General features: G+C 38.5%; 1 protein-coding gene and 1 long non-coding RNA gene across 9 annotated transcripts in view; both read right to left on the bottom strand.

Moving 5' to 3' along the window:
* Positions 1-12,324: 12,324 nt before the first annotated feature.
* On the bottom strand, positions 12,325-197,208 carry PLCXD3 (phosphatidylinositol specific phospholipase C X domain containing 3). Of its 8 annotated transcripts, XR_007410369.1 has the most exons (6): positions 113,811-113,909; positions 97,808-97,993; positions 90,895-91,603; positions 37,259-37,435; positions 34,910-35,016; positions 12,325-12,495 (listed from the first exon to the last, which is right to left on the bottom strand). XR_007410369.1 is itself a non-coding variant. In XM_025436444.3 (4 exons), exons 1-3 carry the CDS (start codon positions 196,968-196,970, stop codon positions 37,282-37,284), a joined length of 966 nt encoding a protein of 321 aa, XP_025292229.1. In that variant the 5' UTR covers positions 196,971-197,199; the 3' UTR covers positions 12,325-12,495; positions 37,259-37,281. The 8 variants fall into 8 exon arrangements, 4 of the variants coding, with proteins under 4 accessions (XP_025292229.1, XP_025292227.1, XP_048965255.1 ...); XR_007410366.1 differs by lacking the exons at positions 97,808-97,993; positions 113,811-113,909 and adding an exon at positions 196,868-197,198; XR_007410368.1 differs by lacking the exons at positions 97,808-97,993; positions 113,811-113,909 and adding an exon at positions 139,332-139,383.
* Positions 197,209-238,467: 41,259 nt separating this feature from the next.
* LOC125755002 (uncharacterized) overlaps positions 238,468-239,200 on the bottom strand; it is a 6,092-nt gene continuing 5,359 nt past the window's right edge. The window contains exon 2 of the long non-coding RNA XR_007410370.1: positions 238,468-239,078. This is a non-coding gene — a long non-coding RNA (uncharacterized LOC125755002). The remainder of the gene's footprint in view (positions 239,079-239,200) is intronic.

Below are 239,200 nucleotides of genomic sequence, written 5' to 3'. Positions count from 1 at the left end.
ATCTTTACAAACGAGGAAACTGAGAACCAGAGAATAAATGGAGAGCAGAATAAAGCGTGTTTCAAGTGGCTAGGCATCTGAAGGGGGTAGGAGGGAGAGGTCCTATTCTTTAAGTTATACCAGTTGGAGAGCTATCTTAAAAGGTGAGTTTGGGGCAGCCCCGGTGGCCCAGGGGTTTAGCGCCACCTTCAGCCCGGGATATGATCCTGGAGACCCAGGTTCAAGTCCCATGTTGGGTTCCCTGCATGGAGCCTGCTTTTCCCTCTGCCTGTGTCTCTGCCTCTCTCTCTCTCTCACTCTGTCTTTCATAATAAATAAATAAAATCTTTAAAAAAATAAAGGTGAGTTTGATGGGAAGTCAGATTCTGTTAGAATGAGACTATTATATACAGGTAGCGGATAACCTGACTTGATGAGAACCAGCTTTCAAGCTTTGCCATACACGGTAATATACATAACCAATTTCCCCTTTAACTCAATATTACTCTTTTCAAGCTTTTATTCAAGTTGTCAATAGATATTCCATATGAAGCAATTCAATGCTGTTTGCAATGGACTATAGTTATTGCACTGGTTATTCTGGTAGGAGTTGATTAACTGCAACTTCCTTTCTTGTTTCCTTCCTTCCTCCCTCCCTCTTTCTTTCCTTCCTCCCTCCCTCCCTCCTTCGTTCCTCTGAGATTAGGCCAGCACAAAATCAGGCCAGACATGGAAAATGGAGACCCCACAAACCTCCTGTATACAAGCTTTAAAAGGCTCAGTTACTTACTTTTTTCTACATGTGAAATTGCCACTGATAGAGAAATTCTTTCGGAAATTGATTTAATGAGAGTAAATGAAATTTTAATGGTAAACAGGCATTGCATAAGCTGCCTAAGGCACGGGATGCAGTCACTAGCAGAATGTAATAGGTGATATTATCCACAGCTGCCTTTCTGTCCATCTGAAGATTAGTAAAAACCCTTTTCGTTTGCATAATGAGTTCATAATGCAGCGAAGTACTATAGGAGCTTGCCGCATCCCCTGCTAATTGTATGCTGGGGCTCTGAAAGGAGAAAATTTCATCATTGAATTACCATTTATTTGGAATATCACAACAAGGCAAGAATGTATAAAAATGGAGAAGATAATGCCTGTAAATTTATAAAGAAAGAAAGATGTGACATTGCCTTTTACAATTTCCTTTTCATTCTTTTGTAGTGAAATGCTCTTCTATTTTTTCTTTCTGATACCAAGTACCTGAGGCTTAGTTACAGTTCTTCTTTTGAGAACAAATCTGGATTTTAAAAAATCCCAGTAGATGCAGATCAGTGTTTAGCAAAGCATGAGCTAAGGACCACTCCTATCAGAATCACCTGAACTGCTTGCTAAAACAATATGAAATCTTGGTGCCAAGATCTATTCTGAATTAGAGAACTCTGAGTGGGGTTCTAGGCCTCTACATTTTAACAAGGACCTTATGTCTTTTACATATACTAATGTTTAGTATGCAATCACTGATTTAGAAAATTCAGAGAATTCAAAATAGGTGTAATTGTTTCAGCCAAGCAAAATACCCATTGATTGATTAATTGGTTATTAGAAATCTCAAGTTTTTCTCTGGCATTTTGTGGACAGCCTTTGTTTCTTCATCCAAACTGAGTCAAGAGAATTAAATAATCCACTCGGTCAACTGAAAACTAAGGACCAAGTCAATAAATCAAAATCCAAAAAGTCTTATTTGACTGAAAAAATGGCATTTGAGGGATCCCTGGGTGGCGCAGCGGTTTAGCGCCTGTCTTTGGCCCAGGGCGCGATCCTGGAGACCCGGGATCGAATCCCACATCGGGCTCCCGGTGCATGGAGCCTGCTTCTCCCTCTGCCTGTGTCTCTGCCTCTCTCTCTCTCTCCGTGACTATCATAAATAAATAAAAATTTTTTAAAAATGGCATTTGAAACATCTATACAAAAAGTTTACTAAAACAGTTGAATTGATTTATGAGTGCAGTAGCTGCCTTAAACAACCACCATCCCTAATATCATAGATATGTTTGCATTTATCTTAAAAATCTTCAGTTTCAAATAATGATGCAGGTCACCCGGAACCTATATGTTGCTAAATCTAAGAGAATCTTTCAGTACCTAATTTCCTTGACTTTTCAGCAGCCATTTGACGTTGCTGATTACTTCCTTTTTGAAATAGTCTCATCCCTTGGCTTCTGTGAGTCCACACAGTGTGAGTGAAGGTGATGCTTCTTTACAGTAAACACTTAAATGTTGATGGCTTAACACAAGAGAAGTTTCTTTCTCACTCATGTAAAGTCCAATAGTGTTTTCCCCTAAGGGATGAGGAAGGTTTCTGACTTCCTCTTGGGGTTTACATTGAGCCATTAGATGGAGAAGAGAGAGATCCCTATGGGAGATTTTTATGCACCAGCTTTAAAAGTGTCCTTCATCAATTTCTGTTCCCATTCCATTAGTTAGAGCTCAATCATATGGCAACATTGAATTTCCCTGGAGGCTGGGGAAAACACTCTAGAAGGAAGAGGAGGCAGATGGGTGCTCAGATAACAATTTTTGCCAAACAAACTCTTCTCACTTTTTCCCTACCTCTTTGCATATATTTTTTCTCAGATTCATTTGTAACTCTGTTCTTTCCTAATCCTAAAAAGTTGATTTACCTCATGGTGTTGTTCTAAGTCTGCTACTCTTTTTGGTCCCCAAACTTCCCCTGGCCAATGCCATTCTTTCACATGGCTTTAATGGATGTCTCTAGCCCAGGGAGCCCCCAGAGCAAAGTCCAATCACTACTGAAACTCTACCCATCAATGTCTCAGAGGTACCTCAGCCTCAAATGTGCAAAAGTGACCTTGTCAGTTCCATCATTTCCCCTTCCAGCCTCCCTTGACATAGTAATTGGCACTAATCTCCACCAAAATGCCCAAGTCAGAAGCTTGGGAGTGCTCCCTGACTCCCCTATGCTTCCTCACGTCATCTAATCAATCATTAACCTTCAGGATTCTAGTTGCTAATTATCTCTTAAATCCTGTCATTTCTCTCCATCTCCATCTCCAATATCTTGATAAAGTGTGTGTGTGTGTGTGTGTGTGTGTGTGTGTGTGTGTGTGTTTCTCCTTCCTGGTTTCTAGTCACAGTCCTGTTCTCCCCAATCTACTCTGCACACTGCCATCAAAGCCATTTTTATAAACTTGAACTATGGTTATATATTTTCTCTGCTTTAAATCTTTCAATGGTTTCCTTATGTCCTTTGGACAATAAAGTCGAAGCCCTTTAACATGGTTTATGGTGTCTTTCATAATTTAGTTCCATTCCCTCCCTTGACCTCCTGCTCCTTCCCCCTCACTCTTTCCCTTGAACATCCAATTTTCTTTTGGCTATTTTCTAAGATATGTCATTCTTTTTCCTTGGGACCATGTTGCTCCTTTCATTTAAGAACACTTTTTCTTGACCCCTTTCAAAGTCTAAGGCCAACTCATTTTTCAGGTCTCAGCTAAAAATGTCACTTCCTTTTAGATATCTATAGTAACTCCTTAGTTTAGATTAGAAGTCCTGCTTAGGTTCCCAGTACATGGAGCCTGCTTCTCCCTCTGCCTATGTCTCTGCCTCTCTCTCTCTCTCTGACTATCATAAGTAAATAAAAATTAAAAAAAAAAAAAAGAAGTCCTGCTTATACTCCTGTGACACCTAGGATCTTATTATATTTTCTTGGTTAAAATGTTATTTACTCCATTTTTCTGCAGTCCTTATGAAAGTAATACCTGTATCTATTGTGTTTGCTACTGTTATCTCCAAAGTTCTATCTAGGTGGGCAGTCCCATTAGGAAATTTGTTGGTAAATGAATAAAGTTATTAAGTGAGAAACTTCACCAGCTTCTGTCATATTTCTACAAATTCTATGATACAAATGGCTACTTATATATCATAGTTAAATTCTCTGTGAAACAATTTTCCGGAAGTTCCAACTTTTGATGGCATCTTGACCTAGCATCTCCAATCACATTCTCTTATGAGAAGAACAGGGCTACTCTTTGTTTGCATGCCTTTATTCATTCCCATTATTATCAACATCTCAACAAACTCTGGCAAAGCCAAGGAATGATTTCCCTAATACCTCCCAGAGGAACCACAATAAAGGAAATCAGAGACATCTGTGCATTGTTTATACCTCCATAATCCTTTCTAGAGTTGTAAATTACTTGGCAACAGCTGGGCAAGAGAGGAAGGAGAACTATTCTATTTGAGAAAGAAGGTATGAATCCAATAACCAACTCAGTGCTTTGAAACTTTATCATTCCTTGAGTTCCTAGACCCAGTTTCGAAGTGTGAAGGGGGTGTTTCCCATACCACCAACAAGCAAATCTTGGACCCCAGCAGGGTGTCAGAAAAATCAACTCAATTCTGATGTTATCTATGGAGAGATAGTACCAAGTTCCACAGGTTAAGGGTTCATTCCTATAAGACCACAAATCCCCTTTCCTGCCCTCACTTCAAATGTGAGTCATAAGCCTAGGTTGTTACCTGTACTTCTGACTAACCAGTTATAAATCAGAGGTTCCAGGGAACCCTGGGTGGTGCAGAGGTTTAGCGCCTGCCTTTGGCCCAGGGCGTGATCCTGGAGACCTGGGATCGAATCCCACGTCGGGCTCCTGGTGCATGGAGCCTGCTTCTCCCTCTGCCTGTGTCTCTGCCTCTCTCTCTCTCTGTGTGACTATCATGAATAAATAAAAATTAAAAAAAAAATAAATCAGAGGTTCCAACAACCTCCTCTTTGGGTCTGACTAATTTTCTAGAGCAGCTCACAAAACTCAGGGAAGCATTTTACTTACCAGACTATTGGTTTATTATAAAAGGCTATAACTCAGGAATAACCAGATGGAAGAGGTGCACAGGGCAAGGCATGGGGAAAGGGCATGGAGCTTCAATGCTCACTCCAGAGACACCATTCTCCCAGCACCTCCATGTGTTCACCAACCTGGAAGTGCCACTGACAAGACCCCTATTGGCCCCCCTCCTTTATTCAGAAATGTTAACTTTATCTTTTAGAGATGAACAACAGCTGGCTTAGATCAGTTTGAGCTTGACCACTGGCTGGCCCCTGAGCAGATGGACCATGAAGCATCCCACAGTTATCTGTTTCTCACTGCAATGTTAAAATTTCCTTCCAAGGAGAAGCACAAACCTCATTAACATAACAGGCAATGTATGTCTGAGCATGTTTCCTTAAGACACACTCGAGACATTTTACCCACCTCTGCGTATGATGACAAAGTTTCCCTTCTGAATATTTACCCTAAACCTAAATAAAAAGAATCTGAAAAAAAAAAAAGAATCTGTTCACCTCTGCTCAGGGAGTCATGGTTTTGGAAATTAATCCCCATGATCTCTAGCCCCTTCTGCCCTTACCAAAGGTCTGGGGGTGGAACTGAAAATTTCTAACCCTCTAATCATAAGATTGGTTCTCCTGGCAATCAGCCCTATCCCTAGGTGGGATTCAAAAGTCACAGCATTAACATAATGAAAGACTTTTATCTCTTAGGATATTCCAAGGGTTCTAGGAGCTCTGTGCCAGAAACAAGACAAAGACCAAATATATATTTCTTAGTATAAGCCACAATATCACAGTCATTTATAAAGTTATAGTATTTTTTTATTACTTAGAATCAGAAATTGGGGCACCTGGGTGGCTCAGTGGTTGAGCATCTGCCTTCGGCTCAGGTTGTAATCCCAAGATTTTAGTATCAAATCCTGCATCAGGCTCCCCATGGGGAGCCTGCTTCTGTCTCTGCCTCTCTGTGTCTCTCATGAATGGATAAATAAAATCTTTAAAAAAAAAGAATTGGAAATTATAATACTAATTAGAGGACAATAGTGTATTGCATATATGCATAAAATGAGTAAAGACAACTTTGACTTTTGAAAACTTAAATTGAAAAAAAAAAATGTGTAGCCTGTGTGGATGTTGGTCTGTGCCACTCTGATCCCCCTCCAGCACTGAAAGATTTATTCCCAGAGCTGTGGACAGCTATCTGCCCTCTTTCAGGATTGCCTTAAAGAGAGCCAGCTTTGCCAAATAGCACAATCTTTTCCTAGGGCTACTTGCTCCGCTAACTGGTTTACTTGGGGAAGTAAAAGCCTGGGCCTATTGACCCAACTTGAAATAACTCTGAAGGAATCCTAGTTAAATTTGGAGCTTCTGGTGGAGTTGGCTAAGGGTTTAATGTGAATGTATCACTTCCCCAGTTCTCTCTCTCCAATATTGACTCCTGCTCTTTCCTCACTATTGAACCAAGGAGCACTAATAAACTTCCATGTCAAGTTTGTGACACAAGCCCTTTATATTAGGCTGGAAGTTTAGTCCCAGTTATGAATTTGCTTACTCTGAGTTCTGGGTGTTATCCTTGGGAGATTAGATACGGTTTGTTCAATGAGAGCCACGAGGGAATAAGATTGGGTTTGGGGATAAAAGTGGTAACAGGAGCATGCAGCAAAAGACAGGTTAACTCCTAGAAACTTTAGCTTCAGTTAGGTAGAATTACTTAACCTTCCTAGGTGGCCTTTAAGTTTTGCTCTGAGAGGAAACCTCTTCTGCCTCTGACCTATAGCGAGTATGTAGCTGTTCTACATAATTTTGCTTTTATGATTTGCCTTACACTGTTAGCTTACTATTCTATTTTCACTCAAGCCTTTCTAGGTAGAAATACAGATTTCTACCAGTAGAATACAGATTTTTTTTTTAAAAGAATACAGGTATCATATCTGGATATTCCTACAGAGTTTCTAGCTCAATGTCTTGGATATCCTAATAGCTTAATATTAATAAATTGTTATTGAGTGAAGCTCTTTAAAAATAGATATCTATTTAGTCATTTATTCCTCAGCTTAGTCCTCCTATGTAGAACTTTTTTTTTTTTGGTACCCAATCTGATTTTAAGATGTTATCAAAACTACTTCTCAAGACTGGTTAAATATAGACTTCTTTAATCCTTTTTGTTTGCTGACATGTCTGAACATAACGATTTCCATTATAATATAAAACTGATTCCAGTTAAAGTTGAGGACTTAGTATGTTCAAGGGACTGGGCAAAATGCTCTACATGCAATCTTGAAATCTTTCTGGATTTTGAAAAAATATCTGCATGATGTATTTTTAAATTTTATTATATTTTATTGTATTTAAATTCTTTGGAAATTGACAATCCATTTAAAGACTAATTAGACTATTTTTCTTAATTAGAATAACTGATTAGTAACAGGAACCCATATTTGGGTGCCTGGGTATCTCAGTCTGTTGGACGTCTGACTTGGTTTTGGCTCTGATAGTGGTCTCTGTGTTGGGGGATAGAGCCCTGTGTCAGGCTCCACACTCAGCTGGGAGTCTACTTAAGATCCTCTCCCTCTCCCTGTGCTATTCCTCCTATTCTTGCATTCTTGCTCTCTCTCTCTCTCTCTCAAATAAATAAATAATAAATAATCTTTAAAAAAACCACAAACAAACCATGCCTTATGCATATCACGTTAAGAGGATGACAAGTGTATTGTGGAGTCTGACTTTAGGCTCTGAGCACTCAGTGATAAGACCAGGTCTTCTGGGAGATAGGCATCCAGGACAGATGCTAAATCTTCTTTGACAATTTAATTAGTATGCCCTATTTTCATTGTTGTTGGAGCTACTCTTAGTTTATCAATGAAGGAATGAGTTAGTTCCTTCCTCATTCAAAGAGAATGGAGCAGTCAAAAGTCCAAGAACCACATTCAACTAGGGAAGAATGACAAACACGAGTGGCTTGAAGGGGAGGGTGTAAAGGGGGAGGTAAGACTTCAAATAAGAAGAGCAGATTAAGTGTGAGTATGAGCAGATTTCTTTCTGTGAAGAACAGGGCATTGGCAAGAGGGATTTAAATTCAAAATTCGTTTCATTTTGGCATTGAGTTCCTACTATATGTTTTCCTGTCCCTGTGCTGTGGTCCCTGCTCTAGAAGAGTCAGCTGTGGGGGATTCTGACAGAAACAAACATAACATCAGTATCCTAAGGCAAGTGCTGATGGAAGAGTGGATAGCGGCCCAAGTAGAATCTAGAAACTTGAACTTATGTCAACAAGCGGTTAAGCCATTTCTCTCTCTGGGCTTTTAAGAGGTTTTTTGGGGGGAGGAGGGGGAGGCTGGAAATACGTTTATTTTGCTCTATTGAGTTATGCTTTCCACATAATCTGCTTAAGAAAATCTTTGTGTTTGAGTAAGAAATTGCCTGAAGGAAATTTAACTTTATTCTTTTGTTGACAGTAAGTTTAGCAAAATCATTTACTGTGTGCACAACTTTATCCACCCACAAAAGAGATTGCAGTCAGAACTATGTTCTCATGAAAACAAGGCTTCTATTTTCTGCATTTATTTATACAGTGTGGTGAAAATTACCCCACACTTCTCTCTGATATGCTTATACCTGTAGCAACTCCCTGCAGATCTGAGAATTTTCCACAGTCTTGGAAGAAGCAAGAGTATACGTCAGGGAGGGGCAGGATGTGTGTCAGCATCAGGTCACTGATTTCAAAATGCTAGCACCTCAAACTGGGGGCAGAGTTGTAACTGTGTAATCTGTAGAAGTTTATTTTCTGTTATTTATCTGTCCTTTCTAATTATGAAAAAAAAAAAAAAAAACCTTTGAGCAGGAGAGGAGATGGTGGCTGTTAGCACATTAGCTTTATTTTTTTCCCCCTGAGACTATACCATATACTTGTTTTCCACAAGTGAGAATCAGTACTATGGACAGAGGACAGAGACCTGGGTTTCAATTCTGACTCTACCACTAACTAACTAGCTGTTAGCATTAAAACTCATTATCTAACATCGATTAATTTAGTACTCAAAAATAGCCATGTCTTGGGTTCCTGTGCTTTGTGTATACAAAGGAAGCAACAGTGTAAGAACTATATTTATAATCTGAATTGTTTTTGTAAATATACATAGGTCTTGTTTGTCTTTGATTTGTTTGGTGAGCAAAGAGAGAATAACCTTTAGCTAAGGGAGACTAAGCAGTTTAGGATTTAAATATCAGTGATTCAAGCCACAGTTTCCTTTTCCTGTATCATTCCTTCCTAAAATGTAATGTCACTTAATCAGCAGATCATACTAAATCCTGTGATTATATATTCTCAAAAACATTTTTCAGAAAGTTTATAAAGATATACAGCTGAACTAATTCAGATGGAGGTAAACCACCAGAAGATGTGGGAATGGGTCAGGTTGGGGGCATGGGGAGGGATGGAAATCATTTTACCATCAGTCTAGGATATGAATCAATCCTGCCAACAATCACGGAATTTAACTCTGCTCTTCATGGTAGACAAAGACATAAGAAGCAAAGGCATTGAGATATGAAGTAAATCTATTATGAAAGAAGAAGCCTTTCCTGGTAATAAACTCCACAAGAAACTTACAATTCAAATCCTTATGCAAGAGACAGATGGTTAAATTTGCTGCATAAGATAGCAAACAAACCCCAAATAAAAATGCTTTAAACAAATGAGCCGCTATTTCTTTCTCTTGTGAAAGATGGAGTCCCAAGTTTTTGGAGAATCTTCAAGGTGTCACCAAGGACTTGGGCTCTTATTTTCTGTTGCATCATCCTCAATATTTGTGCTTTCCATCCTCAAAGTATCTTTTGATCCAACGTGACTACTGGTGCTTCAGTTATCACATCTGAGTTTCAAGCTGTCAGCAAGAAGGGGTAAGCCCCCCAAATTATTTGTATCTTCCTATTTAAGAGAATTTTCCAGAACTCTCACATACCCACTTCTGCACTTATTTTATTGGCTCCAATTTAATCACATCATAGGGCAGCCCTGATGGCCCAGTGGTTTGGCACCGCCTTCAGCCCAGGGTATGATTCTGGAGACCCGGGATCAAGTCCTGCGTCGGGCTCCCTGCATGGAGCCTGCTTTTCCCTTTGCCTGTGTCTCTGCCTCTCTCTCTCTTTCTCTGTGTCTGTCATGAATAAATAAATAAAATCTTTAAAAAAAATCACATCATATAAGGATGCAGGATTGCCTGGGAGGTGTAGTTTTCTTCTGGGTAAGTATACTCCACTAAAAATAGCTGATGAGCAACTGGTAGTCTCTGTCACAGAGGGGAAATGACAAAATGGAGAGTATTTCAATAGCCATTTTACATAAAATTTAAATGTGGCCTTTAAAGAAATACGTTATAAGAGACAAGGGAACAAAGTGTAACGACCTCAAAATATTGATGCATCTACACCATTTTAGCCCAGGTCTCCAGACTTTCTCAAAAGAAATGAATGCTAGAGCTCCAGAGAAATAATCACATGTTTAACATGTTGGCTCTAGTTTAAGTAATCACTTCTCTAGGGACCAATCTACTTTTAAAAAAATGCAGTTCTTATAGTGAAGACAGAAATCTAGTTTTTAGGAGATTTAATCAATGCAGAGTCTTATATTCCTTTAGCCTTCTAATAGGCAATAAATAACACAGATCTTTCATTTGCAGCCTCTATAACAACCGTGGGGAAAGTGCTTTTTTCAAAGCAAATACTTCTGTATTCTGGGTATTTGGAGTTCTCCCTAGTTCTTCAGATCTAAAGAGGATTGACGGGAGCCCCATTCTCTGGAATGTGGAAGACCAGAGCCCTTTCCCAGATTGCCATGAGCTCCAGAGGGACTTGTGTTCTCATGGTCACCTCTGGCTTTGGACACCTGCTTCCAACCATTGGCTCTGATTTTATGAATTGATTTGCTGTCCTGCTCATCTTGTTTCTCTCATATTGTGTCAGCCCTGAGGTAGGACTTGGTTCTTTTCCTTTCTTTTCACATGCACAAAAAAATGCAACCTCCCACCCCCAAAATTAACCAACAAAAATAAGCAGACACCTACCTATACGCGGTAATTTTGTGTGAGTAGAAGACTCTCCTGAAGTATATCAGAATACAAATGTGACATTGCATAAACATGAACAAATTAAAATTAAACTGTAGACGTCTTTGGAATGAAAAGTCCTTTAGCCACCATATACCATAGGGAGCTTCATTCTCGTTTCCTCTCCCTCTGACCTTTTCTCAGCTCGTGCTTTGCTTATTTCTCTGTTCTCATATATAAAGTAATAAAGCTCTCTTTGGTCATTACCCCCAAGTTACCTTGGCATATTCAAGTTCCATTGAACGGCACAGCTGGTTGGCAGTTGTGATCACACGCAGCAAAGTTTTGAAGGTATCACACCTGCGCTGGCCTACCCATGGCCTGTTTGTAGGATTATAGCTGTGGAAGTGAGAGCCCTTGTCATGATAAACTGAGATTAGGCATGTGAACAGTGAATAACAGTACTGGGAGTAAGTACATGGTGGTCATTCAATAAATCCTAGGTGCTATTATTAGCATGACAGTCTTCCACTGATAATACTTTTCTCAATGATAAAAAGTGCTGAGTCTTCCTACTCTTGGGGTGCAGAATAATCCTAATTTGGATATAGAGGCCTCCAGAATCTGTGTACCCTTCCAGAGATGCTTGGTGCTTATATCATGTGACTGTATTTATTTTCTTCCATTGCTAATACACAGAAAGTCTGTTTGAGTCCACATGTCAACAGTTTTGTTTATCAATTAAACTATCTGAAAGTTATGTCCTTCCTTTGTAATAAAAAATAAGGCTGCGATCATGAGAACTGATTAGAGTGCCAATTCATTTTCCTGAGAGATACAAAAGAAAACAGAGAAATAATTTGCTGAAAATGGAGCAATACATACCATTATTTTGATGAGGGTCACTGCTAGAAACCTGGATTTGTTTGTATTATGGGATGTATAAGGGCACTGCGACCTGCCTCATGTTCTCAAGGAGACATAACTGAATAAGAGGATAAAAACTGAATGGCAATGGGAAATAAGCACAGGAGGAGGATTCTTTAGAGGTATGTTAGATTAGAGTTTAGGTGAGTTTTTAGAAAAGAATTATTGCGTAAGAGTCATTTCCAGAATTTCAGGAACTTAATTTCAAAGTCATGTCCAGAAAGAAGAGATGAATAGTCTTTGACCTATTGAGCTCTTGTTATCTATGGCTATAGTATAGCTTATGCCCGCTATGAATTCCAACTCCTCAAACTCAGAAACTGTGTTTTATTTACCCTTGTATTTCTTACCTCACTTAGTGCTTAGGACCTGATAGATACTTTATAAAGATGTGTTGAATGAATGAGTAAACTAATATATTTATAAATGGATCAACCCATCAAACAACCTACAATTTAATTTCTGGACTTTTCAACAATGAGATTTCCCTTTTAGCTTTGACGAAAATAGAAAAAAAAGGCATCACAGTCCAGTTTTTAATATTACTTTATAACAACATTCCATGAACTACGAGGTAAAATTCTTATGTCAGTTTTGCTAGATTAAGATGTTAATGAAGAAAAATTCATGAGCCTTGGCATTCTTTTTTTAGCTGTTCTACCTTCACTTTCCAAAAGGGCAAAATGAACATCTGTGTGTCTGGAACAAAAGACAAATTAAAAATAAGAGGTTAATTAGGCATTAAATTGACATTTTAAACACAATTTTAGTGCTATAGAAGTGGTGAAAACAATCATTTCAAATGTGTTATTTGGGGGAGGTAGATTTTATTGATTAGTTTACTCAAAAGCTGACTCAGTCTGAACAATTAGAATATCAAGCAAAGAACACATATGAAACAAGCTTTGGGAGAATTCTCCATTAACTATTATGATTGTTGCAAAAAATAATAATAACATGTTTTGCACAGCTTTGTTATCAGGAGCCTTTACATTTGACATTTCAGAAGCAAGGAAAGCGAATAGCTTAAGAAGTTGAAAAGCCAATTCATCATGATGTCTGACATTTGGGAGCTGATATTATCATCTGTAATTTAAAATTCAGAATTTATAAAGTGCCGTCATATAATACTTCCCAGCAAACAAAGGTCTTGCTGAAATGTCTATACTTATCTGGGAAATAACATAGAGTCACAAAAAGCCGATGCTTTTGAATTTGAATGTTTATTCCTCGCCACCTCACCCCTCAAATTTTATAAAATAATGAATTTCTACCTTCTGCAATCGGCAAAATTGTATGCACAAGAAACTGATTTTATATATGGAGATTTAAAAATCTACTACGACCTCTTTCATCATGGTTATGAGTCTTTTCTTGACCATGTATCATGTGATGTTTGTTGATCATTTGTTTGCTTTATTTCTTTTTTTTTTTTTAATTTTTATTTATTTATGATAGTCACACAGAGAGAGAGAGAGGCAGAGACACAGGCAGAGACACAGGCAGAGGGAGAAGCAGGCTCCATGCACCGGGAGCCTGACGTGGGATTCGATCCCGGGTCTCCAGGATCGCGCCCAGGGCCAGAGGCAGGCGCTAAACCACTGCGCCACCCAGGGATCCCTGTTTGCTTTATTTCTAATCGAAGTATGATAGCACATGAAAATATATTTGGAGCTACTCTAGGATACTGCTGAGAATACCAATCACCGTTGTGCTATTGTGTGCTTATGCACAAGGTTTTCTAGTCCAGAGATTCCGATCTGACAACATCAGGAAGTATTTTCAGAAACAGCTGCATTAGAATATATCCATTTGGAGAAATTCTACAGGAACCCCAGCCCCTCAGCGTCCTGGGGCCCAGGTTATCTCCTTGGACCTGAAACTGATCTTCCAATTTCCTTTTCATTAACGGAATCAGCATTAAGATGGAGATTTCTGGTCTGGCATTGATAATCTTGCTGCTTTCCTAAAGACTGGTTTGCTCTGTGCACTATGCTCAGCTTTCTTGTAGTTACTTTCAGATGAGAGAAACAAAATATTCCCTTTCTTCGCTTCATACAAATACTTCAAGAAAAGGTACCCAGTGATTTGTACAACTGACAACTGCAACCATTGCTCCAGGGCAGATTGAGAAAAACTCATATTCTCTTTAACACAACCCAGAAGTGCCTGTTCATCTACCTTATGGCAGAGGCATGTGTTTCATTGCTGCTCTGTGATCTAATTCAGAGGAGAGATAGCTGCGGCATTTTCAACTGATATATAAAAATAGCTGGTTGCACTAGACACTGTCTGACGTCAATGAAATCATTAAAAAGCAGTGACCAGTCTGCAGAATGTCTCTGATTGCAGCTCAATGTGCAGATACTTAAGCCACATCATTTTTTCTTTTGACAGACAGCTATCTTTCCTTACTGTAAGGTAATTTTCATCAGTCATTTAGCTAATATGTGGTTAAAGCTCAAGTTCTTCCTACTCTTCCATGGCACATAATCTGATGTAAAAATTCAGCCACATTTGAGAGGGTTCATATCCTGTGGAGATAGTGGGAATGGACAGTTGAGGACCTTTGGAAATTTCTCGTAGACTTCTAAATAAATGTGAGCCCACAGATTAATTAGTATTGTATTGGTTTCCCACCACAGGATTTGTGCTGAAACTTTTGAAGGTGACTGAAGACACTTATAAATTCTTTCCAAAAGGTGGAGCTCATACCAAGAACCAGATACAAATACCAAAATGCCAGATGGGGTCTGGCTCAGGAGTTTTCCAAATCTGCTATCCTGTTAGAAGTTTGACTACCTTTCCCTCCAACATGGAGTCCCCTTCCCCATTCCTCACTATCAAGATAAATCCTAGCCATCCTGAAAATCACCCTCAAGTCTTGCCCAATCACTCTGCCATCATATTATATTTCCCTTTCCTGATCAAACTACTCCAGTCCATAAACTAGTTTAGACCTTCATCAAAGTCTCTTTTCACTTTCACAAAAGAATGCTTTCCTGACCTGTTTCTGTTCACTCCCTCTTTTACCATACCCTAGAGCAATTCTTCTAACATATCAGTCTGATTATGTTAGCTCCTTATTTAACACCATAAGTGTCTCCCTATGTGAGAGCTCACCAAGCTTCATGCCTTTTAATCAGATGAACTCATTCATGTTCTAGCCAGAGGCCAATTAAATGAATCTGTTGTTCTCCAGCTCTTGGGACCCTTTATTTTACTCTATCCTTGCATTTTTATCATCAGCCCATTCCTGCAACCATTTCCCTTGTGATATACTTCATCTATAGTGCTCGCCCTTCACACTTGACAGATTTGGCTTTCTTAATGTTGAACAGTTGTGTTCTTTTTTGAACTAGGTTTGTAATAGTGCTATGACTACTTAGGGAACCGTGCTACTCAACCAATATCCATACTAGGTTCCTTGTGGAACATAGCTCAACTTCCTTTTGGGAATAGACCAGATGCTCCCTTATTACTGCAGGATAAAACCTGTGGCACACTACACAGAACCTGAATCTGTGGTTTCAGACTGTTCTTCCACCAGTTCCACCATACACCTTATAACAGCCACTGGGCCCATCACAATCTTTCATTCTTCCACCAAACTATGCCTTAAGTTTATGAAGCCCCTCCACCATAGTTACCCCCACCAATTTAATTGATCCTATTTACATGTTCCCATGGAAATGCATATTTATGTTAAGTACTTATGTTTTGTAACTGATGGATATCTGTTTCTTTTTTCCTAAAACTTGACTTTCCACAATGTAAGAAGCTAATATTTTATTCTTTTCTATATCTAAAGATATAGATACAATACAGGGTCTGCCAAATTATGGTTCCTCAGCAAGTGCAATTTTTTTTTGTACACTCACAACTCATTACTTTTACTTCAGATATTGTATTACATTTGTGATTATGTAATTATCTGTATGATAATTGGTTTTAGCTTTCTCTTTTATAATGTAAGTTTATTCCATGAGAGCAAGTATGTTTATATATTGTTCACTTTTGTATCTATAGGAAATAGGAGAATACCTGAAAAATAGGAGTTTTTCATATTCATTCAATACACGAATGTCTCTTCCTTAGAGTTCAATTATTTATTGAGATTATGAATCTTAATTTAGGCTTGGGCATACAATTAACATCTCTAATGGCTGAAATGATGACTACAGGTGGAACATTGGATTATGTGTTCTTCTTTTTGGCAAAATTCCCTTCCTTTTAACTGTGTTGGTAAGAAGATATTCACATTTGAAAACAGAATGTATAGGAAGCTAGCAGGCTATATCACAAGCTTCTCAAGATAAGATAACCTGTGATTCTGGACTTGGGTTAGTTAATTGCCTAGGTTGGCACATCATTGAGGAGTAGGACTTTGTCCTTTTGTTTAAGTGCTTCATTACATAGGTGTTTATAACTTGTTGGACAGATGCAGGTTGTAGTTAATAACAGAGCCACCACTAAGCAACTATCAATGAAAAATACAGAGCAATCAAATCAAATCAATAAAGATAGTAAAGATGAATTACAGGAAGAGATGATGTAGTTAGACTTAATACTGTCTGGCCTGTTTCAGTCCACTTGGAATGTGTTTTTGGCTTAAAATACATTTATTGTAAACCATGTTGTTATTGGCAAGGTTTTTAGGACCCTTGGAAATAAAATTATCTTTCCTTTTTCTTTCTTGTACTTTCTATTTTAGTGCAAACAGCATGAGATTGGGAGTCAGGGAGTCCTGGGTTGAAATACTACTTACAAATATTGCAATGTTTTGAACATTATTAGCCTTTGAGAGGTCCTGCTTCTTCAACATCGTGGATGTCAAGGTTGAAATAAACAATATGTATAAAATGCCTGGCAAATTACTGAAGCTGGATAAATGTCAGTGTTCTCTTCCTACACATTATCCCTTGATTTTTTCTTTCTTTGTTTTCCTTACCCCAACTCCTTTGTCACAGTCTTCCCAGTCTGTGAAACTCTTGATGATTTTCTTTAATTTCCAAGGTATTGGTTGGCTAAAATGTTAGCCTAGAGATTCTCCAGAGTTCTGTAATTTAGGAAAATTTGAGCCTTCCCTAAGCATATCAGTAACTAGTGAAAATTCTGTTTTTTATTTTTTTTAAAGATTTTGTTTTTTTTTAATCGTGAGAGACCCATGGAGAGAGGCAAAGACTTAGGCAGAGGGAGAAGCAGGCTTCCTGTGGGGAGCCAGATGTGGGACTTGATTCCAGGAACTGGAGATCACAACCTGAGCTGAAGTCAGATGCTCAACCGCTGAGCCACCCAGGTGTGCCTATTTCTTTATTTTTATCTGTTTCCATTGACTGAAGAGTTTAGAATCTTTCTTCAGTATGCTACATGTCTACAGCTAACCAATTTCTAGTTGGATATTGTAAGCTTAGATTAACTGAGTTAATCTAGAATTTTATTGGGTTGAGATTGGGCTATAGTTATAATAGAAGGCAGAGAAAAGATGGGTAAATATAATGTAGCCTAGTGAAAAATTATGAGATCTGTAGTAAAAGGACATTGCTAAAAATCATCCTTTACTTGTTAGCTAAATAAATTAAAATAGGCCATTTAAAAACTCAGTTTCTTTATTTACAGAATTGGATACTTTTCTGACAGGGTTTTTGTGAATTTGAAAGACATAGTGCATGTATAAAGTTTATTTTAAAAAGAAAAGCATTCTAAATGTTGTAATTTGATTTTTTATAAGATAAGGCAAAGGCTAGTTCCCAATCCAGACGTGACAAAAGAGGGCCTGACTATGTATTTGGAAAAAAATGTAATGAAGGTTAGCCAAATGGAAGCAGACCAGAAGGAAGGAGATCAATATTTGTTCAGTTCTTAGAATTTCCTGGGGCACAGAAATTCTAACTCATACTTCTCTGGTAGATGCCCTAGAGGAAAGGAAAGAAACTTTGGCTTCATCTTGCCTCATCACAATATCCAGAATCCCCTAGATGCCTACCAGAGAAAGTTGGTTCAGCTTTTTCTCAAGAAGTTGTTCCATGCAAGAAAAAACACTCAGCCTGACTCCTCACCCACGGAACTAATCTGATATCTATTAAACCATTGGGATGGGACTTGAAGATGGATTAGTAGTTGCTAAAAATATTCTAAGAGATTAAAAACAAAGCCCCTGGAATGCCTGGGTGGTTCAGTGGTTGAACATCTGCCTTCCACTTAGGGTGTGATCCCAGGGTCCTGGGAACAAGTCCCACATCCAGCTCCCTGCAGGGAGCCTACTTCTCCCTCTGCCTATGTCTCTGCCTCTCCTTCTGTGTCTCTCATGAATAAATAAATAAAATCTTTTTTTTAAAAAAAAGAGCCCGCTCTAGTGCCCATACCAAGTGGCCCAGGGATAATTAGAGGAGTTGAATGGGCAAAATTGTTTACCTGCTCACTATGAAACCCCTTCTTGAATTCTTCTATTTTGGTTACCATTTGGTATTGGTAATTGGGAGACGTGAGATGAGAGTGGATAGCTTAGAATGAAAGAAACCTAGAATTCTCAAACTGAAAAGTTGACAGATTACTATTTCGTGCTCTCTCCTCTCTTTTTTTAACTTCAACTCCTACTCAACCATCCTTACTCTCAGCTGATGAATGTGCTTTCAGTTTTACAGAATACACCATGGCAATCACAGGAAAGGGTCCACAAGTTTCCACATTATATCTATTCACTGGCCTGCATCTACACCCTTATATTATCTTTTGAGAGAGAGAGAGAGAGAACAAAAGAGAGAGAGCATGAGTGAGTGGGTGTGGGGAAGGGAGCAAGGGAAAAAGGAGAGAGGCAGAGGGAGAGAGAATCTCAAGCACACTCCACGCTGAGTGCAAAGCCCAATGTGGGGCTGGATCTCACAACCCTGAGATCATGGCCTATGCCGGAATCAAGAGTCTGGCACTTAATTGACTGAATTACCCAGGCGCCCCTGAATCCTTATATTCTGTTTTCCCTCTTGCTACTGCAGATGAGGTGTCTATGTTCCTAGTAGGGCAACCTGTTCAGTTGTCCATCAGATGCCATTCTCACATTCTCAGGGCTATTTCCCCAGTAATACTCCTCTCCCGCATCAGTAATTTTCCCTCCTGGTGGATTAGTCTCATTATCTACTTATAAACTCTTATTTTCACAATCTAAACTAAACCTTTACCCTCACTTTCCTTTTAGTAATCATTCAATTCCTTTACTCTTCTTAAAAGCGAAACTCTTCAAAGTGCAGTCTTTACTCACTACCTCTATTTTGTCTCTGCCATTCTCTCTTGAATTCATTCAAATCATGCTTTTGCCTCTATTATTCCAATAAAAGTACTGTGGTCAACAAGTTCCAGTAGCTAAACCCAAAGGTCAAATATCAATGCTCATCATAGTTGTCCTTTCAGCACTATTAGACACAATAAATCATTTATTTCTTTTCTTTGATTTTATCCTTTTTTTTGAAGTGTTTTTAAATTTCTTTAGTTTGGTTTATTTATTTATTATTTTTTTAACTGGACTTCCAGGATGCCACTCTTTTCTGGTTTTCATCATCCTCATTAACCACTCCTCAGGCTTCTTAGCTGATTCCTCTCTATCTCCCTCACCTTAATGATGAACGTTGGTGTATCCTGGGGGCTCAGTATTTGCACTCCTTCTTTTTCAATGGTAATTTCATTCAGTTTATGCCTTTAAATCCTAACAACACCTTGATGATTACCATTGTGAAACTTGAAACATAAACCCTTAAAATCCAGACATATATATGCAACTGTTTTGTTGGCATCTGTACTTGGAGTTTAATGAGTTTATTAAATTTAGCATGTCCAAAACTGAATTTTTGAGCTTTCCTCTCACACCTACTCTTTCCTTGTCTTCTTCCTTGCAGTTTATGTCAAATCAAGTTTCCTTGGAGTCATCTTTACTTCCTCTTCCCTTTTCAGTCCAAAAAGAAAGTCTTGATATATTTGATATATTTACCTTCAAACTATAACCAGAACCTACCACATCTCTTCACCTCTACTGCTACTATCCCAAACCACCATCATTTTTTAACCAGAATTATTACAGAAGACTTTTAAGTGGTTTTTCATGTCTACCCTAACTCCCCTGACTCTCTTGTTAACACAGTGCCCAGAGTATTCCTGTTAAATCATAAATCAGATCATGTCAAGAACTTTGACACACATTGAGCTGGCTTCCATTTAGTGCAATTAGTTGTTTGATTCAGTAGACTGCACTTTTAAGAAGCAATATTCCTGGGAAATATTAAGGGAGGAGAATTCATCCACAGGCTCATCTTTTGTATTTGTTAAAGTTTATCCACATGGGTATTAATTGCTTGGCACTTCCAACTTGTGCAAGTATGGGTTTAGGTGCCTGGGGGTCTGCAGTAGTATCAACAAGAAGTCCTGGGGCAGAAGGAAAGAAGTTATATCCATCAGAGTCCACACAGAACTGGAGCAAGACACAGATGAGGCTAAGATGACTTCAGGGATGCATGAGATGCCCAATAATCTCTGCCTGAAGTGTTCTTCTTCAATGTTGACATAGCTCACTTCACCTTCATACAAAGATGGTCTTTACTCAAATGCCATCTTCTCAGTAAGACGTTTTCTCAGCTTCTTATTTAAAATGTAGTCACCTACATATTCCTAATACACATTTCCTGCTTTGTTTTTAAAAATTACTTATTAATTTTTATTGTTAGCCTTCCTCACTAGACTTTAAGCTCTGGGATAGCTGTGAGTTTTGTCTGTTTTGTTCATTGTTGAATTACCAGACTAGCATGTAGTATGTATTCAACAAGTAGTGAGTAAATTACTTATAAAAATTCTTGACTGGTACTGTAAGCTTTTACAAACATTTGAATTAAATACATGGAACATTCTAATTAATGTGTAGATCATATGTTTATTTTGTCAAATAATCAAATATCTTAAACATTCAAAGATAAGGTGGAGTATTTCCTATGTAGGTCCTAAAGCAAATAGATGAAGGAGAAGATTTGTTAGTGTCCACTGATCTATAGGACGCTAGTTTGCAAGCTTCTTTATTCTTCTAAGTTACCTTTTAATAATTTTCTTTGTTGATCTTTTCCATTAAATCTCTATAGAAATAACTACAAGGATTGGTGATAAGCTCATTCTTTGTTCCACCCGTCCCTGGATGTTAATAGTGAATCCCTGTGAGTCAGACAGTAATAACAGAAGACCTATGAACACAAGGTTCTGAATGAAATGGAATGTTGAAACAAAAAGGTGAAGTGGAAAAAAAATGACCTAAGTTAGTTCCTATAAGCATACATAATAAACATCATAAGTTATGAATGTTATTAAAAAATAATCATCGAGATCTGCTTTATTTGGTTTAACTCTGAAGAAGCAATACTATTTTCTATCATTATAATTGAAGGGGAAAAAGAGCCAAATAGTCAGTAGCAATGGTAAAACTTTTTTCTTAACAGTATTATTTTCTTCTGGGTGCTTGCTATGTGGGGGCCTGGTGAGTCATTGATCCAGATATGCCTGCATCTACATCCTGGTTCAATCAATTATTAGCTTATGTGGCTTGGGGTAGCTGTTAAACAAGTCTTGTTTTCTTTAAAGAAAGTTGAGATGATAGTACTTAAACTTCAAGGTTAATATTCTTTTTAAAAAAGATTTTATTTCTTTATTCATGAGAGAGAGAGAGAGAGAGACAGAGACAGAGACAGAGACAGAGACACAGGCAGAGAGAGAGAAACAGGCTCCATACAGGGAGCCTGACATGGGATTGGATCCCTAGTATTCCAAGATCACGCCCTGGGCCAAAGGCAGGTGCTAAACTGCTGAGCCACCCAGGTGTCCCCAAGGTTAATATTCAACAATTAAGAACGGATAAAGAAAGTACTAGTTCATAAAAGATGTTTAGTGCAGGCTAGATCCTCCTATGTTAACGGTTATCAAGAAACAACAATGTTGTCATAGAGTGTAAAATAAAAGCATGAAGTGAGACATAAATAACTTAAAGTAATTAGACTTTTGAATTAAAAATAATAATTTTATGTGATGATTTCAATTCTATTCGTATCAAAGATAAAAAGCATTGTAATTGGCCCAGCATTGAAGATCACTCTGTTGAAATGTCACAGATAGGACACCTCAGATATTTGAGCTCCAGGATTATGGTGTTCTCTTAGCACTTGTATAATTTAGAGAAACTTTCTCTTCCCCGTAAAAGTTCATTTGCTGTCTAGAATATCTCATTAAGCAACAAAAGTCTGCTTAAAGTTAACAGTCTAGAATATTGCATTAAGCCATAGAGAGATAATTAAATTCAGTTTGCAAACTAAGGAAGTTGATGTCCAGATGTGCCAGTTACGAATTTATAGCTCCAAATCAACACTTCATTGCCTGTGTTGTGAAAATATAGCTGGGTCCTTTAAATAGATCTCCTTTGTCAGCTGTCACAATGTTAAGTTTTAAGGGTTAGAGCATATTGGAGGGAAACTCTTTTTGGGTTCCTGGACCCAACTCCAACATGGGTGTTGGCAGGACTTCCTATACAACATCAAACACTTCTCGCCCAAACCAACAGGATGTCCACAAACTCATCTCAATTCTAACCCTATCTCCCCAGAAATAGCATTAGGTTGCATAGGTTGAAGGTTCAGTCCTACACAGACTGTCCTCCTCCACACTCCAGATGCCAGCAGCAAGTTCATGTTGTTACCTGCACTTCTGTCAAACTGGCTACAAATCAGAGGCTCCCAAGTCCCCCTCCTTGAGTTCAATTAATTTGCTACAGCAGCCCACAGGACTCAGAAAAACATTTTCTTTACTAGATTACTGGTTTATTATAAAAGGACATAACTCAGGAATAGTCAGATGGAAGAGGTGCAGAGGGAAAATCATGAGGGAAAGGCGTGGGAGCTTCCATATTCCCTCCAAGCCAGAAGCTTTATTACATAGGCACAATTGATTAAATCATTGGCCATTGGTGATTAATTCAACTTCTGATCCTTCTCTCCTCCCTGGAGGTCTGAGAGTGGGACTAAAAATTCCTACCCTTTAATCACATGATTGGGTCCATTGGCAATCTTCCCCCCACTCTTAGGTGGGGTCCAAAAGTCATCACATCAACATAACAAAAGACACTTTTTATCAGTGTCAATGCTAAGGAAATGTCATGGATTTTGGGAGCTATGAGCAGGTAATTATGGATGAAAACCAAATATATATATTTCTTTTCAATCACAATATCATAGAAGCTAAAGGAAGAAAGTGTTATTGTCTTCTGGCCTCAGTTTGAACCTCTTGCCAGCCTCCTGCCAAATGATTGCTCTAGGGCTGGGTTCCTGCAGTGCACAATGCTCAGAAACACCATCAGCTAGCAGCTTCTCCCAGGGATGGCTCTGTAACAGAGACTCTTGTGTACAGCACACCTCCATCCATGGTTTCTCCTATACCTACTTGAGCAACATGCAATGAATTCTGAGGCATTACAGCTCCCTCTGGATGGCTTCCTCCAGAGGGCAGGTTACCATCAAGTTTCAGTGACAAAGCATCTCAGCAAATGCACAATAAGAAATGGATCTTTCTCTGGGAGGACTTCTTTTTTGGATGCTCTATCTCAGACCTGGAAGTTGAGACTGCTCATTATTCCTGCTATTTCTATATTCTTTAGAGTTCTAATTCTTCTTACTTCAGGCTAACCAATTCTCTAGTACTTCAATATTTTGTTATAGTTAATAATTATTTATGTTAATCTTTCCCTATTCAAGTGACTATGTGGTTTCTGTTTCCTTGTTTGATCCTCATGGGTACACTAGAGTTTATTATTATCTATATGGGACCACGAGATAACAAATCTGTTCTACCTAGATGCCGTTCTGTTAACTTGTTAACACAAGTCTGTTATATCTCTTGAAGTGCAACCAAAAGTGGTAAATAAAAAAGGATAAAGGAATTATTAATCCTGTACTCCTTCTACTGGGGAAGGCATCTACAGAGACATGTAATGGGGTGAGGTTGTAGGAAAAAGACACATTATTTGAGCAGAGTGTGCTAGAACATTATTTTTTAGAGTTACATAGTAACAATGTGAGAATGTTGTTTTTGGTGTTCAGGTCTTCCTGTATTTGTCAGTCTATAAGAAAAAGAAGTTCCAAATGAGTCTTTACACAATGGTAATTTGAATTTCGACCCTGTTTTGATTTAAATTTATTAAACAACCAAACCAACCAGTGAACCGTAGGGAAAATCTATCAAAAGAAAGATGGATGATACATTGATATTATGTTTGAACACACTGTGGTTATTCCAGCATTTAAGATATTTACTGATTGATAGTAATTTGAAGAGTGTCTGCCAACACGATCTACTTTGGAAATAGGGTCTTTGCAGATGTAGTTAAGATGAAGTCATACTGGATTAGAGTTGTCCATAAGTGGTGTCTTTATAAGAAGAGGAGAGGACACACATAAGCATGGAGGACAAAGCAATATGGGGAGGGAGGCAGTGACTCATCCATAAGCCAGGGAACACCAAGGGTTTCCTACAACTATTAAAAGTTAGGAAAGAAGCATAGGATGGCTCCCTTCACCCCTAATCTTCCAGCACTAACCAACCAAATGTGCTGACACCTTGATTTCAGACTTACAGTCTCCAGAACTGTGAGAGAATAAATTTGTTATTTTGAGCCACCCAGTTTGTTATAGCAGCTCTGGGACACTAATACACAGTTATTGTAGTACGTATTGGGAGTTCACTGGTAAATAAAACAAAAACCATTCATGTCCTCATGGCTGCTGGTCATCTTTTGACATTTTCACTGGTAGTTTAAAAACCTGTTTTTATATAATATTTTTATTTGGAAGGCCCTTTTATGTTTGCAGCATCATAAGAAATTGTAGCTGCTGAAATGGCAGCCAAAATTTGGTAATGTGGCCTTGTGAGGAATCTTGTTAGATGGGGTCATCTAATAAGGCTTCAGTTCAGTTATTACTAAATAACGTTTGAGGAAATCCTGCAGAAAATCCTACGGAGCTCCTAAACATTAACATACACACAGAGATAGACACCGCACACTAGTTCATTCACTTCCTAAATTCAGAAATGCCTTATCTCAGGTATTAGGTAGATTCGACTCAGCCCATAATTTCAACAGTGACCCCAAGAGGACAGAGTTGATGACTTCTGAACCTCCTGCGATTAGTATTGATTAGGGAGAAATGATTTGGTGCTACCAAGGCTATAATTTCTCCCATTATAAAACCGTTAATTTCACTTTATTACTTTCTTCTGGAAATGGTCTTGCTCAGAATTGCCTGTTACTTCCCTACAGCACGAATCCTAGCCTGTATCTCGTTTGGACTAAACAGCACACCTAACATCTTCTTGTATATTCTACATCTTAAGGATTTTCCTTTCTCCTCTTTTTATATGAATCACTGACTTTATTCTTATATTCTCCGTGGTGCTCTTAGCATATTGTACATTTTTTTTATATTGTGCATTTTGAATGAAGACTTACTTCTTTATATGAATGGCTTTAGGGATATAGATTTTTAAAGTTTTCAATACTGACATCTTAATTGCCTCTGGAATGTGAATAACACCTTAAAACATACTATTTCCCAGATGGTAAGAGCCTAACATGAAAAAGAAATTAATTAAAAATGACTCCAAGGAAAGTATATGTGAAAGTTTTCTCTAATAACTTTGCAACTTTTCTGTAAATTCATTGAAATTATTTAAAATAAAAAAGTAAAACAAACAGAAACCCTCTAAAACATAAACATTAAAAATCTACTTAATGCTAGTTTTTGCTTTCTTATCTCCTTTGTGACTTAGAACTGAAGTCAAAGCCATCAAGTCCAATCTGATGAGTAAAAAAAGGCAGTGCCCCCATCCAGTGCATGATCTCAGAGGTGATTGGAAAACCTTGGTAGAGGACATTGGTATTTGTGCCTGACGGGAGCACCTTCTCACACCTTGTAGCAGAGCTTCGATTTTCCTTGTAAGTGACCACCTCCCATCCCACTCCATTCTCATTTGTGCAGTGCTCAATTGGGAAATTGACTTCAGCTCCAAATCAGACCAGTCACACTCAATTCTGTTTCTTGGTGGAAGTTATTGGGAAAAAGAAGTGCTCCTTGGTCATCTTGACTCAATGTAGAAAACTCTACTTAAATATAGTCAGTGCAAAGGAAAGTAAAACTGAGAGATGGAGAAAATTCAAGCTTTCATGAGACTGTGTGAGATCCCAGACCCAGTTTATCCCAAAGCTGCTTGTTTCAGTTTCAAATAGACTGAGAAGTAGCCCCCTCTTTTTTGGGGGCGGGGGGGGGGGTGCTTAAATTAACTTGAGTTGGATTTCTATCACAAACTGAGAAAGTAAGAATTAGCTTGGACTGAGAATGTAAAATCTGCTTGGCCATTCATCAGGCTGGAATAGCAGGCAGAGATAAAGCCAGTTTGGCAAAGTGAACAGGAAATGCTCTTTCTCCCAAGGGCATACTGTGGCTCTAAATTGTCCTAAGAATGCCCTTCTTGAATGACAGTGGCTACCTGAAAATCCAACAGTAAGAATGAGACATCCCACTCCTGCATGCAGGATCTAAGTCACTCTGATGCAGGTGAACAACCTCTACTCACAACCCAAGAGCAGAGCTTTGGAGAAGGGGTTTTCTCACATAGCTATCTTCTTTGTAGGGCCAAACACTGGGTCCACTTTGTAGTCCAGACTCTATACAGCTTTACTCAGCTTCGAATGTATTAAAATAGTGTTGCATTGAAATGTCATCTAAACTTCACCCTTTCACAAAAATCTGTAACCCTCTCCTTTCCTTTGTTTTGTAAGATGACCCATGTTTCATCTTCTGTGTGGTTTCCCTCATAATAATGGGCAAATTAATCTGATTTTTAAACTGATTAAACATATAAAACTGATCTGAGAAACCAGTAACAAGTAGTTACAGGTGGCTTCAGGTTAACTAAATGTAAGAAACAAAAGGGTTTTAATTATTATAGCCTTTTTCCAATAATAATTCCTCCACCCAAATTGGCTTTATTTATTTACCTTTAAAGATTTTATTTGTGTATTCCTGAGAAACACAGAGCAAGAGGCAGAGACATGGGCAGAGGGAGAAGCAGGCTCCCCATGTGCCCCCCAAATTGGTTTTAAAATTAAAGATCTGGTCATGTAATTCTCCCCCAAAGTAGATCTCCTGGAAAACTCAAGACTTCAGAGTATCTCATTTGGACTAAACATTTATCGTAGGATAATTTCTTAAGAGAAGGCATAGCCATGAAGATAAATTTGACTAGTTGTTTTAAAGTTGAGCTCCATAGTAGTTACTGAGAGTGGGATGCCTGTACCAGGAGCATCGGCATCGTTTTGGGGGGGTGTTTGAAAGGCAGAATCTGGTGCCCCAGCCCTAACTTGCTGAATCAGAGTCTGTATTTCATTAAGATTCTGGTTGTTGTATGCATCATAAAGTTTGAGAAGTGCAACCTCAGGGAGTCCGGAATGTTTTCATAGGGCTTTCCAAGAAAACTCCCAGGTGGGCAAGGGGACACACGGCTATTGGCCTTTCCCTTATGAAATCCATCTTGTGATATATTATTTTGTGAGTTTTACTTTTTACTCTATGTAAATGCTTCTTTAATTTAATACTTCATTGTGAATGAGCTCGTTGGATTGTGAGAGAATAGGTTTTGTTTGCAGCGAATAAAGGTAGGATCCTACTAAAGAGAAGCTATGAACCTAAACATTAAAGTCCTCTACCCAATTCTGTCATTTGCATGGAGATGGCTGCTGGGAGAAGCTGCTGATTCTTTTAGAGTACGAGCACCTGGGGTCCTAGAATGGCTCTAAATAACAGAATTGAGAGGGTGGGTCTATCAGAGGCCTATAGGTATAAGAACCAGGAAACCTCGTAGGATAATTTCTTAATAGAAGGTGTAGCCATGAAGATAAATTCGACCAGGAAGAAAGTTTGGTCTTCAGAGGGAAGTAGTTGACTTTGGGAACATCATGGGGGCTTCCACTGGAATTAATTTCTGTCCCAAGCCCATAGATAATGGGGGAGGAGGGGAGAGAAAGAGAGAGAACTGATTTTGGGGTAACTACTATTAGGGTAGTAGAGTCTGTCTATTAGAGTCTAACATAAAGGAAGGAGAAGTATTTCACATTTGCCTTTGTTCAGCTTTGATTGCTCACCCCTTTGGCACCTGAGGGCTTTACCTTTGCTGTGATGCCCAGCTGGGGATAAGCAGTGCCTACTGGACAGATTCTTGGGTCTGGTGGAAAAGAGGCCAAGATTGGAGGCTGAAGTGAGCATCGAGATGAGGAAGTAACAACAGCCAAAACAGCCAAGAGCTGGAAAATGTGTTTGTTTGTTTGTTTGTTTGTTTGTTTAACTAAGCATACAGGAAACCTCTTCTGGGAACCCAGGAGAGTGTGGGGAAGGGAGCAGTCTTGTTAGAAGCAGGAGCTGTGGAATTCTAGTTAATGTATTCAGCAAACCCCACTTGTGTCTACATGCAGAAGCAGCATGGAAAAGTTTGCAAGAGATTTTGTGGAAATTCAAAATGTAAAAAAACCTGACAAACCCCCAGACAAAAAACAAAATAAAACAAAATGTAGTCCCTTTCCTCACCCTTTCTCAGCTCTTTTTAAATAACTGCATCATAAGCCAGTTTCCCTGGGTAGATATTCTTCGCAATGACTGAGTTGACTTTATGGCTAAGAGATGGCGTTTTTCTGCATTTGGAGTGAACACCATGCAGTATATTTTCCCCTAAATTCCTCCAATGTTAGTATTTCTCCAAGGAATACAAGACGTGGAGGATACTGACTTATATTTTTTTGAATCCTCCTCACCACAGTGCTCAGCATGTGCATGGCCCTTCTCAAGCACTTGTCTACCATTTGATTGGGTCACATCTACTCACAATTTAATTTCATTGTGTCCAAACATGTTTTAATAACTGCCATGCCCTGGGAATGCAGAAATAGCTAAGATGTGCCTCCTCTTGTCAAAGTTTAAGTCAAAGACTCAAAATCTTATAGTCCAATGAGAAAAGGATTATTGGTTCTATATTAATATTTTCTGCTTTTTCCTCATGCCAAAATGAAAACCAGTCTGCAGACATACTTTCCCCGCAAAATGAAAGAAGCACAATTTAATAATAGCTGAGCACTTGTGTTGAGGCAAAAGATTTTCTCTCAATTATTTCTCGGTAAAACCCCAGGAGGTCAAGTTTACACATTTCCATGAGGTTAAAAAGTGTGAGAGGAGAGTAAGTATTCTGACAAGGAGTTCTTCAGGAACTGCCAGCATTGGCATTCTTCACCATCCTCCTCTGCCTGTCACTGAGGGCACTAAATCCCCCTTTCTAGAATTCAATGTGGTTTTAATGTGGTTCACCTTTACTTAATAGCTAGCTGCAGATGGTTCCAGGAATATGTCTATCCACTGAACTGAAGGATATATGTGGTAGAAGGTGCCTCGCTATATTCAGGTTTGCTTCTTGAACTTGATTCCAGGGCAGCCTTTATTATGGTTTATTATTAAGGACTATGGTGAAGCACATGTTGAGAGAGCCAGTGCTGAAACCATCCATCCCAGGATTAGTAAGCCTCAGCCTTACTTTCTACTTTAAAAGAGGTATTTCCTCCAATTTCAGGTGATGTTTTCACTCTTTTGATCTAGAAAGCATCACCATTTTTACCCTGTGTGGAAGAGACACTTCTTTATGGAGTCTGTTTTACCTTATGAAGTCAGCCTCTCGTGGGAAGGAAAAAGTTTCATCTGAAGTGCTGGAGGCAAGGAGAGGAGCGAGAAGAGATGGAGCCTCCACTTCGGCTGTTTTAGAGTCATGGATAGAATGTGGCAGCCGAGCTTGAACACAGCGTTCCCATGCATGAGGACGGGGAATGTGGCAGGGAGAGATGGGGAATCCACTGTTTATTAATGCTCGGCCCTTACCAACCTATTCCCAGTTGTACTTGCTGCAGAAATTGTCTTTTTCTTCTTAGGTTTTCAGGAACAACTGTGTTCAAACAGCTTTACTCTCTGGGGATATTACTTTGAAAAGGTCATTGAGAACAAATGCATGTTTGTTTGTTGTTTATTTATTAAAGGACAAAATGACGCCACCTGTTAGCTCCATGGAGAAAGTACCAAAGATGTGCTTCATCCATTTTCCTAAGGGACATTTTAGAAATGTCTTGTAGTGCTTAGCAGGGAGCCTACCATAGAGCACGTATTTGGCAAATGTTTGCTAAATAACTGACTAAATGAACAATGGCTCCCATAAACTATGGCAATGTTAAGGACAAAGATATGATTATGTGGAGCATTTTTCACAGGTACACACTGTTTTACAAATGTAGAAATCACTACAGCTTTATAAATAGAAATCCTCAATGTCATGAACCCATGAATGTATCTAACAAGCAGAGGTTTTTTGGGGGGACTTATGTCCAAGTTCAGTCCCCCAAATAATCTTGGACTGTGTGTTTTTTGTTTATTTTTTGTTTTGTTTTGTTTTGCTGAATGGTATTTAAAGTACTATTACAATGCTTAAATTTTGTTTGAAGGCTGACTTGAACCCCAATCCATAGACTTTATTTGGTGAAATACAAAGGCAATTTCCTTTTTGAAATAGTGTTTCATGCATTGGGCATAGTGAAGGCTCAGCAAAAGTAGATTTCCTTCACCCTAAGCTTTTAGCCCCAGGATGGCATTTTATAATAATAACACTAAATTAATGTAATATTTCTGTATTGATATTGGTCTTCTTTGTGGTAATATCAGAAGCTCAGAGCATCAGACTTTGGAGATACCTAACTTTGATGTAATGGAAGTACTCGTGGCATTGCCTTTATTGGTGGAGAACATATCTTTTCACAGAGGAAATCCTTATATTGTGATTCATATTTTTAAAAAAGAATTATATTTTCTCATGCTCTGAATCATGTTCCATGTAAGAGATCTACTTTTGGACTTATAATAAAGCATTGATGAATATGAGATAAGAATAATAAAGATAACTGGTACCAGGACTTTATTAGCATTTCACTGGATACAAAGAAACTTTTTTTACATTAAGAACAATAATCTTATCCAAAAAATTCACATTTGCTAAACAGAACAGTGGTAGGTATGTATTTTCTTTACACCACATTAAATTATCAATGACCAGATCCTAAAAAGAGAAGGCACAGATCTGTCTCCCTCTGGTGAATTTCAGGTGTCTAATGAAGGAAATGTCACCAGCTTTGCAAACTTCCATCCTTTAGAAATTAAGCAAATCAAATAAGAATATGTGTAAGCAGGGACCAAGAGATGGAAACGTTGTAATAAGGAATTTGGATTTTATTGTCACTTATAGGAATTTCAAGAAAGGAGGTAGGTACCAAAAATGTTCCAAAACTCTATCCACATTCAGACCACATCAAGGATTCACTGTTGGATACAACAGTCTTTGAAAACTCTATTTTAGGAATTCCAACATAATTCTATTCTCTGCAAACTGTTCTAGAAACTGGCCCTAGATATCTTTGTTCTTACCCTGGGGTGTCTTGAGTTTTCAATTCCTCTAAAAAAAAATGCTGGTTGTTATAATCTGCTTTGCCAAATCTCCCTGTCAGGTACTGGTTCATTGTCAGGGTCCATGTTCTATCCCTTGAGCAACCAAGTTTCCTGAGAAAGTTCTGACAAAGTTGTGCCTATATTCCAGACTCTTTTTACCTTTCTTTTTTCAGCAATCAAGAGAGTTTTTTTTTTCTGTATCAATGTTCTATAATTCCATAGATGATCAGTTCTAAACTGATAAAAATAATTTGTGGTAGGGTGTAAAGAGGGGAGTAATGGATTAGACTGTTACCTCTGTGAGTGAAAAAGAAATTGAATTTTAAGTTGAGTTGGAAAGTACTACCACTTTCTAGGGGCATTTTTAACATGGAGTGTGTTTGGGGGTATCCCAGTTACTGGGGAATGTCATTTATGGGATTAATGGGGGAGACTCTGGAATGATAAAGGAAAATTTTCAATGTGGTGGCATTAATCTTATAGAGGCACTTGCTTGATTATACCATCTATATTTGAGTTGGTCCTTTGTAAAGCATTCATGGAACTTGGGATTGACCAACACTTTCCTTCACGAGGGGTATTAGGACTATAGATTTCCATGAGATATCTTAGTATAGGGGTTTAGAAGGAGGTAGGAGCTCACCATCCATTATATATATAGCTCATCTGAAAAAGAGAAAGGCAAGACAGATAGGGCTGCCAGATTAAAGAAAAATACAGGACACATCCAATTAAATTTGAACTTAAGATAAACAATGAGTAAGTTTTTAGTATGTCTCATGAAATGTTTTGAAAATTCTTATACTAAAAATATTATTTATCTGAAATTAGAATTTTACTGGGTGTCCTGTGTTTTAACTGACAAGCCTAAATATGGAAAAGAAATAATTGAAGATGGAGAAAGAAGAGGTCATAAGAGGATTGATTAATATTCCACACCCAGATCCTAGGCTCAAGGAAGATGACAAAGTTTTTGCTTTGAGCATGACAACTCATGCAGATCCTTGAATTAGTCACGCGTTTTCTATTGCTAGACTACACGTAGGCAGAAAGCAAAAGTGTAAAAGGATGTTGCATGCCTGTGTTTTGAGAAGGGAACCATGTTGGAACCATCCAATGTTGATGGGTCTTTAGCAACTCTCACAGAGCCTAGGGAGTTCATCTTAACTGAGAAGATCCAATCTTTAAAAAGCAATGGTTTTGAAGAAAGGATTTTTTATGGAAAACTTATGCTTACATGCAGAATGGTTCCGTGTTTGGAGGAACAGCTTTTGAAGTGCACTGGTTCTGTTGCTGATGGAAACAAATGTGAATCTAATTTTCTGCATGATAATTAAGTTAATAAATGATTGACATTGGACACTTTTGAGAAGCTTCAGGTGCTCCACAAGCTTAACTATTTGCTTGAGGGAACTCAGGTAATTTCTAAAGCACATTCCTCATGTGATTTTTTTTTTTTTAAAGGCCATTTTAAACAAAAACATTATTTCTCTTGAAATTTTAATCCCAGATTACAACAAAAAATGGCAATGATTTAAGGCTGGTCATAATGTGCCCTTTTTCTTTAGGATAAGTTTGATTTTTGATAAGATACAATATATTAACACACAAACCACATACAAGCACATATTTTTGACTCATACAAATATACATTTAGAACTAATACCTATGAAATAGTATCACAAATGAAATAAAAACTGCACAATTTTCAACAGATTCAATCAATACATTTTACAAATTCTACGGAACATTTTATTGATGTCATTGGGAAAACAAACAATTTAGAGCATTATTTAAAACTGTATGTAACACAGGAGCCACCAAGAAGTTATGGCAAATATAGCATTTACACCATTGTGTCACTGAAATCTAGTTGAAAAGACTAAAGTGCTGTAAAATAAAAATACCTTTAAAAACCTTGCTTAGCATATCCTGAAGGACACTGTGCATTGTTTTCTGTTAGCAACTCAAAACTCGAGCACTCTCTCTATGGAACTCTCATTTGGATGAGTGGCCAAAAGTTAGGAGATTGTGTCACTGGATCTGTAAAACTCTAGAACTGGAGACTCATGAGAACATGCATTTCCTGAGACTTCCAACTTTCCAGTCCTGAACAGGTAACTCTGGCTAAAACATGTCAGGACCTCAAAGAACTTAAAACAGCTTTTAGTAAAGATGAGTGTCTGCTTGTAATTTATATTCAAGTCTATCTTCAGTTCTCCAGCCTTGAAGTGTATTGACAAAGTATTTAGACTATTACTGCTAGGCATTTCTTGTTTATGAAGGTCTTATTTTTCACTGATTTTCTAGAGATTTTTTCCCCTCTTAAATATTTGAATTATGTTTGTGCCCATTAATGTAAGAAATGTTGATTTTAAGAATTAAAATGGCAATAGAATCAAGTTGAGTGATTGGAGAGTGCAGTTTTAACTTGAATAATGTGTGTGTGTGTGTGTGTGACATGTGCATCCTGTGTGTGTTTGCATGTGTGTATACATACAGGTGCATACATGCCAAACACTTCATGCTCTAGTACATTCACTGTTAGGTGGCGCTCCATGAAAAGTGAGTTTTCCCAGTATGGCTGAAAGTGAATATTGAGGTCATATAGCATATCCTAAGGCTTTTCAAAGATGCCTCCTCATTCTCTGCACTCATATGATTGTGTAGTAATAAGGGAGACATGAATGATAATGGCAGGAGTGTTCATTATTTTGGTCCTTCAAAATTATAGACAGGAAAGCAAACCAAATAAATGATATTTCTTGCATATTTTCCCTCATCCCACCCACGCCTTTGATTTCCTGCAGCAGATTGACTAAAAGTTGGATTTTGTTTCTGTTTTTTTGCCTTGCAGGACTTGTGGCATAAAGTCTTAAGAAAAAAAAAAAAAAAAAAAAGAAGAAAGAAACCGATCCAAAACAAAAAAGTGCACCAAGATGTATCTCCTACTATCTTGGGGCCTATTTGTAGCCCTTGTGCTCCTAGCTCTCTGGAAAGACAATGCCCTGCTAAGACAAAGGAGCATAGGCTGAGGGTAAGCTCTGATTGCATAATACTAGTCCTCACCCTCACTGTTTATTTAAGGCCCACAATCTGTTCCCTAAGTGTGCTCCAGGGCAGGGCCAATGGACAGAAGACAGCCAAAGATGCCTTCTCTCCATTCTCCTTTCCAAGGACTCCCTCCCGGTGATCTCCCTCTAGCTGGAGGACCCCTGGTTCACTTCTATCTGTTCCCTCCTTTAGAAATTAAGGCAAGTCCATTTATTCTTGGTGCCTGCTACATAGGGACTATAAGTCCACATGGAAATCATAACATTGACTTGAAAATACCTTCTGTCAAACAAGGTTTCTGTGTGCATATCATTAATAGCAATAAAAAGCTTTCTCCAGTTAAAAAACTGCACAATTAGTCTAAAGCTTCAGTATGTTTGTTTTTTCCCAGCACCTAAATGACAAATGTGACAAAGCTAATTCTAAGCAAACATTATAAGAAAGCATCTAAGTGCAAGAAAATACAACATAGTTACCTCTATATTTTATTCATTCTTCATTAATATGTTGAAAGATTTGTTTTCTGTCATATTTATAAGTCAAATCCTTGTGTCATTGCAAGTGTGCTTGGCTAAAGATCCTCCTGAGGGATGAATAATGAATCATCAGAGAGAAAATCTGCTCACAAAGCAAATTTACAGGATGAAAATTTCAATAATCCATAGTCTTTTAAAAAGGATTTATATTCAATTGCACATGAATAACAGGTAAAAGAGATAAAAAGATAATAAACCACAAGAGGAGGAAAGGTGGACAGAAAACCATATTTGTAAAATAATTAAGTCCCAAGCTAGAATATTTTACAAAAATATTTGAATATGATTGGCTACTCTACTTTCAAAGGTCTTACTTCTGCTCTTTTCATCCCTTGTTAAGGGCTTCAGTCTAAAATTAAATTATTTAATATTAACAATGTTTTCACTTGAAAAGAACTGTGTGTCTGGCCAGCTCTGTGTGTGTCTGTGCACATCTGTATCTGTCTGCTGGTGGGAGTGGGTGGATGTTGGCATACTGTGTGTAGCGAGACATAAGACACACAACTGTAATGTGGAACTGTTGTGTGTATATGCCTGCTATAGGTCTACCAAGCAGACCTATACACGCTGCATAAGCATTCTCTTCGGTATAAACAATTTCTCTTGCTTCCCTGCAACTGCTAATAAATACTATTTTCTGACAATGAATATTTATAATCTTATAACCAGCTCTTGATTCTTCATAATCTTGACATAACCGTGGGATCAACCTCCTGACCTAGATCTAGAAGATTAAATCACATGCCCTATGTTTAAATTAATTAGAAACTGAGGGCATGCTTTTTTTTTTTTCTGTGGCCCTACTTTGTATGGACTGCATTTTCCCAAGAAACTATTGAAATGCAAATATTTCTAAACACAAACATAAAATAATTCATAATCACAAGAATTTCAGCAATTTAGAGATTTGTAGAAGTGCCTCACAATATTCTTGTGAGGCACATAGGTGAAGGCTATTGTGCTCTTTTAAAGTTATCTTAGAGCTGTCAAATATTACAAGGACACCAAAGAGGAATCGAGGCAAAGTCATGTTACCATTTTTATTTTCCTGTAGACCAGGACTATCAAACGTTGGAATACAGAAAGGTTCCATAAAACTTTTGCCTCTGCCATAGTCTTGATTCTGGGGTAGGATAGAACCCAGAAGTGATGGATCACTGTGAATTTTCAGTGCATCTGCCCAGATCATATGTATTTAGAAATCTCATAAAGACATTTCATGGATCTTTGACACATTATGGGTATAGTTTCAAAAACTGCTCTAGTTCTTTCTGCCATCCTTCCTTTTTCCTCAACTTCAAGTAAGAATTTGAGTCAAAGCCTCTCAAAATATGTTCTGCAAAACCTGGGATTTAGAATTACATGTTTGGAGATCCCAATTTCATAGGAAAGCTTGCACAATCTTTGACTTCTGTCTTCTTTTTTTCCTACCTTGTCTTTTTTAATCAAGAGAATTGTTAGGAGAGATTTTGTAAGAGTTCTTTTCAGAGTTTCCTGATTTTAACACATTTGTCATAATTTTTCATTTACTGAGCATTTGCAGGGCAATATTATTTAAGACATTCCTGAATTAAAATGGCATCCATCTCTTTCCCCCTCTCCCATTTTTCACTACAGAGTTGGCACAAATAGTTCTTCCAAAAAAGTTTTTACACTATATTTATAGCTGCCTTAAATAGAAATACTGTGAAACGCTGTTATTTTCATATAACACAAAAATTACTGATTATGTCTTCCAATATTACTGATGCAGGGAAACTGACTTGATGCATATTTTCTATGACCAAAAGTTAGCAATGATTGACCAATTGCAGATGGCTACAGAATATTATATTATACCAAGTCTCACAAAAACAAATTTCAGTACAACAGTGTAATACACATTACGTTGGGCATTCAAGTATTTTGAGTCCCATACAGCATCTGATTAAAAAGAGCGCGCGAGAGAGGGAATGGAAAGGTTCACTTAGAGGAATCATTGTAGGAGCCCTACGCTGAAATCAGAAATGCAATCAAGTAAACACTCATGAGTTAATACGTTACAAAGACTAATTCTGAAAAACAAAACTCACTGGTCTTTTTTTATCTCTAACACTAGAAGCAGATTTTGCTCATCAAATGGGAAATGAAATATTTATAGTAATGCAGAGTACGATAATAGTCACTGAAGAAATGGTTTCCCCTTTTTCCCACCCACTATCAGCCTAATCCCCTCAGAGACCAGTGGAATAGGAAGATTAGAGTGTTTATAGATAATATGTCTAATACAATGAGTCTTCTCTATCTTACTCATGGATGCTCCAATGGTACAATCAAGTGTTGGCTTCTCCTTCATCAAAGACATAGTTGAGCTTTATGACAGTGCTGATGAAATCACCAAGTTCTACAAAATCGGCAGTGACAATATTGATGCCACTCTCTCCTGGCTTCTGTGTGCGGACCCACTGCATCATGGCAGGAAGAGCTCTGAGAAAGGAAAGAAAAAGAGAAGTCACAGAAGGCAGGACACTATTTTTCAAGCTTACAATAGCCAGGCTTTCCTTTAGTTTTCTAACATATTAAAATAAATGCCTCAGTTATAGACCTCTGAAGGGACTCTGCAGGAGAAATATTCACCATAGTGGTCCATATTGGACTTTTCATCTTTGGCAATCCTAGACGTGTGAGAGTTTATAGTGCAGCTTTTCCACTAAGTGAATGACATTCTGGTACTCATATTCCAGTTTGTCATGGTGTGATTGCAAACCCTGCAAAGCTAATGGGGGTGGTGAGGTCAGAACTGAATACATGCACTTAACAAACATTTATTATGAGCTGGCTACTTTCAAGAAATATGCTAGATACTGTAAATAGATACGACAGCAAAAACTCCTGCATCCAAAGAATGCATGATTTGGTGGTGGGCAGGTGCATAAAGAAAAACTTTTAAAATGACACAATCAGGACAAAGAGGGACAAATAATAATAATCATAAATAAATTATATCATTTCATAGGAGGGAATAAGTGCTATAAAAATGGGGACAAAAAAGGATTTGGAGTTTGCAGGTAGAGAGGGGTGGTATAGATTACCACTTAAAATAGGATGGGTTGGGCAGCCCGGGTGGCTCAGAGGTTTAGCACTGCCTTCAGCCCAGGGCCTGATCCTGAAGACCCAGGATCGAGTCCCATACCGGGTTCCCTGCATGGAGCCTGCTTCTCCCTCTGCCTGTGTCTTTGCCTCTTTCTCTCTCTCTCTCTCATGAATAAATAAATTAAAAATTTTAAAATAAATAAATAAATAACATAAAATAGGATGGGTTGATAGGCCTCTTAGATAAGGGGACATTTGTGCAAAAGTTAAAGGAGACAAGGGAGTTAGTTGTGTTAATATCTAGGGAAGTATTTCAGTTAGCACCATGGCCAAGGGGTAGCATGCCTACTTGGAAAATGAAAAGGGAGAGTAGTAAAAGATGAAAATAAGAGGGCAGATCCTGTAGGGCACTGTTGGCCATTTTAAGGGCTTTGAGGGTTATTCTGAGTGATACAAGGAGGCTTTGGAAGATCTTTCAGCAAAGTGTAGTGCCTACTGACTTTCATCATAAAAGATGACTCATTACAGGGGTGCCTGGTGGCTCAGTCAGTTAGGTGTCCAGACTCTTGGTTTCATGACTCAGGTCATGATCTTGGGGTTCTGAGATCGAGCCTGGTATTGGGCTCTGCACTAAGTAGGCAGCCCCTTCTTGAGATTCTGTCTCCCTCTCTCTCTGCCCCTCCCATTGCGCTCTCTCACTCTCTGAGATAAGTAAATAAATCTTAAAAATAAAAAGATGACTCACTACCATGAAAGCATAAAGGAGAGTCACCTAATTTAGAACCTAGTAGTCAGGGAAAACTTCTCAGAAGCCTGCTCCCCAAATGCTGAAGATTAAGAAGATTGGCCCGGCCAAAGTGTGAATAGGGGATGGAGGATGAGGAGTGCATTTCATGCATAGGAAATGCCATTTCTTTACTTATTGACTGTATGATGTGTGCATAGGAGCAGGGCATGGGGACCGACAGACACAGGTGATGTTAATAATGCTGTGCCTTATCCTCTGAAGCACATTGAAGTGACACCTACTATGACTCCAAGTGTCTGGAAGGGAAGTTTACATGGGAAATGGATAAACAAGCAGTCCTGAGAGCAGACAGTGTGACAACAAAGAAAAGTGTGAGGAAATTGATGTTGACTTTGAATTCTTGAGTGAGAGAGAGAGGGAAGGAGAGAGGGGAGAAAGGGAAGAGAGAATGATGTGGTGGGTAGGAATCTCAGAATAGTTACATCATAAGATTTAAGGAAGTCTTCAGTTGGCGAGATAAGAAGGAACCAGATGAAAGAGGGCTTTCAAAATGTAGAACAACTGTCAGCTGCTAACTAGGGAAATCATATACTTAGATTTGTGGTTTGGAGAGAGTGGCTTGCCTTCAGTGTGGGTGAATGAATGAGACAGAACTGGAGTAAGGGCAGGAATAACAATCACGGAGCTGTCAAATAATCCAGACCAGAGATGAGGGAGCTTAAGCTGCACCAGTAGCAATAGATATATTTGAAAGGAACTGAGGCAATAAAGTGATGTTTGGTTAGTGCAGGTCGGATGGACATGAAGAGAGGGAAAGAGGCCATGAATGGATGCCTAGATTGCTAGCAGTATTCTGGTGGGTCATTCACTAATCTTGGAAAGGCAGGAGGGAAGACTTTCAAGTGGACATGCTAAATTTGGAATGAGATGTTGATTTTGAGGTGACTTTGGGACACACGAATTGAGATCTCAGTTGGTAGGTGAGTACAGATCTGATATTCAGGACAGAGCTGTCAAGAGCCATCATCTAGCATAGTTAGAACTGTGGGAGTGGATAAGATTATCTGATTTTATAGAAGAAGAGAAAATGTGAAGCTCAGCAGCATCTAAGGGCTGAGTGGAAAACTCGATTCAAGAAAAGAAAAAAAAGAACTAGGCATAGAAGTAGAAGGTAAGTCAGGAGCATGTAATTTTCATGAAAAATAGCACAAAAAGGAAGCCATGCCTCTTTTGGTTTGTGAAGCCAAAGTGTGGAATGTAATGCATGTGCATTTCTCCAGATTCAGAAAGCATATCTAGTCTAAAAAAGCTCAACCCATCCAGGCAAAACTGGCTTCTCTGACTTGGACTACAGTAATCTGGTGGGTCATATCTTAAAAATTCTTATCCAATGTTTTTCAGCACATATATTTTCCCATTAGACAAAGCCTTTGTCTTTGACTTTCCCAAAGGCAAAAGAGAAGGATCCAACAACTGCTTCTAAAAGAGGATAGCATGGATCTAAATGGCCAGTGCCTTCAGAGAATAGACTGAAGATCTGGAGATCTGGTCTTCACAGTAACCATTTCAGAAGATAATTCTACCTTACAATGAAAAAATCTAGATCCCTCAGCACACACACAAGTGTGTTCAAGTTTATTAGGAAGACAGATGCTGTGGCAATGTGTGTGCCGTCACTCAGTTCAAATTCCCTTACTTTTTCTTCTGGACTTGCTACAGCAGATGATATCTCTCTGTTGTGAATGCAGTATCACCTTGGCATTTTGGAAAAGGGAGACACTGTGGAAAAAAGTATCAGAATGGGGCATTTCCTGGGAAGAAAGGGGGGGCGGTGGGAGGTGGCATGGATAGGAACACCCTGAGGCCAGTGTTGACTCTGTATTGTCCTTAACCGAGTGGCTGGTTCACCAGACACCTTGAGGTACTAGGGTCACTAAGTTTCCAGGGCAACCAGTTCCCATCTTAGAACCATAACCATCATAGAAACACCTCCTCCGATGCCTTTGGCTACTCTAAGATGAAAAATCCTGGGCCTGAATTTAGAGTAACTAATTATCATCCCCATAAGGAGATGTTAGGAGAACATAAGGGTGCTCTGCTCTGGTTCCCTATAAAATAGACTGAGGATCAATGAGACATCCTTTTGGAATAGTTTGTGGGACTCAGGTGAAAACTGGGTTTTACGGGGATCCCTGGGATCGAGTCTCACATCGGGCTCCCTGCATGGACCCTGCTTCTCTCCCTCTGCCTCTGTCTCTGCCTCTCTCTCTCTCTCTCTGTCTCTCATGAATAAATAAATGAAATGTTAAAAAAAAATTGAGTTTTACATTTAACATGCCATTTATCTGAGTCATGGGAATATTTTTATTTTTCTGTCCAGATATACTTTCCTAAATATAGGAAAAAGGATATCATACCTATCATACTGATACCAAAGACAAAGGAAGCAATACTGCCAGGTTGAATTTCAAATACTCAGATGGTCTTAAGTAGAATTATGTTCAACAAATATCCTGGATTAAAACAAGCTGATGCTACTGAAGTTCTAATAATTACTTAGGGTACATTTCTTAACCCATTTTCTTTATTGCCCCCCTACGGAGCCTTTAAAAATATTTTTTTCTACTTTCCTCCTGTTCCATGATATACCACAGATAGACTGTTTCTGCTGATACACTGTTTATATGTCTATGTTTTATACACAGAAAAAGTAAATTTTTTATTCACCCTCCCAGGAACCAAGTTTTGCCACTTTGGGGGCCATATTGATTTGACAATGCAAGGTAATAGCTAATTGCCAAGTTTTTATTACATTTGGTGTTGGATAGACTGAATTGAATTGATAGAGTGAATTACTCTGGTGATAATAAAATATTGCCTCAATGTAACAATTTTCATGGTATAAACTAGTTAAGCTTTAGTTTTTAAAAAAGTATTCATTCATTTATTCATTCATTCAACAAAGATATATTGCACACCTGTGGAGGATGGTGTTCTAACTGTGGCTCCCTAGAGCCACCCTGGAGTTCAAACCTTCTTCATCTCTCTTGGAGAAATGTTGCCATAGCCTTGTCCATGCACTCCTTTTTTGTACTTTTTCTACACTATAGTCAGGCAATCTCTTTTTCATCTGTGTGCTTTATTCCTTTACAAAAACAACCACAAAGACTTCTCTTACCCACAAGATACACCTAGTTCTTTAGCGGTATCGATGAATCTGTCCATACCTCCCTCACACCATCTACCACACATACCCCTCTCCGGCCTCATTTGTTACTACTTCCTACATGCTAATTTGTTCTCCAGCAATACTTAGAGGCTTGTATTTTCCCCTAACCATACCCTGTAGTTTCACGCCCAGTACTTTTTCAGGCCTTCCTTTTCTATGAAATACCATTCCTTCTTGAGCACCTTTCTTGGTCTGACTAATTTTTACTTGCCCTCCAAGATTTGGCTCAGCCATGATCTTGATCCCTCCCATGTAAGGAAAAGAACTGTTTCTTTTCCTTATGCTTTATTATACTTCTTAAGCATAATTCTGTGACTGTGCATTGCAAACAGCACTGAATTGATCCATTTCCATTCCTATTTCTGTCGTGCCTACACATTTTTCCAAGAACAAAAATCATATCACAGTCACCAATATATCCTCTGTGCTTACCAGAATTCCTGAAACCCAAAAGGAAAACAACATATTTGTTGAATTTAAATGTTGAACTAAAAATCTCGGTCTCAGATGTCACAAAGTCTAACAAGCAAAATGGGTGTGACACAACTGTGACAATACAATATGGTAGAATGGTCATGGGCATAGGATTCTGTGGGAGTATGTTGGATGAGATAATTTATGTCACTTTGGAGAAATAAAGGAGGAATTTGTGATATATTTAAGGACTATATCACAAAACATGACATCTTGAACTTGGTCATGACTCATTAGACAAAGAAGGAAGGCATTTGAAGAAAAGGGTATAGTACATACATGAAAGCATAGGGGCGGTCTAGTAGATCCCCAAAATTTACTTATTCTGCATAACTGATATTTTATACCATTTAATCATCACTTTTCCCATTCTTCCTTTCTTCCCAGCTCCTGCCAACCACTATTTTATCCTCTGCTTCTAGGATTTTAACTATTTTCATTTCCATATATAAGTGAGATCATCCATTATTTGTCTTTCTCTGTCTGGCTTATTTCACCTGGCATAACGCCCTCCTCTAGTATTGTATACTAAGATTTGCTAAGAGGGAAGATCCTATGTTAAGTATTCTTTGCTACACACACATGCAAAAGTAATAACAATAATAAAGGGGGCAGAAGCAAACTTTGGGAGGTAATGAATGTGTTTATGGCCTTGATGGTGATGGTTTCATGGGTATATACTTATCCCTAAACCCACTGACTTGTATACATTAATATGCACACATTTTAAAATGTTAATCAGAACTAAATGAAGTGGTTTAGAAAAAAGCATATGGGCATGAAAGATGACATGATTAGGAAAGACAAGTTGACCAGAAAGTAGGGGCCATGGAGGTGTGGGGACAGTAGGGGGACACCTGTATTGCACATCTGCAAGGGAGGAACAGGAAGGTGTTTGGCCAGATTGTTAAGAGCCTCCTTTAAAAGCCTGTGGAGGGCGCCTGGGTGGCTCAGTGGTTGAGTGGCTGCCTTTGGCTCAGGTCTTGATCCCAGGTTCCTGGGATAGAGTGCCCCCCCGCCCCTCCACCCCGTACAGGGCCTGCTTCTCCCTCTGCCTGTGTCTCTGCCTCTCTCTCTCTCTCTGTGTGTGTGTCTCTCATGGATAAATGAATAAAATCTTAATAAAATAAAATAAAATAAAATAAAATAAAATAAAATAAAATAAATAAAATAAAAGCCTGTGGAGTCTGAACCTCACTCTATACGCACTTAAAGGTTTGTTATTCATTTTGTCCAATTAAAGAAGAGTTCTTTGATTCTCCCATGTAAAGAAGAATCTAATATGAATTTCATACAACGTCTGCCATCTAATGACACTGAAACTTGTATTCTTGTCACATATATATAAAGAACACATTGTCTCCCTTTGAAAATTCTCAGATCGAATGTTAGGATCTTGTAACAATCTGAGAACATTGATTCATTCATTCCTTCTTTCTTTCATATTACTTCCACCATACAGTCAAAAAGTTGCTAATGGAAATTTGAATAACATTCACTAATATTATGAAGGAAAATATTTCATAGTGAAGTTATGTATTCTGAAGAGATGACTAAATTCCCTTTGAATCTGTGTATTAATATTTTAGTATTTATTTACGGAATACTCTCTTTTGGTACAGAGGGATGTGACTATACAAACACTGCAAGGTTGTCTTATAAATCCCACCCTTTCCCTTAATCTCTCTTTTTCATTAGATGCTGGATTTATAGTGTAGATTTAGACAGTTTATTCATAAGACCACCCTGACAACCAGGAGAATCACTTAAAAATAAATAAAAATTTAAATAAAATCATAGCATTAGTGTCAAATCTGAAACCAGGATGTTTCTACTCAAGTCTCTGCACCAGTGTTTATTATAAGCAAGTTAGTTAATACTCTAAGCCTTGGTTTTGCCATCTAGAAAATGGGCACAATAACAAGGGTGAAAATAGCATGTGTAAAGGGCTCAGATGAGTGTCCAGCTCTCAGTGGGACTGTACTGAACATCTGCTGAGTGCCAGCCTGTGTTATGCCCTCCTCCCTTCTCCAGAGTCTCCAAGAAGGTAGGCAGTAGGAAATTCTGAGAGCAGCATCCAGCCATACTACGTTGTGATGTAAAAATGAGCCCACAGGATGTCTTTCCAACTTTCACAAATCCAATCAAAGACAGAAAGGAGGAGGGATGTCCTGGTACTAGAAGGACAAGACTGGTGATGATGTTCTTAGGGAAATGTTCTTGGAAGGGTTTTGTTTCTAGGCACACAGTTGTGGCAAACATCTGATACGCTTCTCCCATCAGGGTTGCTAAATGAAGGTGGCAAAAGAGCAAGCAGGTTCCAAACCAAAACTTGGTACAGGAAACCTCAAAGCCCTTCTCTGGACTGTGGAGCTCTCCTGAGGAAAGGCATCTTCAAACAGATTCAGGCTTCTTAGGAGAGAAGCAGGCACATCTGCAGGAATCAGAAAACCTGCCTCTAAGGAACAACGGGAAGGGAAAGATATGGGAGCCAGAGGTCTTCTGATGTGTTGGCTGCTGGCTTTGAGAACTGGTTTTGAAAAGATTGAAAGGAAAAGACTTAGGAGTTGAAAGCACGGAGTTCAGTAACCCTCAGTGTGCTCACCTTGACTTATTAACTCACATCCATCTCCTACGTTGGATGCTTCAATCACTTCTCTGTGCTCCTAGCACAGAGGGAAAAATCCTTAACTGGCCTTTGGGGCCTTGAACAAGGTCTCATCCACGGCTTCTCCTGTTCCATTTCATTTTATCTCTGGTCACTCTTCCCCTCACTGAATTCTTTTATTTTTTCTTTTTTAAGATTTTATTTATTTATTTGAGAGAGAGAAAGAGACACACAGAGATAGTGAGAGAGAGCACTAGTGGGGAGTAGAAGGAGAAGCGGGCTCCCCACTGCCCAAGGCAGGGCTCGATCCCAGGACCAGGGGATCATGATCCGAGTTGAAGGCAGACGCTTCACCACTTCACCGACTGAGCCACCCAGCTGCCCCGTCCCCTTACTGAATTCTAGTCACATCCTCAGTCTTGCGCACCTTGACCAGCCTATTTGCTCAATTTGCTCAGGAAACTTTGTAAATGTTGTTTGCTTGTTTTGTTTTGTTTTTTGTTTTTTGTTTTTTTTAGCAAGAATGTCTTATCTTTTATGCCCCTTCACTTGGCCAGCTCACCCATCTTTCAGGTGATAGTTTAAATGTCACTGCTTTAAAAACACTAGTCAGAATTGTAATTATACCTACATATGTGATCAATATCTGTCTCCCCAGCTGGACTGCAATCACTTTGAAGACAAGGACTGTTTTCCCATTGTTGTATCCCCAGTGCTTAGCATAGTGCCTGGCATAGACTAAGTATCCAATAAATATTTACTGGGTAAATAAACAGATTTTATTTTACAAATTTATTTATTTATTCATGAGAGACACAGAGAGAGGCAGAGACATAGGCAGAGGGAGAAGCAGACTCTCTGCAGGGAGCCTGATTCTGGACTGATCCTGGGACTCTGGGATCACACCCTAAGTCAAAGGCAGATGCTCAACTGCTGAGCCACCCAGGTGTCCCTAAAATTTTTTAAAAATTATTTACTTATTTATGAGACAGAGAGGGAGAGAGCAGAGGGGCAGAGAGAAAGAGAGAAGGAGAAAAGCACACTCCCTCGCTGAGTGAGTAGCCTGTCTGGGGGTTCCACCCACAACCCATGAGATCAGGACCTGAGCCAACATCAAGAGTTGGAGGCTCAACCTCAACGCACTGAGCCACCCAGGCGCCCCTGAATTACTTTTAGAAGAGAGATGTATGCAGTAACATAATCCATGAAAGGACTGCCCAGTTTTTCTCACTGTGGCTACGGCCACAGATTTTAGTTTGTGAATTCACTATTATTTTGTTAAATAAAAGTGGTGTCTTGTTTTTTTCTTTTTTTTTTTAATTAACTTGACCACTCAATTTGCAAAATGACTTCTCCTGCATTATACATAGAGTGTCAGGAGAGTCTATGTTATAATAATGATAGCAGTGGCCATTATCTTTATAAGAAGAAAGTTTATCAGAATTAAACTTCATCAGATTTCTTTATTTACTATCAATTTCTTATTAGTTTTAATTATAATTATGTATCCTTTAATTAGATTTACATTTATTAGGAATCCATGTCAAAGTCATATTCAAGTGTGTGTATATACATAATTCTTCTACTACAAATGCATTTTATATATGCTACTTGTCTTACCTCTCAAACTGTGCTGTGTTGTTGTTGTTTTGCAGTTACGAATGAATGATAAAACACTTGCATCTTGCAGTGAATTTTATTTGAATGTATTTAATTTAAACAATGACATGTTTCTTTTATTGAATGAAATAGAATCCGCAAATTCAATTCATTAGTTTTTACAGAACTCACTGATGCCCTTGGGGATAAAGATTACAAATGAAAATGTCAGAGCCTTGTTACTCCCTGTCCCAGACCCAGCCGCTCCTAAAAAAAGAATTTTTGTTGATCAGCAAAATTTAAAATTATAATCACAGGTCTTTCTTTCCCTGAGCAACTGAGTCACCCAGGACCAACTAATTAAAATCAAGCCTGATATATTTTTAAATGTGATTTCCTGTCAGGCTGGTCATTTCTGAAAGCTTAGAAATTTCACTTGAAAATGTAAGGAAGAGAAAGACAAAATAAAAAGAAGCCCTTGCTGAAAAGGTTGGCATTTCATTTGCCAAAGCATATCGTAATAAAAGGCAGGGCCTTTGCCTTTGTAGGTTTAAACCCTGGGAGGGGTTTCAAAATAATCTCAGGTAGACAGACAGGTTATCTCAAAATCATAATTTCCTAAAATACAAGGCTTATCATTTTTTTGCTAAACCTGTTTCTATTCAGGAAACAGCATATCTGATTTACAGCTGATGAAAATCGCTCATTTTTCAAAAAATCTTTTCCCCCTAAAATCGGGCAGCAGAGAAAGAATGAGGTCGTATGAATTATCTGTAAAACAAATGGCCTCACAAACAACTCTAGAAATTTTAAAGGTTCTGAGCTTTCCTAAATAGAAGACTAAAGCCTTCCCACATCTTCCTATGTCCTGAACTATAAACTTGCAGAACTAAATTACTTCAACTATTAGGTGTAAAACAGAAAATAATTAAAGGCATGACTACATACATAGTTGGTCTGAATTTTTCCCTCTGTGGCAGTAAAAGAAAGATATCTTTCTTTCCTTGACTTTCCCAGATGCTCTACTTAAACTTCACTTGTAGCTGGATAAAGACATTGGTTCAACAAATATTTATAAAGCATCTCTCATGAGCTACATATTATTCTTTGTGCTGAGGACACAGTTGGTGCTCATAAACCAGCACTGTCCTAGCTCCTCTGGTCCATAGCATCTAGTAGGGGAAAGAGATTTCTTAAAAAACGAACGAATGAACAAACAAATAACAATAAAACCAACAAACTGGACTGGTATTAAAAGAAAAATGTCAGTTCTGGTCCTGGCTATACTAATGTGTTTTATTTATAATCTTGCATAAATCATGCAAACCCTCTGCATTCCCATTTTCCCTAATTGTAAAATTAGGAATAATAGCACTCCGAGGTAGGCACAGTCACACCCAAAGTGATGATATCTATGAGGCTACCATTCAAATGTAAGGTCCAGGATTGTTTCTAATGTGACTTGGTGCAGCCATGAAAGCAGACATGTTCTGGGAGCCGCAGGATAAGGACACAAGAGCTGCTGTCACACCAGGCATATGTGCAGGAGACTGACCAACCTTCCTTTTCACCCTTACTTGGTGCTTTAAGTTTTCAAAGGGACACATTCCAAGTCCCCAGGAGTACACAAAAGCTATTTCATCTCCTTCCCGGGCCAGGCAGGTGTTTAGTTTATTTTTGTATTTGTTGAGCAAAAAGCAATGCAGTCAAATCAAAGCAAAGGATGCCATTGGTTTCCTTTGATGTTGGCAACAGCAGCCCTCTTTATTGTGGCGTGAAAGAAAACCGTTAAAAATCCATTTTCAATTAAAATAAGATCATAGAAAGGACAAGAAGGATGGTGTTTAGAGTTCATAAAATGTATTGTGTCTGCAGGCTCATCATTTGCTCTCAGCCAGTGTTTCAGCAGAAGCCATAACCCTGCCAGGAGCACTGAAGGTGAACGGGTCAGCCTCCAGCCGAGCAGGGACTCTCCTGTCTGCTAATTTTCTAAGGGAGCAAGCAAGAAAGCATTGCAAATTCTAAACATAAAGACCCTTCCATCTATTGCAATTTAGATTGCCAGGAGGCACACAATGGGTTTTCTTTGAAGGGTAGAGTCTCAAGATGATGAACACTTCCATGTGGGGTCAAGTGTTCTCCCCTCAGTTTGTTCGTCCACACCAAATGGCCCCTCACTCAGGGCAATGTTTGGGGAATGGGGTATTCAAAGTTCAGAAGCAATTTACTTTATTCAATACAGTTTCTATCTTCGGGCACCTGCCCGGCCTTTCTGCTCTTTGGAAAGATTTCCGTTTGCTAAGAAAGAGCTGCAGTTGAACTTGCACTGAAACTAAATTTGACATTTCTGGTTTTGCTTGGAACAAACATCTCAAGGAATCTCCAGGTTGATCCCTTGGCTCACAATGATTCCCCACTTGGGGGGTCCTGGACTAGGGATACCAGAGGTTGTAATACAAGCAGTGACAGAAATCAGTCACCCATGAATTGTGGTTGCACAAGTTACCTGAAATGTCACTTTTCTTTACTGCTGGCAGGATCATTTCATCAATTCAGCTTTAGTATTGAGGACCTATTGTTTATTGGGAGTTCTGGTGGAATTCCGTATGCATTTCATTTTAGCAACGGAAAGATAAGTTATTACTTATCAAATATACACTTATTAAGAGGAGATGGGCTCTGTGGGGGAAAATGTGGTAAAATGTCCTTCAGGATGAAAGCCTGGAAACCGCTGGTCTCCATCACATTCATATATTCCCTCCTACCATCAATAAATGCTTATTAGGTACCTATCATGTGACAGTTTTGGGGACAGATACAGGGATGGATACATGGTCCTTGTCTTAATTATGGAACTAATTCTGGAATTACCTGAACTGTTACAAACAGAAATTGCATAACTGCCCTGAACAGCCTTCCATGGAAACAAATGGAGATGTCCGTGAAGCTTCTTTTGGCCTCACGAAGTTTCTGCTGGCCTCTTTTTTGACATACACTCTAATTCCAATGGAAACATTCCATGGACTCTTATAAATTCATGAGGCTAAATAAAAACTACTCTCTGAGGACTCATAAGTTAAGTGAGTATTTATCGAGTTTTAATGGACTGCCGACAATCAATATGGGGCAGTAGAAAGAGCAAAAGCCTTAGAATCAGGCAGAGCCATATTAGAGATACTGACAAAGTGTGACCTCAAGAAAGGTTATGTAACCTCCTAAATGTGAAGTTCCCTCATTGTAAATTGGGGGTAATAGGCCTCATAGTGTTTTTGCAAGAATAAGATTAAACAGCACTACATGGAGAGGTGCTGTAGCATAGAGGTGACGAGTGAAGACTTTGGAGCAGATTCTGAATTCACACCTTGAACTCTCATTTATTCTTGTGTTACTTTAGGCAAGTCACTTAAACTTTTCTAGTTTTAGTTTCCTCCCTCATGAAACAGAATGAAAAGAGGGAATTAATGTGAAGAGTAAATGGAATAACACACATATAAAATTTAAAATAATGCATGAGAGATAAGAACTCCATAAATGTTAGCTGTGACCTCATTTTTAGTGTTAATAGAGTACCCAGTACACAGTAGACAGTGAATGAATAAATGTTAGTTACCTTAATTTTTTCATTTTTCCTAGTTTTAAGTTATTTTAAAGCAAGTGACTGAAAAAGTTACTCTCTATATAAATGTATAGTGACCGCTGTGAAGAGTGCCCAGATTCCCCGTTCCAGGTTGAGGGCGCTCATTCTCCGAGCTGCTCTGAGTGTTGTTGGCAGTCAGCTCTCAGTTGAGTTTCTGTCCAAGAACTGCCCTCAGCCAAAGAAGGCCACCTTACTCAAGATGACAGACCCTCTCTGGGGACAACTTGAATCATCTCTGGGGTTATATAAGGGCACTTGCCTCAAAGTGGGACAATTCTGAAGGTTCAGCCCAGCTCCAGAGCTTCAGTGGGCTTGGCTGAGGCCTTTGTTGAGAACAGCCTAGCTTCTCCCTCTGCCCAATCTTGTTTTCTTCACCCTTTTCTAGGCATGGATCCCAAGGGAGCTCCCAGAACAAAATCTCTGCATACAAATCTCAGCATCTCAGAGTGTCTTTCTTGGGAAACCCTCAGTTTAGATGGCAAGAAATTCTGTGATAAGAAGACTTTTTCTTTCAACCCAAGTAGGAATCAAGAGTGGTCTTTGGAAACCTTAATGAGACAGAGAAATTAAAACTATTTCCATTTCCAAATACAAACAGAGTGGGTCTTAGGCTGGTTTGAGGTATTTTTTGGAGGGAGGGTGGCAGGGGATCACTTGGGGAAAACTGAATTTATGCTTAGTGCCAAGCACAGTGCAGACTCACATGGGTACCTCTACTTCCTCAGCAAAGCGGGAAGGCCACCAAAATTAGACTACTTAGAAATAGCTACCACACAGTCTTACTTTAATCATCTGTTAGAATTTTCCTCTGGATGTCATTATGCTATGAATAATATATCAGGCTCAGAAAATCTAAACCCACTTCTAAAGAAAATGTTTGTCATGGTCACTCTAATGGAAGCTTTTTCCAATCCAAATTGCTCAGCAGAAGCTGGGAGGAGGGTATTTATTACATCATCACAGCCTTTTGTGTATAGTACTTTGTGCAACTCCATGTCCCTGACACATTCTTTCAAAGATAAATGTGGTTATAGCATCCAAATCAAATGTTCAATTTTTTAAAAGGCCAAATCCAAAAATTTCACATTCTTTAGAGAAAATGCTAACAGGTAGAACGAACAAACACAGAACTTAATTTCATCATAATATCCCAGGTGCTAATGTTTTCATGAGTCTGTGGGTCCATGTAATCATGCATAATTATCAGGGGTGATTTCTTTGGCCTTTTCTCCTTAAGCAGCAACAACTGCAGGTGCAAGGGGGAAGAGGATATGCCATCTATTCCGCAAGAGAATAATCCATTATGCTATTAATTCTATAGTTTCCTCCTGACAGTGGTCTTACAAAGTCAGTCTTTTTAAAAAAGATTTAATTATTTATTTGAGAGAGAGAGAATGCACTCATGCAAGAGTGGGGAAGGGGAGGAAGGGGTAGAGGAAGAGGGAGGGAGAGAATCCTCAAACAGACTCCCCACTGAGTGGGAAGCCCTAGGAGGGGCTCAAGACCCTCAGATCATGATCTCAGCCGAAATCAAGAGCGGAGGCTTAACTGACTGAGCCACTCACGTATCCCTCAGAGTCTTTTAATAGCACCAAAGAGTGCAAAGTTTTAGGTCAATTAGCCTAAGAAGAGTGTTTTCCATTGTGTTATCTGTTCATTACATCTTTAGGAAATCATGTTACCTGACACTTTTTAAATTGTCCACTTTAGTATTCTTTGTTCCTAGACACTTAGATTGCTAAATATTGCTAAACTAAACAGGTGCCATATATATATATATATATATAATTTGTTAATACATTCTCCCTATTCCTTGAACATTTTTTCCTTGAAACGTTTAGAAAAGTGACAGAGGGTATCAGGTTTGAAAATACCCTTAAGACATTTATAAACAGAGGCACCTGGGTGGTTTGCTGGTTAAGTGTCTGTCTTTGACTCAGGTCATGATCCTGGGGTCCTGGGATCAAGTCTCAAATCAGGTACCCTAGGGGGAGCCTGCTTCTCCCTATGCCTATGTCTCTGCCTCTCTCTCTATCTCATGAATACGTAAATAAAATCTTAAAAAAAAGATTTATAAACAGTGACCATATTCTCCATAAAAATATAGAGAATTTTTATAAATGGAGTTCTATGGGACAGTGCTTCATGAAATATTGAAAGATATTCCTAAGACAAACAAATACTCCTAGGGTCAAATACATATAGGTAATGTTGAAGCCTCTTTGATGTTCACAATACACGTAGTAGTATACTAAGCATATTTTCATATTAAAAGCATTGAGATGTTATTGAATAAGTTAAAAAGGTCTTTCCCTGTTTCCAAACTTATTTGACCCAAGGACAGTCCCACAACTACCAATATGAGTGCACGCACACACACCCTTTTTCTTTCTTCCTATAAACTGCCAATGGACATCTAGTGGGTCTCATCTTTTATAGAACACTGTTCTGGAATTATTGCACTACAGCATCATCTTCAAGGGCTCAACTCTGCCATATGTTTCAGGGACTTGAAATTCTCACAGTCTCCTGAGTCAGACATATTTGGACTACTCCTGCTATTAGAAGGTTCTTTCTGACCACCCACTAGTCTCTCTTAGGTTCATCCAGAACAAGTCTATTCCTCTTCCACATGATACTCATTTAAACATTTGAAAATAACTGGGACTCTCCTGCTCCTCCATCTGTATCTTCCCTTCTCCATCTGAAATATCCCATTTCTCTCTCTGTGTCTCTCATGCATAAATAATTAAAAAATTTTTTTTGAAATATCCCATTTCCTTCCCTGATATAATTCAGTTTAGAAAATTCTTATTGTTCTGTCTCTTCTGAACACCCCACTTTGCCTATACTTGCTCGGAAAGAGGTACACGGAAAATAATACAACTTTCTTACTTGGGTGTAGAGTAGAACAGAGTATTTCCACCTTCATTCTGGATTACGATTGTTTTCTTATCTTGGTCAAAGATCATTTTGACTATTTCTCTTTTAATGCTTCCAAGATCTTTGAATTTTCATATTTTCCCTGCAATTAGCAGCTTCTTCTGAAGGAAGCAGGAAGGTATTAGGCAGTGCTAGTAGAGGGGAAGGAGCTCTGCTTTTAGAAGACTCAACACAAACTTGATACCTTCCACATTCTTCTCCCAGTTTAACTCAGGGAATCTCCTCTCTGCTGCCAAGGAAGATATAAAGGATGAAGCAGCTGAACTCCCACTAGAACTGTAGGAAAGCCCTCAAGAATGGTATGAGGCTGGATGGTGGCTGGAGACTAAGGAGTCGGAGAAGATGAGAAATGGAAGTTTTGATCTTCTCAGAGATAACTCCAGTTGGCAGTAGCAATGGTGTTGTCAGGGAATGTTAGCCATCCAGGTAAGTTTCCTCTGGGTTGCTTTAGAGTTAAGATGTCAACATCAGAAGAACTTGTACAGAGACAGAGAAATTTGAAATAATGTAATTTTTTTTTGAAATTAGGAATCAGTATGCATTGTGAATATTTGGCCATGTAAATGATCTGCCTGCCTGATTGAGTCTGCACTTAGCAAATACAGAGGTGGGGTATGGCAAGGTGACATGGTGACAATAATGCTGCTTTCCTTAGGGCTGGTGTTCACTCTAGCCTTAATTAAGTAATTAATTAACTAGCTATTGATTCTAAGAGTCAATGAACATAGAATGTGCTATATGAAAGATGAACATTGTTAGCAACAGTATCTGGTTGAATTTTAGGGAAGAGTTTGGAAATGTGGTCCTAAAAGAACAATCGCTACACTTTTTCCTTAACTAAAATCTTCCTTTATATTAATATATAATGATAGTAAAATGTTCCCTCTCCCCTCATCAGTGAAATAAAATGCTCCTTCATGGCAGACCAGTCCTGCGTTATCTCAGGGGAGGTCTGCAGGGATAAGACTTTAAACATTGTTATAGGATTGATTCAGGCTGGAGTAGAAGGAAAGACACTGGCACACAGAGGTGAGAGGAGCTTTCTGCTGGGGGCGTGGAGTTGTTGAAAATTCAGAAAAGGGGCTGCTGTGTGTGTGTGTGTGTGTGTGTGCGTGTGAATCTCAATTAACTTCCAAAATTCTATAGTCACTCCTACAACTGCATTAACCACATGTTTTTATATAGATGCTGCTCTCCTGGGTCTTTCCATCAGCAGTACTTCTGTGAAATAATGAAGAAGCAGTTTCATTTAGGGAATGAAGTAACCGACGTGTACCCCAACCTGCCTTATACCAGTGCATTTGCTTTCAACTGAATTTTGAACTTGACTGCACACAGTGTCTTTGAAAACAGTTAACATGATGCTGTGAAATTAAATAACTAACATATTAAAATATCAAGACTGCCTTAGAGACAACGAAATATATTTTATATACAACTGAAACATCAATTAACTGATTTATCAATTAACCAAAAGTCGGAAAATAATGCTAGGTGTCTTAGTTTCTCTGCTCTAGGCAAGAAGTACAATTATAAAAATCCTATATATCTTCACCATTATAGGATGGAAACTTTTCTTTCAAACAACCCAAGTTCAAATTTGAAAAGGAACTTAAAAGGGGAAGTTGGTGGTGAATGAGACAGCTGCACTAGTGACAGGCATTGTCTGTGATGACTTACGGGCCAGCTGTTCCTCACTTTTACCCAGCCCTCCCCTGGGGAGATACAAGGCCATGGAAGAGCCTTCTTCTTCAAGGTGGAATAGTCTGACAGGGAACTGTTTCACAAGGACAGTGCTATTTTCGAGTGAAAGAATTAATGAATACTTTTCAACTAAAAGTTCAAATCAGCAGGAAAGAACCTAAAGAATAATTCTGCTAATTTTATTAGGAACTCATGTCCCACTGGAAGTCATTAAGTGGAAATCATTTGAAAATATCTTCAAATGTGTGACTTTCTTAGCTACTACTAATAAGATGTATTTTATAACAGGTTTTATTCCTGGTATTCCATTCCACTTTAGGGAATAAAAAGGGGTTGATATTTGGGGCACCTGGGTGGCTCAGTTGGTTAAGCATCTGCCTTCGGCTCAGGTCATGGTCCCAGGGCAGGGAGCCTGCTTCTCCCTCTGCTGATCTCCACCTCCCTGCCCAACCCACTTGTGCTCTCTGTCTCTCTTTCTGTCAAATAAACATCTTTAAAAAAAGAGAGGGGAAGAGTTGATACTTAAAAAAAGAAACAGAAAATTTTCTTAATATCTTATTGAAGTGTTTAGAACAAATATAAAATCATTACTCATAAAATGCTTGCCATTTTTAAATGCTCTTCGTTACTATTTTTGAGGAAATAAAGAAGGTCCATAATGCTGATTTACTTTTCTTAGCTATGTCATACTATTATATCTAAAGGAAGTGAGTGGAAAACAAAATCAGTAAGAATGACTTGAGAATTATGAATCCTTGAATCTGAACCTGGCTCTACCACTAATGGGCAACCTAAAGAAGATAACACCACCAGTATCACATTTCTACACTGCTACATTAATGTCCAGAATGACCAGCTTCCTTCCTATGAAAAAGTATTTCTTAAAACCAACTTGACTTGAGCCATGTCTGCCAATGACCATCTCTGTCTGTGCAATGTGCAGGATAGAAATAATACCATTCCACATCTGAGTTATTGGGAAGCTTAGATACAATCATGACTCTGAACACCCTTGAAAATTGCAAAGAGCTCTACAAATTTAAGTTATTCCACTTAAATGAATTACTTTGAATTCTGCAAACTCCTTGCCTTCAGCTGAACTTTTCACTTATAAATGGGTCGGCTTGACATTGGGTTTTCAATGTTTGTTTGCTCAACCTTGGCTAGGCATCATTCCTCTCACCTTATTGGAGGCCATAAAGGAGGTGGGGAACTAGTCAAGGCTAGAGAAGAGAAGAGAGTTTCTATCAGTTCAGTCTTTTTGTATTTAGAATCTTCTTTATGTTGCTAACATCAAATAACTTGAATAAAAATGAAGTTGGAGTCTTCTAGTTAGGTACATAGAGGCTATAAACCGAGATTCTAGAATACTGTTTTGGGACCAAATAACTCATTTGGGTTCCAAAGGTGCTCATTTATAGTAACATTTTCTTATTTAAGATACAAGACCACATCCCATCTGTTGGGGTTTCTACTGTGCACAAGAAAACTTTGTTCTATTCATTATTAAAAAAATGAGACTTGATTATGGGACTGAAGCTTAGTGAGCCCCTGTCTTCTTATTTATCTATTAAAAAAGTAAATCTAGGTAGACAGTAAAGGATCATTCCCTTTTGGAAATGAGCACAGCAGCAAGCAGATATGATTGTGAGGGCACTGTCCCTTATAGGGTGATCGATATATCCTTTAATTGATCAAGTCATGGTAACATTAACTCACACTCTTAGATCTTTCTGGCTAGTGATGCTGTGGTTCTCAATTAAACCAAATGCTACTGCTTTGTCTGGTACTTTGCTAGGTAATGGAGGCTCTGTTCTAGGTGCTGAAAAGTGAACTCAGAAGAGTATATGGAGATGAGACTTTAAAGTTTCTAGTTTATTTTATTTTTTAAAGATTTTTTTATTTTTATATTCATGTTAGAGGGGGAGAGAGAGAGAGAGAGAGAGAGGGAGAGAGAGAGAGGCAGAGACACAGGCAGAGGGATAAGCAGGCTCCATGCCAGGAGCCCAATGTGGGACTCGATCCCGGGACTCCAGGACCATGCCCCGGCCCAAAGGCAAGCGCTAAACCGCTGAGCCACCCAGGGATCCCCTAAAGTTTCTAGTTTAAACCAGAAAACATATACTCAGGAAATGGTCCTAGTTTCAACATTCATGCATTAGTTAGATGTTATTGATTCTGTCCACCAATCTCTTTAACAATGGTTCAGAAAAATTTGGGCCTCAAAGAGCGTGAGTCACAAGATAGTTTGATGATTAAGATGAAGGCTCATAAATATTTCTTATTGAATATACAAAATAAGATGCCCAGAATACTTTGTAAATTTTGTGTTGATATTCAATTATCAGCTTCAACATTTCATCCTTCATCTCTTTGTAATACATCAAGTCAACAGCAATTGAATTTGTAGAAAAATTTCAAAATTGAAGTAAAACTCCCAAGTGCAGCATAAAAGTAAACACAGTCAATGGAAAAGGAGCTGGTTCATTCTAAAACTGAAATATATATAATTTTTGTAATGTACTTAGTTATTTCAGTAAGTTCATATTGTTGCTTCACATATCAAGAAACATGAGCAATAGTGTCACCTTTTCCCCCTCTTTTTTTGTATTTTATCTAAGGATAGTATCTGGACAAAAGTAAAAATAAGTCTAGTATCTGGACTGGTGGCTATCTGGATGTGTCCTAGAAGTCTTCACATTCTCAAAAGTGTCAAATTGGCAGCTTCAAAAATCTGTTCTTACCTGAATGTGAGTAGTATGACTATAAAGTTTCCTTTCATCTGAAGTATGTAAAAACTTAATGATAATTAATTCATCATGGTATATACACCTGTGCTGTCAAAACTGCTCCAACTTCACACAGGCTGTGGGGATCCTCAGAGTTAAACCGAGATAGCTCCAACTTTCCTGCTCTGAGTCTTTACCCACTGACTGGGCCTTAAGGGCTTGGATACCTGGTGACCATTTAATACACCTCAATAATATAGGGAAACTGGACTAAAGATACTAAAAGCATATTCTTTCCTTTAAATGGAGTGACTATCTTTTATTACTCAACCTGAAGATTTTATGTTTACTTGAAATCTAGTTTGTTTTGCTTCAAAAATCTTTTCCATAAACAGAAAAAAAAATCCACAACCCAAACAAAATATCTTTAATTATCCAATGAACATTTTGAAAATGAATTACTGTTAGGCAAAAGGAAAATTAACTTTGTTTATATCCAAAGTGTCTTTCTTTTGTCTAAAGTAAATGGTCAATTCAATTCTGAAGTCAAAAGTTTTAACCTCAGTAGGTGGTTCTATGTTGCACAGTCACAGAAATCACTAAACTCAGCATGTATCTATATCCTGAGCATTGGAATGAAATAATTTAAAACCATAACACATGTCTAGACTGAGAATATAAAAATGAAAATCCAAAATGCTTGAACCTGGAGAAAATAAAGAATGGCATCGACTAATAGTGTATTCTGACATTTTTCTGATCTTAATGAAAATGTTTTTCAGTGTCAAGTCATATTAAAACATTTCCCCCTAAAGCCTAAGCATATATTTGCTATATACAAGGCAAGCATTTCCATGAATTGTTATTTACTGGCTTAAGCTGAATTGGATGATTCATTTGTTTGAAAAGAAAAAATCGTCCTTACACTTCAGGCATCTATTTCAATTTCAGATAAGTAACAACAAACTATATTGCTCTTTCCCATCTTGTATTAGCCCTAAGTTTTAAATGTCATCTATGATTCTCCATTCACCAAAAAAACCCATTATCTTGGACTGAAGAAATAATCTTTCCAAGTTGATGTTCTGAATTAATGGGCATGTTTAAAAGAAATGATTTCAGATGGGCTTCTAAAACATGAATAATAAATTGGACACAAAGGCAAGCATTAAGCTGGCATTTAAAATTACTTCCATGAACACAGGATAGAAGAAGGCAAAAGATAGCCCATCCAATATTTTATTGACATATTTGGCCAAAAGACCAAGCACTAAGTCAACCATCTAGAAATGCAACTTATTTTTAGAAAGAGTAGACTCAATAATTAAGGTTTCAGATTTCTTTAGCTCTCATTCAGATATAGGATAGGACTTTTTACATTTCCAAATAATCAAGTCATCAGTTGAAGAAATATTTGCATTTAAATAAAAATGTACTTCCATTTTGTCACATGCAGAAATAATTATTTTTCTTATGTTTTGTGTTCAGCATAGTTCCCATTGATTTGCTCTTATAACTTTAATTCATTAGTTTGCCTAGAAATTACTTTATTTTTTAAAAGACATTATTTATTCATTCATTTGAGAGACAGAGAGAGTGACTGTGGTGAGGAGCAGAGGGAGAGGTACAAGCAGGCTCCATACCCAGTGTGGAGTCAGGACTGGAGCTGACCACAACTCTGAGATCATGACCTGAGCCAAAATCAAGAGACAGATTCTCACCCAACTGAGTCACCCAGGTGCCCCTAGAAATTGTTCTAGATAAGAAATACATAAATGCAACTGATGCGTGTGGTTTCTATCAATTAACAGAAGATCACTTATATAAAAAAGAAATTACCACTGAGTACTAAAAATTAAAATTCCAAAGTTTCTATTGGAAAACTTTCAGCTCAAATCTGCAACTATGTTTGGTTTGATTTAAGAAAAGCTTCTTAATTTGTGTAGACTAAATCATGTTTTAAATATCATAATTCTCTTTTACTTCATATAATTAAATCTTATATTTCGTTGCCCTAAACTAATACTAATACTGATTCATTTATTGATTGATTCGGTACATATGTATTGCCCACCTATTCTGGGCTCTAGATGCTGGGAAGTTAATGATAAATACAATCCATTTATTCCTTGCTCTCACATAGCTCACAGTTTAGTGTTGTGTGTGTGTGTGTGTGTGTGTGTGTGTGTGTGTGTAGGCATTAACAAAATGATCACAAAAATAATAGTGTAATTACAAACTCTGGAGAGAGATATGTAAGGAAATTGAATGGTTCTATTAAAGCATGTAATAAGGCAAGGCTAACCTAGTCAGGGAAGTCAGGAAAGCAACTTGAGTATTTTTTCTTTTTTCTTTTTAAGATTTTATTTATTTACTTAGAGAGAGAGAGAGATAGGGAGAACACACAAGAAGGAGGGCGGAGGAGAGGGAGAATGAGAGGGTGAAGCAGAGTACCTGCCAAACAGGGAGACAGACACAGAGCTCAATCCCAGGACCCCGGGACCATGACCTGGGCCGAAGGCAGATGCTTAACTGACTGAGCCACCAAGGCCCCTGAGTATTTTCTTTTTCAAAGTCTAAACAGTAATTGATGAAGTAAATCAACATTAGATTTGTTTCAAAATGAAATTATCTCTGTAGACATGGGTTTTCTTTGAGATTCTCCAAATCATGTTTTGGCTCTATTTAACCAGACAATACAAAAGAACTTGAAAGCAAGAATGGAGTTCAGGGAGTATGTAGTCCAACCCTCTTATTAGATGTAGAAACTATGCATGAGAAAGGGTAAGTAGCTTGTCCTTGTGTTGTTTTCATTTAGCACCAGAGCTGAAATTGGAACCCCATTATGCTAAAATCTCATCCAGAGTGCATCTCTCTCATCCATACCACTCTGGGTGTGGCTTATCTAATGTGATCTACTCTGATGCACTAAGGCAATAACTGAAATAGCAAATGTGATAAGAGAGGCTAGAGAATGAGAATATTCATGAAGGAACAATTATTTTCTGAACACAACCTCTTATTAAGCTCAAGCCACTGGTGAAAGAAAAATATAGCTAATGCACACAATCAAATATCTTGGTAAGTTTCCAATTACTTATGTTTCATCTTTTCCCCTAAATTGTGCACATAGTGTACATGCATGCATGTGTGTGTGTGTGTGTGTATATGTGAATTTTCAGGTTTAAAGTCATTAACTTTTGTAGATTTCTATTCTTTTGCTCAAATCAAAACTGACATTAAGTCATGGCCAACCCATGTTTAATTTTTGTAATATACTTATGGTAAATGGATATTTTTAATAGACTCTATTTTTAAGAGAAATTTTAAGTTTACAGAAAACTTACATAGAATATAGAGTAAGCTCCCTTATATACTCTCTCTCACCTCTCCACATATACAGTTTCTTCTGTTACTAACATCTTGCAGGAGAGTGTTATATTTGTTACAACTTGTTACAATATTGATATATCATTATTAACTAAATCCCATAATTTTTATTAGGATTCATCCTTTGTGTTGTATAGTTCTATGGATTTTGAATGATGTAAAATGTCCTGAATCTACCAGTACAGTGCCATAGTTTTGCTGCTTTAAAAAAGCTGTGTTCCCTCCATTCAACTCATCCTCCCTTCCCCTAAACTCTTGGCAACCCCAATCTTTTACTGTTCCTATAGTGTGTGTGTGTGTGTGTGTGTTAAAATACACATAACATAAAATTTACAATCGTAACCATTTTTAAGTGTACAATTCAGTGGTCATTAAATACATTCACATTGTTGTGCAACCATCACCACCACCAGACTGTCTCTATTCAGTCTATCAGACTGTGTAGCTTTTCCTTTACCAGAATGTCATTTTGTTGGAAACACAATATGCAGCCTTTTCAGGTCAGCTTCTTTTACTTATCAATATGCATTTAAGTTTCATCTATGCTTTTTTCATGCCTCATTTCTTTTTAATACTAAATAATATTCCCTCGAATGGATATATCACAGTTTATCCACATGCCTATTGAACAACATCTTAGTTCCCACCAAATTTTGGTAATTATGAATGAAGCTGCTATAAATATCCACATGCAGGTTTCTGTGTGGACATAAGGCTTCATCTCATCTTAATAAAGACCTAGGAGTAAGGTTGATGGATAAGATTAGGTTTAGCTTTGTAAGAAATTGCCAAACAGTGGTCCAAAGTAGCTGCCTCATTTTGCATTCCCACCCAGAAAGAATGAGAGTTCCTGTTTCTCCACGTCTGGTGAGGCATTTGGTGTTGTCAGTGTAGCCCTTCTAGTAGGTGTGTAGTGGTATCTCATTGATTGATTTCTTCTCTGAACTCTTACAGCACATTGTTCATACTTCTATTACTTGCTTATCATACTACACTGTGACAGTTTATCACTATGCCAGCCTTTCTTGTTGGACTTTGAGGTCCAAAAGGCAGGAAGCTCAATGTTTCTGGGTCTGCATCTCTGGGCGGAGCACAGTCTGTATGTGGCAGTTATCAGCTTAGAGTTGTTCCTGATTATGACAGATCCTAGTAAGGGACATATGAAACCAACTCAAACTCCTGCTGGCCTTCAGCATCATGATATTCTCTCTGACAAGTTTGCCCTGAGTTGCATTGACCCAGGCTTTCCCTGTTCCAACGCTACATCAGGTGGAGGCACCGTTACTCAAAGCGTCACCAAGCAGGGGCAGGAAAGAAAAGACAGAGAAAAGAAAGCCACATTCATCCCCCAAAGGGCTAACAAGGCCAGAGATGTGAAAGATGCTGGCTTCACCAGTCTCTTCTTTGCTTCCCCACCTCTCCAGGCAGTGACACCCGCTTCTCAGTCACAGCTGCTGCTCTTTCAGGGGTGGTGGGGATCCTGTAAGTACTATTCAGTGCTTCTCCAAAGGATTAAGTAAAGATGGTTCAATGGAGATTTTTTTAGAGATGTTCTCTGGCAGCTTTAGCGAGTATTTGGAGAAACAAACACTGTTTTCAAATGATTATTTAGCACTTCATGGGATTCTCTATTGTAAAGTGTTTCTCGCTTTGTAAGGTATGAGCCTTGTTTCCAAAATGAGTTAGGGGAGCAGCTGTTCTGGATGCCATTTTCAAAACAAAGGCATGATTATTTGTATGATATTATGGTCTAATGGAAGTTCAAAATGGACCCCAACACACAATTATCTTAAAGTGCAGGTAGGAGTATAAAAATAAGTAATCACAGTATAGCTGAGAAATCCTGTCAGGAACTAATTTTTTTTGTATCTTTATATCTAATGTCACAAGAATGGAAACTGGAAAAAAAAAAGCCAGCCATTCTTTGCAATGTCAGTATCTACTAGTCTAACTTAACTACTTAATTAACAAGATAAAGTGGCTTTTGCAAATAAAAGGAAAAAAGGTCTTTCTGACATTGAAACAGATTTTTTTCCCCAGAAATTCCATACCACCACATAAAACGATGATTTACAAATAGAGCAAATTACTGGGGCTTTTGATCTGCTTTTGTTTTCTACTCCAAACAGCATTGGGCCAGAGGTGGTGGTGAGCACACTACAAGCTTGGCAGTTCCTAAAATGCAGGATCACTAAGGAAAAGGCATTGGGAGAGACTAAGATCTGCAATTGATCCATGAGTGCTTGGCAATGAACAGTGACTTTTAAACTGCCTTCTATGCTTTTAAAGTATAAAAATACCGAGCTCTGGAAAGTCTGCCAACGGTAGTGAAGAATGATAGGAACTAACAAGGTCAAATAATCACATGTCCAAATACTTGTATTAATTATCTGGCAACTGGATCTAAAACATAATTCAAAATCCCTAGATGATTGTAATGTCACCTACTGATCTTTCCTATGATTTACTGGCAATATCCATCAACAGATAATGGCTATTAGGGTAAAAGTAATAGAAAGATTCCGCATACCTACAGGTTACCAGTTCTACATATGCAAGGTGAAAACTCCTAATTCCATCCAGTAGTTGTTTAAGTGGCCAGAAAATTGTTTTTGTGCTTGATCCTCTGTTTCCAAAGAAAGATTTACTTTTTTTTTTTAAAGATTTTATTTATTCATTCATAGACACACACACACACACACACACAGAATGAGAGAGAGAGAGAGAGAGAGAGAGACAGAGACAGAGACACAGGCAGAGACACAGGCAGAGAGAGAAGCAGGCTCCATGCAGGGAGCCCGACATGGGACTCGATCCCGGGTCTCCAGGATCATGCCCTGGGCTGCAGGCTGCGCTAAACGGCTGCGCCACCAGGGCTGCCCAGATTTACTTTTTAAAAGGGTAGCTGGTCAGTTACTCTTCAACAAAATAGGAAAGAATATCCAATGGGGGGAAAAAAACTGTCTCTTCAACAAATAGTGTTGGGAAAACCAGACAGCAACATGGAAAAGAATGAAACCAGACCACTTTCTTATACCAAACACAAAAATAAACTGGATTAAAGACTTAAATGTGAGACCTGAAACCATAAAAGTCCCAGAGGAGAACAAAGTCAGTAATATTTTTGTATTAGGCTGTAACTTCCTTCTAGATAGGTCTCCAGGGCCAAAGGAAACAAAGGCAAAAATACAATACTGGGACTTCATCAAAATGAGAAGCTTCTGAAGAGTGAAGGAAACAATCAACAAAACTGAAAGACAACCAACAGAATGAGAGAAGATATTTACAAATGACATATTTGATAAAGGGTTAGTATCCAAAATATATAAAGAACTTACACAACTTATAATAATCCAGTTGAAAAATGGGCAGAAGGGGCTTCTGGGTGGCTCAGTGGGTTAAGCATCTGACTCTTGGTTTCAGCTCAGGTCATCATTTCAGGGTCATGAGATCAAGCCCCAACTTGGAATCTACAGAGTGCAGGGTCAGCTTGAGATTCTTTCCCCTCCTCCCTCTCCCCACTTCTGCTGCTCCCCCACTCAAGCTCTTTCTCACTCTAAAATCAATCAATCAGGGGATCCCTGGGTGGCTTAGCAGTTTAGTGCCTGCCTTCGGCCCAGGGCATGATCTTGGAGTCCCGGGATCGAGTCCCATATCAGGCTTCCTGCATCAGCCTCCCTCTGCCTGTGTCCCTGACTCTCTCTCTGACTCTCTCTCTCTCTCCCCCCCCGCTCTGTGTGTGTCTCTCATGAATAAATAAATAAAATCTTTAAAAAAATATTTAAATATATATATATAAAAGTCAATCAATCAAATCTTTTAAAAAATGGGCAGAAAAAAATGAATAGATATTTTTTTCCAAAGAAGACATACAGATGGCCAACAGACACATGAAAAGATGCTCAACTTCACTGACTATCAAGGAAATACAAACAAAACTACAATGAGATATTGCTTCACAATTGTCAAAAAGGCTAAAATCAACAACACAAGAAACAACAGCTGTTGGTGAGGATGTGGAGAAAAAGGAACATTTAAAAAAATTTATTTATTTATTCATGAGAGACACAGAGAGAGAGAGAAAGAGAGAGAGAGAGAAAGAATGAGAGAGAGAGAGAGGCAGAGACACAGGCAGAGGGAGAAGCAGGCTCCATGCAGGGAGCCTGACATGGGACTCGATCCTGGGTCTCCAGGATCACGCCCCGGGTTGAAGGAGGCACTAAACCGCTGAGCCACCCAAGCCGCCCAAAAGGAACCTTCTTGCACTTTTGGTGGGCATGCAAACTGGTGCAGTCATTCTGGAAAAACAGTTTGGAGGTTTCTCAAAAAATTAAAAATAGAACTACTCTATGATCTAGCAATCACACTACTAGGTATTCACCCAAAGAATACAAAAACACTAATTCAAAGGAATACATGCACCCCAATGTTTATAGCAGCATTATCTACAATAGCCAAATTATGGAAACAGCCCAAGTGTCCATCAGCTGATGAATGGATAAAGAAAATGTAGTACACACATACACCTACACACTGTAATATTACTCAGCCATAAAAAAGAATGAAATCTTGCCATTTGTAATGACATGGATGAAGCTAGAGAGTATAATGGTAAGCAAAATAAGTCAGATGGAGAAAGACAAATACCACATGATTTTACTCATATGTGGAATTTAAAAAATTAAATGAACGAAGAGAAAAAAGGGGGGGGGGGCAAACCAAGAAACAGACTCAACTATAGAGAACAAACTGATGGTTACCAGAGGGGTGGTAAGTAGAGAATGGATTAAATAGATGATGGGGATTAAGGAGTGCACTTGAGACAAGCACCAGATGTTGTATACAACTGTTGAATCATTATATTCCATACCCACAACTAATATTACACAGTATGTTAACTAATGGAAATTTAAATAAACACTTAAAAAAAAAAGGACGACTGGGCTCGTTAGAGGCAGTTAGGATACTACATATAACTTTAGGAACAAAGAAGTGATCACAAGTTCAAAGTATTATGCTTGGATGAAAAAAGTCATTTTGATAATCAAATAGCTCCTAAACAGGGCTGACATTCTCAGGAAAATAACTTCTCCCAAATTCAGAGATGTCAGGTATTCTTTTTCAGAAAAGTGTACGGAGTTCTTTAACATTTTGTTATACTAAATTCTGCCAGAAAGTGACAAAAGGATATTATCCCCAAGAAATCAATATTCCTTTAAACCACAACCAGAGGACATCTGGCTTCATGGAGGAGGGGAGAATTAGAGGTGATGGTTTGTCCAACACATCTCACACTTTCCCTGGGGAAGGAGTCAAGAGTTTAAAGCAATGGTTCTTATACTTTGGAGATTCAAATGATACTTTAAAATGCTATAGAGGGCAGCCCAGGTAGCTCAGTGGTTTAGTGCCGCCTTCCACCCAGGGCGTGATCCTAGAGACCCAGGATCTAGTCCCATGTCATGGAGCCTCCTTCTCCCTCTGCCTGTGTCTCTGCCTCTTTCTCTGTGTCTCTCATGGATAAATAAATAAAATATTAAATAAATAAAATATTAAATAAATATAAAATAAAATAAAATGCTATAGAATACTTTGTTGCACACTTGACTTAAAAAAAGCACTAAACAAATAATTATTACAACACAGTCACATGTACCACAGTGAGTATGAATCACCCTACATTAATGGCTGTCTCTGTTGGTTGTCCTTTAGCTTTGTGTTTATTCTACCCACTTAATCCTGTAACTGTACCCATAAACTATGAAGGCAAAGTCCTAGAATGTGCCAGGAAACACGCAGATTTTTTTTCTTAGGACTCTGCTCCATTTTGTTGCAGAGAAGTACACCCAGTACTATCTTGTGTTGCCCAGCCTGTTCAGTTGAGCTCATATCACTGGTTGAGGCTGGTGAAGATTCCAATCATACTTCCCATGCCAGAAGTTTCCACCATCCCCTGTGTCACAATCCTCACACAACTCCCTCTTGCTCATGTTTTTAAGCAGTTCTGCATAGAACATTTTTAATTTCAAGGTCCCAAGAAACTTCAAAAGCCAAATCATTCCCCTCTGGGCAGAGTATCTGCTAAGTCTTTTCTTCCTCATGTTGTAAACTTCAGGGGGCAGTTTGCTGTCTGCTTTCTTTATTTTCACAACAAAACCTAAGTAAATTCTACACATTGATCAAAAGTTGACAGCTCAGTGTGCAGTTTTATAACACACTGGCTGGGTGCCCTTGCTTTAAATTACTCAAGGTCATTTCCACAGTCAGATTCCTAGGAACGACTAGGCTTGAAACATCATGCTTTTGGTTGAGGCTCTCCTCTACTTCTCTCTCTTGAAGGACCCGGTTCTCTCATTCTTTTCATTTCTCCTCTGTTTACTTACTGAAAATGAATGAGGTATGTTGGTTTTAATCAATTGCACAGCATACCCCATGAGGGAAGCACTGGGAGTGTTCTGCTGCGGTTTCTACTACCTGACCCCACATCTACCACATGCCCCATCTCTTTGAGACTTTCTCTTCACTTGCCCTTGCCCTTCATTTTCTCCTTTTCCTCCACCTGAAGCTATAAGAATAGGGTAAATAATCTTAGCATATCAGGTCCTATCTCCTTTATGCAGAGGATACTATAAATTTTCATGGGATTCTTTCTTTTTAGGGCTTAAATACATTCCATTAAAAAGGCTGTCACAGCAATGGAGAACTGAGTAATTAAATACAAATTTCATCTTTCTTAAGTCATAACCTAAAAGAATACAACAATAGGAGTAATCTGAGAGTAAAACGAATCAGAAAAATCAGGGACAATTCTGTCCAAAGATAAGATTAAGAAAATTTTCCTGGCTATCCATTCTAGAAGACTTAGTATGAGAAAAGTCCCACAGAGGTCTATGAAGTAGAGCAATTATAAATAACATAATTTTCTGCAGAAAATTGCCTCTTAGTCTGATAAACTAAGATTTGCATAAACAAATCAAAATCTATTTTTTAAATTCCTTTTTAGATCTTCATGTTTTTATTATTATTTTAGAATTTGAGACTGGTAACTACTTTTTACAACCTTATGCCTTTACTACTTTTTACAACTTCATGCTTTTATACCACCTGGAAGTGAAAACTTTGTGAAGAATTGTTCCTTGCTCTTACAGTGTGCAAAATTCACCAAATCATCTTTTATAATATCATTTTTGGCAAGGATTGGAAAAAGTTTGAGTTAGGTGGTGATGTGTTCCATAAACTATCAAGGAAATCCCAAGTGCTATAGCATTTACTTTTTTTGAGGCATACTTGCTCTAGTCTTCAGATTTCTTGGATTTTTAAGAAAATTTAAAAATCAAGGTAAATAGCCTCACTCACTCACAAGGTTCCCCCCTACTGTTGGAGCATACATCTTCCCACTTATCATTCCCTACAGCTTGACATTTCACATCAGAGTGATTTTATTTAGCATCACACTAAAATCTATTCTCATTGAAGGATGAGCTTCAGGCTAGTAAGGACTCTTTTCTGTTTTATCCATCATTATATTTCCAGAATGTGGTGGGAGGTCTGAGCACACAATGTATATAAGTAAAGTGAAGTTCTCACTCTCCTCCCTTCCTGGGCTCCTTGCAGAACAGAGGAAGTTCAAACATTATCTTAGTGATGACAGGAGACGTATAGCAGGAAGGAACCATTGGCCTGGGAGTCGGAAGGCCTGAATTTTATGACCAACTCTGCTAAACAGCTTTTTGACTTACAGCCCTCAGTTTTCATATATTTAAGTGAAATTCCTATAAGGAGAGCTTAAGATCCTTTCCAGTTTGCAAATTCCAGGTTTCTCACTGTTGTCAATGTAGTAAATTTTTTATTCATTCATTCAATGAATAAGCAATGTTAATGATATTACCACAGCCCATTACACTTTAAGGATCTACAGATCTTGGTCTTATGATGTTAAATCCAGTGTATATCATTTTGCAATTAAGTCATATCCTTCAATTCCATGCCTCACTTTACTGCTTTGAAATATGTGAGAAATATGTCATTTACTATTTTTTGAGGTAACATTTGAAAAAAGGAGCAAAATAATTGCAATGTTCTGGTATGGTGAATATTAAATTTCATGGTGAATATTACATTTAAGAACTAGGTCACTTTTATCTAATTTACCTACTGCAACATTAAATCGTGCAGGCTTAATGAGGCCAGAAATGTCTATTTCCATGAGTGGCCAGATCCTGAGAATTTTAATCGATGAATCTGCCTGATGATAAAACTGGTTACAGTATGAATAGTAGCCATAGATACATTCTCCTGATGTTTACATGTACTTAAAAATATAGAATAAAGAACTATGTCTCTCATCAATTGAAAGGCTTCACACAAAGGACCCACCCCATTATCTGACCTCTTTTAAACTTCTGGTTATTTTGTGTGGCTCTCTGCCACATGAACTTGTTCAAACCTCATTAAACACCTTGTGCATCTTTATTATTTACTTACTTACTTATTTATTTATTTATTTATTTATTTATTTATTTATTTATTTGAAAGAGAGAGAGCACACATGAGCAGAGATAGGGGTGCAGAGGAGAGAGAGGAAAGGAGAAGCAGACTCTCTCTTGAGTGCAGAGCCAATGCAGGGCTCAATTCCAGGATCCTGAGATCATACCTCATCTGAAGTCAGATGCTTAACCAACTGAGCCACCCAGGCACCCCTACCTTGTGCATCTTGAACATGAACATCCTTGCCTATTAAACACCTCCTGCAACCTGCATGCAGTATTCCTTCTGCCTTAATAGTTCTTTTTTCCCAGATTCATCTGAAGAATTCCCACTGACTATAATTTTAAGATCAAAAACTACTTTTTCTGTGAAGTTTTCCTAGAAATCTTTGGATTTATGAGCACAGGGACAGTATCTTCTTTAAATGGACAACATCTAGCAAATGCTGGCAAAAGGAGGTGCTTAAGCTATGAATTAATGATAATTAGCCTTGTCTTAAATCTCTGCCTGTTTTTCTTAATGTACTTGGTTACAATAAAGGTAGCAATCTATTGCACAAACTACATATGCCCAAACTATTCAGAACTCTGCACTAATAAGTCTGATATTTTAAGACTCAGATATCTTTGAGTTATTTAAGCGAAAAACAAACATACATCTGAATAATTCTTGACAGCTGAAAAATGCTTTGTTAGAGAACTTAAAATGAAACAAATCATTTTATAACAAGTTATTCTTCTAGAGTTGTTTTAGTTTTTTTTGTTTTGTTTTGTTTTTTGTTTGTTTTTTTTTTTAAGTTCCAGGTAATTTTCTAGGAGAATTCTAAATGAGAAAAGTTAATTTGAAGAAAGACCCTTCACTGCATCATACTTCCCAGAGGTGGACCGATTTGAAGGAGAATCCCCTTAGTGAAAAGTTTTAAGGAGAAAGAAAATATGAAGATTTTATCATATGATCTAGAGACAGTGTATACCATTGCTAAGGAGGTTTACTAGAGGCATTAAATATCCTGATGACACTTTGAACTCTTATTTCACTAAAACACTGCATACTGTAACCTGGAGTCCAAACCAGTATTTTGAGCTCTCAGGTTTTTGTTTTTTTTTAAACAATTTATTTATTTATTTTTTAGATAGAGATAGACAGAATGCATGCGAGTAGGGAGAGGGACAGAGGGAGATAATCCTTAAGCAGATTTCCTTCAGGAGCTTGCAGCCCCAAGTGGGGCTTGATCCTATGGGATCACGACCTGAGCCAAAACCAAGCGTCAGGACACTTAACTGACTGAGTCGCCCAGGCCCCCCAGGCATTCAGCTTTTAAGAGAAAGAGCCAAACACAAGAAAATAAATTTATTTGGGGAGTTATATATAAGTAGATTGGTCTATCTAGATTTCCTAGATATGGTCTGAGGTCCGTATATATCTGGTCCAGATGTATGAGTTTCATTGTATTCATTTAACAAATATTTATTGAATATCTGCTATCTGTTGGTCACTGTTTTAGGCACTAGGAACACAGAAGTGAGCAAAAGAGACAAAAAAAAAACTATGCCTTTGTAGTTTCAATTTTATTAAAGGGAGACATAATAAACAAATTATCAGGGAAAACACAGAGTCATGCTGTGTTATGAAATCATTCACTAGCTAAGCAATTGTTCAGGTTCTACTCCTGAGTTTGTTTTGGTTGAGGACAGGAGTAAAAGGATTGATAGGGACACTGATTCTCTGGGCTCCAGCAATACTTTCCTTTTCTACTATGATCATTAATTGCTCTGAATTATCTACTTTAATGGTCTCCTCCCTCACAAGAATTCAAACTTCTTCTGAGAAAGACTGTTTCTTTTATCTTGATATTGTCAGTGCTAGAATATGTGCTCCTTTTTCTACACATATTCTGAACATTTCTACAATCACTTTTCTTCTGCCCAAACCTAAAATGTTGGGGCTCCCTGTGGGGACCCTGATGTGGGACTTGATCCCAGGACCCCGGGATCATGACCTGAGCCAAAGGCAGATGCTCAGCCACTGAGCTACCCAGATGCCTCGAACTATGTCCACTTCTTTTTTATGCTCCCCTAACCTGTCAATCATCTCATTTCCATAGCTTTAATTCCCATCTACAGGATTGTAACCTCTCCAGATAATTTCACAGCCCAGATCTCTCTTGAGACCTTCAGATCCTTCTACCCAAGGCTTTATGGTCACCAGGACTTGGATGTCCTACAAACCTCTCAAAGACAGCATACTGGAAGCAAACTATCATCTTTTCTCTCTCTCTCTCTGTTTTGCTCCACATCCAGTATTTCTGACTTTAGTGAATGGCACTGGGAGCCAAGCCAAAAACCTGTTTTTATTTTGACTCCTACAGCTCCTTCCCCTCACCTTTTCCTATAACAAGTCAGTAGTCAACTCTTATAAATTCTACCTCACTAATATCTTCAGAATCTCTGTCTACTGTGACCACCATATTAGTTAGTCCACCACCGTATGGTATCTAAATTATAACCACATCCTTATGCAGCAACAACAAACATTTATTGACTACCTATTATGTACCTAGATCTTGAGCTGTAAACATAGACAAAATTCCTGCTCCACTGGGAATTTTGGTCTAGTACTCCTCTCCAGTCCCCTTGTACTGGCCCACTTGAACCCATTCCTTCTACTGTAAATGGCATGATTTGCCTAAATCCAAATCCAATCATACTCCTTCCCTGCATAAAACCCTTTAGTAAGTTCTCACAGAAACCTCACATTTCTTTTAACATGAAATCCAAGGAAGACTCTTTGTAATGTGCACCATTTCTCTTTCACTAGAACTATCTTTTGCTCTAATCCCAAATGCTATGTTACAGAATACAGAAGCCCTTGTAATTTCCCTAATAAATTGTATGCTTTCTCTTACCCCTAAGCACTTATCGTTCTATATGTCTAAAGACAAAGCCCCTAACAAAATACAGATACACACCAAACTTTTGAAACCCCAATGTATCCATGTTTATGCCAAGACACTTCACTGTATTACCATTTCTTCCCTCCCCTAGCATGAGCCTGACACCAAGCATCAGTCTACTACGAGTGTAGAAGCAGGCAACCTCTTCTACTGTGACAGAATGTACTCTTTGGGTTCTAGGTACCACAACTCCTAACTTAACATTTTATTATGTAATGTAAATGATTACTATGTCTTTAGAGATCATATTTTAAGATACACAGAGCTACAAAGAACCATTTAACACCTGGAGCATTACCTTTTCTTTTCTTTTCTTTTCTTTTCTTTTTTTAGCATTACCTTTTCAACAGGAGCAGGGACAACACACTCTAGAACACTTCACAGCTTGAATAATGACCTTTCCAAAGCAATAAAGCACTTGTCTGAAATGCTAAAATCACAATCCACATCTACTCCAAATTCCATGCTCCAGTTTCAGCCTAAAGCCCCACCTTTTTCTGAGCTCTTAACAGAGCAGAGTCATACCATGTACAGTCAGTGTTCATTCATACTCCATCCAAATTCTCTCCCCACTACTCCTAAAAAAGACCTCCATATCTTCTCAGGGTGCTGGAAGATTGTGCCTAGGAGTTTTTCTGTAATCGATTGACACAGATTATACACATTTAAAGGAAATGAGCATATTTGCATAGTTTTCATTCACCAAATGTATCTCTCTCCCAATCCATGCTGTCCTAATCACAAGAATGTATTGCATGTAAGATCTGAAAATGGGGGTGAAGGTGCTGGCCAGGCTAAAGTTTGGATTGGAATAGGTGAGGACAATACTAGAAGAAGAAGAAAGTAACTCCTGCTCATCATACCTCCATCCTTCTTTCTTGTCCCACTAGTTTATCTTTTGCTTTTGGACATCCAATGATTTCCTTTGGCTTCAATTTTTAACATATGTGAAATAATTGTTTGCAAAACCAGGCCAGGCCACCTATCTTTACTACCCAATCACTTCTCCAAGAAAACTGAGCATCTTGATGTCTCTGAGAAATTTACTACAATGGTGGGCATTACTACCAACCGATGACCTTGTGCTATGGCTAGATGTGATTACAGGAGATTTTCACCTAATTAAAAATGAGCAAGTGACTGGGCAAATAATTTCAGTTGTGTGGATCAAAGATCACAGACATCAGCAATTGTTAAGATGCTATTATTATAGACTGACTTTTGGGTCACTATTTTTAGATTGTTCTTTCATTAACACAAATATTAAGCTTTATATTATTGGGGGTATCAACAATTATCAAACTCTGTGGATCACTGTTAAAAAATGGCCTCTCACTTTAATCCAGTTTATAGAGTATCATGTCTTTCTGATATTAATATATTCTGGATCACATGCTATGAACCCTTTCCAAAACTTTGTGAGGAAGCGACACCCAGACATAGAAGGAATCTTTCTCCCTCCCTGTCTTTCTGCTGATGGGGCCAAAGTGAGGAAGGCTCACTAAGCCATAACATCTGGAGGGTCACATGATGTTTTTGAGAGCTACATGGCAAACAGGGAGGGCAGCCTAAGGGTGTGGAAAACTTATACATCCCAGGGGCCACCATTAGCTCCCAGAATTAGCTGCACAATTACCCATTCACATCAAATTATCACCAAGGGTGATGAGATCCTAGAAGAGACGGAATGAATTATTTTCAGTTTTACCATAACAACCATGTGTGTGCAGACATGCTTGACCTCACCCTGAGATGGATATTTGCTTACTTGCAACAGAATCTGCTGCATTGGTTGACCTATTTATGTGATGGAAATGTGATTAATGGCAACGATATGTGTTTCTCAGAACAATTCCTTGTCAACATTATCTAGCCAGCCCAACCTGTCAATAGATCACTGAAGGACAGGTATTTAAGCTATTTGTTAATTGTGGCTAGTCTTTACTCCTTGATATAAACCAATATAGATATCAGAATACTACTACATATTGAATTTTAGAAAATAATGACATCAATTAAAAATTGTTATTGTAAAAAAAACAAACAAACAAACAAACAAAAAATTGTTATTGTAATAACTTTAGGTGGTTTTGGTCAACTATGAATTTGTTACATATTAATTCACTTCTAAAAACTTGCAAGGCTTGGTTTCTTTGGAATATGTAACTCAATTTTTCTTTCATTATCTTCTATGATATCTGACTTCCAAAACTCCAGAAAATATTTAACAGCTATTATAAGCCATTTTAGGGGATACAAAACTGAAAAGGGGTGGTCCTTATCTTTGAGGAGCTCATGGTACTGTCAATCAGTGGTTCCCAAACCTGACCGAACACCAAAAAGACACTGAGATCCAGGCTCTTTGCAGAATCTCCAGAGAAGGGGTTTGAACACATGTAGATTATAAAGTCTGATGGTAATTACACTGATAATTCTGATGTACAGAATCACTGTAAAAGATTTAAGTTTAGTTTTAAAAATGATTATATAAGAAAATAAAAATGAGAAACATAATAGAAATCTGTAATATGAGTGTTAGAGAAAAACAAAACCCCAAGATACATGCTGCAAGATGACCATATAAAATCTGACACTTAGTGTATGGAATTGCCCTATGTATCATATCTACTGGAAAATCCAAATCACAATAATAAGCTCTATTTCAATAAGGTTCTATTTAAAGTCAACTTAATTAATCTCAATAATGAAATCTCTTCATAGGAAACTAGGTTCTCAAAGAGAATTACTTACTTTTTTAATTCAGCAGATTGAGTGTCCTTATAAAACTGTTGTTGTTAATAATAATAATAATAATAGCCAACATTTATTTCTCTCTCACTATGTGCCAGGCTCTGAGGTGAACACATTGCATAATTACCATAATTATGCTCTATAGTAGGCTTTCGATACAGGTGTATTTATGCTTCTATCTTACGGAGGAGGAAATGAGGGTGAGAGTTTTAAAAACTTGCCCAAGATCACACATGGAAAGTGGCAGAGTCAAGATGAGATCTGTGTCCAGAGTGAATTCTCTAAGCTACTATACGGGAAACTTAAACAAGATGAACAAGATAAACAAGAATGAACAAGAGAATCTACCTCACTCCCTCCTTGGATGAGAATAAAGGAAGGAATAAAGAAATGAATGGATAGACTATTTGGCCACTCTGCTGGAAGCCAAAGCAGAGGGCTCTTGCTAATCCTTAGCTCTATAATTCACTGCAACTTTATTTTTAAATCTACAACCTAAAAAAAATGATTATAGTTAAAAGGGATATTTCACTTAATTGACTGTTTTAATCTTGAACTATCACAACTGTAATACACAAACCTTTGAATCACAAAGGCTCCTCACAAATGAAAGTTTAAAACTAGAGATGGAAGTGGCTGTTTGTTGAGCAGGCCATCAAACAGAATCCCACACTTATTTTTATGTTAGCACGTCAGTTAGTACACTAGCCAAAGGAGATAATCTGAAAATTGGATTGCCTTTCCTCTATCCCTGAAGCATTGGAAATTTAAAGTATTCTGGATAAGAATCAATGACACTTATCAGAAGCCATTTTAACATATTGGAAAAAGCTACTCTTCTGACAGGACTTTTAAGTTGTTTGTTACTTAAAATTCCTGATTTTGGAAGTAGATGGAAACATTTTCTTCTCTTTCATTTTGCACTTGTTGGTAAATATGGTACTTCCATATTACTGCTTTGGGTTACTTGTGAAAAAAAAATCATACAATTTAAGAACTCAATCAGAAACAATTTAGAATGTGGAGTGATGTGTAGGGGTTTAAAAAAGAAACACAGACTCTGAAATCAAGCAGACATATGTTTATATCCAGCTCTGACATAGATGCTGTGTAAGGCTGGGTGAGTTGGTTTACTTTGCTAAGCTTCCTTTTTTCCACATATAAAACAGAAATGAAAATATCGGTATCATTCAACATTAGGAGGTTTAAAATGAGAATAGACATATCTACTATAGTTATTCAAAAATATAACTTCTCATTCCAATTACTTCATCTTACAGTTGAGAAGGTTGAGGTCAAAAACCAACACCCTTAAACTCATAAAGTTGAACCTAGGTTTATGGATGTCACTCATTTTTTTTTCTAACAGTGCATTGATTTGAGTAACAAAGGATTTACTAGTTAGTTTTTAAAGATAAGCACTTTACTTTCCACTTTACTTTGCCACTTTCCACTGTTTGACCTTCTGGTCAACCAATGCTACATAAACTCATTATAACACTACATAGTCCAGGAAAAATAAAGTCAGCAGAATTCATTTGCTTTACAAATACTCTTTAATAATGAACTACCAGTAACAGGTCAGGTTTCTCAAGAGGTGGTGTTCATGAACATTTATTTAATTGGCCATTTCTTCTTGTTTTGGTAATAATTCAAATGAAACTAAAGGTTAGTATTTAGATACCATATGATTATATTTCCCCTACCAAACATTGTAATACATATGCCCTTGAAAATTGTCACTATTACCAGAGAATTAGAGTATTGATGCCAGAAGAGGGGACAAAACTAGTATTTACTTTATAAGATCAGGAACCTGAAGGCAGATGAAATTAACTTCCTCCAGTTTACATAATTAGTTAGTAAATGGCAGTGCTGGGTTCAGAAATCAGTCAACATCTGCTTCTGATTTATCTTGGCACTTACCACACTGTTGAAATAAACTGTTCATGAATATATCTCTCCACTAGAAAGTACCCCCTTGAGGACCAGGGACTATATATTAGTGATTCTGAAAGACAGGCACTTAGGACAGACTCAGTAAATGTTCTGTAAATATCTATGGTTTAATTGACATAATACAAATAATAATAAACATATTTAGAGACAGACATTATTTTCAAGAATCAAGAATATTTTCTCTTATACTACTTTATTCTATGAGGTATGACTCTAAAGACGTGGGATGTTCTTTTTATAACACACATCCCAAAACTTACAAGCTGAAAGTGAGCTATCATTCAGAATTGTTACCTGTGGAGATGATTGTTCACTTATCCCATCAATGGTAGGATGACTCAAAGTCTTTTTATAACTCCTCTATTGAAATTGCCTTCAGAGTATGTTCATGAGGCACATAAGAAAAATCCATCTCATTATTGTACCACTTGGATTTTGACTCCAAACAGCATTCATCAGCTTCACTCACCCACCTTATTTACTAAACTTGGCTGAGGTTAGGTTGTTTCAAGAACCTACTCACCCTGAAAAGAAGAAGCTTTACCCCCACTAACTCTAGTCTTAAAATTGCTTCAGTATCACTTGGATGGATAAGTAAATTCCCAAGGTGACTAATCTGAAGGCAGCAGACACTGAAAATGTATAAATTTTGGCATAGTCATTTAGACAAAAAAAAAAAAAAAACAAAAACACAAGTCCTATAACTAAATATTTTATGTTTCCCTAATCCCTGAGCAGTTGGTATCATTTGTTTAACAAGGAAAGGAATTGAGCTCCAGGAAAAATAACTGTCACAGATTTTTTTTGTGTGTGCAGTGGCTGTTGTAGGCCAGTGGTTTTCAACTAGAGAGAATTTTCGTGCACACATACACACATACACACACACACTGGGTGGGGGTGGTATTTGGCAATATCTGGAGACATTTTAGCCTGTTCTGACTGGGGGGGCAAGGTAGAGTCCTGTGGTAGAGGCTAGGGATGCTGTTGAACATCATACAATGCACAGGACAGTCAGTCCCTCCCAACAAAGAATTACCCTGTCTAAAATGTCAATTCAGCTGAGTTAAGATATGCTGCCCTTGACTGAGAATTCTGAGTCCCAGGCTCTTTAGCAGCCTTCAATACTGCTAGTGTTAATATCCCTGTGTCCTCAGATCTCCACAAGTACATACATGAGCTTTCTTTGGTGACGAAAGAGTAAATGTTTTCTCTGCTATTTGCCACTTGAAAATCTTCCTTTGCCTTGGGCTCCTTTACCAAAGGGTACTAAATTGTCACAGAGGTTGCCTGGAGATACATTTGGCATCTTAAAAGTCTAATTGGCAAGAAAATTAAAGCAACCTAAAATGTGTGCACTCTTCTGGGAGATGTGCTATTCCCACCCTATGTTATTAGATCTTGCAGGCAGCTGGGGCAAGAACAGCTGGGACTTCCTGCACTACCGTTTTGCCAAGTTGCTATAAAATTGTCCCTTTTCACTGCAAAGCTGAGAAGGAAGAGAGGAAAAAATAGTGCAAAGACCAACCATATTTGTCAAAAGTTGCTTCTCAGCTGTCTTTTCGGGGTTCCAAAGGCTGCTCCCTTGTCAAGTTAATTCAATAAGTGAAGGAATGTACTTCATTGATATGTGCTTCTGATAACAAAGGAATATATCTTGGCACATACAGTGGGCAGGACAGAATGTCAAGCATAAAAGCATATTTTTCTACCTCAAATTTTTAAAATAAGATATATAATGTATAGTTACTGAACTTTCTCAGGGGACTTGCTAAATTTTGTGGTCAAAAAAAAAATCCTTTCCCATAGTGGTTTTGTCTTCCCTTCTCTCAAAAACAGTCATCACTAACACCAATCGACAACACAAAGTGTTGAATTCTGTGACTGGGTCTTTCAGAACATCATGGAACTCTCACTTGTTGGCCTAGTCTGAACCTTATTGTCTGGAAATGTTCCCAAAACCAAGCAAAATTTTCTACCTTAGAAAAGATGCTTTTTACCATTGTCAATGGTCAACGATTAGACAACGAATACTGGCAACGATTGGCAAAAGTAGATCACATTTGAGTAAAGAAAGTAGATATGCTTTTGATATTTAAGTGTATTATAATATTTAGGGGAAAGATAAAGGGCAGGAAACACTAGTGTATTATTGTCCTGAGATATTAGGTAAGTCACGTTAGTCATCTTTTCTTCTTTTGAGCTCCTATGGCATATGAAATCTACAGGCCAAAATGTCAGTATTCAGTTGCAAATTCTGTCATGTGCCATTCTCTAGTTCTGCTTCTTATATAAACCTCAAATTCCAAAATGATTGCCCTGTAATCCAAGGATCAGGAGGCACTATTTTTTAAAATACTATACCATGCCTCTTTTATCTGTACTCCAAGCCCACAGCATGGTCTTAATATGTTCTTGTTGGTTGAGTGACTGCCTGATTCAAAGAACAGATGAATTCTTGAACTGAGACTCTGGGAAAAACTATTTTGGTCCACTCCGAAAAATAGGAATTAAAATTCTCTAAATCCACAGCATAAAAAACATCCTATTCACTAAGTAGATTATACTGTTTCCTTCTGCTCTCTATCCCACCACAGCTATATTCTATTTGAATTTTTAGCAAGAGTCATAGACAGAAAAACCTCAAAATATCACAAATATAAGCTATGCAATGTTGGGACAGGAATTTTTTTTCCCCTAACTAAACTGCCAAAGAAGTACCTCAAGAAAAACACTAAAGAAAATGTAAGGTTTAGGGACACCTGGGTGGCTCAGCGGTTGGGCATCTGCCTTCAGCTCAGGGAGTGATCCTGGAGTCCTGGGATCGAGTCCCACATCAGGCTCCCTGCATGGAGCCTGCTTCTCCCTCTGCCTATGTCTCTGATTCTCTCTCTGTGTGTCTCTCATGAATAAATAAAATTTAAAAAAAAGGGGGGGGAGCCTTTCTTACCAGTTTCAACACACACACACACACATACACACCATGTTTTCAATCTAAAGCTGGCTACCTGATGCTAGTTGGAGCAGAAAATGGTGGACCATTGAATAAGACTTTAATTGCATAGCCCGTGTCATGGAGACATCAAAATGTCCCCATTCATGTTTATGGCAGTTAAGGAGGCTCTAAGTCTTGATCAGATAGAAGAGTCCTTGGCCATATCCTGTTTGGGGGCTGCTTAGACACATGGGTAAGTGTAAGCATACAGTGGCAATGATGTGTGTATGTACAAAGGTGTGAAATTCTCCTTCTGTTCTATCAAACCAGGTAGTAATGCACATGGCAACCTGCTTATGAATGGCAGTAAGAGTCAAATTCATTAAATAAACCTTCAACAGCTAACCAGTAAATGTAAAACCAAGACGGGAATAAAACTAAGTTTCCAGGTTATTCTTTAGCTATAGATTCATCATACCTCCCCCAAATAAGCATATGGTGTCTGTTAGCAGATTGAACTTAGACTGAATGGTCTAACCAAGTTTCCCCACAATCGACTCACTACAAACTACTTCTTACAATTATTTTATTTGGAGAAACAGGCTATCTAAATTAAACTCTTCAAAAATGAATTAAAAAAATCTTAAAAATGTACATTCATGAGTAACTTGTAATTGTGTTACTTATTCTCCTGACTGGTTCATTTTCGAACCTTAGTTAAGTGATGTTGGCAATAGCTTTTCTGCTTAGTATACAGATAAGAGGCAGCTACATGGTGAATTCACTCAGTCTTGAATTGGCCAAATATCCCATACATTTTTAAAGGGCAGCCTGTGCTTTTAGCATTCACTAATGAAATCACACATTACTGTCTCACTGCCACATACCACTCCTTCAAGAAATGATGTCACAGCTCCAGAAACAACTCATAAGCTTCTTTTCTTTTAACAGCTGAGACCACAGGGAAATAAGTGATGAGGGGGTGGGAGGAAGGAATAGTTTAAAGCAAAAATGCAAGCCATACTTGTGATTTCTGAAAAAAAAAATTAATTATGACAAGCAAGTTTTTATCTATTCTTGTCTAATTATTTTTAATACTTTAAAATAAGTTAATTAGCAAGGCTACAATCTCAGACATACAGATCAAGAGCCGGAAGATTTGTGCTCTATACTATGAAGCCAAGTTTAGTCTGCAGTTGATGGAAGTAGTATTTTCTTCTGAAATGCCAAAGCCAGAGAGTCTAAGGAAATTCCAGCTCTTTAAATTGTTGTTCTTGTATTGAAAAACATTCTGGAAGAAGATATTTTATCAACAGAGTGTGATAGATTAAAAGCTGCAATGTCATTGCCTAGAGTAGTGTTAGTAACTTATTTGAGATTTATGTAACAATTTGTTAGGTGGGGTGCAGATAAAGTAACTCATTCTTTTATCCTTTGACAAAGAGGATTTAGCTTATACATCTCACTTAAATAAGTATTCCTACTTGTTGGAGTACCCTTGGTAATGAGTAGATCAGTCACCCAAAGCTGTGTCTACCATGTATAGTCAACACAAATAAGCCTTCGGGGGGACCCATCCAAACAAGGCCAAGACAAATATGCCTCCCCCTGCCAAAAAGGGCAAGAAAATAGTTCAACTGTAAATGTGACAGTTGACTCTCACCTCCTGCCTCTTTGTGCCCTGAATAAGTTGTGAAATTTTGGGAAGGAAGTTGGAATGTTCACAAATATTAAAGAGCCAGCAATTCCCTTTTCAAAATGCTGTGTTCTCACATTTCTTTCTCACCCCCAACCTCTTTGGTATCTACCACCTGGGATTCCAACCCTTGCCCAATGAGACAGGCAGAAACTTAAGACTGCAGGGAAAGAATATCAAGTTGGTTGTCAATATGGCTCAATGCGAAGAGTTTGCATTTTCAGTAGACAAGCAAAGGTATCACCAACTCTTTGATTGACTTCATTATCGAAATAGTCTGGGCTTCCGCATAGGTACAGCCCACATTTGTTTCAGTGAGAAAAGTAACAACAAAGAAAGAGCACGGGAAAGTCTAATTCACACCAGAGGCTTTCAAAGCAAATGGAAATAAGTGATATTTTTTCCTTGCATTGCACCTGAAAAGGGTGAAAAGAAATTTAAAAGCAACCCCTGATGTTAGGAAGCTGGCCTGACACTCATAACTAGGCCATATTACTTTCCCAGAATACCAGTCTCAGACAAGGTTACTCGAGCTCATGAGGCAGTGAGATGTAAAAAAATACTTTGTAATTTTGTCTAAGCACAAAAACAAGATCACCCATTAAGTAACAAAACATCTACCTCTCTACACTGAAATAAATGCAACTACAACTCTTTTACCAATTATAGTTTATCCTCACTCTGGCCCTAGAGATAAGACTTAGGGTGGTACCATTTATAAAATTACCCTTGCTTTCTAACAGCATCCAATCTAGAGGGGACCTCTGCTTCCTTAAACCCTCTCCCCAGCCACTCAGCCTAAGCCCCAAATATATGGGGCTTAGAAGTACCTCCTAACAACAGTCTCTCCCTGGGGTGTCTCATGGTTCCCAATGGTGCGTGTTCTCCTTTGCTGCAGCAAGTAAGCTCAGCATGCTCAACTATATATTTGGGTCTAGTGATTTGGAAATTTCCTCTTCCCCCAGTCTTAAATAAGGTCTCTCCAGAGTATAGCTGTTTCCCTTAGATGAGCTTTCAGCGGAGTAGACTTGAGCTCCACATCGGGAGCCCTGCGTGCCCAGGGCAAGAAGGCAGAGCTGGCCTTAAGTCCTTGTCCTTGTATCTCAGTACCCTGTGCTGATCAGATCTGGTGCTTTACTTCGAGTAAAGTACTTTACTTTGACACCACTTACGGGCTCATCTACTGACAGTACATGTTATGGTCCATTTCAAATCCCAAATAAGCCTCCCTATCCCCCTAGTTGCTGGCTGAGGTCTACAAATTTTTGTGCCATAACTTGTTGACTAAACACTCCTGCTGCCTGGACCCTCCTTCTTTACTCTGTCCACCGTCAACTTATCTGCTTTTTGTGAGTCCCACTACATACTAGGCTAGTTCCTTTTCAGATGATAAACTCAATCTTTCCAGCAATTCCCCAGAAGGAAACTGAGATCCAGTGAGACTAAAGTGGGTGAACCTCTATCCTATGCCACGCTTTTTAGAAAAGTATATGTATTTTTCCTCCCTGTCTCCCACACACACTACCTCTCTCTCTCACACACACACATATACCTGCACACATACACCCTCTCTCTCTCCCTTACACATACTCACGCTCCCTTCCTCTCTCTCTCTCACATACACACACACACACACCCTCATCAGGCACTGAATGAGCATCGGACTTCCCAACAGCTTGGCATTCTCTCTCGTCTTTGACTGTTCTGACACAAATAATGAAAGGTGCCTGCCTGTATTCACCTGTACTTTAATCATACAACATCAACAGAATGAGGGAGAGAGAGAGCTTTTATGTGTACTCCTTATTTAAAAGTTCTTGGGTCAAAAGTTGTTAAAACAGAGAGAGTAACAGACAGCCCTCCCTCCTGCCATACCCCAGCAGGACCCAGGCTGAAGTTGCTCTCGTGTCACATGGCCTCATGGTTGGAAGTTGTTACAGAATCTTCTTTTTTACTGTTTGAAATCAGGACTAGGAGGCCACTGGGTTGCAAAGTGCTGCAATATTAATTGGTTTTGGTAGAAGACATGAGTCTCAAAGTTACTAAGGCTTCTTGCAAAGGTATGTGCTTTTGAGCCCAGGGGAAGGAAGGCTTCGGTCCCCAAAGCCTTGCTCATGCTCCTGCAGCACAATAAACCTAGGGTGGAGCTATGTGACATGGGAGAGAAGAAGCATGAGAGAGAAGAGCAGAGAATCATCTTTTGGAAATCAGCGATGGGCAGCTCTGCTTTAGTGATAGAACAAATCTGGCAGGGTCTGGGGGTAGAGAGATCATGGCTTAGATTTAAGGAAGAACTACCTGAACCTGATTTTGGAAGGGGACTGATAAATCTTAACCCTTTCCAGGTTTCCAAAAACTAAGTTTATCTGTTGCTGGGAGGGAGGGATGTGGAGGTGCAGCTTGCTGGCAAGAGGAGCAATGCTACTCAAAGAAGGGCCCACTTGGAGTCCATTAGAAATTTAAAACTCTGATAGTGCTCCTGTAAACGCTGGGGTGCATGTGCCCCCATAACAGGATTGTCCACAATAGCCAGATTATGGAAAGAGCCCAAGTGTCCATCAACTGGTGAATGGATAAAGAAGAGGTGATATATACAGACAATGGAATATTATTCAGCCATCAAAAGAATGAAATCTTGCCATTTGCAATGATGCGGATAGTGCTTGAGTGTATTATGCTAAGCGAAGTAACTCAGTCAAAGAAAGACAAATACTATACGATCTCACTCACATGTGGAATTTAAGAAATAAAACAGATGAATACAGGGGAAGAGAAAGAAAACTTAAATAAAACGAAAACAGAGAGAGAGGCATACCATAAGAGACTCTTGACTACAGAGAACAAACTGAGGTTTGCTCTGGAGGGGGAAGGGTGGGGGATGGGTATTTAGGAGGGCATTTGTGATGACCACTGGGTATTTATATCTAAGTGATGAATCACTAAATTCTACTCCTGAAACTAATACTATACTATATGTTAACTAACTTGTATATAAAATCTTGGGGGGAAAAAGAAGTTTAAAACTGTGAGCCACAGACTCATGAATCAGAGTCCGTGGGGCAACACCCAGAAATTTGTATTTGGACAAACTCTCCAAAAGTACAAGCCTCTCCATTTGCCAAGCCTTGTGCTCAAAAAAGGCTGCTTTCTGGAGCTTCCTTCTGATTTACAAACCAGGCTCCTCTTTCTAGTGGTTCAAAAGACCTAGATTCTGAATTGAAGGTCAGTTTTTCTGACCTTCAGTTTCTTAAATTAGAATTTGAGAATAATACCTGTTGAACAAATGAGGCTTCCAGTAAGTACATATTGAAGACATGAAATCTTATGATGGAAGCATCTCACAAACAATGGTTATTCTAATACCAATTTTCCATAGGTCCTTGATATTTTTTCTCTGTAGGCATATGTAACCTGGGGAGGCGGCTTTCTCTTCACTGAACAGACTGATCCAATATCAGCTGTTCTACTGGTACACTGACTTATCTAGGGACACATCCCAGGGAGCAGAGCCAGAAAGTTACTCTTCATGGAGACTGGTGCTCTCTCATGTCACCCTGAGCTGCCTTTGAACCATTGTGAATCTCCATCCTTCACGAGTTCCCTAAAGCTCCTAAGAGAACTGGTGTTGCAGATGAACAACTCCCCAGACCTGCTGGGTCCAGGCAGTGACAGGGTAAATTGAGCAGCAGGTGTGCTGTTTGAAGTGTGGTTGTGAACTGGGGTATGTCCCCATTAGATGGCAATATTAGAGCTTATTGTATTTGTGAGGTTGAAAGAGAGCCCAGGGAAGGCCAGCCCTGCACAAAATCCATGGCCCATCTCCAGCCCTGACCTCTGACTCCTCCAGGCAAGGTTCTAGGGCAGCTTGTTATGTTGCATGCAGTGCAGACTGAGAGCCAGCTTGTCCTTCCATGTTGATCCCTGCAGCCTAGTGGTTCAAAGCCTAGAGGGCCGGATGTCCTCTGGCCCTCTCCAGTTTTCCTATCCATCCTCTGTGCTCACCCCTCCCGAAGGTATAGAGGATAGAATTCAGCCTATAAACTGAGAGACCTGGATTCTAATCCCATCTTTGCGGTCAGTTACCTCTGTTACTTTGGGCAATCATAGCATTCCTCTGGCCTCAATTTCTTTACTCAGTGGAAATAGTCCAATAAGCAGTAGGCACAAGGCTAGAGGATTAAGCTGAGTCACCTTTAAGTTCCTTTCCTTTCTATTATTCCTCAGTGGTGCTTCTGTAAGGGCCCCCATGACAGCATTCTACCTGGGTTTGCTTTATTGAGGAAGAGCCACAACTTCACATCTGTAGCCTTGCCCACCCAAACTGTGGCAAACTTGACCTCTGAACCTGACTCTGTCCTCCAAGAGGACAGATAACATATTATATGTTATATGTATCCACTGCTAAGAAATGTGAATTTTACCTAGTTTGCAGGAGTAAGGATAGAACTTGGTCAAACAAACCCCAAAATAATCCTGATTTTGCTCAATTAATATAAGAATTTTAAGCAGAGTACTAGACATTTCTGAGGCTCAGTTCTTCATCTCTAATGGATCTAATAATACCTACCTTATTGGAGGGAGGATTAAATGGATACGATTCACATAAAGCACTTCCTACTGTGCCTGGCACATGATGTGGGCTCAACAAATCTAACTGCCTACATTTTCCCAGCTGGGTCATATTGGTGCTTATTAACAACCAACCAACAACCCATTACACCCTGAAAATTCTAACCTTATCCTTAAGGCAATGACTGTGATGATGAGAGAAAATGGGCCAGGTAGTTAGCACTGTATTAAACAGACATGGAACACTTAAAATAGATGATGATGATGATGATGATGATGATGATGATGATGGTGATAGTCATCATTTTCATCACCTAAATTGTTGGCCTGTATAAACATTATCTAAATTAATTCAGCACCAATTGACTTGCCAAGATGCATTGTTCCTTGAATATTCTGACAGGTGGTCTGATTTTTTTTTTAAACTAACAAAACCTATAATTTAATAAACCTCCACAAATTAGGAAAGGACTCAACTCAAGTTGCACACCTTCTTTTTAAGAATGTGTGAATTCCGTGGGGGTGAGGTGCAAAAGCTCGTGTTTGAGAAATAAATTAAAAATAGGTCTTTAAGAAATAAAAATCTGTGTCTTTTGGCATTGCTGAAACGTGGAAAATGCATCTGCAGTATTTGGAACCAGTGACCAGATTGAAAGCTACACTACCTGAATCCAGGCTGGCTTTGGTTTCCCTGAAATCCACTCATACCTTCAAACACTGTTTTCTAAATGCACGTGCTCACAGTTTTGTTAGCACAAATATTAAGCATAATAAAAAATTATAGAGAAACTAGTCAAATACAGGATCTTAGAACTGTAGGATTTTAGAACTGGAAAGTATCTTGGAGATAGTCTAGTTCAAACTCCGAATTTTGCAGTTAAAAATACTTAAGGCCCAGAGAGGTCTTAAAATCACCTAGTGACTTCTCCTTTGGTGGCAAAGGAGAGTCTCATTATATCTTCTGGTGCTAATATAGGCCTTTCTGAATGAGTAGCTTTGTGCACATAGCAAGAGGAAAATGGTAGAAAGTCATCTTTGTGGGCTTTATCATTTGATGAGAAAGAGAAGCAATAGGTCCTTGGGGAATCAAATGTTCTTTCACCGACTCTTTCAGAGGTAAGTCAATTATCTTTGCAAGGCACTATCCAATGACCTTCTCCTATAACCCTTACTCAGAAGGCTGAAATATGTCAAATCAAATCAAAACAAAACCCGAGTTCCACAAGAACACTATATGCAGAATATAGGCATTGCAATTTGTTTACAAGGAGGTCTTTCTAGAACTTCTGAGGGAAACTCTGTCATCTGGCCAGGTTCAGATATATTTGCAAATCATTTGCAAGTAATTTGCATAATCCTAGAGAGAAAAAAAGTGTTGATTCTACCTATTGTGTCTTCAACTTTTTAAATTTTTTCCTCCCACCCCTGTGCCCCCTCAACTTCTCTTTCTCTTTTCAATGACACAATTCTATTATTCCAGATAAGTAAGTCAGAAGCAAGTAAAAAGTTCTGAATTAGAGCAGATGACTGAGGACACTTTTTCAAAATGAATTCCATTGGGCTGTTAATAAGTGGTATCTGAAAAAAAAAATTAAGTGCTTGTACAATATTGCATTCGTTCAATTTAAATAGGATTCTTCACTAAAATGCTTGTTAGTGCCTTTTGTATGCTAAAGATTGTGAATCTTTTGAGAGTTGTGTAGATATATAATTTTCAGCACTATCTGATTTGATCTTTTACTCACAAATGCTACTTTACTAATACTGTACTATATAGCATAAGTAACCAAAAAGCAGTTCAGCTTAAAATGTGCAAAGACCTAGCTGCTTCAAATGCCTTAAGAGAGAAAAATGAAAGTCATCTATTCCTCGAGTAGATTTTTCTTCTCAACTACCCAAAGGCTATTCCCTACACAGGTAAAATCTGGGTATGGCTCTTGGCCAATCCAAAGCAGGAATATTATATGGAAAAGTGTTTTTCCTAAATATAGAACTAGGCAACAGAAGGTAGAGCTGGAAGGCTATGGGAAGGCTCCTTTAATGCCCAATGTGTAAAATTTAGAAATGGAAGCTTCCTTCATTAAAGATGTAGTGAGAATAAAGAATATTTGGATTGGCTGATTCTCAGACCCCTCCTGTCTCTTCCCCACTTCTATGGGTTCTCAGGGATTCCTCAAAATCTGAGGCCTTTGTGGGGTATGGTGGAGAACACACATTTTTATGTATATATACTATAACTCCCTCATTTTTAAGGGTGTAAGAGAGGTGATAAGTTATTTACCAAAACAATGACCTTTTGTAGAATGTGGTCCTATTAAATAGAAAGCCTTCTAGGTCTGATGAATACTTTGATGGGACTAACTGAGCCTTAGGGCCAGAAGAGAGGTAAATAATTTAGCATAATAATCTAAAGGAGAATATGGAATCTCCAAGACAATGTGGGGGTAGGGTAAGAAAAGAGATGAAAAAAAATACCAGAAGAAGGAGGTGGAAGAGACGTTTCAGCCAGGAGACTTGAGGATGGGGTTAAAATGATATAGATGTCATTGTGGTAAGATATCCCAGGCCAGAATATTTGTACTTACAGACAATTCTAAAAATCAATTTTAAATTATCAGTATCATTTTAACTCTGTATGGAGGAACCCTTCAACTCCAATGGCGTGTGGCTTTCACTGCCAGAAAATGACAATAACTGCTACTTGAGTTGGCTTATATTCCCAATGACCAGTTGGACACATCTACTGGATCCATAGACCTGACTATAGCTTCCCCACCTTCTAAGTCCCTGTGCCTTTGTTTCCTGATTCCACAAATGTCTGCATCACTCATTCTACTTCTCAAGAGGAAACTTTATCTCCAACTCTTTTCTCCATTCAGACCACAGAGGTAAATTGTTATCAAACAATCCTAATTTTTGCCGTGGCATACCATTCCCTTCTGTGTTTTCTCCCTTCCTCTGGTTTGCATTACTGTGCCAAAACCATTCCAAGCACCTCTTCATTGTCCCTTCTCTCCAATCCTCTGCCTCCATGCTACACCATGTATCTATCTGGTCAAGCTCCTATGCCACTAGTTCCCCACAAGATGAAATCCTTTCTTTAGCCTGGCTAAAGGCTTTCTTGCAAATCTGTTCCTGTCTCACTGCAAACCTATCTCCTGCCATTCCGTACTCTACATGCTGTGCTATGAAGCCATCCATACCAATTCATCTCATCTTTTCTCATCTTCTGGTCTTTCCCTACAATGACCTTGAGCAAAACATGTGTGCTCTATCTCCTTACCATAATTAAAAATATCAATTAAAGTTAAAGATAAACATATGATAAGAGTTACATTTTCTCTTCAGACAATATTTGCATTGTTTAATACTTTAACTCAAAAGAATAAATAATGCATACAATTCTAGACATTGTATCACACTCATGGGAAAGAGCTCAAATTATATACCTCACAAGTAATCACCACTCCAACATATATGGCTGGGTTTGACACATGGAATACCCACACTCTGGAGGGTGATTCTTACTTATGGCATAGTGTAAGGAATAGAACATAGCTTGAGAAGAATGGAATTTGGGTCTTTGTGTCCTTGTTCATAGTCCAACTGGCCTTAAGCAAAACATTTCACTTCTCTGAACCTCAATTTTTATTTGTAAGACAATATCTACTTCCCAGGGTTGTGCAGATCAAATAGAATTAGGTAAAAAATACATATATTCTCTATTGCGAACAATAGAGAGAAGGCTTTGTAATCTATAAAGCGCTATGCAAATGTGTAAAAGAGTGCTATGAAAAGATATCTGAAAAAAAAAATAAAACAAAACAAAGATACAAAAAAAAAAGAAAAAAGAAAAAATATCTGGACATGGAGTCAAAACACATGGTTCTATATGTTGATCTGTGTTCTAGGAAAAAAGTTGAAGTCTTAATCCCTTGTACCCATAACTGTGGCCCATTTGGAAGTAGGGTGCTTGCAGACATAATTAAGTTAAGATGATATCATTAGGGTGGTCCCTAATCCAATATGACTGGTGTCTTTATAAGAAGAGAAAACAAAGACACATGGGGAGAACACCATGTGAAGATGGAGGCAGAGACTGGAATGATGCATCTACAAGCCAAGGAATACCCAGGATTGTCAACTGTCACCAGAGTTAGTGGGGAGCCATGGAAAAGATTCTCCCTCAAAACCATCAGAAGGAGGTGACCTTGCTGACACCTTGATTTCAGACTTCTAGCCTCTGGAGCTGGGAGACAGTAAGTTTCTTCTGTTTTAAGGCACCCAGTTTGTGGTATGCTGTGTGCAGCCCGAGGAAACTAATATACATAAGTATAAAGTTTAGGTCTATCAGTTAATGGCTCTATGGATTCGTGTGAAATTCCTTAAGCTTTTTCTCTGATATCTTTTTTTTTTTTTTTTTTCTCTGATATCTTAAGGACACTTACCTTTCTGTGATAGTTTCTCTGAGGCCACTGGCCACTCCTTTGACCACAGTGCTAGCTTTGGGGGTCAGCACCACCTGAGATATAAAAAACGAACCCTTCTTTCTTCTCTCAGTGATGGATGCCTGAAGAAACTGGATCAGTTTTTCTGGGTCTGTGGTGTTGGCCCAGGGTGCTGGCATCATCTGCCCAGGCCAGAGAAAGGGCACTTCCAAAGCCACTGGACTATGGTAGAAGACTAGCACTTGATAGTCTTTCTCCCACAGGTACGTTAGGCTAACTTCCTGGGCAAAAATTGCTGGGCACATCTTGTTTCCATAGATGTCTTTCAGCATTTGGACCAGTTTTTCATGGTGATATTTCTGCATCCCATAAAAATGGTTGAAGTCCAAGAATACTACCTCCTTATGGTGATCTGTGAGGAATGCATTAATCTCCTCAAGGCCTTCATTGACTTTGGCACTGAACAAACCATGAGCAAAGTAGAGTTCATTGTCAGGGTCTCTGGGCTTGGTGGAAATTCGAAGATCAAAATAACGGATCCCAGCTCCTAGCTGACCAGTAAAGTTCATTGTTTGAGTGGCTAACCATTTCCGCATCAGCTTTTTGGCTACAGTTCCAAACACAGAGACAAAATTCTGGACGGTTTCTGGCTGTTCAGGTCCTACGGGTGAGGCTTCATCAATGTAGAAGCTGAAGGAATCATGAGATCCTAGAAAAATAACAAGGCACAATGCGGTTACAATTCAGTCCTTTGCTCTTCCCAATTTCTTTCCTCCTTACAATGTCCATATCTCTCCCTCAAATGAACAAAAGAAAATGATAAGCAACATTTACTTAGTTCAATCTTGTGTCTTAGGTAGGTCCTTACTATAGCCTAAATAGTACACATGGCTTTCAACAGATCAAACTGATAATGAAATGATTTTAAAAATCCCTTCTGATCTATATTATAAAAAAAAAGATCATATTTTACTTCTGTAAACAAAGAACTTAATGCATGCATTAGCATTGGCTTTCCATGTAGGTGGCATAAATGACTGTCCATAAAGTGGAATTCACTGGTTCCCAAGTACTTTGTCTATGATCTTGCTCTTTCCTTTCACTGTGAGTTGATTTTACCAGTAGAGAGCTTGTTTCAATGAATAAAGGAGACTTTTTCAAGGGCAGATGATCAGCATATGAACTGGTACTTCATATACTTTGGAAAGCACAAGAGATCCCTATAGAGGAAGGGAGAAATAAATAAGAGGACAGTACAATGTTGATATATTTAACATCATTCCTGATGCCGTGTTTGAGCAACTATGAAGGTAGATGAGGTCAAGTACTTTTCAAATATTGAATAAACAATTTTTCTTACAAGTTAACAAAACTAACAGCATTTAAAAATTAACTAATAGACTATTTTCTTCACAAATATTTCCTCTCAACAGTGAAAGCTCTCTTTGGAGATGGCTTCCAAATTTGAAAGAATTTCTTTCTAGGAAGAACAAGGGCAACCTATTTAATTATGGTTATTATTATTATTATTATTAGTCTGTTAAAAATATCAGAACTCCAGAAATGTGGCAATGAACATGTGCATGATTTGCCTGTAAGTATAGAGGGCCATATAAAATATTATTGGACCCAATGAACAAAAATGGTTTCAGTTTTAATTTGATTTTTCAAAGTCTCCTTCAACTCTTGGGCATAACTTACCAAACAGGTAAAATGAAATTAACGTACACTGAATTTTTACACATTACAAAGGGGAGATGTCGTCATTTCCTATCCGTTATTCAGGCTTCCTCAGGCCATGCTGCCCCACTCCTGATTAGTTCTCTCGAAACTAAAAAATACACATCTTGTTCTAGTTCTTATACTCCTCCCAACCAAGACATACAACACTCCCCTTTATGTTTATCACCCATCACCCCAGGGCCTTTGCCTGATAAGCTTTTTGGAGCAAATATTTATCTTTGTCTATATTCCAAAGCTACATCAATCTATCTCTCTCCCTGTACATCTATCTCTGTCAAGCATTAAACAGCCCAGAGGAATCACAGAAGTATGAACTTCAGACACTTCTGTAAGTTGTTAGGGAAAATATTTTGAAAAATACTTTAATACCTTAAAAATGATAACCTTTAAGATTTAGAACAGCTAACTCCTCAGAATTATTGGATTTTTTTTTAAACAATGAAAAGTAACCCCAAAATACAGAAATGCCATGTTTAATTTAATCTGGAACTGTCTGATCTATTTATCTTTAGTACATGGTATGGGAAGAAAATGTCAGCACTTTCTGAATAAGCAGAACTGGCAGTTTGGATCTGGCATTGGCAAATTTTAACAGGGATTTAAGTTGCTGCATATTGATTTATTAGTGGCTGTTCAGCCAATTGCTAATATAAATGAAAAAGCTAAACAAACTGTACTGTGGATCAATATACAGAGAGAATATATTGAAAGAAAGAAAGAAAAAGATGAGTTTAAGAACTATAATCAAATGTTCTAGGATTAGGATAGGTACAAATGAATAAGTAAACCTTCAAAATAAGGGTTAATTAATAAAATTTTTAAAAATAATTTAAAGTTGACTTAAAGGCATGTGAAAAAATATGGGAGGAAAATAATCGGTTACCTCTATAACCTAGTAGAAGACATAATTGAAAGTAAGCAGAAAGGGAATCAAATATGACTAGATTTCTTTTTCCAGAAATGAGTGGTTCTTTACTCTCAATATGAATTTAGTTTCACCATTCTGTCATGTGGCTATCTGGCAAATTAAAAAAAAAAAGAAAAAAGCCTAGGAAAGTTACCAATTTTGAAAAGCCTATAAAATAATATTAGTCTCTAGATTAAATTATTTGTTGACATTTCAGGAAAATATAAGATCAAAATAAGGTAATGTTAAAATAAAAATTAAAAACAGCCGTCAGAAGAAAAAACCATTCATACCCCTACCAATATTTATTCTAAGCTAGATGACTCTGAAGTACATGCACAGCATTTGGTGCAGAATGATGCACCAGATGCAAACATTATTTGGAGAGGAGAATTAAATCATCAATCAATACAAAACACTATCTTTGCATTTGGGGAGAAAAAACATAATCTAATGTTGGCCAAAAAAGGAATATCTTCATGGCTTTGATTTCATTTGGAATAGTACTTCCTCCCCAAACTCAACGTTTTCACTAAGCCATTAAGTTTTCTTTTTTTTTTTTTAAAGATTTATTTATTTATTTATGATAGACAGAGAGAGAGAAGCAGAGACACAGGCAGAGGGAGAAGCAGACTCCATCCCGGGAGCCTGACGTGGGATTCGATCCCGGGCCTCCTCGATCGTGCCCTGGACCAAAGGCAGGTGCTAAACCGCTGCACCACCCAGGGATCCCGCCATTAAGTTTTCTATTGGTTTGAACTTAAAACAAAAACACAACAGTATTTTATGCCCTTTCAATAACAGAGGAAAAGTCTGGCTCTTCCCTGGTTCTTTAAAATCAGAACCCTGTCCCACAAGACTGCTAAGCATATGTCTTTGTTCTTGGCTATATCTTCAACCTTTCTGCCTTATCTGGTCCGATATTTTGCTTCTACATTGGCCCAGTATTCCTGGGCTCACTTCTTATCATTCTCTTATCTACAACCCAAGCTCCTATCTCAAATTTGATACTTAATGTTGCTCCCCTGGTTCTGAGCTTAGACTCACAATTTTGGGTCTGATTTGCCTTCTCTACTCAGAGGAGAGTTGGCTACTCCCATTATGAACCCACATTCAAGTTCATTTGCTCTGGCTCTGAATAAGTGAATGGAACAGAAGAGGTAATTTTTTTCCATTTCTCTGAAACCAGAACTTTTTATTAGTTTCTCCTCAGTCTGCTAAATCATTCCTTCATTGAGGAATGCTTCTTTTTTTTTTTTTTTTTTTTTTTTTTTGAGGAATGCTTCTAAAATAGACTCCAACACTCCCTGCCCTCTGGCATTCATTGCCCCTTCCCACAGTCCTCCAGTATGGGCCTAATCAGGTGACTTGTTTCTAACAAATTAATAACAAAAACATGATGGTATGATACCACTTCTCAGATTAGATTACAAAGACTGTGACTTCCATCTTGCTACTCTCTCCATACTGACATTGATGAAGCAAAATGCCATGTTGGAGAAGCCCATGTGACAAAGAATTGGGAATGGCCTCTAGCCAACAGCAAGCTAGGAAACCAGGCCTTCAACCTAACAGCCCTCAAGGATCTGAATCCTGTCAATGGCTGGTGGGTAAGCTTGGAAGTGCATCCTGACCCAGAAGGATCTTGATTTGTAGCCTTGTAAGGGACCCTGAAGCAAAGAATCCAGTTAAGTCTTGCCTGGATTTCTGACCCATAGAAACTGTGTGTTATTTTAGTTTTTGGATAATTTGTTATACAGCAGCAGTTAATACACGCTATAACAACTTTTGTATTAACAAAGGGATTTGAGGTCTATAGACCCAATTGCCTAATATAAGAATTTGGAATTTACTACGTATGTGGTGAGTGTAGCATAACATACAGTTAAGTCACTATGTTGTACACTTGAAACCAATGTAACATTGTGTGTCAACTATACTTAAAATAAATAAATAAATACTTGAAATTTTAATGCAAATAAATTAAAAATGTTTATGTGCAGGGACATCTGGGTGGCTCAGTCAGTTAAGCATCCAACTTTTGGTTTTGGCTTAGGTCATGGTCTCAGGGTCATGGGATCAAGCCCCATGTCAGGCTCCACACTGAGCATGGAGCCTGCTTGGGATTCTCTCTTTCTCCCTATGCCCCTAACCCTGCTTATGTATGCTTCCTCAAAAAAAAAAAAAAAAAAAGTTTGTGCATCTTTCTGTACTTGAGAATAATGCATCAGGTAAAAGAATGAAAGAAAAAAATTAGTTTAAAGGGTCTTCTTGAATGTACAAACAGAGTTATTCCATTCTGTGTACTGTCGTGGATGATCTTAGATGTCATCTGGCCTAACTAACTAGCATGCAACATCCATTTTATTTACCCAAAAGTATAAGAAATATGTCTGATAATCTAATTTTATGGTCTCTGGTAGCACTGGACTTAGTTTCTCAACCTATTGTGTGATGTGATAGGAAAAATTCTAAGATGGTCTCAAAGCATCCACACCCTGAGTACAGATGCCCTGTATAATTCCTCTCTTCTTGAGTGTGGTGAGTATGATGCGATAGCATTCTCATGATTATGTTCTAGTATACAGAAAGGAATTTTTTTCCCCCAGATGTAATTAAGGTCTCTAATCAGTAGGCTTTGAGTTAACTAAAGAGAAATTATCCTATTCTGAGGGGGACTGACCCAAAAACCCATAAAAGAGACAACAGGCAAAATGCAATGTCATAGAGAGGATTGTATGGTATTTGAAGGGATTAATACTAGAGTAGTATGAATATTCCTTTAAAAAAAAGAAAATTCCTTTAAGGTGAAAACATCTGAACCATAAGGAACCACAAAAAAAGAAACATTCATCTAAATTTAAGCAGAGCTTCTAAAAATACAGGTGCCATTGACTTCACTCCCAGGGAGTTTCTTAATTGGGAAAATACTGACCCTTAGCACCAGGAAGTATAAATTCACCTACTCATTAGATTAAAAAAGCCCAATATAACCTTCCGTGCTCTCCCATGAAGCCCTACCTGCCTCCTTTTGGCTAAATTTAACATACAAGCCTTTTCTTCCTGGTTATTCAGTGAGATACTCATGTCCGAGTGATCCTGCATGTACACTGTGCACACATAGATAAACCTCATTTTTGCTCCCGTTAATCTGTCATCAATTAATTTGCAGACTGCTGATCACAGGACCCAAGCTGGGAGAGGAAAAGTTGTCCTTCCAACTCTGTGGAATAGTGGGCAGATTCAAGGAGCCTAACGACCACAGCCCCACAACTTAAGGAACTAGATCCTGCCAATAAGCAGCAAACTTGCAAGAGGAGCCTCAGCCTCAGATGATGAGATTACAGCCTTGGCCAACACCTTGATTTCAGTCTGGTGTAGTCTGGCCTTCAGATTAAATTGAGTAATGCAGTACATTAAAAGCAGCACGGAAATGGGTGTTGGGAGATGAGCCTCAAACTCAAGCTCAATGACTAATGCACAATTTAATACTGGTGGATCATCAGGTTGTTAATCATTCTGGCTTTGGGTTACCCAATTTGCTCAATTAAAATACTCTGCATACCTACTTCACAGGATTTTTATAAAGAATAAATGAAACCTTGTTCACAAAAGTTCCCTATAAGGACTATAAGCCTTAAATTACTGTTATTTTCTTATGGTGGGATACCTAGCCACAAAATATAGATTCATTTGTGACCAAGAAAACATCACCTAGATTAATACACTTGGGATGGTTGTGTAAGCTCACATGGGAGGGAGGACAAGAAGGGAAATGATTTAAGTTGTAGGATTTAGGTTTGTAAATAGTTTTTGGAAAACAAGATTCTTATCTACCATTTGTCTAAGATTTTAGCCAATATTGAGCAATCAAATTTACCCCATTCTTTGTTGCTCTAAATAGCAACTAAATATTTATATTCTGCTGTGCACTTAGACTAGATACTGACCCTCTTTCATTCAGTATCTTTCCAGTATTATCTATAAAAGTTCTTTGGGATGAACTTCTGGTTGATCTCTTGATTTGGCTACAGTTCCATTTCAAATTCTACAAAACTATGGGTTTAATAAACATCAAAGAGAATGTATTAAATCAATTTCATCTGTGAACCTTCCGAATAAAAGGCCTAGTAGGCCAGGGCTTGCCATGCCCATGCCTGTATGATTCCAATATCTCTATGTTGACCTCGGAATTCAGGTTCTGACTCCATCAAAATCAGAACTGCTCCCTTCCTTGCTCTACAGAGTACTGAGCTTGCTTACCAGTTGACGTGTGGAGTGCCATGCTTCCCTCTTCCTGCCTGTTTCATTCCTGTCTTTTGGCATAGTGCTGAGGTTTTTAAGACTCTTGCTGTCTGGTGGCAGGTTTCTAGCATATTTGATACTTTGATAGCTTTTATGATAATAGGGCCAACACCCCAGAAACAGGGAAGCATAGGTACCCTCCACCTGTGAACCAAAAGAAAATTGATGGATGAGGAACTGAAAGGGTTTTTGAGGCCCTTTTCTAGGGTAGAGATAGGCTGGTGGCACAATTTCTACCTTCCATAGGAAGAGATGCAGCTCTGGAGTGAAGTTTACCCTCTTGTCTTCCCTTTTTGAAATTTCTTTTTTCTTTTTTCTTTTTTTTAAGATTTTATTTGAGAGAAAGAGAAAGAGCAGTCATACACAAGCCGGGGGGTGGGTGCAGAGAGAGAGGAAGAAGCAGACTCCTCACTGAGCCGGGAGCCCAATGCAGGGCTCCATTCCAGGACCCTGAGATCATGACCTGAGCAGAAGGTAGCCGCTTAATCAACTGAGCTACCCAGGAGCCCCTGCTTTATGAAATTCTTAATCCTAGTCTTCTTTTATGACCCACATGTATTCCCTTATCTGTGGTGAAGAATTTTTTTCATTGATGGTGGTCTTCCCTTCTCCTGAATGCAGTCCCCTCTCATCAACTAGGAACTTATTAGATGTCGTTACTAACACTTACCATGTTTTAAATATTTTCTCTTTGTATCTGGCTCTCTGCCTGCAGACCCTCCTCTCTCCACACACACATATATGCACACATGATAAGCAGACTGTAAGCTTCCTAAAAAAAAAAAAAAAAAAAAAAAAACAACCCTATGCCTTATAATTCTGTGTCAACGACTGCACCCGGTTTTATTAATATAAAACTATTTGAAGTCAATGGGTCAAAATTGTTCAAATGGGATATGCTGCAAAGGTGAAATAACTACTTCTAATAATCAGTTTTATAGCTTAGCCCATTTTTCTTTACATCTCGTCTCAAATTTCTCAGGAAATTAGTCTATGCAGCCTGGCTCTCTCTCCCTAACTTCAGTTCCATCTCTCATCCACTGTGATCAGACCATCACTATTGCCACTCATATCAGTCATCTGTGAAATATCATTGATGACCATTACAGAGGACTCATGAGCCATTTCTGTCACCTCATTCCTAAGTCTTCCCACAGAACTCAGCAGGCATTCAGTTAAATTGTTGTAACTCAGCAACAATTCAGTTGTTGGATAAGAGTGAATCCTGCTCAGCCTTTCTGGAACATTTGACACTGCTGTGCTCCCTTCTCGAAATGTTTTCTCCCTTTGGCTTTTGGGATATGGCTCTTCCTGGTTTTCCTACACTCTCTGTGATTGTCCTTCCTCAGTCTTCTTGGTGACCTTTTCTTGTTCTTCCAGCTCCAAAATGAGGGTGTTATCCGAAGCTCTATTCAAGACTTCCGGTGGCACCCTGCTTTTTCCACAGGTAATCTCATCCACTTCTTTAGCCTCATGCCTTTATTAGATGCACCATGAACTGATACCACCTCACCTGACCTGCATTCCACACCCCCTATCTGCCTACCAGGTAACTCAATTTCATCACTCCATGGGAATCTTAAACTTTAAATGTCCTAGATGAACCTTAGCATCTTCCCCTTCTAAACTGCTCCTTTTCATGTGCCCTCTAACACACTTAATTTTCTTCTAATCCTCCTATCTCATCCTTGGGTTCACCTTCCATTCTTACCTGCCTCGGGAGCCTCCCATTTAATCGGTCTTAAGGTCCCACTGTATTGACCTTCAAATCCTCTCTCAAATGTTCTTTCTCCTTTTCTGTTCCAGTGGCCTGGTTTCCTGTTGGTACCACTGCAATAGCTTTCAGGTACTATTCCATTCATCCCAGCTGCCACTTCCCTTCCACACTCCTCAAAGGTTTTATCCTGTGTCAGCCAGTTGAATGGATTTAATCTTAGAGAAAAGATATAATTGATTCCAGCTAAATACACTGGCATTCATCAACAAGTTCCTCTTGCCTTCTGTCCTATTTTAATCAATATGAATTTTGAGTCGGTAACTTATATCTAGTAGCCAACTCTTCTAGGGGAATCATCTGCTCTTATGACTCCCTGCCACCTCTTTGAGACTGAAATCTCATCACTAGATGCTAGAATGGTAACTAGAACCTGGTTATCTGCTGAGTCTGTCTGCCTGTTGGTATTCCTTTAATACCCTTCATTACTGTCTCCAGAGTACTAATTAGCCAGCTCCATTCCCTAAACACAACTAAATCCCTAAACACAAGCTTTTGTGTGGACTCTGGCCTTGAGAGGTTGCAAACCTGGCTGAGGGCATATAGGACTTTCACATCAGCACACGATCCTCTCTGCAGGTAGAAGTGTATTGCCCTGTCCCTGACAGTATTTAAAGTAAACAAAATTCACTCTTGGCCTCTAACTATAATGGAGGAGAAAAAATGTACAGATTATGAAAATAATATTAATTCTCAAGTCATTTTTACTTGGTTTGGAAGTGAATCAATTCTCTCCACTGTAAATGCATGATGCTCAATTGGACAGAAAAAAAAATCCTTTAAAATTAATTAGTTGGTTCTTACCTGACAACCTATAATAAATCTCATTAATTTTTGTTTACCACATTAATTAAACTGATCAGTTATAGGATTTTTTTGGAGACAAGGACCACACCTTGAAGAATAGGAGTCACTCCTTACTCTCAGCACATAATCTTGCCTCAGTCCTCCAGCACATGATCAAGTCTTTTTGGACAATATAAGAGATTTTGCATCATCAGAGATAATGTACAATATGTATCAGAAACCAAAACACCTCTAGAATTGAACAGATAATTAAAAACCACACACTGGTAATATGTACACTTCACTTGACATAATACATGTATAGAAAATAAATTTTCAAATAATAAATCTGACATATCTTGCAGAACACTGAGATGAATCCTTTCATAAAAGAGTGATGAAAATAGTCGTGCTGTGATTTATCTTTGGCTAAATCTGTATCTTTCATATCATGTAATGCCTCCCCCCCGCCCCCCACCAGCACACCTCAGAGACAGTAAGCAGAAGTAAAGGAAGTTGGTTTCCTCACATAAGTCTTTTGATCCAGGATCCCAGATGTGAAATTTGAGAAGCCCCATTACATTGATGCTTCCCAGGGGTACAGAAGCTCAATATTCATCACAATTTCTTTAAAATTGCTGGGCTGTTTCCTTAAACCAATAGATGAGCCAACAGCGAATAGTTTAAGAGCAGCAGTGTTCCAGTCAAGGGGCAGGAAAGACAGCTTGTTCTAATTGCCACCCTTGGTAAAACTATTTTTTTATTTTTTTTTTATTTTTATTTTGGTAAAACTATTAAACCTGCTTTTCATATGAATTTCTTTTTAAGGACTATCAATAGAGCTGCCAGAAAAATAATTAAAAGAGACCCCAAGAAACAGAGAAGTTCGAAATCACTGTCTACGCCAGCTCAGCCGCGCATTCTCCCTTGCACTGCATCTATATGGGTGCTTCTCAACAGCCAGTCACATGAAATCATTCTTCAAGGTTTTGCTGTGAGGGCAGCTTCCAGAAGGGGAAGGTCCTGAGACCAGGAAGGATTTATAAGTTGAATATAAAGATTTAAGAAAAAAAAAAAAAACAGTAGATCAGGAGTATTTGTTGGGTAATTTGAAAGAACAATAGACCCATCTGCTTTCCTAAAGCATGGTACTCAACCAATGGTCATTTTGACCCCAGAGACTTTTTTTTTTTTAAGATTTTTATTTATTTGAGAGAAAGAGAGCACACAAGCAGGGGGAGCTGCAGGCAGAGGGAGAGGGTGAAGCAGACTCCCTACTGAGCAGAGAGCCCGATGTGGGACTCGATCTGAGGACTCAGGGACCATGACCTGAGCTGAAGGCAGATGCTTAACCAACTGAGCCACTCAGGCACCACGACCCTAGAAATATTTGACAACATGTGGAAATACTTTGCATTGCTACAACTGATGGGAGTGGCTACTGGCACCTAATGGGTAGAAGGTCAGGAATGCTTCTGCACATACACCAACTGTTCCCACAACAAAGAATCAACCAGCTCAAAATGTCAGTAGTAACAAAGTTGAGAAATCTACTCCAATGGAAACCATATAGGCAGATAGAGTGATTTCCAGAGGTAGAAACCAACACTGAATTTCTCTGCTTCATCTATACACACATTTCCCCATACCTATAGCTCATCTCTTGCACACTTCTCCTTTTCTCATTCTACTTTGAACTGTCTAAATACATACTGCATCTGAAAACTGTCACACATGAGGCATTGTTTTTGAGTTTCTTTATTTTTATTTTTATTTTTTAATTTTTTTTTAATTTTTATTTATTTATGATAGTCACAGAGAGAGAGAGAGAGGCAGAGACACAGGCAGAGGGAGAAGCAGGCTCCATGCACCGGGAGCCCGATGTGGGACTCGATCCCGGGTCCCCAGGATCGCGCCCTGGGCCAAAGGCAGGCGCCAAACCGCTGCGCCACCCAGGGATCCCCTTGAGTTTTTTTAAAACCCAACAGAATATGTGGCTTTGGCACTTCTACTAATCTCTTGATTTTTGCTTCAAAATTTCTTTCAACTGTTCTGACAAGTTCTCAAGGTAATCAGTAGCTCTTTTAGACTAAAATTAAACCCATGCAGACAGGTACCTTTTATTGTTGATCTCCATCAACACTCCAGAAGTTTCTTCGTGGCATGAGTGTTATGGGGACAAAATTTGTCTAGATTTTATTTGATGTATTAAATAAATCAAGCACCTGCTGTGTGCAAGACAGTATGGAAGTTCTATGTATGGCTGTAAAGAGGTAGGGGTGGGGAGTTGGAGAGATTAAAATAACAGCCCTTACTAATAAGTCAAAGAAGGGAAAGTGGGTTCCCTCTATTTCTCTTTTTTTAGAATTTTTTTTCAATTTTTAATCTAAATTCTAGTTAATACACACTGTAATATTAGTTTCAGGTGTAGAATTTAGTGATTCAACATTTACATACAACACCTGGTGCTCATCACAAGTGCCCTCCTTGATCCTCATCACCCATTCATCCCAACCTTTCATCCCCTTCCCCTCTGGTAGCCATAGTTTGTTCTCTATAGTTAAGAGTCTGTTTCTTGGTTTTTCTTTCTTTTATCCCCCATATATTTATTTGTTTTGTTTCTTAAACTCCATATATGAGTAAAATCATATGGTATTTGTCTTTCTCTGATTTATTTCACTTAACATGATACTCTCTACTATGTGGCATACATATATATGCCACATCTTCTTTGTCCTCTATTTTCCTATGCTTCATCTTCTGCTTTGCCAGGCCAAGCTTTTGGTAGACATTTATTGCTTATTATATGCCATGCATTGGGTCAGGGATATGGAAGTAAAACAGACACGAGATTCATCTGGGTTCTGTCCTTGTGGAGTTCAGATCATAGCTGGCAGAAATAAGCTAGAAAAGCACTATTATAAATACTATAAAGTATGATAAATGCTATGATAAACCATATATGATACCTTTTGATAAAACAGTAGTTCAGTCCTGAGCTCAATGTGATCTTTTAGAATAATTAATAAACAAAGTTAAAGGGTAAAAACGAAACCCCAAATACATGCAATCATTAGGGTTATACTTTTTCAATGTTAAAATGCATAGGGATCACTTAGGTATCTTGTTAAAATCTAATTATGTTGGTCTGGGATGGGGCACGAGCTTCTGCATTTCTAACAAACTTCTAAGGTATTATTGATGTTTCAAGGACCACATTTTGAATAGCGAGGTATTAAGGTAATGCTGGCCTCTTCTTGCTCAACAACTGCCATTATATTGCCTTCTCTCTCCATTTTTCTATGCTTCCCCATTCCCCAGTTCCCTTATCTTCACACACACGCACGTGCGCGCACGCGCGCGCGCGAGCACACACTGATGCATACACTTCTGCTTGTGTGCTTTTGAAGTTTGGGGAGATGTCATAATGCCTGTGTTGTGGGTTATTGATTGAATACTTTCCTGTGTCATGAAGAAGAAAATATGAACTAATCTTCTTTTTATTTATTAATAAAACATTTATCAATAATTTTTATAATAAAACAGAACATAAAGACTCCTAATTCTGGGAAACAAACTAGGGGTGGTGGAAGGGGAGAAGGGTGGGAGGTGGGGGTGAATGGGTGACGGGCACTGAGGGGGGCACTTGACGGGATGAGCACTGGGTGTTATTCTGTATATTGGCAAATTGAACACCAATAAAAAATAAATTTATTAGTAAAAAAATAATAAAACATGTATTTCAATAAATGGAGGTCATTTGCTTAGTAGTACTCATATGAACACTGAAAATCAATCTGCATATCTTACTCAATAATCAAACACAAGTTCCTGGCCATAAGAAAAAGGTGGGAGCAGATCTGGGCATAAGTAAGTCTCATTCCTCTTATCCCTGAGGCCACCAAGCTGCAATTTCTTCAAATGTTTGTATTTCCAGATTTATAATGGCCACTCTACCAGAGGCTGTGATTCAGGGAAAAAGACGAATCAAGGATGACTGAATAAGAAAGATGGGAGGTGATGTCAAAGAAAGAAATGTGGCAAACATTAGGAAGAAAAATGGTATATTTGTCAATAGTGTTGGCCTTGTGTTTCTTAGCAGTCTAGAGGGGAACTCAAAAGGGACATATGTGTTGGCAAATAATCTAGGAAAGAGCCAGAAAAAAAATCATGCCCCTTTTGGCAATCTGCTCTGCCTTGACTCCTAAAGGGCCTGGACAGCTCAAGAGGGACCATTCTGGACCTGAGAGAGACACATTTTATCTAAGAGGCAACAAGAAAATCTGTTTTGCACAGCACACCGTATGGCTCTTTCCCCATTCACTGCCCCTGAAGATGTTCCATGAAGTCAAAGGAAACTGGACTCCTGGGAATCTTTAGTAGTATGTAGCCCAGGGTCCCATGGTCACAAAGGTGGGTCACTCTTCCTCTGCTGACTGGACTCCAGGGACACTAGGATCATTGCTGCTTATTGAATACCAACTTCCTGCTTATTGAATACCTTTCCAGCTTAGCCCTTGTGCTCACTATTCCCACTGCTTGCAGTGCTCTGCCCCTAGTTGTATTTAGGGCTGGCACTTTTTTGTTCAAGTCTCAGCTCAACTGCCATCTTTTTAAGTAAACCTTCCTGCATCTAAAGTGTGTAACTCATCCAACCCTGCCCTGCTGCCTGTCAGTCTCTATCACATGATCAACTTTTATTTTCTTCATAGTATTTATCACTAGCTGCAAGTTTCACTTCATTTAATTGCTTATTTCCTTATTGTCTATCTCCCCTCACTAAAATTTAATTCTATGAGAATCAGAATCTAATCTGTCTTGCTCACTACTATATCCCCATTAAAAGGCACAGCAACTGACACACAACTGTGTGGCTCAGTTGGTTGGGCATCTGCCTTTGGCTCGGATCATGATCACCAGGTCCTGGGATCCAGCCCCAAATCTGGGCTCCCTGCTCGGCAAGGAGTTTGCTTCTCTCTCTCTCTCTCTCTCTCTCTGTCCCTTCCCCACCTCGTGCTCTCTCTCAAATAAATAAAATCTTTTAAAAAAGAGATATTCAATAAATATTTGTTGTATGAAATAATATCTCTCCATCTCTCTAAACCTCGATATCCTAATCTGTACATAGGACTGATAATGCTATCTGCAAATGAAGTTTATAAATTAAATGATAAACACTAAACATTGATCACAGAAAATAATAAATGTTAGCTTTTATTATTAATATTAGCTATTATTTCTGCATTGTTAATTCTGAGCACTAATGGCTTAGCACACCGTAGATCCTCACCAAACGTAGGTGGAAAAAAATGAATCAATGAGAATTGAACCAAAAAGTTATAAACATTACAGCTGTCATAAGTTCTTAGAACTACTCCTTGAAAATATTGCCACAACATCTAGGGATGCTAGAGATAGATAAGTGTGTTTTAAAGTCCTCTCTCTTTTTGATTCCCTGGACCATAAGTTTCCTTTCCTGTACTAGATGCAGCATTGCCAAGACCTGTCTTCACTGGAAGGCTCTGCTCCTTATGTACACACCATTCCAGATTCTTACCACAAGTGTAAGTCCTCCCCCTGATATCCAGAGCTTTCAGCTTTCCCTCAACCCAGACCATCTGTAGGGCAGCTTATTCCATGACCATCTCTTCCCCCAGGAGTTTTATCCTTGGGACAGTACCTAAAACTGAAGGAGAAGCTAAGGAAATTCAGTCACACTCTGGTAACATGCATCAAAAAGGCAAAGAAGTAGGTAAGGGAGAGGTGGTTGCCAGACCTCAATCCAGTATGGCCCACTCCTCTCTAGGAGCTAGTTGGTTATGATGCTGATGTGTTTCTAATGCTACCTCCCCCTTTGGTTTCTTCACTATCCTGGCAGATTCCAGAGTTTGGGACAGCCCTGAATATCTATAAGCACTGGAACAGCTCTGGTCACCTGGGCAGACAGAATGAATGGCCTGGGGAAAGGGAGGGGACAGATTATGTAAAACTGAATCCCTATCACTAACACCAACTGTTCTGAATGAAAAGAATCTCTATTGTGTTTTCCCTCTAAGAAGAAAACAAATATGAAACATGGCAAATAAACAGTCCAATTATTATATTCTCTTGGATTTGAGAGCCAGAAGGCCTCTGAAGCCTATTTGGCTTTGTTCTTGCATATCTGGCACTATTGGTTTTCCTTTTATGAATAATGAAAATCTGAAATAACATAACATTACCCTTAATCATGTTTGTGCTACAGAGAGAACATCTCCTTGATATTTAAGCCTTTGATTCTATGATGCCCTCACAAAACACCACTTTTTGTCAACAGCTGAATCCTTTCTTATTTAAGAAGTGTTTGAGGTATGAGAGTTTTTATTCCTTTGGTCCTTCCTCTAAACTCCCTTTCCCTTCCTCCAGCCTTGGGATTTGAAATCTGGGTATGTAGAGAACAGCATATCTCCTCCTGCTTTCCAAACTCATGACAGAGCTAAGGTAATAAGTGGTGTCTTGTAGATCTTGTACACATACAGGGACTGGTTGCTAAAAACTAGTGTGACATGCTATTTTGTCTCATAAATCCAAGAACACACATACATACTACACCCAATACAAATATTCCCAAATCACTTCACCCCCACTTCCTCTTCTATACCCCAGCATACATACAGTGTTGCTACTGGCTACAAAGCAAATGCGACAACATTGATAATTTAAAAATATAGAAGATGCAAAATTATCCTACCTTAAGGGAGCTACCCTAGAGAAAACCATTCATTTACCCATATATCCTTTTAGTATGCATCCATACACTTCCATAGTTTACATAGTTGGATCAGTGTGTACCAAACACATTAGGTTGTATCATCAAAGTTTTTCCATAGTCTTTTTCCATCGCTATGGCATAGTCTTCACGCGTTGTTTAAATGATTGCATAATATTGCATGTGCTAACATATATTTAGTAATTCCTTTATTGTTAGCATGCATTACTGAATTTACTCTCATATAAATTATATGGAAAGGAACCTCCTCCTATTTTTTTTAGATTTATTTTATGTGTTCATAAGAGACACAGAGAGAGGCAGAGACATAGGCAGAGGGAGAAGCAGGCTTCCTGCGGGGAGCCTAATGTGGGACTTGATCCCAGAGCCCCGGGATCATGACCTGAGCTGAAGGCAGACATTCAACCACTGAACCACCCAGGTGCCCCTATTTTTTTTTTTTTTTTTTTTTAACAATAAGTTCTCAGAAAGTCAGTAGTCTCTTTTTTTTTTGGTGACTTCACACACTCTCTCCTCGTCCTCCTCTACTTTATTCTTCCTGTCTCCTCTTGAGGTTTTGTCACTATTATAAGAGAAGTAAAGGACACTAAAAGCTGACTGTGGCAGTCATGGGAGCTGTGAGTGGGGAAAGTTACAGCTCCTCTGCCACTTGCTCCTGCCACACGCTTCTTCTGATCTCATACCTTTCTCCATTTGTTCCCCTGCAAGACACACATTTCTTGTTTCAGTCTCAATGCCTCATATCTCTATTCTTTCATTTATCTTCTTTCTGCTAGTCCTTACTTCCTATGTCTAGTTACTCAAGGCCCTACCTCAAGGCTTCTGGACTTGGACATGTACTCTGTAGAGCACACACAAAAATAAGTGAATCTCAACCAATTGTTTTACTTCTTAAGGAAAAAAAAATTTTTTTAAACCCTTCTTATTGTACCAGACCATTTGTGTCATCTTCAGGTAGGAACTGTTCAGACTGGATTTAAATTGTGGTCAAATGTGCATTCCATGTTCTTACTCACTTTTGGTCTCCTCAGGAAAAAAAAAGACTTAACAATAGATGGAATGATCCCACACCAACCAGTCATTTCTAATGATCCCAGGCTCAGATGAGAACAAAAGAAACGTAATCATAATAAACCCTGCCATTTATTGTATTACACTTGTTAAATGTTTAATTTGGGAGTTAACAGTCAACCACACAGGATTGCAAATAATTAAAAAACAACTCCCTAGTTAAAAGTTATTTATTTTTGTACAAGCCAAGCAAATACTTTGCAACTGAATGAGCCCAATATTAGATCATGAAAGTCACAAATTTTCTGGAACATACAGAAGGGATTGCTGTGAGCTGGCTCCATCTTAGTGTCAGGACAAGCAAAACAAGAGAAACCATGAGGGTTGTTTTGTTTTCACATTGAACTTGAGTCATTCAAATCAGATGAGTAAATACATATTGAATACCTGCAATATGAAAGAAAGGTGCTAAGCACCATATCTAAAAATAAATCAGACTATTTCTGCCTCTAATGAATTCAAATAAATGGTTTTTAAAACAAAGGTCCCTGCCTTTAAGGAATTTTAAGTGAGAGGTTCTACAGAATACTGCTGAAGAGACTATTATTTTACTTTATATTATTCATTTCTAATAGTGTATTTGAATTTGGCTAAGCCAAATTAGCTTCTTGGCTATGAAAGTTTTTCTAGTTTCATAATTAGGTTAGGCAATGGTCATCTTGCCTATGAAATGGGAGAAGGGTTTTCAAACTTTCGGTATGAGTGGTCTTTGATTCTCAATAGAGGGTCTCACTTCTCCACCCTGGTGCAGAATGTGGTAAACCAGATATTTTTAACAGTCTTTACTACAAGAGAAATATGTGAAGATATATTTTTAAACCATTTTATTTTTAAAATGTGCTGCTGAACCAGTAAGAAAATAAGGAAAATCTCCAATGATCAAAACAGAAGCAAAAAGCAGAGAGAATCTGATAGGGGGAGCCCGTCCTGAAACTTTGGATGTCATGAAAATATTACTGTTTTAAATTGATAAGGCTTTGGGTTTCTATAGATACACAGCAGAAAGGCCTGGGCCGGAGCAAGTAGTGTTCACATAAAGCTAAAATCTTTTGAGGGTAAAAGTTTATCCCTATAGCTTCAAAGAAAGTGAGGCTTCACTACTCAAAGGGATTTTGGAAAGCATTGTGTCCATCTTGACCTTGGCTAGGGTGGGTGGGTGGAGACGGAGTAGGGATTATCTTTGGTGGGAAAAAAAAAGTAGTATCTAAGTGGGGAGGATATACTGTAGACTTCAAACGTATTGATAATACTTTATTTTTTAACTTATATGATAGATATGATGGTGATTGTTATATTATTCTTACATCAGTGTGTATGTCTTTAATATAGCTGAATCAAAGAAAAAAGTAGCCTATGACAAATCAAATAAAAGAGAATTATTTCTGGATCAAAAAACATTTAAGGTAGAGCTAACAAAAGACAACTGAAATTAGAACTCTAGCCTCTCGACTCCTAATCTGCTTTTTTCTACACTTTTTTGGAAAAAGCATATTTCAATTCAAGAAATCCTAGAAGTTTTAAATTTTGTTGTGGGATGTAATTGAGTAAATCATTTGCAAAAGGCCTCGTCTAAGGTTAATTAATATTGTGTGGGCTCTTTGGAATAGCTCCAAAATAGGCTTTTTGCTTGGTACAGCCTTGAATACAACATCCAAATTGGATCTAGATTAGAAAATCCTCTAACACCTTCTTTGGTGTTGGGGCAGAATTTACTGGCAGATCCATATGTTTCCTTTGGCCAGTCAGCTCCTAGTGACCTTGCCCATTTCCAAATTCTTAGAGTGTTTACTGTGTATCCTAATCACTTGGATACTCTGTTTTATTCTGTACTTCAGAGGTCTATAGATTATCTCCTTAATGAGATCTGAAGCTCCTAAAGAAGAGATTTACTTTTCAGTCCCTACATTACCAAGCAAATTTTGAGCTGGAAGGGATGCTATCTGCTTTAAATTTCTCATATAACATTTGAGGTTAACTAGTTCTGTGAAGGGGCTTGCCCCAAATCACACAATGCATTTGTCAGAATATCAACAGAAAACAGATGGCACAATCCAATTAGGATAATTCAGGGGAAGTTTATATATGATGGGACCATGTAAATGAGGTTTAGAGAAACCACAGACTATAATGTAGTGTCTCAAGGCTAGTAACAGTTGAATACTTTGCTATTACTGCTAGGCAGCAAAGGGTAAGGATGAAGAATACTACAAAAAACTGGTAGAAGAGGGCTCTAAAGGCTCCTTGGGAGGAATCTTTAGTTAAGGAATTCATCCATCTCAAAGCAAGCTCAGAAAGGGATCCAGAGCAATAAATACCCCAGACCCCAACATCACTTTCCTATATCCACTCAAGTTACCTCCATTAGTCAAACAATGAAAACTTGAGAACACAGGAGCTGATTGATGAATTCCATAATAGGAGCCAAGGACAAGTGAATGGGTAGAGAGATCTGAAGGGGAAAAAAACCCAATATGTAGGACATATAGCTTTGGTTGGAATGGAGTTCTCCTAACCCCGAGTCTACTACCAGTTAGAACATAATTCTTCTCATACTGCTCAAAATGCATAATGGCTTTGAGTTTGACCAAATTGAATAAAAACTCTCCCCAAAGAAGGAAGCTCTGTGCACATAAGGTTGAGTCAGAGCCCAGTGAGGGTGGGTCTCAGACCATCTCTTACTTTCAGAATTAGAATCAGATCCAAGAGCTGTACTCAGAAGCAGATGGGAAGCCAGTGTAGTGCCCAGGGCCAAGTGAGTGGAATGTTCCAAACAACCAGATCCATTCAGCATCCCCTTTTGCTAAACAGTGACACAACCCAGCATATGGCAGGCCGGACACTCTGTGAAGCATGGGACCATAGCCAAAGATAGATCTGGTTGGATTTGAAAGAGACATGCTAAATTTCAGAATTTGAGTTAACTCTGTGAGGTGTCTTTCTATGTGAGAAGGGATCTGGCAGGAGGTAAGAGTTCAAGAACCATTGGTGTCCTTTTGCCCACACCTAAGAACACTGCTCCAGTCAGAGGTGGAACTGAACTCTGGAAGACAGGAATAGACTTACACTTATGTGTGGGCTTGAAGGCAGCTCTTCTCAAACTGTGCTACCATAGAGTCCTAGGGAAAACAATTAATCCTACACACGAACAAAAACGTTTTCTAGGACCAATCATCAGGCTGAGAACACTGATAATGCATAGGCATGACAAGAACAATGGTGGGGACATTTCAGGATGATCTAGTAGATGTCTACTAGACCTCTCTCTTTCCTTCTCAAATATGTAGTTAACACTAATGGTGCCCATTAGTCCTTTGTAGATATTCCTCATTGGGCTATTATGATAATTAAATGAAACAATGAAATAGCACTTTGTAAATTGTAGGGCTCTCTACATATGACAATTGTTATTATTACCCACTGTGGACTGCCTAATGGTCCCAGGAAGGAATACTCATTTCTATACTTTAGCATGGCTTCTATCCTGAAAGATGGTTCCATTACTATTGCCTGCATTACAGAGAGTTTCCCCCCTGCGGTTGGATGGCAGTTGATGGAACATGTCTTCTTAGAAGCCCCAGCTGAATTCATGGGTCAGCTTCCTTCTTCCCACCCCAGGAACTAAGAGCTAGAAGCAGATGATAACACTTGGCTTGATACTAAGAAAAGGACTCAGGGTGCTATTTGATCAGACTGTGAGAAAGTACTTCCTTGTCTCTTGTTCTAGCTAGCAAGGCAAGAAGACAGAGCTGGTGATTGAACAATCAACAAGACGGGGGCAATCAGGCCTCTGAAAATCCTTAGAGAAATCCCATGAGAAGAAAAAAAATCCTATAACAGAATAACACATTAATATTAACTACTCTCTGATTGGCAGCTAATTGTTGCAAATGAGTTTACAGACCTTTCCCCTGACAATTAGGAGAGTGCTGCCATTACAAAGCTGTCAAGCCATGGCATAGATCTGTGCTACATAAGCTTGCAATGACTGGACTCCCGTGAGAGGGCCATAGACACCCGGGCGGGGTGGCCAGGGAAACCTGCCTAAAGTGGAGTCAGATCTGATGCACATATCAGACTGGCTGAACAGACCAAGCAGGTTTTTGGAGCGCAGGATATATGGGATAGAGAAGAGAAGATACCCTCAGGTGCGGTTTCATCTCATTACTTGCTAACGGTTTGGAATTATCTATATATTGGTGTTTGGAATTCAAATGATATGTTAAAGTGTCCGAACTTAAGCCCTATCAAATAATCAGACAAAATATATAATTGTGGGACCCCCGGTGGCTCAGTGGTTAAGCGTCTGCCTTAACTGCTCGGGGCGTGATCCCTGGGGTCTAGGGGTAGAGTCCCACATCCGGCTCCCTGCGAGAAGTCTGCTTCTCCCTCTGCCTGTCTCTGCCTTTCTCTCTGTGTCTCTCATGAATAAATAAATAAAATCTTTAAAAAATATAATTGTTCCTTCATTATTAGGGGAAAACATTGTCCAGGATGGCTTGAGATGGTCTTTTCAAATGACAATATAGGTATGACAGTGTGGTGTTCTAGAAGCCAATGCATAAGCATGGCATATGTTTCTAGAACATCCATGTTACCTGAAAAATTTTTAAAGATTTTATCCGTTTTAGAGAGAGAGAGCATGCATGCATGCGAGCAGGGGGAGGGGGTGGGGAAAGAATCTTAAGCTGACTCTGCTCTGAGTGCTGAGCACAGAGTGCAGAACCCAGCACCGGGCTGGATCCCACTACCCTGAGATCATGACCTGAGCTGAAACCAAGAGTTGGGTCCTTAACTGACAGAGACTCAGGGGCCTCCAGTTCTGTCTGATTTTTTAAGGAGAATCAGATTGTTTTCATCAAATGCACCCACATATACACACACACACCAAGATGAGGACAAAATTTGCTTTTGTTTTTAAGATAAAACATGAGGCTTCAAAGACTTTTTGTTTTGTGACAGCTACCCTGAACAACACACTCCCCCCACTACTGTTTGGGGGCTGCTGTTCATAAAGAGTCAGTAGAAGTTTTGGGGTAGAAAATTCCAAGAAATTCTGGAAATGTACAGCCCTACGTGAAAACAGAGGGACAGAGAGTAGAAATAGCCCTCACAATCTTTTATAAACCAAGAAGCTGAATACAAAAAGAAATACATAAGAGTTATATTAGTTTTTTGGTAAGCTTTACTTAATATTTGACATATGCCTGGCAATATCCCAGACACTGAACCAAACACAAAGTTGAATACTACAATCACCTCATTCACAAGTCTTCCAGTTTATAAATTAGACTAGATGAAGTGTTCCTAAAATGGAAGTAATATCTTCTTGTTCCTTCTCTTCTTCCTGCCCCACCCCCTCCCCACACCTTCCACCCCAGCTTCCCAATGAAAACATATTTACTCATAAAGTACCTGAACCATTTGTTATTCCAACAGTGACATTAAATCATTCATCTTTTTTTTGAAAGAATATGACTCTCAAATATTTTGTTATGTCCTCCGATTCACAATGAAATGAACCATTACACCCCACAAGGTTACTCTGTGCCTTATAAAATCACCTTGGGTGTAGAGAGAAGTAGAGTCAGCAAGGGGCCAAAGCTGAGACTTGGCCACAGAGTTCAAGGTTCTGCCATCTTGGAGGAGTGACTGAGGCCACAACCCTTGATTGTTGGGTAATGGATCCTACTTTATGTCATAATTAGCTCCCTTTTCTCCTACTGTGTAGATTAAAAACATCAAAGTTGGAAGTTGGGCGGAGAAGGAGTTGGAAATTAGTCATTTTGAGAAAAAATATCCTCTGATGGGATTTCCAGGGAGAAGAAACCAGGCAAATGCAGCCAGCAGCAAGAGTCTTTCCCTACCCAGTTCTGCTGAAGATAGTACAGCCACAAGTTTCCTCTAAATCATTGAAAACTCCCTATCCTCAGATTTCATGATTCAAAAAAGGATCTCACAGAAAATTAGAGCCTATATTCTATACTGTGCATGCATTATTTAGAATAATTTCCTGGAACGATGGAATCAAAGAGCTGGGGGAGGATTTTAAGAGGTTTCCTAGGACATGATATTTTTTTTCAATAGAGAACAACATATATGGCAAATCAGACATATCTCCATAATGCCAAGACATAGTTGGAATTTGGGGAAAATGGTAAATAGCATTTTGTTCTATGTTTACCATGAAGCAATTTAAAAAATTCTGAGACTGAACCCCAGGTAGCCAGGGCAAAATCCTTAGTTTTTTGAATAGTATTATCCTATTTCCACTAAATCATTTCACATCAATGATCATGCTGGAAAGAAGGACATGGATTCTAGAATTAGATTACCCAGTTCCACTACTTCTTAGCTATGTGACAAGTTAAATGACTTAATCTCATTGTGCCTCAGTTTCTGTAGCTGTGATATGGAGAAAATACCAATGGGCCATCAGCAGAATTAAATTATGTAATGCATTAAAGCACTCAGCACATTGCTTAAATGCCTAAGAATTAATATTATGATTTTGATTATGATTATTGTCAGAAAATATGTCTTGTAGCAAGTTCCTTTGATAGCTAAATAGTTCAAAGCAAGAGATGCACGGTACTTCCTTTTTTTCTCTTTCCTTTAATTACTAATCTCCTTTCTTATTTTGATTATTTAGTGTCAGATATGTTGTTGCTATAATTTGCTCAAATCTTTTCAAAAAATATGTGGGGCGTAAATTACAAGTAAAAATGAAGACCATGATTGTACCCGTATCAAATACCTCATCTATGAGTGCTTAAATGGACTTCTTTTTATATCTAATTATTATCCATAGAACAGAAAGGAATTTCTGGATTTATATCAATTAGAGAATATGACAAAAGAGAAAAAAAAAGAAAACACATAGGTGTCATTAAGTGTTTGAAATGAATCCACTATATCTGTTTGTCTCTATTGCTCAGCCCAGAAGAACACATCTTTCCGAGTCATACGGCTGTTAGGGAAATCTTAGCCCGAGCTATGTAACAACCCAAAGATGTACTGGCACAAACTCAGTGGTCCGCATCCACCAAAAGAGTCAACTTCAGTTGCCACATGAAACAAGATTATAATAATCACATTTTCTATTAGGAATGTAAAGGGTAACAAGAAAAGATGCAAAGAAGCTTAACTGTCTGTACCTACCTACCAACCTCCTTCCCCTGCTAGTCTGCAAATAGGTTACATCTCTTGGGCTGGGCTTCTGCCAAACATGCCATGTTTGGCATGGCAAGTCCTTCCACTCCTCTGTGGCAAGTGGTACCTCCAAGGCTCAGAAGAGAATTTATCTTTTCCCAGCAAGATAATCAACAGGCAATAGGCCAGGCCATGGGACACAGATAAAAAATGACATTATTCCTGCATTTCTAGTCTTTCCCCCACCCCTTAATTTTGTCATATCACCTCTGCATTGTAACAAGTTACTGGTTGTTTTCAGGCAGCTTCTCTACAATCATGTGGCCAGTTAACTCCATTATGCCAGCCTCCAGATAATCAAACCCTACTATCTTACGAAGCTCACAGACTAGGACATTTTCTCTCGCATTCTCTGGTTCTTTCAGTTGAGTCCTAACCACCAAGCAGACCCCTTTCCAGTAACAGTATCTGCTGTGATATCCCAGAGAGTTTTCGGTAACATAAAAATAGAAAAATATGTTTAGTATCAGGACTCCAAATAATAAAACCAGAATGTATTAAATTCTTCCCTACTAATATGTATGCTTGTGCATCTCTGTCATAACATTTATGACCAGATTCACATTGCTCAATCCTTAATTCCTTTTTAATTGTGTTCTAGACTCTACCTCTCTAATTAAAAGATAAGGAATTTGAAGGTAGGTAGAGTCCATGAATTATATTTCTTTTAAGAGCCTACAGAGTATTATAGCATTGGATGTTTAACAGATCTAAAAAAAAAAAACCAAAAACAAAAAAAAAAAACCTAGTTGGCAGAAACCTGATGAAGGGAAAACTTAAATATATGCACATTCTAATTTCAGCTGATTTTAACAAAAATTCAGATTTAAGTCATCTCCAGTGTCCTGAGCAGTGAGCTCTCATGTCCTAGTTATCCATTAAAAAAAACAAGTCTGATGTAACGATATGCTGTTCTTCACATATTTATTATAATTCTCAATATCACTCATAAAAGGATAAATGACCTCATTTCTTCCAAATATATATTTTATGTATTTTTTCTAATGCATATAAAAAGTTGTCATCTTTGCTTTAAGAATTACTTATATATGTATTCTTTTTAACATGCTTATTGTATTTTTTATTCTTATTCTGGATCTTGATAGATAACGGAAAGCGTGTATTATTGTGTAAAGACTTAGAATTCTATACTTCTGAATAGTATCCAGAATGTAGTTTCAGTGTGGTCCAAGCTTTTAAGTTTGGTCAGCTAAATTAATTAGCTTGTTCATTCTTATTAATAATTTCCTTATCCCTGATTGTTATTTTACATGTACCTTATCCATTTTAACAATCCTAGAAATAACTTTAAATTATGCCTTAAATGTTGTCGAGGAACATGATATGTGAGAATGTAGGTTTGGCAGCAATATGAACCAAGATTCAATCTTAGCTCTGACTTTTAATAAACTCTAGTCTTGGGAAATTTATCAACCACTGTTTCTTCATATCTAGATAGGTTGGGTCTCACCTCTCCCACTTCCCTTTCTTGGTCAAAACTGCTTTGGCTAATCTTGGAGTTTCATTCTTTCCTATGAACTTTAGATTATATTAGAAATGTAATTGACAAAACTTGTTGGTAAACTCATTTGCTTTTGTTGAAATTTTGATTGGGATTACATTGATTGATAGAACAATTTTGAGAGAATGGTCATCTTCATCATTTTGAACTCTTCAATTCTTCTTTTATGTCCTTAAGGCTTTATAATTTGTTCATGAAGTATCTATGCTTCTTTTGTTAAACTTATTTTCAGTTATGTTATAACTTGATTTGCTACAAAAAGTAGTTTTCTTTCTTCCCAATAGGTGTTATTATTTCTTAATATACTAGCTGGATCTCCAACACATTGCTGGATAGCAGTAACGACAGTGGGCATCTTTGCTTTGTTTCTAAAATTAAAGATAATTTCTTTATTGCTAATTAGTGTGATAAATTTACATATTTAGTAGATAACACAATCACGTTAAGGAATCTCTTTTCTATTATAGTTTGCTAATAAGTACATATATTTTGAAAATTATGAATAGCTGTTTAATTTTATCAAATACATTCTCTGTATTTGTGAGTTGATCAAATTTTTTTCCCTTTCAAATTTGTTAAGGTGATAAATATCACTTACAGATTTTCTAATTTGAAAATATCCTTGCATTCTTGACATAAGCACTATCTGGCTTTGATTTATTATTTCAAGCTTTCTTTCTCCAAAACAGTTTATATGAAATAGGGGTTATATATTCTTTGTTGGTTTGGAAGATTATAATTGGAACATAGTCTGGTCCAAATGTTTTATCTGTCAGGATAGACTTCTTTTCCAAGTTTTTTTTTTTTTTTTTTTTTTTTTTTTAATGCTTAATCATTTAAAAACCTTTCAGGTTTTCTATTTCTAATGAGTTATTTTTGGTTATTATATTTTTCTAAAACAGGAAGTTTTTCAAATGTATTGGCATAAAGTAATTCATGAACTTCTTTTAAAATTCTACTGCACTGTTATGACTTCTCATTTTGAGAATTTTTTTTTTAATTTTTATTTATTTATGATAGTCACAGAGAGAGAAAGAGAGAGAGGCAGAGACACAGGCAGAGGGAGAAGCAGGCTCCATGCACCGGGAGCCCGATGTGGGATTCGATCCCGGGTCTCCAGGATCGTGCTCTGGGCCAAAGGCAGGCGCCAAACTGCTGCGCCACCCAGGGATCCCGAGAATTATTTATTTCTATGTTATTTTTTTCTTGATTATTTTTTCCAGAGGACAATCTATTCTATTAGAAGAAATAGATTTTTATTTTGTTGAGACGCCCTGGGTGGCTCAGGGGTTGAGTGTTTACCTTTGGCTCAGGGTGTGATCCCCGAGCCCCAGGCTCCCTGCATGGAGCCTGCTTCTCCCTCTGCCTATGACTCTGCTTCTCTCTCTCTCTTTAAAAAAAAAAAAAGATTTTTATTTTGTTGTTTCTCTGTATTCTCAATATTTTCTCTGTATTCTCAATAATATCTACCATTATTGTTTCCCCCTCCTTTGTTTGGGTTTAATTTCCCTTTATTTGTCTAACTTCTTGAGTTAGATGATTACTTATTAATTTGCATTTTTTCTTTTCTAATGTATGCATAAAGGGCTCTGAATTTCATTCTTATGACCAGTTTAACTTTTCTATGCAAGTTTTTTTTTTTTTTTTTAAGTTTTATTTATTTATGAGATAGTCACAGAGAGAGAGAGAGAGAGAGAGAGAGAGAGAGAGAGAGAGGCGGAGACATAGGCAGAGGGAGAAGCAGGCTCCACGCACCGGGAGCCCGATGTGGGATTCGATCCCAGGTCTCCAGGATCGCGCCCTGGGCCAAAGGCAGGCGCCAAACCGCTGCGCCACCCAGGGATCCCTCTATGCAAGTTTTTATACCTATTTTTACTGTCCATTACTTTTTTCTTCAACACAGGAAATATTTTGATTTTTTTAGTGACTTAATGTTTTTTTAAAAATCTCTTTTTCTATGTTTTTGTTATTTCCTTCTCCTTTTTTGCATTGAAAATGAGGAAACTGGTAAGTAATCTTGCTTTTGCTGAGACCTGCTACGTGACCTAATATGTAGTTAATATTTAAATATATTCCATATGTGCTTGAAAAGAATGAGTATCCTTTAATTTGAGGGGAACATGATTCTATATACCCATTATATCAAGCTTTTCTATTGTATTGTCAAGTCACACATACCCTTACTAATTTCTTAACTGCATTATCTAGCACATAATATGAAAATTTACTAAAATTATTCACCTAAAATTGTGATTTTAATTATTGAAGTATGTACAATAAGCTTTTATTTATATATTTGGAGGCTGTTTTGTTAGGGGTATGTCATCCTTAGGGCTGTTCAAAATTTTTCTTGGTGAATTGCTCTTTCAATCATTGTGTAGTAACTTTCTCTTCTAGTAATGCTGTTTGCTTTATAGTCTAATTTGTGATATCAACATAGCTGTATCAACTTTCTTTGTTGGGCAGCCCAGGTGGCTCAGCGGTTTAGTGCTGCCTTCAGCCCAGGGTGTGATCCTGGAGACCAGGGATCGAGTCCCACGTCAGGCTCCCTGCATGGAGCCTGCTTCTCCCTCTGCCTGTGTCTGTGCCTCTCTCTTTCTCTGTGTCTTTCATGAATAAATAAATAAAATTTTTAAAAAATCAACTTTCTTTGTTAATATTCACTTAGCATATTTTTTCCATCCTTTTACTTTCCTGTGTCCTTATGTCTCAGGTGTGTCTCCCATAAGATCATCAAAACAGGACTCTCTGAAATTGCCTTTTAATAGTCTTTTTTTTAAGTCTATTTAAAAATAGACCTTATATTTAAAGAGGTTTTAGGTTTGCAGCAAAATTGATTGAACTGAAGGTACAGAGATTTCCCATATATTCCCTATATTCACACACTCAGAGCCTCCCACACTATTAACATTCCCCACCAGAGTGGAAAATTTGTTATAACTGATGAACTTACAGTGACATGGCATTATCACCCAGAGTCCCTAGTTTACATTAGGGTTCATTCTCGGTGTGATCATCTATAGGTTTAGATAAATATATAATGACATGTATCCACCATTATAGAATCACACAGAAAGTTTCCACTGACCTAAACATACTCTATCCATCAATCTAATCCCTTCCTCCCCTCTGCCTAATGTCTGGCAACCTCTGATCATTTTACTTCTCCAGAGCTTTGCCTTTTCCAGACTGTCCTACAGCTGGAATCATATGGTATGTAGCCTTTTCAGATTGGCTTCTTTCAGTTAGTAATATGCATCTAAGACTTTGTCATGGCTTTTTATGGCTTGATAGCTCATTTCTTTAGAGTGCTGAATAATATTCCACCGTCTGGATGTATCACAGTTTATTTATCCATTCTCCCCAAGGACGTCATTGTTGCTTCCAAGTTTGGGCAATTATGAATAAAGCTGCTATAAACAAACATGTGTAGGTTTTTGTGTGGACATAGTTTTCAATTCCTTTCGGTAAATACCAAAGAGCACAACTGCTGGATTGTGTGGTTTAAGAGTATGCTCAGTTTTATAAGAAACTGCCAAAGTGTCTTCCTAAGAGGCTGTACTATTTTTGCATTCCCACCACCAATGAATGAGAATTCGTGTTGTTCCTTATCCTCACCAGCAGTTGCTGCTGTCAAATGTTGGTTTAGGATTTTAGCCATTCTAATAGGTGTGCAGGGGCCTCTCACTGTTGTTTTAATTTGCAATTCCCCAATGACCTATAACGTGGAGCATCTTTTAATATGCTTACTTGCCATCTATATATCATCTTTAGTGAAGTATCTGTTAAGGTTTTAGAACCATTTTTTAATTGGGTTCTTAATTGTCCTTTAATTTGTTTGTATTCATTGTAGCAATGAATTTGGATTTATTCTTACCATCTTATCTGGTAAGATAGAAGGCCTTCTATTTGCCTTACTTTTTCTAATTATTTTCCGCTTTCTTTTGTATTAATCAAGTTTATTTCCCTCTCGTCCTTCTACTGGTTTGAAAATTATTTGTTCTATTTCTATTTTAGTCCTTATCCTTCAAATTTTAACAAGCATACTTAATTCAACAATCTAACATTAATGCTTCTATCCCTCTCTAGAAAAACATATTAGAAAACTGATTATCCTTTCAGTTATTATTGTCAACAATCCTAGTTCTATCTTGCTTTTAATCCTCTGCCCAAATTACCATTGTTGTTATTAAATTTTGCATCTAATGTTCATTTAGATTTACATATGTATGTTAATTTCTTTGCTCCACATTACTTTTTGCATCCCATTGTTACTTAAAGTATCGTTTTTAGTGTAATTCATTTGGCAAGGGTCTTTGAGTGATTAGTTCTTGCAGTCTTTGTTTTTCTGAAAATGGCTTTATTTTGTTCTTATTTAAATAATTTATCTGAATAGAAAATTCTAAAATGGCTATTATTGGTATTTGTATTTTGAAGGTCTTATTTCACTCTTTTCTGATCATTAATGAAATTATTAAGGATTTTGCTAATTGATTTTATTATTTGTAACACATTGATCTTTTCTCTCTTGTTATTAAGACTTTTCTCTTTGTTGTTTTGCAATGACACTGCAATACGTTTACATGTAGATTTGCTTTTTGTTTTTCCACTCATAGCGTTTTTCATTATGAGGATTCATGTTGCTAATCAAATCTGGAAAATTCTCAGTCATGGTTTCTTTGAATATTGAGAATTCTCTATTCCATTTCTTTCAGAAATCCTATTACCTTTATTTTGGATTTTCTCATTCTATCCTCTATGACTCTTACCCTATCATTTGTGTATCCATTTATTTCCCTCAGTGTTGCAGTCTTGTTGATATTCTCAGCTGTTTTCTAGTTCATTAAGTTTCTTTAGCTCTATATAAATCCACTATTTAGGGGCAGCCTGGGTGGCTCAGAGGTTTAGCGCCACCTTCAGCCCACGTCCTGATCCTGGAGACCCAGGATCAAGTCCCATGTTGGGCTCCCAGCATGGAGATGGCTTCTCCCTCTGCCTGTGTCTCTGCCTCTCTCTGTCTCTGTGTCTCTCGTGAATAAATAAATACAATCTTAAAAAAATAAAATAAATCTACTATTTACCCAGTATATTAGGTTTTAAGTTCAGTGAAGAATATTCTATATATCGGAGTTTTTTGTTCACATTTTTCTTATTCTGGTAAATAACACCTTGTTCTTTTTTTGCTCCTAAATCTTATTTTAATCTTTTAAATAATTTTAGCTCTCTTATATGAATATCTCTTTCAGATAGTTTGTCTATTATTATCAAGTTTTTTGGTTTCTAATCCTTCAGCCAGCCTTACAAATTAATTATCTGCTGCTTCATGTTCATGGTAGATAATGTCCAGGTGCGTTTTGAAACTTTTATTGGGAGGTCATTTTAAGCATTGTTTTTCCTAAGGGAATCTTGACTCTCATCCGTAAGGGAGTCTGGATAGTTGAAGTGTTGCTCTCAAATATTTTGGGATTTTCTTCTTCCATTCACCCCGTGAGTATCATTCACATGGGGAAAACCTTTAAGCTTACTTTTCAGGGTAGGGCTTGAAGTACTTCTTAGGTAGGATAAATTTGGGTTCCAAACTCATTAAAGACAGATGGACATATGTTTTTATTCTACTCAAAACCAGAAAAAGAAACACATATCTTGTATTTTTTCCCAAGCTAAGCAGTGAATCCATGTAGTCCCCCTTTGGGCAGAAATGCTTCAGTTTCCCATCTTTCGTTGGGAGTCTCAGCACCCATTTCACACCTTCTGTGGGATCTCTTTGGGTCAGATGTCTTATCTTCTATCCCTGGGAAGACATTCAAACCTAAGCTTTATCCCTCCCCCCACACATTGCACTCCACTCTGCCATGGCTTAAATGCAATATAATTCCTCTAGCTGTTAGCGCCCTCCTATCTCTGGCTTAAAGGAATTTCCACATCTTTCTCCTAAGCTTGGACATATATTTTAAAAATTATATTTCAACCAGTAAACCTCGATGTTTATAATAGATTGAACTGTGGTCCTGCAAAATTCATGTGTTGAAGCCCTAACCCTTTAAGTTTAACCTCAGAATGCAGATGTAATTGGAGACAGGGCCTTCATAGGGGTCCTTAAGTAAAAATGAGGACATTCAAGGTGAGCCCCATCCAATCTGACTGGTGCCCTTATAAGAAGAGGAAATTTGGACATACAAAGAGAGACACCAGGGGTGTGAACACACAGAGTAAAGATCATATGAGGACACAGCAAGAAGGTGGCCATCTGCAAGCCACAGAAAGAGGCTACAGAAGAATCCAAATCTGCTGACACTTTAATCTTGGATTTCTACTCTCCAGAACTACAGGAAAATAAATTTATTTTATATGGCCACTCATTTATACTATTTTGTTTTGACGGTTCTGGCAGACAATTATAGTGTTTTAACACATTTATCTCCATCCTAGTCTACTCTGATTTTTTTTTCAGAAATTGCTTAATTTTTAAAATCAATACCCTCATCCTCCTGACTTCCATTCCATAATATTTAGTGCACTTTTCCACACAAAGAAAACGCTTTACAGGAGCTTCCAATGCTATTAAAAAGCAAAAAAAAAAAAAAAAGCAAATAAACGGTGACAAAGGTAGTTTTTTTTTTTTTTTTAAAGGTATCTCAGTAAGATACATGGGGAGGGTAAAAGAACTGCCAGTTTTATCCACACAGTATTTCAAAGACTCTCTGAGTTCAGACTATTTCCAGAAACTGGACTTGTCAGACTACAGACTGACTTGGGAGAGCTGGGAGAAAGCATTTCTACCTTGGAGAAGTACTGAGTTATTCCAGCTTCCTAGAAAGTCTCTGTATCTATACCACTCAGAATGTACCCAAACAGCCCAGACTTTGGAATGTCCCTCAACACAGAAATCATTCATTCTATCTATCACATCAGTATCAGTATCACATCATACTAGCAATCACCAAAACAAACATGCAATATAACCTAAAAAATCTTTCACCATTCAGAAAAGCCACTGGACTCATGCATGCATGACCTGTTCTCTGCTAGGATTTACTTAGTGACCAAGTGATCCTCTGATGACATCAGGAATGGATGAGACTGAACACTGAATGGAATAGGACAAAGCCAACATTGTTACTGGGGAGAAATGGATAGATTTAATATCTGGAAATTATACTGGGTAGGAGGAGGAAAAGAAAAAAGGAGAAAGAAAGAGATCATTAGAGATGTTATCTTGTGTTGTCTTAGCAACTACCTGGTCAAATTGAATTGTAAAGACTGATTAAACATGGGTATATGCCAAGTGATAGAAAGGAAATGTGTGGATTTGTATCTTACTGGATTGGGATTTTTGTGTCACTGACTTTGGGATCCAAATCACCTGGAAGTTGAATGTGTTCATATGATTTCACACAAGAAAAAAAAAAAAGCACGGTTCGGTTTATTGGGAGTGGATGCTGTGAATATGTGGATGCTTTAGGAAATAAATGTCCTCAAAAAAGACAAACAAGCAAACCTGATAAGGAAGGAGAATGGAAGAGAGAAAAAAGGATGAGGAAGGAAGAAATTCAGATCTGAGACTTTTTCTGTAAGAGACAACATCTCTTCACATCCAAATTAACCCAAAAATCTATGAAAGCCATTTTAGGAGTCACATAAGCTAAAGTTTTAACTTTTTATTTTTTATTTTTTTATTTTTTAATTTTTTTTTTTAATTTTTATTTATTTATGATAGTCACACAGAGAGAGAGAGAGAGGCAGAGACACAGGCAGAGGGAGAAGCAGGCTCCATGCACCGGGAGCCTGACGTGGGATTCGATCCCGGGTCTCCAGGATCGCGCCCTGGGCCAAAGGCAGGCGCCAAACTGCTGCGCCACCCAGGGATCCCAAGTTTTAACTTTTTAATAAGAGTTGATTTATTTGAGAGAGAGAGAGAAAGAGAGAGCACACAAGTAGGGAGAAGGGTAGAGAGAGGAGAAGGCTCCCCGCTGAGCAGAGAGCCCAATATGGGGCTCAATCCCAGGACCCTTGAGATCATGACCTGAGCCAAAGGCAGATGCTTAACCAACTGAGCCACTCAGGTGCCCCTTAACTTATGTTTAATGGTCTTGTTCAGCACCAGTTAATCACCAGTATCGTAATGTTAGAAAAATATTCAGCTTCTCATCAACCTTGATACCTCTGTAAATACTGTTTTATATATCAGAAGAAAGCAAATGTCAAAGACAGGACCTAATGCCAACTTGGCAAGGCATCTCCTAGTGATCTAAAGCAGGAGAGCAAATTCTAGAACAAGACGGAGTTTGAATCCTAGCTTTGCTATTTGCCAGCTGTGCAGCCTTGAACAGATTACTTAACCTCTCTGTGCCCTAGTTGCTTCACATATAGCATAGGAATAATAATAGTACTTACCTCATTAGGTTATTGTAAATTAAATGAGTTAACATTTATGAAGCACTTTTAACAGGTATTTAGTACTTAGCAAACGCTATATGTTTGTCAATAAAGTAAATACATATGTTTAATTAATTTGCTTTGCACAAGAAAGGAATAAATCCAAGGAAAGTCTGAATTGAATCAAACAGTTGCTTGGAATTCTGATAAGTTTAGATTATAAAATCAAAATAGTGAACTCATAGAGAAGGTCTTATAGAGAGACCTGTTTATAGTTTTCCCAGGTTAAGTATGAAAACAGCACTACTTCAATTCATTGAAAATAACTGCAGCTTGAAGTAGCAAACATTTCCACATCTTCCTGCGATAACGGAGTTTAATGAGGCAGGAATATTTAGGAAAGACACGAAATGTTTCACAAGTGTGGTTAGCTTTTCACCAGCCTCTCTGCTTGGGCCTTTGGCTTTCTAAAATTAATTTGGCAAGCCTACAAGAGAATTCTCTGACCTGATGTGTGCTAAGTACTCACTAATTTGTTTAGCGGGTGACCTTCCCCAGTTTCTCTCCAGGACACCTTTAAGGGGGTCGGCGTCATACTTGACACTCACATAATTTGAAGATATAAATTACCTATGAGATTTTGAAAGAGGAATGAAATATTTAAAGCCTTAAAAACTTATTGTCAGGTGTAAGGGAAATAGGAAAGGAAAGTGACCATGAAAGAGGAAATGCTGCTACCCCAAAGCTGTCACTCTAGCCCATTACAACGTTTCCATGTGTTGCTTATCCAAACTGGCTCTGGGAACAACTACTGCCCCCTGCTTTGGCTAACCAATTGGTGGTCCTCTACTGGGGGTTTGACCAAACTGTCTTCACTTGGAAATAAGCAAGAAAGGAATTCTCTACTGAGATCTCATTATACCGTGGGCAAGAGTCACCAAACAGATGCACAGAATGTCAGTTAAGAGAAGATCCATGCCAAATCCCCAGGCTGGAGATCATTAATCCATTTCCATGTAGAGCTTTTATCTCTCACTAATGATGTGCTGAATTCCAAGCACTTTTATTAACTAAAGAATGGTCATAGATAGAACTATTGGCCCATTCTTTGGTTTGAATAGGATTCAGAAAAAGTTATATATATATATTATATTATATTATATTATATTATATTATATTATTATATATGCTTCTCTGAACGTACAAGAGACTGTGCTAAGAGCATGCAAAAGCAAAATGCACACTGAGTATATAAAATTGTTGATGTTTATTTTTTATATTTACATTTTAAACCACCTTATTGAAGTATGATTTACCTACATAAAGCTATGCTTTCACATGTAATAAAAACAACTTGATGAGTTTGGAGATTAATATACATCTGTGAAACCATTATCACAACTCTTGCCATAAACATATCCATAAAATTGAGGCCCCTGGGTGGCTCAGTGGTTGAGTGTCTGCCTTCGGCTCAGGTCATGATCCCAGGGTCATGGGATCAAGTCCCGCACTGGGCTCACCACAGAGCCTGCATCTCCCTTCTGCCTATGCCTCTTCCTCTCTCTGTGTGTCTCTCATGAATAAATAAGTAAAATCTTTAAAATATATATATCCATAAAATCCCAATATTTAGAGTTACCAATTCTTACACATTGCTTGGTGGTAACTTTAGTATTAGGTTATAGATTTATTCATATAACACAATCATTTTCATAAGAAATTCATCCTAAATTTTCCTGTCAAAGTAGATAACTTTATAGATATAGAGGTTCTAGAAATTATACAACATGAATTGGGAGGGAAGTTGTCACTAGATACTACATTAAGAGGCTGTCTGCCTGTCTATATGTTACCTCTCTGTTCTTCACTCTAAAGGAAAACTAGCAGAACAGGATTCAATCATCCTTTTTGTTTGTGTGCAGACTAAATGTGGAATCTGAAAAGTCCCACAATGGGATCCCTGGGTGGCGCAGCGGTTTGGCGCCTGCCTTTGGCCCAGGGCGCGATCCTGGAGACCCGGGATCAAATCCCACATCGGGCTCCCGGTGCATGGAGCCTGCTTCTCCCTCTGCCTGTGTCTCTGCCTCTCTCTCTCTCTCTCTATGTGACTATCATAAATAAATAAAATTAAAAAAAAATATATGAAAAGTCCCACATTAAAACCCACAAAAGGAGGTCTCATTGACCTGGCTGTCTTGGTAAGCCATTATTCACAAATCTCTAATAGGCACTAGATTTGGAGGTGAGAAGCAGATCATTTTGGCAGGATTCAGATGTAACTTTGTTTTCAGAAATTCAAGAGGGAAACAGTAATGTGATTACCTCCAATGTCAAGGCTATCTCTTTACAACTGGTCCAGGATGGGTGCTAAGCCCCTGAGATTGGTTGGTACATAAAGAGCCCAAGTCAACCATATGAGACCTTGAACGAGAGGAATGAGAAGCAGCAGCCGGTCAGGGACCAGCAGAGAATACAGGAGACAGGAAGATGAAGTGAGAGCTCTTTCCAGGAGACAAGACAGACTTTTTCTAACTACCCTGTACCTCCCCACAGAGGACTCAACTTTCCCTGGTTTCTTGCTGTTGGATGCTATGAAAGTGTTTCAACTGACTTTATGATCCAGCGCGATGAAGACTTGCAGGAGGCCCCCACCATGGATATTGTTACAAGCCTCCTCACCCTCTTATGTAATTCAAAATAAAAGCAATTCTAATGCAGAAATTGCAATTCTTACACTGGTGCCAAAAGTAGAGTTTCTATCTGAATATTTCAACTGTGTAATTTGGGTAAGATTATCAAAGCTGAAAAGCTCTCATTTCTTTAACTACTTCTGCTTTTCTGGTGGCCAGCATGCATTTATTCAAAAGATAGAGGAAGAAGAAGGGAAAAAAAGAGGAGGGGAGGAAGTGGAGGGAAGAGGAAGGAAGATGTACTGAACCGATGTTGTTTATTCCTGATTTCTTTTGTCAGGGCTTAGAAATTTCAGTGATGAGTGGCATGGCATTCTTTCAATGCCTACTTCTCCAGAAAGGACTTTAAAATTGGACTTCCCAAAGCACAACCTGCCAAAGAAAAGCAGGTAAGAGAACCAAGTTCCAAGTGGAAAGACATGATGTGTGTAACATCTGAGCACCCAGAAAAATCTTCCCATTCTGTGCATAATGGAAATTTGTTGAGTAAATAAATGAGAGCAAGAAGATTCTATTTAATATGATAGCACAACCAAGGTTCTATTTAATATAATAACACAACCAACAGATGAAAAGAAAAAAATGTAACCAACCAGTTGTTATACCTTAAATAGCCACAACCCAGCGACTGTCTTGATATGTTTGTTGAGCTGACCTGCTTACAGGTTGCATTGACTGATGCATTTTTTTTCTTTTCCCGTGAAAGGACAAAAAGGGCTGCTGACCCTGTCCTCATCTCATTCTGTCTTGCCTGAAGTTTTCTTTGAGCCCAGAATCATTTTTTTATTTCACAAAGAACTCGACCTTATTTCCAAGGTCCCAGAGCAGCAAGCCAGTGCTGCTAGTGAGGTCAGGCTGCACACCTGAAGCTCCGTTCTGCCAGCCTGCCTGCTGGGCTCTCACTATGGCATCAAAGAGTTCAGGGGCACCATGCACAGCACCAGCCTCTCTTCTATGCCTTTGTCACTGCTTCCCTGCCAGAGTCAGGCCAGCATGAGAATCTGGACTCTGCTACTTACCAACCAAGTAACCTTGGGCAAATCTTTGCTTCTCCAAGCTTCAGAACCCAGACCCTAAGTGAAGATAACCACATCCACCTCATTCATCCCTCCGTTTGAGGAAGAATTATATGACAATAAATATTTCATACTTATAACCTGGAATATGCCCCATGACCATTAAATGATGCTTTTCTCTTTCTCTTTTGCCCCTTTACCCACCTATTACATTTCTCAGTAGTGCTAACGAGAAAGCCAAAAAAAAAAAAAGGACTGCTACTGACTCCCCGGACCTCCCTGTAGTAAAGTATCCCACTCAATAATTGCTAAAACACCCTTTTCTTCAGTCTCAAGCTGGAGGCAGCTAGATTAATTTCTCAGTAACCTCTGAGAGCAATTTTATAGGTTTTTTTCCATATTTGCTTAGAAACAGAAGATACAAGATCTGAGCTCTTGGAGCCAAAGTGTTTCTTCTATTACTGACTCATAAGGATCACAGTAGAAATCGGGGGAAAAAAAATGCTCATCCCAAGAATGATTAAAGTGGTGTGAATGCAGCCTTGCTCATGTCAGTTGATCTAATCAGCACTCTCACAGTAGGAAAAGAAAATTTCTGCAATATCCAGTAATACATTAAAACCTCATGAATCAATTCTTTAATGCACAGAAACAAAAACATAAAATGAGCCATGTCCCTTGAGGTGATCTGGTTTTTTCCCTCCTCTAATCTGTTTCCATCAAGAACCTAGAGGTGGGAAAAGAAAATGAATGGGTCACTTGTGTAGCTGTGAGGTCATCTGATGTGACTGGAGCCAATGGGATGGCTCCAGTTTGAGCAAGGGCAGCCCACACCTTGCAAACACTTCCAGTAGCAGGGCCAGAGCCATTCACTCCTCTCCCACTGCGCAGGGAAGTGGCACTAAAAAAAGCCCCTGGGGGTACTTGCTCAAAGCTAGAAACCCTCGTGATTCTTCTACATATCACTGCTTACCTCTATTTGCCCTGATGGCAGCTACCCAAGTTACTATATTAGAAAGCAGCCCAGGCTTGATTTCTGTGTGTGATTTTGGATGAGTCACTTGACCTTTTATTCACACAGTGAATATTTATTGAGTACCTTCTGCATGCCAGACACTGTACTAGGTGCTGGGGATATGATGGTGAGGAAAAGCAGACCCAAACCCTCTCCTTGTTGGGTTATGAAGAGATGATTATTGATAATGTATAATTGCAGGTGGCACAGTGGCTAATAACAGGGAGATCTGACCTAGTAATGGAGGTCGGGGGGCCTCAGGCTGGTGATCAGATTGCAGCCCGGATTTCATTCTCCACTCACTCCCTTCATCACGTGCCTTTATGCAGGGCATGAAAAGCACAGAGCCCTGTATCCAATCCTGCTATATGGAATCTTGTAAAAGCAGCATAAAAATACAACAGATGGATGATTTCAAAGGCACCAAGCATCTGTTTATTTAGAGGTGAATCTTGGAATGGATCTTGAAAGGTAGAGATTATCGATGGATGGAGATAATATGGTGAAAGGTGAAGAGGCAGACATTGTGTAGATAAGAAGGAAACCAACCATTGCAGACCTGGGGAAAGAGAGGCCGGTGAGAGAGGGAGCAGGAGGAATTGTCTCTAGAGGGCTCCTGGGGTTATGCCTGGAGCTAGCTAGCATTAGCCTGTAATGTTGAAGGACCCGAGGACAGTGTGTGGGTTTAGAATTGGTAAAGAGGGAATGAAAAGCAGCTCATGTTTTGTTTCTCTAAATGAAAATAGATTCATAGCTTTTTCCTCTTAGCTTTAATGGTAGTACACACTCTTCATAAAACACTTCCAGCACTGTAAAAGGTAAATGAAGAAAATAAAAAAAATATATGTCACTATTCAAATAATTATCTATTAATATTTTGGCATACAGATTTTAGATTTCTTTGGCACACAGGTATGTGTCCACAAAGACATACAATATGACTTTAAATTATGTCATACTGAGAATATTATTTTGTAAACTGCCTTTTTCCCTTTTTGATATGCTCTGGGCATCTCTTCAATTCAACAAGTGTACAATGTTGTCATCATTTCTATGAAGTTAGTGGATGCTACTATATGGTTGCACCACAATTTATATAAGCGGTCCCATGTTGATGGATATTATTTTTCAAGTTTTGACTCCTATTACTAACTTTCTGATAACATCTTTAGAGAAACCAGTATGCAAAAAATGTCAACTTGCCATTGACACATAAAAATTAGTGTCTGGTTGAGGTTCACTGGGTACTATTCACATGGACACTGGTCAGCTGTAGTGTACAAGCAGGGGGATGTAGTAGAAAGTGCACTAGGCTAAGATGGTAAAGATTCTGAAAACTCAAGACTCTCAGCTTTTGCCTGATAAATTTAGAAAAGTCACCAAGCCTATCTGAATCTGAATTTTCTCAGATGTAACTGAGACAGACGGGGAGAGTAGGGTGGTCATATACAGAAGGGAAAGACACTCAGATTACATAGCACTTCCCAAAACACTAATTCAGAGCAAAATTAATAAGTATTCTTTGGTAAACATAATGGTTCTGTTGCAAAATAAGTTTTAAAACACTGGATAAATTTTGGAAAAATTATTTATGGAGACATAATGGAAAGAAATATTAAAGGAACAGAGGTTCTTATTTGGAATTTAGCAGAGAAAGGAGACTCTGTTTCTACCATGAAGAAACAGAAGCATTATTCAGCATCATACTATACAGAACCCTCTATAGGACCATAGAAGTCATTCTATACTACCTTATAAATGGCATCCCTGTACCTTACAACTTGGCTCACCCTGCAGATACCACTCAATTCCAACACATTAGTTGTGGGTGAGAGGTGCTTGGTGTATTTTCCGAGGAAGTGGCAGATACTGAAAGAGTAGTTGAAATAAGAATGATATTCAGGAAACATGAATCAGGTAAGATGTGCTGGCATCCATTTAGATTAGTTCAGTATCCATTCTAACTGAATGCCTGATACATCATTTAAATATTGCAACTGGGGGATCCCTGGGTGGCGCAGCAGTTTGGCGTCTGCCTTTGGCCCAGGGTGCGATCCTGGAGACCTGGGATCGAATCCCACATCGGGCTCCCGGTGCATGGAGCCTGCTTCTCCCTCTGCCTGTGTCTCTGCCTCTCTCTCTCTCTCTCACTGTGTGCCTATCATAAATAAATAAAATTTAAAATAAATAAATAAATATTGCAACTGGTTGAATCCATAAATGTCAACCCTGAAAACTATCTTAGCAATTATCTAATACAACATTTTTTAAGATATCTGAGCACCATCCCTGTAAATGCCCACTAATACAAGGCAATTTAGCATTGTTTAAAACTCAGTCATAAACCCAAGCTGGGTTCAAATTCTGACTTCATTTCTCACCAGCCATGTGATCATTTGCAAGTGACTTAATGTCTCTAACCCTTGGTTGACTCATCTCCAACCAGAGACTTGGTTAAAGATTTACATTACACACAAATTCAGAGTTTGCTACTTATTTTTTTATTGGAGTTCAATTTGCCAACATATAGCATAATACCCAGTGCTCATCCCATCAAGTACTCCCCTCAGTGCCCATCACCCAGTCACCCCAACCCCCCACCCACCTCCCTTTCCACCACCCCTTGTATGTTTCCCAGAGTTAGGAGTCTCTCATGTTCCGTCACCCTCACTGATATTTCCCACTCATTTTCTCTCCTTTCCCCTTTATTTCCTTTCACTATTTTTTATCAGAGTTTGCTACTTAATATGTTCAATAAATATTAGCTGTTACTATTGCTGCATTATTTGAAAGGTTCTTATTAGGCATCTCTTGGCAATAGCATCAGCAGGTATTCTACTAAGAAATCCCAACAATCAAAGGTTGGGACCCTCTACTGCCCATTGTGACAGGCAGACATGACATCTTTCAATTCAATCCAGTATTATTCAGCAGACACACAGAAAGAAGGTATAGAGGGCTAAATCCAGATCTTGCAAAAGCAAAAAACTACTACACATTTCTGTGAGCTGTACTGGACAAAAGATATAAACCTACTTCAGAACAGATTTTTGAAAACCAAACTTAAAGTATTGAAAGCCAAAATAATATATCTATATAATTTGACTAAAGTTCAGTTATTTTATTGTGTGGATTCTATACTTTGGAATATTTAGTAGGTATAGCCAAGGAAAAAGTATGAATTTAATAGGAAATGTCACCTTAATTCTTTCTGAAAGTTCTTTTACTTAAGCATCATAGGTACAAGCCTTGTCACCAGAATTTCATGAGACTAGAAAGAGAAGTGGTATGTAATCTGATCTTCTGATGAAATGTTAGCCCCTTAGGCCATTTTCTCTTTAAAACCTTCTATATTTTTCCCTTTTATCTTTTGTTTAATAAACTCACCCTACTGGAAATTTAAATATATAATTAAGTTGGAAGACATCACTTCTGTCTTCGTGGAGCCTGTAATCTAAAAACAGGAAAAAGCAACACACATGAAACAAATAGAAATATGAAATACTGAGATATCAGGCCCATTGGAAAGGGCCAGGAGCCAATTTTAGAGAGGCTCTGGTCACAATAAACTTTCATTCCAAGTGGTGGTAAACACATAGTAAATAAGCAAACACGATAAATAAGTAAATGGATATTTAAAAGGGCAATTTCAGAAAATATTAAGTATTAAAGAAGACCATAATGACAAAGTCTCATGATAGTACTTGGTGACAGTGGGAAATGATTGGGGAAGGCCTTCTTGCAGAGGTGACATTTGAAGAGAAAATGAACTCATGAAAAGGAAGAGCAATGTGATCATGTCAACATACTGTAGTCCAGACTCATGATAACAAATTCATGAGCTTTAAAGCTGAAAAACATTTGTTGAGGTCAAAAAAAGAGAAAGAAGCCAATGTGGCAGAACCCAAACAATGCAAGAATGGACAGGGTGGGGTGAAGAAGAGCTAGAAGCTAGATGATGCCCTGTCTGGCAGATAGCAGCAAAAAGTTTACACTTCATTCAAGTATTAGGGGCAGCCATCCAAGAGACTGGATCAGAAGAACTGTATGATCTAATTTACTTTTTCAAAAGACCTCTTTGCACTACTAGGTATTTACCCCAAAGATACAAATGTAGTGGAATAATGTGCACCTGCACCCCAATGCTCATAGCAGCAATATCCACAATAGCCAAACTGTGGAAGGATTTGAGCAGTCCATCAACAGATGAGTGGATAAAGAAGATGTGGAATATATATACACAGTGGAATATCACTCAGCCAATAGAAAGGAGGACCATCTTACCATTTACATTGACATGGATGGAACTAGAAGATACTATGCTGAGTTAAATAATCAGAGAAAGACAATTATCATATGGTTTCACTCCTATGTGGAATCTAAGAAACAGCACAGAGGATCATATGGTAAGGGAGGGAAAACTGAATGGGAAATCATCAGAGAGGGAGAAAAACCATGAGAGACTCTTAACTATGGAAACAAACTGAGGGTTGCTGGAGGGGAGGCGGGTGGGAGGATGGGGTAATTGGGTGATGGGCATGAAGGAGGGCATGTGATGTGATAAGCACTGGGTGTTATGCACAACTGATATATTGTTGAACACTACATCTGACACTAATGATGTACTATATGTTGGCTACTGAATTTAAATTAAAAACAAAAATAAACAAACAAACCCCAAAAGACCTCTTTGGTATTGGGGGAGACTGGATTATGATGTGGAGAGAGACTTGAAAGAAGGGAGACTACTGTCCATCAATGTGAGATAAATACTGCTAGCCATTCACTCAAACCTAGTTTTTTCTTCTTGGACACAAAGCTACAAGACATTTCCTAGCGCTTCTTGTAGCCATGTGTAGTGCTTATCACTGGAATGTGAGAAAAGTAACTGGTTACTTTGGTTTCTTCTGCCTTAAGTTGCCTGGAAAGGTGATCACTAGACAAATAATTCCTGAGTCCTTGAATGACTATGTGGACTTGTAAGTCGGCAGCTACTTTGCTGCCAACTTATACCCACATCAGAATTTTACATGAGAGGGAAATTAAATTCCTCATTTTTTAACTGAAAGTATTGTTGGGCTTCTTATTTCTGTTGCTTTATCATTACCTTAATAAATACACAAGGCAATAAGAGCAGCATGCAAACACATGTGCAAGTCTCTCCATTAGAAATGCACAAGGTTGTTAACTTGGGGAGTGTCCTTTGGAAATTATTTAGTACTGAACTTCAGATTAGAAAAGCAACTTTACAAGCTATTTATATCAACTAAAATCGGAGCATCAAAAAAAAAAATCTAAGTAATCAGCCAAATGTTTTCCTTCTTGGAAAACAGCCAAAGAAAGCAAAAGTTCTACTTGTGTTCATCCCTATAACCATAAAAATACATTTATCAAGGTAAATTTCAAGGCTTTTTGCTTGTTTGAATGCAAATAAACCCTCATCTTTAATAATCTAAGCAAACAAAAGCAGCACCATTAGTGACTGGCTGATACCTGTTTCCATAGAAAGAGGACCAGGCTGCTCTGCAGGTGTCTAGGCACCTCCCAGGACCTATCCAGAATGCATTCTAATTTCTTGCATGGGTCATGAATGGAAAATCTTTTCATAAAATATAACAAGTAGCTGAGAAGAAATTGATAGAAGACTATTTTCATTCTTCTTGCAGCAAAACTTACTAGCTGCTTATCTAACATCCATTCGTCCCAATTTATTACTAAGACCTTGATTTTTAAGTGGGCACATTGATAGGCTAAATTAAAGACTACATTCCTACTCCACCCTTGCAGCTAGGAGTAGCCATATAAAGATTTCTATCCAGTGAGATGTAAAACTGAAGTATTATTTGAGACCTTCAGGAAGTCTTCTTAAAAAAAGTTTTCCCATTAGGGGGTGCCCTTCCTCTTCTCTGCTGTCTGTAATGCAGATGTAATATGTGACCCAGAAGTGACCTTAAGGGTGGACACCAAGTACTAAGAATGACAGAATACAAAGATAGGAACTTGGGTACCTGAAGAATCATAAAACTCTCATCTCAGCCCTGTGCTAACTCCCTCCAAGCTTCCTTCAGGCAAGAAGAAAAAAAAATCTTGTTTAAACTACTATTATTTGAAATTTTTTTCTATTTCGTGTAGTGAAACTTAGTCTTAGATTGACAATATCCCATGTTCAAACTTAATTTCTTTTATTTTTTTTAAAGATTCATTCATTTATTTATTGAAAGAGAGAGCATGCACATGTGAATGTGTGTGTGTGCAAGCCTGGAGGGTCAAAAGGAGAGGGAGAAGCAGACTGCCCACTCAGAGCTGAGCTAACCTTAGGACTCTGAGATCAGGACCTGAGCTGAAGTCAAAAGTCAGATGTTTAACAGACTGAGCCACCCAGGTGTTCCAAACCTAATTTCTAAAACTTCCAGTATCTTAAGATTCCATTGAGTTGTATATTGGTCCCTTTTTAAGTACTGGATTCTCCAGAGACACAAAAGAATCATATACATTGTCTTTATTCATACATTTGCTCAGGCTAGGTGAACAGGACAAATTCAGAGAATAAAGAGTAAAAGATAATAGTAACTAGTGCTAAATTGGAAAGTGACTATGACTTTTAAAAAGTGGAAACGAATAAGCTAACTGGGACAAGGGTAATAAGGGAAAAATTAATAGACAGGCAGGCTTGAATTATAAAAAGCAGTGGAATATAGTGATTAGGTCCATGGATTCAGGAGCCGGACCACCTGTGTTCAGATCCTAGCTCCACCACTTATTAGCTATGTGGCCTTGAGCAAATTATGTAATCTCTTATGCCTCGGTTTTCTCATCTATTATATAGATTATATAGAGGAAGTAATACCTACCTTATAGAGAATTGTAATGATTCTATTAGTTAATATATGTAAGTACATAGAGTGACATACCATAAATATTCTGTAGGTTTTAGCTGTAATGATTCTGATTTGGACACTTTTTCTAGTAACATCACTCTCCTGGTTTTCGGAAACTGTTCATACTTCAGGGTAATCATAGTACTTCTCTCCTGGACCATTTCACAGGTGAATAAGAGGATGCAAACTGGGCCAAAGAATACTTCACCTTCTGGTCACTTTGATTATTCCAAGAAGTAAACATGTGACCTAACCTAAGGCAGAAAGGGTATTCTCTAGGACTTTTAGAACTGAAGCCGAGAAGGAAGGATTCTCCTCTTTTAGGGAGACTAGTTAGAGATGAGCCTAGAAGCTATGGTTCCAAACTTACTGAAGAAACTATTTTAAGAGGAAAAAGCTGATAGTCCTGAGCAAGCAGGGTCGCTGCCCCAGGCTATGTGCCTCAGGACCCTACACTTTGGAGTGCCTCCTGGACATGTTTAAGGCCCCTCTGGAGTCTGAGACCAGTTGGGTTTAGCAGGGTCATCTGGGTGAGCCCTGAGCCTGGATGTAGATACATGTGTACCTGTTCCCTGTCTCTTCCCTCTGGAATGCTCTCAGGTCCACTATCCTTGCACATGGGCTTGAGCATCTGATCAGTATTTGTGTCTACATGGTCATCCCAAGGCCCAGGCCCTGCCTTCATGTTACTTCTTCCCAGTGTGGTCTCTTTTCCAGGAATACATAAGATCAGGCAATATACAGGGAGATGTAGAGACAAAACCAGGGACAATTCTAGTGATAGTTCAGGCCCACAGAATCAGAGGTGCCTGATTATTGAAGCCCTTCCTTTAGTTTTATGAACTATTCCAACATCTTGCCACTAAGTTTTTATCCATTTGTCCACTCGTTCATTCATTCATTCATTCATTTTTACTTGAGATAGTTCAAACTGGACTTTTGGTACCCAAAATGATGATAGACCAAAAAATAGCCTTAAAGAAAGTTGCGGGGAAGAAGAGTGGATACTTGGCAAAAAGGAAGAGCACGAGCCAAGCCCCAGAAGAGATGTGATTTAGAAAACCCATTTATGCAATGTCAGTGTCACCAATCATTAAATGTGTAGCTGAGATGAGGCATCTCTGCCACTGTTTGCAAGATCACTATTTCTCACAAGGAAAAGTACAAATGCATCAGAACCCAACAGTTCTGCTCTGATTTTCACCCTTCTCCCCATTCTTATGGAAAGCTGGTTTTTCTTTAAATGGCCAAGAGATATTCCTCATCTGAGATAACTTCTCTAAACATTCTCCCAGGGACCTTCTCTGAGGGTCCAAGAGACTTTTCCAGGACATCCTCATTTGCCCAAAGGCATCACCATGCATGGTGTACATTTACATAATCTGGACTTCACCATATACTTTTAAGGTAGTTTCTTAATTCTTTTGTTTCTCTGCATGTCCTATGTATCACCTGTAGGAGAAGTCCTGGATAGGCCTTAGGGATAATCTCAGTTCTGCCAAACGAACATGAGAAATGATCTCACTTCCTTATGTTTCAAGCTCCCTGCCTAGAAAATGAAATACATATGCAGTCCATGATATAAATGTAAAAACCAGGAGTGTCTCCACATACAAGACACAGATGCTTGCTTTGACCACCTCTAAAATCTTGTTTAAATCTATATGAGGCCTAATTTTTGTGGAGTTCTCAGTATCTGGATTTAAATTATTCTTTTTGAAAACTTATACCATGTTTGTGATAAAATATAGATTTGAGTCACAGACAACTTCAGATTTTGCCCCAAGTCAACTCTATTGTTGATGTCCATTAAAGAACATTATGGGGATCCCTGGGTGGCGCAGCGGTTTGGCGCCTGCCTTTGGCCCAGGGCGCGATCCTGGAGACCCAGGATTGAATCCCACGTGGGGCTCCCGTTCCATGGAGCCTGCTTCTCCTTCTGCCTGTGTCTCTGCCTCTCTCTCTCTCTCTCTCTCTCTCTCTCTGTGACTATCATAAATAAATAAAAATTTAAAAAAATAAATTTTTAAAGAACATTATGCAGATCAGCAAGGCTACCAGAGTCTTATTTAGATAATCATATTGCAATTTTAATAATTTCATACCATTAAAAAGAGTAAACCTCTCATCTGCCAGAATAATAGTGAATTTCCCTTCTAAGTCCCTATGTAATAATGAATAAACAACTCAGGTATCAGCCCACCGGGAAGTGGATGCACACAGTAGACTCATTGTCTGACTTAGCTGATAATGTTCTACAGCCTTCCATGTTCACTGACACTTTCTAATGCTGACAAAGTTCTCTAAAACATTTTGGTAGGTCGGTGCATCCCAAGCCTATTATGTATCCTGACACACATTAATGTCATAATGTACCTGAGGCTGCTGTCAACCTGCCCATATCTCCATGTTTCTAAGCCACACTTTTCTGTAAAATAGAAGAAAAATAAAAGTTAACATTGTGAAGATTAATAGGAATAAATGAGATATGAATGTGTAAACTGTACATAATGTATCATTGGGGTGTTTTATGCTTTGCCTGAGCACACAGTACCATTGAGAAATAACACTTTTCCGACATCCAAAAATAATGAAACTAAGCAAGCTTAAAAAAAAAAAAAAAAAAAAAAAAAAAAAGTGTCGTAGTGGCAAAACAAAGCCAAAGAGGACTTCCATTCACTGCACAGAAGAAAACTTCACTGTCTTCTTTCCCTAGCTCGTTAGCTGCTCCTATATCCCCTGCCCTCCAGTAAACCCCTCAAAGACCTCTGTTGTCTTTCTTGTCCCTTCTTCTCTATCTTCCAGTGTGACTCAGCTCACCATGGCTTGTTTTAATCCTTCCCTTTGCTCCAACCTGCACAAGTCACAAAAACAAAGTCAGCAGAGACAGAATGCTCCTTCATGTGAGTAGGAGGATCTGTTTTTGTTTCTTTAACCTTTTTCTGCCTTGGTACTTTTCCTGAGTTATTTGGTTGGTAAGAGGTTAGAATCTACTCTCTCTTTTTTTTTTCCTAATTATTGTAGGCCTTCTTTTATTTTATTTTTTATTTTTTTTTTTTTAGGCCTTCTTTTAAACAAGAAAAATAGTGAAGTGTAAATCAATCTGTGTATATATTTCCTTCTCATGTTTTACCACTCATCTCTCAGCCAGTATTAAGTTTCCCTCTGTAATTTGGTGGCCTTAATTCCAAGTGAACAGCGGTGACAGCCATGTCTCATAACAATCATTTGGTTGTCTGCTACTTCAGTCTCCTAGTGGACCCAGGGCTATCTCCCTTTGATTAGGCTTTCATCATATATGTCCCCAAGACTCCTCAGGCTTTCTTAGGAATCTGATCCTATAACGCTTCTGTCTGAGAATGGCAGTTATATTCAAAGGAAAGAAATCCTAACGATATCACCTCAGACACCCGCAGAAATAGGTAGAGTCACATTTTTGGTTGGGGTTACAAGGACTCATTCAGTGCTTCTCAGATAGCATTAGCCAGTATCTTCCACCTGGGCAGCAATATCAACTTTGTCTGCCAAGAACAGCCTGTTTACCTATAATTGAACTAAATTCCTCCTGCTGGAATAGAAGCCCAATTCTTCTTATTTTGTCCTCATTACCTAAACAAATGACTTGGGTCCTATAATACCAGTTAAGCCACAATACTATGCTGGAAGGTTAATAATACATGAATTAATAAAAGAGGACACGTTTTAAGCAGTGGTTTTATAATGGCAGATAATGATATTAATAAAAATGAATAATCAAATGGCTAATTCTATATTAAATAGGTATCATGGCCTGAAGCCCATTAACTGTGCATCAAAGCAAACAGTCACAAACAAATTACTCAGAGCAAATATGTGCCACAGTTATTTTATTGGCACCTGGTAGGCATTTTGACTATGGTAGCATATAGTAACCTCTATGTAAGATTCTCCTTTTGGTGCAGGTATTAATTTTGGCAGTGGAATTAGTAGAATACTTTTGTGTATTATTTGAGTGGTATATTTTAAAGAATAAAACAAGAGAGAAGGTAGTAATAAATGGTTTATATTCCTAAAGTGAAAGGAAGAGAAAGAGCTTATCCAATAACCTTTTGTCACAGAGACAGCTAGTAATAACATGCAAATATGTAACCTGCTCTCCCTGGACATAGCTCCAGAAAAAACTCTCCATTGATGAGGATCTAAGTCCATGGCCCTGAAGAGAAACCTGTTTCTTTATATTAATGTGCTGAGCACACTTGACAGGGGTAAGGTCAATTTTGATTTGTGACGCTAGGATCCTGCCAACTGAATTCATAACAAGGCTGGTTTATTGCATTGCGGGGAATAATTCTTGGTGACAGACTATTTTCAAGTACCAATTTATTTATATCCAGTGTTCAGGGTCTCTTATTAAGGAAGGGCACATAAATCAGATCATCCTGGCTCCAAACACAGGAATTATGCTGATTGGGGTGTTCTTATTATGCCACATTTTATCCAGAGTCAAAAGAAAACTAATATCACACCTCAAATGCGCGACAGTGAGCCATTCAGCAGCTAGAGGATTATTAAAGTCTTTAAAACTCCTTCAATGGGAATATGGCAATATTACCACGGATTCTCACTAGGAAGCAAGGCTTGAATTCAAAGGGCAAAGACTTCTTTGAGTTCCTTACTGATACTGTGGCTGCATCTTTCTTGAGAAAAAGAGCAATGAAATAATATCTCCAAAAATGAAAATGCAAGAGAAACTATGTGGAGGGGGGAGGGGAGAAAGTGAAACTATTCTTCAGAAAAATCAGAAAATAACGTATGTGGGGTGGCTGAGGTGGAATGTCAATGTTTGGTTCCTTCTTACCAGTGAATTACTACATACAAACTATTTTAGAGTCTTCTTGGCTTTGGAGGATGGATTAGCAAATCACATTCATACTGAGGCAATTAACCAGTAATGGAAAGTATGGCTTCTATCCAGCTGGCTGTTCATTCTGAGATTGATTGGACTGTGATCTGACTCAACTAGTCAACTCCAAAAAAGAGCTTCATATGGGTATTTCATACTGGCAATAGAGCCTGTGTAAAAATCCCCATGAAATGAATAAGTGCTAGTTTCAACTGAACAAGCTTTTTAATTTGGAACCCAGTCTTCCAGATAAATGCTAAATTAACTATATAATTGCTTTATTCTGATCCTGGCGAGGGCTACATGTAGGGGTGCTCTAATAATTGTACAATAGTTGAAAAAGCTATTAATGTTCATAAATAACTTCCACCTACATGCTACCCTTGCCAAAAGCTCTTATGCAATGGCTGTATATCTAGGGGTAGAGGTCAGGAAACCTCATGAAGATTGGTTTGGAAAATGGGCTGAAGAATGGTTCTATTAACCTTTAGTGCTTGTAAAACTCTTACCCATTCCTGGTTCAGGTCTGATTATGAATCAATTTGGTTGTGTTAATAGAGCTGTTGCCCTTTTCTTCTCAATGCTAAGCATTAATAAGTTACCAGAAAGGCAGACTTGGAAAGGCATAGTCATTAGCTGGGGTTAAAGACTCAGTAGTAATTGAAGTGAATGGAGAAAAAAGAATTTGAGAGAAAAAGGACAAAGTCAAAATATATATAAAAAGCTAAGGCCAAGCCTTTGGTCAATTTCCTGTTCTTTGGGAAGCACTGGTTTTTATGTCATGTTATTTTCAGGATAGTAAATGCTGATAGTTTAAAAGAGAAGAAAGGAGAGGGAGAAGGGGATGGGGGAGAGAGAAACAGAGAAACAGAGCCAGTACACTTAGTAGACTCTGCTTGGTAACAGCATATTGGAATTAAGATGCAATTCCCTGGAATATGTAACTTGAATAGCCTCTTCATCTGAGCCACAGAGGTGAGCCCCCAGGGATGTTGCATTTAATTGCCAGGAATGAAGGAGGATAAAACTTGAAATGGCTCAAAGAACAGAGCAGCAGTAGGAGCCATAACATCTGTCTTTCTCTGCAAATGGACCTGATAATATGTCAGCATAAAGCCACAATTTCTGCTTGTATCCACTTAGGTAATGCTGACACATACAACTAACACAAAAACCTCCAAACCTGGGAGGCAGTTATTTCATTAAGGCAAAGCCCATTTAACTTGCTATCATCATCTGGCTGTACACAGTGCTGTGAATAAATTAAATAAGGATTCAGAAACATTCTGGCTGTTGTTGGTTGACGTGCAGTGTAAAAATACAAACACCACCAATCATTCACATGCCAAAATTATGAGGGAGAGAGGAGGAGGCGAGAGAGAAACCTACCTCAGACATCAGTGCAAGTGTAACTGAAGGCCTCATAGTAGCTCTTAACATGCCAGAAAGTGTTGAAACACCAACTCTACAGATGCTATTTCCCCAGATCTCCAAGACCAAATCTATATCAGAGATTTTGTAAAAATCAATGCATCTAACAAGGAGCTCTTGACTGGCACCTGGAGACCATTTCTCCCATCACTCCTGGAGCCTCAGAGCTGACCCAAGCCAGAAGCCCTGTGGACTTCAACAAACCCAGCAGGACGAAAATGCCACCTGCCCTTGAGGAGAGGTCAAGGGCCAAGCTTCAAGCAAATTTATTTTGGCTAGAGCCTTCTTGCATCCCACATCCCAATCTGGCCACTGACCAATACTGTAATCCTTTGAAAAATGCCTTAAGAATTGGTGCCAATGAGGTTTTCAAAAAGTGACTGAAAAAATGGATAGAATCAGAGCAAGATGAATTTGCAAAGACTTCTCATGTTGTAAAAACCACACAGGGCTGGTACATGGGTTAAGTGTGGACTGCCCTAAATGTTTCTGGAAAAGTTAGTGAATAACTAAATAAATACATAATTTGTCGCAAACCAAACTCAATTCTCTCTTAAGTTGCCTAACTTCTTATACCATCTGAGTCATCCTTTTCTTCTGTTTTCTTTTCACCAGGTAACAAAACCAAGTATATGCCTTAAATAGAGCAGTTCAGTATGTGTGTAAAGAACAGAGGATAAAATGAATAAATGTTAACACTTTATTTAAAAAAAAAGAAAAGAAAAATTGTATTCACTTTCCAAACTCCTTGGACATATTCAGGTTCTTCTTAATTGGGACAATGTACCTACATATTTTTAACTTTAACACTTCTCTAAAAGAATCTTCCATTTCAACCAGATCCAGAATGCCACACACACTTTTTCCTCTCTTACCCATAAAACTTCCTTTAGCCTGTCAGGAATTCTCTTCCATAGTATTTTCCAGGACACTTTCCATATACACATCCTTTTTCTGGTATATATTGTCTCCATTTTCCTGTTCTATTTTAACATTTACTCCTTGACATTCTGCATATTATTTTATCTATTACCTTGTTACTTTTCATGTTTTCCCTAACTTCTTCTTATGTATAATCTACTATTCTTATAAACACAAAAAGATATTATATTTCTTGATATCCTCATAGCAATTTGCATTAGTATCTTTTATATCAAAGCTCAGGAAAAGATTTTTAAACGAGTGACTAAACAAGATTTTGCTGAGATTATAAAGCAGAAATCTTAGAGCATAGATCCCAGTCTATTTTCAAGATAACTTTCTAATTTTCTAAATTATACACAGATTTCTCTACCTTTATCAACGACACTGTACATTTTCATTTTCAAAGAATAAAATGTATTTTCTTTGCTTGTAGCTGAGTTTAGATTGCCCGAAAGCAGATGCGGAGCTTAAGATTTTAACTCAAGTAGTTTATTTGGGAGGCGACTGCAGAAGCCCCAGGAGAGTGGGGAATTGAGACCGGAAAGGGAAAGAAGCCAATACAAGGTGCAGTTATGAGCAGGATTCAGTGGAGACAAGGGCCATGAGAACATGCCTCAGAGCTGTCTCGCCTGGGGCAAGGGTGGTGGTGGTAGAAGAAACTGGGATATTTATCTACCAACTTCCTTTTGTCATTGGGTTAAATCTCTGCTGGCATCCCACCCCCACTAATCAAACTTTTTTTTTAATTTATTTTTTATTGGTGTTCAATTTACCAACATACAGAATAACCCCCAGTGCCCGTCACCCATTCACCCCCACCCCCCGCCCTCCTCCCCTTCCACCACCCCTAGTTCGTTTCCCAAAGTTAGGAGTCTTTATGTTCTGTCTCCCTTTCTGATATTTCCCACACATTTCTTCTCCCTTCCCTTATATTCCCTTTCACTATTATTTATATTCCCCAAATGAATGAGAACATACACTGTTTGTCCTTCTCCGATGGACTTACTTCACTCAGCATAATACCCTCCAGTTCCATCCACTTGAAGCAAATGGTGGGTATTTGTCGTTCCTAATGGCTGAGTAATATTCCATTGTATACATAAACCACATCTTCTTTATCCACTCATCTTTCGATGGACACCGAGGCTCCAAACTTGATTAAAATTTGCAATTTGAAGCCATTGGCAGGCACAGGAATGGGGAGTGCCAGGGGATATCTATGCAAGACAACAATAGTGTCTGCTATACCGTGTATCTTAAAGCCTAAGTATAACTATTAGCAGAGAAATGATACTGACACCAAACACTTTTATAATTTTCATCCTAAAGGAGATGTCCATGGCATTCTTTGGAGAAGTATTCAAGACAGCAACAATGTAGTAAATATGCCTACATAGGGGCAGCCCGGGTGGCTCAGTGGTTTAGTGCCGCCTTCAGCCCAGGGCCTGATCTTGGACGAGTCCCACATCAGGCTCCCTGCATGGAGCCTGCTTCCTCCTCTGCCTGTGTCTCTGCCTCTCCCTCTCTCACTCTGTGTCTCTCATGAATAAATAAATAAAAATCTTTAAAAAAAATATGCCTACATAGAGCAGTGGTACCCTGAAAACAAACAAACCAAAAGTGACTCTATACAATGAACTTCATCCCTTCTTTAATCTGCAAAGCTGCCCTTGGTTTTAATTTGATTTTCCTAGGATCAAGATGTTGAGGAGCTTGGTGAATATAGGGATAAAGGACAGGCCTGAGAAGATGTCATATAAAAGACTGATGCAAAGAAAACAGGAAAGCTGTGGATTTTCTTGCAAGTTGCAATTGGTAGGAAATTAACATTTATAGCATCTTAGGTACAAAAGCTTCAACCCAGATAGTAGTTATGCTAACTCTAGACAAGCTTCTATACTCCATTTTTCAATGGTCTTTTAGGGAAAGGAACATGAAATTTTAATTGGCAAGTTTCAGTTGGCAGAAAATTAAAAATTAACCTTCTATTCCTCAATAGCTTAAAGATGAAGTTCACTGGGCACCCCCTGGAAAAGGTGGCTGTCAAGAGAGCTGCTGTCAGTTTACTCAGACTTTACTAGTTGACAGCACTGATAGAAACAGGTTGAAATTTTCTTGCAAAGACACATCTGACTTCAGGTCTCCCCATTGGCAAAGAGGCAAATTTACTGTCATCCCATTTAATTCTCATCTCCCAGGAATGCTTTACTCATTAAGGGGAGATGAGAGTTTCTATAGAAGTTCCTTATCAGTGGCACATTTTCTAAATGCAAGTCTCCTGAATCCTTGGGCTGCCTCTGATGCATGGATACACATCCTTCTCTGTGAGGAATGCAGAGAAAGACGGGTGGCATCAACTCGTTCCCTCCTCTCTGTTCAAAGGTTTCCTCAGATGGATAGAGAGAAGAGAGGCAAATAGAAAGGGGGTACAGAAGGAGAGAGTTTGCAGCACAGACCCACCTATCCTGGGGAGGGCAGAAGCAGAAACATGGAGGAAGAATAGGAGGCAGTTTAGCAAAACTGGAAGTGGAGCCTCCTGCTGTCTCTATACCAAAGTAGTATGACCCTGGAATATAATTCTGTGTCCTTGTTTCTAGTGAAAGTCTCTGAGTCAAGAGAATGTTCTTCAGGTGTAAGCTTCAGATGAAATAAGTGGAATCTGGGAAAATAATATTCTTCTGATACATGATGAAAAAAGAGTTTTACTCTAGGGCAAACTCTTCCTAAGATACTGAAGGCTCAAAGGTTCCAGATACTTCAAGGTATCCTAAGATCTCAATGAAAAAGAAGTGCACATCTAAATCTGTTTTATTATTTTTGGGGTCCTGAGATACACATACAGAATATCTTGTAAGCCAGAGAAATTTCATGCCAGAAGAAATGTATAGAATATTCACCGTCTGATGATCATTGGGATATTATATGAATGATCTCTCCTTGAGGAGGAAAATGGTAGGATTATATTTACAATTCAATTTGATAGACATTTTTATGTGCCTATCATTACAAAAATGAGCACAAACTGTCCCTGGTGTCAACAAGGTCAAAGTCTAACAGAAAAGCTGGGTATAGACCACTGTAATAATAAAGGTGATGTACCTTGAACACTTAATGCAGAGATGAAGAAGCACTGCTTTGTCAAGAACATTGGAGAAGCCCCTCAGAAAAGGACTAGAGTGATTATTTTGTCCGGTAAAGCTGGGCTCCTTTTATTTTCCACTGGGCATCAGCTTCTAATCCTTGTTATCAGCAAAGGACCAGATGAACTCACTGAATGAAGACACTGAAGAGAGGCTGTACCCTATGAATTGGCTCTCCTTGTTTTTTTTTTTTTTTCCTTTTTTTCACATTTATTACTTTATTCTAGAGCTTTCAGCTAGCAATTTTCTTTAAACAATATAATCAACTGATTCACTGAACAGTAAGATAAAATATCATTTTCTTGTTGGTGTAGAGGCTTCCCAAGACCTGCCTGACACACAAAGTGGAATATTTACCCAACTCTCAGATGAGGAGAATTTTGTGGCTATGTTGAGAAACAGTGATGTTTCGGGGGCTGTACCGTCAGCCTAGTTTTTTCTTTCCTCTCATTGGTATCACATTCTTTATTGAAGTAAAACCAATGCCCAAGGTACTGGAGCCTGAAGGAGTTTGATGGGAAAAGCAGACTGAGCTGCTCTGATTTGGGTTCCCAAAAAGAATACTTTGCCCTTCCCACAGTATTCTCTTCTTCCCAATTCTGCTGGCATTGTCTCCTGTTAAATTGCTTGTCAGAGTTTGGACAAGACTTCCTTTGGTTCTCTTTCATACTATGCCACAAGACTTTCACAAGTCTGGAGCCTTACTAAATATTAAAGGCAAAGAAAGGGGATATTATTTAAGAAAAATCTTCATACATGAAAAGAAGCTGGTAAGATTTTCACCAGACTTATCAGGCATGTTTGAGAAGTCTAAACTTTGTAAATTGAGGTTTATAAGGCTTTCATCCAGGGCAGCACCTAAAATGAGTAGTTCATGATCTCCCAGAGCAGGTGAAATTCAGTCCACAAGCCCTGTGTAACTCTTGATAAGGAGACAATGCCACAGATAACAGAGAAAAAATTAACAAAACAACAAAGATAGTGTTAAATATGGCCTCCAAATGAAAAATCTCAAGACGAGACACACAATACGGTGAGCTGCCCTCCTCACAGGCATCTCTGTGTAGTCTTGCTTCAAGATCAGTGTGGGTAGAGACATATTTATTTAAACAATGGTTAGTGATTCTCTTGAGGGATATTGGCACTCCCAGCAAATATCAGAAATTTAAAAGTATTTATAGTTAAAGCAACACATTTTTGAGGCTCCCACCTGCCAGAGAGTCTCTCAATATTCTTCTGCCAAAGAACTGATACAAGCATCACAGACTCTTGCCTGAGTGTTTTTTGCTATCAAGCCCACTATTTTCTATCTCCTTTTTCCTGTCACATGGGAACTGGTTTCCTAGAGGTCTGTATTCTTTCACAGGTACATTCTCTCATTTAGCCACTCACCTGGAGTTTGTCTGCTTTGTTTTGCTTCTGTCGTACAGCATAACTATAGACAAATGTAGGTACAAATCCTAGTCCAGTGATTCATTAGGACTATTTATCTTGGGAAAAATGTTTTTAACTTTCTTAATAATACCTTTGCCTCCTCTGTAAAATGGAGCTAATAAATATCTTACAGGATTGTCTTGAGAGATAGATGAATTACTTATGCTTTATAAAGAGGCTAGTATAGCTCCAGGCATGTAGTAGGCACTAATATAGTAGGCCCAAATTTCCTTAATGGAACATAGATGCTTTCTCTGCACAAGGTTGTGTGACAACCAGACTCCAATCCTTAACATGAGAATAAGTTCATATGAACATATTCTCATGTAGGAAATTTATGTCTCAATCACTTTTCCCCAGAGGGAATCACTCAGCATCATTCAGCTAGTCCCTGGTATTCTTGAGACCAGTATCATATTTCTGGGACTCTGTCATATGTTTCTTCGAGGAACTCAAAAAGACTTGGTCTGACCTATCTTCATAGACCATTGTTTTTAGCTCATTCTTCCAAAAAAGTGATGTTCTATAGTTCCAAGAAAGAAAAACAGTTCATAAATCACAGAAATAGAATGCTGTTTGTGGGTGGTTACAAACAAAAATTGTGTATATATGAGTGGACAGAACCAACAGAGGCAGCAACTTTAGGGAAGAATGAACCATCGTTATGCACAACGAAACAGGACAACTTTCAAAGAGAGAGAACAAATGTGTGTTGTCACTGGAACAATGTTGAACCATCAGGTATCAGTTGCTTTTCCTTCTCTCTCTCCCCATTCTAGATAAAATCCATGGTGGTAAAAGTTAGCTAGGCCAAATAAATACAAATATCGGATCATTATGTTGTACACTTGAAACTAATATATCTTATGCCAATTATATACACTTGAAACTAATAGATCATATGCCAATTATACTTCAATTCTTAAAAAGTTAATTAGACCATAGATGAAAGGGTAGAGGATGGTCAGTGCAGTATTTTAGAAAACAGATTTAGATGCAATCCAACCGGATGAAGCTTTAGGGATTCCATATTTAAAGAACTGAATATAGAAGGAATAAAGGACATAGTGAACAGCCTGAGAATCCCCAGTGGAAATAAAAGGTTAGACACTGAAACCATAAAGTTGAAAATAAAACCAAAAGTAATGAAAAAGTAATTCTGCCTAGTAAGAGGGAAGAAGAAATGTGACCAGAATGAATAAGGAATTAGAGTCATTTACCTTGAAGAGCAGAAGCTTATCAGGGCACCTGGGTAGCTCAGTCAGTTAAGCATCTGCGTTCGGCTCAGGTCACAATCCCAAGGTCCTGGGATCGAGCCCCACGTTGGGCCCCCTGCTCAATGGGGAGCCTGCTTCTCCCTCTCCCCACTCTGCCTGGGCTCTCTCTCTTGCCATCTCTCACTCTCAAATAAATAAATAAAATCTTAAAAAAAAAAAAAAAAGGAGCAGACGTTTATCAGTGATGAGGCAAATTGGGGCAAATAATAGGAACTTTAATAAGTTTCATCCGATAAGTGTTAACTTAATGCCAATCTTGTGCCAGAAGTGTGCTAATTACTGGGGTCTGATAGTGGGCAAAGCAGTAGGATTTAAAAGCAAGTGGCCAGGGTAGAGGTTCAGGTCCTTTCACAGTAATGCTGAGTTCCCCTGGAAATCCAAATGCTGTTCTTTAGGCTGTGAGGCCAGAGAAAACTAAAGCAGGAAAAATGGGCTGAAGTGAAAAACAAGGGTCCAGAGGGAAGACATTCAAAGACACCTACATAAATTGCATTTATTTCAGGAGCTACATACACATTTCACAGGGCAACTTCCTTATCAGAATGTAAAATAATTTATGAAGAAACACAGTGATGTTATGCACACATATGCAACCCATGCTACATGTTAGCATATATTTTCAAATTAAAAAAGACATATTTCTATTTTTTCAGTGTCTGTTTCTACAATTTATTTCCCTATAAAAGCATCTTTTGTTTAGACATTTCCACAGAGCATTGCTTGAGGTTTTTTTTTCTTACCTATTTTTTTCAAAGAAAAATATTTCCCTTAAATGCCAAGTACTCTTCAAATGACTAAATAAAAGAACAGTAAAGTTATTGATTAAACATTCTCTTCTTTTTCTAAGTCTCCTCACTTAGGCTCAAGGCTGTAGAGAAAAATACAGCTTAAGAAGACAAATAACAAAAATACATTCACAGCCACTTTCATGTTTGAAGAGGTTAGGAGGATTTCATGTCTTGATTCTTCCAAATGTAAATGGCATTCAGACTAGATAAAAGGGAAAAAAAATTCAAAAATGTTATAACAAATCACCCACATCAGTGTGGCAGAGTTTCTTGCTTAAAAGTCCTTCAATTAGATTCCATTACTATAAATGGAGGGGAGAAATTGGTCAACACAACCCAAGACAAAAAAAAAAAACAAAAAAAACAAAAAAAACAAAAAACACCACACAATGAATACATACTACAAATCCAGTTTAATCTCAGTAATTTTGAAAGAATGGTATATTCATATGAATGAATGGGACATGTCCAACTAGCATCACACTACTTAAGTCCCTTTAACACATCAACGTCCAGTTAATATTCCTAAAATATCATGTTTATAAAGTCAATAACAAGACTTCATAGCCCTGGTTTCAAGACTGCCAATGGCAGTCAATGGCATTTACCTCTTATTGCTTCCTAACACATACCACTCCATTCCTTAAGACACTTCCCTACAATTTCTCAGTTTTCCATTATGTTCTCTGCCAATATCGCACTCTCAACTACCTGTCAGATTCTGACTTCTCCTTACCAACTTAAGGCTTACCTCCATTAAACATAGAATCAGGTGAGTGACAGGTAACTGACTGGGCATCTATTCTGCATGAGCTAAGATGTCATGGAGAAGAAGGGAGGGAGAAATGATTAGATACATAAATACAAATCTTACCAAGGAACTAATGATGAAGGTCAAAGTACAGTTTCCAGAAACAATCCCAGGTCAAGTTCATATGCAACAAAGGCTTAATTATACAGTGCAGAGAGAAAAGGAACTCCAATTTAAAGGAGTTAACTCAGCTATATTTTCCAAGAAAGGTATGTGTATATAAAATATAACATAATAATTCCCAGGCTCCTCTAAAAGGTGCTTTTACAGGTGCTTTCTTTCCCCATCTACATCATAAGCCTTTCAGAGACAAGGAATTTTTATTTCAGCACACCAGTGGCTACCACAGTGGGGATCCCACTGCTAGTTCTCAGTAATGTTGGCTGAATTTTAATACACTTCACCTTTGCTCCCGCTGAACTGTACTTAAATATTTCAGAATGTGGCTAAATAGAGGTGCTCATCTTCTGTTAGAATATGTGCTGCTATAAACTGAACATGTACTCCCAAAATTTGTTTGTTGAAAGCTAATCTCCAATGTGATGGCCTTTGGAGGTGGGGCTTTGGGAGGTGTTAGGTCATGCGATTGGGATCAGTGACCTTATAAATGAGGCCCCAAAGCTCCCTTCCCATTCTGCATGCGAGGATACTAAAATAATAATAATAATAATAACAATCTATAAACCAGGAAGCAGGCTCTCACCAGACACCTTAATCTTGGATTTCTCAGCCTACAGAACTGTGAGAGATAAATTTCTGTGTGCTTCACAAACTGCCTTGTCTGTAATTTTGGTATAGCAGCCCTAATGGACTAAGGCATGGGCATCATCAGAATCACTTTTTTTTCTTAAATTGAAGAAACGTTTGAACACAAAGTACCAAATCCCAGCTTGGAAACTCTAGGGTTTACTGGAGCTCATCAATGATTAGAATAGAGTGCCTGGTGCACTGAAAGAAATGAGGTGCTTTACATATGCTTCTATTTTAGTGCCACTAAACTATGTGTAACTGAGAAATTAAATGTGTTTTCAAACAAATAGTTTTACCTAGTGAGTCCTCTTTACCCTGGAAGAATTGAAAGATTCCTTGCTTTATTTATGACAGGTTTTTAAAAATGTATTTATAAAATGAAATTTCATTTGAAATCTTTGATAATTTGATTTCATGTATTATCATTAACAAGTGGCTTACAGTCTGCATTCCGCAAGTTATTTAAAACTCTTATTAGGAATGTATAAAGTTATTGAAACTATTCTTTCAGTGTTTCGGAATTGCCAAGTTTTTATTCTTGGCGCAATTATTGTTGTTGCCTATTTTGTCTTTGATCAAAGGGATTATATTAAGTCTGGCTTCTAAATTCAGTAACAGGTTAATCTTTTAATATTTTATCAGCAAATACATTCTCAGTGGCGTCACATTTTTGCCCTCTAACAATTGGTTTGTTATTTTCTGAAAGGACCAATAGTTATCCAGACTACATCTAAAAATTGAATTAGATAATCAAATTATATAATACAGTTTGGCATTATATTGGTTTATTTACAAATAACTAAAGCAAAACATTTCTTTTAGAAACTGGAGCAGACTTTTCTATATAATCAATAAATTGACTCAACAGATAAAACCAAAAGGGGTACCTTAGTGTGTTATGAATTACGAATGAAGGCCAGAGGATTCTAAGCTAGGGAAGCCTATAGGAAGTGTAATGCTAAGAAGCTAGCAAGTATAATGCATGACTGAAATAATTTCCCCTTTTTTTTTTTTTTGGTATCCTACAAAGGATCAGGAAATTGTTCCTCCTACCCTTAAAATCTGTAAAAGAGGAGAGGAGGAGGAATAATATGGTTACCTTGAAATAATGACTCTCTTCTAAGTCACTGAGATTGGTTTTACACACACACACACACACACACACACACACACTTGAGAATTTAGTTTTCTCTCCTCTATACAGTGTGCTGCAAAATTGTGGTGGTTTCTCTCTCTCTTTCTTCTTTCTCTTTTTTCTTTCTCTCTTTTCTCTTTTTCTTTTTCTTTCTTTCTTTCTTTCTTTCTTTCTTCTTTCTTTCTTCTGTTTCTTTCTAAGACACTGGATTACAAAAAACATTTTTCATCACTGCCTTACTTGTTAACCTACACTGATATTTTTCTTTTTTTTAATATTTTTTTTATTTATTAATGAGAGACAGAGAGAAAGAGAGAGAGAGAGAGAGAGAGAGAGGCAGAGACACAGGCAGAGGGAGAAACAGGCTCCATGCAGGGAGCCCAATGTGGGACTCGATCCCAGGACTCCAGGATCATGCCCCGGGCCAAAGGCAGGCACTAAACCACTGAGCCACCCAGAGATCCCCTACACTGATATTTCTACTTTAGCTTTATTTCTACAGTATTTCACAGGTGTCTGATCATCTTTCAAATGATTAAGTGAAAAGACTGTCAAGAGAGGAAGGGGTGGTGACATCAGCCACAGTGTTGCTCAGAACACTCAGAAGAGAGAGGATGAAGTGGCTTGTTCTACTTCCAAATCAGCAGCAGCAGACAAATTCATTGTCATGGTCAGAACACAAGTGGGCTCCACACCAACATGTCACCCTCCCATCTCAGGGACAATGCTTCAGAAATTGAACTGTGATAAATTGGGTCCATATTTCTGTTTTACATTAACAGAGTCTATTTTAATTTAGGTATCAAATCCACTGAAGAAGTACATGCCTCACAATCGATAACTTTGTTTTACCCACAGCCCTGAGAAACTAACAATATTAACACTGCATCGAGCAGCCTTTGAGAGCCTCAGGGTCACATGTGATTTCAGGCTCATTCTTTAGCAAGCCAGTTAGCAGCCCAGGCAAGTCACTGTCATATTTCTGCAAGGGACACGTCCAGTTATAAGAGGTGCCATATTCAGGAAAGCCCGAAGCCCTGATGACCACACTGAGTATATGGCATTGCTCTTAGCCAAGATTCAGTTTAGAAATTCAAGGTCATTTTCTCATAAGCAATTCTGCCTAAAAATATGGTTGACATTTTGCTCTGATCAGGTTACCAGGGGAACAGAGCTAGCAAGTTACCCAAAGGTCAGATTCTGACATTGCAGGGGAAATGGGGTTTGAGAAGCGCAGTTTCGAACATATTTGCAATACCTGTGAGACAATCCAATGGAGACGGCATGTGGGATTGGATAGTCCTGGAATACAGATGATAGATCTTGACTGGACAGAGAAATTCAGGAGTTATTTGTATATAGGTGGTGTTCAGTGATCTCATCTAGAGTGAGCGGTGAGAAGGTCCAGGATAAAGCCGAAATCTGATATTTAGAAATCTGATAGGAGAGGATGGCTGAGGAGGAGTGGCTTCGTAGGCATGAGGAAAATCCACGAGAGTGCCTATAGCAGAAGCCTATGGAATAAGGGTCTTCTTAAAAGAAAGAGAGTATGGGGGATGCCTGGGTGGCTCAGCAGTTGAGCATCTGCCTTCGGCCCAGGGCGTCATCCTGGAGTCCCGGGATCGAGTCCTACATCGGGCTCCCTCCATGGAGCCTGCTTCTCCCTCTGCCTGTTTCTCTGCCTCTCTCTCTATGTCTCTCATGAATAAATAAATAAAAGCTTTAAAAAAAAAAGAAGAGAATATGGTCACCTTTGTGAAATGATGCTGAGATGATTAAGAAGTGTACATTTGCTTTGCCAACCAAAAGTTACCCATGAATTATAAAAAGCATTTTTAGTAGAATGGTGAGGGCAGCAACCAGATTGGTTTGAGTGAGAAAATGAATGGAAAGTAAGAAACTGGAAACAGCACATGTAGAACTCTGAGCAAATTTGACTTTGAGAAACATTTATAAATTGTGTGTTTTACAGCCAATTGTATAAAACAACTGTGGTTTCACCTAAACACAAATCCTACCTCAAGAAGAATTTGTCATGTGTACTTGCTTCTACTGATAAGAGATTCACATCTCTGGTCTTTGTCTGAGTGTTTGCTTTCTACCTCCAATCCCTATTTGCAACTTTTTAGGGATTTTCCCAGATCTTGCTATCTGGATGCAAATGTTCCATGAGTTAAATTTTCCCCAGAATTAAGTGACCATAACATAAGGTTTGCATTCTTGATCATGGCAGGTGTCTCTGCCTGCTGCTGCACTATTATTTCCATTCCTCTCTGTATTGGACATTGGCATTGATCACTGGCTTGGTTTTCCTTGAGCTTCCTTGATTCTACCAGTCACAACATTTGCTTTCAGGACTACCTTTCCTCTTTAAATACTTACCCTCTCCAGGAGGATTAGGCTTCCGGAATCCTTTGGAGCTCAACAAAATCAGTGACAACACTTTTTAATGTAAATGTTTTATTAGTAATTATGCTATAAGCATTGCTCTAGACATTTTTGGTCAGGTTCTTGCCAATCACCTGGGGTTCCATAATTAAGCCATCCAATTGCCCCTTACAGACCAGTCCAACATCATGCTCAGTACTGACTGCAAAATGATCACTATTCTATCTTTCTAGTCTGACAGGATCCCTCAGTCTACACTGTTTTGACTTATCTGTCAGCTTTAATATGAAGAACTTTGTGGTCTAGTTTCAGGAGATGCAAGGACCCATTTATCAAGTTCCCACAGTTTTGGTTGAACTTAATTACCTATTTATTTTAAAAATTCTAAGATTATACTTAAAGAGATACAAATATCAGTGAGTTCCAAACTTTACTGACTCTGTACCACAATCAACAAAAAAGAAAAATAATATTTGTGTATACCATTGCTTTGTATACTGTGAACAGTATAATGCATATAGTAAAAAGAGAGGAGATGAGGTATAATAAATATGAGTAAAAATTTTGTCTTCAGGGTCCACTTTCAAAAATCACTCCTTTATTTTCCCCTGGTCATTGTTTATCTTGCTCAGTACTCAGAAGGTATTTCTAATCCAAATACTTTCATGTTTGTTCTGGGGAATTCTCAACTATTATCTCTTGAAATATTATTTCTACACTGCTCTTTTTATTTTCTCCTTTCTCAATTTGTGGCAGATGTACATTGGACTTTCTAAATTTTCTATGTCTCCTCACTACCTTCTACTTTCCATTTCTGTATCTTTGTGCAGTGTTCTCCTACTTTATCCTTCTCTCTTCAGCTGTTTCCAGTCTTCTGTTCACTGTATCTGTTTTCCTTTTATTCCTTTTTTTTTTTCCCTTTTATTCCTATAACAATTTTACAAAGTTCTAGGAATCATAATGTTAATTTCAATACATCTGCTTGTTTCATAGTTACTCGTTCTTGTTTTATTATCACTGATACCTTTTTATGTCCCTCTTCCATTATTTATCTTTTAAGGGACATAGAAATCATTTACTTAAGTTTTTTTCAGGTTTTTTAATGCTCCCCATTTGGGAAATATAGATTTCTAAACTTGTTAAATTTATTGTGTGCTTTTCATTGCATTGAACTTCTCTGTATGCAGGGAGGCTGGCTGTCCTCTGTATAAACCCATTATAGCTTCATGAAGTCCCCAGTATTGATGGTGTAGTGCCCGCCATTCAGGTCCTCTTAGGGAAACTGAACTAAATAAAGAAAAGCATTTTACATTCCTAAGCTTCCGTGTCTACTTATCCCCATAGATGCTTGTCTTTTTCTTTTTTAAAGCATTTCTTCTTTTTTTTTCTTCTTCTTTTTTTTTTTTAAAGATTTTATTTATTTATCTGACAGAGAGCAAGAGAGCACAGCAGAGGGAACAGCAGAGGGAGAGGGAGAAGCAGGCTCCCTGATCTTCAGGGCTCTGATCCCAGGACCCTGGGATCATGACCTGAGTCAAAGGCAAGTGCTTAACAGACTGAGCCACCCAAACACCCCATTTTTAAGTATTTCTGCTTAGAGTCTCCAGAGATTTCCTTTTTCTAACATTTAAAATTTATGCTTTTTCTTAATTTTTATAAGTACCCAATATTTTTTATGAGCTTGAAGCAGATGAGAGAGGAGTCAGCATGTGCTCAATTCTCAATTCACTCTCTTGATACAGAGGTCTTGCTCTTGGTCCTTGCCTCGGCTTTGCTTTCAGTCCCATAACCAACCCAGGGCATAAAAGAAAAATTGAGGTTGAGTAGGCAAGTGACTCACTCTCTTTTGAGATATCCAACCACTGCATATTCTAAAATGATCTTTTAAGCAGGAGGGGGAATCAGGGAACATGTGTCTGTGGTCTGAAAACTGGACAGGCCATTACAAACATCTATTCTTAGCTCTGCTCCTGACTTTTGAAATAGCCTAGGGCAAAAGCTGCTGTCTCAGCTCCCTATTGATGCTTCTTACTAACCTCAAAAGACCTTTCCCCTCAATTCAATTTGAAAATACACCTCTGCTATGAGATTGGCTAAGAGTTTCTTAAGACCCAAATTTTCCTAACCCATGAAAACAGGATCTTGAGTAAGAAAAAAGACTACCCAATTAAGTCTGTTCTTCCTTTTCTCCCCTATCCTCCTTGCAAACACAAAAGGAAACCCACTTCTTTCATCTTTCTCCCTGGATCTCATTAACCAACACTTAAAAAAAGTATTACTCTCTTTCATGCCCTTTTTTTCTAATCTCCTAAAGAGTCGTAGTCTCCAAATAGAATTAAAATTCTAATAAGAATATGACATTAAAATGCTCTATAATTGTTTAATAAAAACAGATCTTGAGGGTCAGAAAATACTTTTTAAAAGATTTCACTGAAAAGTGCTTTCAGGGGTGCCTGGTTGGCTCAGGTAGTAGAGGATGTGACTCTTGATTTCGGGATTGTGAGTTTGAGCCTCACATTGGGTGTACAGATTACTTTAAAAAGTAAATTTTAAAAAAAAACTGAAGAAAGAAAAGAAAAATATTTTCAAATGTGTAAGAAAATTGAGCACTGGACAGAAAAAGCAGATCTAAAAATGGATATAGATTTAATAATTGGATCTAGCAATGTGGGAAGAAGTAGCATAGGTACTATAAAAGGTATCATACATAAATTTTTACAAAACAGCAGTAATTATGTTTTTAAAAACTTACCATCACTGAAATAATGAGTGAGAAAAGAATTAGGGTATATTTTCATCTTGATACTTATATATTATCTCAGTAGGAAAATGTTCCTTCTGTATCAGACCATATGCTGTTTTTATTACTTTTCTTAGTGGTATGAGTCACAAATTTATCTACCATATTCTTTCACCCTAATGGTGAAAGGTCTTAGGCACCAACAGCCTTATTCATAGTCTCTATCTTAAATATCTCTGCTCCCCTTCAGGGAGATGAAAAATAAGAATGGTGGGACCTAGGTGATTATGCGCTAAAAGGAGCTAGTTTAGAAAACACTCAACAAAGCCTCTTTGGTATGATCTGGACCAGCAGCTCTGTCCAGTAATTTTGCTAACCAAGATATCAATTAAAAATACATGATGTGGGGGCACCTGGGTGGCTTTCAGTCAGTTAAGCAACTGCCGACAGTTCAGGTCATGATTCCAGAGTCCTGGGATCGAGCCCCGCATGGAACCCCTCTCAGAGCTCCCTCTCCACAGGGAGCCTGCTTCTCCCTTTCCCCCTGCTTGTGCTCATATGCTCTCTCTCTCTGCCAAACAAATACATGAAAATATTTTTTAAAAAGACATGATGTGTGGTGAACATAGCATAATGTAAAGATTTGTTGAATCACTGTGTTCTATACCTGAAACCTATATAGCATTGTATGTCAGCTATACTTCAATTTTTTAAAAAATGGACAACAGAATAAACTTAGGAATTATGGCAAACTAAATATGTATTTATCAAGAGATTTAAAAATTACAAGAATAATGAAAATTTAAAAAGAAACAGACATCAACAAATATCTGGAAGATAAAAGGTGGATGAATGAATGACTTAGAAGAGCAGAGGATGCAGAAACCCAGGGCTTGAAGAGAGGATACTTATGGAAAAAATGACATTTCTAGAAGCCTAAAATGCATAGGATTTAGAAGCACCAAGTATCATGGACGATGCAATGAGAGAAGGTAGAAATGAGGGAAGTATTAATTAAAACTCTATGAATCAGAGAAGTTAGACCCATAGGTCTCTTCCTCCATACCATACAACTACACAAGGATTTCTTCTCCCACAAACTGGAAGAACAAAAATTTTGCTCAAGAGGAATTGATCCAGGAGGGGCATGTTTATTGTGGAAATCGAAGGTGGGTAAATGCCATTCAACAAGGAAAATCCCAGCTCCCTTACTGGCCTACTTTCCCTAATGCTAGAAGCCTAAGGGGCAAAAAAAAAAAAAAAAAAAAAAATCTAGAATTTTCTTAAAATACTTCCACAGAACAACCTGGAGAGGTGCCTACCTCAGTGAGTAGACATGCTTACCATCTGATCACCTTAGAATGAATCCTAAGAATCCATAAACTGCATCCCTCCAACACACATGCAAATCATCATCACCATTATTATCAAACTTCCTATGAACTTTTATCTGGTCTCTCTCTTACATATGAGTGGACATCCAAGAAGTCAATAGATGGTGCCTAAAAAGGACAAATCAGCAAGCATCAATATAAGATTATTATTTAGAGGTATGGAGGTAAATATCAGAAAAGGCAGTAAAAAGGAAGTTGAGTAGTTTTCTCTATGGGAGAAAAACTGGATGGGGATAGGGGACTTCTGCTTCTCAAAACAGAAGCCTTTGGTACTATATAATTTAATTGTTATTTTGTTTACAATTTACCACAAAATAACAAAGTTAAAACTAAGGTAACTAGAGTAAATCATGTCATATAAAAGTACATTTATTCATTAAAACATTATTGAACGCCTGCCATATGCCAGATGTGTTAGATCTGATGTTAAAATGCATAAAACAGTTTTAAGCTTCAGGAGCTTACAAATTAGCAAGAGAATTCAACAGAAAATTCTTAACAGGAGACAATTTGATAAATGTGATAATAGTAATATGAACAAAGTATTCTGGAGAACATGGGACAAATCCATTTTCTCTTCCCAAGTAGGTAAGTTTTTTAAGACAACATTTTGCCTAGATAATACATACACATTGCAAAAGTCAAAAGATAGAAAATAGTACATATGGTGAAATCTAAATTTTTCTCTTATCCTGGTCATCTTTACAACTTCCAAGAGGCAATGATTATTACCAATTATTATGTACCCTTCAAATATGTTCTATGCATTTTGTGCATGAATATAAATATATATTCATAAATAAGCATTAAAAACATACTTGTATACAAATGGTTGCACATAATATAGATTTCTGCATGATGATTTTCATTTAAAATTTCATGAAGATCATTCCACATTGAACATAGAGAGCTGTCTCAGTATTTTTTTTTAATGCTGGAAAAGTATTTTATTGTTCACAAGTTATTTAAACAGACCTCTGCTAGTGGATATTTTGGTTTCCAATGTTTTACTACCACAAATAATGTGGAAATATCTTAGTACATACAACACTGCAAAGGTACACATACAGGATATATTCCTAGAAGTGGACTTTCTAGGTAAAAGCAAGTTTCAAAGTGTGTTCATACTGAAAGTTACAGTTAACCTAATGTCGGATTTTGACTGGATAACTTAAGTGAACACCTGCAACAAACCTATATAAATTTTAATAAAACAAGCATTTTGACCTTGAGTCTAGTTGAATCAACAAAGCCAGAACATTTCCTTAAGCCCATCTTTATTTATTTGTTTATTTTTAAATAAGCCCATCTTTAAAGGTAAATGAACCGGCCCCCCTACTTCACTAACCAATGTTCTGGTATTGAGATCCAGCTTCGAATTGCTCATTGGATTTAGACATTCATAACCAAGATTCTAAACCTTTGGCTCAATCTCAGAACAATGCCACAGAATTAAAATCTGGATCTATTTTCCACTTAAGTTGCTAAATGTAATGAGTCCACAATTTAAAGTTTCAAAGAGGCCTATGGCATAAAGTGTACCCTATCTGGTTATAAAAGATATATTGTTGAGGCAGTTTCTGTTTTCATTTTTCTAACTGTAATGCTTCTGCCATTCCATACGTTTCAGGAACAGGCAGTTAATCTGTAAGCATCAGCAGTTGCATTCGATCTGCCCTGCCTAGTTTCTGAACCATTTGGTAAATACAGTATGGCCTGAAATTTGGGTAAATTATTCATTCTCTTCATTATCTGACTAAATACCATTTTTTCATGATTTAGGAGTCCCTGTCCTACAAAACTAAAGAAGATATTTAAGGTGATGAAGAAACCCATAAATTGTACTAAATTGTACATGATAGAATTAGAAATGGCTACATTTTTAGTTTTCACCCAAGGGTTGTTTTTGTTTGTTTGTTTAAAGTCCTTCAGTAATTAAAGCAGGCTCTTAAAAAGAAAACAATCTAGACCATCATTTCTATATAATAAAATAACATGAACTCTCATCCCAGAGTAGACAGGCCATATTGTTCTCTTTCAGAGATGACACTGCCGTGGCTTAATGCTCTGCTTTCTAAAAAGTGACGATGGCCTGAAAATTATTATGGTTTTGTCAGAAAAGCACTGGATTATTAGAGAATTGATTATCTTTAGCTTGGTATCAATTGCTCAATACTTAGGAAATTAAAAAAAAAGGGAAGAACTGTTCATTGTAGATAACAATATGTTTCTTAAGTAACATCTCCATTATAAAAAGAATTGTTTTATTATGTGTAAAGAATATGTCTATTTCCTTAATTTATATGATACCATTATGCAGAAGATATTTAAATGCTTTACTTTCTAAAGTATTTTTATTGTCTAAAAAAATATCTTCACATAAAGGAAAATATTCTGGATGGCAAGGGAAACTGCCCAGTATTAAAAATTAGCATCTAAATTAGCCATAAAGTGGAAAATGCATTGGCGGGTAATTGAGGATTAACAGTATCTCAACAGAATAAAAGGGGAACTCTGACATCTTAGGCCTTTAATGAATCAATTTATGATCACTAGGATTTCTGCTGCACAAAACAAAGTAATGACTTGCTCCCTCATACAAACTGATAGCGCATTTATCATCCCTCCTTGGTACCAATTTTAAGCAACACAATGACTGAACCAGTAGAAGAACCATTCTGCATCCAGGCTTCCTTAGTAGAGAGAAAGGGATGTAGTAGAACAGTCCATAGAGGTAACCTTGTCAGTTACTATTGTACAATGACATGGATGCCCCCTCCAGTCCTTCAGTGGAAACTTACATCAAAATGCCCCCTTTTCTTTGTTAATTTCAAACAAATCTTTGAATCTTCGAGAGTCCATGAGCATGAGTGTCCTCCACTATCAATGGAGTTCTGAACAGCAGGATGACATTGTCTCTTGTGTGTGAACCCCTCTGAGTATTTGCTTGACCTATAAGGCATAACACCGAATAAATTATTGGCAGGGGAGGCATATTCTTAATTGCTACAGTTTAAAAGGTAAAATTAATGACACTCTCCCACGTGTTTATATGTATGTGTAATGATTCATACCACAAAAATATATTAATGAAAGAATGTGCCTTATCTGCAATCCTATGAGACTTTCTCATGATGCCTTCTTGCCTCCTGGGTAATCTTCTGTGAATGAAATGTACAGTTTTGTGGGCTCACTCTCTGCCAAGCATTATTTAAGCACAATATATTAACTCATTTAATCCTCACCACTTTGGGAAAATGGACAGAAAAGAGTTAACCTAAGAGGTCTGACTGCTACCCTTTGAAAGGCCTATCTACAAGTTTCACTTGGCTGGCATCTAGGAACTTGGGCTTCAGGAAGGGTTTCACATTCCCAGAAATAATAGTTGTTCACTACGCCTAACTATTGCAAATGATATAGTTTACATTAAACACCTGTTTTGGAATTTGACACATGCCAGACAGAAGATGCCTACAAGATCAGCCCCCAGTAAAAACCCCATTGAATCTCTAGTGCTCTTTCCTCATTGGCAATACCTCACAGGTGTTGTCTCAACTCATTGCTGAAAGAATTATGCATGTCTCATGTGACTCCACTGAGAGAGAACCACTGGAAGATTGCACCTGGTTTTCCTAGCTATGCCCCATGTGCCTTCTCCCTTTCCTGATTTTGGCCTGTATCCTTTCAACCATAGTACATCACAGCTGTGAATATGACCAAATGCTGAGTTCTATGATTCCTCCTAGTGAATTGCAGAACTTGGGGTTGGTTTCAGGGAACCTGACATACAGGTGTATTCTTATTACCCACATCATACAGAGGAGAAAATTGAAGTGCAGAAAGGTTAAGGAAATCCCAAAGTTCTCATCAAGGCTTTAAGTAAAGTTCAAAGATGATGCTAGGGGATATAACAATGCTGAACCTTCCAATCTTCCACTGCTTTTGAGATGGTTACAGAACGAGATTTCCACAGATTTCCCTGTTTTACCAGTATTCAGTAACAGTGTTGTTCTCATTTCCTGCTATAATAAATAATAAAAACATATACATATTGATAAATACGTACTGCTGAACACCAGACCAGAGGTCAGCAAACTATAGATCACAGGACAAATCTAGCCTACCACCTGTGTTTGTATAGCCTTCATGCTAAGAATGGCTTTATATCTTTAAATGGTTAATAAAAGGCAAAAGAAGAATAATATAAGGTGACATTAAAATTGAGAAATCCAAATTTGAGTATTCATATATGGTTTTTTCTTTTTCATATATGGTTTTATTAGAACACATTCATGCCCATTAGTTTACATATTTCTATGGCTGCCTGCATGTTACTGGCAGAGAAATTGCAACAGAAACCATATGGCCCTCAAAGCCCTTTATAGAAAAAGATTGAGCTCCCTCCTCTAGACCCTTCATGTCAAGGCCTTTCTCTCCCAGCCAATTGTACACCACTTGTATTGCTATCATCCCCCACATATAATTTTTCTAGCCCTGTTATCCTGAGAAAACTCCCTCAATCTCCTAAAAGCCAGAGCGCCAACGTTTTATATTTCTGGTCCTGTGAACTTAAAGAAAAATCACTTCTTTTCTCTGGGTTTCATTTCCTCATCTGAAAATCGTAATAATACCATCATCCTTACAATAAAATTGTGAAAAATAAATGAAATAATACAGATATAATCATCTAGCTCAAAGTAAGAACTCAAGAAATGGTATTTGCTACGAGTGACAGTTGTAATTTTTATAATACCCAACAATCTTTTCATCTCTTAGTACCATGCAGAGGTTATTGTGGATGATCAGGTTTTTTTTTAAGATTTTGTTTATTTATTCATGAGAGACAGAGAGACAGAGACAGAGACAGAGAGAGAGAGAGAGAGAGAGAGGCAGAGACACAAGCAGAGGGGGAAGCAGGCTCCATGCAGGGAGCCTGATGTGGGACTTGATCCCTGGTCTCCAGATCACACCCAGGGCTGAAGGTGGCACTAAACCACTGAGCCACCCAGGCTTCCTGGATGGTCAGTTTTTAAAAACATAATTAGCATGGCATTATACAAAATAATTAAGAGTATCACTAGGTAGTAGGAAGAATTTGGGTGAATTTCCTAGATTGAGTTTCTGCATCCTCATGGCTAAAAGGCCAGGGACACTGCCTGGTTCTCTCTGAAGGGTCCTTCAAAGGATCAGATACCTCTTTTCTCAGATACTTGGTCTCAGATGGTACTCAGAATCAAGAGGTCTCCCCATGATACCTAAGATCCAGCACCCTTACACCACAGTAACTTCCAACCTCCAAATTTCTCAGCATTGTAGTGTGCTCCAGAAAAACTTGTCAAGGCATTCGAAGTCATTTCTAAGAGGCTGTCCTATATCTCTGTGCAATTTCCTAATTATCCACTAGACTCTCTCCTGCTTTTATCAGATTATAACTGACCTAATTTGTAAAAACTCCAGTGAAAAGAGTCTCATTAAAAACCTTCATCTCTTCAAGCAGCTGCTCTTTTCTCCCCCAAATGATCTAGGTCAGCATGGCCCAATCCAACCAGCTGGAGAAATTACATAGTCACTTGAGAACCTTCTGAAGGGAGTGTGCAGGGAGTGGTGTCTCTAAGGACTGATGACAGACATGTAGTAATGGGAGTGCAATTGGGTGTAGATGCAAGGATAAAAGTACTTCCAGAAACATCTGAAAAGTAGAGTGAAAAAAAAAGGGGGGGTGGCAGCCCAGGTGGCTCAGCGGTTTAGCGTTGTCTTCATCCCAGGGTGTGATCTTGGAGACCCAGGATCAAGTCCCACGTCGGGCTCCCTGCATGGAGCCTGCTACTCCTTCTGCCTGTGTCTCTGCCTCTCTCTCTCTCTCTCTCTCTGTGTGTGTCTCATGAATAAATAAAATCTTTAAAAAAAAAAAAGAAAAGAAAAGTAGAGTGCTCGATAACCACTACTCCACTTCCTCTTACAAAAAAGTTTTGTAAGAATCCCTAATCATTGCAGTTTGCATTGATAACACCTATAACAAAGGGGATATTTTATTTTGACCATAATGCTTCATGCAAAAACAAAAAACAATTCTCTATTCATCAAGTCTACTATATACAAAATACTATAGCCATATAGACTGAATCAGTTAGGTGTTATCAGAATAATTCTTATAATAAAAAACTTCAAAATCTCAGTGGCACACAACAAGAAATATTCACTTCTTGTTCACAAGTTTGAAGTAGCCAAGATGGCCTGACCTGAGGGAGCAGTGGCTTGTGTGGCTCTGCTCCACTTGTCTCTCATCCTCCTCTTGGGACTGGCAGGCTACCCAGAGAAGCCAGTTTCATAATCATGGCAAAATTGCAGGAGAGAGGCATCTTTACGGCATAGGCTCAGAACTAGCAAACTGTGCCTTCTGTTTGCAGCAAGTCACATGGCTGATTGCAAAGTTAAGGTGTAGGGAAGTACCTCTGCTCATAATGAGGCTATGTCAAGTGGTTGAATGGAGACATGAAGAAAAGGGATCAAAATTTCAATTTACTATGAAGTTGTAGGATAAGTAGCCTCCTGGATCCTAGGATCATCTAGTCCAATCCTCAGATTTTAAAAACAAGAACTCTGAATACCAGAAAAGTTAAGTGATAGCTAGCCATAGGAAACCATTTTTTTTGCACACAGTGAATCACACATACCATGATCAGCCCTCTAAAGGAATAAGAGCTTGGAAAGACTGAATAAAATCACCCATTAAAAACAATACTTGCTGTTAGGCTTTGTTGACAGGTTATAAAACTGAGACAAACCTAGAAGGCAATCAGGGGAAATTTAAACAAGAGGCAAGGAAAGAAAGTCAAGATGAAGGCAGTCTCCTTAGTGTTCAATTGGATGACAGGACTGATAGGGAAACCATGATTGCAAGCATAACTTAAGTCTTCTGGAAGATTCTGTGGAATGACAAAACTCAAGTCTTATGGAAACCTGAGCAATTCCTTCATCCTCTTTATGCCTACTTATCGGTTTTTCCCTATAAGGGCACAAGAATAACTCCATCACATATAGCACTTCCCGTTCTCTTGCTAGACATCCTGTCCTACCAGAAAATGTGTTATACTTCCTTCTCTGTCAGGTTATGACAATTAGAGTCCTGAAGAGTTAGCCAAGCTAACTCTAGATTCTGTATTAAGAAGCCCATTTGCTGAGGTGCCTGGGTGGCTCAGTGGTTGAGCATCATCTACCTTTGGCTTAGGTAGTGATCCCAGGATCCTGGAATCGAGTACCCACCCCCATTGGGTTCCCTGCAGGGGGCCTGCTTATCTCCCTCTGCCTATGTCTCTGCTTCTCTCTGTGTGTGTCTCTTATGAATAAATGAATAAAATCTTTAAAAAAGAAAAGCCCATTTGCACCTTGTACAAAAAGTTAGAGTGAGATCACCAGTTTGATGGAGAAGCCAATCCAAGGCCTCTTTTATATTGAGAAATCAACGTACAGGTAAATAAATGTTAAGTAATCCATTGGGAGAGATATCGCCATTGCCCAAAGACAAGTTTGTTTTAGATGAATTTCCTAGAGGTGGAAGTTTTAGATGAATTTCCTAGAGGTGGAAACCCTATAAAATGAAACCTTAATGGTCCTAGTTCCAAAGATCAAGGAATGCGGTGATATGAGATTCCCCAGACTTATAGCTGTTCTAATATGAAGTCTTATTTGGCAGCTCTTTTCATTATGTCATATTTACATACTATCTTAGAATCATTCCCTAAGCATCGATACCAGGATGTTTCTTACCAGCTCTAGCTAAAAATGTCCCATGCTTCTCTAGTTCTTATCCATTCCTTCTCCATTCTGTCTCATCTTCAAATATGTCTCCTTGTGTCAAACAACTAATGATTTTCTAAATGGGCCATATTACTTGACACCTTGATGCTTTTTCCACATATTTACCTTTTGCCTGGAATTGCCCTGGGTTTCCTTTTCTGCCAAGAAAACCAATTCCTTAAGACTCAACCTTAGCATTACTTTTTATGGTAAATCTCTGTCCACTCCCCCTACAGCTTATACATTGCAGAGAAGCAAGGCCGAACCCTACTTTGGTTCTGATCATACCATATTATCTTTATTTTTTGACGCATGTGCTTCCTCCAGAAAGCTATGAACTACTGAAGGGCATAGAACCTAGTAGTGTTTGATAAGTTCTTTAAGATAAATGGTCATTGGGTAAATAAAAGACAGGGAGGGAGAGAGGGAGGGAGGGAGAGAGGAGGAGTAAGAATATACTGATTTCCTCCTACTAATCCTCAATAAAGTAGCTTCTCCATTTCTGGAGAAAAAAAGTCTTTTCCATTTTGGTTTTGGTGTTGATGAAGTTTCTAATGTAGATAATTCTTTCTATTTTATTTTCTAGAGGTCTATTTTTTCCCCTGTCATCAAGTGTGAGAGACAAGTAGAAATAGGAGAAAAGCCAAATGGGTCAGAATTCAAATAGACTTTGAATAGAAATATAGACCCAGAGCACAAGTGGGAATGATGACAAAAAAACAGGGTCCAAAATAAAGGTCTTGATTAGTGCTAGGGTGTGAGGTGCCTAGTGCCAGCTGGGTAGCCTGGCTTGCCTAAAAAAGGAAAAAAGTCAGGGAAGACAATTTGCCAAAATGCTGCAGTAGTAATGGTAATCCTTAAAAACACACACACACACACACACACACACATACAATTGACAAATTATCCTAGAATGACTTACATATATCATACCTAAAGATCTAATATTTAATAGTCATAACAAATCCCCTTTCCATGTAGCCATGTTATGTATTGGTATTTATTTATTTTTAGTGAAATCATTGGCTATTATTAAAATTATTTGTACCACCAGTAAACTATGTCTTGTTTTGTTTTGGCAGATGCACAACGGCTTAAGTTTGCATTTTATACTCAAAATCTAGACTACTTCCACATAGCTAATCTGAAATTGTGCTTAGAAACTGACATAGATACATAATAAGCATCTATAATAATAATTCATGAATTTCCAAAAAAAAAAATTCTGCCATGGGTAGTATCCAGTGTTTGGTTCATCATGAGAATATACATAGTTAATATCTAGATTAAGGAATCTTAATTCAAATAACTGTAATATCTTGCTTATCTATAAGTCACAATTCATATGTCTTAATTATTTAAGACACCATCAATAACACTTTCAATTATATACATTGAAAGTGTATAAAAGGACCTTTCAGTGTTAAAGTAGATATGATAACATTTATACGCTAAAGCTGATGAACTTTACTTAATTAAATGTCCCTCAGAGCCTATTTACTTCTATTCTAAGCACAATTGTAATCAATTTAGTTAAATCCCTCTTCAACTAAGAGAAAATAAACAGCAAATAAAGAGGTGTAATTAGGTAGGAAGAGGTTTCTAAAGACAAGCATGCTAGCATTACAAAGAAACGGCAGCAAGAAAAGAGACCAAAACTATAGCAATCATAGTCCTCAAAAAATTACACGTAGAACTACCATGTGACCTGGGAATTACACTTCTGGAAATGTACACAAAACCAGGAAAAGCAGGAACTTGAGCAGATACTTGTGCAACCACATTCATAGCAGCATTAGTCACAATAGCTAAAAGGTAGACACACTGTGTCGATCAACGAAGGGATGGATAAACAAAATGTGATATATACAGCCAATGCAGTGTTGTTCAGCCTTAAAAGAGAAAGAAATTTCGACTACAATACTGATGAGTCTTAAGCAGTATGCTAAGTGAAATGAGCCATCACAGAAGGCCAAATATAACATGAGTCCACATATATGAGCTTCCTAGCATTGTTAAATTCAGAGAGAGTATAAGATGAATGGTGATTTCTAAGGAATGGGGGTGGTGGTAGAGAGTAGTGTTTAATGGGTTTTAGGAAGATGAGAAAGCTCTGGAGATGAATGGTGGTGATAGTTGCACAACACTGTGAATGTACTTAATGCTATAGAACTCTACATTTGAAAATGGTTAAAAGGGTAAATTTTACATTTTATATATTCACCACAATTTTTAAAAACTGTAATACTCAAATGCAAGAAAAAAACAGATGTCTAGTCCAGTGAGTGTGTGCAAACAGCTGTGCACATACCGATATCTTCTTCCAAATATCTTTGTGTGTTACACAGCTCAGTAATTGATGCTAATAATTATCCTGTATCATAAAAATGATTAAATTATATTGGTCTTTAATACAAGACAAAAAAGAAAAAAGAGAGTATGGTCCTTTTTTAAAAATTTTGTTCAAAGAGTTGATATTAATCATGGTATCAGCCTTGAGGGGAGAAATTCTCTAATTAAAAAAAAAACCACACAAATTCATTACATAGAAATGTTAGCCAATATTTGGCTAAGTATCTAACACATGGCGTAGAACATAAAAAGCAATCATTAAATGTTGTTTCCATAGGCTTCTCTTTTTTTAATGGAGGAAAAAAAATCTGGCAAAATGCATTTCTTTCATTTAATTTTCGATGAAAATATTGTCTTAAAGTTTGGGAAAATATATTTGTTATGACCATCAGCAAATGTGACAACGAAATGAAATAATTTTAAATAGCTGGGAGCCAATGCTTTGCCATATTTATTCTGAATTCTGATTTTAAAATAAAAAAGATGACTTTCAGCTGGAAGAGAAATGATTTTTGCCCAAACATTAGCCAAGAAAAATCCCCTAAAAGCAATATTCTGGAAAAGGTTCTAAACTCTCCATAAAAAAGCAATCAAAATCAAAATGCCATCTCTCCGGGTCAAGGACCAATGCATCACCCATTGAGAGGCTCTCTGAGCTGCACTACACAGCAATGTCCTTGTGAATGTAACACTGGGATTTAAAGTTCCACTTAGGCACTTGTGAGGTTGATGTAGCTGCACTGAACATTTTTCTCATTTATAACATTTGCTATTTCTCATCTGATAGAAAATGGTATGATGACATTTGCAGCCAGGGATAGGGCATAAAGAAAAAACACAATTTGGGCATGAAGCAAACTTTTCATCTTACTCTTGCTGAATTTAATTCCATTAGGTTTGGTGCTTTCCTTGTTTAAGGATTTTAGAAAATATCTAGGTCCATTTTTAAAGTTATAGGACAACTGGAAAGTAAGTCAAAACATTAAAACGCATGAATAGTGACTGTTTTAAAAAGAGTTCAAATAAGCTCTTTACTTAGAATAACACAGACAAATATAATTCATAATAGTCAATGAAAATAATTCTGGATGAATAATGAGGACTGCTACACAAGACCTAGGAGTTTTATTCAGGATAAAAGACCTAATTTGGGAAAAGAAAAGAAAACAAATACTTGAACATGGAAACTTGACAGCAGTGTCTCCATCACTTAATACCTCTGTGAGCCCAAGTATTTAATCTTTGATTGCACCTCTGTAAAATGGGAGTAATACTGACCATACAGGGTTGTTATAAAGATTAGAGTTCATACCTGTGACTGCCAGAAGGCAAGTCTTCGATAAATGGCAGTTATTACTCCCAGCTCTTCGTATGAACATACTTCTATAGGACTTCCACCTAGACCTCCCAGAACTAAACTCTGCCTGCCTGAGAGCTTTCCAGCCTACTGAAGATGAGTCACGTCACACTTCTGGATTCGCACACAGGGAACAAAACCAACAACTGCCTTTCCATCACCTCTGAAACAACTTCTTTGTGCAGGGTGACCCCAGAACTCAGCAAGTGTTCTTGAGTCAGATGGACAGCTTCTGAAAGAACAGATGTTGTCTTTTGATATTACTGTGGTCAGGGCCTGGAACTGTATTTGCAGGTAAATAAAGAGTGAAATATAATTGCAAGCAGCTGTCCCTAGCCTGCAAGGAGACTAAAAGAAACTGAGACCCAGTGGGGAATGAGGTTAAAGTCAGGCAGAGAGTCTTCTGGGATGAGCACCTCAGCCATGGCCTCCCTCCCTTTCCTAAACTTTCCAGCACAAAGATCAGAGAATGAGTCCACGAAAACACCCCTGAGAAAGGTAAAACGTTCAGGCCTTCATCTGGATAGTTGAAACTATCTAAGTGAAAATTTCAGTCTTTAATCGGCTACTCAGGGCCCCAGCTAATGACCTAAGAGTGCTTATGGAAGCATAGGATGGGGCCCCAACCATTGTTACCATGTTCTATATTTTAATGTGAATATGAGTGAAATCTTCCAAGAGGACTTGTTCTCACCTAGAGCTTAGATATATCAATAAAAATCAACATGATCCTCTGATTTAGGTGAATTCTGACAATGAAGAAAATAAGATGGAGTAACCATCGCTAATAGAATTATTTAAAACGGAGCCAACAGGACATTGAGGAAGTAAGACTTATGCACATCTTTTGTTTCAAATTCTCTTGGATTTTGTTTTTCCGAATTCAGCTAAAAGCCAAGGCATCTACTTATGATTATAATGGACATAAATGGACTTTCTGCCTACCACTAGCCCCAGCAACCAATCACACACAGATTAATGTAATTGTAGATAAGCCAGCACCAAATATCTTCTCTTCAAAACAATTTTTGTAAAACCTCTTTGTCTTTAAAACCTCTAACCTCTGTCTCTCCTCAGCTCAATTTTGATTTCCATCAACTCTGTCTGCTGGATTGCAGTCTCTAAGACCCCAGGTAAACACATATATTTTATTTTGCAACTTACAGTTGTTTGACAATTCTTTCAAAGGCTCTTCTTCTCTGTTTATGGTCTCCTTCTTACTACTGAATGGAACTCCCTGTTCTAGCTTGTTGACTTCCATTTCCAGCTCTAAGAACAGCTCCAGATACATTGTTTGGTAAATAATTTCTAAATGAACCAATCCTGAATCCTGATCTCGTCCAAGTTGTAATATGGCAGCCACTCACTCCATCCAAGAAGGTAAATTGTCCTTGGTAGGTAACTCTGGGCAATGTGAATCCTAATGTGTTTTACAAACCCAGGAAGATGTTTCCAATACAAAGAATTTGAAAGCTTGTCAAATATTGTTTTGTTAATCCTTACCAGCAGGATACTTAAGATGCCAAAGTACATTAGTCTGATATCACACTAAAACAGAGACCTAAGAAGGTAATGTGACTTGGCCATATCCAATCAGTGAAATCATGAGTGAAATAAGAGGGAAAAAGAAGATTATTTAGTCTCATAGCCAGAAGCAAAGCTAAAGAAAATGCTGTTTCTTGGTGTTAGAACCTTGAAGAATTAAAACACCACAGGAACCTGTAGAGCAAACTTCCAGGTGCTTATGTCAAAACCCATAAAGCATGATCTGATTGGGCAAGTTCTGTCCCCTCCACCAATTATGGTAATGACAACAACAAATACATGCACACACAGCATAAGACTCACCATGTGTTAGCCACTTCTAAGCATACAGTTAGTTCAATAGTGTTAAGTCTATTCACATTGTTACGCAATGGATCTCCTGAACTACTTCATGTTGCAAAACTGGAACTCTAGTCATACCCATTTCCCCAGTTCCTTTTGCCAACAGAGGCCCCTGGCAACGACTCCCTGATTCTATGAGTTTGACTATTTTAGATATAACACATGCAAGTGGAATCGTGCAGTATTTGTCTTTTCGTGACTGGCTTATTTCACTTACGATAATGTTCTCAAGATCCATCCACTCTGCAGATTCATTTTAACATCAGTTTCTACATAGATCATCGAAAGCAAAAAGGGTCTCAATTAAAGTGAACCTCATATGATCTCATCAGAAAAAAACACAAACCTCAAATACTAGGGATCAAAAGAGATCCTGGAGAGCAATACAAAGTTTACAATAGTTAGCACAATCAAAGAAAAAAAAATCCCAGTTACTTGAGCACAGGTGAAAACAGCAGTTAGTTCATTTTGCATTATTAATGGATTAAACAGGAAAAAATAGGCACTGGAAGCCAGATGTCCTGAGCTTCAGTTCTGACTTTCCAAATAATTGAAAGACAGAGAGCTAGCAAGCTACCAAGTGTTTCTGAGCCTTGAGCCCCCATTTTTCTTAAAAGATTGTTGATGCAAGTATGATAAAATATATATGATGTTTTTGCAGTATCAAAAGTGCTTTATAGGTAAAAGATAAAATTATTTTTAAAGTAATTTTTAAATCTTATTGTTTAATAAGTTTCACTTTTAGAACATGGAAATGTCCTGTGGATAAATGGCAGTGATGGTTGCACAACGTGAACGTGCTTAATGTCATAGACCCACACACTTACAAATAGTTAAAATGGTGAATCTTGTCTTATGTGTATTTTACCACTATTTTTAAAGTATGAATCTTTGAATTTATATATGTATAAAACAGTTTACATCTTGAAAAATGATTGGTCAATCAGATTATATATTTTGGAGGTAAAAAAAAAATCACATTATTTTCCTATGTAAATTCAGTCATGTATGTTTAGATTTTTGAATTGCCATTTTTTTTTAAATTTTTATTTATTCATGATAGTCACACAGAGAGAGAGAGAGAGAGAGAGAGGCAGAGACACAGGCAGAGGGAGAAGCAGGCTCCATGCACCGGGAGCCCGATGTGGGATTCGATTCCGGGTCTCCAGGATCACGCCCTGGGCCAAAGGCAGGCGCTAAACCGCTGCGCCACCCAGGGATCCCATTGAATTGCCATTTTTATGGCCTCCTCTATCCAAAATATTCTCAGCATCACAAATGCACACATAGTCTAATTTTACTCATCTTGGTATTGTCATACACATTTTGTAAAGGCTTCAAATGCATTAACTTAGAATCACCATCCAGTTATTGATATTACCATCTAAGTAGGTGGAAAAGCAAACACAAAGAGGTTGAGTGACTTGCTCCATCCCAGGAGGCCAGACTGCCAGCAGTCACCAAAAAAGTAATGCGCATTTTATCAGGTGCATGGGATGCTGGGGGGAGGACGGAAAGCTGGTTTTATATGTTTGATTTCCAATGTTTAATTAGGTTGACTTGGTAATATTTATGCCTATAAAATGTGTGATTTAAGATCCTAACACACACACACACATACACACACGAGTTTTGGGGGATGGGTGGAGAAGAGAGAATCTTCCACACCGAGCACAGAGCCCGCCCCAAGTGAGGTGCAGTATCACAATCCTGAGATCATGACCTGAGCCAAAATCAAAAGTTGGATGGTGGGGATCCCTGGGTGGCGCAGCGGTTTAGCGCCTGCCTTTGGCCCAGGGCGCGATCCTGGAGACCCGGGATCGAATCCCACGTCAGGCTTCTGGTGCATGGAGCCTGCTTCTCCCTCTGCTTATGTCTCTGCCTCTCTCTCTCTCTCTCTCTATCATAAATAAAAAAAATAAATAAATAAATTTAAAAGAAGTTGGATGCTTAACCCACTGACCCACCTAGGTGCCCACACACCTTTACTTTTTACAACTTTTTGCAAGCTCTCAAGTCCAGCAGTTTTTTCTATTGTCAATCTTTCATTTTAGCAACATTGAATAAACAAATACTGTTGCCAAATACTGTAATGTGCCCCCATTAAAACTGTTTAAATGGCCCTTCGATGAATTGTCCACTGACATAATGAAATGAAGAATAAGCTGGCTTTAGAGAGGAAAACATTCTTCAAAAATTTTGAAGTCAGGGTTGTTGCTTTCGCCTTCAAGTACTTTGCTCGAAGTCAGGCCCTGAGGGTCATTCTAGCAGCCTGACTTCAGGAAAGGCCCAGGGGATCCCAGTCTGTGTATGGGTAATGGAATGATGGCAGCTTGGAGTCTGCACATCTTCTATCATAGGAGGTCAGTCCCAATAATTATATTGACACAGGAGAAAAATAAGTTCCAACTACTGATATGCCAAAATATTTTTCTTAATCTAATAGCCTTGGAAATAATATTCAGGTCCTAAATTAAAATAGGCTTTGTTCCTGCTATATTCAATTTTCAGTTCATATCCTGCCTGTTAAAAGAGATTGCTAAATCCTTCTAGGCAATTAAACAATAAGTAAAACTATAAAAAATGAAGGTGATAGACCAAAAATACGCTACATCTGAAGGACAGGTAAGGTAGAAATAGTGATTATAAGAAGGTTTGATTTATTCTGTCTGTGAAGAACTCGTTAGGTAACTTTATATAACTCACAACTCCTGCACTGAGAACTTACTAGGGGTCAAGCACTATGCTGAATGTTTCACATCAACTACTCCATTTAATTTGCATAACAGCCACAGGATGATGGGTCCTACTTCTATTCCTATTTTCATATAAGAAACTGATGTTCCAAAACACTGTAACATACCCCAAACCACACAGCATCTTAGAGCCAGGAAAGGCCTTAGGGGTCATCTGGCTCAAACTCCTAGTGTCAATGCAGATGTTTGGAAGATGACCATGCAGCCTCTCTTTACACACTTCTACCAGAGAGGGTGAATTCACTACTTGAAAGTCACATTAATAAAGGCTTCCTTTCTCCTTTCCTTTCAGCTTGCCAAAACCTTCATACCTTGAAATTCTATTTATGGTTGCTTTCATTTAGAATTCTAGAGACGACTCCTTCATGTGTTTGAAGAAAGGTGGCTAGATTCCCATATGGTTTGGCTTTCAGAAATGTCAGTCAATGGCTTGGTAAAGCCCTCCCCACAATCCCCACTCCCTTGCTACCCCAAAACACTGCCACTTTCCAAAATCTCCAGAAGTTTGGAGCTCAGAACCGAGCACCGTGCTGCAGATGGCGCAGTTGAGTCAGGGCCAGCCAGGTTATCACACCCATTGCTCTGTAAACTGTAGCTAGCTATGCAGCCCAAGCATGTATATACATTTTCGTTGCCAGGTCACACTACTAATTCATAATCAGCTTCCAGTGGTCATATGTCCTGGGTCTTTTTCTCATAAACCACAGGTTTCTGTTCACTGGCTATTATATATTTTGTATTTTAATTTGCTTTTATTTTTTAGTTTGATTCTTATTAAAGCTCATCAGAATAACTTCAATTAATCTTCAAGTTTGGAAGTCTTTTTAAAATTTAGGCTCTGTTACCTAGTGGATCAAATTGTAACAACTGAGAGCATTTAGTCATAAATCACAGTGAGAGAGCGCAGCTGTCTAAACTGGGTAGAAAGAATCATACAGAACTCTTTCTATACTATGATATGGGTACAATCTGGGGCTGAAGAGCTTAATCTTAGAAAAATCTAGTTATCTAGGTGGTGTCTGAAGTTCCAATGCAGACAAGTAAGCTTCATACGAGGAAGTCTAAACTGGGTAGAAAGAATCATACAGAACTCTTTCTATACTATGATATGGGTACAATCTGGGGCTGAAGAGCTTAATCTTAGAAAAATCTAGTTATCTAGGTGGTGTCTGAAGTTCCAATGCAGACAAGTAAGCTTCATACGAGGAAGTCTAATCTGACTAAAAGCTTCCCTGTGTTTCTGGAAAATCTGCTTGTAGATTTCCTATTATCTCTGTCCATATATTGGAACCCATTCCCTCTGCCACACCAGAACTATCACTGGTCACTGTCCTCTCTGAATATGGACATTCTCACAACCACCTGTTCACTCTGTCTACCATGTCACCATCTCCACCAATGTGAGATCCAATCTCCCTCCGCATCACTCACATTGCCCCTCCCACAGCTGCCCATTTTCTGTACTCAGCTGCATCAGGAACCTGATTGCTGGACATAGCAAGGTAAGCATGGAAATAGCCCTTTTCACATTCCCTTGTTTATGGTTGGACTGGTTCTGGAGCCCAAGGCAATGCTGAGCTTGAACAGGGAAGAGAGAAAAGTCAAGAAGCTTTAACTCAGGGGAGGCAAGTAAAGGGGAGCTTGGAGAGGCAGAGAACCAGGAAGGCCTGGCCAGGTACCCTGCTAGCAAAGTAAAGGAGGTTATTTAGGAGATTCTTTAGATATGATGGAATGATAAAAAGCACTCCACTTACTCTGTGATAGGTATACTACATATACACACACACATATTGATCCTTGCAATGAAGAATGTGAGGTTGGTACTGCCATTATTTCCATTCTAGAGCTAGAGAAACTGTAACCCAGAGAGTTTTTAGTAGCTTCCCTGAGTGAGCTGGTAAATGGTAGAGACAAGTCGGGACTGAGGTGGTGCATGACATCAACTGTTATGTAGTTCCACAGAAGTAACAGCAGAGACCCAGCGGAGATAAGTGACTTCCCCAAGACTTGGTTGCAAATCAAGCCTGCAGTCAGGAGCTCGTATTTCCCAGGCAGTTCACTTTTCTCAATAAAAGGTGATCCCTGATCCACCCAGGACGTAGATTATCATCACTTCTTTTTTAATTACTCGCAAACCATTCATCTTTACTATGTAAAGTTGCTGGGACCCACTTTTTTTTTCTCTTTTGAAAATTGTGACATTTGTATATCTTTATGCTTCGGTTTTTACAATCTCTAGAAATGACTGTTTATTTCTCTAATATTTTGTCAGGTTTTTTTGATGTTGCTGTTTCCTTAGGACCTGGAGATACATATTGCCTTGGCGCAAAAGCTTGAATACACTTGAAAACATTTCCTCTTTTTTCACTTTGCTTCTGAAGATTATTCATCCTGATTGAAAATCACAAATAAAATATGAATAGGTAGCATCACATATGCCAGGCACTGTTAGGCACTTTCCATGTATCCTCATTTAGTCCTTGCAACAGCCCATGAATTACTATTCCTATGAAGTACTCAACCTATTAGCTACTTTTTAGTTGTGGAAACTGAAGCATGGAGAGATGAAGTAATTTTCCCAAATTCCTGGAGCTAATAAATGGCAAAGCCATGCTGCAAACAAAGATATTTGAAATAAGAACCTGAATTTTTAAACTATGGGTCTCCTGCCTGCATCAGGGAATGGTTATTTCTTGTCATCATTTGTTAATGTCACATGATCTACCCCAAACAGTGCTCCAGCCCTCTGGTACTACACCTGGCTCCAGCCAGCGAGGAGAGGTGTTGGTATTGTCTTGTTTCAATCTCTGCCTTTTCTGGACTTTAGTCATACTGACACATTTCTGCAATTAAATACCAGCTCTGACATCTTTTGTACATGCCATTTAAAATCTGTTATATTGGCTCCTATTTGGATCCTCTTTTTTTGCCTGTGGTTATCCTGTATACTTTTGTTGTAGTCTATCACAAATTTCTCTTTTTTAAAAGATTTTTTTTTAATTTATTTATCCATGAGAGACACGAGGGGAGAGAGAGAGAGAGAGAGAGGTAGAGACACAGAGGGAGAAGCAGGCTTCCCACAAGGAACCCGATGTGGGACTCGATCCAGGATCCTGGGATCACGCCCGGAGCCAAAGGCAGACGCTCAACCGCTGAGCCACCCAGGCGTCCCCTATCACAAATTTCTTATGGAGGCTAGTATATTATAAAACTTTCAAAGTAATTGTGGAATCTAGTATTATCACTATGTGTTGGTTAAATAAGCCACTATGCTGATCACATTTAAGTGACCAACTTACAATTAGAATACAGAACTTAGAAACCTGAGCTGTATTAAAGATAGCAGTTTTTTGTTTCCAAAAATCACAGTCCAATCTAATATTTCTTCAAAGTCTTTAGTATGACCAATCAACTTAGTATGTAAACGTAGAAGAAAACTGGCTGAACATGTAGTGCCATAATGGCTAAAAACTGCTATATAAAACAAATTCTTATTTTACTCTGTTCAATTGTCATGTGTCTTATTCACAAAAATATTGGATATTAGGCCAAGTATAATCTTAAGTAGTGTTCATGGAAACCATTCCTTTGCTGAAATTAACCTATTTTGGGTTAGGACTTTATAAAGAATTCAAATAATGGATTTGCCTTGAATAGTTTAGTCGGGTTGCCTTATTTTCAAATTAACTGAACAAAGGTCTTTGTGCAAGATCAGACTCCCCCTACATTGTCATTTATTACTCAACAAATATTTATTGCACACTGACTGCAGCCCAGACATATTCTGGGTACCTGGAAAGAATGACAAGTTCCTATTCTTAGGAGCTTATATTATTTGAAGTTGACATAATAAATATGTAACTAAAGTTGTTGTTACTATTTAAGCACTACGAAGAGGATAGATTAAGGAATTGTTGGAAAAATTATGAATATAGAGGTAAACTGCATGGCTAGCATGGTCAGGGAATGTCTCCTGAAGAGAGGATATCATTAGAAGAGGAAGAAGGCAGACTGGTGACAATCTGGAGGATGATTCAGATCTCTAAAACAAGAGGAAATCTGGAGGACATGAGGGCCAAAAAAAAAAAAAGGAAAAGAAAGAAAAGAAAAAGAAAATGGCTAGGATCAGTGTGTAAGGAAAAGGTGGCAGGAGTTGAGGTCAGATTGATAGGGATCAGTAATTTTAGTAAGTACATGCAGAGGATTTTTAACAGGTGAATAATAGTACTGACTGCATTTATACTTTTGAAAGCTACTCTGTGTAGAGGAACAAATCCCTGAGGACAGTGATACGGGTTAGTGGCCTTTGGAGTAGTTCATGTGGGAGGGGACAGTAACCAAATTAGGATTGTAGTATGGAAACAGCGAGAAATGAAAAGATTTGGGATACATTTGGAGAAAGATTCAACAGGAATTACTGTTAGGATGATTTTAGGGTTTGAGGGGGGAAAGTGAAGAATCATTCCAAGGTTTGAGAAACTGATGAACAATGATGCAAAACACTTGGATGAGGAAAACTTGATTAGGAACAAACTGGGCGATGGATGATAAACTCAAAAGTTTTTAGGTCATGTTAAATTTGAGGTTTCAAATGCAAATGATGGGAAGGCAGTGAGATATCTGAGGATAGAGTTCAGCAGAGATGTCTGGCTAATAATAGAAACTTAGGAGTCATCAGCACATATTATCTCAAGCCATTGGTTTATATGGTATCACCTTAGGGAAAAGTATAGCTATAGGAAAAAAAAGAAAGTGATCAAGGCCTGAGCCCTGGATACCCCAACAGTTCCTTAGATGTAAAGAAAAGGAGGCATAGCCAGCAAAGATGACCTAAGGGAAATAGGCAGTAAAGTTGAAAAAATAAGGTAGTAATGAGTGACATCAGCAAGATGGCAGAACTGGAACCCCCAAACCCTTCTTCCCCCCATGGAGACACTAATTCAGCAATACATGAATTAATTCCCTTTGCAAATGATCCAGACACCAGTACAGAGGCTCCTGTACCCCACACAAATGTCATACCGACTACTGAAGCCAGTAGGAAACTTTGTGACACACTCTTGCCTTAGTCCCTTCCCTGGCACAGTGCCACATGATTGAGAGTGAACTCCCAGCTTCTCTCTAAAGAGGGAAACATAAGCTTGGACGACACTTCCAATGTTCTGGCTTTCGCAAGGGAAGGGCTTCCCCAGCGACTACCTTCTGCCTCACCTGTCTCATAGCCCTAATGGAAAACCCAGCACATTTGAAATGCCTGGGGGCCACTGAGAGCAAGAAAGCTGGGTGGCTTGTTACTGCTCCACAGAGGCCAATACAGCTTGGGAGACTCACCCTGAGGAGGTAAGAAGAGTAGAGCATGTGTCCAATGTTTTGGCTTTTCAAGGGGCTACCCAAGGAATGGATTGCTGCCTTGCCTGCCTCTTGATGGGACCTGGCACATTCTATAGATGTCCAAGAACTGTTGAGAACAAAAAAGAGCTAAGTGGCATGATAACAGACATGAGGGAATGAGAGATTATAAGATGCTGGCAGGGTGGAGGTGGGGGACCAGCAAATCCTTCTAATGAAGAATCTACAGACATAAGCCCAGGGAAGACCTATCCACAAAAAAGTTTTAAGAGGCTCTCCAGAATCTCTAGCCAGGTTAATTGTATTTTTGATAATGGCCATCCTAATAGGTATTAGGTGATACCTCGTTGTGGCTTTGATTTGCATTTCCCTGATGATTAGTAAATTTGTGCATGTTTTCATGTACCTGTTGACCATTTATATGTTTTGGAAAATGTCTGTGCAGGTCCTCTGTCCATTTTTTAATCAGATTTTTTTTTTTTTTTTTTTTTTTTTTGGCTATTGGATTCTGAGGAGTTCTTCATTTTTTGGAAATTCACCCCTTATCACAGATACAGTTTGCAAATATTTTTTACCATCTCATAGATTGCTTCATTTTGTTGATTATTTCTTCTGCTGTGTAGAAGCTTTTTAGTTTGATGTAGTCCTGCATTTATTCATTTTTGCTTTTATTTCTTATACTTGTGGTGTCACATCCAAAAAAGGCATTACCGAGACTACTGTCAAGAAACTTTTTCCCATATGTTTTCTTCTATAAGTGTCACAGTTTTGGTCTTTAATCCATTTTGAGCTAGTTTTTGTGTATGGTTAAGATAGAGGTCCAGTTTCATTCTTTTGCATGCAAATATCAGTTTTCCCAACATCATTTATTGAAAAGACTATCCTTTCCATTCATCTGTCGTTTTCAATTTCTTTCATCAATGTCTTACAGTTTTCAATGTACAAATCTTTCATTTCCTTGGTTAGATTTATTCCTAAGTATTTTATTGGGGTTTTTTTGTACTATTGTAAATGGGATTGTTTTATTTCTTTCAGAAATTTTGTTGTCAGTGTATAGAAAAGCAACTGATTTTTATATGTTGATTTTGTAAGCTGCAATTTCATTGAATTCATTTATTAGTTCTTTTTTTTTTTTTTAATTTATGATAGTCACACACACACAGAGAGAGAGAGGCAGAGACATAGGCAGAGGGAGAAGCAGGCTCCATGCACTGGGAGCCCGACGTGGGATTCCATCCCGGGTCTCCAGGATCGCGCCCTGGGCCAAAGTCAGGCGCTAAACCGCTGCGCCACCCAGGGATCCCTCATTTATTAGTTCTAACAGGTTTTTAGTTGAGCCTTTAGTGTTTCCTACATATAAGATCAGGTATTCTGCAAACAGACAATTTTCCCTCTTCCTTTCTGATTTGCATACCTTTTATTTCTTTTTACTGTCTAATTGCTGTAAGTAGTGCTTCCATACCTGAATCAATAAGGAATGGTTAGTGTTGGCACCCTTGTCTTATTCTTCATTTTAGAGGAAAAGCTTACAGCTTTCACCAAGGAGTATGAAGTTAGCTCTGGGTTTCATGTTGAAATATGTTCCTTGCATGCCCAATTTGGTGAGAGAATTTATCATGAAATGGCGTTGAGTTTGTGAAAGCTTTATCTGCATCTATGGAGATGATCAGGTGATGATTTTTATCCTTGATTCTATTAATGTAGTATATCACATTTACTGATTTGTAGATATTAAACTATCTTTGCATCCCAGGGATAAAACTCACTTGATAATGGTGCATGATCCGTTTAATGTGCTGTGGAAAAAAGAAACTTACTTTAGATTTAAGAACACAGATAAGTTCAAAATGACAGGATAGAAAAAGATATTCCATAAAATGGTAGCCGAAAGAGAGCAGAGGTAGCCATACCAATAACAGTGAAAACAGACTTTTAGTCAAAAACTCATGAGAGACAAAGAAGGACATTATATAACCACAAAGGGTCAATTCACAAGGAAAATATACAAATTATAAATATACATGTACCTAACACCAGAGTACCTAAATATATGAAATAAACATTGACAAAGCTGAAAGGAGAAATACTCTACTTTGAAATTTCAATACTCTACTTTGAATAATGGATAGAATATCCAAACAGAAGATCAGTAAGGACATAGAGAACTTGAACACTATAGACCAAATGTACCTAGCAGACATATACAGAATATTCCATCCAAATGCAGCAGAATACACATTTTTACCAAGCACACATGAAACATTCTCCAGGATAGATCGCAAGTTAGGCCACAAAACAGATCTCAAGGAATTTAAAAGATGAGAATCACATCAAATGTTTTTAATGTCCATAATGGAATAAAACTAGAAATCAGTAGAATGAAACTGAAAAATTCTCAAATATGTGAAAACAATATATTCTTTAATAACCAATAAGAAATTTGATTAATTTAGGTCAAATAAGAAATTAAAGGAAAATTAGAAAATATCATGGGACAAAGGAAAATGAAGTCACCACACCAAAACATATGGGATACATCAAAAGCATTAAGAAAGATTTATAGCAACAAATTCCTTCATTAATAAAGAAGGAAGTCTTGGGGGTAACTAGGTGGCTCAGTTGGTTAAGCATCTGATTCTTGATTCCAGCTCTGGTCATGATCTCAGCACTGAGATCGAGCCCCACATCAGGCTCATTTCCTGGGCATGGAGCCTACTTAAGAGTCTCTTTTCCCCCTGCCCCTTCCCCCCACATGCATATGCTCTCTTTCTCTCTTTCTTAATCTTTCTCTTTCTCAAATAAATAAATAAAATGTTAAAAAAAAGAAGAAGAAAATCTCAAACAACCTAATTCTAGACACTCAAGAAATTAAGAAAAGAACAAATTAAGCCCAAAGTTAGTAGGAGAAAGGAAATAATAAAGATTAGAGAGTAAAATCAATGAAATTGAGAATAGAAAAATAGAAAATAAAACTAAGAGTTGGTTTTTTGAAAATGTAAACAAAATTGACAAGCCTTTAGCAAGACTAAATAAGAAAAAAGAGAAGACTTAAACAAATGAAATCAGAAATGAGAAAGGAGACATTACAATTGAGGCCATGAAATAAAAAGGATTTTAAAAGACTAATATGGACAATTATATGCCAAACTGTATAACCTAGAATAGATAAATTCCTAGAAACACACAGCTGACCAAGACTGAATCATGAATAAACAGAAAATCTGAATAAATCTATAATTAATAAGAGGTTAAATCAGTAGTCTCAAACCTCTGAACAAAGAAAAGCCAGAGATCAGATTGCTTCACTACTGAATTCTACAAAACATTTAAAGAATTAATACCAATCTTTCTTAAACTCTTCCAAAAAATTAGAGGAAGTAACACTTCCAAACTCATTTTGTGAGGCCAGCATCACTCTGATTCCAAAGCCAGACAAAAATACTACAAGATAATAAAACTATAGGCCAATATCCCTGATGAGTTAAAGATGCAAAACTCCTCAACAAAATAGTAGCAAACCAAACTCAACAGCACATTAAAAGGATCATACACTATAACCAAGTGGGATTTAAGTGAAGAGTGTGAGGATAGTTTAATATAAAAAAAAAAATCAAGGTGATACATCACATTAACAGAATAAAAGATAAAAAGTACATGATCATCTTCACAGATACAGAAAAACTGCTTGACAAAAACTCAACAACCTTTCATGTTAAAAACACTCAACAAACTGGGAATAGAAGGAAATGACTCTAATGTTAAAAAGGCTATATATGAAATGTCCATGATAATATCATACTCAAAACTAAAAGCTCTTAGGAACAAAGCCAGTATGCCCACTCTTACCATTTCTATTCAACATAGTACTGGACCTAGACACAGCAATTAAGCAAGAAAAATAAGACATTCAAATAGGAAAGAAAGAACTAAAATGATTTCAGCTTACAGATGATATGATCTGATATGCAGAAAACCCTAAAGATAATACACAAAAAACACTGTTTGAATACATTGCAGTTAGGAAAGTTGCAGGATACAAAAATTAATATACCAAAATCAATCTCATCTCTACTTACTAAAAACAAACTATCCACAAAGGAAATTAAGAAAACAATCCCATATAACAACATTAAAAGGAATAAGATATTTAGTAATAAACTTAACCAAGGAGGGAAAAGATCTGTACTCCGAAAACTGTGAAACATTTGTGAAACAGACTGAAGATTCACATAAATGAAAAAACATCCCCTATTCCTCGATGGAAGACCATATTATAACACCCAGACTACACAAACTGATCCATAGATTCTTCGCAATAAGCCTACACATATAAAGTCAACTCACCTTTGATAAGATTGCCAAAAATACGCAATGATGAAAGGATAAACTCCTCAATAAATGTGTTGGGAAAACTATGTACCTACATTCAAAAGAATGAAATTGGACCCTTATCTTACACCATACACAAAAATTAACTCAAGGTGAATTAAAGATTTAAACATAAGACCTGAAACAGTAAAGCTCTTAGAAGAAAACATGGGGGAAAGTTTTCTGGACATTGGTCTTGGCAATAAATTCCGGTATAGGAGACCAAGAGCACAGACAACAGAAGGAAAACAGGAAAGTGGGACCACAAACAAAAAAAACTTCCACACAGCAAGAAAGCAATCAAGCAAGAAATAGAGTGAAAAGGCAACCTATAAAGTGGGAGAAAATATTTTCAAACCTTATATCTGTAAGGAATTAATTTCCCACACATATAATTAACTCCTACAACCAAATAGTAAAATACCAAGTAACTCAATTTAAAAATGGCAAAAGACTCGAATAAACATTTTTCCAAAAAAAGATCTACAAATAGCCAACAGGTAGGTATATGAAAAGATGTTCAACATCAGTAATCATCATGGTAATTCAAATCACTACCATGAGATATCACCTCATACCTGTTAGGTCAGTCATTATCAAAGACAAAACAGAAAACAAGTGCTGGTGAAGATATGGAGAAATTGGAACCCTTGTTTACTTCTGGTGGGATTGTAAAATGAAGCAGGTGCTAAAGAAAATAATACAGAAGTCCCTCAAAAAAATTAAAACAGAACTACTTTACAACCTTACAATTCCATATTTGAATATTTATCCAAACAAATGGGGAAAAAAAAGATATCAAAGAGCTATTAGCACTCCCATTTTCATTGTACCATTATTCACAACAGCCAAGATCTAGAAACAACCTAAATGTCCATCAGTGGATGAACAGATAAACATAATATGGAATATACATACGATGGAATATTACTCCGCCATGAAGAAGTAACTACTGTCATATGCTATAACATGAATGAACCTTGAGGACATTATGGTGAGTGAAATAAGCCAGTTACAGAAGGAAAATATATTACATTCAATAGTATCTAAAGTAGTCAAACTCATGAAAGCAAAAAATAGAATGGTAGTTGCCAAGGACTGGTGGGAGGAGGAAATGAAGAGCTGTTACTTGATGGATATAAAGCTTCAGTCATGCAAGATGAAAACATTCTAGAGATATACTATACACCCCTATACTTATAGCTAATAATACTATAAAAACCTGGGTAAATCTCATGTTACATGTTTTTTTAGCACAATTTTTTTTTAAAGTGTCATAAGCCAAAGGAAGAACATGCTTAAGACCAGAAGCATAGGGCAGCCCCGGTGGCGCAGCAGTTTAGTGCCACCTGCAGCTGGGAGTGTGATCCTGGAGACCCAGGATCGAGTCCCACGTCAGGCTCCCTGCACGGAGCCTGCTTCTCCCTCTGCCTGTGTCTCTGCTTCTCTCTCTCTCTCTTTCTCTGTGTGTCTCTATGAATAAATAAATAAATAATCTTTTAAAAAAAAGTTTATCTTAAAAAAAAAGAAGTGTAGTCAAACACATCAAATGATGCTGAAAGATCAAAGATGATGATAAAGGATTAACCATTAGCTTTGGCAAAATACAGGTCACTGGCAACCTTGATAAAAACAATTTTAGTGCAGTGGTAGGGAAATAATGAGATTAGCATGGGGGAGAGAGAGAGAGAGAGAGAGAGAGAGAGAAGGAAATAATTTCAAGACAGAGGGCATGTTTTTACAAATATCAGGGAGAACTAGTACCATGGAGAGAAAGGTTGGTATGGAAAGAAAGACTGGTATGGAGACAGAGGGCTTTTTCTTTTTTTTTAAACAGGGGCAATAATAATATGTTTGTGTACTGACTAGAGTGATCCCGCAGAGGTAGAGAAAAATAGGGACATAGGAGAGAGAGGGGATGAGTTTGGGAGTAAACTCTGAGGAGATCTGAGTCGGTAGGATCCAGACCACAAATAGAGAAGGTGGACTTAGGAAGGAGTAGATTCAGGAATTTGTCTTACATAAAGAAAATACAGAATATGCACAAACAGATGCAGGTAGGTTGCTGGGTTAATGGTGGGAAACTGAGAAAGTTCTTCTCTGTATTTTTTTATGTAAAATATAAGGTGAGGTCCTAAGTTTAGTGAGGTGGGAAGGAATATTGGTTTGAGGAGCAAGAAGATATATTAAACTATCGTCTCAGAGAACAGAAAAATGAATTTACAGGGGATATGCAAGAAGATATATGGTCAGAAATTTCTAGTGAATTGAGGCATCCAGGCTCAGTAATGTTTAGCCACTGAAGTTTTCTGGGATTGTAATAGGTAAAAAATAGAGGTTAATGAAGTTAAATTTTTTCCAGGTAAGCAAAACAAAAAGGAGTGAGATAAAAGAATTAAGGACATTTTCAAGACTGGGACTCTAATATCAGACCCAAAGAAATTGAGCAGATACAAAGAGAAATAAGGACACGAGGGAGTGATAAGAACTAAACAAAACAGTCCTGTAGCCTTCCCTTCTAGCAACTTTCAAGTCAATCATCCTCTTGACTACCTCCCCCCCACCCCCACCCCACCCCCTACTTCCCACCCCTTCCCCTGGAGAAAAGCCCAGGGCAGGATATGGCAGGAGTGTGTTTAGAGCTAACTCTGCTAAAGGCGGCCCTGGTATCCTTCTCTTCCTCCTTCCTCCACAGAGGAGTGTGGCTTGAGACGTAACGTTGAAGTAAGTTCCCATTTACCCATTAGAATGTCTTTGAGCACATCTTCCTCTTCACCACCCAACAAGCCAGAGGGAACTTCCAGGAAAGCCTAGCAGGCAACTAAAATTGCCATTCATCATAGTCCACTTTTCTTCATGAAATTAATTCTCCAAGTGAATCAAGAAACATAACCATCATTTATAACATTGACTAAGGATAAACATGGCTGCTTCCTAAAAATTAATTCACAGGAAGAATTCTACGTGAAACATAGTGTTAGCTGGCATTTAAGATAAAGTGGTAACAGAGCTGTCCATTCCCGGGTTTGTGATGAAATATAGGAACATTACAAGAGCACATCTAAGGAATCAATGTGCCATCTGCTTCAGTACCTGGTCTCCGGAGGTGACTAATCCTGGCTGCTTCTCAAAAATGTTTAACCATCTCCTCCTGCCCCTCTTCCTGACCTATCTTCCTCTCTTAATAGAGCATAATAAAAGCATATGGCTCTGTAGAAAGCTTCTGGAAGCAGAATTCCATCTGAAACATGGTAAATTTCTCTCTTCACTCTTCCCTGCCTTCTGGAATATATAATTTTGATATTTTTCTGGCCTTCAGTCTTCTAAGACAGATCCTAACCCCACCCAGAGAAAGAGAAATAAGAGAATATATAAGTTTCTTGTGGGTTCAAATGCTGCATCTAGAAGTTCCTTGAATACCCATTAGGGTTTTCCAAAACTAACGCTTTAAGGTAAGAGACAGCATTGTTGATCATAATAGGTAAAAATTTCTAGATTAACAGAGCTGACCCCTTTGATCAACATTAGTTAAAATGTGTGCATATATAGGCATGTATGCATGAGATTTAACATTTTCTTTAAGGCTCAGAGTTCATCTATTACCCTACTATTCTGCTTTTAAACAATGGAGGTGTTAGCGATTACTTTAGGTCTGTCAGTTTATTTGGCTCTGTGTTGTCCCAGGCTGCTCACCAGGAATAATAATATGGATCCCACCCATATTCCGACTCTGGACCTGTCTGGAGATAGGATTAATTAGGTAGCATCCACCAGAGGTCTACTTATAGTGCGGGGGGGGGGGGGGGGGGGGGGGGGAGGGACAAGTTTCTTGGAAAAGTAGTAAAGCCAATACACACTACATATGTGTACACACACACAAATAGGCGCACACAGAGAGTGGGCTAAAATTGAGAATAATGCAGAGTACAGAACAAAGTCTATCCCACATATTATCCTCTCTCCAGTCCTCATAAACTCATACCTCAGTTAGGGCACAACAACAAAAGAATCCATATAAATTCAAAAAGCTCTTTGGCTGAGATCCATACTAGGCACCAAGATTGAAGGGTTCTATGAGTGTTGGCACTCACAGCTCTAGCAGTGACGGCAGACAAGATCAGAAGTGGGTATCCACAGCTTCCACAAAGGAGAACCCAGCTCTGGGAACCTTTGACCACAGCAGAATCCAGGGACCTTGTTACACACTAACATCCTCATTGTTGGGTCTCTGCAGATGTAGCACGGGCCCTGGTGGGACTGCCAACAGCAGTGGTATTTTAGGTATACAAATTATGGAAGCACACTTCCTCTAGATGTCCCATCAGCAAAAGTGACAACTTTTCAAGGTTTCCCTGAAATAGGAAGGAAGAAAAATGGCAGATACCATGTATATGGTAGTCCCCAAAATTGGCTTATAATGCATACTTAAGAATTTGTGGGCAGCCCAGGTGGTTCAGCAGTTTAGCGCTGCCTTTGGCCCAGGGCCTGATCCTGGAGACCCAGGATCGAGTCCTACATTGGGCATCCTGCATGGAACCTGCTTCTCCCTCTGCCTGTGTCTCTGCCTCTCTCTGTCTCTCATGAATAAGTAAATAAAATTAAAAAAAAAAAAAAAAGAATTTGTCCAGAGATTTCTAGAACTACTTGGAAATCCATTGAAGAGGTGCTTGGGAAAGGCCAAAATGGACAATTTAACATGATTCTGATTTTACTCTGGGCAGGGTTTAGGAACACCTACCTTCTGTGTCCGTGCGTCTTCATTTCTTAGCCTTTGCTCATGAATATTCCCTATGTTACTAATGATGTATGGCACCCAACAGTCTCATTCCTCTTCTTTGTAACCACGCTTTCCATTTTGATTGGGTGGAGTTGGAACTAAATATGAGAAACTCTAAGTAAAGACATGAGAAATTTTCTTAAGGGTGTGTAAGCCTTAACATACAAACATTGTGTTATCCATTTTAGCAAATTGAGGGGTTTTTTAATGTTTGGGATACTGATTACACTCAATAACTACAATTCAAGTAAGTGAGTTATGACCACATTTATGTTTCTATTCCATTCTACGTCAATGGTGCTTCAAATAAATGAGGTATAGTTTGCAAATACAAGATTGATCATTTCCTTTTTAATAAAAAAATCAACTTACTGTTTACCTTTGTTTTTGATGGCTTTCTGATGCTGATTATTAACACATTTGCCTTCATAATACCACTGTTGCTCAAGAGCAATATTGAAGTTTAGCTTCTAGATAAATTGAATGACTCTATAGCCTATAAATACAACAATACTAACTGGGCCTGTACAACAAAGAATGAGACCAAATGGACAAAAAACCAACACAGGAATGTTTCCTAAATTGCCATTAGTGACCGACCACTAGCATCACCAAATAGGCTGATTTTAAGTGCTGTTGATGGCTGATAGCAGTACTTTAAGGATATGAGGGGAAAGGTTTTACATTTATCACAGCGACCTAATTTGAACACTTAGGTAGCAATTAAGTCACATTTATGTTCAAGGTGCATGATGAACTATAATATGAGTTATCAGTATGTTCCCAACCTGGGCCATTAGCCTTGAGTCAAATACTCACATTCTGGCTCTAAGCCTGATTATAAATTTGAACACTCATAAATAGACTGCATGGTCCAAAAGAAAGAGCTTAGTCAAAGATGTATATTTAAATTTGGCTCTGTCGCTTACATAAAGGTTCCCCATAGAGCTACCCTAAAGCAGTGTTTTTCCAACTTTAAATGTGCATAAAAGTCACCTAGGGATCTCGTTAAATGCCTATCCTGATTAAACTGGCCTGAGGGGTGGAGTCTGAGGTACATTTCTACCTCCCCTGGTCCCTGGACCAACTTTGAGTGGCAAGGCCTCGGAGGTTTATTGATAGAACATGTAGAAAAAAGTGTGTGTACATGGGAAAACATTTTGTAAGCTGTAAAATGGCATCAGTATCACTTTATATTAATAGGTGGTGATTCAGTTCAACTCATCAAGAAAAAAATCCTAGAATAAATGATGTTCCACATATTTTAATTTTTCCTTTTTTAGCAAAATCAAAAACAAAACAGGGAATGGGAAAGACAACACAAAAAAGGTATTCATCCTAAACAACTTTGCTGTTTTTTGGTTGCTTTTAAAGATTAACTTCAGCATCACCGTCCTGACTAAAATGATGAGGAAAAAACCCCAACCCTGCTTTTTATTTATTTTCTTTCCAACCCTGCTTTTTAAAAGAAATTTGTACAATTAGACCCAATCCTAGATTTGTCCTGTAGATGGTCTCATCCCAATCAAAATAGAAATAGTAAGTTACAAGGAAAAGGAAGACAGCTGGCTCCAGAAATACTGGAACATGAAAAGATTGTTGGGAGGAAAGAAACGAAAAAGTAATAAGAGACACAAGAACACAGAAATCAGAACTGTAATAAACATCTAGTTTCTCTAAGTGAAACTGCTCTTTTTCATTGCCATTGGCATTTTCTGGAAGAAATGAACAAAATCGCCAAGTGTAACTATTGATTTCCAAAGCATTTCTGTGTTCCTTATCTAAAGTACAATCAACAATTCCTGTTTAAGTGGCAGTTCGAAAACTGACCCCTGACCACAGAGGACAAACAGGGGACCAAAGAAGGAAGCAGGCCACCCCAGAGTGGCATGTGGCAGGTTTAATAAGCAAGGGAACCTACATACAAGGCTTGTCTTGGGTGACCACAGGAAGAGTCCATCTTCACACCCACCAACCGGAGGAATCTTAAGAGTTTATATAGAGGCAGTGCCTGGGCTTGGTCACGTGTAGTACTGCCAGATGGTCTCAATAACAACTTACTCTCTTAAGGCGGTGTCCTTGGAAAGAGCTCCAACTGTGGGAACAGTGGGTGGTCACAGTGCCAAGGGTAGGGAGGGTGTGAGGAGCCTCTGATTGCTGGGGGTCCATCTTTAGGGTCAACTGGAGGTCTCGGCCCCTCCATGAACTCCAATACCGAGGAAACATACACTCTCTCTGAGTCCCAATACCACAATAGCTTGGCCAATCTTTCATTATCATAGGGTCAGTTTGCTGTCTTCTGTGAAGATTTTCATCGCCTATCAGAAAAGGTATGGAGAAGCCCTCCCATGGAATAAAAAATCCTTCCTGGTCTTTCAGATTTTGGATAGAACGATTCCCTACCGTATACCCAGATCACCAACACCTTACCCACACCAAGCAAAAAGCTTGCTTCCTCCCATGATGGATCTCTTTACCACGGTTCTGGAGGTGCCAGGATTATAGGGTTAGAACTCTCCTGCAAAGATGCCAGAAATTGATCAGCCTCACTTTCACCTGAATTTTACCATTTGTCTTCCCGCCTCCATTTCTGTCTATTCTCTCTCACCTGCCTGTCGTGACAGGAAGCATCACGCATAACCCAAATGCCAGGATATTGTTTAAAAAACATATATGAATGAAAATTTGGTTTGGTGTCATCAGAGACTGGAAGAAATGACGAATGACATTAAAATCTGAGTAACTGTCTATGTATTCTGACAGCACCATGACTTTGAAAGATAAACTGGAAGTAAAACTACTAATACAGATTACTAACTTAATCCCTTAGGCCAGTCAATACCAAATCATGAGGCCATTTAAATGCAAAACAGCTGGGCAGCCCCAGTGGGGTGGCGCAGCGGTTTAGCACCCCCTGCAGCCTAGGGCATGATCCTGGAGACCCTGGATCGAGTGCCACGATGGGCTCTCTGCATGGTGCTTGCTTCTCCCTCTGCCTGTGTCTCTGCCTCTGTGCGTGTGTGTCTATGAATAAATTAATTAAAAATCTTTAAAAGAAATAAAATAAACAACATTTCTGGTAGCATTCAAGATGCAGACTGCAGACACTTGAGAAATGTTTCGAGAAGCCAGAACAGTACGCATGGTGGGGAATATCCCACACCTGCAGATTGTTCTTTGCACTAGCCCCGGGTAATCTGGGTCAGCTGCCCCAGGTGGGTGGCCTCTTAATTAAGCAGCTCTTCTCTCTCTGGTTGCTTCACCTAAGAAAACCTGAACTTTGAGGATGACCGAGCAGTCATTCCCTTCCACAAAAACACTTGCATGGTGCATCAGGAGTGGTTTTAAATGGTGGAGATAATTACTTAATTCAAGCTGTAGCAACTGGCCAAGTAAACATGTAGCAGCCAGGAAGCTATTAGCATGATTTTAAGGCAATTATTCCATTAGTGTTTAATAGTCTCCAATTAGCCTTCTCTATCAAAGTTTGAATGTCTCTTTTCCTCCAAAAATTCTCACAGTTGAATAATGCAGAAAAGTACCAAACCCATTTTACACCTAGATTTATATATATGAATTTACCAAACCAACTTTACAAAATCATGGGGAAATTCAGGGGTGTAGATTTGGTGAAATGATTTTTTTTTTCTTCTCAGAAGTACTGGGGCTAAGAATGGGAGGCCTTGCAGGAGATTCATATTAAGAAGGGCTGGGAAAGCAGTGAAAGTTCCCCCTGCAATCAATGCCACAACCCCTCTTAGTATTATACTCAAAATGGATCCCATGCAAAGGCTTCCATTCTTACCCCCAACGCCTCTACTGGGAGACACGCAGAATATCAAAGTCTCTGACCTCAGGAAAGAAAAGGAAAATTGCCCTGTATCCTGCTAATGCCTAGTTCCTTGTCCCCTCACCCTGGTTAGTAGCTGTTGCTACTGAGCTACCCAGATACAAACCGCAATGCATTTCCCTCGAAAATCCCTAGGAGGGGCGGCCTGGGTGGCTCAGCGGTTTGGCACCTGCCTTTGGCCCAGGACGTGATCCTGAAGACCAGGGATCGAGTCCCACGTCAGGCTCCCTGCATGGGGCCTGCTTCTCCCTCTGTCTGTGTCTCTGCCTCTCTCTGTCTCTCTGTCTCTGTCTCTCTCTGTCTCTCATGAATAAATAAATAAAATCTTAAAAAAACGAGAAACTTAAAAAAAAAAAAAAAAAGAAAATCCCTAGGAGACTTTCCCTAAGGACCACGTAAGGGGTCAGATCACTGATCTGAGGGTAAATCATTTGCCTTTACTAAGCTGCAATTTTTATATCTATGAAATGGAGTTCGTAGTACCAGCACTGCCTCCTTCATGAGGTTTGGGGAGGGGTTTGGTGATCTGAAAACTGAAGAATTACAGAAATATTATATAGATTCTGACATAGCATCATACCATCCCTCAGAACTAGCATTGTGAACGCGGGCTTTTAAACTCCCTAGGTATCTGGCAAGTCACCCCTCAGAAGGCTGGCATCAGAATCCTTGCCTGTATTACCTTTGATGTGTAGGGAAATGCTCAGGTGAGATTCTATGAAAACAACTGCCTAAAGACCAAGTAAAAAGGAAGCGGATAGAGCGCCTGTGGAAGGGAGAGTGAAATTTCGCCAACAAAGTTGGGTACTTCCTACTGTCTCCTTCCAAAGGCCAATCCCCAGGCTCACCCAGGTAGCAGAGTTAAGTGCAAAGTGGGGAGGCTGGGCGGTTCTTTCCCTTGGAGATACTTGGGCTCTCGGGAAGCTACCTTTTGAGAAAAAAAAAAGGGCAAAAGGAGACAAATCCTTCCTTCAGGGGTTGGCGCTCAGAGTGCAGCCTGTGCCTGTCCTCGCAGCCAAACATCACTTGACTAGACCAGTGATTTGAGTTACTGATCAATTCCAGCGCTGCTGATTGGGAGCCTGTTGGGATTTTTCAAAGGAATCCTTCTCCCCCCGCCCCCCCCCTTATCCTGTCTTCCTCCAGTGGCTGAGAGGGGGCGCTGGATGGGGTGGTAGATCACGAGGAGACAGACCAGAAGGTCGAACTTGATAACCCGCTGGGCTCGGGGCGGGGGGTGGACTACCTGTGGGCCAACTGCCCTCTAGCCTAGCCGGGTCCTGGGAGAACCGGCCGTCTGCACCCTCAGCCCAGGTGAAAAGCCAAACTGGCAGGGACGTGCGGCCGTGTCCCCGGCTGTCACCCAGCACCGCTCCCGGTCTCGGGCACACCTGAGCTGGGGGCCGGTGCGCGCTCCCGCCCCAGACACCTGCCGGGTCCCCCGATGCCAGCCGCGCGCGCCGGGCTGCAGCCTCCGGATCCGGGCGGCCTTGCCCCGCCTTGCCCCGACCTCCTCCTGGGCTGTCGGGACGCTCGCACGACCCCGTCTCCCCCCGGGTCGGCCCGCCAACCGCAGCCCTCCGCCGCTGCCCCCGCAGGGTCCCGAGCCACTGCAAGGCTGCGCCCTCCCGACCCCGGCGCCTCCAGCACTTGGCCGGGACCCAGACGGCGAGCGCCCGGCCCGGCCCGGCCCGGCCGGGAAGCGGCGCCCCCGCCCCCGCCCCCGCCCCCGCCGCCGCCCCCGCCCCGTCCCTCCGGCGGCCGGTCAAGGGCAGCGATCCCGCCGCCGCGGGTCCCTGAACTTTCCTCGCTCTTCGCGAAGCGCTTTGTGCCTTTCACGGAGACTCGGGGCGAGTGTGAACGCCTCGGCGCGGTCTGACCGCGAAACCTCCCGAAGACGCTCGACTCCGCCACCGGGATGGAGGGGTCGGAGGTCCCGCGGCGGCAGCCGAGCCCTCGGGACAGCGGCTCGCGCTGCCCGCGCCCTGTCGCCCCGCAGACCCGGCAGCCGCCCTCGCCCCCAAGTCTGCGAGGACCACGGCGGGAGGGGCGCGGGGAGCTGCCGCCCCCCCCCCCCCCCGCCCCAGCCCTGCCGCGCAGCCTGGCAGCTTCCAGAGCCCAGCGCACAGCAGTCACCTTGACTGGCCGCGCCGCGGGCCCCAGAGGTTTGCCGGGCGCCGAGGCCCGAGGGCGGCCGGGCCGGACGCCCTCCCCTGGGGGCCACTTTCCCTCCCCGGGGGCCGCCAGGCAAGTTGGGGCTCCGCGGCGGAGGGCGCAGGGCACAGGGCGCGGAGGGGGAGCGCCCCGCCGGCTCGGCGCGCCTACCTGGGATGGCCAGATTGGTGAGCGGGATGCTGTGGATGCTCGCGGGCAGGGCGGCCATCCAGTCGGCGAGTCTGAGCTCGTTCTTCCCCTGGGACGAGGCCATGGTGCGGGTCGGCGTGGCGCGCTGGCGCCCGGCTCCCGGCTCCCGGCTCCCGGCTCCCGGCTCCCGGGCAGGCTGGCAGCTGCGGCCGCGAGTCCCCGCCGCGCTCGGGCCCCGCCGAGTTACCCCCGGCGCGGCGCCACACCCACAGGATGGCGCAGACACATGCTAATTTTAATAATTATTCAAAACACCCCCTGCTCCCCCGGAGCCTCCGCCAGACTCCGCCGGAGCTTTTGTTCCCGGCGTCCGCGCTCGCTCCCCGCGGTGCGCGCCCTCCTCCCGCCCCCCCCGCCCCCCCCGCGTCTCCGCCCCGCCCCGCCCCGCCCCGCCCCGCCGTTCCGCAGCGGCCCGCGCCTCGCCTCGCCTCGCCTCGCCTCGCCTCTAACTTGGTTCACCCAGACGGGGCTTGCTCGGCCCTCTGGGGTCACTCCCCGGTCCCGCCTGGGGGAAGGCCGCCTCGGGGGTGGACCTAAAATGCCTCGGGACGCGGTGCGGCATCCTGGGCTCTCAGGACTTCGCATCCTCAGCCGAGAGCTTTGCTTTCCGTCCGCTACAACAGGTTGCGCCCCTGCTCAGCCGGGGCCACGGCGCTGCTCGTGGCAAAATGGGGGTCCTGAATCACCCCTCGATCTTTGGAGTAGTTGACAAGTGTGCAAAGAGCAGGCAATCCTAGTGATCCCTGCTTGATCCCTGGCACCCTGTTCCAGACTCTGCAAGGTGAAGAAGCACTTCAACCCCTTCGTTTCCTGGACGGTGCAAAACCTGTGCCTGCTATGGAGAGAGCTGCCTGTGTCCTCTCTGTGTCGGTTTTTTTTTTTTTTTTTCGTGGCACTCCGGACAAGGCTAGAGCCCGATGCTAGAAGCAAATCACATTTCCCAGCGACATACTGTAATTATTGCCAGTAGCATTTGGTGGAATTTATTTGGCAACATTCAAAATGATTTATGCCATTGTCTGATTTTTTTTTTTTTTCATTCCTTGGCAGACTGGAGAGATTGTGTCTCTCTCAGGAGAAATCACTCATTGAGCCTCCAAAGAACTGTCTTGGTCCACCTGCTTTCAGATGAGAGAGAGAAGGGAAATCGTGTTTTACAAATGTGATGAGGCCAGCGGTGGCCTGAGGAATGTATAAGCAGTACGGTGAAAACAGGCTAGGTCTTTGCAACCCAAAGAATGTAGAGGCAGTGGTGTGTAGATCCTGTTCCTAAGTAAATGCTGTTGGGTTGGGGCGATGAGAACAAGGTAGGAGAGAGCTATAAAACCTGGGAATGATCATTTCGTTTCAGCAAACCCTACATTACTAAAAACCACAACTAAAGGTTGCTTATTGTATGAGGATTTGGGGTTCACAGAGTATTTACTCCAAATGGGATGCACTATGCAAAAGATGGGGAGAAGAGATCATTCCTCATCCTTGTGATCAAAATTTCCATTGCTTCCTAGAATCAATTCATAGCTTCGAGAGAACATGGTAGGGTTATCTTTAAGAAATGTCCTAGGATTTTTTTTTTCCTGGGGTAAATCTTAATATTCTTGCTAGCCCAGTAGGAGCCCGCAAAACCTTCTGATTAGAATGAGAATTTAGCTTGCTGTAAGATTCTAGGTCAAGAGACCTACAAATACCACTCTTCTGACTAATATTGGTGTTCTGCTGGCATCGTGGGAGGGCCGTGCATGAGGAGAGAGCTCAGATCTGGGAATCAGTTGCTCTGTCTCAGAATAGTTGGGGCAAGTCTTCTTGTGTCTGCCAGCCCTGGTTATCTCCATTATAAAATGGTGATAATAACTCAGAGATTCGTGGTGAAGCTTCCAGGAAGGAGTGTATCTGAAAAAACTTTGTTATCAGCAAAGCATCACACAAAATGTGAGATGTATGTCTATTAAGATAACATATGTTTATTTCCCTCATTGCCGTTTCTATCCTCACAGAGCATTCATCTTCAAAAGAATGAAATAATTATTGGATTTGGGGGATATTTTAAAACAAAATACACTTTAAAAACGTGCCCTGGGTGAAATTAGTCAGTCGGAGAAGGACAAACATTATATGGTCTCATTCATTTGGGGAATATAAAAAATAGTGAAAGGGAATAAAGGGGAAGGATAAAAAAAAATGAGTGGGAAATATCAGAAAGGGAGACAGAACATGAGAGACTCCTAACTCTGGGAAACGAACTAGGGGTGGTAGAAAGGGAGGTGGGCAGGGGATGAGGGGTGACTGGGTGATGGGCACTGAGGGAGACACTTGATGGGATGAGCACTGAGTGTTATTCTATATGTTGGCAAATTGAACACCAATAAAAAATAAATATATTATTTACTTCCTTCTTTTGGCTTTAGGCTCCATTTACTATTAAAAAAAAAAGTGCCCTGTTCAAGTGTGTTGAACTTATGTGTCTCTAAAAGGTTTGTGAAGCTTTTTTTTAATGAAACTACTTTAAATGTTGAGGAACGTTGTCTCTATAAAGAATTGTACACTTGCCTTTTGGTGAAGCAACAATCCCTCCCCTGTTTTATCTCCTTTAAGTTTCAGAATTTCTAATATATTGGTTTTGCATGAAATTTCACATTTCTCAGCATGCAACCCACCAGAAAAGACAGGGCTGGAAGTTGATAATTCTGGATTTCTTTCCCAGCCTTATAATCAATATTGTAGGCAATTTTATGACCCAGTTTCCCCATCTCTCTATTACCAGCTCTGCCATCACTTACTAAATGACATTAAGAAGATCATGTAATTTCACTGGACTTTAGTTATCCCACTGTATTAGTTATGATTCTCTAGAGAAATATACATATTATATATATTTATTTATTTATGAGAGAGAGAGAGAGGGAGCAAGGGAAGGAAGGAGAGGAAAAGATAGAAGGAGAAGGAAGAGACAGATTTACCTTAAGGAACTGGCTCATGTGATTGTGAGGGCTAGAAAACCTGAAAGGCAGGCCAGTAGGCTGGGAACTCAGATAGGATTTCTATGTTGCAGCCTTGAAGAGGAATTCTTAGGAAACCTGTCCCAGTTCTTAAGACCTTTAACTGATTAGACGAGGCCCACCACATTATAGAAAATAATCTGCTTTAACCAAAGTCAAATAACTATATATGCTAACCACATCCACAAAGACCTTCACAGCAACATCTAGACTAGTGTTTGACTAAGCTACTGGGCATCATAGCCTAACCAGTTGATGCATAAAATTAACCATCACAATCAACTGATAAACTAAACTAGAAGTTGTTACTGACTTCTAGGGCCCCCTGTGACTCTATTATTCTACAGCTCTGTTTCCTTTGGGATTCTTTCTCCTGTGTATAGTTGCTGGAAATAGCAAGAGGAGGAATGAAAATATTTCCCTTGTTTTTGTTTTGTTTTGTTTGTTTGTTTTTACTCTATCCAGACAACTCAAGGTGTGGAATAAGATTTTCATGTTTACATGCTACAGCATGAATGAGCCTTGAGGCCAAAAGAATGTGTACACTTATCTGAGATATTTAGAAGTAGTCAAAATCATAAAGACAGAAAGTAAAATGGTGGTTTCCAGGGTCTTGGGAGAGAGGAAGGAATAGGGAGTTATTGTTTAATGAGTATGGAGTTTCAGTTTTACAAGATGAAAGGAGTTCTAGAGATGGATGGTTGGTGATGATTGCACATTATGAATGGCTTAAATACCCTTGATATATACACTTTGAAATGGTTAAAGGGCGCCTGGGTGTCTCAGTTGGTTGAGCATCCAATTCTTGGTTTCTGCTCAAGTCATGATCTCAGGGTTGTGAGATCGAGTCCCATATTGGGCTCCATGCTCAGCAGGGAGCCTGCTCAAGATTCTTTCTCTCCTTCTGCCCCTCCCCTGGCTCTCTCTTTCACACACACTCTCTCTCATATAAATAAATCTTTAAAAAAGAGAAGTGGGTAAGATAGTAAATTTTACATTATGTATATTTCACCATAATAAAAAAATAGGAAAAATTAATGTGCCAATATAATATATAATATGTCAATACGTACAATGAGCCAATAAATACATAATGAGCCAAAAAAAAAAAAAAGATTTTCATGTCTACAACAGAAGTGAGAAAATACCAAAGATTTTTAATTGTGGTGTCAATAATAGCTAATCTTAAAAAAATGTTTTAAGCATAAGTGGAAAGAGCAAAATGACTTGTTGCAGTGCTTTCATGCTACTTTTAAAACTTTCATGTGTATAATCCTTAGCTCTTCATCAAAATCACACTGTGCCCAGTTTATAAACATTACTACTTGTTTGTTTGGAACATTTCCTTACTTCATAGCCACTTCCACTCTTAAACATAAATGGCTCTTTCTTCCTAGAAATAACCCCATACTTATATGGTCAGTTAATCTGTGACAAAGGAAGCAAGAATATACGCTGGGGAAAAGACAGTCTCTTCAGTAAATGGTGCTAGCAAAACTGGATAGCTACAAGCAAAAGAATGAAACTGGACCACTTTCTTACACCATACACAGAAATAAACTCAAAATTAAAGACCTAAATGTGAGACCTGAAACCATAAAACTCCTAGAGGAAAATATAGATAATTTCTTTGACATTGGCCTTGGCAACATTTTTCTAGATATATCTCCTTGGGCAAGGGGAACAAAAGCAAAAGTAAACTCATGGGAACCACACTAAAATAAAAAAGCTTTTTCACAGTGAAGGAAACCATCAACAAAACAAAAAGGCAACATACCAAATGGGAGAAGATATTTATAGATGGTACGTTTGACAAGGGGTTAATATCCAAAATGCATAAAAAATTTATACAACTCAGCACCATAAAAAAAGCCAATCAAAAACTGGGCAGAAGACCTGAATAGAGACATTTTTCCAAAGAAGATATAGAAACGGACACATGAAAAGATGCTCAACATCACTCATCATCAGGAAAATGCAAATCAAAACCACAAAGAGGGGATCCCTGGGTGGCGCAGCGGTTTTGCGCCTGCCTTTGGCCCAGGGCGCGATCCTGGAGATCCGGAATTGAATCCCACGTCGGGCTCCCGGTGCATGGAGCCTGCTTCTCCCTCTGCCTGTGTCTCTGCCTCTCTCTCTCTCTGTGTGTGACTATCATAAATAAATAAAAATTTAAAAAAAAAACCACAAAGAGAGATCACCTTACACTTGTTATCAAAACGACAAGAAATAACAAGTATTGACAAGGAGGTGGAGAAAAAGGAACCCTCATCCAACTGTTGGTGAGAATGTATGTTGGTGCAACCACTGTGGAAATCAGTATGGAGGAGCCTTAAAAAAATTAAACATAGAAATACCATATGATTCAGTAATTCCACTACTGGGTATTTATCCAAAGAAAATGAAAACATTAATCCAAAAAGATATATGCACCCCTATGTTTACTGCAGCATTATTTTTGGTAGCCAAATAATGAAGCAACCCAAGTGCCCACTAATAGATAAGTGGATAAAGAATTTGTGGTATAATGTAATATACCGCATGTATATTAAACCATATATATAGTATAATAGATTATTTCATAGTTAACAAATGAGATTTTGCCATTTGTGACAACATGAATGGAACTAGAGGATATTATGCTAAGTGAAATAAGTCAGAGAAAGAAAAATACAATGTGATTTAACTTATAGTGTGATCTAAAAAACAAAACAAATGAACAAACAAACAAAAAAGCAGACTCTTAAATACAGAGAACAAACTGATGGTTGCCAGAAGGGAGGTAGGTAGAGAGTGGGTGAAATAGGTGAAGGAAATTAAAAGATACAAAATTCCAGTTCTAAAATAAATAAATAAATAAGGGGGTGAAAAGTACAGCATAGAGAATATAATAAATAATATTGTAACAATGCTGTTTGGTGACAGGTAGTGACTACACTTATCATGGTGAGCACTCAGCAATATATAGAATTATAGAATCAAGGTGCTGTACACCTGAAACTCACATAACATTCTATGTTAATTATATTTCAATTGAAAAAGTAAAATATATTAGAGGAAAAAATATACATGGCTCTTTGCTATGTGTTTTCTCTCGGTAGTTCACAGTATTTCCTAATTGCTGGAGATATATGTATTTTATTTTTACAATTAAATTGTCCTCAAATTATGTTCTTAAAAACAAAGATTCTTCTCAGCCAGGAAACATTAGGACACATTTGAGCTGTACAATATTTTAAAAGACGAACTCTGTTTAATGATCTCAGCCGGATCATTAAAAAACACAGTGTTTGGAAATATATGTGTATAGAGTCAAACTTGAAGAAAAGGAGTATAAAAGGACAAGGAAGAACCTTTGTAAAAGTAACTATTAATAATCAGTGCTGCTTTACTATTCTCTACAATATTCCATTCAAACAACTTTATTGTATTTTGAGTATAAAAATGCTCTCTGTACTTAGTTCAAAGTAGGTAAAAAGCAGTGTCCCCCACTTCCCTCCACCATCTTAACCCTACAGTATTCAGTCTTTTCTCTTCTCTCTTTGCCCATGTCTGCACCTTATGTGCCAGCCCAGAAGCAGCTAATTAGCACCCACTGAATGTAATCTAGGGGCTGGAATCACAGGCTCTGGCATCTGAAGGCCTGGATTCAAATCCATGTTTTCCTGCTTCTTGGTTTCCTGACTCAAGTGTGAAGAGAAAGTATTTCCTGAACTCAAGTGTGAAGAGAAAGTGGGAAGACGGAAGGCATTATGAAGCTTAAATGAAGTGGAGAATTTAAAGTTTATTGAACAGAATGGGAACTCAGTAAAGTGTAGTTTATAGTTATGCCTCTTACCACCCCTGTGGAATGCACTTCTTGCTTTTTTCTGGCAAAATTCTTCCCATTCAAACTCATCTTTGCTACTCCCCTTCCTATCCATAGTGGAAGTAATCTCTTTTTCTGCACACCCACTGCAGTTTGTTTATAGCTATCTTGTGTGTTCTAATTCTGCATTTAGTCTTAAAGCATTATGCAGACAGGGATGGTGCTGATATCCTGTAATGCCTCTCACAGTACTAAGGCATAAGGGCTTGTAATAATTATTCATTTACTCACTTCATAAATATTTCGTGAGTATCTCTTATGTGCTCTGTCCTAGAGAGAGAAGATAGAGCAGCAAGTCCCTGAACTTGTTTCCAGCAGATAGTGGCAAGTGACAGCTTAATGGCTGAATAAAGAAATGACAAGGCTGTATCTCTCGCCTTGATGTCAATAAACCTCCCTTAGCATGCCTATCTTTTAGCACCCCATTGAGTACCAAAAGACTTATAACTTAGTTTTGAAAATACATTTTGAAAGAAAAATTGGTTCAAAATTGTTCTGCATCTCTATCATTTCCCCTAATCTGTCCCATCCCTAGTACTATTTCGGTAAAGTCAGTGATGACACTTAGAAATAACATGATGTAGATTTTGAAGGACTATCACTAGCAAAACGTTTGATTTCTTTATGGCATGGGAGTTGCTAGAGGTGGAGGGTAGCCTGGGAAGGAAGAGATTCCTGTAGGTTCATGCGCAGAATCAAAAAAAAAAAAAAAATTCCAAAACATTTTCACTCATCCTTGCTTAAAAAAAAAAAAAATGATGACTATAATCACACCAGTGTTTATAGCAACATTATTCACAATTGCTAAAAGGCATTGACAGATGAATGTCTATAGACAGATAAATACTTAAAATGTGGTATAATCACACGATGGAATATTATTCAGCCTTAAAAAAGAAATTCTGACCCCTGCTACAATATGGGTAAACTTTGAAGACATTATGCTAAATGATATAAGCCAGACCCAAAAGGAACAACTATTATGTGATTCCACTTATATCAGCTACCTAAAATAGTAAAATATGTAGAGAAAGAAAGCAGAACTGTGGTATCAGGCAGGGGCTAGGGAAATGGAGAATGAAGATTATGATTTAATGGGTATACAGATTCAGTTTAGCATCATGAAAAAGTTCTGGAGATGGATAGATAGTGATGTAGCTATAGTGATGTAGCTATACAACAATGTAAATGTACTTAATGCCGCTGAACTATATACTTACGAATAGTCCAGATGGTAAATTTTATGTTATGTACATTTTAACATAACAAGAAAACCCTTATGACCAATGACTGTCATCAGAAGCACCATAGTTGTTCCATCACCTATAAAGTTCCCATTATAATCATCTAGTAAGTTTATCTTCTAGCCAATGATTACCAGGAACATACCTGAAATTATATAAATTGGGTTTATTACTTTTTGTTGTGAGGAAAAACACACATCATGGGAACCTTAGAACATCTCCCCGAGAAGGGGAGCGAAATTATAAAATTTGCTCTTCTGTTATGCGATTTGGGGGATGGATTTAAGGAAGTGGTGTTTGCTCTGATTTGGATGCTGCCAGGAAATGGTGTAGGGGGTAATTGAATGAGGATCTTGGTAAGTCTCATCTAGGAGGATAGACTAGACTAAGGCTAGAGCTGTAAGTAAAGAAGCAGGAGTCACTCACGAGAGTGTGGGATATTGGATCATTTTTGTAGCATAGATATTACCAATGTTTTGTCTATTTACAGACCTGATTACAGAGGAATCATATTCTTTTTTGTTATTCGTCAAGGTTACAGAGTGGCCTCATCTATTGTTGATGTTCTGTGAATGTGATTACATTCCACAGGTGAACACCAAGACCAAGCTGACAGTAGTACCTGGAGAAGAGCACTTGGATGTCAGGTACTATTTTTCTCGTCCTCACCCCTAAGCAGAAGGACATGGCCCAATCTAATTTATCTGGCGTTCTAAGAGTCCTCGTCTAGTAGGCCTTTGTCAACAATGGATGTTATTGGCAGCCTTGATATGTACTCCTTATCGATAAGATTTTCATTTATACTTTATGGCACAAATAGCTTGATGTCATAAAGCAAATTATATGTCTGTGTATAGAACCTCATGAGGGTTCTTGCACAAGTATGGCCTGTGAGACCTTTTGTAGCTTCTTGCCAACCTTGAATAGGTACAGGTTCTGTGTACAGGTACACAGAAACAAAGATTATCCCTGCTGCAGGGTAACTCACTCAATTTGCAACCCCCAAAGGCAATCGCATAGATCTGTGGCTGTCTGACAGGCACAGGTAACACTGTGGGACACCACTAACACCCTGGAGAAAGATTCTGGGGAGAAAAGTCAGATTACAAGCTCTTCAGTCTAGCCCTGTTCCTAGAACTGCTGGGGAAGCGTGTGTCAGAAATCCAGGCACAGTGTGAAGGGAAGGACAGGTCTCTGGCTGTCTGGGAAGCTCTGAGCAAAGTGCAGCACTGGGAAACAAAGGAATTACAGACAATGACTGTTTGTGCTTATTCATTTTTCCAATTACCGGTCTGGCATCATTTAAGATACACCTTGGCCTAATAGAGGTTTACTCTAATGATGAGACCATCGTCTTCATTCAATACGAAACCTTTCCTTACAACTTTATGCAACCCTTAGACCCTATATGAATTTTTTTCTTTTTGCTTTCATTATATAACAAATGATTTAAAGATTGAAACTCCTCTTTTCCGTGCTTGTGCTTAATGGCTCAAATGTAACCATGTATTAAAGAAATGCTGATATAACGAGCACTGGGTGTTTCATGCCACTGATGAATAACTGAACTCTACATCTGAAGCTTGTGATGTAATATATGTTGGCTAATTGAATTAAGATTAAAAGAAGGAAGAAATATTACCACATCCCTTTTATTTGGAAAGGTGAATTCCACATCATTTATAGTGCCTTGACTTTTTAAAATTAATATTGTAATATTTGGCCACACCTCTCTTGTCAGAGATTACAAGAGTGAGGGTAGGATGGAGGAAAGCAAAGCAGAAGGCATTTAATTTTTTCTTCATTCCATTAAAAAAGCTTATGTGAATTATTTATTTTTTCAAAAACATAAAAATAAGTAAAGATATAATAAAATGCCCAGATCCTGCATTTGTCTTAGTAAGTGCATAAACCTGGGAGATCTTTAATCCAAGCCATAAACTACAGACACTCGGAGCAGCTGTACACAATTCTAGTCCTGAACACAAACAAATTCATAATTTGCCCTGGGCATGTGTTTATCATGGCTAGCTGTCATAAACCTGTCACTACACTGTCCTGGTGCTAAACACCAAACTCTGTGTGTGTGTGTGTGTGTGTGTGTGTGTGTGTAATTTACAGCCACAACTGGTTTCTTATTGATATCATTTTATTATAAAAAATTTCATTTGACATATTGAGCTGATTATTTAATTGGGTCAAGCAATCAGTCAATTCATATTTTTAAAATTACCAATGATTGAATGAACAGAATTTTTCTGACTGCATTTATTATTAACCTATGAAATATAAATGTGATGCTCTAAATTCTCTTGTTAAAGTCAAACTGCATGTGCAGAAATACATATAATACATATACAACTTGGGGATGTTGTATTTCCCTAAATACAACTTGTAGGAAAATTATAAAATGCAAAATTAAAACTTTACATAGACTATCATAAATTCAAAGTAATCACATCGTCTGGTTATAAAATTACTGTAGGCATATACCGTTAAAAAGATAACTAATTTCCCTGAATATGTGTGTTTCATAATCATTGCATTTATTCTTTGTAATCTAAAACCTTTCTCTTTTAAAATGATTGAAATTTATGTATTTTTATCATTTTGTGCATTTTTATAAGTCTGGTTTTTTTAAAGCAAAAAAATGCATGCATTTCTTTTTGTAAAGTTTCTATTTAAATTCCAGTTGGTTAACACACAGTATAATATTAATTTCAGGTGTAAAATTTAGTAATTCAGTGCTTCCATACAACACGGGGTGCTCATGACAGCAAGTGTACTCCTTAATCCCCATCACTTGTTTAACTCATTTTCCCACCTACCTCCTCTCAGGTAATCATCAGTTTGTTTTCTATAGTTTAGAGTCTATTTCTTGGTTTGCCTCTCTCTTTTCTTCCCTTATGATCTTTTGTCTTGTTTCTTAAATTCCACATATGAGTGAAGTCATAGTATTTGTCTTTCTCTGACTTATTACTTAGCGTAATACACTCTATCTCCATCACAATGTTGCTAATGGCAAGATTTCATTCTTTTTATGGCTAATATTCCACTGTGTGTGTGTGTGTGTGTGTGTGTGTGTGTATCACATCTTCTTGGGCTGTTTCCATAATTCAACTATTGTAGACAATGATGCTATAAACATCAGGGTGCATGTATCCCTTTGAATTAGTATTTTCGTATTCCTTGTGTAAAATGCCTAGTAGTGCAATTGCTGGATTATAGGGTAGTTCTAGTTTTAGGTTTTTGAGTAACCTCCATACTGTTTTTCAGAGTTGAGGCACCAGTTTTCATTCCCACCAACAATGTAAGAGGGCTCCCTTTCTCTGCATCCTTGCCAACACCTGTTGTTTCTTGTGCTGTTAATTTTGGTCATTCTGCCTTTTGTGAGGTGACATCTCATGGTAGTTGTATTGTGTGCTTCCCTGATGATGAGTGATGTTGAGCATCTTTTCATGGGTCTGTTGGCCATCTGTATGTCATCTTTGGAAAAATATCTATTCATGTCTTCTGCCCACTTTTAATTGGATTATTTGTGTCTTGCGTGTTGAGTTTTTAATTAAAAAAAAAAAACAATCGTAAGGTTTAGGCCTCATTTTGTTCACTACACACCAAGTCATCCACATGATTACTAAGTCATTTTATTATGCATCACATGTATATAAGCTAATAACCGCATATAGCTTGAAGTAACATTTGACAAATTAAGAATACATTTGCACATGTCTCTGAAGATACATATAAAGTCCCTTTCACAGTTATAGAGAAATCACACTTCTAAGTGCTAAATGGCTATATTGGGAATCAAAGTATCTTTAAGTTTATACAAAGAGCTTGTAAACAAACTTGCCTTTATACACACTGCAGAAAATGGTTATGGTTATGAAATTTATACTACATCAAATAAGAACAAACTGTCATTAATACAAGGTAGTTAAAGAGCAGCTTCCCTGCCCCCAGCAAAGATAACTGTAGACCCGGAAGACATGAATGCCAAGTCCATAATGCATTCCATAGCAACTGACAAAAAGGTCCAAAATGATAGTACAAATGGTTAGATGCTTACTTCCCTGGCTGAGAGATTCTAATTTGTAAGGCACCTGGAAGAGGAGAGGAGCTGAGAAACTATAATCCAAGAGGAGACCTTCTCCCCTGCTTCCTACATCACTATGGGATAAAGCAGTTATGGAGCTACCTTCCAGAAACAGAAAAATCGGTAGGCATGCAACGTCTAGATTTTAATGAAATTGGCAGAAAACTCATGCGGTCAGGGACTGAAGAGTGACACATTTCTCAAAGTGAATCATGCTGGTTTGCTGACCAAAAGAGTCACAGGACTAATCTGGATTTTGCATGGAAATTAAAAAAATGCAATACTGAAAGTTATGGTTGAGTAACCTGGCCCCCTGCAGGCGGTTAAGCAACAGAATATCCCAGTATCCACTGGCTAATAAGAAGGAAGTTATTTCCTATTTAAAATAATTTATAGTAAGAAAATTATAACCCAGCATTATCATACCCTTTGTGTAATTATAAAACTTGAATTTTTCATACATGACAATTGTTGGTATAATTTTCCACAAAGATATTACTCATTATACCTCATTATTAACTTTGATTAGTGAGATTGAAAAAGAATACATCTATTATGATTATTCATGCCACTATTATTTCACAAGCACTGAAAAAGCTTAGATGTGGCTCTTAGCTTGTACCAAAAAGACGCGGCATTTGGAAAATCCAACATGTAAAAAGAATGGGTTTGAATTGACTTAGGCTGATTACAATGGCTCTAAAGGGGATTGAGAAGCCTTCACCTTGTTAAAAATGACTTTGAAATAAACTATACGAAATAGCTGTTGGAAATAATAATAAGGTTATTTGAAATAAGCACATTTCCACATACAAAGGTATTTAATGATGTGGTTTGATGGTGAGGACATCAGTTGAACTTAACAGTTATAGGAACAATTAAAATATATTATAAAAAATTTAGAAATTATGTGAACAAATTTCATATGAGGCAGATAGTGGCGGGTCAGCTAATTAGTAATATGACATAATGGTTTCAGACTATCAAAGGATAATTTTGAGTATCTGTCACTGATCACTATTGACAATTTTAAGATTGAATTATAGACCATCTGTATAATCTATACTGCAAGCAATGAACAGAGGAGAAGAAAAGCAGAAGCCATCATGGAATCAAAGTAGAAGAAGCCAAGAAGAGGAACAAAAACAAAAGTTGGATGTAAAGCATGGTCAAGAGTAAAATAGAATGATGACAAAAAATACATGAATTTATCTGATAATTCTTTACAACAAAAAGAAAAATTGAAATTTGGAAATTATTCAGTTACTGTAGAAAATTTCGCTGATTAATTTGGATCAAGACACCAAGTTTGGCCCCTCTACACTCTTGTTTATTTGACAACACTAATTAGCTCGTTCCTCTTCATTTCACTTTCTATTGTGTAGTTATGCCTAAAGCTACCCTCTAACAAAACACCCAGATGAAAATGGGGTGATTCATTCAATTATTCAGATGTTTTGCCTTTATCAGTAAAACTTGAATTTTTTTTCTTATTTCATTTAGATATTTTGGCAGTATATATCATTTCAAGAGAAATTAGACCCAAGTGGTAAATTTTTGTGTAATTCCCCAGGAACATTTGCCAGGAGAGAAAATAACATTCTAGGGATCCCTGGGTGGCGCAGCGTTTTAGCGCCTGCCTTTGGCCCAGGGTGTGATCCTAGAGACCCGGAATCGAATCCCACGTCGGGGCCCTGGTGCATGGAGCCTGCTTCTCTCTCTGCCTATGTCTCTGCCTCTCTCTCTGTGTGTGACTATCATAAATAAATAAAAATTAAAAAAAAATAACATTCTAAAACATAATCTAAAATATTTTTTAAACATTGTCAGAAAATATACCTTCATCTGACATAATAATTAAAAGAGAAATTAATCAGCCATATTTCACTCAGTGATCCAGGCTCTCTACCATAGATTACCTGCAAATCACTACCAGGGAAGAAGGCAGGCACATCTAATAATATTAGGTATAGTTACTGAGTCCTTAGTACTTACTGGAGGCATGAGGATAAATAGCACAGCATATATATGATTCTGTTAGTACCTCACATGGGGATTAAGATCCATTAACCCATTAGTACCCAAGATCCTCTCTCCAGGGTTGACTTTTCAGTTGAGTCATCAGAGAAATGCAAAAGTCCTAATGACTAAATATATAAGCCACTCAAATTGATTTGTCACTTAGCTCACTGAGGCCACAGTGAATGTTTCCCTTGCTGATATGCTAAGAATCCTCAAACCCTCTCTCTACCATCATAGTCTTTTTATACCCCTTACTGTATGTTTTCTTAAAAATTTCACTTTTCCCATGATCACTCTCCTGTGATATTAAGGAGAAGGGTATATAGGAGTCTGGGTATAGCACTAAGGTTGTCAGTTAAACCTTTGCCTGTGGACTTGAATCATAAATCTGGTTTTAAAAACTCTAAATTAATTTATGGGTAGGTTTTACTCTTCTTTGCTTTTGTCCTTATATCTATATTTTAAAATCAAAATTAATATTTTCCCAGAGCCTCTTCTCTCTTTTCTAACTAGCATGCATTATGAATCTCTTATAGTACACAATAATTCATATTGTTAAAGTCATTTCTATGATAGGTCGACTTATTAGATAATGACATAACTAATCTCATCTTAAGAGCTCATTAAGTTCTCAGTAAACAAGCCTATCTTAGGATATGGGAAAGCTCTGTGATAACTCTGAGCTCTGTGCTCAGAGGAGAGTGCAGTCAAGGATGAGCAGTGACTGATGAAAGCAACTAGTAACCAGCAAGAAAGAGTCTACACACCTGAAACTCCATTACATTCCCTACATTCCCTACATTCTTTACTACAAGCACGAGACCTCAGATTGGAACATAAGAGTATTATCTATGTTCTAGTCTAGACACATGCGGACACACACACATCACTTCCGTTTTTCCTTTTGTAAATTTTTTTTTCCCTTTAAACTCCATTGTTCATGTAACTGAATTTCATATATCTGGTAGCCTTCAGTGTGACTTGCTCCATGCCCCCAACTCCTCCTACCAGCCCCCAAGGTGTCATCTTTTTAATACACATGTGCTTGATTGTTTTGACTTCTGGTAGATTTAAATCACATCATCTCCTCTCAGTGTCTCAATGACCTCAAAGACCTATGTAGGCCGTTGAACTTGAGTAGGAAGTGGGGGAGTAGGAGAGGATGAGGATCTGGACATTTTAGAAATAATGATATTAAATCCATTAAGAGAAGTGCAGTCCTAGACAACCATCATTTGTATCTGATGAATAACCTCTTGAAAGACTGGGTGTGGAGGTTTAGAAGGGGTTCTGCGTTGCTAATTAATGTCAGAGTATAAAAAGCAGATTTAAACATGATTAAGATCACATTTCCATGATTGAAACATTATTATTTTATGTTGAGTGCATTTATCTCTGGCAAGAGTGTAATCTAAAGGATGTTCAAACATGCAATGAGGTCACAAATTTTGAGTATAGTTGCATTATAGCACACATGTAGAAATTCAAATGCATACGTTCTTTTGGTAGCTTAAAGACTATAAGACTCTACAACATAAATCTCTCTTACACATACACATATACACATGTATGAAATTTTATTAAGCTCTTCACTGAGAAGACTATTAAACTATTGGCATCAAAAATTACATAAGTATTGGATCCCTTGGGTGGCTCAGTTGGTTATTGTAGGACTCTTTATCTCACTTCTGGTCTTGATCTCAGGGTCATGAGTTCAAGCTCCATGTTGGGTTCCACACTGGGTGTGGAGCCTACTTTAAAAAAAAATTGCAGAAAACAGGGGGAGGAGCAAGATGGCGGAAGAGCAGGGTCTCCAAATCACCTGTCTCCACCAAATTACCTAGAAAACCTTCCAATCATCCTGAAAATCTATGAATTCGGCCTGAGAATTAAAGAGAGAACACCTGGAATGCAACAGTGAGAAGAGTTCACGCTTCTACCAAGGTAGGAAGACGGGGAAAAAGAAGTAAAGAAACAAAGGCCTCCAAGGGGGAGGGGCCAGCGAGGAGCCGGGCTGAGGCCGGGGCGAGTGTCCCCAGGACAGGAGAGCCCCGTCCCGGAGGAGCAGGAGCTGCACCGACCTTCCCGGGCGGAAAGGGGCCCGTGGGGAGTTGGAGCAGGACCCAGGAGGGCGAGGATGCCCTCGGGCTCCCGGGGACAGTAACAGAGCAACTGCGCGCCCAGGAGAGTGCGCCGAGCTCCCTAAGGGCTGCAGCGCGCACGGCGGGACCCGGCAGGACCCGGAGCAGCTCGGAGGGGCTCGGGCAGAGGAAGAGGCTCCGTGCGGAGGGGGCTGCGCGGTTCCAGGAGCAGCTCGGGGGGGCTCGGGCGGCAGCTCCGCGGAGGGGGTTGCGCGGCCCCGGGAGCGCGAATCCACCAGCGCAGGCCCCGGAGCACAGGGCGCCGGGACACAGCCCAGGATCCCGCCTCCCCCGGGACAGGCAGAGGCCGGGAGGGCCCAGGACAGCGAGGACGCTCCTGCCCCAGCTGAGCAGATCAGCGGCCCCGCCCCGGAGCCTCCAGGCCCTGCAGACGGAGAGCTCGGAGTTCCTGCCGGAGCTGAATCCAGGTTTCCAGAGCTGCCCCGCCACTGGGGCTGTTCCTTCTGCGGCCTCACGGGGTAAACAACCCCCACTGAGCCCTGCACCAGGAGGGGCACAGCAGCTCCCCCAACTGCTAACACCTGAAAATCAGCACAGCAGGCCCCTCCCCCAGAAGACCAGCTAGACTGACAACTTCCAGGAGAAGCCAAGGGACTTAAAGTACACAGAATCAGAAGATACTCCCCCGTGGTTCTTTTTTTTTTTTTTTTTTTTTGTTTTGTTTTGTTTTGTTTTGCTTTTTGATTTGTTTCCTTCCCCCACCCCCCTTTTTTTTCTCCTTTCTTTTTCTTTCTCTTTTTCTTCTTTTTTTTTTTTTTTCGTTTTTTTTTTCTTCCCTTTATTTTCTCTTTCTCTTTTCTTTCCTTCTTTCTCTCCTCTCTTTTTCTCTTTTTCCCAATACAACTTGCTTTTGGCCACTCTGCACTGAGCAAAATGACTAGAAGGAAAACCTCACCTCAAAAGAAAGAATCAGAAACAGTCCTCTCTCCCATAGAGTTACAAAATCTGGATTACAATTCAATGTCAGAAAGACAATTCAGAAGCACTATTATACAGCTACTGGTGGCTCTAGAAAAAAGTATAAAGGACTCAAGAGACTTCATGACTGCAGAATTTAGAGCTAATCAGGCAGAAATTAAAAATCAATTGAATGAGATGCAGTCCAAACTAGAAGTCCTAACGACGAGGGTTAACGAGGTGGAAGAACGAGTGAGTGACATAGAAGACAAGTTGATAGCAAAGAGGGAAACTGAGGAAAAAAGAGAAAAACAATTAAAAGACCATGAGGATAGATTAAGGGAAATAACGACAGCCTGAGAAAGAAAAACCTACGTTTAATTGGGGTTCCCGAGGGCGCCGAAAGGGACAGAGGGCCAGAATATGTATTTGAACAAATTCTAGCTGAAAACTTTCCTAACCTGGGAAGGGAAACAGGCATTCAGATCCAGGAAATAGAGAGATCCCCCCCTAAAATCAATAAAAACCGTTCAACACCTCGACATTTAATAGTGAAGCTTGCAAATTCCAAAGATAAAGAGAAGATCCTTAAAGCAGCAAGAGACAAGAAATCCCTGACTTTTATGGGGAGGAGTATTAGGGTAACAGCAGACCTCTCCACAGAGACCTGGCAGGCCAGAAAGGGCTGGCAGGATATATTCAGGGTCCTAAATGAGAAGAACATGCAACCAAGAATACTTTATCCAGCAAGGCTCTCATTCAAAATGGAAGGAGAGATAAAGAGCTTCCAAGACAGGCAGCAACTGAAAGAATATGTGACCTCCAAACCAGCTCTGCAAGAAATTTTAAGGGGGACTCTTAAAATTCCCCTTTAAGAAGAAGTTCAGTGGAACAGTCCACAAAAACAAGGGCTGAATAGATATCATGATGACACTAAACTCATATCTCTCAATAGTAACTCTGAATGTGAACGGGCTTAATGACCCCATCAAAAGGCACAGGGTTTCAGACTGGATAAAAAAGCAGGACCCATCTATTTGCTGTCTACAAGAGACTCATTTTAGACAGAAGGACACCTACAGCCTGAAAATAAAAGGTTGGAGAACCATTTACCATTCGAATGGTCCTCAAAAGAAAGCAGGGGTAGCCATCCTTATATCAGATAAACTAAAATTTACCCCAAAGACTGTAGTGAGAGATGAAGAGGGACACTATATCATACTTAAAGGATCTATTCAACAAGAGGACTTAACAATCCTCAATATATATGCCCCGAATGTGGGAGCTGCCAAATATATAAATCAATTATTAACCAAAGTGAAGAAATACTTAGATAATAATACACTTATACTTGGTGACTTCAATCTAGCTCTTTCTATACTCGATAGGTCTTCTAAGCACAACATCTCCAAAGAAACGAGAGCTTTAAATGATACACTGGACCAGATGGATTTCACAGATATCTACAGAACTTTACATCCAAACTCAACTGAATACACATTCTTCTCAAGCGCACATGGAACTTTCTCCAGAATAGACCACATATTGGGTCACAAATCGGGTCTGAACCGATACCAAAAGATTGGGATTGTCCCCTGCATATTCTCAGACCATAATGCCTTGAAATTAGAACTAAATCACAACAAGAAGTTTGGAACGACCTCAAACACGTGGAGGTTAAGGACCATCCTGCTAAAAGATGAAAGGGTCAACCAGGAAATTAAGGAAGAATTAAAAAGATTCATGGAAACTAATGAGAATGAAGATACAACCATCCAAAATCTTTGGGATGCAGCAAAAGCAGTCCTAAGGGGGAAATACATCGCAATACAAGCATCCATTCAAAAACTGGAAAGAACTCAAATACAAAAGCTAACCTTACACATAAAGGAGCTAGAGAAAAAACAGCAAATAGATCCTACACCCAAGAGAAGAAGGGAGTTAATAAAGATTCGAGCAGAACTCAACGAAATCGAGACCAGAAGAACTGTGGAACAGATCAACAAAACCAGGAGTTGGTTCTTTGAAAGAATTAACAAGATAGATAAACCATTAGCCAGCCTTATTAAAAAGAAGAGAGAGAAGACTCAAATTAATAAAATCATGAATGAGAAAGGAGAGATCACTACCAACACCAAGGAAATACAAACGATTTTAAAAACATATTATGAACAGCTATACGCCAATAAATTAGGCAATCTAGAAGAAATGGACGCATTCCTGGAAAGCCGCAAACTACCAAAACTGGAACAGGAAGAAATAGAAAACCTGAACAGGCCAATAACCAGGGAGGAAATTGAAGCAGTCATCAGAAACCTCCCAAGACACAAGAGTCCAGGGCCAGATGGCTTCCCAGGGGAATTCTATCAAACGTTTAAAGAAGAAACCATACCTATTCTCCTAAAGCTGTTTGGAAAGATAGAAAGAGATGGAGTACTTCCAAATTCGTTCTATGAGGCCAGCATCACCTTAATTCCAAAACCAGATAAAGACCCCACCAAAATTACAGAATTACAGACCAATATCCCTGATGAACATGGATGCAAAAATTCTCAACAAGATACTGGCCAATAGGATCCAACAGTACATTAAGAAAATTATTCACCATGACCAAGTAGGATTTATCCCTAGGACACAAGGCTGGTTCAACACCCGTAAAACAATCAATGTGATTCATCATATCAGCAAGAGAAAAACCAAGAACCATATGATCCTCTCATTAGATGCAGAGAAAGCATTTGACAAAATACAGCATCCATTCCTGATCAAAACTCTTCAGAGTGTAGGGATAGAGGGAACATTCCTCGACATCTTAAAAGCCATCTATGAAAAGCCCACAGCAAATATCATTCTCAATGGGGAAGCACTGGGAGCCTTTCCCCTAAGATCAGGAACAAGACAGGGATGTCCACTCTCACCACTGCTGTTCAACATAGTACTGGAAGTCCTAGCCTCAGCAATCAGACAACAAAAAGACATTAAAGGCATTCAAATTGGCAAAGAAGAAGTCAAACTCTCCCTCTTCGCCGATGACATGATACTCTACATAGAAAACCCAAAAGTCTCCACCCCAAGATTGCTAGAACTCATACAGCAATTCGGTAGCGTGGCAGGATACAAAATCAATGCCCAGAAGTCAGTGGCATTTCTATACACTAACGATGAGACTGAAGAAAGAGAAATTAAGGAGTCAATCCCATTTACAATTGCACCCAAAAGCATAAGATACCTAGGAATAAACCTAACCAAAGATGTAAAGGATCTATACCCTCAAAACTATAGAACACTTCTGAAAGAAATTGAGGAAGACACAAAGAGATGGAAAAATATTCCATGCTCATGGACTGGCAGAATTAATATTGTGAAAATGTCAATGTTACCCAGGGCAATATACACGTTTAATGCAATCCCTATCAAAATACCATGGACTTTCTTCAGAGAGTTAGAACAAATTATTTTAAGATTTGTGTGGAATCAGAAAAGACCCCGAATAGCCAGGGGAATTTTAAAAAAGAAAAACATATCTGGGGGCATCACAATGCCAGATTTCAGGTTGTACTACAAAGCTGTGGTCATCAAGACAGTGTGGTACTGGCACAAAAACAGACACATAGATCAGTGGAACAGAATAGAGAATCCAGAAGTGGACCCTGAACTTTATGGTCAACTAATATTCGATAAAGGAGGAAAGACTATCCATTGGAAGAAAGACAGTCTCTTCAACAAATGGTGCTGGGAAAATTGGACATCCACATGCAGAAGAATGAAACTAGACCACTCTCTTTCACCATACACAAAGATAAACTGAAAATGGATGAAAGATCTAAATGTGAGACAAGATTCCATCCAAATCCTAGAGAAGAACACAGGCAACACCCTTTTTGAACTCGGCCATAGTAACTTCTTGCAAGATACATCCACGAAGGCAAAAGAAACAAAAGCAAAAATGAACTATTGGGACTTCATCAAGATAAGAAGCTTTTGCACAGCAAAGGATACAGTCAACAAAACTAAAAGACAACCTACAGAATGGGAGAAGATATTTGCAAATGACATATCAGATAAAGGGCTAGTTTCCAAGATCTATAAAGAACTTCTTAAACTCAACACCAAAGAAACAAACAATCCAATCATGAAATGGGCAAAAGACATGAACAGAAATCTCACAGAGGAAGACATAGACATGGCCAACATGCATATGAGAAAATGCTCTGCATCACTTGCCATCAGGGAAATACAAATCAAAACCACAATGAGATACCACCTCACACCAGTGAGAATGGGGAAAATTAACAAGGCAGGAAACAACAAATGTTGGAGAGGATGTGGAGAAAAGGGAACCCTCTTACACTGTTGGTGGGAATGTGACCTGGTGCAGCCACTCTGGAAAACTGTGTGGAGGTTCCTCAAACAGTTAAAAATAGATCTGCCCTACGACCCAGTAATTGCACTGTTGGGGATTTACCCCAAAGATACAAATGCAATGAAACGCCGGGACACCTGCACCCCGATGTTTATAGCAGCAATGGCCACGATAGCCAAACTGTGGAAGGAGCCTCGGTGTCCATCGAAAGATGAATGGATAAAGAAGATGTGGTTTATGTATACAATGGAATATTACTCAGCTATTAGAAATGACAAATACCCACCATTTGCTTCAACGTGGATGGAACTGGAGGGTATTATGCTGAGTGAAGTAAGCCAGTCGGAGAAGGACAAACATTATATGTTCTCATTCATTTGGGGAATATAAATAATAGTGAAAGGGAATATAAGGGAAGGGGGAAGAAATGTGTGGGAAATATCAGAAAGGGAGACAGAATGTAAAGACTGCTAACTCTGGGAAACGAACTAGGGGTGGTAGAAGGGGAGGAGGGCGGGGGGTGGGAGTAAATGGGTGACGGGCACTGGGGGTTATTCTGTATGTTAGTAAATTGAACACCAATAAAAAATAAATTAAAAAAAATAAATATTTGAAACAGTGAAAAAAAAATAAAAAAATAAAAAATAAAAAAAATAAAAAAAAATTGCAGAGGGTCCCTGGGTGGCTCAGTGGTTTAGTGCCTGCCTTTGGCCCAGGGCATGATCCTGGAGTCCCGGGATCGAGTTCCACGGCAGGCTCCCTGCATGGAGCCTGCTTGTCCCTCTGCCTGTGTCTCTGCCTCTCTCTCTCTCATGAATAAATAAATAAAATATTATAAATAAATAAATAAATAAATAAATAAATAAATAAATAAATAGATTTGCGTAAGTATTGAATTAAATCTGGACAAATTCAATTTCTTGCATTGTTTTAACTTTTAACTGGATTAAGATTTTCTAGTAATCCTGTGTTGTATTCTTTTAAATGATTTTTCTATTAAAAAGTAAATGTCTTTGGAATTTTTATTGCTTCACCTTTAGAAAAAAGTTTGACCTTATAATCCTGTGAAATGATTTTATTGGCAAGATAGATTTTTATTTCTACATCAAATGTCTCTTGCAAAACAACTGCATCAGACAGGTTTGAGATCATTTCGCTTCCCTCACAGCTCTTTCTAGCCATTTCTCCTATGGCTATTACCATTTAGTTTTGTACCCATTTGTCGGGGGAGTTTAAAAACTGATCACAGTACAAATGTAATAGGAAAACAGAAGTGTACTAGGTACTTCAAACAAGAGATTTTAATGTTGGGAAATAGTTAAACAGATGCTAGAGAACTAAAAAAACCTAAAAACACACACTGCAGTAATTATTGCAAGAAGCTGTTGTCATCTCTATGGATGGAGAAAGAAAAGAAAATAATTTGAGGTTTTTAGAAGCCAGATGCTTGGAGCAGTGGCTCTGCTGAATAGAGACTCGAACTTCTGAAGAGAGCCATTGTCCATTTTATGTGTGTAGTTTGAGGGTAATGAGACTGCTTCTGGAAATGTGGCCATTCTGAGAATGTGGGAAAAACTAGGATCTACACCATCTGTTGCTGCCAGGGAGGACCATTTCTGGGGCAATGCCAATAAGAGCATAGAGCTAAACAAATTAATTCCCTTCCTCTTCCTGCCTTCCAGTATCCTTTAATGCCCCCTATTGGCAGAACCTAAGAGAGAGTCAGCAAGGCAACCAGAAATAGTTTGCAGAGTCCCATTATCTCAAATCAGAGATTGAGAAAGCAGGATTTGTCACCAAGGAAAAACAGCCTAGCAACTGGCGTGTATGGCAGAGAGAATGATGACTCCCCCAAAGTTATCCATATCCTAATCCCCGGAAACTCTGTATACATTACCTTACATGGCAAAAGGAACTTTGCAGATGTAAATATGTTAGGGATCTTGAGATGGGGAGATTATCCTGAGTTATCAGGGTAGGCCCAGTGGAATTATAAGTGTCCTTAGAAGAGCGATGCATGAGGACAGAAGAGTCAGAGTCCAAGAAGGAGATGGGGAAGACAGAGCAGAGGAGAGGGAGATTTAAATAGATCTCTGTATTTAAATACCACTGTAATAGATCTAGTGTATACATACCATTCTGAGTAATGAATAAAGTCTATTATTTGAAAAATATATTTACTCTAGTAAAAATTTCTCTAATATTTTTGGAATCAATCAGACTTCAACTAGAGACAATTTAGAAAATAACACTTTACTCTTCCCTCCAAAGACAGGCAGGAGGAAGCTTAGAGATAATTGTATAAATACTGTCCGTTACATGCTCAGCAAATATTGTCAATTAATACCTCTTTTTACAGTTCCATTACTTCCTCTAAGAACTTTGAGTTTAATGGATTTTTTTCGGGAGAGTTCTGCCTCTCAACTCAATAATGTTGCTCCCACTGTTGGGAGAACATGGATGTGCCCACAGTCCCCTGAGTTCTATAGCCCTATTGGCTGATGCTCCAGCAAACTCTAGGAACTGTAAGTTCCTAAACAAAAAGGAGAAAACAGTCATGTGATGACTTTGGGCGGGGGGCGGGAGTGCCTTAGAGGGAATGGGGGAAATACAAAAGAAATTTTTAAAAATTGCATTGAATACATACTACTTGAGGGGTTGACTGGTTTGTGAAGGTGTGTCTTTTAAAGAAAAATTGCATTTCCTGTTGGCCTTATGTTAATTTCAGCCAAGATGGTGGAAAGCAAACAGGACAGTATTTATCTATCCGTTTATTTACTTATTTATTGTTTTTATTCCAATATAGTTAACATACAGTATTATATTAGTTGCAGGTGTACAATATAGTGATTTGGTAATTCTTTACATTACCAGGTGCTCATCGTGATAAATGTATTCTTAATCCCTTTCACCTATTTCATACACACACACCCCTTCCCCACTGATGGTTACCAACCTTCCCTCTGGTAACCATCAGTTTGTTCTCTAAAGTTAAGATTCCCTTTTTTGGTTAGTATCTTTTTTGTTTGTTTTGTTTCTTAAATTCCACATATGAGTGAAATCATATGATATTTGTCTTTCTCCCACTGACTTACTTCACTCATTAGTTGCATCCATATTGTTGCAAATGGCAAGATTTTATTCTTTTTATGGCTGAATAATATTCCATCGTGTATACATACTACTTCTTCCTTATCCACTCATCTATCGATGGACACTAGGGCTGCTTCTATAATTTGGCTATTATAAATAATGTAGCAATAAACATAGCGGTGTATGTATCTTTTCAAATTAGTGTTTTTGCATCCTTTGGGTAAATACCCAGTAGTGGAATAACTGGATAATATGGTAATTTCATTTCTAAGTTTTTGAGAAACCTCCATACCGTTTTCCAGAGTAGCTGCACCAGTTTGCATTCCTGCCAACACTACAAAAGGGTTCTTCTTTCTCCATATCCTTACCAACAGCAAGTTGTTTCTTGCTGTTGATTTAGCCATTCTGACAGGTATGAGGTGATATCTCATTGTGGTTTTGATTTGCATTTCCCTGATGATGAGTATGTTGAGCATTTTTGTTGGCCATCTGGATGCCTTCCATGGAGAAATGTCTATTCGTGTCTTCTGCCCATTTTTAAATTGGATTATTTCGTTTTTTGAGTGTTGAGTTTTATAAGTTCTTTATAGATTGTGGATATTAACTCTTTATCAGAGAAGTCATTTGCAAATATCTTCTCTCATTCCTTAGATTCTCTGTTAGTTTTGTTGATTGTTTCCTTTGCTGTACAGAAGCTTTTTACTTTGATGTAGTCCCAATAATTTATCTTTGCTTTTGTTTCCCTTGCCTCAGGAGATATATGCAGAAAAATGTTGCTAAGGCCATATCCTAAAAATTACTGTCTATGCTCTCCTTTAGGATATTTATAGTTTCAGGTTTCACATTTCGGTCCAAACAAGACACTCTTTAGATTCCTTCATCCAAAGAACAAAGAGAAGGAATCTTGCCACATTTTCCTTTTCTCCTTCTTCATCCTTGTCCAACTACTACTGAAGTTTTGAATAAAGATCTTACTAAATATTGGGTCCATTTTCATAATCTGATATGGGCCATTTGGAGTGTGAAAGAGAATGGGCTTTACTGTATTCACTTAGGTCTTTTTTAGTATTTTAAATTAGTTTTATAATTATCAATATAAATATTATACTCACAAAGTAACAACAGAGACTCTACCCTGTGGAGTTAATTAAATACCTATAAATTAGCACAGCTCCTCTTCCAGAGCTGCATAACCTTATGACTTAAATGTGTGCTTTAATTGCAAATGCAATGAGTTTGAATTCCTTTGAGTTTTATTTTTATTATAATTCTCCCAATCTTTTGCTTCTGATATTCAGTGAACAGCCACAATCTTTCATTTCATTATTTTTATCAAATCATTTCATCATTCTTATCAAATCACTCTATCTTGGCTCTAATGGAAATATTTAAGTAATCTATGGTTTCAAGAAGGAAAAAAATAATGCACAGTATTAAATCTAATTTTCAGAAAAATTTGCTCCATTTTTAATGAACAAGGGACTGTGCCTCTTTAGTACTTCATAGCACTTTATTTGGTATTGTGCAGTATGCTTTTCTTCGAATTCTCAGCATGTCTCTGCAGTTTTAGGAACAAGGGCAGACCCCACAGCAGCAATCCTTTAAATGGGAATTTTTATTGACTAACATTCAATCAAGACGAGTGTTCCCAGCCTGTTAAAACATAATGATGCTTGCTCTATACACAGTTGGATGATACTATAAGCAGAAAATTTTTACTTGTCCTATTAATCATCTCTTCTTCCACTGTGGGGTTTCAGTCCAGGATAGCTTGCCCATTGATAAAATTAGGCATCACATACTTTATGGTCAAATTGTGGCTAGCATGGTAGAATTGTGGAATTAACCATTTGTACAAGTACAGCACAGTCTGTAAATTCTGCTCTCTTCAAATTGCTACTGTAAAAATCAGAGCAGTATTCATACAGGGAGAAAAGCCTCACACTAGGCTGTCAAAAAATATTGATGAAGGTGGGTTTGTGTTGTCAAAGGAAGAACAAGCTGGGTTTTTTTTTGTTTTTTTTTTTATGACAAGGGAGTTGGAAACTACCTCAACAGGTCTCACTTTTCTGACAGATGGTCTTTCTTGGGTCTGTCTACATTAGTTGGATAATTCCTTAACTTTATATCTCCATATCTCGACAGTGTGTACCCTGGAATAGTGATAAGAGTTGGGGAGTCTGACAGACATTGTTTTAACCTTATTTTCACCACTTAGAGAAATTATTGACCTCTCTGGGCCCCAATTTCTGAATCTATAAGTATAGGAGAAATAATGCCAAATATACACATATTTGGTATATATATACATATCTTAACTTCTCTGTTTCTGGATGTCTTGGTCTTTCAATACATTGTAGGTAATAGTAAAACTCATAAAACATAATGATGTAAGATTTTGGGGGAGTGACAGGATTGTTCCAGATCTTTATTTGGGTGGTGGTTATACAACTTTATGTGTCAGCCAAAATTTAAAGAACTGAACAACTAAAAAGGGGGAATTTTGCTGAATGTAAAGTATACTTTAAAAAAACAAGGAAGAAAAATAATATACCCCCAATGTAGGCAATTCTGATAGTACATGAATTATATCTATTATTAATCACTTCAGATGCTGAACTTATAGACAACTTAGTTTTTAGACTTTATTTCCTCCTTAGAGTTAAGTCCTGTATTTTATACTTTAAAAAAATAATGTCACTTAGGTGTTTGAGATGGCAGCTATGCTTTTGTTTTCTTTCTCTAATGATTCAACTAAAGTTTGTCTGATACTTTCTAAACCTAAAGCAAAATGCGGAGCTTTGTTTATGATTTTTTATAAGCTTCCTACATTTATCATGGGTGTCTATTAATTTGAGGCAATATAACAAGATCTCCATGAGATTCCTACTTCTTGGAATGTTGTAATGAACACCTCCTGTATAACATCAAGAATTGCAAGGTTTGGTGCCAATATGAGATAGAAGAGGGAAAGGCTGCTTGCTAGTTCAAACTCTCTAATTTGAAAGCTCAAAAGCAAAGGATTTCATGTGAAAGTCTAGCCTTGCTAACCACTGAAATGGAATGTAGTGACTAAATCAGATGACTTCTAGTCCCAGCTTCTCCACTTACTGGGTGACCTTGAATGGACCTCCAATGCATAGGGTCCTTATTTTATGGAAATTTATGAAGATCAAATGAAACAATATATATATAATGTATATAGAAGCATGTTGAAATTGTGAAGTCTTATATAAATATAAGGTAATATTAGCAAGGGTGAATGTGTACTGGACAAAGAACTACCAATTACAATGTTTTATAGCTCTTTGCAGTGCCTTGTCCCTAAAAATCACTTATTCTCTTGTTTTTGAAAGCAATTTATGAGGTTTCAACTGGCCAATATGTGACCACAAATACTAACGTGCCTCCCTTTATAGCTTGAGATGGATTAGAGTCTGAGATGGCCTTTATGAAACAGGGCTATTGTTTTAGTCATTATAATTTATGACACCAAAGACTAGAATTTTACGATGTTCTTGGTTCAGTTTGGCATCTAAGCCAGCGTCCAACACTGAGCAAGTTTAGGGCAACAATAAGCAATGATTTAGACAGAACTTTTTGGCTCTTACTTCCAGCCACAGCAAAGTTCGAGGATGTGATATAAAATCCAAAAACCAGATATAGAGTACTTTTACTTCTTGAACAAATTCGTCCATTGAATGAATTTAAAATAGTTTTCCAATGTCCTAAAATGGATAACCTAATGGCAATCTTATTGACAATACCTAAAAACTCATCCTTAAAAATGTTTGCCCAGAATGGAACTGCTTTTTTATGGAAAATGAACAAAAAAGCCAAGGTCCAGTGTCAATCTATGCCAGGGGCACCCTCCAGGATTTGCTGGTGAGATAAGGAAAGTCTAACTGCCAAAAGTCCCCTTCTGCTTGCTACAGGCTACGAGGCTGCAGAGTCTAGCTGGCTGCCTGAGGCTGCTCAGTTCTCTGCTCTTTGAGGTACTCGTGCCTGTTTGTATCAGCTGAGTCATCCACAGAAGCTGAAGGGCTGTTAGCTCTAAAGTCTGCTGCTCAGGGGGCTAGCTGACCCCTACTGAACTTCAATCCTGCCCAGACCTCAGTGTACACTGCCTTCTGTTTACCTCAGAAAACTGTAACCTGGTGGTCTGCCCATGCAGAGGTGTGAGAATTTGAGATTTGTCTTCTTCCACATGTTGGTTTATCTTTTATTATTTTATCTTGTTCTTTTAAAAGTTTTTATTTAAATTCCAATTAGTTTGCATACACTGTAATATTAGTTTCAGGTGTACAATGTAATGATTGAACACTTCCATACATCACCCAGTGCTCATAACAAGTGCCCTCCTTAATTCCCATCACCTATTTCACCCAGCCCCACCCACCTCCCTCTGGTAACCAACAGTTGGTTCTCTAGAGTCAAGGGTCTGTTTCTTGGTTTGCCTCTCTTTCTCTCTCTCTCTCTCTCTCTCTCTCTTTCTCTCTCTGTCTATCTCTATCTACCTCTATCTCTTTTTTCCCCTTTGCTAATTTGTTTTTTCTTAAATTCCGCATATGAGTGAAATCATATTTTATTTGTCTTTCTCTGATTGACTTATTTCACTTAGCATCATACTCTCTAGCTCCATCCACATTGTTGCAAATGCAAGATTTTATTCTTTTCTATGACTGAGTAATATTCCATTGTGTGTATATATAGACCACATCTTCTCTATCTGTTCACCAGTCAAAAGATATGGTTTCCGTGATATGGCTATTGTAGATAATGTTACTATAAACATCGGGATGCATGTATTCCTTCAAATTGGTATGTTTGTATTCTTTTTTTTTTTTTTTAGATTTTATTTATTTATTCATGAGAGACACAGAGAAAGAGGCAGAGACATAGGCAGAGGGAGATTCAGGCTCCATGCAGGGAGTCTGATGTGGGACTCGATCCAAGGACTCCAGGATCATTGTCCTGAACCGAAGCCAGACGCTCAACTGCTGAGCCACCCAGGCATCCCAGTATTTTTGTATTCTCTGGGCAAATACCTAGTAGTGCAATTGCTAGATTGTATGCTAATTCTATTTTTAGTTTTTTGAGGCATCTCCATCCTGTTTTCCAGAGTGGCTGCACCAGTTTGCATTCCCGCCAACACCACAAGAGGGTTCCCCTTTCTCCACTCCTTGTCAATACCTGTTGTTTCTTGTGTGGTTGATTGTAGCCATTCAGACAGGTATGAGGTGATACCTGTCTGAATTTGTGATGTGTATATCCCTAATGATGAGTGACGTTGAGCATCTTTGTTGGCCATCTGGATGTCTTCCTTGGAGAAATGTCTATTTGTGTCTTCTGCCCATTTTTAAATTGGATTATTTGGTTTTCTGGGTGTTGAGTTTTATAAGTTCTTTGTAGATTTTGGATACTATGAGTGGGAAATATCAGTGAGGGTGACGGAACATGAGAGGCTCCTAATTCTGGGAAACGAACAAGTGGTAGTGGAAGGGGAGGTGGGCGAGGGGTTGGGGTAACTGGGTGAAGGGCACTGACGAGGGCACTTGATGGGATGAGCACTGGGTGTTATGCTATATGTTGGCAAATTTAAATCCAATTAAAAATATGAAAAAAAAATATGTTGGATACTAACCCTTTATCAGAGATGTCATTTGCAAATATCTTCTCCCTTTCTGTAGGCTGCCTTTTAGTTTTATTGATTGTTTCCTTCACTGTGCAGAAGCTTTTTATTTTGATGAAGTCCCAGTGGTTTATCTTCTGTTTCCTTTGCCTCAGGAGACATATCTAGATAGAAGTTACTATGGCTAATATCAGAGGTTACTGTATATATATGCTCTCCTCTAGGATATTTATGGTTTCATGTCTTATATTTAGTTCGTTAATGCGTTTTGAATTCATTTTTGTGTATGATGTAACAAAGTAGTCTAGTTTAGTTCTTTTTTTTTTTAAGATTTTATTTATTCATGAGAGACACATACAGAGAGAGAGAGGCAGAGACACAGGCAGAGGGAGAAGTAGGTTCCATTCAGGGAGCCCGATGTGGGACTTGATCCCGGGACTCCAGGATCACACCCTGGGCCGAAGGCAGGCACTTAACTGCTGAGCCACCCAGGGATCCCCTAGTTTAATTCCTTTGCATGTAGCTGTCCAATTTCCCCAACACCATTTGTTGAAGAGACTATTTTTTTCCTATTGGATATTTTTTATCGTTTGGTTATGTTCTTTTAACTAATGCTTTTGACTTTTACTAAAATCCAATTCTTAATTTTGCTTACTTTTGAAGTTTAATGCCCATCCAGCAAAATGCATAGAATACACAAATCTTGGCCAGAAAGCTGGATGTATCTTCACATATGTATATTCCTGTGGAACCAATACTGAATCAAGGCAGAGAATATTACCAGCACCCAAGGAATTCCTTTCATGCCTCCTTCCAATAATTATAGTCCCCTGAGATAAACACTATTCTGACTTCTGTCACAAATAAATTGGTTTTACGTGTTTGAACTTCATATAAACAAAATCAAAACGATATACTTTTTTGTGTCTGGCTTCTTAAAGCATAATTATTTTGTTATTCATCCATGTTGTTGATTAGTAGTAGATTCTTTTTCATTGCCTATAGCACTCATTGTGTGAACGTACCATGGCTTTCTATCTATTCTCCTGTTGATAGACATTTTGTTGTTTCTTTTTTTTTTGGTATTATGAATAATAGTTCTATTAACACTCTTGCTAGAGGTTTTGGTGAGTACATATATATATTTCTATTGCTTATATAACTAAGAGTAAAATTCCTGAATTATAAGATGCAGTTTTAGTAGATATTGTCAGTTTTCTGAAGTTAGTATATCAGGTACCCTCCCCAGAAGCAATGTATGAGAATATGCCTTTATACTGTAAATACTTTAGCTTTTTGCCACTTTAGTGATGTAAAGTGTTCTTTTATTGTGGTTTTAGTTTACATTTTCTTAGCTTTTTTTTTGAGTATAGTTGACATATGATGTCACATTAGTTTCAGGTATACAACAGTGATTAGACAAGTCTATATATTATGCTATGCTCACTGCAGTGTAGCTACCAAACAACACTATTATAATCACCATGACTATATTCTCTATATTGTACTTTTTATTTTCATGACTTATTCATTCATAATTGGAAGCCTGTATCTCCCACTCCCCTTCACCCGTTTTGCCCATGACCCACTTCCCCGAGAACCATCAGTTTGTTCTCAATATTTATAGGTCTGATTCTGCTTTTTGTTTTCTTGATAAATAATAATATTGATTAGATTTTTATATGTTTATTACTTGGATATCCCATTTATTAAATGCCTGAAATTAAAAAAAATTGTATGGTTTATATCACATTAATTTGCATGAACTCTATATATTCAAGATACTAGATCTTTGCCTGACATAAATTACAAATATTTTCTCCAGGATATGGCTTGTCTTTTCATTATATAATGATTAATATCTTTTGATGAATCAATAGTTATGATTTTATTGAAGTCCAGTTTATCAGGCTTTTATTATTGGTAATGCTTTATGTATCTTAAGAAATCCATGCCTACCCTAAGGTCATAAATGTATCTTCTTACAGATGCAGTGAAACGCTGGGACACCTGCACCCCGATGTTTCTAGAGGCAATGTCCACAATAGCCAAACTGTGGAAGGAGCCTCGGTGTCTATCGAAAGATGAATGGATAAAGAAGATGTGGTCTATGTATACAATGGAATATTACTCAGCCATTAGCAACGACAAATACCCACCATTTGCTTCGACGTGGATGGAACTGGAGGGTATTATGCTGAGTGAAGTAAGTCAATCGGAGAAGGACAAACATTATATGTTCTCATTCATTTGGGGAATATAAAAAATAGTGAAAGGGAATAAAGGGGAAAGGAGAAAAAATGAGTGGGAAATATCAGAAAGGGAGACAGAACATGAGAGACTCCTAACTCTGGGAAATGAACTAGGGGTGGTAGAAAGGGAGGTGGGTGGGGGGTGGGGGTGACTGGGTGACGGGCACTGAGGGGGGCACTTGATGGGATGAGCACTGGGTGTTATTCTGTATGTTGGCAAATTGAACACCAATAAAAAATAAATTTATAAAAAAATAAAAATAAATAAATGTATCTTCTGTTTTCTTCTTGAAGCTTTATTTTTCTATCTTGTACATTGAGATCTATATTCCATCTCAAATTAATTTCATTGTATGCTGTAATATAAGAGGTTCATTTTTTTTCATATGAATACTTAATGCTATAGCACAGTTTAATGCAAAACCAACTTTCTCCCACTGAACTGCAGTGGCACCTTTATAATAAATCAAGAGACTCTATACGTGTGAGTCTATTTCTGGACTCATAATTCTGTCCAGTTGGTCTATTTGTCTCTCCTTGCATAATAGCACACTGTCTTAATTACTAGAGCTTTATACTAAGTCTGGAGGTCTGGTAGTATAAGCCCTCCAGCTTTGTTCTTCTTCAACATTATCTAAGCTTTTTTAGGTCCTTTCATTTCCACAAAAATTTTGGAATCAATTTGTCAATTTCTACACAAAATCCTGCTAGAATTTTGATTGGGGTCAGATTGAATTTATAGATCAATTTAGGAAAAATAATATCTTAAAAATATTGAGTCCTCCAATCCACAAACTTGATATATTTCCCCATGTAAGTATTCTTTCTTTTAGCAACATTTTGTAGTTTTAATTATAGACATCCTATAAATCTTTTGTTAAATTTAACCCACAGATACTATGTATTTAAAGATTTTTATTTATTTATTCATGAGAGACACACGAGAGAGAGTGACAGAGACAGAGACACAGGCAGAGAGAGAAGCAGGCTCCATGCAGGGAGCCCGACTTGGGACTGGATCCCAGGACTCCGGGATCTTGCCCTGAGCCAAAAGCAGAAGCTCAACCACTAAGCCACTCAGGTGTCCCTAGGTGCTGTTTCAAATGGTATTACTTTCCTCTTTTTATTGTTTTATTTTTGCCTATGTAGAAATAAAGTACTTTTTATATATGGATTTTCCCATTCAGCAGATTTACTAAATAACTTAATTCTAGTAGCTTATAACTTCTTTTGAATTTCTTGTATAATTATATCATTTGTAAATAGAGACAATTTTATTCCTTTTATTATATAATATTTTCATGATTTGATTTCTTTTTCCTTCTGACTTTAACCTTCAAAAGTATGTTGAATATACATGGTATCATTGGACATTCCCAAATTTAATGGAAAAGAGTTCAATATTACACCATTAAATATGGTATCAGCTGTAGAATTTTGTAGATGCCTTTTGTCACATTAAGAAAGTTCTCTTCTGGGGTGCCTGGGTGGCTCAGTCGGTTAAGCATCTGCTTTCAGCTTGAATCATGGTCCTGGGATAGAACCCTACATCAGGCTCCCTTTTCAGTAGGGAGCCTGCTTCTTCCTCTTCCACTGCAGCTCCCCCTGCTTGTGCTCATGAGTGCTCTCTTTCTCTGTCAAATAAATAAAATTAAAAATAAAAAAAGATTTTCTCTAAAAAAAGAAAAAGAAAAAGAAAGCTCTCTTCTATTCTTAATTTTCTCGCCATTGTTTTGTGTTAGTCATGAATGGGATTAAATTTTGTCACATGCCTTTTTTGTATCTATTGAGATGACACTATGATTTTCTCTGTTTTAAAGTTACTTTTAAAATTATTTTAACTAGTTTTTAAATATTAAACTGTTATTGTATTCCTGAAATAAACTTTACTTGGTCACAGAGTATTATGTCATTCCTATATTGCACTCTATTTGCTAATACTGTGTTTAGGAATTCTATGTTCATGATAGATAAAGGTATGTAATTTTTTCCGCTATAATATCCTTGTCATGTTTCAGTTTCAAGGTTGTACTGACCTCACAAAATGAATTGTGTGAGTTCTCTTTCTTTATTTTCTGAAAGAATATGTGAAAAAAAATGGTATTATTTCCTGAAATTTTGGAGGAATGAACTAGTGAAGCCATTTAGGCCTAGATTTTTCCTCATGGGAAGGATTTTGATTATGACTTCAATTTCTTTGGCAGATATAAACCTTATTCCAATCTTCTCTTTTGTGTCAGTTTTGACAAGTTGTGCTTTTAAAGAATTTTTCTATTTCATGTAAGTTGTCATGTATGTTCTTTGCATAAAATTATTCATAATGTTCTTATTATTTTATTGTGTTTAGGAAAATCTTTAGTGCTAGATAATGATGCAGACTTCCTCATCTTGGGAGTAGGCATCAAAGTCCCCAAAAAGCAGAGCAGCCACAGAGAAGAAAGATAACATCTTAGGAAGGAAGAATGAGAAGAGAGAGGAGGACCAAGGGAGAAAAAACATGGAGAGAAAGAACTAACAAAAGGTGAAGCACAAAACCATAGCAACAAGTTTACAGACAGCCAATTTCTTAGGCTAATTTGAACTCAAACAAAGTATGGCTTGGTAGTTACACCTTACCTAGTGCTGAATATTAATTTATTTTCTTAGTATTAGTCCCATCAAGAGTGGATATGAATGAAAACCTTCAGCCTTCTTACCCCATGAAAATACTGGATGGTACAATTTATGGTCCTGGAGGGACCACCCCCAGAACTGCATCCCAGTCTGGTAGGACATCAATCCCCAGTCACCTGACACTAACAGACATGACACTGAGGGTCAGTGACATTAATGACTTGCCCAAAGTCATACAGTTAACCAAAAGTTGCTCTTTAAGAGATTAATGTAAAAATATATTAAGTTTCTTTCCAAGAATTTGGTTGCCTGGTAGTAATAATATACTTTATGAAATCCTTGCTTTTTTAAAATTATACAACATTCAAAAACATGCCCTAGGGGACACCTGGGTGGCTCAGCGGTTGAGTGCCTGCCTTTGGCTCAGGTCGTGATCCCGGGGTCCGGGGGTCGAGTCCCACGTTGGGCTCCCTGCATGGAGCCTGCTTCTCCCTCTGCCTGTGTCTATGCCTCTGTGTCTCTCATGAATAAATAAATAAATCTTTAAAAAGAAAAAAAATGCCCTAGTTTCCTAAATTTAGGGAATAGGACAAAATATGCTCAGGACCTTGGCATCATGGGACTTTTCCTAGATCTGTGTTTGATAAATTTGCTTTCCTCAAATCCATTGCAACAGAAGTATAAAGCACCACACCTGGTCTCAAATTTGACACCTATAGTCCTTAAAATAGCTACTATATATTAAGCACTTACTATGTATCAGTAGCTGTGCTAAGTGCTTTATATGGAACCACTTATTCATTCAAAGCTATTAAATGACTACCATGTACCAGGCACTGTTCTAGGCACTGGGGATTCAATAGTGAAAAAATAGATCAACATCCCTGTCCTCATTTTCTTAAATTCTACTAGTGGCTACAGACAAATACACAATCCATAGGTTTATCACTTAGTGTATTAGAAGATGATAGGTGCCAACAAAAGATCCTAATAGGCAAAGGGGACAGATAATGCCAGGGAGGCAGCATTATATTTTGACTACAGTAGTTAGTCTAGGCCTCACTGAAAGGTGACATGTAATAAAGTTTTAAAGCAAGAATAAGCTCTATGGGTAAAGAATGTCCCATAGATAAGGAGCCCCCAAAAGGCCTCCCGGCAGGAATATCCCTAACATGCTGCTAACAAGGAGAAAGGGGAAAATAGTAAAAGTGGATAGCAGAGAAATTAGAAGGGCCAGGTCACATATGGCCCTGTAGGCCACTTTGCAGACTTTGGTTTCCACTCTGAGCAAAATGGCAAGCCATTCTAGTATCAAGCCAAGATGTGACATAGTCTGACCTGAAAGTATGCCTGTAACTACAACTGCTGTACTGAAATAGTTTTAAGAGAACAAGAATAGAAATAGAAAGGCCATTTAGGATCATGTCATTCGATCCTCACCACCACCCTGTGCAGTAGATACTACTATAAAACCCACCTTAGATGAAGAAACTGAGCTGCAAGAAAATTACATAACTTACTTAATGTCACACAGCCAACAAATAGTATAGAGGGCCATAATTTGGAGTTGTGTATATGGTCCTCTCCATGCACTGAATAAATTTTAATTTTCCTAATGTCCTAATATCTGGATGCCTTTTTTCCATATTGGTGACTGAAGTCATTAAAGCAGAGGCTGAAGATGGTGTTAGATATTTAGTTTCTGTTAAGCAGATTGATAAAAAACTCTTTCACAATACCCTACTGAGAATTACCACATATTGCTAAGTCTAGACTTTGAAAGGCTAGACTGTACCACATCTACATCCGCCCCATTACCTACTAAATTGGTCAACAAGGTTTGTTTAAGTGCCAGGGCATAAGGTGTTAGTGCAGAGCTGTTGCCTCAAAGCGTCACTCATAAGTTTATGGTACAGATCATACCCAAATGAAGTCCAAATAAGCAGTGCAACTGATACTTGCCCCAGAAGAAGTATGCTTTTCCGGGCAAGTTTCTGAAATTACCACTCATGTCAGGGCATGAGAAGGATGGTACCAGATTAACAGAGGGCACAGGGATCCCTGGGTGGCGCAGTGGTTTAGTGCCTGCCTTTGGCCCAGGGCGCGATCCTGGAGACCCAGGATCGAATCCCACATCGGGCTCCCGGTGCATGGAGCCTGCTTCTCCCTCTGCCTGTGTCTCTGCCTCTCTCTCTCTCTCTCTCTCTCTCTCTGTGTGTGACTATCATAAATAAATAAAAATTAAAAAAAAAAAAACAGAGGGCACAATCTCACACATGTGCTATAGGACTTAAAATCAGGCCTTCTGACTGTGAAATGGAAGTCTTAATCATACTGGCTTCTGTATCACGTTGGTCAGGCATCTTGGACCAAAACACAGAAGGCTGCCACTGGAAATCCATGGGCTTAACAGCAGAGTCGCTCCTTTGTAATTCTCCCAAGTGCTCTGGACATGTCGGGTTCTCAAGGCATTTTTTAAAACAAATTTAGGTGTAAGTCCTAATTTTTTTTTAAATAAGTAAAAGTGATGAAATTTACATAGCTTAAAACTAAATGTTTTAACCATTTGTAAGTACATAGTTCTGTGACATTAAGTACATTCACATTACTGTGCAAGTCATGATAAATCCATCTCCAGAACTTTTTTCATCTTCCCAAACTGAAATTATATACCCATTAAATATTAACTCCTCATTCTCCCTTCCCCCAGTGCCTGTAAACTACTTACTTTGTGGTTTTTTTTTAAATTGGACTAATATGGGTACCTCATAAAAGTGGAATCCTACAGTACTTGTTCTTTTGTGACTAGCTTATTTTACTTAAGAATAATCTCCTTAAGGTTCATCTATGTTATACCATGTGTCAGATCATCCTTTCTTTTTAAGGCTGAATAATATTATACTATCTGTATATATGAGATTTTGTTTATTCATTCACCCATTGATGGACGTTTGGGTTGCTTCCTATCTTTTGTCTATTGTGAATAGTACCACTATAAATGTGGGTATGCAAACAGCTCTTTGGGACATTGCTTTCAATTCTTTTGTGTAAGCCCAGAATTCGGATTGGTGGATCAAAGGTTAATTCAATTTATAATTTTTTGAGGAACTGATGTATGGTTTTCCATAGTAGCTTTACCCTTTTATATCCCCACCAATGACTTACATGTGTTCCAGTTTCTCTACATACTTGCCAATATTTTCAAGTTGTTTCCTTCATTCCTAGTTTGCTGAGTGTTTCTATCATGAAAGGGTATTGAATTTTTCAAATGCTTTTTCTGCACCAATTGAAATAATTTGTTTTTTATACTCCATTCTATTAATGTGATGTATTACAAATGTTGAACCACAGACTTTGCTTTTTACTAACTATTGGCTTTGAGCAAATTTCTTATCCTAATTTTAATTTCCTTATTTGTTTTTTTAATTTATTTTATTTTTTTATTTTTTTTAATTTCCTTATTTGTAAAATGGATCTAATATTAATGCCTACCTTGATTGAGAATATTAAATAAATAAGGCAAATGTAGCACTTAGTACAAGACCTGAAACATTCATGTTGAAAAATGGTAGCTCTCACCACCACCATCATCATCTGATATTTTTCACTAAAGTCACTAAAGTAGACAATAAATTTATTCAAAGCAGACACACAGTGAAGAGCATAAGTAGACTTGTTAAAGTTTTTTTAAGAATTATTCTACCCTTAACACACCCTGGATAAAAGTCAAACTAGATAAACAAATGATTTATACCTAACCCTTTCCCCAGAGTCTGGACAGGTCAGCCAATAGCTAAAAGAACAGATACTATTTTGGTGTCCCTGTTATTTAGTTCCAAATCTTATACCTTGACTTCTCACAGAGGAAGCTTGGGTCTCTGCTGCCCAGTCATGAAGGCAGGATGAAAAGAAAGATACTAATAAGGAAGGAAGCAAAGGAGGAAAGTTCAAATAAGGCTTAGCAATGAGGGAGGAAGGGGAGAGCTAGGGAGAAACAGGAGAGTAATCTAGTTGCCCACGTATCCTACTGTTGTCACCAGTCACCTGAGAGAGAAAGCCTCAACACCTACCATTCATGCCAAATTCCTACCACCTCCAACATATCCAGTATCCAACCTTCTCTTACTCTCTGATGTTTTTCCCTAGCTCAACTCTTCTCTCTCTTGCCTGGGGTGAGGACAAAGGATGCAGAAAATAGGAGGTAGGTCAGTCTGGCAGAGAGGTTAAACTATTGGCTAAAATTCAAGAGTGTCTTAAGATTATTTGTGATTATAATTCTTCCTACTCAGTATCATAGTGACAGAAACTAGGCTCTTACAAGAAGAGTTAGGTTTTCATAGAAATTTTTTCAGACTAGGCCTAATAGCTCCCAGACCAGCTAGTTGTATCCACTTCATTATTGTATATGATGCATCTTACTCATCTCTCCACCACCTCTTTCGAGTCTTTCAATTTTCATTCAACAATTATTGACTGGCAATGGAGTGGTGACCATCTCAAGTCTGTGCTGTCATAGAATTCACGTTCCTGTACAGGCACTAAGATAATAAATAACCATACAAATATAAAATGTAATAAGAAGGTTGTGATGTGTTCCACAAAGAAAGATAAAACAGGAGATATTTGAGTAGATAGATCTAAGCAAAGTGAGGAGCTTGCCACACAATCTTAGGGTGTGGAGTCCTTGGATAGAGCACAGTGATAATCTCACACTTCTTTCAAAATAATTCTGAAGAAGGGTGCTTTTACTGCAATTTCAAAAAATCTGATTATTTTCTTGACCATTGTGCAAACCAAGGAACATAGTACATTTTTTTTCTTATCATCTTCCAGAATGGCAAAGGTCAGATTCTGATAAGGGTCTCATGGCAGGAGAATCTTCTTAAGCATCTAGCCCATGATCTCTTTACTCCCTGTAATGATCTAACACAATTTCTTAATTAAAACATGCTTCATTTGTTGACAGCCAAACTCCCTGGTCAGATTACCAGTCACAGCTCAGGTCCAGTAAAGTTCCTGGATCATCTGCAAGCTCGTGTTTTCCTTTAGCTGAGTAGTTTTAAATTCAGTTATTTAATAGCCAGTCCCACGTAGTTACAGGGAAAATTGAACCCTCAGCTGGGTAATTACTTAGCCATGGTATGAAATCAGAGAGGTAAAAGTAATGCTGGGAAATCAGAATCCATGATACCAAGCCTTAAGAGGAAGATAAAATAGGGAGGTGCAGTTTCCAGGAAGTTGTAATTGTCATGTGACAGACTGTGGTCAATTCATCCACATGGTGAAGGCTTTTCAAGGGAACTTGCAAATAAACATTAATAAGGAAACAGTAATAAGATTAACTCCTAGAATAGCCTTTCCCTCCCCTACATGATATATTTTGAAATCTGTGAAGCTGTCTCTCTGTTTCCTCTGCAAAATGAGGGGGAATTTCCTCTTCCCTGAAGTTCTTCAAGTGTCTCAGCAAGCTCTAGAAAAATGGATGGACTTGCCTAATTAAAGAATGGCTGAAAAGCACTTTGAAAATCCCATCATCAAAGGAGCCATTTAAGTGAAAGGATCATTAGATTACATATTTATCTCAAGTAAGATGAAAAGGATAATGATGGGAAGTGATACAGTAGTTAATGAGGAAGGCTGTGCATGATTCCTTTCTCCCAATCATAGTTACTGTCAACAAGCACATTCAGATCATTGCCTGAAAGGAGATCCTGAGCAGCTCTACATCTGTAAGCCAAGTCTCTCTCTCTCTTAATGTTCTTTTATAAGAGGTTAAAATAAATCTCACCTACAGAGCAGAATTGCATCAGGAGAGGTAACAATAATGGGTATCACTTTCTGAGGACTGAGCTAAGTATTTTCGATCTGTAATTAATTTACAACAACTCTTTATTAGTGACTATCCACAGCTATCAGTCTTGGAACCAGAACTCAGACCCAGCTCTCACTCCATAGTCTGTTCCCCCAAACTTTGTACTACATTTTTCCCTGAGTTCTCACTTCATTTTTCAGTTTTTTTTTATTTTCTCCCCTTTATAACTTTCTGTTTGTATTTACAAACCAGGAATAAGGAATAGGGCATCCTCTGGATAGACATTTCTTTTTGGTGTTATTTGAAATGCTCTAAAGCATTCTAGAGAATGCTTTGTACATCATGCATTGCTCTTCTAACATGTTTAGCTTCAGAATTCAATAATACATATCCTATTGTGTTACAAAGATAATACATTTTCCTTTGGGGCAAAGTGTTAGACACTTTCATTGCTATGAAAAAATTAAAAGCTATTAAAACCAATACTGAGAAGAAATTAAAAACAAGTAAATTTTTAAAAAAGATTTTATTTACTTATTTATGAGAGACATAGAGAGAGAGAGGCAGAGACAGAGGCAGAGGGAGAAGCAGGCTCCATGCAGGGAGTCCAATGTGCAACTGGATCCCGGGACCGCGGGATCATGCCCTGAGCCAAAGGCAGACGTTCAACCACTGAGCCACCCAGGCATCCCCAAAACAAGTAAATTTTTGACAAAGTATCTTCATAACTGTCAGGAATTTTCTGTGTATGTGTCCTTCTGTGCCCAATCAATCCATCAGCACTTTCTTCATCTAATACGTAGGCACTTGCCTAACCTTTTTCATTTTGTGGTCTGGGCACATGGTCAGCATTATCTTGGAGTCCAAATGGATGACTTCCTATATTGTAGTCTCCAAATTTTATCCAATTCCAAATTATTCTTCTACTATCCTTAGAAGATAGAATTTCCACTTCTTTCTTTGAGCTCAGTTCTTATCTTCATGAAATTCCTCTGCAGGTTCATTCAGAAGCATTAGGACCAATTAATCCTAGGCAGAAGTCAAACTGGGTGGAACCCAGCAGAGATCAGGGCAGCATGGAAGAGAACCAGAACTGGTGTGTCCTCCATGGAGTTAACATTACTGTATTAGAGAGACAGGTGATAAACACAACAAACATGCAAAATATGTATTATATGGCATGATATGTACTCTATTAGTTTGCCAGGGCTGCCATAAAAATCTACTACAACTAGCTGGCTTAG

This window comes from Canis lupus, chromosome 4 (genome assembly GCF_003254725.2).
Source record: "Canis lupus dingo isolate Sandy chromosome 4, ASM325472v2, whole genome shotgun sequence".
NCBI classification, from domain to species: Eukaryota; Metazoa; Chordata; class Mammalia; order Carnivora; family Canidae; genus Canis; species Canis lupus.
The sequence above is the reverse complement of the archived record's forward strand: the minus strand, read 5'-3'. Positions and strand labels throughout refer to the sequence as shown.

What these genes read in the sequence shown, in the direction of transcription:
- PLCXD3 (XM_025436444.3), bottom strand. Translation starts at nt 196,970, where the DNA reads ATGGCCTCGTCCCAGGGGAAGAACGAGCTCAGACTCGCCGACTGGATG. An exon ending in CACCAATCTGGCCATCCCAG is followed by an intron (nt 91,604 to 196,867) that starts GTAGGCGCGCCG and finishes TTATTTTTCTAG; the next exon opens with GATCTCATGATTCCTTCAGC. An exon ending in AGAGAAACTATCACAGAAAG is followed by an intron (nt 37,436 to 90,894) that starts GTAAGTGTCCTT and finishes TTCCTTTCTCAG; the next exon opens with AGCTCTTCCTGCCATGATGC.